The sequence below is a fragment of the Eublepharis macularius genome, chromosome 2 (assembly GCF_028583425.1).
Source record: "Eublepharis macularius isolate TG4126 chromosome 2, MPM_Emac_v1.0, whole genome shotgun sequence".
NCBI classification, from domain to species: domain Eukaryota; kingdom Metazoa; phylum Chordata; class Lepidosauria; order Squamata; family Eublepharidae; genus Eublepharis; species Eublepharis macularius.
The window spans coordinates 118,253,050-118,541,407 of NC_072791.1; the positions used below are offsets into that span (position 1 = coordinate 118,253,050).

Genomic DNA, 288,358 nt, shown 5'->3' on the forward strand with positions numbered 1-288,358 from the left:
AGCAGGCCACTGTGGCTGTGCAGATGATAGAGAGGTCTGCCAGCAGTAGTTGGGTCTGGATCATAGAGACCGAACTGCCACTATGCAGGATGGCAGAGAGTTGTTGGTCCATCACCTCCACAATGACTAGCAGGGGCTGTGGTCGGGTGGGCCAGGCTGCTACAGGCATAGCTTCCTCCCATGCTGCATCACATTCCATGACTGGGCAATCCCACATGAAGTGGCCATGTTGCCTGCACTTGAAGCAGGGGCCTCAATCTTCACCCACTCTGCAGGGTCTGAGGGGTGGCTCTCAGATGACCCACAGTGGGGGTCATGTCCATGACCCACCACTGCGGGGGGCTGGTGGCCCATCCCTGAAGGGCACTGGTATTGGGGCCTGTGGGGGCTTGTGGGACTGACCACGCCCAGCCAGCGTGTGAGGGGGTCTGGAATGGGGCCAGTGGGAACCACTAGGATACCTGCTCCTGGAATGGTCTCCTTTCCCAAGTTCCACAGCACAGCAGCAGTGAAATTCTTGAGCAGGACTTTGGCCTCTATGAGCCCGGTTGGCTAGCTGCAGGCCACCCAGTAACAGGTCTTGGGGAGGAGGATAGGGAGGAGCCATTCCAGGACCAACTGGTCAACAAACTTCTTTTCACCCTCCATTATTAGTTTGAGCCAGTGATAGGCTGCATCTTAAAGGGCTGTGATGAGGGCCCAGGGCCGGTCGATCTTCTGATAAGTGATGGACCAGAATTTCTTGAGATAGGTATTGGGTATCACCTCATACCAGTCCAGTATGGCGACCTTCAGTTGCTGGTAATTAGCTCTGTCCTCCTTGGGGAGGGTCTTCAGTGTAGCCTGTGCCTCACCAGTCAAGTAGAGGTCCAGAACAAAAGTCCACTGCTCCCCAAACCATTAGGCGGTTTAAGCTGTTCGCTCAAACACTTCTAGGTAAGCGTCTATATCATCGTCTGCCCCCAGTTTTGTTAGCTCCAACCCTGGGCCCTGATCCTCCACCAACCTTTCCTGTCACGGGCTGGAAATGAGTGCAGCCCCTGGGTTGGCCTGCATCAACATGGCCTGTATCCCAGGTTGTGGCATGCTGGCTGATGAAGTGGTGTCTGTGTCCAGCTGCCGCAGGCCTTCTGCCAGGGCCCAAGATCTTCCCAGCAAGTTGCTGGCCTGCTGTGGGTGGACCCTGCCACCAGGCTTGTGGCCTGGGCCCCATCCCCTCATTGAGCCGCTTACCAGTGGGTCATCTCCCTGTGGGCCTTCTCTGCTGCAGCCTGGCTGCTGGGCATGCTTGCTGCTGCTGCTGCCACACTTGCTGCTGCTGCTGTCACTGCGGCCCCATTCAGGCCTCAGGGGAGTGCCACCTCCCGGGGCTGGGGAGTACTGCTAGTGTTTTGGCCAGGGCCACAGGTCTGATTCCAGACACTATGAAACTATGAATCACTTTGGATCCAGTTAAGTTAATAGGATTGGCTACCTGATCCTAAATATTTTCCATTGTGTTGTCTGCCTGTATGTTAACACAAAATCTTTGTGATCTCAGCTTGAAAAAATGATTGATGACATTACGCTCACAGGATGTTCTTTTCTTAAGGTCTCCCTTCTTTGTGACTTTTGTTCACTAAACAGGATCCTTTACATAGGTTGTTGACCACATACACACAATTCATGTGTCTGGGAGCCTTGGCTCGTCACATCTCCTGGATGCATTTTCTGTGCATCTGCCAGCATGCTAATGTTTTTCAACTGCTGGGCTCTTTTTGATTTTGATGATAACTAAGACACTGGAAATACAAGGATCATTTCTATACTCCTAGATCTGACCTTTAGTGTCAGACCCTGAATTTGCTGTTTAAGAGGGCATCATAGCCTCTCACTGAATTTCAAAGATCAGTGACATGCCCTTGAACAAGCCCATAGCAAAGCTATAAAGGAAATGAAAACAGGCCCCCTTGAATCTACACTTCCAGATGTAACCATTACAACTCAGCCTTAAAGCAGTCCTTTGCTGTATAGAGGAGGCTGTGTCTGCTGATACTGCTAGATGGTGGTATTTCTGTGGAAATTTTTTTGTCTTTTGCAGAATTTTCAATTACTGATTACACTTTTATGGATTAGTGTTCCAACCAAAATACTGCTTAACAGCCTGACTGGTGTTACTTTTTCTAGTGCAAACAGATGCTTGAGTGCTGCCTTCTGATTGGTAAATGGGGCAGAAGTGGCCTGCTGTGTTCCCCTTGCTTTCAAAAATTTCTGTTACAAAGAATGGGCTGTGCTGTCATTGTTATCAGCTACAAGGCCTTTATCATCCCTAACTAATCCTCTCCTGTCCTGCTGTGGAATATTCACATAGCAGTGCCTCAAAGTCCTTAGCAGGTACAAAGTCCTTAGCATAGCAGGTACAAAGTCCTTGTACCTGCAGGAGAGGACAAATTGTGCCCTTACCTTGGCAGTTACATGCCTCATTCTGGGACCTATTGCCTCAATAGGTGAGTAACCCAGGTGTTGGAATCAAGGGTGAGTCCATGGTTTAGGGTCTTCTTTCTTAAACTACCCCACTTTCTGGCCACACACCGTGGTACAAGTAAACCTGTACTTATTGTAATAAATACATGGAACATGTAATGCTGGATATAGAACTCCCCCCCCATCCCCACCAGTCCTAGAGTCTCAGGATGATGGCATATCAAGGTAAGTGCTGCCCTCGCCTCCCACCCTGCCTGGAGGGTAAGGGGACAACTCTAGACAGTTGATTGGAGCAAGCACAGGGCTTCTAAAAGGCTTCCCCCACTCTCCTTTCCCAGTTTAAAGCAAACAGCCCTCATGCTCCACAACCCACCAAGGTTACAATGAACAAAGCAGCTATATACATACACTCCTCTCATCATGCACATTAAGTAGTTGCTTTGCTCCACCCAACAGCCTACATTCCCAAAGCTCTACAGCTGGGATAAAAGTTTTTAAATAAATTATCTTGTACATGGAAAGAATATCTTGATTCTACAGGCATACCCATACTATCCAGATCTCTGGAGGAAGATTTGGACATTGGGTGACTTGGTGAGAAGAATGTGGGTTTCCCAAGGTATCTGGCTGGCCATTGTGGGAATACGGGACTAGATGGCCCTTGGTGTGCTTCAATAAGAACATTCTTACCCATGGCTCATACAGCTTTCTATGAAACTGAAGGATCCAGTAGTTTGTTGCCCTACTTGCTTCTAGTGAGTCTGACCACTAGTCTAGCAGTATTGTTTATTCTGGCAGCAGCTGTCCAGAGTTTTTCATGTCATCTGCTTTTAGATCCTTTTAACTAGGGATTGAACCAGGGACCTTCCACATGCAAAGCAGTTGCTCTAGCACGTAGCCAAACTGCTCCCCAGTCAAGGCTGGAGTTCTTCTTGTCAGCACCACTGAGATGAGAGACACCATCTTTGAAAAATGTTTCCCTTCTTTGCAACCAAGCAGCAGGCTGTGAAGTAACAGCCATAATTCACTGCTGAAGAGAAGGCCAAGTGTGTGCTGTAATTGCAATGCTGTGCTATTTTAAAAAGGCTTCAGTTGGTAGTTTTGATTAAAGGATATAACTGTGAATTGTGTATTGCCTTTGTTATCTGTATTGATGAAAATTTCTGTATTGCATATGTCATGTGTCAAAACATATTTTAAAGCTTACATAATAAATTGAATGTAAACAATAGTCTCTTCATCCAAGCCAACTTGTACATAATCACTTTCCCCCATCCAGTCGTTTTATTTTCTATTATTGATAATAGCTGTGAATTGCACATCAAAAATACATTATCCCAAAATGCAGTTATTAGAGAGGCAGAAAAACAGGTCATTCTGGGAAAGTCAACTGATGCAGATTTGCTGCCCTCTAGTGGATTGTGGAAGAAGTAAAAAAGAGAAAATCTACACGAACTCCTGAAGCATGTAGGATGTATTCTGTTCATTCCGCCCCCGCCCCCCGCCCCAGCATTTTTCACCAGCCAAGTGGGTCAGCTGACAGTTCAGCAACCAGAAAGGAAAATCTGATAATTTCCCATGCATTTTAAATTCATAACTATTGAAAATGGACATAATCCTAGTCACATGATCCAGTTTTTCTGCAAGTCACTTTGGATAATTCGTGTAAAGGTTTTTACTTTTTTCATTTAATCACTAATTTTTCAGCACCTTTATTGCATGATGCAACACAAGAGAATGACTGATGCCATTTCCCAGTCTAGCATTGACAAGTCCCAGTTCTATGACAAGTCAGCAAAGTTGCTCCAAAGTTGCTAGAAATAGGTTTCTAAATAGAAACTTCCTTATGTAAAAAATGTTCAGAAGCATAACTGCATGAAGAAAAAATAATTTATTGTGTTTTTTTTAATCTAATTTTTAATGAAAGAGAAGCAAAGCTATGTTCATTACAGGAAATGAGGAGCAGATAGACAGACAAAGGCAGTAATGTTTACTGTGGTTTTCTGTAACATCACACTAGTGAATACTTATAACCGAATGTGAACGTTAAATATTCTTCACCCAAATACTAATTCTTCTTATTTGTAGCCATTGCTTTTGTGGAGCTGTGGCTTGTATTCGAAGGCAATCTATATCATCCATGCTACTGATACCTTTCATTTCAAAAAGCCCATTGTTAAAATCTCCTATTCGGTTGAAAATCAAACATGTTTCACTATCATGGGTATGGATTTTGAGTCTACCGGTTTCTACATAACCATAATGGAGAATGTCCTGGTTATATTCAGCTGACCCTGTATATATCTGGATCTTTTGGGGAACAATTGGGTTTGCAAAAACAATGGTGAAGAAGCTCTGTGATGTGATGTTCTTACCCCAAAAAAGCCCCTTTGCTGGGGGGCACACTTTTGCTGGGATGTAATCTGCAAATACAGGTATGTTTGTGAAACATGAAGCTGTAGGGAAATCTCCAAAATCTCCAGTCTCTTCTTGAAACTCTGGATCTTGCAACTGATTTTCCATACTATGAAATGAAGAAACTCGACCTATATGCTGGAAGAGAGAAGGCCTGAAGATAATAAGGTCTTTTTGAGTCTGGGATTTATGGAAAAGGTCAAGAAGCCAGTCTGCAGGCATCTGATCATAGAACATCAAGAGAAACCGAGCCAGTTTAATAAGATCTGAACTATGATAGAGTTTTCCTATACAGCCCAGTCTTGAAAATGCTATAGTAGTCCAAGGTTTCTCCTCATTTTGTATAAAATGTTGTATAATCAAAACAAAATTGTTGGCACAGACAATATCATCTTCCAGCATCAAATAATACCAAGAGAGACCAGCACAAAAGTTAAGTAAGTAAGAGTAGTCCACATTTTGTTTGGATCGATACAGAGCTTTTTGCTGAGTTTCTGAGGAGGTTCCTTTCATATTCCTTAAAGGGGGATAGCCAGCTAAAGAGCTTTCTATAACAAGCAGTTGCCCTTCATTTGCACGCACACCAAACTGAGCCTTAATTTCCTTGGCACTTTGCTCATTTAATTTAGAATCATTATTGGCTAGGTATATAACAACCATTATCAAGTTTAATTCTTCTGGCTTGCAGTGGTTGTAAATAGACTCAAGGGTCCTCAGCAAATAATGTTCTCTCTCTCTGTGGACAGCAGAGATTCCAATGGTCAAGAATTCTAGAAGAGGCAAAAAAAAAAAAAAAGAAAAGATGGTGATATTTTACAAAATACTTACCATGTGATCAAAGCCCTTTACATACACGACTTCAGTAATTTTTACAACAACTTAATATCAGCATTATTCTTCTGGATCCCCCAACTGCAGTGCAAGGGTGAAAGAGAACGACTTGACTAGCGAGCATGTAGAAAAGGCAAGATTCAAAACAGAGACTTCCTGGTTCAGATGTCGGTCACTTATTTCTCATGCTGCTCTACTTCTTTTATATTTATAAACAAGAATGTTTGTCCCTCACACTCAAGCTTAATTGAGGCATACAGCTACCATTTGGTGCACTGCTCCTAAAGCATGTGGAAGCAGAGCTCTGTGCGGTCTTACGATCAACTCCGTACGGATCAGGTGAATTTTCAGCATGCCAGGACCAGCCTGCATTTTCCAGGGACTTCAGTGGCCATTTGAACCCCATGCGGAACTGCTCCTATACCTACAGTTTATGATGCAGGGCTCCAGGCACATAGCCAAGCTGCCTATGAGTGCTACTTGCATGTATGAAGGGAACTTATAAGGGCCAAACTACACATGGTATTGGGAATCTCCATATTCAGAGCTCCCAAGCATTTTTCTTCTTTTTAAACTACAAGAGGCCCTGATCTGGACTGGGACTAGATGGGAGAGGGAGGGCTCATCAGTTCTCCTCAGTGGTGTTTTCCAAACTTGAAGTGGCCCTGTGGAGCAAACATATAGGCGACACAGAGAGTTCTTGTATTTTTAGTTCAATGGAACCACTGGGATATTCTAAAGAGTTTTCTGAATATCCGCAAGGGGAGAGTGTTTGCAGAAGTGGTATTGGTCATCTTCCCCTGCCCCCATAGGCGCCTTGTGCTCTGAAAAACCTCTGCTGAGTATTGAGAGAGTTTCTGGAACCATCTGCTATGCACAATGGAAGGGACTGCAATGAGGAGAGGGAATTGGGTCAACAGACTTTTCCTCCCACTGTCACTGTTAAGGTGCAAGCTCTGCTCCACAGTTTCAAGCTGAGGCCATTTCTCATGAGTTCTATGTAGGCTTGCCATCACTGTCTTGGCAAATATGAGAAAATTTTGAGGGCAGTGTCTGGGGAGGGCAGATTTTGGGAAGGATGCCACATCTGTAGGAATTTCCCCTAATCTCTATAGTAAAGACCACAGAGAAATGGGGACACTTCTAGAGCATCACTATGGAGGCCATTTTCTAGCCATTTTTCCTCTAGCTCCTCAATTTCTGAAGGGTGGGGATTGGGGCTGAGGGCAGGGGTTTACCTGCTGCAGGTGGGAAATGGCAAGCCTACTTTTATGGCATATACTTCCTTAATCATAAATTGTGTAATAAGGCCCACTGAACCTTTCAGGACTTATTAGGCAAACAAGTGTTTGAAAAATAAAACTCATGGAAAGTTGTTGCAAGAGAAAAATGGAATAGTTCATGTATTTTGAATTAAGGAAGTACTTTGGAAGCTTGAAGGGCAACTGCTGGATCAATTGTTTTTTTGTTTTGTTTAGATTATTGTGTTCCACATAGATGTAGTTGTAGCCATAATAGTCTATACTTACTCTTTTTGGCTGGAGGATATCCCAAGAGATATTTGTATGGAATAGGTAAGGGACCCATCGCATTTTCCATTACAGTAAAATTTGGATTTTGTGGCATCTTCCATATATTTTCCAGACTGATGATCTCCTTTTTTCCTGCATCCTTGAACATAAAATAGTATCTTTTTCACCATTATCAGCATCTTCTTTATCCTATAAAATTTTGTCATTTTCTCAGTTTTGCAACATTTAAATCACCCCTCTCATAGGTACTCCCCGGTAAAAACTATGCAGACCTGCACTGTATATTTCATTTGTTTAAAAATGCTTACTTGTTGATAAACATAATTTGTGTGAAGTGAAGATGACCCTGTGGAAAACATATACCCACTACTCTTGAAATTACCCACCTGAAATCCAGATTCTTCTGTTTCTGGACATTTACATTGCTCTTGGCTCTGTTTCCAAATAATGACAATCAATATAGTGAGGAGTGCTAGAAGAAAACACAGTCTAGAGAAAGTTCTCCAGTAGCAAGCCAGTGGTGTCTTGAAGTTTCTAGTTTTCATTGTAGATTTTCATTCTGGATCCATTCAAATGGGGAAAATCATTATTATTATTTTGATACAATAAGAAAACATTAAAGACGATAATCATGCTTCCATGTACGACTGTTTACTGTGACATATTTTGCTAACAGAATCCATTGAAAACAAAATGATTTTAAAAGTCCAGTGTATTTACAAAAAACAGTCTTCCCTTCTTCCTTGAATATGAAGTGCAAGCCTATGTGAGACAAGATGTTAAATGCAGGTTTTAGTTAAGAACGTGGCACTGAAACTGGGGATTTTTTTTTGTAGCTAAGACATAAAATATCCACACTGTTTATGAGAGCAAAACAGACAATTGTCAACAGTTTGGACAGAGTATTGGTCTTGGAATCTCTGTAAGGCCTGCTAGTCCTGATCCAGCTGTAGCAGTCATGGACAACTAGCCCTGTCTAACAGCAAGGATCAGATATAGATGTACATCTCCATTTCCATAGCGAAAATGGGGATGTGCACCCAACATATACAAAAGGATGCTGATATGCATGGATATCGTATTCTGGATCAGGATGATAGCTTTCAGTGAGAATCCTAGAAAAAATAATGAAATTACGGATAGAAGAGGCTATGCTGTGAGGGTCAGGATGGAGTTGCTGGTTTTACAGATAAAGGCACTGTTTCTTTGGATGGTTGTGAGATTGCCTTTTCTGATGAATATTGCTGGTCATTCCATACCAGTGCCAGATAATGGCTAAGTGCATGCCAACTGTCCAGTGTTGCTGCCTGAGAACTCTAGTACATAACTAAAGTAATGGTTATGTACTGAAAAGGTCTTGGGTACTTCTTCCAGGGGAAAGCCAGTGATGAAAACTGCAGAGCCTAGGGTGGTCCTATAGTCCTTTGCCAAGAGTGTGATTGGACAGGAAGATCATGAAGGCTAAGTTCACAGATTGTGTAGGCTACACTGATTAGGTATATTATATGACCTACTGTGAAGAAAAAGCTCCTTTTTTACACAAACAGGAGCCATGTTTTTTGAAACTTTGGTCAAGAGGCCCTAAAAACTTCTTTGCTAGAAAAAAATCTTCTTTGCTGTAACCCCCACCCCCCTTTGCTGAGAAACCTGATTGAGAAAGTAAGATCTCAGTTCACAGCGACCTTGGAGATATGCTATCTTGTTAGAGAGCCTCCATGTTATGGTTTTCTGAGCCAACTGAAATTCTTAAACAATTTTGCACCTGTGGGAAGGGTGGGTGGAGCCAAAAGCTGCAGATTTGGCCTCATTCCTCCTTTCCTCAAGTACACACCTACCTTTGGCAACATCAGCATTTGGGCACCTGATTGGCTAACAGGCCTGAGCTACGTAGGTTCTCAAATGGCATAAACATAGCTAACCATCATGGAACTATTAGGCTTTAGCCAGGTTTCAGCAATTAACTCTGGCTCCGATTCTATAGATGGACGCTTATGCAACCATCCCTCTGCTTTGCTGTGATGCTTAACTGTGTGCCTCTTGGAAAGAGACTCTGACTTCAGCACCTTTGTTAAAATTCTGTTTTGCCTTCTGGAATACCACGGTATGTCTTAGCTAGTGCATATATGCTCTAGGTTTTGTTGTTTTATCCCCACAGTGTGTCTTGTCTGATTTGAATAATGTTGCACCTTAAATAATTATATTTTTACTTTTGTTAAGGTATGTGACTTTGAAACCTCAAAGTCTCAACCCTTCTGTTGAACCCACTTTGTGTACCTCTTGGACCACCTAATGAATTAAAACTTTGTTCTGTGAACTCTGCTTGCAAACAAACCTTGCAAGGTAGTCTTCTGTTTTAGTTCCCTGACAGACTTGGAGATTTGTCCCTTTACTCCTGTGCCTTGGGATAGATAAATGGACAGGTGGCAGCAAACCAGGGCAATTGTGAGGCTTTTCTTTCATTGCCAGTTTTGTAAGTTCTGTAAATCCAATTGCCAGGCACTGTGCGGGCTCTCCCCCTCAGCGGGGCAGTGACGGCGGGGTCAGGTAATTGCGACACCTACCAGTGATCTGAAAGGAACATGACTTGTTTTTTTCAGACCGCCCCCCAACATACTCCTTCTACACACAGCAACGTTGTTGGTTAAGGAAATGGTTGCAACAGCACTTACTGAACCTTTCAGGTTTTATTTACTCTTCAGCTCAACTGGGCAGGCCTCCAGCAATGATTCAGCAGGAACAGGAAGGTGTGGATCACAGGCTTTGGACCAGATGCAACAGAACAATTAGGGGTTTTGCCTGTAGGCTCCAACTGCCATTGTGCTATCCCTCCTCTCTCAGCCTAGATGACCCCAACTGCCACGGAACCTGCCAATAATACTAGAACCTTCTCTTTGGTTCTCTCACAATACTGCCTTAAGGTCACACAGATTGGTACTAATTCACAGGGATTCATCTCAAATAAGAAATATGATTAAAATTTGTACTTTAACAGTTCTCTGAACATTTGTACCAGAATATTAATATTTTAAAAACACATTTCATTTTTAACACCTCTTTTTTCTGCCAAGATGCATTACAATTGTGTAAAAAATAAAATTAGAGTTGTGAATTCTGAGTTGGAACATTTCTGGAGATTTTGGAGTGCAGCACGGGGAGGGTGGGGTTTGAGGAGAGGAGGGACCTCAATAGAGTATAATGCCATACATTCCACCCTCCAAAGTAACCATTTTCTCCAAGGGAACTGATCTCTGTAGTCTTGAGTTCAGTTGTAATTCCAGAAGATGTCCAGGCCCCACCTGGAGAATGGCAAATCTAAATAAAATCATGTCTTTGTTGGGAAAACAATGTCTTGTGTACAGAGAAGACAGAAGATACAAAATACCTGCAAGGGGCAGTGGGTCTGACAGTTAGATAGATGGCAGAGTGGGATCCTTCTTTCCTCCTCTCCTCTGTCCTTCTTGCATGTCTCCAGATTGGTATTCTTAGGCTACTTCCTGCTTCTTCCCGCAAGTCCCTCCTCCCTTTTACTGAGGAAATTAGTATCTATTCTGTTTGTCTCCTTTCTGTCAAAGTTGTAGTTCCTGAATAAACCCTCTTTATTCACTCCTTAATCAGACTCAAGATCATTCCTAAGATATACCAGAGCCTACAGTCTATTTTCTTATAAACTCAGAAAGATGTTATTAAGCAGCTGCTTAGTAGTAGGATCTTTCCCACTTCACCCCCTGCCAAAAATAATATTTGTATATGAAACCATTATAACTGGCTGATCCAAAGTAGATATACTTTACTGCTACTTTTCTATTTCCTATGAATTCCCCGAACCTTGTAAGTTAGGGGAATTAGCATTCAAGGAGACTCAGCTAGAGGGGGTAACTGGGAAGTCTTCACCTTTGTACACCAGGATTGTTTCCTTAGAAAATGCTCAAATAAACAGGCAGATGTTCTAAAGGAAAAGCTTATTTATTAACAGAGCAATAAAATAGCAAACACAGAGAAAACACAAACAGCATACACAGAGCTAAGAAAACTGGAAGTGGGAGAAAGTAATTGGGATGGGGTTATAGTTACCAGTCCTGAAGAGAGGAGGGATTCATGGGAGCAGCAGCAAAATGACCAGGATTCCACAGAGAGAAGAGGAGGCTCAAGTGAACTGGAGGGTGGGTGTTTGGATCCAGAACACACACACACTGAGCACATGACTGCGGAGTCTAATTATAGGGCAATACATGTCCTGAGGCAAAACTGACATCTTGCTTCCAAAAACAAGAGTGAGGGGAAGCACGGAAGGGCATTGATGAGATTAAGCTGGGAGTCTCCTCAGGAAGAATTGTTCTCTCTGCTTCTCTCCGGGGCATGGGGACCATTCAGTCGCCACCTGGGACGGCATGTGGGTGGCCTCCCAGCCCTTCCACTCAGTTGCTCCACGCCAACCCAGCTGTCTGCCCCGCCTGGCCCACAGCTGTATGCTGGCAGTGGCAGTGGCAGCACGGGGCAACTAAGCGGGAGGGCTGGGAGGCTGCCCTCTCAGACTGCCTTGCGCTGCCACCACCAGCACGTTCTCCCGGCCAGGTGCAGCAGCTGCGGGCCAGGTGTGGCAGGTGGCTGGGGTGGCATGTGGGCAGCTTCCCAGCCCTCCCACTCAGCCGCCAGCGATGCTGCCGCCAGCTCCGCAGTGCATGCCTCCACCCCGAGCACCCCCTCCGATGCCTCAGCGCTCGAGGCGGCTGCTGGACCTGGCTCAATGGACATGCCGGCCCTGCACCCATTGTACCGGACAAAGTGGAAGAATATGACGCACTTGTAATCTATAACATGTGAAGCTGAATTAACCCTTGCCAGCTTTATTTTACAGAACAAATAGTAAGCAGGATCATAAGCCTACATTTTACAAGCCTAGCTATCTCTTTACAGTAATCTCAGTCATATAGCATAAAACTACCTTAACTGGATCAATTCCTAATATTTGTTTTGATTTAAAATGTGGATCTCCATCTACAAAAGCAGAGGTTGATTGTACTAAGAAGTCTCAAGTGACGCCTCCCATTTTACAGGGTTACCAGCCTCCAGGTGGGACCTGAAGATATCCCGGAATTGCATCTGATCTCCAGACACAGAGATCAGTCCTCTTGGAGAAAATGGCTGCTTTGGAGAGTGGTCTATATGGCATTATACTCTGCTGAAGTCCCTCTCCTCCTGATACCATGTCACACAATTCAAATTTAGCAGCCCTACAATACCAAGTCAGTAAACTGGGCCTAATAAGAGCATTTTGTATCCCATCAATTATAGAAAACTAAAACAAGGAGTATGAGGGCATCTCCAGTTTCTGAGTTCCAACTGAAAAGCTTCCCCAGCAGTTGCCAGCCAGTGATAGCTGATAAGGCCAGTGTAAGATACTAAGTGCACAGGGTTACCACCTAGCCCCTGCTGGGTTCACAGTCTGGAATCTGGCTTCATTGCCTGTGACTTTCAAGGGTTTTGACAGATGCAGCACATTGATTTAATGTCTGAGAGAGACCCCTGCTGTGGCTTCCACAGCTTGTTCCATTGCCATGGGAGTTAGGCATAAACATACAAATAACAGAAGTGATGCCACTCAGAAATGTTGTGGTTATAAACAACATCCACTGTTTGGGAACCTGGCATTTAAGTTAAAAAGGCATAAAGATTTTTGGCACTTCCACTTCCTCCCATCTGCAGTGGAAGCCAATTTCTATCTTGCACACGCACACACATTCTCTCATCTTTGTGGCTGCTTTCTTTCCCTCCTCCAGCAGAACCTTCCCTACAATTTCATTATATTCAAATCTTCAGCCTTTGAATGAGATTTGCTTTGCGTCACTCACATGCATTAGGCAGTATGGTGGTACTTTAAAAGCTAACTAGGCATTCTCTCTCATTGTCACTAGTGGGAGAAAATGGGTGGTGGTGGTGGGCAACGAGCATCTGCTATGTCATTTTAGAGCATCCACTATGTCACTTCTGATTTTTACCAGAATTGATGAAAGCACTTGGGCAATTCTGGTTCACAAAGCCTAACACCCCTATTACTCTGGAGGAATACCTTTGTGACCTGGCAACCCTAACAGAACTGACATGTTTTAATGCAGCACTCACAGCAGTAATAGCAGGCCCTGATTAAGAAATGCTCAGCTGAGGTCCTAAACTATGTTAATTTTAAGAGGCTCTGTTAGCATTACCAAAAAATATTTATTATTCTAACATTGAAATTTAGTAAATTTTTTATCCAGAGGCCCTCATTATCTAAGGTCCTACCCTGTAGCTTATTTAGCTTGTGTGTAAATCTAACTCTGTGTAAGAAGAGAAGGAAGACATTTACCTCAGAAGAACCCAAGCTGAATGGCCCAGATTCACTAACCAGCAGCCATCCAATGCACTGTGGCCATTCTGAACTGTCTAAGCTAAGGTTTCATACATACTTTCTCAGGTGATGGAGGTGATCAATAATTATTTCTTTTTTTCAGTTGTACATATGTTTTCACAAGCAATATTAACAATATTCTAGCCTTACTGAGATGCTAACTCATTCTTCCCTACAATGAAGCCAAAGCAAAGCAACAGGTGATCCTGTTGATATAAGACAATAGTATATTTCAGATTACATTTGAAGGTATTCGACTGCACATATGGGAGTGTGCACCACTAACAATCTGATACACATGGTCTCCATTTTGTTTGAAATAAACACCACACATTTTCAACTTCACTACAAACCACACTAAATATATGCCTGTTATATTTCAGACAAAAATTGGCAACCACACATAGTGGGAGGATCACACAGTGGGATACCCCCCGTTATAAGAATCTGCAAAATATTATTGTCTTCTTGAACCAGTATTTCATATTCCCTTATGCCTATTCCAGGAAATTCCACTAGAGTTGTAAGAATTTGATTTTTTCAGAGACATGATCTAGTGCATGTTGTATGTGTCTTTTCAAAAGGTCAACAGGCTTTAAGCTAATAACCACCCAAGTCACATACTTGTTATTGGTAAGTAACCACTAGATGGCCCCATTTACACAGCATCTCAACCATTCTGGCAAATACAGCAAATCCACCAGCTGCTTGGCTTAAGCTCTTTTCAGCAGCTGTGATTGCTCACTGCTCATTTAATACATATGGGGAAATTAAATGGAATCATGTCATGTGCCATATTGTCAGTGAATTATTGGCTTATTCTATGTACGTAATATATACATTATATGTAATTTTCTTCTGGTAGCAACAATAATTCACCAAACCCTTTGCAATTTATTGCTACTCACCAGAGTTGCTTTTATTAAGAACTTCAATAGCTATTGAGAAGACTCAAGAAGGAGAATCAAGAACCCAGTGAGCAGAGAAACCATTTAATGTGCCAGGGTCCAAAGTACATCAATTTATTATTCTATCCTACTATTAAAGACAACACAGTAATTTCTACAATCTGGCAAGGTCATAATGAAAGAAAATGTATCTTTCACTTGTTGCAAAACTTTCTACATGTTGGAACTCCCCTTTTGGGGGGGGGGGTTGTATGCATACAACCATACAATTTCCCACCTGCAAGCAGAATTCCTGGTGTAGTCTCAAAAGAACTTTAGCACTGTTTGTGTTAGCTGGACCTAACAGGTTCTGTCAACTGGTTTGCGGTCAACAACAGAATGGAAGAGCTTGGAAAAGCCCACATGCAGAGGCCAATGAGGATGTTTTGTCCCCAGGACCTGATAGGGCTGTGCTATTATTTTCTCTTTGTTTCATTTTTATTAACAAAATATTCATTTTCCTCTTTTTTATATGATATTATCACTAGTTTTCATTTCCTGTAGGTTTCAATGGAAAACAAGTCTGCTTATAATACTGTTTTCCTTCCCAACAGAATAGAATTGGCAAGGATTGTACCCACTCACTCAAGGGCCATGGGTCAGGCAGATACAAGGAGTCTCAGTTTTACAGGCAATTAAAATCTTCCCTTGCCAGTGAGTCAAGGCAGATATTTGGCATACCCATAAGGTATGCAGAGTTGACACATTTGGTGCCCCAATAAAGGCAGGCAGCTACACACAGCAGGCCCAGAGGTTTGCTTTTTATTTGTCAGAAAGCAATGAGAGTTTGAGAGGAAAGAAGAAAACACTGGGCACCCCAAGAAGGGCAGGCAGCAACAGAACAGAGGCTTAAATTAGGCACCCAAGGCAAACAACAACAGAGAGGGCTGAGCTGAATGAATGCCCAAGACAAACAACATTCACAGAGGAAAGAATGAGGGAATGGATTACAAGATCAACAGAGGTTTGCATTTGGCATCCCATGAAAGGCAAGCAGTGGGCACAGGGAAATGCTTGCACCCCAAGGAAGGCAGCTAGAGTGACAGAGCTTGTATTATCAGACAGTGCATGTGAGTGTTTAATAGAAAAACAATGGAGCAATGCTGCTTACTAAAATAAGCTGAGCATTAATGTGTGCACACTTCAGAGTAACATGCAGGCATTGAGTACATGTGTGCACTGCAAATAATCACATTAACACACAAGATGATTACATTAACAGACTTACAAGAGTACAGAATTAACAAATTTACACTAGAACTAGAGCTAAAGGGATAGTGGAATAGGGATAAAGCTCATAGACTAGCCATATTGCAGCAATCTCGCAAAACAGCATGATCTAAGTCTAGTAGCACCTTAGAGATCAACAAGATTTTCAGAGTATAAGTTTTCCAGAGTCAAAGCTCCCTTCTTCAGATATCCACTCTCGAAAGCTCATACCCTGAAAATCTTGTTGGTCTCTAAGATGATACTGGACTCAAATCTTGCAGTTCTATTGCAGACCAACATTGCTACCTATCTGAAACAATAGCAAAAGAATCACACACACACACACACACAGGTCAGTTTTACAGAAGCTATGCATTTGTGAAAAAGAACATGGAAGTGTGCAAAGGGAAGAGAATAATATCTGGCAAACAGATGCAAGCTGGGGCTGAGGGAAGAATATTGCTTACGTAGAAATCAAGAACACTCAAGATACTAGTGAACAAACAGAAAAAGTCTAGGTGAGGGGGGGAGACCTGTTCAGTTTCAAGACCTGTTTTAATCTGCTGATTGGAAAAATTCCCTGTCAGTTTCATTATCTCCTGACTCTCCCCCTCCTCTTGAGTCTAAGTAACTCAGTAAATCAGATAGGCAGGCATCAGACAAATGATATTAGTGAAGTGTGTTTATTCTCTTACTTGTTATTGTAGAACAATAGAACATTAATCATAGACACAGCAGAACTATTTAATTGTCATGGCTGACCAGTGTGACCACTGATGGATTTTCTATTAGCATTAGAAAAGAGCAAGGGTCCAGTAGCATCTATAAGACTAACAAAATTTGTGGTAGGGTATAAGCTTTTGTAAGTCGCAGCTCACTTCATCTGAAGAAGTGAGCTGTGACTTACCAAAGCTCGTACTCTACCACAAATTTTGTTAGCCTTATAGGTGCCACTGGACTCTTGCTTTTTTTTACTGCCACAGGCAGACTAACATGGCTACCCATCTTGATCTATCTGGATTATCTATTAGTTAGTTATGAATTCTTACCAAGACGTACAAGACTCTGAGTGTGGTGCCAGCTCTTTGATCCCTCAAACACCCCATATTCTATGTAGTATCAGGGGTTTTGGCTATGCAGAAATAGTACGTGTTGTGAAGGCAGCTGAAGTGTGGTCACAGTACCAGGAATGGGGCCAGCTCCCTGTCTTGGTAATGAAAGCCCTTGTCTTGTGCTCTGCAGCAGCAAAAGTAGCAGGACATGTAACTGAGTTCTAAAATGGCTAATCGACAAGGATAGAGGAAACACAGAGCGGAACTACAAGTGACAAAAGGTACAGGTTGGACACTTGTCAGCTTCCCTCAAGTTTTGATGGGAAATGTAGGCAGCTTGGCGGAATGTTGGACAAGTGACAGTTGAAAAGTCCATTGGACAGCAGTCAGAGAGCGAAGCTTCAAGACTAGGATGCCTACATTTCCCATCAAAACTTGAGGGAAGCTGACAAGTGTCCAACCTGTGCCTTTTGTCACTTGTAGTTCCGGTCACAGTTCCAGAGAAGTCTGTTACTGGGAAGTAAAACAAGTCCAGGGATACCTCTGAATGGATGGATTTCAATCGATCATTGATTCAAACTTGCCCTTCTTTATAGTATCTCTACACATACACACATCTTTCTGTTGTTTGCAACTCTAAGTATAAATAACTTCTATGGATGTATACTCCACACATCTGACAAAGTAAGGTTGACTCATGAAAGCTAAATTTTGGTAGTCTTCAGGTACCATTGGACTTCTATTGTTTTTTAAGGAAAAACGAAACAGCTTTGATTTTCTGCCTCCCCTCACCCTAATTTGAAATCATTGCATTCAGCTATAAATGAACAGCAACATTTTTGATCTGGAGTCATTGCTGTTTTGTGCATTTCCACAACCCACAAAGATCCAAACAATTTTTTCAATATCAATTACAATATATTCGGTCATTAACAATAGACCATAGATGGCACTTTTGTGCACATTCCCCAGAGTGATAAAAGCCCGGAGGAAGGAATTATCCCTTTATTCTTACAGATGGTCTCTCCAGAACAGAGAGAGTAATATACTGGCAGGTGCACACAAGGACATTTATCACCCCAGCCTTAGTCTGTAACTAAAGAGAACTTTGCTGGCTATTGTTCATACACAAAGGCACAGTTCTTATTTAAATGGAAATAAACATTCTGCTAAAGTTAGTCTAACAACCATGTTAACATTAAACAATTAATTGCCATTGACTACTGTGAGGACAAGCCTGAATTATAACAAAAGTATTTACAAACATAGAAACCTAGCACTGAAATATGTGACCAGGGTCTTTGTATTTTCATTTTTTAAATTTATTGTTCTCCTTCAGCTTATTAAAATAATTATAGCATTTTAAAAAAAAATTCAGCTTCTCAGAATCCCTAATTTAGATAACTGTTTGTCTAGTAGGCTTTGATCTGTTATTGACCCAAGTCACATTGGCTTAGTGGGGTTCAATGTGATCATAATCTTGTGCATACACACAATCTGCTCAAAGGGGGCAATCTTTTCAACACTGAAATTCTTTTACACGAGTATGTGTAAGTTTGTGTGTGTGACACACACACACACAGACTCACTCACTCACTCATTCCAATACATGGATCTTTTAGAGAATCTTCTATGGGAAAAAATAACCCACTTGATTCTAAGCAGAAGAATAAAAACTATACATGGTTTCCCAAAAGCAGCTATGTTTCCAGTTTCCACATTTTTTGCATCACTTTCTCATTTTACTTTGTCCAATCAATGGAATTTCAATAGGATGGTAGATTCTATTACAAAATGAAATAAATGAGATATTTCCTGTGATCAAGACCAGAATAAGGACTGTGAACTTCCATCTCATTCCTTTTGCTCACCCACAAACTGGATCATCATGAAACACTATCAAAACAAAAGCATTCACATCTGTGACAGGAAAATTACCAGCTTCCATATGTTGCTCTGATATGCATATGCTAACATAGGCCCAGCCAATGGAGTGCCTGCAAACTCTTCCATGACCTGTTGTCCCACATAATGAATGCCCCATTGTCAGCAGCGCTAATGCTATGCAATCTGTTTGACCATATTGCAGCATGTAGCCCAGCTCTGTGCTGCAGAGCACATTTTGCCACATAAGAGCAACTTGCTGGATGCCTTCCAATCTGTTGCTCTTGCAGACTGGAAGTTCTGCTGTCACATTTGACGCAGCCTGTTGGACCACAAAGGAGGCACCTTATTGTCATCCTGTTAGGTATTCTGTTTAGCAGTTCTTCTGAGAGCAGCTGTCTCAGCGTGTCAGTCTTAGACTATGTGCCAATGACTTTGACTGTTGCATCAATACAAACCACATGGCATATTAAACTTGCTTTATCCAGTTCTTTTATGTAATCATGCTAAGCTATTTCAAATCCTGTATGTCGGTAATGTTCCATATTACAATCATGCCACAGATTCTTATACTGGCATCAGATGGCCAGATTTGGTTACTGTGCAGTAATTTTCACAATGACAATGCCATGCATTTCCAGAGGACTTTGTTGTAATAAACAAATCTACCCAGGGTGATTCCAGAATAAAGAACTGTTCCCGAGGATAATAACTGATTTGGGGAAATATAATTACTAGAGTATGAAATGAATAACTTGAGCATTTCTTAACAGGACTGCTTTTTCATTAGTTGCATAATCATTTGTTATTAGTTAACTAATTAGTAAATGCATTGTCACCTGCTTAGTTTTGGAGACTATTTTGGTTCTGATGTATTATTGTAATGGTGAATGAAAGGAAAGAAAATGTTAGAGAAGGCCTTTCTAACAAGTGGTAGTATTTGTTTATTAAAAGTTACACATTTTCACAGTTTCTTCAATATCTCAGAAAGGCACTGGATACTGAGACAACAATTTTTGGTTTTTTGCTGATTAAATGCTTTGTTTATTAGAGAATACTGTATGTTATTGCTCCTGGGCTCCTTTTATATTTTTAAATATTGTATTATAGGTTTGTAAACTAAAGTCTGGAAAAGGCAGCAAAGAAACATTATAACTTACTAGAGTGAACTGTTAGTTCCAAGGAAACAACCTTTTTCCGTTAACACTCAAGTTTGTTTACATAAGCAAAGGATTAATCTGAGAACATAGAGAGCTGCTTGTCATCCTTGTTTTCAGTGTCTCTGTGTGTGTGTGGGGGGGTCTTTGAAGGGGCAGGGAACACTGCACAACAAACAAGTATAGTGAAGGTTGGCTGGCTGGCAAGATTATTGATTCTGGACAACAAATGCAGTTCTCTTCGTCAGATACATCTGACGAAAAGATACATCTGATGAAAAGAACTATGGTTCTCGAAAGCTTATGCTACAGTAAAGTTGGTTAGTCTTAAAGGTGCTACTGGACTCTACTATTTTGCTACTACAGACTAACATGGCTAACTCCTCTGGCTTTGTAACCCATTGAAATATTCATTTGGTGTCTTTCATGTACATTATTTGTATAAATCACAGATACAAGCATTCAGATATCACTTCTAACTAATATTAAACTGAGAAGTGCCTTAGACTCAGGAATGTACTTGCTTCTTACATCCCAGAATCTCAGTTGGAAACTGTATTGTTACCTATGACAAGTCATGGCAGCAAGTAAGACTGGAGTTTTTTCCCCACAAACTGGGATGCTAAATATGGATTAAACACTATTTTAGACTCTGAGTTTATGAGTGGGAAACTAACTCAGATTATTCTACATGGCTGCATTTGTGCCAATGTCAGTGTAATGGCTTGCTGCTTGTTTTAACCTTAAACCTTTGCCTTTGGACCTTTAGTTCAGCTCCCCCATACATTACTTTAAACTTTTACCTCAGGAGGATTCTGGTTCCAATTAATACTTTTTTTATTTCCACTCACACAGAGCTTCAGGTTTTTTCTATTTTACCCAGGCTTGTACCTCGAGAACACCTTCTCCCTTTTTTCGTTTGTGTGACCTATATATTGCTACCTTTCTGGCTTGCTCAAAAGACTCTTGCTGCTTTCGTCTTAGACCTCCTCAGTTTAACTGGTAATATAGGAAGACTTGTTATAGATGGTAGTTTGATTGTGCAGTTAGTGTGTGAGAGTGCCTGTGAGGTTAAAAAAAAGGAATTTTTAAAACAAAAGTAGAATGTATAAGTACATAATCATGATGGCTGCAGAGTTCTGATAAGAGTATTGGTTTCAGAATAGTTCTTAAGCTTGGCAGTTTAAAAAATAATTATAACTTCTTAAAGGTATATTCACAGACTCAGTCATACAGACTAATCTTCCACATAGATCTTCAATAACAGACTAAACTTTTGTCTCATCCACACAAACATAGATTCACTCAGGCCTTTCCACACAACTTGCCTGACCCCCCGCTCGCCTGGCCCCCACAGAGCGATGCTGCATGTGCACCTGGGCTGGCATGGTGTTGAGCTATTGTGTCGCAGCCTTCCCCCCGCCCCCTGCTCGCCCGGCTCCCTGCCCGAAGCCACGCTGCATGGCCCAAAGCGTCGCTCTGTGGAGGCTGGGCAAGCGGGGGTGGGGGGAAGATGCAGCAATGCTCCAGGTGCCCTGTCTGCTGACCTCTTCACCCGGCCCCTGCTTGAAGCTGCGCTAGCAGCTAGCAGCAGCCAGGTGCCCTGTCTTCTGTGCAGGGAAGGGGGGGCAGGAGAGGGGCCCGAACCCCCCCCCCACACCCAGTGGAGGGGAAAGGGGGTGCCCGGCAAAAGCCCGATGCCTATACTCCCCTCCCTGCCACTCTGCAAACATTAAACTTAAAGCTGCAAGGACGCCTACACTTCCTACACTTCCCATCAAACCTTGAGGCAAGCAGTGTTAGACATGCTGAAATGACATCAGTAACAGCTCACCTGGATATCAGAAAACCACCAGATATTACAAATGAGCATAAATTTGTTTCAGGAATAAACAAGAGCTGAACAAATGGTATTGAAATGATAGCCAAACCTTTTGGAAGTTATTAAGAGCCTGGCCTTGTACTGTATGTCCTCATCTATTCCGCCCATGCACCTGCACTAATTTTGAAGGCTCTTAATTTTTTTGTTTTTTAAAAAACTTTAAAAAAACCAGTTCTGCTGGGAGTTGCAGTGAAATGAAAAAGACCTTTTTCCTAATAGCAGCATAGGCTTTGTAAAAGCTACAGTTTTAAAATACACTTAGAAGAAAAAGCTCCCTATCTGCCAGTTTTAAAAGGACCTTTAAATTGGGCCACCCTTGCTTAGCCATTGCTGTTTAGAGGAGTTTGGAGCTGAAATCAGGGGTCTTGAAACCTAGCATTGAGGCTAATGCTTAGCGCATGCTTGTTCTTGAATTCTGGGATCTTACTCTCACATTTACATCAGGAATACTAAGCACCTGCATGTTACCCATAATCATTCCTTGGAAAAATAAAATCAAAGCCACTAATAAGCTATCCTCTCTCAGCCTTCAGGCCCACTTGCATGGCAGAGTATGAATTATTATAGAGCCAATGAGTTTTCCTTATTGCTTAATTTAAACATGACTGAAGGCATCAGTCTCCAGATCTGTGTCTGACTTTGTGCCAGCGGCACTTATTAGCGGCTACACAATACAAGCCCTGTCATATTCTTTATTTGCCTTGCAATTCTAATGGATACCTTAGTTATTTTTGCACCAAAGGTCACTGAAATCTAATGCATCTTGCAAAGCTCAGCTAAGTTAAACAGATTTGCAAGTTAAGCAGAATGAGCACATGGCTGTTGTAGCTACAATCAAAAGTAGGAGTGGGAGGAGGGAGGGATGTCCCTCCTTACAGCATTTTCATCCCAGCGTCTTCTGTGGCCTCAGAGCCACAGTCCCCAATTATTAGCAGGTTCAGATTGCTCTGTCTCTTTACTGCCATGAAGGACTTATTTGTTACTTAGAGCAATTCTGTTACAAAAACCGTGACAAATCCAGAGAGTTACCAAGGGTTACAGATGCAGAGACAGACTATTAAGTCTGGATATATTCCATACTTCTGGATATTTCATTTTAAACACTCCAGATTTCAAACAACAGGGCTGAAATCATGGGCAATAAATATTAACATGCTGTCTCTGTCCTTGTTGGCTCATCTAGATGGACAGGTAAATATACTTGGTAATTTTATTGTCTTCCACACAATCGTTACCAACTTTCTTCCAGGAAGCATGATTTCTCCCCCAATGTAATATATTTTATTTTGAAAAACAAGTAATAAGAAATGATACAAAAAGAAAACAAAGTTATATAACATAGTTGTATAACTCAGAGATAATTATATATGACAGAATATATAAACTACAAAGTGTTTCTTTTCCTTCATCTCCTTAGTTATATTAAGATCAACTTATATTAAGATCAACATTTTATATTCAACATTTGACATTACTGATTTGATAATTAATCCATTTTACTGATAATTGTTCTTAGTTTCTCTTAATTTTCAGCTACATAATAAAAAAAAGCTTTCAATTTTTTCTGAAATTCTAGGGTTTCTAGCATCTAGTGGGATTACGTATATAAGATGTTAATTTTGCCACTGATGCATACTCATATAGTTTATTCATACATTCTGTCAGATCTGGACAGGAATCTGCCTTCCATTTTGTTCCATTTTGAGAGCAATTGAGAGACACTTAAAGAAATATAAGGGCAAAGAGAAATTAGCTTGCTCAAGTTGCTAAGAGCTCAGATAATCCTGGAGTAGAAGATTTCTAGAGTGGGAGTTTCCAAGTTATTCCTCCCTGACTAGTGATTCCTTGAAGGCCCCTAGTTTGTTATAACAGGCTGCTCTAAGGGCCAAATCATGATAGCAGAATCAGACAGTAGAATCGTATCACCCAAAGAGAACTCTAAACACTCAGAAGACTCCCTAGGTATGCAGACTTTGAAAATTAACCAACTCTCCCCCTCCATCCCAACAAACTCAGAATGCTCCAGGAGCATTCAAAAGCTAAGATCAAATGTACGTTACTTAAAAATGTGTTTGCTCAGTCCCTTGACATGGAGAATATCAGAGGCAGAGAATGACAGAAAGATTAAATTCAAGGAAGCGTCCGGTGGGATTTTAAAGATATTTAAAATTTTAAAGATATTGTTCAGTCTTTTTCCAATGCAACTTTGCTTGTACATTGAGGGAAGGGGTATTTTCTCCAGTAATGTAAATATTTTGGGGCAAAGACATTTTGCATCTTAGAAAAACAATTCAGAGCAATATGCGATAACTATAGCAGCCCCTGTAGCTATAAAGCATTCAGTTAAATGGCTTTATATATTAAATGTTTCAGATCCTTCATAATTCAGGTGACAATAGTGCTGTTCTTTTTACTCCAGCATCACCACAGATCTTCTATCTGCCTCTTTTAACTAGATTTTGACATCTAGAAGTCTATATGCCATGCAACAGCTTTGCCACAATATTCCACGGTGTAGATGAACTAATTGCTCATGTGCGTATCTGTGCCCACATGACAGTTATCATTCTCTGTCCCATTCCTTTCCTGGGTTACTGGTTTTACAGACTCTACATGTACTGAACAATATTATATTAATAGTGGGTTTGGGTCCTGAGATCTGTAGAAGGAGCTGGCAGACCCAGATATTTGTCCCTTTTATCCTTGGGGGAATGGATATTATCAGGGTGACTGGACCCACAGGGACTAATATGCATAGGGGGTCAGGGGACTGCTGAAAAGAGGAGGAAGGGGAGAAATAGCCCCTCTGCATCAACAGAGTGCAGCTTGCATGAGAGGACCCTCCTCAGTGCAGCTCCCTCTACCAACATAGCTGCTAGTCCACACAAGTCCTGCAGCTCAAGGAACCAACTCACCAGGTTCAGAAGGGGCTGCTGGAAGGAGGGAAACATGACAAAAATCCAGTCTTTGAGTCAATGGATTACTACTTATTCTCTCCTTTGAGGGAAGGGGATGCCACTTTCTCCTCTGGTCTTTCTTCAAATGATTTAACACCATAGGCTGGATCAAAATTAAATTTTCTCTTAATAGAAAGCACTTCCAACAGTAGAACAAAACTTTCCTGCCTCCTGCTGTAGCCCACTGGTCTCTGTGCTGAAATGCTGTTCTGGGCAGGAGAGGGGGGGACTCAAGAAAGTGCATTGCAGGAGGAGGAGGTAGAGATTCATGGATACAGGTGACTTCTGTTAAAAGAATCTGACCTTTAAATCCAACCTTCTGCCTTCAGGTATTAATGTCCAGAATCTTACATCACTCCTAAATTATAATCCCATAATTTCTTGGTAATTTCTGTCTTGTGATATAAGGACATAAGCTGTACTTAGTGTGAGAGGACCAGAATCCATACCCCATGGCAATTGCTATGGATGGCCTTAGATGTTAAGAAAGCCCATCTTAATATTGAGATCAGTTGGCCAATAAATGAAGAGGCTAATGGGTGGTTATTAGAGATGACTTTCTGTTGGGCATTCTGTCTGACACTGTTTTAGGTACCAAGTAAAATATTTTTTCTCTCAGGCAGGGCTTTTTTTGAGGGGGAATGCCCTGGAACGGCATTTCAGCAGCTCTGGAATCTGCCCGCGTGATTCCTTCCTCCTTTGGCCCTGTGGGCTCTGCAGAAGAGGCTAAGCTGCTTTGACTTCATTCGGTTTTCTTTTCATTCCTCTGTGAGTGAGTGAGTGAGTGAGCGAGCGAGCGAGCGGGCAAGCAAGCTGGGGCCAGGCGCGGGCTCTGCAGAGGAGGCTAAGCTGCTTTGAGTTCATTCTGCTTTCTTTTCATTTCTGTGTGTGTGAGTGGGTGAGAGAGAGAGAGAGAGAGAGAGAACAAGAAGAGCTGCTCGGGCCGGCTCTCCAGAGGAGGCTAAGCGGCAGTTCATTCTGCTTTCATTCCATTCAGGGGTTTTTGTGTATGTGTGTGCTGCTTTGAGTTCATTCTGTTTTATTTTCATTGGGGGAGTGGGTGGGTGTGGCTGTGTATGTGTGTGTGCGCTGCTTTGAGTTCATTCTGCTTTCTATTCAGGGGGGCTGGGGCTGTGTGTGTCTGTGTGTGCTGCTTTGAGTTCATTCTGCTTTTCAGGGGTTTGTGGGGGCTCTGTGTGTGTGCTGCTTTGAGTTCATTCTGCTTTCTTTTCATGGGGGTGAATGGAGCTGTGCATGTACGTGTGTGTTGCTTTCATTCTTTTGTTGACTGAAGTTGACACTGTTATGGTTCCCACAGCTTTTGAATGAATATTGGTTCTGTGTTAAATAGATCAGTTATGGTTATTTGTATTAGTTAAAATATGAGTTATGGTTATTCCAATTTTATGCTAGGAATGGATAGCTGTGTTCAAGTCACAGAAGGTTTTCATCAAATATATTCATCAGCATATAGGTGTTCTTATGTCTAAATAGCTGTAACTCAAATGGTTCTCCCCACTCTCAGCTGATTAACATCACTGAAATTGCAGTGGACATATGGGTGTTAAGGAAGTTTTTATGAATATTAGATGCAGAGGAGTTAGCCGTGTTAGTCTGTGGTAGCAAAATCAAAAAGAGTCCAGTAGCACCTTTAAGACTAACCAATTTCATTGCAGCATAAGCTTTCGAGAATCAAGTTCTCTTTGTCAGATGCCTGATACAGAGACTGTATCAGGCATCTGACAAAGAGAACTTGATTCTCGAAAGCTTATGCTACAATAAAATTGGTTAGTCTTAAAGGTGCTACTAGACTCTTTTTGATTTATGAATATTGTTTGTCTGGAACATTGGAACATTTATGAGCATTTCACAATGTCACAACAGCTTAGCCATTGGTAAGGTAGAGTTGGCAAGCAACAAAAAAAAAGCTATTTTAGATTAAGTATAAATCTAATGCAGCTAAAGTTGAGTATCTTTTTTTGAATTGCTCCAGTAAAGCAAAACCCTCCCTGAAAATTTGAAAAACCAATATTCATTAGATTAGGAATTCCAGACTGTGGAATTTTGAGAAAGAATTTTGGAATTTTTTTTTCTACACTGGCAGAGGGAATCTGAATTTAGATTTGTGAGATGGGTTTTGGATTTTTAGAGGACCCCCTCCTTCTTGTATATTTTGAAATATGATTCCAAAGAAATGAAATGTTTGGGAAAGGGAATGGAAGATTTCACTTTTTGTAGAGGATACAGAAAGGAAACAAACCCTTTCTCATAATTGTGTAATTTCCCAAGCTTACTAACATTTATCTTGTTGTAATGCATTGTGCTGGGTTCCAAGAAGCAGTGCTACTTTCAGGAAGCGGCATCACTTCTGGGAAGTGGTGCCACTTCCGGGAATGATGTCACTTCCAGAAGTGATGCCATCACACATTTCCAGGAGTGCGTGTGCGTGCTTCGTGCACACTTTGCACGTGCACATGTGGTAATAGAGAGTTCTACCACCTCTTTTCCCAGAAAAATTCCTGCTCTCAGGCATGCCAGCTCACATTGGTTCACATTGTTTTTTATCTGTCTTATTGCTTTGGTTCTACATTCTTATGTTTGCTTGTGTTTATGGTATTAAGAAATGACTTTTTATGCTGCATTTTTCTCTATTGTGATTTTTTAAGCTGTGACTTGATTTTGAGGATTATTTGAGGATTTGAGGATTATTTAATATTTACTTGCTGTTTTTAAACTGATGTTGATGGCCAGTAATGTTATAAACAGAATGGAGTTTATTTTCTTTAATTTTTCATTGTTTTCATTTTTAAAAGACACCCCCATGAGCTTTAAGTTGAGATGGTGGAGCAAAAATATTTTAACCCTGAACAACACTTATGAAGTATATCCACACCCCTCTGTCTTTTCTTGGTACAATGAAGGGAAAAGTGACTCTAGAACTTTTTCCATTTTAGGATATGGTCCACTGTACATCAGGAAATAATGTATGCCTTCAAAAAATAGCCATCAACCACTTACAGCTTGCTTTCTGAAAAGAAAAAAGCACCTGAGCAGATCCCATAAATCTATGCATTTTGCTATTAGGGCAGGTTTTTTCCATCTCAGCCACAGAACATATTGGTTTAGAAAAAAAACACCCCACGAGTTCATTCCCTGATCTAGGGAATCATTTTTAAGCATTCTGTAGAGAGACAGCCCTTTATGACAACATGGAGAACAGTTACCTCACCACAGAGAGATATCAAATATCAAAAACATTAGGCACAACTAATTTTAGATGGTTTTATAACATTTTCCTTTAAAATTCATTTAAATATAACCTTTAAAATTGATGAAATTTGATGTTAGTCTAATAGGTTCAAATAATAGGTTTTTTTGTTATAAATAAAAAAAGAATTATAGTGGTATATAAAAGGAACATTTTTGCCTCAAGTCAAAGCATATTTTCAAACTCTGAATGTTTTAGAACTGTGAAATTCAGTTATTTATGCAACCACAAACAGAAGAGCTTTGTGGGGCCTTTCCCCAGAAGATACATTGGAATTTGGCTTGGGGTAGAAATTATACCCCAAATGCAAAAATTGTAAGCCTCAAACAATACTGTTTGAGGCTTAAATATCCAAATAAGGTCTTACCAATTTTTATAAAAGGAATAAGGTTGTAGTGTTAATGTATGTTAAAAATTCTAGGCAGCTTTGATGCAGTATCTGTGTATTATTTATTTACTTCGTTTATAGTTTGCTCTTCTCACTGAGACTAACAGCGCAATCCTAAGCAGCAGGGTGGAAAGTGCATAGGGAGTGAACTAAGGCTTATGCTGGTGGAACTGGCTCTTATGTTGGTGTAAACCCCTCTCTGCTGGCGCCTGCCCGAGGCACACTACTGCAAATGGGTCGCCACCAGCAGGCACACTTGGCGGCCAGGTGGAGGCGCAAGTGTGATGCAAGTTTCCACGCCGGTGTGCGAGGGGGCGGGGCAGGGGACGGTCCATGAGTTAGTCTGCTTTCAAAGCCACTCCAGGTCCAGGAACACCCTCTGCAGCAGCAGAAAGTTATGCCACGAAAAAAGGAGGCATAGCTCATAGGCGCCCATTGAATGGGGAAAACTTGGGTCCGTCTCCTGGTGCCCAGCCCAGCCCCGTCCTCGTGACCCGAAGGTGCATAGGATGGCAAGTACTATGGGGGCCAATCCATGTGTGCTTCTGAGGTGGGTGAGCCCCCTCCCCGCACCCAATCACCTTCCCACACACCCTACAAAACCTGCGGCCGTGCTGCTCATGACCTCAGGTAGGTGAGCACACAGCCAAAGGCTGTGCACAAGACGGGAGAGTGGGTAGTCACAGTGGCGGGCCATGAGTGCACTGGGGGGACTTAGCGAGAAAACTGGGAGAACTTTGCCCTCACTCAAGGGAAGAAGGACAAAGTCCAGAATGTCTGACTAACTAACAATAACCACCCAAGTCTCCTTGCAGGTTATCTCACTCTGAAGTTCCAGTTTGGTAAGGAACAAGGGAGCACTGACAGGTAAGAAGGAAATGGGGTGACGGCTAACCCAGCTCACTGATTTGTGCCAGCTGCTCCCTCACCCGAGCTCACCTGACTGCTAGCCTCTTAAGGTGAGGCTTGGTGGGGGAGGGGTGGTGGTGGCAGCCCCTGTGTGCCCCAGAGGCAGTTGCTCAAAAAACTACTCTTGACACAGCCAATTGGGGGGGGGGGCACTACCCATGTGGGAGCTCTGTTCAGACTTTCTTAGTTGGGGCCACTCCTGGCAGAAGAGGAAGCGCAGCCAGTGGTTGGGTTGACTGGGTGTTCATAACACCGTTGCTTGAGGGTGCTCAGTCACTTGGCTTCCTCCCTCATGGGATAAGATCATCCTAAGGCAGAGTGCTGTCTTGCCAGAGGGTCATGCATCATGTGGTTGCGAGCTGCACCTGTGGAACTGCCGCCACAGCTCTTAACCAATGGACACCTTCCCAGATGTTGCAGATTGGGCTTGCAACATGTTTCTGTTTCCCTTGCAGGCAGATTGCCACTCATCTGGGAGACCAAGGGGCATGGCTGTCTGAGCCCCCCATAAGCCTCCACAAGTGCCATTCAGGTCCTGCCCAGGGAGCAGTTTACCAAGACAGCCCACAGCTCAGCCACATTGGCAGGAAATACTTCCAGAGAACCTCTGTACCTTTTTCAGTTTAATAAAATGTGTTGAAAAAAAAGAAACTGCTGTCTGTTCGCTCGCTCCCCTGACATTGACATTAGCTGCCACCCCCCCAACCCCCCATTGGAATGTCTTCTCACACATCCCCTCAAATTTTTCCTGGCTTGGGGCTGGGATCAATGGAGTGGGCTCTGCTGCCAGGAGGAGCAGGTGTCAAGTGGTGCCCTGTCAAGTTTCCCTGTTCCCTTCCCTCCCCTCAATGTGAGTTCAGGCAGTGGGGTGGGAATTGAAGTGTGGCCCATGAATGTCTGGCAGGACAGGGGGGGATGCTCCACTGAAGATCATTCTCTGACAGACTGAGCTGCTGGCATCTGATACGCTAGGCAGAGGGGAAGGCGGAAGTTACTGCAGGGAGGTGGGGGGATGTGTAGTGACATCTTCGGATCTCCTCCTTCTCTAGGAGAATGGACCACCCTCCATTTCGCTGTTTGTGGAAGCAGGGATGGTAGCCCTTGGAGCAGTTTCTCTGTTCCCATGGGCTGTCAGTCCACAGGGGGGCATCACCCCTGGACTGGGGCATAGCTCTCAAGGTTGAAACCCTGTTCTTGCATCGCTGTGATGCAGTGATTGTTCAAATGGCACCGCCGCAAGTCTGTGGGCGCTTTGCATTCCCTTCTGGCCTCTCGCGTGGTCTCCAATAGGCATTCCTGTCACTCACTGTAGAATCTGCCCCCCTACCTGCCTCTCTGGATCCTGGGGCTACTCCCAAGTGCTACAGGCTTCTAGTCCCACTTTTCAAGGAGGGGGAACCTGTTTCTCACAGTAGCAGTGGAGGTGGGGATTTGCAGGCGCACCAAGCTGTGGCCACCAGCCTAGCCCTCATCAGAAATGGGGGCTGGACGGGTGAGAGGTTGGGTGTTCGATCTGGACCTTCACTGTCATCTCTGCCCCCCTCCTTGGCAGGGATACCTGCTCTCCGAGGGGGGGGGGGCTGTTGGTGGCAGTGGAGATTGTGGCCTCCTCATTGGCTGTGCTGCTGCTTGCCCCTCACCTGCCTGTCAGGGGAGCGGTGGGGCCATTGGTTGGTGTGAGCGGGGTTGTCAGGAAAATGGCGGGCGAGTGCTCCTGGTGGCGGCCGCTCCTTGCCTTGTCGCATTTGGGCGCCGGTGGGACTCTCCTGCAAAAGTCCATAGGGAGCCATGGAGCAGCACCCCATTTATGTCTACGAATGAGTGATGACGTTGCCTCGAGGCTTAGGATTGAGCTGCCCAAGTGGATCACTCAATTAAAAACAATGCAATGAGCAGCATAATATATACGAACAAGAAAATTTCAAAAATTAGAACACATACTACAAAACAGTAAAATACAGACAACCGTGCCACAAAACAAGGGGGGGGGAGTGCAACAGTATACCATATAAGATCAAAGCAATAAAACTATCTAACATTTCACAGATATGAACAGTTACCTTATTTCCTTTATACAAAGGCAATAGCGCTTTACACATTCTACAGAATGACAAAAGGGTAGAGAACTTTTTGATACTGATTTTATTGCATGTTTTTAAATTTTGTAATCTACCTTGAGACTCATCAAGAAAAATGGATTATAAATGAAGTAAATACAATAAAACTATGTGTAATAGGATGAGTACATAGGTGTAGCTTCCCTCAAGGAAGTGTTTTAATATGGAAGTGATCACATTCTGAGCTTTTCCACTCCAGCTACTAAGCTATGCTACAATGTGTAGAATTACCTAAAATATCGTTGTGCAAGTGTCACAAGGGCCTCTGAAATAGCACCCATGAGAGTAGTGATGAAAACTGACACAATCCTCCTCCCTCCTGGCTTTGATTTCTGTGATTTCAGGCTGTAGCATAACAACTGACCATTTCTATACCAATCAAAACAAAAGCAACAATGACTTTATTTTCTTTATTTTCATTCGATACTGTATGAATACAAAGTTTCTAGAAAGCTACAAAAAATCTACCACTTTATCAAGAAGGCATCAAAATGTGTCACTTTGCAAAGACATGGAACACCTGCAGTAACCGACACAAAAATAGCATTTTTAGAGTGATGAAATAATTGCACTTAACTGTCATGGATATTAAAGTTATCACACATATGTACCGCAAAAGCTAGAATACGTTTTTTTACAAAGCACTTTTATAAAAAAATTCTCTGCACACAAACCCTATAATTTTCATATTACTATCATACTAAAGATAAATTCACTTTAAAGCCAACACTTAAAACGTTTTTAAAACAAACAAAAAAAGGTACCAGTACCTACACACAGACAACAACAAATACAAGAATACTGTACTGCCAAGGTTCGATTGAAACTCATATTGAAAACTTCAAAACATGTTAAGACAAGATTTGAAAGTTTGATTTTTTTTAAAAAAAGAACTTTCCCTCCGTATCTAAGCAAAGGTACTTTGTCATTGAAAAGCAGAATCTACATTTAAAAAAAAAAAAAACAACCAGCAGCAGTACAATATTAAAGTAACCACTGACCATATATGAATATGCTTAAGTCACAAACCCAGTTTATACACATTACACAAATAAACAAAGTGAGAATTCCATTAAGTCATTTACAAATGTGAACAAATGCACATGGCAAATTAAAAAAAAAGAAAGATCAAGAAGAAAACCCTTTTTTACATAAAATGTACTGATATTAAAGAATTAAAGGCTATTCAGGTTTTAAAAACTGTTATAAAATTCTTCTGTCTTTTTCAGGCACATATTGAATTTTTTTCTGCAGTCATGAGCCTGAAAGCAGAGGCCCATTTAAAAAAAATGCAAAATAAAAATGAAACCATTTAATAAGGAGGTAACGGGGCATATCCTCTCTGTGAACTGAGTGCATTTCAAAGTTAACTGATAAGGTGGAACTGTTTTTTTTGTAAAGCCTCACAGATCAACTCACTATACTAGGGATCAAAACTTTTCTTTATAATTTGAATTGTCCCATCTATCTTTTCAGGATTGTGGCTGGGAGAGAGAAATAGAAAAGAAAATATAGAAGGTTAACCTGAGGACCAAAACTAAGGACTGAAATTAGTATCCATTGCTGCATTATTTACAGTCCACAGGTGCTGCCTCCAAACCTTTCCCTGTTCTGGTCATTAAGACAGCAGGGAATAACAATTGCCTTTACCACATGCCTTGGTTCAAAACCATACAGTGTATCTGTGGCTGCTGAGGGTGCACAGCAGTGGTGTGGAACGTTGCATGTGGCAGAGACACTGAGAAGGAAAGTTTTTTGGTAGCAACCATACTGAACAGTGTGTAAATCAGTTCCTAAAGATGAAGATATATTGTATGGCACACTGGTCAGTAGCTGAGTGATCCTAAATTGTCAACATCATAGGATTAATTCAGAAATCATGCCAATCCTAATGGTGTTAATGTTCATTTAGAATGAAAAAGCAGTTTTGTGTTTCCGACAATACAGCAGGCAAACTGTGGTTTAGAGCTGCTTGACTGCTTTTATGTTCTTGGCTTCTAAGTTCACTTCCATCTCCATGGTGTAGCAGCTTCCAAAGACTGAGAAAGGATCCTGACTATAGTCCATTGATTCAGACATTATGCCAAACTAAAGTTAGACAAAATCTTGATTAGCTCAAATGATGGTGCACTAAACCATTTCAAACCATGCTTTCTGTTTTATCAGAAGATTACAAACCATGGGTTATCAATTTAGATCAGGTCACATGATAGGCAAGCTGCCTTGGTTTGGCATGAAGTCTGAATAGAGCCACAGAGAAGCAATAAAGCCCTATGAATTAAACTATGGCAGATAATTTCATTAGCTGTAAGCTGACTTCCACCTCTCAACTGATTCAATTCCATGAAATCATTACTTGAAGTAGGCAAAAACAGGGAGCTTGAGATCAGTAGAGTTGCTAAACTGAAAGGGTCTCAAAGGTTGGTAGAAAGCAGGAACATAGGTAAAGACATTGCGAACTATTCAACACAGTGGTACAGTACCTAAATAAATCATTCTAGAATTCAAGTAAGTACAGAAATTACATTTGTAAAGTAAGCTTCAACTGCCACAAATGGTACCATTATTTCTTTCTCAATTTTGTACATAAGACAATAAATAAAACGATTCCTTTGCAATAAAATATATCCAGCCACTTGCTTACCTCTGTCTCAGTGGATAGTTGTTAATATATACTGTATTTCTGAGGCCAAGCAAACCTTAATAAATTCAGTGTGAGAAAAACTAGATAGATTTGGATCTCTGAAGAATAAAATCCATCTGTACACATGTTTAAGAAACAGGAAAGGGCTATAATCACCAATAATTTTGTGCCACACTAATTTTAAATAAAATTCTTCTGTCTACTAAAACAAAGTGTATCCACAGCTAAAAATCCCCTCTGCCAGCTTTTGGTTTTAATGCTGTTTGTTTTCACTGATATTTTAAACTGTTGTGTGTCTCTTTGAAACATTAAATTGATGATAGGGCCAAATTCACAAGTGGAGTTAAAATGGCACAAAATACCTAAAGAAGATCTCTTTCCAGCAGAAGGACAGAGAAGTTCTGAATAATGCCATCAAATGTTTTTTTTCTTCTTCAAATGGCATTTATAATTCAATTCAAACAAGTTGGTGCTAAAAAGCACAAGTCAGGTGATTTTGTTCTGCACTTTCATTTTCAGTTTTAGGCATCCAACTGCTCAACTTTGTAAACAAATAAGTGCAAATTTAGAATAAAGAAGAAAATTGTCTTCACAGATTCAGAGTGTTGCCTGAAATTCTGCTACTTACAGACTCACATTACTCAGATGCAAGACTGGATGGAGAGACATGGCAAAGGTGAAATACTGACCGTTTTTCCTATCATAAACATAGCAACTGCCAGTCAGCAGTGCTGCTGAAATGACAAACAGTTGAAAAACATGTAGAAGTTTTCCAGCATTATGCATTCATGTGATTTGCAAAAAGCATGCTACTATAAACAGGTACTCTTTTGAGAACGGAGGCCTGCTAGTGTCGACTGTTTCCAATAAACCAAAGGCATTATGGTGATCTCTAAATATTTTTGGTCTCTACAAATTGTCATTATTATGGCAGCACTTTTCTAAGCTGGAATTTCAAAACCAAAGGCACTTGCATGCAAGAGTGCAGAGAGTCACAAAGGTTTAAGTATTTGGTCATGAGAATTTAAGAAGGCAGCATAATTCAGTCAATTACATTTTGCAGAAAATTCTAGTGATATAACATTTCCTTTTGGTATAGATATTCCACCTATGTAGAAAGGGGATGGGGGGAGTAACTTATCTTATTGGTGTCTTAGACCAAGTAGTCAAAAAAGTTTTTTTTTCTAGGAGGTGGGTTTTTTTTAAAAAAGAAAACCAATTAAAAGACTACATAAGATTGGCATGAGAGGCTAACATGTACTTCTAATATAGCACTAAGGCACTGCATATTGTAATGCTTTGGCAGCTCGGAATTAAGAAGTTCCTACCACAGAGTAACAGTAACAAGAAAGATGCTTCCAGCTTATAAAAGAGCTCCCAGTTTATAGGCAGCCATTTGGACTACACAATCCACACTGAACATCTGACAGACTTAAGGCTTTCCAGAAGAAACATGCACCGGGGTGGAGGTGGGGGTGGGGTAGGAAGGTTGAATCATTTACATCGACAAAAAGTTAAAGACAAGGCAAATATTTTCCCTAATGTCTTATAAAAGTGAACAGCAAGAAATATTGTGGCTCTTCATACCGTACAGTTACTACATATATCATGTCCCAGATTGTACTAAGCACAAAAACAGTGCAATCCTGTGAAGAGTTACTCCAGTCTAAGCCACTGAAGTCAATAGAGTAACTTTCCATAGGATTGCACTGAAAGTGTATCTGGTTTGCAAACTGATGTCTATTTAATACAACTCAAGGAACTGGCTTGGGGTGTATAATTATTTTAAAATGTTAAAACTTTAAAAAATCCATCAAACCCAAAGCCTCATAAAAGATAACGTTTTTAAAAAGTAGTTTTCTACCTTTAACACCAAGTGCTTCAAATAAAGGGTCACTTTAAAACAGGAAAGATGCAGTGTTTTTGTTGAACTCTTCATTTAGTGTCAAAAAACGGATGAAGAGACCCAGCCATAAACATCTCGTTTTACAGTTCACAGAATTAAACTGACTGAGAGGTTCATCTGTCTTAATATCTGTAAGTCAAAAGATGCTCAACCCTCCAAAGGGCTGCAAGATTCAGTCGGCTAAACTTGGCTCTTAATCCATTCCTTACCCCTTCCCAGGTAAGTCTGGGCAGCTATCAAGACACCAGCCTGTGCCTTAAAGAAAAATTTTCATATGTTATAAGCCTGCAAGCAACCTGCTAAAGTTGTGTAGCATTCCACAAATTGAATACCATAGTTCTGTTCTAACAATCAAATATAGCAGAAATCTTTAGGCTATTTCAAAACAGGTAAGAATTTTTATTCCCATAGCATTCTCTTTAATTTTCCAACAGTGCAAAAGATTTCCAGGATTTTATATAAACGTATAAATAAGCTGCAACAGCCTGCCTATTTTACTGTATTTTCTACACTGGGCTTTTTCATTGGTTCAGGCCCCATACTGCATTGATTTCTTCCAGAGTTCTGCATACATGGTCAAAATACCCCCATTCAGTCTCCAAATTGTTTCTCCAACTTTTTTGCATTCCACATGAAGAAAGATTGCATCTGCTGCAGAACTGACCTTTCCTTGGATTTTCTGCAGCTTTTCTCCCTGCACACATACACAATCCCCCCCCCTCCCGCAAAGTTAAACCAGGGCTTTTTTGAAGCATAGTGAGGCCTGGCCCTGCCTTTCACCCTCCCCTTTATTCTCCTGCATCCTAACTGGTTGAATAGCAACCAATCCAGTTTTTCCCCTCATTTTTAAATAAATTAAATAGCAACGCTGCAACATTGGTGCATTAAAGGGAAAAAAACCTTACAACTGCTGGGGGAAATGCTGCAATATGGCTAACACAAAAACTCTGAAGACAGCCCTGAATCCCACCTGATATTTTAAAGTTTTCACCTGTGCTTCATATACTTTTTAGTTCATTCTTTTTTAACATTTTTTTAAAAAATTTAACAGCAATGTTAGTGACATTTTAAAAAGACCAAAAAACAAAACAAAAACCCTTGTAAGTTTCCTCAGCAAATAACTGAGGAAACCAACATGTCTTCAGTGGGATCAACTCAGGAAACTGACCCGGCCTCAGCCAATCAACTGAGGAAACTGCCATGATCTCAGCCAATCAGCAAAGGAAACTGATGTGTCCTCAAAGCCCACAGCAAAAATGGGGCATTTTTCTAGAGAAGAAATAAAAAACAGACACTGCTTCAGTTCTACTCCCTCATAGTGTAGAATTAAAGCAGTATGGAGCAAGAACCGATGAATAAAACAGATCCAATCCACATGGGCTGAATATGCTGAAAGCCTGATGTAAAGGTCTATGATACATAATGATTTTTCAGCAGCACACTGAAAATGTACAAGTATATGTGTATTTCTAGGGGAATTAAGAAATATATATGTAAAGAAAAACTCCCCATAGATATTTACTAGTTTATAATTTTAGCCCGTACATCTTCTAGATTATACAACTTTTTGTATCTGAGTGAGGAATGCCAAAGGTCCAATGTACAGGCCCTTGAAAAATAGTTTTAGCTAGAATGGATACTGTGTAGTACTGCTTATAGGCTCGTCACTTTTACAAAACCCATTACCGATTCTGTTTGCACCAATAGACATGTTTGACTGTTATTTATGTTTGATGTTATGATATGCCAATACTTCAAAACTAGTGAAGTAAGTGTGATACTTGTGGTAAAATAATATTAAAAATGGCACATACAGAATAGAAAGGGTGTGCGTAGTGAACAAAAGGAAAAAAGAGAAATTCCAGGTTAAAAACAAAATTCTTATAAGTAAGTATGTGTTGCATTAGGTTGTATGTACTACTCACATTAACATTTGCTAGCAATCTGATTAACTAACTGTTCAGCCTTCATTATTCATAGGAAAGAACATGAATTTATGAAAGATGCTATGGAAAGGGAATCAAACCCTATACAGACTGTATACCTACAAATTTCCCAATGTTAAGAGAATCAAACATTTTTGAGCAGCAAGAGGAGTGATATGCTATTCTGAGAAATCTCAAAAAGGCATTGGTTTCACAATGCAATATACAATCTAATGCTCTATGGTTTGAAACTACATGACATACATGTAGGGCCAACACACAGAAAGCAGTTGGGATTGGATGTGCCATAGGCAATGCACATGGGCATAGTGTACATACACATACAAACTGTATGCATCAACTGAATCCTCATGATTGAAAAAGTCTACTTTTCAAACATTTCTGATTATGGTGACAGAGCCTGTGTGTCATACATTATGACTTGAAATTGAAGGGGATGGATCCAGTGTATTCCATTGTTCCTGATTCCCCACTATGTGCATTGATCCTGTCCGTATATAAGTCATTTGTTGATAACTCAAATCAGTGGGTGAACAAATATTTTAAGACAGATTGCAAAAACGGTGAGGCTCTCAAGCCAAAGGCAGCCCACCTGCCATGTACCATCCCTAGGATGGAAGGGGGGGGGGTAGGTTGTGTATGTGTGGGGGGGTCTGGGACAGGGGGGATCATGCTCTGGAGATGGAAATCCCTACTCTGCAGAAATTCTCCAATGGGCCAAGTTGTTATGGCTGGCTAAGTATTTGGCAACTATTGTGTTTCTGGATTTCCAGGCAGGCAGGCAGGCAGGCAGGCAAAACAGAAAACTGATTATGGCCTTGATAGGTCACCATAAGTTGCTGGTAGACTATGTTCATCATGACAGATTTACAGGCTTCCTGAAAGACAGCATTCATGTCTTTTTGCATGGCAAAGCCTATGATTTTCTAGCACCTCAACAACATTAAAAACAGATGAACCTTTTGCTTGCTTACCTATTCTCTTCTTGACCATAGTCATTTTGTGGTTTATAGTTGACAACATAATTGTAATACAGCAGTTCACTTTAATTCCCCCCCTTACATTTACTAATCACTAATTTTGGTGTTGCAACTTCTTGAGTCATTATGAACAGAAAAAAACCCTCAAAAATTCTCATATAAAATATAACCACACACACAAGATTACATACACCATAAATCTAATTTTTAAGAATTTATCTAATTATTGCAAAACGAGCCATCTTTTACTTAAATAATCAAATGTCCTTATTAGTACAATACTTTATAATTTTTAAATACCCTAGATATGATTAGTAGAGGGAGGAAATCTCGCTTTGCAATACCTGCTTGAAAAGTTCAATGGATTAGAAGGTTAGTTTTAATACAGGGAAGGAAAAAAATACATTTTTGTCTACTTTTAGGACCTGTCTGCTCCCATCAGGCATTTCTTAAGGCTATGTTTGTCTTTTGGCTTCAAACAGAAATAGAATTTCAGTTATAAAATAATTTAGTGAATTACATTCGTCGGTATCATCCACAGTAATCAGTTATGAAGATAATTCTAAAAAAAAAACCTGTGTTCTAATTTACACATAGTTAAAATTCATTTCCATTTCACTTTCATCTTAAAAAAACTTTTAAAAAAATTTAGATAAAACACCTCATAAATTCTTATAATTGCTGTTAAAGTTTTCCCATGGCAAATGCTCTGTCTTATATTTTTCTAACACAACAATAACAACAAAATTAAAACTTCCACAAAGGTCTTGAAATCCTTAAATATAGTATCCCCAAAGAAGTGTGATTTTATAAATCTGAAGAACACTTTGTTTTAAAAAGAATTTGTACAACTGTACCAGAATTTCACAGCTATAATGTATGAACACACTAACATGAGGTTTAGAAAAATGTAGAGGAAAGCTCATCCAGAGGAACTGCCACTTCACGTTGAGGTCGACAGTCTGTGTTTTGATAAGAAGCTATAATGAAATGTGTCTATAAATAACTGTTCAGTCCTTTACAAGCCTGTAGATGTGATGCTGTGCACCGTGTTCGCTGTTTGAAACTTCAAATACACAAGCCATGCAAAGAAGGGTTTCTTGTGTGTCCCTGTTTGTTACAACCTGGTTTTGATTAAGGGAGAAAGAGGCAGTATGTTAGAAACTTATCAGATGTTTCTGTAGGCACAAAATCAAATATGGTTTTAATCCACAATATCTCACTCTCACACACTTCATACGTCTCTAATGCTGACATCTGACCTAATACAAAGAGAAATTAAAGAGTATTCTGAGGATGCGAGGTATATCTAGGATCCATCTTCTAATACACCCCCTTAAACCTTCATCTTTCCTCCTATGGTAATGCCAACTGGCCTTATAAAAGCAGAAGAAAGCATGCAGCTACTATGGGGCTCTGCTGCTGCTTCAGCAGGAAAGAGCTAGAGCTGACTGCCTTTTCATCTTTCAAGGCTTGGGAGAAGGGGTGAGTTGCAGGTGGGAAGAAGATATAGCAGGGGGGAAATGAAGGAAAGTTGACTATGGAAAAGGAGGGACGAGTAGCAAGCATGAATCCAATCAGGGTCAATTATTCCTTGAAAGTTAGGAGCAAAAACAGATGTGATGCTGGGCATCCACAGGCATGAAATAAGGTTACCGAAGGCCAATATATGGGGACCTCCTCTGGTTCATAGCTGTGGAGCTGTAGAAGGGGTTGAGTCTCTTCCCTGTAGAGACCCCCCCCCACACACACACACACTGCTGTCTTGACAGGTTCTGTGCCTGTTTTACCACACCCTGGGGCTTAAAGCACCATGGAAGAGGCATTTCCAATCAGGGGAAGAGACTGTATATGGGAGCTGAGTACCCTGCCTCTTCCCAGTGCTATGGCCCAGTCTTACCACCACTGTGGCTTCATCCAGCAACTCAACTAGTGTTCCAACCAAATCAGTCAGGAGTTCACCCATGCCATGAGAAAAAATTGCTCCCCTCCAGCACTATCAAATTCTGAAGATTACCAAAATATGTGGATTCAAAAAATCTGTAAAATAAAACCATGTACAGATAGGGGGTATTTTCTGCAAACCTGGGGATTGTAGAAAATTACAACAGTATTTTAAAATGATTTATAAATTTTAAAATGATTTAAAGATTTTTTAAAATTGATGTGTGTGTGTTAAAATTTCACCAAAATAAGAATGCTGAGATTTTGCACAAGCTTACAAGATCACCATGGGCACAGTATACCACACTGAGGCAGTGGAGCCCAGGCCTAGGAAACTCTTGCCTGACTACAGCTTGGAAAAAAGTAGCAGCAGCTAATAGAGAGAAAAAGAGATGAGGGGGGCTGGGGGAATGAAAAACTGGTGGGGGGTGCTGGGGCGAAGAAGCTGTTAAGAAAGAGGGAGTGAAAAATGAGGAAAAAGTTGTTAAGAGAGATGAGGCAGTGTGATGGGTGGGATTTCACTCCCCTCACAAGTTTTATGGGTCCCCAGCTTATTTATTACTGGTATCTGCCCTGATCTAGATGGCCCAGGCTAGCCTGATCTCATCAGAACTTGGAAGTTAAGCAGGGTTGGCACTGGTTAGTATATGGATAAGAGACTACCAAGGAAGTCCAGGTTCACTACACAGAGGCAGGCGATAGCAAACCACTGCTGCTCATCTCTTGCCTTGAAAACCCCAACAGAATTCTCCATAAGTTAGCTGTCACTTGATGGCATTTTGCGCGCGCACGCACACACACACACACACAAACACACACACACACACACTTTTTCTCTTGCAGGCCTTCATATTGAATGTTTTGGAATCTAGAAGCAGAGACTGGAGAGGGGCTTGGTAGCATAAAAGTCATCAAGCTGAGTACATCCAAACTTCTACCATTAGGACCTAATTTGCACATTATCTCTTTAGCCTAATTGCTTCTGCAAAGCCAAATCAGCTATGGTTGGCTCCTCAACTAAATCAGCCATATGTAAAAGGGCCTGCCACACAAGTACTTGGATTGCACCAGTACTCCCTATGTTACTGCTAACAGTGTGAATGGACATGCAAGAAATAAGTTGAATGATAGATCCTTAACCCTACAGAAAAGAATCATGGGATTCCTACCTTTGAAGTAACATGCTACTTAACATAAGGGTGTAACATTCCAGCCTTTAATCGATAAAACAATGGCAAAGGTTTGCAGAAAGAAACCAACAAGTATAAGTGAGGCATTACCAACAAAATTGTAAAGTTTTCCAACACACTGTTCATCATGTATTTCTCTGGCAAATGCTTGAGCTTGTGGATGAAATTGATCATATATTCACACATTGGAGAACGATTTATTCTATACACAAACCGGCCATTCTCAAACCGTGCATATTCAGTCTAAGAAGAAAAACAAACAGAAAAATGAAGAATTATAATGGTTATATCTGTAAATGAATTAAAGCTTTTTATTGGGTTTTTTAATAGATCTATTGCTTAATTCCATGAAATAAATGACAATAGTGCAATATCTTTAAGCCTGTTTAATTAAAATATTGAACCTGATTAAATGTAGTATGTAGTTAAAAACAGTGTTTCACTTACCTGTAACTGTTGTTCATCTAGGTCTTCTGTGCAGACACACATAGGACTGTGCACACGCAGGCCTGCTGATTTCAGAGATTTTATAGCTCAATAAAAGGTTTGGGCTGGGCTGTCATCAATACGCGGATGACACCCAGCTTTTTCTGTTGATGGACAGCTGGCCAGACACGGCCCCAAGACAATCTGGCCAGAGCTCTGGAGGCTGTGATGGCATGGTTGAAACAGAGCAGGCTGAAACTGAATCCGGTGAAGACGGAGGTCCTGCAGCTGGGACGGGGGCTGCCAGATGTTGGGATCCAGCTCCCTGCCCTGGATGGGACACCACTGGCAACTTTGCCAGTGGTGAAGAGTCTGGGTGTGCTCCTGGATGCCTCCCTATTGATGGAGGCCCAGGTCACGGCGGTTGCCAAGTCTTCATTTTTCCATCTTCGTCAGATCAGGCAACTTGCCCCCTACCTGACACCCCAGGACCTGGCTACAGTGACCCATGCAACCGTCACCTCCAGGCTAGATTACTGTAACTCACTCTACGCCGGGCTACCCCTGGGCCTGATCCGGAAACTACAACTGGTCCAGAATGTGGCGGCACAGGTCCTGACCAGTATATTCTACCAGTCACATATCACACCTGTCCTGCGCCAGCTGCACTGGCTTCCGGTTGAATTTCGAATCAGGTTCAAGGTATTGGTTCTTGCCTTTAAAGCCCTGAGCGGGTTGGGACCGACATATCTTCGGGACCACCTCTCCCTGTATGTTCCCCAGAGACCACTTCGATCAGCGGATAATCCAAATAAATCCAAATAAAAAAGGAGCGCCTTACGCACATCGGGAGCATGTAAAGCTTTCTCAGCATTAGCACTCTGAGTGCAAAAAAATACTGGCAAGGATATCTCTTGAGAAAGATGGAAACTAAAAATTACCTTAGGTAGAAACTCAACTTTTGTTCAAAAGACTACTTTTTCCGCGTGAATTTTTAAAAAGGGGGGCTCACAGGACAACACAGCCAATTCCCCCACCCTCCTGGCCGAAGTAATGGCCACCAAAAAGACCACCTTCATGGAGAGGAAACACAACGGGCACGTATCCAATGGTTCAAGAGGCTTAGACATAAGTCTGGTTAATACTAGAGACAACAACCACTGAGGAACAATAGTTCTAACAGGAAAGAATAAATTAATCCTTTCAAAATAATTTGGCAGTGTGATGAGAAAAAAAACGTTTTGCGGTCTATCGGGGGCTGAAAGGCAGAAATAGCCCCCAAATACACCTTGACTGAAGAGTTAGATAACCCCTATTGTTTCAATCCCCCAAGGAAATATAAAACCTCAGGCAGGGAGGAAAGGAAAGGATCTAGACTGCACCAAGTACCAAACTTCTCCCATTTAAATGCACAAGATTGGCGAGTGGATAGCCACCTCACATTCTGCAGTACATGAGTCACATCAAAGGAAAAAACTACTCCTGAGAGATCAGCCATGTTGTCAGTTGGGTTTCTCTATCTTGTGGTGGAGCACCCCCTTCCACCTCAGAAGGTCCGCTTCCTCTGGAAATTTGTACATCCGGGTCTGCAAGTGCAGTAGAGTATGAAACCACAGTTGACGCGGCCAAAAGGGAGCTATCAGCTGAAGTCCTGTCTGCTAACATTTTGCTGATCACCCTGGACATTAGAGGGAACAGGGGAAGAGGTGTCCCGACCACTTGAGTTGAAATGCATCCCCAAGAGACCCGCAGCCTAAGCCGCCTCTGGAGCAAAACTTGGGAGCCTTGTGATTCTCTTTGAAAGCAAAAAGATCTATTCCAGGATAGCCCCACTCAGAAAACACTGGATTTAGGTAAACATCCCAAAGGGACCACTCATGGTTGTCTCCCTGCAACCTGCTCAAATGGTCCGCTAGTGAGTTGTCTATGCCGGGGATATGCACTGCTTGCAACCACGTCGAATGATTTATAGCCCAGTTCCAGATTCTCACTGCTTTGTTGCACAGAGTCACAGAAGCAGTGCCTCCCTGCTTGTTTATATAAAACATAGTTGTTGTATTGTCCGTGAGAATCTGGACGGTTCTGTTCTTCACCACATCTGAAAAGGAAATCAAGGCACAGAACATTGCCCTCAGTTCTAGAAGATTAATATGTTCTGGACTCTCAATTGAGTCCCACACACCATGAGCATAGGAACCTTCACAATGGGCTCCCCAACCCAGATTAGAAACATCTGTCGTAACAGACACTTTGGGCTGTCTACAACCAAACTGTACACCTTTGAAAAGGTTTGCATCACTCAACCACTATTCTAACGAATGAAGGATTTTCAAGGAACATTAAACCTCCTATGTTGCAGATCCCTGTCTGTGGAAAAAACTGAGGTAAACCAAAGCTGCAGGGCCCTCACGTGCAACCTAGCCAATGGGACTACCGCAGTGGTGGACGCCATGCAACCCAGCAAAGTTTGGAAGAACTGGGCTGACTAAAAATAACATCTCTTAAGCCTCCTAATGAGGTTCTTAATCTTCACTGCTCTGTCCCGGGGCAGGAATCCAGAATTCTGGGTACCATCCAGAGTGGTCCCTATAAATTGTATAACCTTGGAAGGGGTAAGCTTGGACTTCTTCTAATTAACAAATAGGCCCAGACGAAGGCAAGTGGTCAAGGTAATCAAAACTTGCTTAGTTACATCATCGGCCGAGTGCCCCACAAGCAACCAATCATCCAGGTAGGGAAAAATACAGCACCCCTCGAGCCTCAGGTGGGCTACTACCACCGCCATACATTTTGTGAACACTCGTGGGGCAGCAGATAAATCAAATGGGAGAACCCAATACTGAAAAATGCAGCTGCCATAAGAAAAACAAAGGAACTTCTTATGTTCCGGGAAAATAGAAATACGAAAATAGGCATCTTTCAGGTCCATAACCGCGAACCATGCGTCAGAGGGTAACAAGGTGGACTGCCTGCAAAGTAACCATTTTGAACTTACGAACTCTAATTAAGTCATTTAGACCACGAAGGTCCAAGATAGGTCTAAGACCCCCATCTTTCTTTTCCACTACAAATAACTTTAGAATAGAATCCAAACAAATCAGCTTGGTCAGTGACTTCCTCTATGGCCCCTTTCTCTAGCAAAGCTGAGAGCTCAGAGTGTATCCCCGACTGAGATGTCTCGGAAGAAAACACAGGAAGTCGTAACCAAATTTAACTATTTTTTGAACTCAAACATCAGAGGTGATAGAACACCATTCAGTGAAAAAGCCACTCAGCCTAACTCCAAAACACGGGTGAGGGCCCTGTAATTGTCAAAACTGCTTATGTGGTGGAGATTGGTCCTTGGCATGCTGTTGATGCGTGTCAGTCTAGGTCTTCTGGTCTGGTCTCCTCCTGGAAAAGGAGGATTGTGGACTCTGGTAACCCCACTGATTCTGGTAGGCGTACCCCTGATAAGGTTGAAAACGCTGCTGCTGGCCTCTCTTGAAGGACCTATAGTGCGATCTCGATGCACCCTGTTGCTGGTGTTGTGGAAGCACACCATATGAATGAACAGTCTATCTTTCCTCCTCTTCAAGAAGTATTCATCCGTTTTGTCGGAGAACAAGGTGGTACCCTCAAAGGGAAGATCTTCTACCCTATTTCTCGTGTCCGCCGGCAGAGCTGTGGTTCTCAACCATGCATAATGGCGAAGGACAACAGCCAACAGTAACAACCTAGCCAAAGTGTCTGCCATATTCCGACTGGCATTAATCTGGTGGTGGGAAAGTCGAACAGCTTCCTCCTGGATGACTCTCAGAAAAATCTTTTGGTCTTACGGTAGCTTGGGTATAAAGGTGGCGACCTTATTCCAAAGAAGGAGTTGATAAGCCGTCATCATCGCAGAATAGTTAGTGATCTTCACTGAAAATGCCACAGAAGTATAGAACTTGCGTCCCACCGTGTCCAGTCTTCTACTCTCCTTATCGGAGGGGACCGAGAGGGAACCTTGTTTCAGCTTTGCCTGCATCTCTTCCGTCACTAGGGACGAAGGTGGAGGGTGGACCAACCGGAAAGGGCATAGGTCATCCTTCACTCAGTAAACATTCTCAGCCTTCCTGTTTGTAGCAGGAGTGGAGGCTGGTCTTAAATTCAAGTCCTTTAGCAGTTTCACAAAACCTTCGATCACAGGGAAGAAGAAGGCAGGAGTAGAACCAAAGTAAATATGCTGCAGGATTTTATCTGTGAATTTCGGTTCAGCAGATGTTACATCAACCTTCAGAGCCTTAGCCATATGTTGCAGGAGTTCATTATACGCTCTAAAGTCATCTGTAGGGGATGCTTCTTCCAAAGGGCCAATCTCTCCTTTGGGTGAATCTGAGATGGAAGAATCACTGGATTGATGACGTTCAATACCAGCATCTATATCAGGTTCCGAAGGGGGTGGGGTTCGCCTGGAGCCTGCATAGGAATGAGCTCTCATGGACAGAGATCTGGATTTCCTTCTAGAGGGAAGATCTGAATAATAGGAGCCTTCCCTGTAGTGGCAATGAGAGGATCTCTCATCAGGCAAGTGACGTTCTCTTGAATAGCTTGCAAAAGAGTAGGGGCTCATCTTGCATCTGGAACACCCTCTGCGTTCCTGAGATCGAGAGGACCAGGAACCACGGGACAGTGACCTAGGACGTCCTGATGGAGTAGAAGGTTTGTTCAATATAATGACATGACTGCTCTTGGAGTGAGGGACACTGTGGGGTGATGGATGATCCCCTGTGTTTCTTTCTGAGGGGTTCGGAACTGACATCCTCCGATCATTCCGGAGGATTTGGAGCTGAGAGGACACTCTCAAGGATAGCTTTATCATGTTTAGATGACTGATGCTTCCTTTTTTTTCTCTTTTTCTCAGGGTCAGAGCGGACTGGTGCCGGAACCGATGTCAGATCCGACAGCAGTGGAACCGAAGCATAGTCCCCCTGCTGTCGAGATGAGGGTCGGTCTGAGATGGTCATTGGAACCAACGTCACTTCACTTTGGGGAGTCTTGGAACCGGAAACTCGCAAAGGAGCATCATCCCGCCACCACTGCTGATGTCGAGGGCATTTGACCTCGAGGCATCTTCGAGCCTGATGGCACTGTCCCCAAGATGGTAGGGATTGGTTCTGATACGCTTCAGACTGAAGTCGGGGTCGAGTGCGATGGCGGTTTAGGCTCCGACTGGGGTGGAGAAGAGTGGGACTGTGGCATTTTAGAGCCGGTCGAAGCAGGACCAGGTTGGGTGGTGGAACCGGGCGAGGCAGAACATCGTGCCATAGCCGGTGGATCTGTCACTTCCATAGCACGTTTCCACAGGGAAGCTTGCAGTCTATCCACCCATTCAGATCTGCCCTTCGAGGTGAAGGCTCGACAATGCTTACAAGTCTGTGTATTGTGGGTCTCGCCCAAACAATAAAGGCAGCTCGAATGGCCATCAGACTTAGTCATCTTTCTGTCACAGGAGACACACCGTTTGAAGAGTGCTGTTTCTGACATGTCGAAGGATTCTACGATCAGAAGAGCTATAAACCTCTCTCATCGGCAGCAAAAGAGGAACTGAGGGTATCTCGGGGCGCCCCACTTCTTAGACACTGTTTTTGGCAGGCAAGAACGGACGCACATGCGCGCAGAGAGGCAGGGGTACCCCCTAGTGGTATGGAGCTATAAAATCTCCAAAATTGGCAGGCCTGCGCGTGCGCAGTCCAATGTGGGACTGCACAGAAAAACCATCGATGAACTATAAGTTTCTCAGAAAAGACACTGGACAAATGCTATTACTCTGCTGTAAACCTCAGAGCCTGGGTGGGCGCACAAATATCTGCACAACATGGGCCATTCTAGTCTCTAGACAGTAGGGAATGCTGAGTGAAGAGAGGCAGAAAGTGATTATTAAAGTCTTAAAAGGGTGCCATGAGGGAAGGATGCAGAGTAGCCAGGTAGATTTACCAGAATGCAGACTAAATACATGCCTAGGACTTCAAATCTGGAGAGGCTGCAAGATCTCTGAAGGAAAAGAGAAGCACCCTCTACTGTACAGCCAGACAAGAAGTGAAGTCATCTAACAGTACAAGCCATGCATCAAAAATTGGTACAATCTAATAAATGGAGAAATTAATGTCAAGTAGAAAGAAACTGCCACAAAACTTTTGTGGCAACAGGATGTTTCTCTCTTGAAGCCAGACAGTCAATTCTGTCATGGCCAAAGAGAGCTTAACCCATGGGTCCTCAACCTAGTTGAGTTTGTAAGCAGTTTTGGAATTTTGAGAATGAACAGCAGATGCTATAAGAAAATAGCTGCCGCAGGCATAGGACCAATCCGAAAATGATGAAACATTTCACAGAATGGCAGCGGGGGAGTCCAAGCCAAGTTCTCCCCATGACCCTCCAAAAAGGTAACCGAATGACCAAAAGTAACAGACACAAGGGGACCATGTACACCTGTACTGTGTATTATGCTGAATTATGCTCATTAATTCAAATTAAGCAAAAACAAGATGGAAAAGAAACTTTAAAGGAAGACAGCAAAGTGGTATCAGTATAAATAATTACATCTCATACACCGTAACCATTGAAGAATGGCATTAGTAGTCAGGAAAGTCTAACAAAGAAAGAAAAAATCCTAACAGCAGGATTTCAGACCTTACCTCTACTTTTTCTACTACTTGCTTCCCAAATGAGCAGACTTTGGTGGAACAGGTGATTGTCATGTTTTCAGAGCTTTCATACTGACTAGTTACCCCATAGAATGCTCCTGTATCATCTTGAATGTTACAATTTAAGTCTGCCTGTAGGAAAAGAAAAAAGATATTCTCTCAACTGCCTGTATTGTTGTGAGCAATAATTAACAACTGTTGGCATGCCACTATTAAAAATGCATTTGAAAGGTATGTTGAATTCATCATTTGTTTTAGTAGACCTTTTTTTTAAAAAAAATGGACAAAAGAGCAAAGCAATGGAATAAAGAAGCAATCTGTACTGATTTCCATTACAGTGAAGGGAGAAAAGACCAACAGACTTTGCACTGAAGCTTTGCAAGACAGGAATGGGATGCAAGAGGGCACACCTGCAACCACAGGCGTATTTCAAAGGGAATGCTCAGAACAGTTCTTAGTGCCAGGGACAACAGCTGCACTATTTGTTCAAAGCTTAGGGTCTCAGCTTCAAAACATAAAAGCTCTTAATAATCTCGTTTCTAATTTCAGGAACTGATTTGAAATTAAGAAGATACAGCAATACAATGGAAACACTAGGGACTTCTCTTTTTTCTAATTTGTATGCAAAATCTTCAGTTCACAATTGGACCCTCATAAGTACCATGGGCACAAAATCAAATAATTAGAACCAGAAAAACATAACATTCATTTTACCTGAAAGGAACCCATGCTCCAGCCCCATGATGGATACAACCAAGATCTTCAAATAAAAGATGCATTCTGTGATAGAATGCATCTTTTGCATACCAAGGACTGAAAAGCAGATATGAAGTATGTAACATACACATACCTCTGTCACAATCCGTAACAGAAGTAAGCCAATATCCATCCCATTATTTCGAAGGCCTTTGCTTAAATCTGCATTGAATTGTGACCACTATGTTTACACCTACCATTTTAAATCATTACAGCTATACAAAGCAACTTTTTTCATCTCTGTACCATTGACTACTAACCTGAGGTGTCTGATTAAAGTAACTAGAACCTTGGTACGCATCATGGATGAAGTATCAATTCTAGGAGCAGAGCACAGTAGATGAATCCAACATCTCTGTGATGAGCTGATCCCACTGGGACATGACAGCCAGCATGGTGCAGTGGATAGGGTGCTGGACAAAGATCTGGGAGACAATTTACACTGTGCAACGGCAGAGTGACCTTGGGCTAGTCACCCTCCCAGCCTAAATTGCCTCACAGGATTGCTGTGAGGATAAAATGGAGGAGGGGAGAACAATGTAAGCCAATAGGGAGGTTTTATCTGGGATGCAGAGGCTAACTTAGTTTGTGAATCTGCCTGATTTCTCAGTCTCCAAGTTTAGGGCAACTCTTTTTAAACTGCCAAAGCCCAATGTTTCCATTTAATTATCTGAAGATCACACATAACTTTCTGTGAGAGTTTGACCAGTGGTAAAGAAACTCGATTGACTATACCCCCTATATCATGAAGATGACAGCACTTCACATCAAGTTGGTCTTATTTGTCCAAAACAAATAAATCTGTTTGGACGTTGACTATCTGCTCTGATGGAACAAATCTATCTCCAGGTCAGCAGCCACTATCCTTCAAATCAAGGCTATAAATGCTGTGATCCTTTCCACATAAGGCAGGCTAACAGCTAATTAGTTATATAGGACAATGCAACACATAGATAACTGAACATAGCCACACAAGTGTTCCTGATAACAGTTCTTTATCCATAGTTAGGGATGTGCAACTTAGTATATCTGGTTTGGTATTATTCAGTATTATTTGGTATTATTCAGTTATATCTGGATATTTATCTTATTTGAGTATATTCAGATAAACCTGTATTTACATACCTGAATTATCTGGATATATTCGGGAATACCTGGGAATTGCATTTTAAAGATTGCAGTACCTTGTCCCCTGCAGGTTTCCTGGGCTACAGGAGGAGGGGAAAGGGAGGCAGTGTTTCTGTGTATGTGTCAGTGTTGCTTGTTTGGCATTTTATTTATTTATTTAATCACATTTCTAGACCACCCTCCCCGTCAGACGGGCTCAGGGCGGTTTAACAGCAGCTTAAAACAGTAAAAACATTATAAAAACATTAAAACATCATATCAAAACAATTAAAATTGGTGGGTATAAAATATTAAAATACAGCATTGTCCTGCATGGGTGGTGGAAGGTCTTCAGTGGTATGGCTGGCGAGAGGACAGCCTAGCCCCCACCAAATGCCTGCTGGAACATCTCCATCTTGCAGGCCCGGCGGAAAGATAACAAATCCTACCGGGCCCTAGTTCCCTCAGACAGAGAGTTCCACCAGGTCGGAGCCAGAACTGAGAAGGCCCTGGCTCTGGTAGAGGCCAGGCAGACCTCCCTGGGGCCAGGGACCATCAGCAAGTTCTTAGTGGCTGATCGAAGCGACCTCCGGGGAACATATGGGGAGAGGCGGTCCCGAAGGTATGCTGGGCCCAGTCTGCATAGGGCTTTATAGGTCAACACCAAAACCTTGAACCGGACCCAGTACTCAACCAGTAACCAGTGCAGCTGACAGAGGATAGGTGTTATATGAGACATGACTGGTGCTCTGGCAACCACCCATGCAGCTGCATTCTGAACCAGCTGCAGTTTCCAGATCAAGCCCAAGGGAAGCCCTACATAGAGTGAGTTGCAGTAGTCTAATCTGGAGGTGACTGTTGCCTGGATCACTGTTGTAAAGTCATGGGTTGATAGGTAGGGGACAAGTTATCGAGCCTGTCTTAAATAGAAGAAAGAGGATCTAACAACCTCTGCGACCTGTGCCTCCATAGACAAGGAAGCATCCAGGACCACCCACAGGCTCCTCACTCTCGACACCGGCGTAAGTGGTGCTCCGTCGAGAGCAGGGAGCCGAAGTCCCGCACTCATGGACCCTAGACCCACATGCAGGACCTCTGTCTTCAAGGGATTCAATCTCAGCTGACTCTACTTCAACCATCCAGTCACAGCTCCGAAGGCACGTTCCAGGACATCTGGGGCAGAGCTAGGCTGGCCGTCCATCATCAGATACAATTGGGTGTCATCTGCGTATTGATGGCACCCAAGTCCGAAACTCCGTACCAGCTGGGCGAGGGGGCGCAAATATACGTTAAATAGCAGGGGGGAGAGTATTGCCCCTTGAGGGACACCGCACACCAATGGGTGGCGGGATGACAACTTCTCCCCTAGTGCCACCCTCTGTCCCCGACCGTGGAGAAAAGAGACAAACCACTGCAGAGCTGTCCCTTGAATCCCCACATCGGCAAGGCGGTGGACCAACAGGTCATGATCGACCGTGTTGAATGCTGCTGATAGATCTAACAATATCAGCAGTGCCGACCCGCCTTGATCCAGCTGTCTACGGAGATCGTCCATCAGGGCAACCAGCTATGTCTCCGTCCCATGTCCCGAACAGAAGCCTGACTGGAAAGGATCTAGGGATGAGGAATCATTCAGGAAGACCTGCACCTGCTCTACCACCGCCCGCTCAATCACCTTACCCAGGAACGGGAGGTTCGAAACTGGGCGGTAACTGACCAGGTTGGTAGGGTCCAAAGATGTTTTTTTCAGGAGAGGCCTAACCACAGCTTCCTTCAACGCTTCCGGGAAGATCCTGGAGCTCAGAGACATGTTGACAAATGGCCTCCAGGGCATCCCGTAGCCCATCTATGCTGGCCTTCATCAGCCACGAAGGGCACGGGTCCAAGGAGCATGTGGTAGGCCTAACAGCTCGCAGGATCCTGTCAATCTCATCCCCAGAGAGTGGATTGAAATGGTCTAATATCATCCCAGAAGGTGGCCAAGGGGCCTCCAGTTCGCACACTGTATCAACTATATGGCATATGCCATTACCAGGTCTGGTGGGCTGCCCTGGTACTATTGGCTGGCCAGTTTGGATGCTGGGATTCTCTGGTTTGATGTTGGTTCCGTTGTGCTTGCATTGGTCCTGGGTTCTGCCTGGCATCTATGAGTGCCACTAGTTCTGTTGGGTTTGTAACATTGTCCCTTGCTTCAATTTGGTTCTGCTGGGATTCTCTGGTTTGACACTGCTTCTGTTAGGCTATGTTTAGAGGCTTGGCAATGTGGTTGTTCTTGTGTGTCTTTTTTAGGCTTCTGACTTTGACCTGGAGAAAATATTTGTTAATTTTTTTCCTATAGGAAATAATTGAGTCGCTAGTGGAACCATTTCAGGGAACCATAGAATTGGACCCCTTGACCCCGACATCAAATTGGGGAGAAGGGAGTCTTTAGTGGAGAGGCACAATGAAGTTCCCTGTAATATTGGTGAAGTTTGCTTGAAAAATGGCCCCTCCAGACCCCTGGAAAGATTCCCTATAGGGAATAATGAAGACGAATATATCTTGAATTCTGAATAAAACCTGAATCTGAATACTACATGGTATTTTTGGACCCAAATACTGGGAATACTGAATATATATATGGTATTCCAGACATCCCAATCTGAAAAATACCAAAAACAATTAGTGCACACTCCTATCCATGGTTCCCTTATCACCAAAGATAATGCTGAACCTATATTAGCTACTGCAGCAATTAACAAAATTGATCTGCACCATACAAGATCCATTCTTTACATTTGCCTGGTTTACTGGCACCTTGACCTGGATAGCCCAGGTGAGCCTGATCTCGTGAGATAAGCTAATCAGGGTTGGCCTTGGTTAGTAATTGGATGGGAGTCCTCCGACAAAGACCAGGGTTGCAGAGACAGGCAATGGCAAATCACCTCTGTTAGTCTCTTGCCATGAAAACTCCACCAGGGGTCGCCAGAAGTCAACTCTGACTTGAGGGCACTCTCTATCAACTGGCAACATATTTCCTCAGGGGGCAGGTAAGAGTTTCTAGCAAAGGAGGCAGCTACTTAATCCATCTTAGAATCTGCAGTAAAGACATATAATATTTGTAGTACTAACTGGGCCACCTGGATAATCAGATTTGGAGATTGGAGCCATGGACAGACAGGACAGGTCTTTCTAAGAAGCTGAGAAAAGCCCCACCTTTACAGAAAAATCTGATATCTAAAACAAAACCAAACCCAAATAATAGAAGCAGCACCTATTGCTTTAAGAAAATGAATGATCTCTCAGTGGCCATTGTGGTCATCACTAGACAATTTGATACCACTTGATGCTGCACTTAACTAGCATAACTCACCTAGCAGCTGGTTGCCCCCTCCCCCCAAAAAACAATGTAGTGGCTAGAGTTTCAGACGAGGAAGTGGGAGACCCATGTTCAAATTCCCACTTAATCATGGTGTTCACTGGCTGACCTTGAACCAGACACACTTTCAGCATAACCTAACTTACAGGGTTGTTGTAATGAAATAAATATAACTGAAGGTTGGTTGATTGATGGGTGGGAAGAAGAAGGAAAGATTATGAAGGAGGGGGGAAAGTGTGGGAGGGAGATACAGTGGAAAGTGAGGTGCTCCCTTCAAGTCCTTGAAGGTTTTCCACTGAGCAACTGGGCCCAGCCTGGCAGCGGGCACCACAAAACTGGGCATGGTCCTAGCAATCAGCATTGTGTTACTGGGCCTGGCCTGGCCTGGCAGCTGACACTGTGCGGAGTTTTCCCAGGGAGAAAAAAGGAAAGCTGAAGATGGAGGTGGTGGTGGCAGGTAAAGATAGGTTGGCTGGTGGGAAGGAAGGAGAGAAAGAAGCAGGAAATGTGGAGAGGTTATAGGCAGGTTTCAGAGGGAAAAAAGAGGAAACCCGCATGAGAGGGGAAAAGTCCCCCACTTATAAATCGCTAATTTGATCATATCTTTGCAGCCTGCTTATTCAAAGGTTCAGATCCCAAAATCTGGAAACACGTCTCAGCCACCAACATTTTTCATTTACACATAGGGCTGCTAAAACCAGGTTGCAAAATTTTTAAGAGGTTTGGGGGTGGAGTAGGCTTCCCAGTAGTGGGCAATCTCCCAGGGGTTTGACCCACTGCCCACCAATCATGGCAATCAGCAGGAAGTTGCAAATCTGCTAGCAACTGCCCACCACTTGCAGGCAACTTGTGAAAGTGCACACTGGGCATGTTCCTAGTGGTGCACAAAGTGACATAGTTGCACTGACTACAGGTGTGCCCTCGTGCTTTGGTGGGGCTAATTTTGGCTCCCAACTGGCTGAATTTGCCTGGCGTAATGTGCGGGAGCATGCTCATGGCCAGTATGATGACATCACTTCCTGTAAGACTCCCAGGAAGTGCAAGGTAAGTATTGGGTCCCCCTTCCCACCGCGAGAGTATAGGGACCTGGCAACCCTAAGGTGGAGCCTGGTAAGAGTGGGATTTGTGGAGGGACTTCAACAGAGTATAATGCCATATACAGTCTACCCTCCAAGGCAGCAATTTTCTCTCTGTAGTCTGGAGATAATCTGAGATTTCAGCAGATCTCCATGCCCCACTTTGCACATCCCTACACTAAATTGGAAAAGCCTGTTGCCTTTTTGTTGCAGTTTTGGCAGCTCATTATTGAGAAATCCTTTATATGTTTGCAGGTAACAACCTTGTAATTATATAGCATGCACAAGCTACGCTTATTTTATTGCCAGCTTTGCCACAACTTTATTTTTTGCAGATGCTCCACTAATGTTTTATGCAAACTGTGGGCTCAGTGATCTGGCATCGTTAAAGCCAGAGAATATAACTAATTTGCTTTTGTAGCCGGGCAACTATTAAGTTAAACATAAAGAACAGTAATTTAGCTAGGACAAGCATTGGAACTTCTTAAGGTTATGTTAAAGACAAGTATTTTGTTGTGGATGAATAGTCAATCTACCCAAAGTGGTCTCTCTGGTCCCAGCTATCATTCTGGGCTTAGCATTAGGGTGTTACTAGTATTGTTGTATGCAGCAACGCTGCCAAACTAAATAGGAAATCATCACCACTATTTTCTTCAGTTTGCATAGTTTCGAATGACATAAAACGGGGGCTTTGTTTATTGAGATAAAACATACAAGACATCAATACGAGGGACTCTAGAAGTGTCAACACAAGGCCTAATGATTTACTTTTTGTCATTTTCAATTTTAAAAGATTGAAAATGCCGAGGGTAAAATCTCAGTCTAACAAGGCTCTAGAAAGTCTGATTTTGACCTCATGGACAGAGTCAGGGCTCACTGTATCATCCGCTTTCAGTGTTACCATCTATAAAAAATGGGAATGGTAAATTTTTGTCCTGTCCGAAAGGAAAAAAAATTCTGATTCAAGAATTTCAGCTTGAGATTTCCTGTTAGTACAAGCCCTTAATCGATTTTTTAAAGGAAATGTTACTTCCCTTCCCACAAACACTTGTTCCTCTTCCAGAGAGATTACAATATAATTCATTCATTCATCAATATAACAGAGTTGTTGGTATGGAATCCTGAATGTTTCGCCTATCAAGATTAGCAACTGTTTGACATGATGCATAAAAAGACCATCATTGAATGTCATGAAACCAAACCCGGCTGTAAACAAGAATACTCTTTATCCATAAGTGTCCTTGTCTTCAGAGAAAGGCAGCCTTGGCTCAACCGTCATTTCAGAAAGCAGCAAACACAGAACAATTACAAAACCCTCTACCATCAAGAGATCGGAAAAGTAGAAATTCAGAGGGATTTCCTAAGGGAATGGCATAATTAAAACACAAACATTCAGCCCTTAAAATTGAACATGTAGGGTCACTTGTTAAACATCATGGAGGCATCAGCTGCTGTGCACTGCAATGAGGAGTCATTCATATGAGTGTATTATACTTCACCTCCTTCTCACTGAACAGTGATCAAAGGGCAGAGATTCCCAATGGTGAAGCATTTCCCCTCCTCAACAGCAGCATCTGGATCTTTGGCACATTTCACTGCCAGTTGTGTGCTGCAGCTTTGGAACTGCTTCCAGGTCTGCCACATGGCTCAGCTTTTGATGGCCAGGCCAAGCTACTCTTCCTCCCAGCTGCTCTCTGACTCAGTCAGGAGCACCAAGTTGGGAAAGAGTTTAGCATTAGTGCTGTGTAGACAAGGGCCTCTTAGGAGAAAAGAAAAAATAGAAGGGACTGCTCCCCCACCCCACCCTGCAGATCTGTTTTAAATGTCTGGGAAAAAACACTGGCTAAAGTTGTCTACTCCACATCACCAGCCTCATCTCTCGGCTGCACTTTGTTTGCCAAGTCTCATTCTGTTATGCAATAAAAATCACATCTAAGGAGGGGAAAACATTACAATAGCTTTTTTGTGAATGAAGGAAACAAAGACTCTACATGCCCCTAAAGACTCTGCAGCAGACACACACGAGGGACGTGGGAGGAGGCCATGTGGCCGAGCTCTTTCTGAACACCAACTGCACTGAATTCATTATTTGTTAACAGTGCTTGACAAAGAAACAGCATTTTTTTCCCAGGTCACAGCTATTTTACATAATGAGAATAGGAATAAACTTAACCATCCGCCTCATGTTATTCACTAATTATGGCATATATTTACATCCATAAAAATGGGAGAGATTTTTGGACATGATTTAGTGCCCTTTTATTGTGCAGATTCCTTTATTTCCATTCCACATTTGAATTTCAAAAATGTGTTGGACTTCAAAGCATCTTTTTAAAAAGCTTGCACTAATTACACTATGCATTATTTTTTGGAACTGCTTGTTTGCATTGCAGATTCTTGAAAAGACAGGTATTCATTAAAATATACCAATTAATATCACACATACATCTTAGGGAGTTGTGTTCTCCATTTCAAAAAAGGGTTCATACACAAAAATAGGCTTTAAATGAATGAAACAATGTAATCCCTTAACATTATAAACGGTTAAAACCACATACACAGAAGTGTTCATCTTAAAAACTAAAATGTATGCCTTCTTGCTGTCCCACTTAACAGGCATGGAACGTATATATTTAAAAGATCAGCACACTGATCTTTAATTTTTCTGGATATAAAAGCTTTAACTTGTGCGAATATTAAAATTAGCTTGGATATTACACTGGTATTTCATGGCAACACAAATTATTAACAAATACAGATGACATTTCTTGATCTAGAAGGTCTATACATCCAGGGGAAACTGCCACATAGATGACAGAAGTTCCAAAACTGGAAATGTTTCTATGTGCTAAGCTCCTTGTACTGGGAACTTGCAGACCTTGAATCGGAGCCCACACCTTCCGCCATCTCAAGCTATTCACTGTATACCATCTTGCAATATATCTCCTTTACTGAAGCGACCAAGAATGATCTGGGAGTCATAAAATGTTGCAGAGTACAGGGCCACATATTAAGCAAATATTGATCATGAAAGAAATAAGACTGTAGATAGAGACAAATGTATAGAATAACAGCAAAGCTTGTTTATTGGCCTCAAACTGGGGCAACTGAAGTATCCCTGAGCACTTCTGGAAATTTATGTCTAAATTGTACATTTGTATTTGATGGCAAAGCAAAACCCCACCCTCAAAACTGGAATGGGTGGCTAGTCACTGCATTTATCAGGCCTACGTATTAGGAATGCATACACCACTCAGAACAAGGCTACGCATTGTAATTACAACCTGGAAAACAGCCAACTTTTACATGTTCATGACTCTGAAGCCTTTCCCTACAGCCAAAAAAGGTTGGAAAAGCTTGAATCACTTGCTGGTGGCTAATTTCCTGTGCTAATACCATCCTGGCTATGAAGGAAATTAGCAACCAGTGAAAAGAAGAAAAAGGCCTGGCCAGTGGTTGCCCCTTCCCTGTGAGCGTGACTCAATACAGAGAGAGAGAGAGAGACAGAGAAAGCGTGGAGTGAACGTTTCAAGAATTTCCAGCTTGCTTTGCTTTTGGAGTTCTGAATAGGCAGAGCCTGGCTATTTTTCATATGGTGAACATCAAGTGTAACCCAGCTCTCAGATGCCATGGCAAAGGATGAAGGGGAGCAGAAACTGGACAGAAGGAGCAGGGCAGGCACTGGCACAACTGTGCTGCCTTCACCATATGTTTGCTTGCATATATGAATAGGGTTTTTTTATGACCATGGCACACCTATTTGTATGGTAGGCAGCTTTTGGTGGCAAGTCTTAAAAAACTTTCAAGTAAATGCATACCAGAAAATGCTGAGTAATTCCGCATGACACACTTTAAAGCCGGTGCTGCTGTGCACTCAAGTTTATTGGTGCTGAATCGGCTTGGCTCCTGCCTGCAAGGTGATTTGGTGTCTGCTTTCTTGAGACAAATAATGCTTTCCACATGGCACACTTTAAAGCCCGCACTGCAAGGTGATTTTTTATCTGCTTTCTTAAGATGTTTCTTTGAAGCTGCCTATTGTGGGGGCTGGAGATGTGCTTGCAAAGCGGGGGTGGGGGGGAGAGACACCAATTTGCAGCAACCACTTCTGAATGTGCCGTACAAACCGTCCCTGGCTTAAGGGGGGGGGGGAATAAAAGGAAGTGTGTACACAGTTGGGGAGGGACTGATTTGCAGCAGCCGCTTCTGAGCACGCGTTACAAACCATTCCTGGCTTAAGGGGGGAAAAACCCAAAAGGAAGTATGTGCATGGTCAGAGAGGGACTGATTTGCAGCAGCTCTTTCTGAGCACACAGCCGGGGAGGGAGGGAGTGGTTTCTACCAGGTGGTCAACCAATCAGCACCCATGGAAAGGAAAGGGGGGGAAGATGCAGTTAGGGACTTAGACTTCCACACACACAACGCAGCAGCAGCAATTCAACAGCGGTTTTAAAAAAAATGTCGCTGTATGTGTACATTGAAAAACTCTGGGGAAAGCCAGGGAAAGGTCGGTTCTGCATCTCATGCCTCCTTTCCTCATGTGGAAAGCTGGAGATCGAGAGAAGCAGAACAGAATCAGAGTTGCCCTCTTGTGTGGAAAGCTGGAGATTGAGTGAAGTAGAATGGAATCAGAATCGCCAGAAATTGACCATGCGGAAAGGCAGGCTATGCTTTTTGGTACTGGAAATGTCCTCTTGAGGACAAATTCAGTCAGCCAATAGTCAGATCTCTTTCGAGCCTTTGCTTATGCTGAAAATGCTTAATAAAGCCACCTCTGTCTTTCAACACAAACTGACACTTACAGATCACCTGCCCTGCAAGTGGTAGAAGTGCCTTCTGTAAGTTTTAAAGTGATACATAAATCTGCTGAGCTGTACAGATGGCACCCTCAGTCCCAACACACCCTAGGAATTCAGCATGTATACATATCAGCCATGCAATACCAGCCACCACTGCTCCTGCTGTGACTAGTCAGATTAAACGTATTCCTACCAGCCTGGAGGTGCAAACTTGGTGATGGCTCCCGTGAATCATCCGTTACCAGCGGCAGTTGTTTCACAGCCAACTGTCAGTTCAGTGTCCAGGCTCCAAGGAATGCCTAATTTTGCTGAAGCTCAGCTGCCAATGTTGTTGCATCAGTCCAGTACAGTGCAACAGAGATGAAGTCTCTTCTTAGGAAGTCGCTTTCTTGAAAAACTGCACCATTTTCCTGAGGTCTTTCTTGATAATGTGAAGGTTCAACGTACCCGCATACAATCCACAAATGTATTAATCTAGCTCAATGTACCTACTACCACAGTCAAAACATTCTCTTCCACTTGAAACTATAACCCTTAAAGAAATCTTCAGAGTCTTTACCTACTTAGCTTTGGCTATTATCAACTCTCCTAGTCCCATTTATCACCATCAACAATCTTCCCGTCCACATTTCAATGTATTGTTCCATCTTCCATTAGATTTCCTTAACATATTAAGGTTATGGCTGGAGAGCATATCATACAGCAGCCTTGCTACAGGTCTGGTCAGTACCTGAATGGGAAACTGTCGAGGGACCCACGAGTGCCACACAGAGTTCCATGATGATGTGACAAAACAAGGGAATCACAGATGTGTTAAAATGAAACCACAAGAACTGGGCAGGCATATTACACCAATATCAGACTGGCCAACATCAAATTTAGGTTTTGACTTTGTAAAAAACCTGACTGAGCCAAAGTGGTTGAATGGCATTTTGGTATATGAGGGATACTTAACACAGATGTGCCAATTCTGTAGCCAGTTGTATCCCTCATTTGTGCCACTAGATGGCAGGTGAAAGTTTTAAAATGGCTTCACTGCCCATTTATGAGATGAGCAACATGCCCACAAGCAAAAATGTATCAAATTTTATTCTAAGAAACATGCTAACTGTAGCTCTGAATTGCCCATATGTATTTGCAGGGGTCAACAAGACTAAAAATGCCTTGCCTTTTCTACTCTTCCATATAAAAATTTAATAATTTTTCTCAGATTTTGAACTTTGATATTATTTATTTAAATATTGCTTATCTGCTTGCTAGTTTAGACAGGACTGTACTAGAACAGTTCACCTGTTCTGAAGTACACATGAAGCTGTCTTATATTGAGTCATACCATTGGTCTTTCAGTCTATCTTCCCTGACGGGCAAGAGACCTCCAGTGCTCAGGTCCTTTTAAATGGAGATGTGAGAGGCTGAACCCGGGACCTTCTGCAAGCAAAGTAGTTATTCTACCACTGTGCAGAAGTCTCAGATGGTGATTCAAAATGAACTTATGGCTATAATGTTTTACCTTTCTCTTCTCATACACAACTCTCCCTCCTCACAACAACCAAGATAGTTAACACTGAGAGAATGGGACTGTTCCAAAAAACAGAGTTGCGCTTACCGTAACTGCTGTTCATTGACGTCTTCTGTGCAGGCACACATGGGGACTGCGTCTGCACAGGCCTGCCGACCGGATTTTTCTTTTCTAGCTAACGTCCACTAGGGGGCGCCTGTACGCACCAATGCGCCTGCGCGGCTTTTCCCGCCCGAGCGACATTGGGCGACGTCGCCCCCTTCACCCTCAGTTTCTCCTTTGCCGCCGAATGCCTTCACATTATCAGGAAGAACACAGCAGGGTAGGAGGGAGGGTTTGTGTGCCTGCACAGAAGACGTCAATGAACAGTAGTTACGGTAAGCGCAACTCTGTTTTCACTGTCCATCTTCTGTGCAGTCCCACATGGGAGACTCACAAGCCACTTACCCAGGAGGCGGGCATGTGTTCTCATTGAAAAAGAGACTGAAGTACTGCTTGACCAACAGCAGCCTCTTTCCTTTCCCACACATCCAGAGCATAATGTTTAGTAAACGTGTCGGAAGACGACCACGTTGCAGCCCTGCAGATGTCTAGCAAAGGCACTCCCCTAAGGAAGGCCGCAGAAGAAGCTTGTGCCCTAGTGGAATGAGCTTTCACTTCCAAAGGGCAAGGTAACTTAGCCTGTAAGTAGCAAGCTTTAACCGTCTGAGTAACCCAGCAAGAAATTGACTTGAGCTGAAGCAGCTTTTCCCTTCCTGGGCCCATAGTAACAAACGAAAAGTTGTTTGGCACATCTAAACTGCGAAGTACGTTGAAGGTAAAATAAAATAGCCCTTCTCACATCCAAGGAAGGTAGGGCCCTTTCAGAATTATTAGTAGGGTCAGGAAAAAATATAGGCAGGACAATGTCTTGCGAGGTATGAAATTGAGTAGAGACTTTGGGTCTAAAGCGAAGGTCAGGCCTCAGAACTACCTTATTTTGATGGACCTTCAAAAAGGGAGGATCCGATCTTAAAGCTGCCAACTCGCTAACTCTGCGGGCAGATGTAATGGTGATCAAGAAAGCCACTTTACAGAACAACCATTTTAATTCACAAGTAGCCAGAGGCTCAAAGGGCGATTTCATAAGCCCCGCTAACACCACCTGCAACGACCATTGAGGAACAATTTCCTTGACTTGTGGGAACATGTTATACAACCCCTTTAAAAAGGATTTTGAGAGGCTGTGGGAGAAAACCGTCTTCCCATCTATCTTAGGCTGGAAGGCCGAAATGGCCACTAGATAAACTTTAACAGAGGAATTAGAGAGTCCTCCAACTTTCAGAGACAGAAGGAACTCAAATGCAGATGACAATTGGCAATCCCAAACATTCACTCCTTTGTCATTAGCCCAGGCCTCAAAACGCTTCCATTTAGCAGAGTAGGACCCGCGAGTAGTGTCCCTACGTGCATTAAGCAAAATCTCAGCTACTCTGTCAGACATCCCTTCCGACCCAGAATATGCCAAGCAGTGAGGCTCAGTTTGGGTAGGTCGTGATACCAAATCCCTTTGTCGGACAGAAGGTCCGGGTTCAGAGCGAACTGATAACATGACCCCTGTGAAAGCTGCATGACATGTTGGAACCAAGCTTGTCTGGGCCAAAAGGGCGCCACTAGAATTATGTGAGGCCCATCTCCCTGAATTTTGCTGACGATTTGAGACAACAGTGGGAACGGAGGGAAGGTGTAAAATAGGTGCCCTGTCCAGCGCATTTGAAACGCGTCCCCTAGGGAATGGCAACCTAGGCCTCCCCTTGAGCAAAACTGTGGAGCCCTCTTGTTGTCCTCTGATGCAAAAAGGTCTATCTCTGGGAACCCTCAGTCCAAAAAGATGGCGTTCAGGTAGTTGTCTGCTATGGTCCATTCGTAACTGTCGGACCGCATACGACTCAGTTTGTCTGCAATCACATTTGTGGTGCCAGGAATGTGGACCGCATGAATAAACACGTTTCTGTCCATGGCCCATTCCCAAATCCGAATGGCCTCATCGCAGAGTGCCTTGGATGTAGTGCCCCCTTGCTTGTTCAGGTAGAACATCGTGGTGCAATTGTCCGTGAGCACCTGAATGGATTTCTGCAGCAGTGTGTCTGCGAACGCGATAAGGGCATAACGGACCACTCTCAATTCTAACAAGTTAATGTGATCTTCCCTTTCCTGCTCTGACCAAACCCCATGTGCCCTAAGGGCCCCACATTGGGCTCCCCATCCTATAGTGGAGGCATCAGTCGAGAGAGTGATCTCGGTTTGGATGGACCCAAATGCAATACCCCCAAGGAGATTAGCTTCACTAAGCCACCATCGTAAGGAACGAAGAATCCCTCTAGGGATGGAATATCTCTTGTTCTGAGATTCGTGTTCAAAATCATGAACCGAGAGGAACCACAGCTGGAGAGGTCGCATATGCAACCGGGCCATAGGGGTAACTGCTGTAGAAGAGGCCATAAGGCCAAGCAGTCTCTGGATAGCAGTCACCGACTGGAATCTGCATCTCGAAAAGAGATTCACCATCCTGCCAATTTTCAATGCACGTTCCCGGGGCAGGAAACCACTGTTTACCTCACCACCCAGTTCCATACCGATGAACAGTATTCTCCTGGATGGGGTAAGATTAGATTTCTTGAGGTTAACCAACAGTCCTAACCAGGAGCAGGTAAGCATCACCTTATTAATTTGGACCAGAAGTGCATCAGCAGAGGGTGCTGCCAAAAGCCAATCATCAAGATAGGGATAGATTGTACAACCCTGTTCTCTCAACCATGCAACTACAACAGCCATACATTTAGAAAAAACTCGGGGTGCTGTTGACAGTCCAAAAGGGAGTACCTGATAATGGTAGGCCTTACTGTTACAAAGGAACCTAAGGTATTTCCTATGGTCAGGATGGATGGCAATATGGAAGTACGTGTCCTTGAGATCCAGGACAGCGAACCACATGTCCTCGGGCATTAGCTGGAGGACTGTATTCAAGGTAAGCATTCTGAACCGTTTAACGAAAACAAACTTATTCAATTCTCTCAGGTCTAAAATGGGCCGTACACCGCCATCCTTTTTGTCTACAAGGAACATCCTAGAGTAAAAACCCCAGGAGGGGACTTGAGGGAGAACCTCCTGAACCGCTCCCTTCTGCAGAAGCGCTATAACCTCCGTCTGTAACTTATCAGAAGAGGATTGCACTGCATAATCAAAAAGAGACAACACCAGGTAAACATCAAACTGAATTTTATAACCAACTGTAACAATGTTGAGCACCCAACTATCACGGGTAATCTCTGCCCATGCAGAGGCAAACTGAGCCAATCTGTTTCCAAAAACAACAGATTGTTCAAATTCTAGTCAGAACTGTTTAGGTTGAGTTGCTGACTCTTTGGCATCGGGGCCTTGTTGATTGCGATGTGGGCAGTAACTAGGTCTCCTGCACTGGAAGGAATTCACAGGAGGCTGGAATTGCCTGTAGGAACCATAACGTGGATACAGTTGATATCTCTGCTGCCGACCACGATAGCTCTGAGACGAACGATATTGATACCGATTGTTGGTGAACTGCCTAGATGGGAGAATCCCATAGGAGCGAGCCGTCAGTCGATCTTTACGCTTTTGCGAGAGGTACTCATCTATTCTGGTTGAGAATAGAGATTGACCCTCAAAAGGTAGATTCTCCACCTTGTTTTGTGTCTCGACAGGCAATCCAGTTGTGCGGAGCCACGAATGTCTGCGAAGCATGATAGAAGACGCTAATGCTCTTGCAGAGGTGTCAACTGTGTCGCGACCAGCATTATTCTGTTGTTGTGAGAGTCGTAAGGCCTCATCGAGTATTACTTTAGCCAACACTTTCTGGTCAGCAGGAAGCTTCTCCATGAAGACCGCCATACGATTCCACAAAAAAATTTGATAGGCTCCCATGATAGCCGAGTAGTTGGATATTTTGAGCGTCAGGGCAGCAGATGAATATAACTTTTTGCCCAGTGAATCCAACTTCCTGCTTTCTTTGTCGATGGGTACGGCATGGGACCCTTGGTGTTGACGAGCCTGCATCTCCTCTGTAATGAGGGAAGAAGGTGGCGGATGTGCAAAGAGATATGTACAGACGTCATCTCTAGTTTTATATAGAGCTTCCAGTTTACGAGATGTCAGGTAAACCGATGCTGGCTTCTCACAGATCATGGTAATGATTTCCACTAATCCCTCAGTGAACGGGAATGCAATGGTTGGAGGATTCCCAGACTGGACATACTGCAGAATTTTATCTTTCGGTTTCGGATCTACAGCCGAAATCTCAATGTCCAGGGAACGGGCCATTCGGACCATCTGCTCTGTGTAGAGCCAGTAGTCTTCCGATGGAGAAATACGACCAGTCCCAATAATGATGTCCTCAGGTGACGGGTCAGACGGAGGGCTAGGGCTTGGATCTTGGTAAGGCCCAGTTTGCTGGTAAGGAGAACCCCGTCCGGGAGAGCCATAGCAGGAGAACTCACTCCGAATGTCACCCCAATACTCTCTGCCAAGAGACGGGGAATAGGAGCGGTGAGACCTTGCATAAAGGGACCCCTCTTGTTCATAACGTCTCCTTGGAGAGCGATAAGGTAGATTCTCTCTACCAGCATAATCACCAGCAGACCATGCACGGGCCACAAGAGGTGGAGCGTCAGGTAGGTCACCGTCATCACCAGACGAATGGCACGATGGAGAAGACAGGTGTAGAGAGGGAGTCTTGGGCTTTTCCCAGAACACCTCGTCAGTTTGGACGGAAGTTGATTGTCTGTGCTTCGACTTCTTTCTAGCCTTCTTCTCATCCCGGGAGGTTAAGACACGGTCGGTGCCTCGACTCTGGTTCACTGGATCCGGTGTTGCTAAGTCGGGCAACGGATCCAAAGCTTTAGGTTCCGACCTGACACTAGTCTTCGAACCGAGGGTAAGGCGAGTCGACTCCGTAGGCTTCTGAACCGATGGCGTCGGGCCCGGTGTTGGATCCGATGACTTCGGAACCGATCCGGTCGGGATGCTCGGATCTGACGAAGTCCTCTGCACCTTTGGAGTCGGTGTGGAGGGTGGTTCCGACCTTGTCAGGGACTTGGAACGGTATCGTCGCTTCCGAGTCGGATCCGACTTTGGAGGCTTTGTGCGATCCGAAGTGGAGCCCGAGGCGTCTTTTGGATCCAAAGTCGGAGTTGGAGTTCGTCGGAACTGATCCGGTGAGCGGGAGCAAGAGGTGGAAGTGGAGCCACGGACAGACTGTTCGACCACCGAGGGAGGTTCAACTGTCCCGCTCACTGGCGGTGGCCCTTGAGAGGTATCCGTGGCTCCCGATGCCCACATAGCCCTTCTCCAAAGCAGGGCATTCAATCTATTCGCCCTCTCAGCCCTGGCCTTAGGCGTGAATCGTTGGCAATGCTCCCATTTCTCGATGTTGTGTCCTTCACCCAAGCACTCGAGACAGACGGAGTGGCCATCCGTTCTTGTCATCTTAATTGAATAAGTCGAACAGTGCTTAAATAAAGCTTTCTCAGCCATCTCTGAAAAGACGAACGATCTCCTCACAAAATGGCGTTTCTTCACAGCGGACAGCTAGATCTTCACCAGTCGGCGGCAAAGAAGAAACTGAGGGTGAAGGGGGCGACGTCGCCCAATGTTGCTCGGGCGGGAAAAGCTGCGCAGGCGCATTGGTGCGTACGGGCGCCCCCTAGTGGACATTAGCTAGAAAAGAAAAATCCAGTCGGCAGGCCTGCGCAGACGCAGTCCCCATGTGGGACTGCACAGAAGACGGACAGTGAACCAGAGATTCATGGCTGAGTGAGAATTTGAACTTCGATCTCCCTGTTGCTAGTCTGGCACTCTAATCATTACACCATGCTGGCTCTCAGATTTTTTTTAACCCAATGGACATGCTATGGCACTTGATGTGTTGAAGATGTCACTTTAAAGACTTGTTAAGGTATTCAAGCATTTTTGTATTTGCACATTACTGCATAACCTTGTGCTGTTGTGGGAATAGCCTGTGGTCTTGAGAACTCATGACATTTTATGTAAGTAATAGCTGAGCAAATCTTTATATTTTAAAAATGTAAAAGAATCACTTCACAGAGTAAATATTCAATGTAAATTCACCTTAAGGACAGTCATCTCCAATATGAGCCTGCTCACCGTGGTTATCTTCAGAGGCTCTGCTTTGGGTACCCCCGTCATCTGAGGCTAGATGGGTAGCCATCTGAGAAAGGGTCTTCTTGGCTGTGGCAACAATAGTTTGGAACTCCCTCCCCAAGGAGATTCATCTACTTTTGTCAGCAGGTGAAGACTTTTGTTTCATTTTGCACCTCCCCAATAAGGGTTATAAGACCTCCTCCCAGTTCTTAGTGTTGCGTGTTTTTATTGAATTATTTTTATACTATTTTAAATGTTGTTTTGCCCTGACCTGGATGGCCCAGGTGAGCCTGATCTCATCAGATCTCAGAAGCTAAGCAGGGTCAGCCTTGCTTAGTACTTGGATGGGAGACCTCCAATGAAGACCAGGGCTGCAGAGGCAGGCAATGGCAAACCACCTCTGTTAGTCTCTTGCCATGCAAACCCCATCAGGAGTCGCCATAAGTCAACTCTGACATAAGGGCGCTCTCCACCACCACAAATGTTGTTTTAAATTTAAATTGTAAAGGAGAAAGAGTCTGCTTGCATTCTCATTGAAAGAATATTGAAAGACAAAATTAGATTCCTCTGAAGAAGCCTTTTTGGTGAAATGCACAGGGAATTTTAATCTGAATAAACAATTTTTTTTCCTACTAGCACCATCAGATTTTTTTGCCCGCTTTTTATCTCTTAAATTGTTTAAAATATTTTAATGCTTACCACCTTGGGGAAACGATTTGGGTAGGAAGGCGGCATACAAATGAAATAAATAAAATCTTAACAAACTTACCCAAAATTTTACTAGGAAGAAGGCATTCTGGGGCCCTTTCCCAAACAATTCCTTCAAACCGCCCTTCTTTTCAGGAAATTTATCATAAATCTGACGAATGTCCACTGATTCCAGCAATGGATCATTGTAAGAATGGTTGGCGTGTCCAATGTGCACGAAGAGATGTTTGTTGTACTGCAAAATAAAGAAATAAAAGCACATAAGCAAATTAATTTACTGAGACAAACAAAACAGCCTTCCATTCCTGGGGAATGCTACATTACAGTATAGCACTGGCTTCAAGAAGTGAATGTTGAAACACCATCAAAAGCCAGTTTGGTGTAGTGGTTAAGAGCACAGGACTCTAATCTGGAGAGCCGGGTTTGATTCCCCACTCCTCCACGAAGCCAGCTGGGTGACCTTGGGCGAGTCACAGTTCTCTGGAGCTCTCTCAGCCCCACCCACCTCACAGGGTGATTGTTGTGGGGTAATAATAACACTTTGTAAACCGCTCTGAGTGGGCATTAAGTTGTCCTGAAGGGCAGTATATAAATCGAATGTTGTTGTTGTTGTTGTTATCAAGCAGCCTCTCTTGAAGGCTTACCTGTATGTAGGTGAGAGACTGCCTATTTGAATGAGCTACCCCATAGTTCATGTATAAAACTAGAACATCAGCAAGAAGGTTCTCACCTAGTCTAGTCTAACGTACTAATTATTATTGTGCAGAGAGGTTTGGGAAGCGTTTAAGCATTCGGTCTGCCACCACAGCCTGGAGTTAAACGCAACAGGCAGCAGAGCTCTTTCTAGCCCAGGTGTCAAATGTCCATTTAACTGGAGATGCCAGAGATTCAACCTGGGACCTTCTGAATGCTCTGTATCACTGAGCTGCAGCCCTGCTGTTAAGTCACCATTTTTCAGACAAAGCTTCCTTACAGAAATGACTAGATAATAAATGAGCATGATAGTAGTAAAGACCTATGTTCATTGATAAATACTTTAGACACAGCTAATACATTAATTTCAGTCTTAAAGTAACTAGACAGCCAGGCAAACATTTCAAACTATTGGATATCTTTTACCCAACTCATAATTTATCTACACTTCTGCATCTTAAGTCTTAGAGGAAATTACAAACAGATTTACAAATCTTTAGATGTAAAGGAAAATATAAAAATAAATAGACCTCTGTCATGTATTTTGAAGAACACTAACTTAAAAATGCCAGTCCTTCCTTGAAACGAATCACAATATATGAAAACAAAATTTTAGAAATGAAATCAATAAGCCACAGGTAACCAACCTATAGCCTATTTGCCACAAGTAGTGCAGGAAGGGGGTCTGTGGCATCTTGGGAGTGAGGTGAAGGAAGCCTGCAAGCCTGGTCAGAGCCCAGAGGGAAGCTTCACTCCTGTCCAGCTCACAGCACTGTGCTGCTGCTTATGCCACAACTAATTAGAATAGAGGCTGGGACACGCATGCTTCGTACATACTTTCACAAGTGACAGCGAAAGTATGTATAGTATGTGTACGATGTACACTTGATTGTTCTTTAATCATGTGCTGAATAATTCTCATGTTACTTTCCATGCATGCACATCTGAATGCATGATTGAACCCCCACATTTATCCAGGTACTTGTCCCTAGTTTCATTGATGAAGTGAATGTGCATTAGCTCTTTCTTACAAACAGACGTATGCATGTACATGCAGGTTGTTCATTCACTGTAACATGTGAAGAGGGCTACTGAGGCACAGGGGGAGCTGTGAATGTAGAAATAATGTGGGGTATCCTATGTTAGCCTTAACCTAACCTGTAGCACACCTGTCAAATCTTGGTTACTAATGGGATTAATAAAAAGTTCCTGACTAGGAAACCATCTGACAGTTACATTTTAGGCTACTTATCTATTCAAAATAATTACGTATGCCAGAACAAGGAAGCAAAAATCACCATTAGCTCCCCTAAGGCTTCCTGCTTCGAAGTGAAGGCTTTATCAGATCTAATTTCAATACATACAAGGAGTCAGTCACACAGTTTTTCATTCAGTTAGAGAGATTTGTCCTTGACACTCTAACAGCCACCTAAATCACACTGTCTCTAAATATCTGAATCTCCCTCCCCCAGTTCTACTTAAAAACCAGAGGAGTAATGTCAACTAAAATAAGATGTTTTTACACGTCATAAAACAAATAAATGGATTGAAAGCATGAACGAACAACTGCATAAATGAATGAATGAGTAAAACCTTTGAAAGGACAGGTCTAACTTGCATATCGATCAGTTACATAAGAATTACAGTAATTATCATACTAATCCCTAATAATTAGGGATTACTACACAGCATCTGCACAAGTTCTGGCCTTACCATCTTACTGAAGAAGCAACTACAAAAGCAACAAGCTTGCTGTCTGCTTTCAAACTCACTGCTAAAATATGTATTTGAAAAGTTTCTATACCAGATTTTGTAACTGGTTTTCAGAATTGTTATTATGAACAACATTTTTCTAGTCACAGTGTTTCTAACTGGACATTTTGTACTTCTACAACTTGTTAGCATTTTGAGTTAGCTGATATAATTATTATATTGTTTCCCCATGTCTGAGGGAATCCAACTGGTGATACGTTAAACCATCCACAATATTATAATATTGCATGCATAGGTTTTTAAACTTCTGAAAGTAACCTCTATTTCCAGTGTCCCTTTGAAAAGCCCACTCAAATTTGCTTTGGACTTTTCACACAGGCTATAGTTTGATGTCATGTTCAATTATAGTTAAGGAAAAGTGTGCACAAAGCTAGCTTGTTGCCAGGCTTACACGTGTTCCTTGCTTCTTCCTTCTCGCACACAAAACAGTCATTAAAAACTAATGTAAAAAGTCCTGCCCCTACCTCTAGCCACTATTCTAATTCAAATCTTGAATTAGAATACTGGCTAGAGGTAGGGGCAGGACTCCAGTTAATAACATATGATTCTCCATGTGAGATGGGATGAACAATATGTATGTGTAAATTGGGTTTGTGGACATTTTTCCTGGTGAAATGTAATGTCTGAATTAAGACATAAAATATTCTATAGTTAAAGCAGAGCTAACAGCAGCAGCTCTTCAGAGAATGTTCAATGCTTTTTGCATATGTTGTTTCAATCTTTCCGATAACCCTTTAAGGAATGTCTACATTATGGTTCTGATATGTAGTTGCTGAAAATGAAAGACTTCATGTTTAAAGTTGTGTTTTTGGCTGACTCATAAGATTTGAAACCTAAGACTTCCAGGCCCCTAGTTTTCACTTTTAGCAATTACATCAATGCTAAACACATTCTTCACTCTCTTGGACAGTTTAGCTTGCGCATTATATCAATTCAGTTACCAAAGAATTATAAAAAAACATGTTTCGTCTCTGGGAGCTATATTTCTAGTGCCATTGAAACAATGTAATATACCCTAAACATCCCACAGCATTCACAAGATCAATCAATGTTGTTCGGGAAGGCTAAAACTTGAGGTGGTTTGAATTCACTGATGGTAGACGGAACAGAGTTGGCATCTGCAGTACTCATGAGTCAATTTCTCCAAACTATTTTGATAAACATACTCTTTTTATTTTTGCTTACATTATCATCTGCTCCTGAGCCTTTGGCATGGAGGATACTATAAAAAAGAAACACCAAAAGACACAATGTCGATGTTTTAAAGTGTTCTGCTTGGAAAACCATGGGCATGTCAGAGATACCTGTACATGTATGTTGATGACATTCAGCTCTACATGCTGCTGGACTAGCAACCAGAGGCTGAGATCTTGGTCCTTGCCCAGTGCTTGGATGCTGTGGTTGGTTGGTTGAGGGATAGCTGGCTGATGTTAAATCCATCAAAAATGGAAGTCATGTGGCTGGCTTGGTACGCGGCGATAGTAGACCCTGCTCTTCCATAACTTAATGAAGTCCAGCTTACAGTGGTGGACTCTGTCAAGAGTTTGGGAGTGTGGCTGGATCCCACAGTATCCATGAACAAGCAAGCGTCTATGGTGGCGAGGTCAGCATTCTATCACTTCTACCAGGCCCATCAATTATCCCCGTGTTTGTTTCAGTCTGGTCTTGCCACAGTGCTCCATGCTACAGTCACCTCTCATCTAGACCACTGTAATTTACTCTACTTAACTCACCCTACCTCTTGTCTAGACCATTGTAACTCACTCTGAAGAGCCATGAAGGCACCAGACATGATGGAGAGGCAGTATATAAACTGAATGAATGAATGAATGCCTCATGATCTAAAGCTGAGTTCAAGGGAACACTCATCCCTGGGCATCCTTGCATATGAAAATTTGATCACACATCACTCACATATTGCTTTGACAACTATTTCTCCATTTTCCAGTTCATAGAAATCAACAAAGTTCTATTCAGAGTAGCAGAAGATAGATTACAGAAGATGTGCTTTTAGAACAAGAAGCAAAGATAAAGGCAGCTGTAAAGCTACTACAGTTGTTGGCAAATCTTGCCAAAAATACCAGATGCAGCTGCAACAGTAAAAATTCCAACATATTTTAGAGGAACAGATGGTATGGCATTCTCTGACAATATTCTTAGGACATAAATGTTTATATTTGACATTGCATGTGTGATTATACCTATACTAAACAGAATGATTACTAATGGTGTGTTTCTTAGGAATTACAGCAAAAATATAGGCACTAATCAGTAGACTTCATATTGATTTGGAGGTAAATATACACAAACATGCACACACAAACACACTTAAATGGTGCAGTCTTGTGCTTTTCTCTTACAAAGGGCTGCGTAAGAAAGGAGAAGCAAGGGAAACAGGGAAGAGGGATTTGGTTGGCCCGTGATCGATGATGAAGGTCACAAAATGGCTGCCATTGTTAAATGGGAATGAAGGGACAAGAAAGCTAGTCTATTCTCCCAGCACAATCTTGCTTTCCAGAAGCTCTACATCCTTAACTTTTCTCCTCTTCTTCAGGCAGGGCTAGGGGAGGAGCTAAGGGGGAAATTTCATGGGGCCCACGGAACTGGCTTTGTATGATGTTGGTTTTGGGTCTGGGTGCTACATACCACAATGCAGGATTGTGGGGGGGGGGCTTAGACTGGAGAGCTGGCACACTGCTGCATGTTCAGCATGGCCAGAGCTTCTGTATCTTTCTCTCCCAGGGAAGAGCAGTTCTGCTCATAAAGTCTTCAAAAAAGGTACAATTAAGTTCCAACCTCAAAACACATGTTTGAAAACAAAGAATGCCTTTCACCACCATTTCAACTCTGTATATTTATTGATATCCATTTCTGAGGAGAAATATGTTTAATGTTTTTGGTTTTTTTACATTTGAGATCTAAGCTATGTTCATGAAATGTTTCATCTTACAGTTTGAAGCAGCCCATGTAGTCTTGAGAGGGCTGCTTCTTACTGAACCCTCTTTATTTGAAAAAATGCATTAAAGCCATGAAAAATGGCTTCTCAAATAATACTAGGAGAAAAAATTATAATTCATTTAGGAATTCAAAGGAATCAAGACAAATTGCTGGTGTCAGGGGATGCCAACGTATAAGCAGTGGCAAAACAAAGACAAATCACTTGCATTTGTTTTACTCTTAAGATATAATTAAGCATATCATTATGTTTTTAGTTAAAACAATGGTTCCAGTCAAAGCCTAACAAGAAGGATGGAAACCCACAAATGGAACAAGTGCTTATGAGGAGGAGGGTGCAAATGGTATGTTTCAATTTAAACACTCTTACTCAAGGAAAATTAATGAAAACACAAGCATCAGATTTCAACAAATACATCAGTCATTTTTATATTACTAAAACCAATAATGTAGTTTACCAACTTGGTTCCTTCCTGTAAAAAAGTCTTATCCCATAGCAAAATGTAGGGCAAGGACATATACTCGTGTTGTATTATTTATTTATATCTACCTTTTGATCAAAGGAAGTTCACAACAGATTAAAAGAATGCTAAATGATCTCCAAGGTAGCACTTGCACTTCTTTAAGACCTACTGTAATGTACAGAAATAGTGTTCTACATACCCACACAGAAAGGTATACTGTGGTTTGTAACATTTGATGGTGGATGGTAGCATGTCTGGCGCCATTAATTAACACGTCATGGATGGGGCACTCTCAGTGAGACCTCAGAGTTCTTGCAACATAGCTTGTTGTAGCTGATGCTCCAGGAACAATAACATCACATTTGCAAGAATCTTTAGAAGAGTCCTTGTCTGGCTTTTGCTTATTAATTTCAGAGAGTACCTAGTGATGGTTCCCAATGCCTCGAACAAAGCAATTATGTGAGCTTCAATAATGGCATTTTCACTCAGGAAAACAGGAGGCCTCAACTTCAAATTTCCATGAAAAATAATCAGCCAAGAATGCTGTACTCTATAGTGTACTTTTGAACTCAAGGCCCTCATTTCTAAACTCATATTACCCTAACTCTTCCCTCCATAGTTGACATCTGTCAGATGAGTGCTGGCACAGCTTTGGACACAGCTGCATATGAACAGCTTGCTGTTGGGTGTCCACACTGGTATTATAAAGATAACTACAAAAGAGTATCTCTTTAAAACCAACCAGGAGTGGAGGAGTTGCTGGGGGAGGCGTTGAGGTTTGATGTTCTCTACATATTTGTGGTATCTGTGAAGTTTTGATGGATAGCATAGCAGCATTAATGGCTGCTGGGAGGAAAACACTTCTGGCTGCACTTGATGTGATACTTTTTCCTCCCTGGAACTTTTTGCTTACCTCTAAGTGGGAGAGAGGGTACTATACTATTTGAGAATCACTGTATCAGCCTAACTGTGGAACCAAAGCAAAGGACATTGGAAACTACTTTGAAATTTTTGTCAGGATTACTTATGACTGAAAATCATGAAAATGGGAGTACCTGAAGTATAAACTGCTGACTGTAAACCTTACTGTTTATTACTTTAAAAACATTTTAAAAAGCCCAAATCTCTAGACTTCTGTGACAGATTGCACTTGAACATAGATTTCCTAGGTGTAGCAATCAGAGAGCTGGGAGGGAAAGAGTTAACTTTTGCTTGGACTGGAAAGCTTGAGTGACAGGCTGATCCCTCCTCTCTGGTTGGCCAGTTAGAAAGTGGCTGAAAGGCTGATAGTTGGTTTCTGACAGGATTGTTCAGAGAGGTTTGTGAGTGAGTCTGAAATGGAAGGTCAGACAGATTCCCCCGGGGAGTGAGGAAAGAGGAAACTGTTGCCTTAACTATAACATCACTATCCTAAAGAATTCTATTTAAGAATTCTTAGTGTAAGTGTCAGCAAAAGCTGAATCCCTCACCAACACAGACACCATAGAACTGAAAGTGTGTTTTGGCAAGAATGACTGGGTAGTAGGTTAGACTCCCTTTCAAGAAGGGTTATATCATCTTAGGAGAAGAAGATTAATTCTTGCCCAGTTTCTAATGAGGTTTGGCTTTGAGAAGGACCCTTGGTCTGTTGTGAAGGGAAAACAGTTTTAAACTAACTTCTGGAAACCTGAGCTGTCATTGGAAACTCTGTGAAGAAACATTGTTGCTTTAACTAAAGTATTAAGTAAAACATCTCTCACTGCTAAGAACCAAGAATATAAGAAACGAAGCTTCAAGGAAACTATTTTGCCTGTTACTTAAAGTGTAGTCTGTATTCCCACCAAAATTTTACCTCAGCAATTCGTTGACTACACTTATTCAACCCCTGCCTGTTAAATTTATTTCTTTTTGAATGTTATACACTCTCTAGTGCCATTTCCAACAAGAAGGAAGAGGGCTCCTGCTTCTCCCTATCATATTCCTAGGCTGGGCTAAAAAGCCAAAATTATACCTGGCTGTCAGAGTGGGACAAACAGATTCTCAAACAACGAAGATTAATATGCTACTTGGGCTGCTCAGCAAAAGCACACAAACTGAATTTTGGCAGGAAAATCTGTCTCACAGTAGGGAAGCTTCGTTATGCTATTTCCTTCATCCCAAGCTGGTACACTATCATTTCCCCAATTGTCGTTCTTTAACTTCTTCCCAGGTTCTAAAACAGATCTCTCCATCTCATCACAGGATGCCCATTGAACAAGTTCTAATACAAGTTCTTTTTTTTTTTAATCCAATAAACGTCTGAATTCAAGTAACAGTATTCATTCTAAACAACCATTTATTTATTTGTCTGTTTGTTTATATTTGACGTATACTACGCCCTTCCTGCAAGCAGGCTCAGGGTGGCTTCCAACAATATTTCACTAAATACAACAAAAACATTAAAACCACTTAATCCAGGTAAAAAGACTCAGGTGGCACTGATCAAACCAGGCTACTATAAAATCACTACAAGCCACAGGCACTGCCATGGTGTAAATCCAGGGTGGCTGCAAAAGGAAGGCAAGGTGGTCAGAAAGGGGAGGGGGCACAAAACTAGCCCTTAATCAAAGGCCCGGTGGAACATCTCCATCTTGTAGGTCCGGCAGAACAGTAATAGGTTCCACAGGGTCCAGATCTCCAATGGGAGAGTGTTCCACCAGGCCAGGGCCAGGGCAGAAAAGGCCCTGGCCCCAGTTGCGGCCAGCGAAAGTCCCTCAGGCTGGGAACCACCAGGAACTGCTTATTCACAGAGCACAAGGCCCTGCAGGGGACATAATGAACACCATCAATAGCTTTTCATGATCTACAAAATTGAAAACTGCTGTAATCTATAAAACGCAAACTGATTTTCTTCTGAAATTTTCCTGTACACTTCAATAACCATTGTAAATTTGCAATATGATCTCTGGTGCTTCTTCCTTTTCTGAATCCAGTTTGAACATCTGGCATTTTTTGTTTCACATAGGATAAGAGCCTCTGTTGTAAAATATTAAGTATTCCTTTGCTTACATGAATAGTGGTGAGTACCCCTACAACTCCTAATTATAGGCCTTCAGCTTCCAAGTTCTACTGCAGTCCCTTTATAGTAATAGGAAATGGGGAAGGTGCCTAAGAAGAACTATGGCACTCCATGATAGCTGACAAGGTCACAAAGTTTGCAAGCCTGTTGAGGAGATAAAAAGAAAGCAACAAGGCAGCCTTGGCCTGAAATAGCTGGCAAGTGCAGAAAAAGCTTCCCTATACTTTGGACCTCCCCACAGTGGAAGGTGGAAAGGTCATATATATGAAGAGAAAGGACGAGAAGTTGAGCCTAATTTGCTTTCCCCTGTTCTCTCCTTTTTGTTTTCAAAGGAAATTAGATCCCTTATATGAAAACCAGCATCACTTTTGCTGCCTTCTCTTGAGATGCAAGACAGATCCAGAAATGGAAGTTGTTGGGCTATTTCCCTGGAACAAATGCAACCTACAATTTAAAAATTCCTATCAGTAGTTCTCCAAGTGTATCTTACCAGTTTGTTCCTTTATCTCACAAGAGAAGTGGTTGGCAGTTTGTTAATGTGGCAGACAGAACTCAACTTGTGAGGCAGCCAATACGATTTATTAATAAGATTTCACCTTTCCCCCCTCACAAGAGGTTCAGAACAGTTAAAGACTACATTAGACAGATACATGGCTGCTGATTGGGCAGGAGCACCCATTCAGGTTGTTAACATCAATATACTATGCCTTCACAGTCTGACCTAGTTGCCCCTCTTGACTCCAACATCTTCAAATGATACCCACTGTTAAAGGCACAGACCTCCCCCCTCTTGACTGACACTCTACTGTAGCCAATCCCCTCACCTACGACATCACCTCCCTTGCTAATGGAGAATGAGAGGAAGAGTGTTTGAAGCAGGAGAGGATAGCACTGCATAATATTCATTCTCCACTGCTTGATCATCATTATACTTGTATGCAACATTCAGGTATTAACATCACAGATCTCATACATGCCTGGATAAGTTTCAACTTCATACATACGCTATCAATGCAATCAGGTCCAGGCTGAGTTACTGGGGCATTTAAAAAAAAAATAGGACATGACATTTTGTAACAAGTGGCTGTCAGGGTTTTATCTTTTGAAACATTTGTAGACAATAATGCAGTTAATGTAGTCACTTTTCTCAATTGGTTTCATCTTATTGGTGTCTGTGGTATGACCAGTGTTCACAGATAATTTCCTCAAAATAAACTTGGACAAATTCATGCTGCTATCCAGAGGAAAAACACAAAGGCTGCTTAGCTACTAAATTGCTCTGCTGCTTGTTTTTGCAGCTGGGAGGAATGAATGAATACTTGTGTATACACACTCTCTGAACCTCAAGCCATAAATATAATGTTACTATAGTTGTTGGAATATCAGAACAATACTAGGACAGACAACGTGAATGGTATGGCTGTATTTAGTAATGGATTTTACCCACCTCACAAAGTGTCTACCCACTTCACAGAGTGTTTGTTTGTTGTGGGGATAATAACAACATACTTTGTATGTTGCCCTGAAGGGCAGTATATAAATTGAATGTTATTGTTGTTCTTGTTATTACCACCCATGGTCCTGTTGCAGAGGCAATGGGTTATAGAATGTCAAATTTCCTATTTACATATAGAAACCTCTACCTGTTTAAAGACAAAGCTTTATGTACATGATGTCATTGACTAGCAATGGCACAAACTATTCTCTTGCTGCTTCGCAACTATCCAAACAGCAGGTCTACTCCAGACCTCAAGCATCCGTGTATTACCCTCCCCCTGAAAGGCAAAATGGAGGCAGGAGATGAGGTAGAGATGGAGATAGCAAACAATTGAGAGGAGATATATTTCTTTCACTCACGCAAAGGGAATGCTGCATGCATTCATCAAAAAGAACAGGGAAAGAAATATATGAAGACTGCTCTTACATGATAGCCCAACACCTCACACAGGCATGCTCATTTTCCTCTTGCTTCTGAAATGGTAACTGGGTGGGTGGGTAGGGTACTACCTCTCAAACTGAATAATATGGCCAGAGAAGATCAACATGAGGATGGTTACAGTCTGAAGCACATGTAGTCTACAGAGCTGTGCTAATTAAAGTACAACAGATATTATGACTGTATAAAGAAGAATGATTCAACTGGCATGACATCTTATCCCTTTCTGTCTCTGTTAACCCAGTAGAGTTCAGGGCTCTCCTTACAGATAAGTGCCTTGGAGATCCAATCTTATAAGTATCAAGAATGTAATCAGGTTCTCTATGCCCTTAACCACCTTTGTTTTAAGAAGGGGATGAATGTCTTTTTCATCTTTCCCCCTCAAAAATCTAAGAAGCTATTTATTTGTTTCATAGGCTCTTCCCTGCGACACTACACCAGCATTATTGACCCTTGATCATCCACTACATGTCAGAATCTATACTGAGGAAAAGTCCTAGCACATTCCATGCTTAAATGATAACCAGCCATAGACACAGAACAGAATTTAGTCAAGTTTTCAGCTTTAGCCCAGAGTTAAACTAATAAACAAAAACACCACATGCTGTATACGTTGTTGGAATATACTATTTCATACTACATGTAGAATACTAAATGCTTTCCCACAGTAAGAATACTAAATGCTTTTCCACAGTAAGAGAGCTGTTTCTAAATGAGCTTTTTCTCCAATGTGCAGGTTCTGTGTATATAAGAACTACTTTATGGGAGGATGAGTGAATGCACATAGGTGGGGGAGTAGGATTGTGAAGGTAGGCTTCACACCTGACCTACATATATACGTGTTCAGAGTATGAAAACAGTATATATGCATGTACAAACATTCCATCTCTAGCCCACAATATGAAATGGAACAGTCCCAAAACAACATTATATGGGCCTTCACTCTTCTGCTAGTCAGTTTTTGCTCAGAAAGAAAATTGCCTAAAACACTGCTCAGCAGCCAGGGAGGAGGTTGGTTTTCACAAAAACTTTGAACCATGTCAATATATATGCCTGCTATAGAACATTTTTGTGTGAAATAGCAACCATGAAAAAGAGATTGGGAGATCCATTCCCTACAAGCTAGTTCTCAAATAAAAAGCTATCCAAAACTTGCCTTTGCAGAGTAGCAACTAACTCCAGCAGCATAATATTTTAATCAGGCCATGTTCAAAATGCAGAAGAAAAAGGTGGGAATGAATTCATAAGATGGATTGCTCCACTTCAAAACACAGGATGAGGCTCATGGAGAACAACATCTACTGAGCCGCTTCATGGCCCTGCCATCTCCTGGTCCTGAATATCTGAACCAGATTTCATAGACAGAAGCTATGAAAAGGGATAACTGAGCAGAGAAGTAGTGAGAAGAGGACACTTTTTTCTGATACATTCCCCCCCCCCCCCGCTTTTCATCTGCTTTACCCCAAAGGGGGAGTTCCAGGAGCATGTTTACCCCTACAAGCATACATCAAAGCTTTCATCGGATGCAAAACTAGAGGAGAGAATGCTTAAAATCTCTTTACTTTCCCACATCTGAAATTCTTGCTGGGATTTTGTTACACATGCAGAAAATGTAACATTTAGAACTGCTCTTAAATGTTCACTTGTTCTGGACTTCTCCGCTCAAGTACCATTTCCTTCTCCGTGCCACTGAAAAAAGAGCTTGCCTTTCTGGCCTCTATTTTCCATACCACAGAAGCCTTTCAGAACTTGATGCTGACCTACCAGTGTTCTTATTTAAGAGGAAGTGTAGCCCAAGAGGGCCTTAGAGAAGTGCTATATGATCTCCATTGGCTCCTGTTAGATACTTGGTAGAGACCAAGCTATTAGTTCTAAACAACAAACAGCCCCAAATGGCTTGCAACATAGAGCAGAACCACAAGTGACAAAAGGCACAGATTGGACACTTGTCTGCTTCCCTCAAGTTTTGATGGGAAATGTAGGCAGCTTGGCGGAATGTTGGACAAGTGACAGTTGAAAAGTCCATTGGACAGCAGTCAGAGAGAGAAGCTGTGAGACCAGGATGCCTACATTTCCCATCAAAACTTGAGGGAAGCAGACAAGTGTCCAATCTGTGCCTTTTGTCACTTGTGGTTCTGCTCCGAGTCACCAATGAGATCATTTTATTTCCCCATGATGCTTTTTGGAAACCAAGACCAGCAAAACCAGTACAGTTAAGCATCTCTTAACATAAACGAAAGAAAGCTACTGCCACGATTCATGCAGTCAGAGTTCCTGCACTATAGTTTTCCAGAACTTACATCTGGCACTCATTGTGGCATCTCGAAACCCAACTTCAGTGTTCTGAATCTTAGAAAGAAGGCAGTGTGCAGAAGCAGATAGGATGTATTTGTATTTTTTAAAAGGAGTATACATACTTGGAAATTGTGGGATGGTATTAAGGGATGGGATTGATGTAAAAACTGCTACTTTAATTTTAAAAATTCAGAGTAGACAATCCACTGTGCTTTTTAAACACACAATGAAACCCAGGATGTAAAACCCACAGTCCAATTTAGCACTATTCATTATTGCACAGACTGCTTCTATATGGATGATTTGCTCTGACAGTTCTGGAACTTGTTTTGAGCCAATGTTTCCAGAAACATCAGCATCAAAGACGGCTAAACCCACATGTAACTACAAAAGCGAGGGTTTCTGAACCAGTCTGCCCATGACACTGTCATTTTCCCTCCACATTCCCTCATGCTGGCCATCCCATTAATGTGCTGGTAGACTTTTTGCTGGATTTTTAAATAATCATTAGTAGATATATTGCTACAATATTATAATGATATACCTACTACCGATTATAAAAAAGCTCTCCAACAGTACAAGGAAAGTGGAATGACAAGCATGAGAGGATGGGGAGGAAAGAACCAAGAATCACCCAGGGTGGGTGCTCCTTTGCATTGGCAGTGAATCCACACTAGGGAATCATTCCCTTGCAGAAGCAGCCACAGTTAACCTGCAATAAAAACCACTGCCACTAAGTGTAAAAAGTCTTAAATTATATAGAGATTCAGGGCCAAATGTTTTTTTTTTTAAATAGAACCTGAACCCAATATAGAGCAGCTGTGGGAAATGTCTGTTAAAAAATAAAGGAGAGTTTGTTTAGGTTTAGAATTCTGCATGGGGGGAGGAAGGGATCCTGCTCATCTCACCCCAAGCTGTTTTTTTGGTATAGAAACTGTACTAGGGAGGGAGTTATTTTCTTGTTGTTGCTGCTCCACATGCATGGAAATTCTAAGTGGAACAGCAAAAACAGGGAGATAACTCCCCCCCCCCACGAGCTGTTCCAAGCCAGAAAACAGCCGAGGTGGGAGGCAATGAGCTCCCCGTCCCTATGTGGCAACATTCCAAGCCCAACTAGGCTCTCCTTTATTTTTTTAACAGACATTACCCCCAGCTGCTGTGGCTATGGGGTAACAGAAATGGGTCCAAGCAATCTGGATCTAGCTCTTTAAAAAACAGCACATTTAGTTTGGCAGTCAAATTGTATGGACTTTTGTACTGCATTGAGGGGGAGGGGGAGAGAGATGACAACATGGATCATACTAGTGGAAGATGGCAGTACTATATGTTAAGTTTTTCTTCAGTATGAAGAAATACCCTTAATAAGTGTAGATGACTGGGGAAGGCAATGGCAAACCAACCCATAACAAAAGTCCGCCAAGAAAATGTTGTGATGCTACGTCTCCCCATGGGTCAATAATAACTCGGTGCTTGCACAGGTGCTTGCACCTTTACCTTTACCTACCCTTAATAAAGTAAATCATTCTGGGCAGATTGAATATAGCTGGTCATTTTATGCAGACTATGGCATATAAATAGATAAACATCAGTGTAACATTTTTGGTTTCTCTGATTTCATGTACAAGTTTAATATCCACCTATTGAAAATCCACCTATTGACATGAATCAGCAGTGTGTGGCTTGGCGCAGTAATGCTTCCTATATTACAGTTTTCTAAGTGGCATACAACTATAAGCTCCAATGCACCCCACTGGCACACAATTTCCTATAAATTTCAATTACACTGTAAGAAGAAGGAAGTGCTATTTACTGTGTAAGAGTAAACCTTACCATGCCCTCCCATTTCTTCAGGTGAGGAGAGCTAAGGCTCTGCTTCAGAAATTTGCCACTCATCTTTTCTCTTATTTGTGTGTGTGTGTGTGTGTGTGTGTGTGCAGTTACTAAATACATGGCAACAGCAAACCAACTTCTCGGCAGGCAGTCTGCAGTAACATTGCCAGCTTAGTATGAAAGCACTCATCAGCTGAAGCGACCACTGAGGTCTGGTTAGGAAGATCTGGTTAGGAAGACCTCTCCAGGCTGATCAGGGATTTGTTTATCACTGAGTGGGCTGGAGCTCTCAGGTGGGAAATGTGAAATCTGAACTTCAAAGCTTTTAAGCATGCAGACAATCACCATAAATATTTGGCTCCAAGAGCTCCTTTTCAATGAATTACTCAATAGTCATGTGTTACATACTAAGAGCAAAGTCATCTCTGCTTGTGAAGATGAACTATTCACCATGCTGAAGAACTGCATTGAAAAACCAACCACATTGTACATCTTAATATCTTCACTGTTACGCTCTTTTTCACTCAGTCTTATTGTTATGAAGATTTCTCTGATCCAAGGGTTACTGTGCTATGCCTCTGATCTCCATTATTCTAGGAACACGCTCTCTTAATAATATTCCTTTGCAAGGGTGTATACATTCTATCCTTCCCAGAAAATAATTATAAAAAGGACGTGATGGCTCTGTTCTCCTTCTGACTATTGTATCTGGCAAGCAGTACAAAGAAAAGAAAGGTTGTACATCCCATGTATTCAAGGTCGCCTGGCACCACTGCTTCTACCCAGCTGAGGGGGAGAGCATGCACATAGCCCGGCAGCCTGTTAGACAGAACTTAAACAAACTGGCAATGACAGATTAATCCTCACAAATGCCTTGGGAGCTGTCACCAGTCCTCTTGTCTATCCCTAGGCACTGAAGGAACAAATCTCCAAGCCTATCAGAAGATCTACCTTGCAAGGTTGGCTTGCAAGCAGAGTTCTCAGAACAAAGTTTATTTAGTAGGTGGTCCAAGAGGTAGACAAAGAGGGTTCAATAGAGAGATCGTGACTTTGAGGTTTCAGAGTCAAGAACCACAACGCAAGTAAAAATATAATTATTTATTTAAGGTGCAAAGACATTCAAAATTGATAAGACAGACAGTGGGGAATAAAATAACAAAAACCTATAGCATGTAAGCTCTAACTAACACATACCACAGTACTTCCAGAAGGCAACAGAAGTTAGGCAAAGTGCAAATATCAGAGTCTCTTTCCAACAGGCACACAAGACTTCAGATGGTTGCATAGGAACTTCTATTTTACAGAATCAGAGCCAAAAGTGGTGCCATAGCGAAGCTGAACGTAAAGCTATTCCAGCTTGACTGAAGTGCACAGCTCCATGCTAATAAGCTGTTTTTATGGACTTGGGGAACCTAAGTGGCCCAGGCCTGTTAGCCAATCAACAGCCCCAAAACTTATGTCACCGTTGCTAGGTGCGTACGTGAGAAGACTGAATCTGCAGCTTTCAGTACCACCACTTTTCTCACAGGTGCAAATGTGCTGATTGTCCAAGAATGTTAATTAGCTCAGAAAACTGTACCATGGAGGTTCTGCTAAGGAGCTTAACACATTATCTTATCTCCAAGGTCACTGTATACCAAGAGCTTTGGGAAACTCAGTAACTTTCTCAAACAAGTTTCTCACAAAGGCCTCTGAGCCTTGACCAAAGTGCTAAAAACATGGCTACAGTTTGAATCAGAAAAAAAACATTTTCTTCACACATGGGTTTGTCTATTTGTTTTGCAGGGAAAAAATTACATGAGGCAGCAAGCTTTAACGACAAGTTTTCTTCACTGCAAAATAAAACAAGCTCATTGATTTCTGCCCTGCTGCACACACTATACAGATGGCAACCGATACAAATAAGCAGATTAAAAACATTTCAAATAATTTCATTATGTAAGATCAGAGATACTTTGATTAGAGTAATGGCCTTTCCTGGAGTGCTTTAATTTAAAATCCAGCTTTCAACCTATGAAGTAAACATTATAGTCCAAATCTCTCTTGGTAGGTTTAAGAATGACCTTTTAATAAAAATCATACCCACCTCTTCACAAGGCTTGAGGCAACTACCATTTGAAAGTCATCATTGCTACTTGCACTTTTTCCTGCAAAGCAGGTATTTTCCACTTTTCCATCTTCAACAAAGCCCTGAAGGCAGAGGAAGCCTATATATCTGCCACAAAATCCCAATTTATTGTTGGGTATTCTGGGATGACACTCAGTTTATGTGGACTACTGGTCAGGCCACCCGAGTCTTACCTGTGTTCTGTGTGAAAAGACCATGCAGTCTGGAAAACACTCTCCTGTGAGTGCATATTACAGGAGAAGATTGGTAATGGAGAGCAGGTACTTTTTTCAGAGAAGACTGGCTGCTCCCGCTGATCCTCCCTTTGAGGAAAACAAGGTTGCACATACCTTTAATTGTTGTTTGTTGAGTGTTTTCTGTGCAGGCACACATTGGGGACTGCGCACATGCAGGCCAGCTGCAGAGAGATTTCTCTAGCTCTTAAAATCTGTAAGGGGGTGTTCTACCTCTACTGCACATACACAAGAGTTTCTCGCTGAAACATGGACAGTGAGGCGGAACACCCCTATTTCCCTCAATTCTCCTGAGCTGCTGGAGGCATAATACAGTATAAGCCAACACACTCTCAACAGGGCAGGAGGGAGGGAATGTGTGCCTATACAGAAGATACTAGACACACAGCAGTTACAGGTAAGTGCAACACAGTTTTTGTCATCATTCTTCTGTGCAGTTCCACATTAGGAGTATAGCAAGCTACTCAGCAATGGAGGAGGGTGTGAGTGGATCAGTCAAACAAAGAATGCAGGACAGCTGTTCCCACTGCTGACTCCCCTCTGGCATTTGTGTCAACAGAGTAGTGCTTTATGAAGGTGTCAGCTGAGGACAACGTGGCAGCCTGACAGATGTCTCAAGGAGGGACTCCTTGTAGAAGTGCTATGGACGAGGCTTGTACCTGAGTCAAGTGCACGCTGATCATCATGGGGCAAGGGAACTTTGCCTTCCTGTAGTAGAGTCTAGCAGCTGCCACTATCCATCTGGATAAAGTCTGGGAGGATGCTGTGGAACCCTTATGATGTCCAAATAACACACAAAAGGGATCTGGATTTGCAAAACCCCTTTGTTCTGTCTAATAAATACAATGCAGACTTGTTCACAGCCAACACGTGTAAGGTACATTCTGCTTCAGAAGTAGCATTGGAAAAAATACATGTAATGTAATCTTTTGCTATAAATGAAACTTGACACCACCTTGGGGAGAAATTCGAGTCTGGTATGCAAGGCCATGTTCTCAGGAGGGGGGGGGGCAGAGTCAATGGAGGGTAAACCTGAAGGGCTATGAGTTTTCCCAACAGTCTGGCTGAAGTTATAGCAACCAGAAATGCGTCTTTCCAAGATAATAGGGAAAGGGTTTAAGGGTGGCAATGTTAGTTGAGAGAGAACCAGAGGGAGACTCCATAGAGGAACTGGTGGGGGTTTCAGAGGAAAGGTATTGAAGATACCCTTGAGAGATTGCTTAGAAACGTGATGGAAGAAAACTGTCTTGCTATCAACTCTCTCATGGAAAGCTCACATAGCAGCTGTGTGCTTTAATGAAGGACACAGACAAGCCCTGTTTTTGAAGAGACAAGTATTCAAAAATAAGTGCCAACGGCTAAGAGAAGGGTGATTAAGTCCTAATCATGCCATTTGTGACCATAGGAAGCTGTGTGTGGATCACTTGCTGACATTTAAAATGAGTTATCTCTTTGGGGAAAGAAGATCTCGTGGGTTCAGTAGCCACACAGTCAGCTTCAGGGTTGCTACATCATGGTACCATACCTGACCCCTATATAGAATGTCTGGCATTACCAGAAGGTGGAGGCATTGACCCTGGGACAGAGTCCTTAGAATGGGAAACCATTCCTGAAGTGTCCAAAAAGGAGTGACTAGAATGCAGTGAGTGCAGAAATGCTGAATTCTGCAACATACCCTGATAATGAGGGGTGAAGGTGGAAAAGCATAGAAGAGCCCTTTGGTCCAAGGAATTTGGATGGCATCCTCCAGAGAGAGGGGGCTGGTGCCTACCAGGGTTCAAAAACGTATGGCCTTCATGTTAAACTATGTTGTAAAAAGATCTACAGTAGGGAATTCCTACTGTTGAAAAATGGGCAGAATGTAATTGGTATTGATTGCCCACTCATGGTGTGAAAAACCCTGCTGAGTGTATGCCCTCTGCTGTTCTTTACACCTGCAATATGTATGGCCTGTAGGACTGTTTCGTGTAGCACATTCCCACAGAGTTGTAGTGTCGACACAGAAAGTTAGCAATGCTGTTCCTCCTTGCCTGTTCTGATCATATAGAGCTGTGGTGTTAGCCACATGAATCTGAACTCTCTTGTTGCGCAGTAAACCTGCAAAAGAAGCAAGGGAATAATGGACAGCTCTGAGTCTGAATACATTAATGGTTTTGAATCCATAGGTGACCATGTACCCTGAATCGAGGAAGGGCTGCAATGAGCACCCGAAACTAACGCTGAAACCATCGGTTGTTACAGAAATGTCAGTACAGTCTCTTTCAAATGGGCATCCCTAGATTAGATTCTCAGATTGGGCCTACCATGACAATGATCTGAGTACAGATGTGGGAACAGATTATTTCACATGTTGATGGGTTATCATAAGAGTATAGTGATTATAGTGACGTAAAATCCATTTTTGTAGTGGCCTCAACAATACAACACAGGTAGCAGAGGCCATGAGACCAAGTATTAATAAATTTGAATTAATAAAACTAATTGAATGCTTGGTAGTAAACAGATGGACCAAAGATTGCAGCCTTCGTATTCTGTCAGCAGGAAGGATGGCCCTCCCCTATGGAGGAAAGAAGTCTAGCCCCAATTAAGTGTATAGTTCTATTGGGGGTAAGGATAGACTTTCTCAGTTCACCAACAGACCTAGGTTAGAGACGGTGTTAAGGACAATGTGGATATGATAATTAAGTACTGGTGCAGATTCCACTTTTATAAGCCAATTATCTAGGTAGGGGTACACAAGGCAGCCCTTAGATCAGAGGGATGCAACTATGACCACCATACACTTGGTGAATACGTGAGGTGCAGAGGCCAAGGTAAAGGGCAGTACTGTGTACTGGAAACATTCACCTCCACATTTAAAACAAAAATACTTCCTCTGATTGGGATTTACAGAAATGTGGAAGTATGCATGCAAAACTTTTGAACTTTAATATATTCAGGTTATGGTGAGCCTTACGTTCCCGTCCTTCCTTTCTACTAAGAAACACCTGGATTAAAACCCCAGAGAGGAAGAGTCATTGGGATGTGGTACAAACAATTAAAAGCATCCTTAAGGGAAGGAGAACAGGACCCTGCACCGGAGGGGTATAGACAAGAGTGGATATTCAGAAAAAATATATAAACGATAACCTTGTCTAACTATAGAAAGGCCTCAAGAGTCATTAGTGCAAGTATCCCATAGAGAACAAGAGATATAATCTGTCCAGAAAGAGTGTTCAATTCAGTGTCAGTCAGGACAGATGTGTGACCTTGAGGAGCAGGCTTGGGAGAATGTGGTTGGGTTAGTTTCGCTCTTGGCCTCAAAACCCTCTTGGTGGTATGGCATTGAGCTGATGGATAGGACTCTTGACCAAAAGTTTGATGGTAGGGGTACCTTCTGGGACGATGTTGGTAAATTTGAGGACCTTAGTGTCTAGACCTGGGTTGTTGTGGTTTGGAAGAGGCAATGACACCAGAAGACTTTGTGGTTTGGTGATTTTTCTTCATTTGGCTCAAGGAGTCATCTGTTTCTTTTTAAAAATAGCAAACATGCCCTTGAAGGGAAAATCCTTAACTTGCTATTTTTATCCTGAGAAAACACTGTTGAATGTGATCAGGCTTCATGCCTGATAACAGCAGAAGCCATGGTTCTCACTGAGCCATTCACAATGTGTTCTCCTGCTGTTATCGGATGTTTGACTAATTTAGTAGCCTTCCTTTGAAGGACCCTCTCCTAGATGGCTTCAAAGCTTGCGATTCTACAGTTGAAAACTGCAGATCCTTCAAGAAGTAGCAGGAGTAGCAGATAAGATGCTGTGAGTGATGTCCAACAGGTCTTCCACCAGTGGAAAGGCTATGGAAGCAGGAGTTGGAATATAAAGTCTGCAAAACCTTACTCTCTTGGAGTAGAAGTTGAAACATCCAATTCCAGTCCCCTGGCCCTGCACAATAGGTCGGAAGCAGAGGTGGTGCTGGAACCAATGGAACGGGAGCCAATGAACGACTTGTAGCCAACAAGATCAGAATCAACAGCGGCCCCTGTAACTGTGGAAATGTGGGAGCAAACTGTAGCCAGTTTACAAGGTCCTGCCAGCTATTCATGAGTGCTGGCATTTGAACAGCAGACCAAGGTGCACACAATTGTGAGGCTGTTGAGGAGACTGCTGCCTGTACATGATGGAGGGCATTTATTGGGGGCCCATGTATTAGGGGGGGCCACTGAGCAATTACAGAACTGGTGCCAGTTCCATAAGTATGTTTGGAGCAGTAAGGTTACCATAGGGAGCATAGTTCCCCTCATCTCCCTGGAAAAATGGAGTGTGAGGTGGTGAAGGAGTTCTAAGTGGATTAGAGACCTTCTCCTATATAATAATGGGTGGAGCCTGGGTCCGTTAGTGGCTCTGAGAAGCAGACGCCAACCACTTTTGTTGTTTAGGCTTGCTTTCCACCTTTTTAACAGGTGGTTTGGAGGTGGCATGTTGCGGATGGGTGGGATCCAGTGAGTGACATTTCCTGTGTTCGGGTGAACAACCAGGAACCTAACATTGTCTGTATCCTGATATGTTGTGGGTTCCACCCAGACAAGGCAGACAAAAGACAGCACTCATCAGTGTGAGGCATTTTATTTCAGTTTTTTTGAAGAGTGAATCTTGAGACATCACGAGATCAAACAGAGATACATGACCGAAGAAATTGTGGTAAACAAGGAGCAGATGATCAAGACAAAGCAAAAGACTGAAGAGAAGAACCTCTCTTGTATGGCGATAAAAAAGAAACTGAGGGAAATAGAGGTGCTCCACCTCACTACCTATGTTTCAGTGGGAAACCCCTGCACATGTGCTGTAGAGGCAGAGCATCCCCTTGCAGATTTTAAGAGCTAGAGAAATCAGCATGCTCAGGCCCCAGTGTTTGACTACACAGATGAATGATGATGAATCCCTGATTATACCAAACCTCATTTCCTTTTCCACTTTTGTTTAAAGGAATTATCATTGGTACGCCCATTTTAACAGTGGAGCTCAAGCAAGATCTTATCACTGGAACAGCACAGGGTACCACTGAAGGAATGCTGAACTGAGAAGATGTAAAAGATCCTTTTCTCATGACAAATTCTAAATTTGTACCTCTTATTTTCTGTTCTTCCTTGTAAAACCATTCCTGATAATCTAAAGTGACTACATGACACTGTTATGTAAAACAATAATTGAAAATGCTTATAAACTATCTTTCAATAACCAAGTATCCATAAGGCAGCTTATGCAGTATTAAAACATCTACAAGAAATGATTATAATAAAACATCAGTGCCTTCTATTGTAAGACAGAACTTAAAAGTATAAAAATATAAAAAAGTATAAATCCTGTCAGTGGATAAAAGATTAAATCTAGACCCATAATCTAGGTTTAGTAAAACCTTGATGAAAGAGGTGCAACCTAAAGGCTGCCAAACAGGGAGGCCAGCAAACTTCATGGGCAATTACGTTCTGTAACCTTGATGCCACCTCAGAAAAGGCCCTCTTCCATACTGTCACCCAGCTAAGGAGTGACACACAAAGCAGGGCCTTGCTTGCTGATCTTGATTCTTGGAAAGGTTCATGAAGGAGAATGTGAATCCTGGCTCCAAACTGTTTAGGATTTTCAGGGTCAAAGGCTGAGAAACAATTGAACACAGATATGAACAGGGTGCCTAAGCATATAGATCAGAATTGGCACAATGTGATACCAGTAAGGCTCAAATAACAGAACTCTTCAAAGGCAGCCTCACCTAGTATGTAGTTTATGGATGTTACCTGGTGGGAGGCAGCTGGTATATAAAAAGGTATGCTTGGCCATTGTTGGGAGGAAGAATTTACATATTCTGAGCTAGTTTACATAGCATTACGATACAAGTTACGTTCTTTGGTCTGGTAAGTATTATATGTTTGCCCTAGCTTCAGATTATGACATTCAAGATATATCACTTGTTGAGCAAAGCATGAGAACACATTTTAAATTTTAACATAGGCAACAACTGACAATAAAACTGAAAAATTCTTAGAAAAGTTTCAAGGGCATTCTTTATCTTAGTCCAAATCTACCTGAAATTCAGTCAGCTGAACTAATTAGTTCATTAATGCACTACAGTAGGAAAGCAAAGGAAGTCCTAAGCAAGAAATAAAATGGAAATGTTGTGTACTTGAGAAGGCCAGCCTTCATAAGAAAGTGCATAAGAGGAGAAATATAAGGACATAAGAAAAGACAATTGTCTCCTCTCTTTAAAGAATTTCACTGGAAGGAGGTTCAGAATTGCTAAGATAATTATCAGAGCTTCAAACTACAGATCCCATGGTTCTCCAATAAAGTTTTACAATATAAACCAATGGGTGGGCTCCAACAGTAATCTCACCTGAAGGAAGGTTTCCCATCAGCTGAATGGGACCTTGTTGTCTCCCCCCATCCCACAGCCATCTAGAATGCTGTTTCTATAGGACAGATGACCCTAAGGAACACGAGAGGTGAACTAAAGGTCTGCAGTAGAAGGGAGGAATCAGTTTTTTTTTAAAACCCTTTTCATGAGTGGAAATCTGTCACAGAGTTCAATTTATTGTATGTTTAGAGATTGTATATTCCTACAATCAAAAGCATGCAGGAAAATTATTTTTAAAATGAGAGGGTGGAAAGAGGCATAATATCAGATAGGAAGGGCATTTTCAGGGTAGCACTCACCGATTCTGGGTCTCTCTGTTGCTCAAGAAAAGCTGAGAATTCCACTAGTCTGAGTTTAGTTGTTCCAATAGATCGACCTTGCCAAGCAGGAACTGAGGGCGCTGGAGCTGACGCAGGCTCAAACCCTGTAGCACAAGTCATTATTTTTATGAAAAGCCAGCATTTTTTTAGTTTATAAATTACTTATGTACCGTGTCATTAATTCTTGGATATCAACAATAACTTGATCTCAGCTATTATTCTTACAAATGCAATTATTTAAAAAGCCTGGAACTATGGCCGTAGCACATTTACTATGTAATGAAAATGGTTGACAGATGGAGGGATTCCCAAGCCTTATTTTAGCACCATTGAAAGAAAAAAGTACAATAACTTTGTCTTACAGGTAACCTTTTCAACATAGCTGCTTCATACAAATGACTGGAAAATTCAATTCGAATGAACTACCCATCCATTGTAAAGGATCTGGCTTTACTGTTTTAGGAAGTGGTATCCTCACTGCAGATATGAAGACTTAAATCCTGATGTTCTATAGTACCAGAACTCCTAGATACTGCAGAATAGCACACAGCTCCTCCTGAGGTAGTTCACTAGTGATCTGTCCATCATGGATGTGGAATCCCCATATGACATCATTCCATATGAAGATTTATTATTTGTTTTATTTATTTATGTCATTTACAGAACATAAGCAATTCTAGGACCGACACGAAGCACAGGTAACTCATAGGAGCACATATTTAAAGCAACAGTAACGCAACATAGAGGTGAAGTCTATGGTCCCTAACCCATTAGCAAAGTATCTGAGACTCCCTCCCTACAATACAGCCCTCCTATCTGAGTAAAAAGCCTTTTTGAATAATTCAGTTTTGCATTGTTTGTAGAAAGCCAGGAGAGTGGAGGCTCTCCTGACCTCCTTAGGCAGGTTGTTGCACAGGCAGGGGCCACCACAGAGAAAGCTTGTGTGCAGGCTGCTGTTGATTTCAACCATGTGCAAGATGGCACCTGCAGGAAACTCTGATCACATGAGCAACGTAGGGATGGAGGCAGTCCCGTAGGTATGCCCGACCAAGGCCGTGAAGAGCTCTGGATGTGATAAACAATACCTTGAACTTCACTGTAATTGATAGGTAGCCAATGGAGTGACTGTAGGATGGGAGTGATGTTCATGAGTGAGGCACAGCCATTAGGAATGTAATTTCAGATAACACCATGACACAACTGAATGTTATGCTTTGTAACTGAATCTTCATCCGCACCTATTTCAGATTTGGGACATGTTGTATCTTCACATCAACTACATGTGCCATATTTATTGCAGATTTAAAGGAAGGAAGAGGAGGGGGAAAAGAGGGGAAGGGAGAGAGAAAAGGAAAAAAACAGTAACTGGAACACCTAGAAATCAGCAATGCCCAACAGAGAACAGCAGGCACCCAGCCTCAGAAACCAACTTCATTCCACACAGCAGGTCCATTTTACTTCTTCATTCAATCCAATAGGTGTCAAAGTTTGAAGGTGATAAATCCTGAACACTTCTCTTTTCTGTAGGAGTTTATGAAGGCTCAAAGATGTAGGCTGAATACATCCCACAACCCAGAATCGCAGGCTGCTTCTCAGTGTGGCCAGAAGTGACATAATGGATGACGAGCGGAGCAGTTAGTTTCTTTAGTTTAATACAGCTCTTATCTTCACAAATTCCAGTTATCATTTTTTTGCTTTCTCTCTCCCCTTCTCCCTTTCTCCCCTCCTTTGGGAGTAGAATTACATATCATATGAGAGGTACGGCATCATTCTTTCATTCCATCATATAGCTGACTTCATATAACAAATGCGCCATCTGATTTCAATTACAGGTTGATGACACACACATCCAGAAATATTGGAAACTTTACACCAAGTTTGCGTGCAGGTGTGGATGTTTTTAGGTTTAAATGTTCATCTATATAAAATTTACATATATAATTTTTGCTTTATAGATTATAACATCAATGAAGAGTTTTGTGTGGGTGCAGTTACCATGTGAAGGGGATCCATGGCCTGCTTTATACATTTACACCATACCACACATGAGGTAGAAATGGTTCTGTATTTTTCTGCAAAAATTAAAAATAAAATTTAATACAGTATAATAATGTGAATACTTATTGTAACACTTAAATTTCCCCCTCTTTTTCTGTTTATATCTCATCCAGTCATATATATATATAAAAGTTTCTGGATGTGTGAGTTTGTTTTTTTGTAAAAGTGTGTATTATTGACCACTGAGGAAGGCCCCTGAGGCTGAAAACACGTATGGTCTTGTGTTGGTCATCTGATATGTTCATCAACTGTGTTTGGAAAATATTATAGCTTATATGAAACTTGCCTTGATTTAGAATACAGGCCCTATGTTTTTAATTTAACTATTGTGTAAATTATATAATAATATTCATTTTGATCTGATGTAGCTTGACCTTTGCAGTATCTTGAGGGAAAAATCAATCCACCCAGCAAGTCCTTTATGTATCTAAATTGGTCACTGTACAATCTATAGAATTGGACACTTATGCCAAATTTAAATGTGTTGTGAAAGAAGTCCAATCAAATACATAAATCTGTAAAAAATGTTACCTGAAATAGGGGTTGCAACTGTTGGCTGTATGGGATAGGTCTGCTGAACAAATGGCTTTATGCTGAAAGAAAAAGTTGGATATGAAGTCAGGCTCTATTAAGTCAAGTACAGCTTATTACCTTTGAAACAATTTAACAAGAACAAACAACTGTCTTTTGTCACATGGTGCAAGATAACTTCTATGAATCTCTTTCTAGCATGCCGTTTCTTAAAGACTGCTTTCATGGTGATAACAAAAGAAAAGAAAAGAAAAAAGAAAAGAAAAGTTGTAATAGAATCTAGAACAATCTTGTGCATAACACAAGCCTCGAAAAGGAAATATCTTTTTCAAATCTCATATGAATCATGTACTTAGTGGAGAGACTCGGGCAAACCAGCCTTTGTATTGGAAATATGGAGCTAATACTTTTGGTCTACCTTGCAGAGTTGTTATATAATAAATGCTATTGTTATTATAATGAACTTTCCTACAAAGGAACACTCCACTTCCCACCTTGGAAACACAAGCAATGAAAAAGCCATATGCAATCCACTTTCATTGCAGCACCCAGAAACCACCTCAGTTTCATGCTAACAGGATTTATAGTGCAAGCCTCTCTCTTCTTGCTAGGTAGCCAGTGACCGCCACTGAATGATGAAGGTACTAAAGACTTTCTACCTCATATTGTACTGATAGAGATGGGCCAGGTCAGTTCATAAATAAAACAATACATACAAATAATTGGTACTGAAAGTGTTCTTGTCACTCTCCTAGCAATAGAATTCTGTACATTAGTCTCTCTCCCCCACAGCATGCAATGTGATTGCAAACAGGTCTAAAGATTGTGTACTTCTAACTTCAGCAGTTGGAAATGAACTGCTGATCTGAAGAGGTGCACAGGACCTCCATTGACCCTGAATACTGAACTTTCTATATTAATATCCAAGACCAAAGAAGATCATATATTCAAGTGAAACACAAGATGTCACAGGTCAGGTGTTTGTTTCCATGTGCAGTGAAAGGAGTAGAGAGGATAGGGTTTAGCCTAAGATCTGCTATGGATGTCACTGCATGTAGAGGTGAGAAGCGTAAGTAATGTCTAAACATCCTGAATGCTTCCTCAATGAAACCTGCTTTTAGTTTTGAGAATTGCCATCCTTTACAAAGGAAGCAGAATTAGGGGTGTGTACCCCACCCCAAATTTGGGTGATCCAGATCTAGGTTTCAGGGATACAAAAAAAAATGTAGTATCCCTGAAATTCTGGTAAGATTCTCTAATCCGGTTAGACAAACTTGAATTGATCTGGCCATTATTCCCTAGGGGGAAATTATCTGGAGGGCTGGCTGGGAGGGCTGTCATTTTCAAGAAAACTACACCAAATTTGCAGGAAACATACTCTTTCCAGTCCACTAAAGACTCCCCAAGTTTCAGGAAGATTGGACTCCTGGGTCCAATTCTATGGGCCCCTCAACTAGGTGCCTCCAGCCACTCTCCATTATTTTCTATGTGGGAAACATTTTCAAGGCTTTCCAGGCAAAGAGAAATCTTAAGCAAATGCAACTGCTGGCCAAAAGCCAGTCCCCAATTGCAAGTCCCACTCCCATGCAAGCTGAACCCACAAAGCCCAAAAGAACCAAAAGGAAGGAGAGCAACCAATGCCAAATCAGAGGATCCCAATGTAAAACCAGAGAAAGTAGTGAATCCCAAACTGAGACAAGGAGGAGTGAGGCTCACTGGAGTCACAGAGTTTAAGGCAACTGGAGGTGGCTTGAAGGGCTCTTTTGGAGCTTGGGCATGGGTGGAGGGGCAGGATGGGAATCCACTTTGTCTGCTGCTTCCTGCCCCCACCAGCCTCACGCCGCTCTCCCTCCACAGTGTGGAGCTTGCCTCCACTTCATGCTGCTGTCCTCTTGCTTGTTGCTGATCTACTTTTGCTGCAGCAGCATGCAGCCAAATAAATCCAGCCCAACAGAGTTCAGCTTCCCAAATATGATCCAGGATTCTCCAGTGAGATCAGGCATAGCCAAGATTATGAATCCCAGATCATACACACCTAAAAGACTTCCCTTCAGTGCAGGAATAACCATAAAAAGTATGTTGCTTTGTACTATTCACAAGCTGGGCTAGATGATTAATGGGATTTCTAATACTGGATGAAGAATAAAGTTTTAAATCAAAACAGTATGCAAGATCTTAGAAAGAAAAATAATCAATGTAAATGGTGCTGTGATACTGACACTAGAAGCATGGCAGAGCCAAGATTTCCAGTTAAATGTCAATGATCCCATGCATATTTATGCAAAAGTAAATCCCACTGTGTTCATTGAATCTTAGCTACATTGAAGCATCCCAGGAAATACTTACAGAGCTATTGTTCCAGTCATTTGCTTCAATGTATAATCAAAGTACAAATAGCTACAGCTTCCTACTGCACAAAATCAGACCCATAGTGCAAATGTGGCTTTTCTTATAACAACATGTATGACAAATTCTCTGAATTCTAAGTTTTCCTTTAAACAAATTAATCTCTTGTCCCCATAGACATATCTTTACCCTTGTATCTCCACAATGGAAGAGGCTATTGACTTCTTGGGCGGCGGGGGGGGGGGGGAGAATGAAATCTGGGAAGTCAGAGAGCATGTTACAATTTATATATATTGTTATAATAATAACATTCGATTTATATACCGCCCTTCAGGACAACTTAATGCCCACTCAGAGCGGTTTACAAAGTATGTCATTATTATCCCTACAACAAAACACCCTGTGAGGTGGGTGGGGCTGAGAGAGCTCCAGAAAACTGTGACTAGCCCAAGGTCACCCAGCTGGCTTCAAGCAGAGGAGTGGGGAATCAAACCCGGCTCTCCAGATTAGAGTCCCGCAATCTTAACCGCTACACCAAACTGGCTTGGTGTAACTTGTTATAATATTGTATAATTTGTTATAATGTTGTATTAATATAACAATTTTCAATTTTTAAAAAAGGCATCCAGTGACAGGAGGTGGAAAAGCCACATCAAAGAAAATGGCTGCCATGTGGGTTGGAAAGTCCAAACTTTCTTACTGACACAGCAGCCAACCAGGCTTTACTGTAATCTTTCCCAAAACTTTGAAGCAAAGCAGGTTTGAGAAAGATCAGAAAAAAGCTGGAGAAACTAGCTCATGAGGAAGTAGAGGGAAAAAGCCCCACATTTCAAGAGCATTGAACCTGGAGCAGATAATCTATGTGGCAATGGCCGAGGTATACATTCATTGAAAATAACATCCTCTTAAAATGTAAAGGAAATTTATTTTGATTGCCAGCAGTGTGCCCTCCCCTTACAGAGTGGAAGAGAAAGAACCATTAAAAATAATATCCCTTTAAACTTTAAGGGCACTGAATTATTTTCACTAAGAACATATAATTTTGAATATATATCCAGTTAAACAGATGCTTTATTTACAACACACATATACACAAGCAGAAAAGTATGACCTTATTTTTGAAACTTACTCTTGTGAAGATCCTGGCTGCCCTGTTTGTATCATCCCTGGCCAAAACTAGATAAAGGAAAAATGGCAAACATAGCATTTTAATGAGCATATTTATTCTATTTTTTCCTACCAAAGAATTTTGTAAAGACAGAGGTAAGCACATTTTATGCAGAAATTAATTGATATAGACTTCATTTCCTATAAATCATTGTTCTGAAATGTACTTTCTATTGCAGCCAATTAACTTACTCCAGGTGCTCCAGGAAATGTAGGACGAGGAATTCCTGGCAGGCCCAACTTATTGTGAATTGCTGTTGCAGATACTATTTGAGCAGATGACATGGCTGCCATGTGTTGGAGTGCTTTGTCCTTTGCAGTCTGATCCTGTAACATGACAATTATAGGCAATCATTAATACACCAGGAACAACAAATCACATTGAGCAAACACAGCTAGAAAGCACATGTGGTAACATTTTAAAAAGCATAGGAAGAGTGAAAAAATTAAAGCATGCAGAAAAATATAGCAAAGGGGCTAAAATAATTCAGACTACCTCAGGGCAAAGTTCTCTCCTCAATGTTATTGTAACTCAAATCAACTGTGAATACCCTTATCTGCTACGAAGAAGCAGGGAATCAAACCAACCTGAACTTTTTCCCACCACAACCTAGAATAGAGTCTGAGCTTTTGTGGAGCCTAAACTGGAGCACTACAACAACAAGAAAACTAGGTTATGGGATAAGAATAAAGATTTTTTTAAAAAAATCTGATATGGTGGTATGCCAGACCAGTTCCACCTGTCCTAAGAGACAGCCAATGGAAGAAGACAGAATGTTGGGCCAATGAAAGTGAGTGTTCACTGAAGGGAAAAGAAGGATCTTGGGAACTGTAGGAGGGAGAAAGGTTTGAGATGCTGGTCAGTGAGGCAGTAGAAAGTTAGCTGGCTGTTAATCTGTTCTTTTATTTTAAAACCTTCACTGTTTAACTCCAATATGTTCATTAATTTAAAATCCTTTCACCCCTATGTTCCATTGTATAAATAAAGTTTATTTTTGTTTTGTATAATCCTGGCTGGCCTAAAGCTGAGGGAAATTAAAACACACACACACACACAAATGCTGGTCACATTAAATGGGCATAATTCAAATGGTGGCAGAGTATACTGAGGGAAAGTAATTTCTTGACTTCCTTTTTCCTCAACAGCCCAGGGGTGTAGCTGGGCAAGACGTACATAGAGGGAACTGGCTGCCTGTTTGGTGGAGCCTCTGGAAGAGGAGAGAGGGGACCCTGTGAGGATTTGAATCAGGGCTCTCTGCCTGCTGTAGTGGACAGGCGGCGTGTGGCGGTGGACTTCTGGCCTTTGCCTGTCTGGGTGGCAAAGGCTGTGAAAGAGTTTTGTGTCTGTGGGTGTGATGTGGGGTCTACCCATCTACCTACCTATCCCTGCCATAGGTGGTAGACTCACTGGCCCCAACCAGATTAGCATACAAGAACAGGAAAGCAATATCTGGGAGAATGTTTGTATATTTTGGATTTTGCCTGGCATCTCTATTGAGCTCCCTTCAAGGACAGGAGAAAATTAATGATCTTCTACCATAAATGTTGCCATTCACTCTAACAGCCTGTGAAGATAAACAGCCTGGTGGAAGAAGGAACAAGAACAGCTTTTCTGTGTGCTGCAAAATGTACTTCACATGCCAGTGCCAAGTGTTGTTAATGTTCTTTGAAACTGAACCAGAATGCAAAATACACAATCCAGCCAAAGTTAAGCACTGATCTGAGATGGAATGATTTAAATATGTGCTTAACTCTCCAATGAAATAGAATTTAAAAGTGCTTGACTCCATGCAATGGAAAAACCTTGGTAGAAGTTGCTCCAGCCACTGGGAAATGCCAGGGATGCGCCAGAACCATGGGCAACTGTAGCCAGTACAGACCTGAAAGTTATGCTCTCCAGCTCAGGTTCCATGGAGTCCTCAGCAGGCACTGGAGACTTGAGCTGGAGCTTCAAGTGTGGACCAAACTCCTAGGGTTTAATGCCAGGCCTGGGCACTCTTAAAGGATTCCTATGGCCTGCCAACCAGAGGAGGCAATGCTAAGTACATTTATGTCCTTCTGCCCCTGAAGGCTCTGGGACCTGGGTGCTACCATCTAGGGCAGCTCACTGGGCTCAGCCTCAGCCTCAAGCTATAAAATGATTTCTGTCACTAAGTGGTAAACATTGTTAACTAGTTTTAAGCTTCTGTCCCATAGGTTCAGGAGTGTAACAAACCTTTTTAAATGGGAACGCAGAAACCAGTATAATAAAAGTACAGACAAGCCTGTGCAGATGTTCATATCCTATAGAGAGTGGGGCTCAAGATAGCACTTTCCCCATGGAAAGTTCAAGACATTCTTTCATGCATGTCTGTCCATTTGTATAAGGCCTACACATAAGGTTTTGGGTGTCAGAGAGCTAAGCTACAAGAAATAAATTACACGAGGAGGAGTGCATGAAGTGAATTGCAGTGTTAGCCGGGAAGCTGAGTTTTAAAAGAGATCAGAAGGCTTTGTCAATTTCTCCTCTCTACAGAGCCAGGGAGATCCCTGCTCAGAGGGTTTCTTAATTTTTTTCCTCCCAAAGGCTCTGTCAATTTCACCTCCCCTTCTAAGAGGTGAAGAAGAAATAAACCTTCTGAGCAGCAATCTCCCTGGCTTTGTAGAGAGAAAATTAACAAAGCCTTCTGATCTCTTTTAAAACTCAGCTTCCCGGCTAACATTGCGACTCCCTTCATGTGCTCCTTCTCGTGTAATTCAGCTCTTGTAGCTTAGCTCTGAGTAACAACTAATCAGTGCAGAAATTTTTGTGCTAAACACCTAAGTGATTGACATTTCCCACATAGTTGCATTATTCACATAAAACAACTAGCTATGTGTAATCACTCCATAGAAAATGGTATATGTGAAGGGCTTATAAATAATTGATACTGAGCTCAAAACAGCTTGTCAAAAATACGCTGGCCATTTGTAGACCTTTACGGACCCAGAGTGGTGTAGTGGTTACAGAGTCAGATTAGGATCTTGGAGACGCAAATTTCATCCTCACTCTGCTATGAATGCTTGCTGAGTAGTCTTGGATAAATCACTCTATCGACCTAACCTACCTCACAGGCTTGTTGCTGTGAGAACAAGAAAGATGGTAGAATGATGCTGTAAGCCACTTTGGGTCTTAACTGGAGATGAAAGAGATAGGAAGATAAACACATGCTTCTGGGCCTTCTCCTGGGATAATAACCAATATAGTTAATTTTGAGCATGTTCAGGTTTATGGATACTTAAATCCAGAGACTAGAACCATAAACAGACAAGACAGCTCTTTCAACAAATCTGAGAAAAGTCCCAAGTTTGCAGAAAAATCTGAAATCTAAAAAATACATATTGGGTTTTTAAAAACCCAAATCATAGAAGCAGTGCCTGTATTTTTAATAAACTCAGTGGCAATTGTTTGGTTGCTAGGCAAACACAACAGTATTACCAGCTTTCAGCCCTTGGTTTCTGTCAGTAAAAGGCCCCTGCAGCAGGGCCATTTCTAGGTCTGTTTTGGTCTTTGAGGGAGGACTCATCAAGGCCAGGCCTGGCAGCAACCACTGAGAGACTTGATACCACATGACTTGCATGACTCGCCCAGCATTGACTGCTTGCTACTGTTCAACAGCAGCCAACCCACAAAAGCCCTTGCGGTGTAGTGACTTGAATTTCAGAGTAGGATCTGGGAGACCCAGGTTTGAATCCTCACTTTCCTATGGAAGCTCACTGGGTGACTTTGGGATAGTTACACATTCTCAGCCTAAACTACTTCACAGGGTTGTTGTGAGGATAAAATTTATTTATTTATTTAAACATTTATATCCCATCTTTTCATATACTTCAAGGCAGCTTACAATAGTAGATTTAAAACATTTACAATTAAAACCAGAGAATGAGGAAAAGTGGTAGATTTCTGTGGGAGAAATTACATCATGTAGATGGAGTGGAGGAGAATGTAAGCTGCTTTGGGTCCACATTGTGGGGTATAAATGAAGTAAAGAAATAATAAATATAGCTGGGGATGGAAGCAGATGAAAGGTAGGTTGGTGGGTGGGCAGGAAGGAGAGAAGGAAGCAAGGAAAGGGGAGAATATTTCTAATCCTCAACATGGCCTCATCGGCAGATACTTAAACCTGCAGATTGGGGACATGGAGGAGTGTAGTCTGCCTTTGTGTGCATAACACACCTCCATTTGCCCAGCTTCATCCATGCCTGGCTAGAGGCCAAAGGAGGGTGGAGAAGTAAGAGTGGTAACTGTTGCTACTGTGGGAGCTTCAGAGTAGCAATGATGCAGGTTGACATGTAAGCAAGAGAGGAGTAGGTGCCATCCCTCACCATGAACCTCAGATGAGTAGCAATCAGCTGGGTAGGGGCTGGTACCACTGCTCCCTACATTAGCCACACAGTGAAGGCAGGCAGATGGGAGGAGGGAGAGGAGGAGTTGGAGCTGGAGCTGCAACCACTCCTGTGTTAGCTGCAGAAGTGGTGGCGGCAATATAGATGGGTCTTCAACCAAGCCATGAGTGGACAGGAGAAAAGAACCACTGCCACCACCACTGCAGTGTGAAATGAGTGGCTGGCAAGCAAGGGAGTGGGAACCTGTAAGTGGGCAGCCTGGTGACCCCCCTTCTCCCTGCTCAGCAAGTCTTGTGGGTCCCCACTTGTATTCTCTACCTGTGAGCAAATCTGGCATTTTTTAAATTTGGTAGTTATAAGATGACTATAATGGACAGTTTAATATTTTACACTGAAGGTCTCCTCACTTTGAAAATGTTGTTTTAGAAAATATGCACTCTCTGGGGTATATGACTTAATGATGAAGGAATACAAGCACTAAGAGGCAGATTCAAGCAAAGTTGCAAGCATGCTGGCCAGGAACGCATGCTATCCTACTTTACAGTATACAAATTCACACACATATTTCCTAAAAAGTCCATACATAATAATGAGAGGGTGAGCAGCTTCTTCATTTGAACAGCTCCTTTAGAAATAGCACAGGCTAGCAGTACAGTTAAAGCTAGCTAAGAAAAAAAATCTGCCAAGCACAGCTAAAATACATAAGGCTTGCTTTACTGAAAATACTTACCATACTTGTTACCTGGATGTAACAACAAAAAGTGTGTTAAAATGCTTCTGGACAAGTGCAATTTCTTAGTAAAATATGCTACAGTACAAATATAAATGGAAAGTGTTCCTCATCATTATATATAAAGTGTAATTATTCATTTTCACCAAGGAACCGATTCATCAAAAGAATAAAAGGATTAATCATATTCATGCCTACCATGCTGATACAATTAATGCCGAGTTTGGCAGGTTTTCAGCCTGCTTGGATACCTGTGAAAAGTCTACTATTACAAACTAGACATTGCCTATTGTAGCTTTTCTCCTAAACCAGGGGATCTGGCAGCAGGGGGAGCAGCTGCTCTCAGTAGCATTCTCCCTTCCATCCTGAGCAGATTTGGAGGTAGAAACCTGATCAGGTGTTAATGCTTCCAGAAGCAGCATTAACACCTATGGATCCATCTGTAGGTGCTTCTGCAGTCACAGGGGAGCTGTCTGAGAGCAGCAGAGCTCCCGAAGAAGCTACACTTTTAGCAGCAGCAGCAGGGGTACAGTGCAGTGAGAAATCTACTTATTTAAAAGACTGACCCAACTGCCTGACCTATAAGCTTTTGGTCTGGCGTTATTATTTTAAACAGAAAGAGAAACTTCTTCAGAATGAAAAATTGCCTGCTATTTCTAAACCAAATTTAAAATAAAGAGGCTTTGGCTTTTGCGGATGCGGAACACATTCACAGGCAGTCCACTGATCCAGCACGTCTGGGAGTGTCAAGGTTGACTGGCCTGGGGCAGTCGGGCCAAGAAGCGAAGAGACCAGCAGGCAGAAAATTCTGCATATCTAGGAACTGGGCCTGCTGGTGAACATGGCAAGGGCATCAGACCACCACGTTCTCATAGTATTTACACTATTTTATAGAGGCTCCTTCTTGCTCACTAATAACAGGGGCCAATGTTGCACATTCCTATTTCCTGTTCTGCCTTGGGACATGAGCATGCACAGACCTAGGTTAAGCAATGTCTTGGATCAGGAGACTTGGGTGGAAATCCCAGGTCCCCTATTATCAAGTACAAGTTCTAGGCCACATTCTTTCAGAAACTTGGAACATTTCAAAAGCATTAACTTTATGGGGTAATAATTGGTACAACAGTGGAATTTGCATCAAGGGGATATTCTCCAGGTGTTACATTTCTTAGTTTGTTCTGTCCCCCCCCCCCTTTCCTATAGTATCTGGTTCAGTTGCTTAACTGCATTCAGACCATTTTCTTTTTTGTTTGAAGAAACATCTGCCAACATGTGCTTTGTAGGCAAGAAAAGCTCATAGAACACCGTGATATGCTAACTAGTCCCAATGAAACACAAATAAAGAAATTGAATGTTCCTTAGTGCAAGCAAAACATCATAATACAGCTACAGCTGCCAATACAAATAAGGCATGGAAAAACAGTCAATTGAATGACAATAAATTGCAAGGTGCAAAAATACAGTAAATGCAATTCAAAGTGACCGTGCCAGGTTCAAATATATGAAAATGTAACAGTCAAACTGGAGATGTTCACAAATGGAGAAATTCACAAAGTCCACTCAGGGTACAAATGAAGGTAAGTAAAAGAACATTGAGGCAATGCAAAAAGCAATGATTGCAGTAACCACGACAGAGGTACCGGTGTGTCCATCCGTTTCCTGTTCTCTTCTTCCTGGCAGTTACCACTATGTAGCAGTTCTATTCAAAGTACACAGCGTAATACATCATCTCCAAATAGTAAAGAATGAAGAGGCAGCCTCTTCATACTTTACTATTTGTGCTGCCTCTTCATTCTTCTTCATTCTTTACTATCTGTGCTGCCCCTTCATTCTTTACTATTTGGAGATGATGTATTACGCTGTGTACTTTGAATAGAACTGCTATATAGTGGTAACTGCCAGGAAGAAGAGAAAAGGAAACGGGTGGACACACCGGTACCTCCGTCGTGGTTACTGCAATCATTGCTTTTTGCATTGCCTCAATGTTCTTTTACTTACCTTCATTTGTACCCTGAGTGGACTTTGTGAATTTCTCCATTTGTGAACATCTCCAGTTTGACTGTTACATTTTCATATATTTGAACCTGGCACAGTCACTTTGAATTGCATTTACTGTATTTTTGCACCTTGCAATTTATTGTCATTCAATTGACTGTTTTTCCATGCCTTATTTGTATTGGCAGCTGTAGCTGTATTATGATGTTTTGCTTGCACTAATGAACATTCAGTTTCTTTATTTGTGTTTCATTGGGACTAGTTAGCATATCACGGTGCTCTATAAGCTTTTCTTGTCTTGTTCTTCTGTGATTCTCTCTGTTTGGTTTTTTAACATGTGCTTTGTAAGCTTCAACACTGATGATGGCCCATTGAAACCAATGGGCTTAGACTGAAGTAACTCTGTTTAGGATTGCATTGGAAATGTTCTAACACACCACTGGTGATGGACAGACCTAGGTAGCTTATACAGTCCCTTCCAATCCTATGATCCTATTAAATATATATAATAAAAATGGGCATTTCTCCTTCACAGTTATGCAGCCATCTCTGGGGTGACACATAACAACTGATTAATCTCATGTTAAAATGCTACATGACAGTTTGAGCAGCTAGTGAAGACGACTAAATCTAATTAAAACTGGATGGGGAATTTAGGCAGGCAGATTAGCAGTAATTATCCAAACTGGAATCTGGCCAAGATGCATGACTTAACGCCCTTATTCTGCAACTCAAGAGTACACTGAGATATTTAATTAACACAACACTTTGACTTCCTAAGAAAATGAGTTATCCTGCAATAAATATGAAATAGCTTGATTGGGGGTTAATGTAATTATGCAATCAGTAGTACCAATGTTAAAAGAATTTTTGCTTATATTAGTGGTGGAAAGGGCTGTCAAATCATAGCTCACTTATGACAACCCCTAGTGGGGTTTTCAATGCAAGAGACTAACAGAGGTGGTTTGCCTTGCTGCCTTCTAGACAGCAACCCTGGTCTTCCTTGGACATCTCCCATTCAATTACTAACCAAGACCTTAAAGAGATGAGATGATTGATAGATGTTCCTTTCTTATGGTGATGAATCTGTAGAGAATAGCATACAATTCTTTCCTGGCAGTTCTATACTTCTGATCCAACTATTCTCTGACAAAATGAGTTGAATATTGATAGAAAGCAGAGGTCTGAGGAGCTGGGTTATGACTTTAAAACAATTGATGACAACACAGCCATCCTGCATTAGTTCTTGATGCAGAAACCAGAGGTCATCCTTCACCAGAAATTGAGCTAAGCTGGAGTGCAGCTGTGTGGACCATTTGATTCTTCTTACATAAGAGTGTCCCCTTGCCTTATTTCAATACACGAGACTGGATCTTTAAGATCAATGCTGCTTTGGACAAAAATACAACTCTCTGTTCCAAACTTTCTTCCTAGTTCAAGTTATTCAAGAGGGACCACGGCAGAGCCTCTTATTTGACCAAAATCACCTTTTCTAGTCTTAAAATAGTTTTTACTTAGAGGTTTCAAACCATGGCCTCAATCACTCAGGATGGTCGTTACATACAAACACATTTTTGTATTTGTGGAGCTTCAGTCTCCAAAGACCTTCCACATTATTTTTTGTTCTGCCCTTTGTATACAGAGGCCAAAAATAAATTTCTTGGGGAAATCTTGAAAAGTACTGATTCTTCTCCTATGGTGGATAAACTAACAACAACATTCGATTTATATAGCGCCCTTCAGGATGACTTAACATCCACTCAGAGTGGTTTACAAAGTATGCTATTATTATCCCCACAACAAAACACCCTGTGAGGTGGGTGGGGCTGAGAGAGCTCCTAGAAGCTGCGACTGATCCAAGGTCACCTAGCTGGCTTCAAGTGGAGGAGTGAGGAATCAAACCCGGTTCTCCAAGTTAGAGTCCTGAGCTCTAATCCTCCTTTCTGATTTGGACCCATACATCTCTTATAGAGTAGCACAGTTCACCCTGGCAGCTAAGAAAATCCGGGCTCGAGCTGTGCTTAACGGCTGAGACACCTTCACCTGTGTATAACAAAGGTATTTTATTGTACTTTTATCATTATAGTTTTATCATTTATTATTTATGTTTGACTTAGTGTTTTATTTGCTCAATTGTGATGGCCTTTAGCCACGTGCAATGAATATTATTCTGATTCTACTAACCAAGGCCAACCCTGCTTAGCTTCCAAAATGTGATGAGATTGGGCTTGCTTGGGCACACCATGCCTTAAGGTACTATGATTAGATCTGATACTGCTAACATTATTTCCTGCATCCTTGGATCACTCTTATCCATCACTAGCTTGATGCCTGTGCTTTGCTAGGGTATTTAACTACTTTAAATCCAGTTATAATATTGTCGAAGGCTTTCACGGCCGGAGAACGATGGTTGTTGTGGGTTTTCCGGGCTGTATTGCCGTGGTCTTGGCATTGTAATTTCCTGACGTTTCGCCAGCAGCTGTGGCTGGCATCTTCAGAGGTGTAGCACCAACAGAGAGATCTCTGTCTGTTGGTGCTACACCTCTGAAGATGTCAGCCACAGCTGCTGGCGAAACGTCAGGAACTACAATGCCAAGACCACGGCAATACAGCCCGGAAAACCCACAACAACCCCAGTTATAATACTTACAGGTATGTAACGTTTTTTGGTTTGTGGGGGTGGGGTGTTGAGTTGGTTTTGTAGTATAATAGCATAGTACCCAAGCTTCAAAAAGGTGTTTGAATAAAGCGAAGTGTGTTGATGCCGAAAACTGATGAAGTGAAATTTGAAATGTAACATTTATCAAGAGATTTTATAAGGAAAAGATTGTAGGGCAATAAATAAAGTGAAAAATATGTACAATCTTTTTATTTTTTCTACTGAAGGACCTCTTCGTAGACCTCATTGGTGATTTTCACCTCAGGTGCTAGGATCACCAGGCTGCTGGGTGAGCTCACTCTGGAGCGGGCCACGTAGAACTGCCCATGTGAGAAGCAGTCCTTCCTCAAGTCAATTCTTGCCACCTTCAGTGTGTCCCTGGGTCTTGTTCATCATCATAGCAAAGCAGGCCTTGAGGGGGAACTGCAGTGTCTTGAATTTGAAGGGGTTCTCTGATGGTATGAGTGGTATGCGTGGTATGAACACCGAATCTCCCCCTCCTCCCGCCAGTGAACAACGTGGCCTCGATGATATTCTTGTGGAGGCTTTCACTCGTACTCTGGTGCCATTGCAGAGTTTAGGTGGGCTGAGGTTCTGGAGCAGCATCACTAGAGCCCCCACATTGAGGAGAAGCTTCTGGGCTGGGAAGCCAGACAGGTTGAGCATACTGAGGAACTCCACAGGATAGTGGATTGCATCATCTATTTGCACCACTGAGTCCACAGATCTGTACTTCATTTTGAGTGAGTTGTGTTTCATTAATGATGGCAGCCTTGTCAATCTGGGGGGTCAAAATGGCACGCTTGCACAGCCAGTCCATGGACTTCTCCATAATAGTGACGATATCAGGATATACCATGGCTGTTAGGGTTGTCACTACTGTGCCCAGATCAGCAAGTATGGTCACCTTTCCCTTGAACTCAGAATATTCCCTATTTTTAGTAGGAGTTCAGAGAATTCCCTAGCAGAGAACTCCCTCGTCTCTCAAATGGACCCTCATGTTCTTTCTTAGTGAGAGTTTCCTGATGAGGGGCCACAGATATGATGCCTTGACACACACAATAACCTCGTCAGCTCGAGTTCCCCTTGGGACTACTGGCAGAGTCTGCCAGAAGTCTCCAGCCAGCAGCCCGGTGACTCCCCTCCATCAATCTCTTGTAGCCCCTGATATCTTTGAGGGTTATGCTCTGTCCCTCAAAACACCCCTTCCTCCTTTTAGCATGGTGTATGCTGCAAGAGGTATGAGCTGGAGTTGGACTGAGGGAGGGGTGGTGTGGTGGGCACTTCAACAGGTTCATGTGAGAAGTTCACATTGAAATGGCCCCTAGAAAGGTCATGCACTATCTCCCCATGAACATTTAAAAACTCAGTTGCCATACTGACTTTTATATAAAATCCCTGTTCAGGAGTCTTGTACTTTCTTTCTTCAACTGTCTGCAGTTTCTTGACCTGATTTTTACCTCAGAACACAGAGTTCCACAACTGAACCATCAGAGGTGTGTGTGTGTGTGTGTGTGTGTGTGTGTGCGTGCAAGCAGGCAGGCATCACAGTAGGGTTGCCAGGTCCAAGCTGGGAAATTCCTAGACATTTTGGGAATAGAGCCTGGATAGAGTGGGGTTTGGGGAGGGGAAAGGCCTCAGAATGGTATAATACCATAGAGCCCACTCTCCAAAGCAGCCATTTTCTCCAGGGGAACTAATCTCTGTCACCTGGAGATAGGTGTAATTCTGGGAGATCTCCAGCCACCACTTGGAGGTTGGCAACTCTATACCACAGGGAGATTGGCAACCCTAGTGAACTTTTAGGGGAAGACTGTGAGGTGCTTTTTACCTCAGGACACATTCAATGACTCCGTTAGCAACTGTTTAGAATGTTGGACCCATATGCAAATGACCCTGAAAGCTAGCCCGATCAGGGAAGAGTGGCTGAGTTGGCAGTTGGCAGGGGAGGAGAAGCCTGCCAGCCACACAGGGAAGCTGTATCCCTATGGGGAAATACATTTTACCCCTTTTTACCCCCTTAGGGGGAAAATTTCTTAAAATCCCTTCTTAGTGAGCCTCTACATCACAAAAGGAACATTCTCCCCAGAATTCAGATTTCTAGGTCCAGGGGCTGGGCATTGATGAGTCAGTCAGGACACTTGTCTTTATATATATATATATAGAAGATTAGCCTCAACAGATTCAACTTATGACCTTGGAATGAGCTGATGTTTTCCAAAACTTACATGGAATAGTCTTTGAACATTTTCTGAAATCACCTGTTTTTTCTTTCAGTTTGGATCCTTCTCTGGATTTTTGATCCATTAATTTCAGAGCTCAGTTCAGTAGCAATCTGCCTACATCAATGCCTTATTCCCAAATGAAAATCTTTATATGTGTTATGTCCCTTCAAGTCATTTTTGACTTATGGTGACCCTATGAATTAACAACCTCCAAGACATCCTATCATTAACAGCCTATCATTACCTTCAGCCACATCAGATGCAGAACAGCATGTCTCTACATGGCCTAAGGCCCCTCTCTACATCTAATAATTTCTAACATATTAGTAATGTTCCACTAAATCACTGGGACAAAGGAAATTCTGTCATTTACAGTTCCTTCCTCTGTTCCAATTCCACCTCTCACTTTAAGTGTTCCAAACAGACAAGGACTTGGGGGATATCTAAGCAGGGAAAAGGTAATGTAGTGGCTACCTTTGGCATCTCTATCCATGTACTTGCCTTTCTGCATGCAGAGGGCACTGTTCTAAGTAGTGTTCAAGGTAAGGAGTCCTTTGGGAAAACAGTATCTGGTAGGGTTTCCAACCTCCAGGAAGGTCCTGGAGATTCCCTGAAATTTATAATTGATCTTCAGGTGAGAGAGATCAGTTCCCCTGCAAAAAATTTCTGCTTTGGAGGGTGGACTCTATGACATTATACCCTGCTGAAGGCCATCCGCTCCCCAAACCTGCCCTCCCCAGGCTCCACCCCGCCCCCCTCAATCGCCAGGAATATCCCAACATAGATTTGGCAACCCAAGTTTGTGGGAAATTTTAAGAACAGCAATAGGGGTCAGTGAGCATCAAGAGAGCTCAAGAGATGAGTTAACAATGGAATGAACTACATAGGAGGAAGAGGGAGATCAGGAATGGCAAAGGGGTGTGGGATAAATGTAAAGTTGCCTTTTTCTTGAGGGGAGGACAGAGAGGACAGAGACAAGGAGAGGTAAAGAAAAGAGCAGAGGTCTGAGGGAAAAACTGCAGGAGAGACAGGCCTGTGAGAGCTGCAAGGATACCAGTGGGGCTTGTGGAAGTTGAAGCAGAGGATTTGGACTCCTGAAGTACAACTGAAGCTCCAGGTAGAGTTATTATATAGACTGTATTTGAAAAGCTCTGGGAAGAATGCCCTGGAACCTGGAAGGTCATTCCCAAAGCTTAACTGTCATGTTTAAAAGGCCTCATTGGCCTCTTAAATATGGAACTCAGTTATTACTTCCCATCCCTTCTCAACTGAAGCTTCCCTGTTTACTTACCTCATTAAAGTTCTTGTTGCTATTAAATATGGGTCTCTACAGTTACTAGAACCCACTAGGGTTGATAATAGAAGTATCCACCCTTAAGTACCTTCAGCACTTGCCTTTAAGCTTAATTGCCCAGGCAAGCGACTAGCTGGTATTGCTATTACAATTTTCTAACAGGAAGGCAAGAAGAGCCTTGCTGGATCATACCAAGTGTCCCTCTAAAAGCTTTTAATCAGCGGTCAACCAAATGCTTTCAGGAAGTTTCAGGAAGCATGTAAGGAGAGCAAGGAAAGCAAGATGTTCCCCATGCCCCATAATATAGCATCCGAGTGATACTGCAGCATGGAAATTCCACATATTTGTCTTTAAGATCTTTCCTTTATGAATGTGTCTAATAAAGGATAGGTTTTTTTAAAAAAAAAAAACCTTTTAAAGCAATCTAAGCTAGTTCACAACTGATGACAGTGAATTCCAGAATTTATTTATTGTATGTAAATTCTTTTGTCTGTTCTGAATTTACTACCCACCAATTACATTGGGTGAACCCAAGTTCCAGTGCTGAAATATCTCTTTATTTACTTCTTTATATGTCATCGTTTCTTGATACTTCAATTTAGATTATTAAAATGTCCCAAATGTTTCTCCTTTAATCACAGAAAAGTGATCCAGTTCCTTGATCATTTCTGTAGCTCTTTCAGGGTTATTAGAGATTTGTGTGGGGACAACTGATAGACGGAAAGATCTGGACATGTGCATACAAAATAGCTCTGGGCAAACAAAGGAGAAAAGCATATGGGAAGATTGTTAGTCTTCTATATTCTATCAAATTCTGACCCTACATCCACTACTAAATTGAATGCAATCTTTATATGATTTCTACATGTTTTTAAATTGCTAGCCATTTCAGAGTGTTTGGCTACATGGGTTATATTAAAATCTAATGTAAACAAATTTATCTTTTAATGAATCAGATCTCTAGGTTTCCATATTTGCCCTCTAGTTTTGAAACAATTGCCACATAAGGTGAAAACAATTACAGACAATCATTCCTCTTAAACAAATGATGATAAAGCTGAATGGATTTGCACTTTATGTGGTAAGCAAATTAGGGACTTTTGATCATCATCTGTTTAAAGCAAACATATATTGTCAAATCATTCAATCAGCCCAAGCTAGTTCTATGGAAAATGATTCTGTATCCCAGGGAGATAAAAAGCATGCTCAATATAAAACTTTTGAAAATATATCTGGGTATAATTAAAAGAAAGGACAATACTATTTTTTTAAAGTAAGTCCTGGAGTAATATACATTTTCCATTAAACCCACACAGATACCTGAAAAAACTTAACTTTTAAAAAATGATACAAAGCCAAAGATACTACAATTTATTCTTAAAACGGATTTTACTTCTATAGTAAACCAAGTATTAACATAAAATACTATCCTAATAAGTAATTTTACAAATAGTATTTCTGCTCTCATATTGTATTGATATGAATAATCTTTCCAATTATTTGCTCTATCTGAAAAAAAGGTAAACAAACCATGTAAGTATACAATTGTTTTGGACAAAAGACCCTTGAATAATTGTAGCTATGATCTCCAATTTTCTTATTATCAGAGAAGACAGTAGTACATACAAAAGCTGGCTATTTCAGCCAGGCAGTAGCTAATGCTAAAAAGAGAATGCACATTCAAAGCTGTCCCAACTTGCTGTCTAATGAGGAGCAATTAATCCATCTTATTGTATTTCAAAATGCAGAAGACTACATTCACATGGAAGGGAATTTTTCAGGGCTTTTACTATTGTTCATTTAATATTAAAAATACTATACTGAGCTATCTTTAGCAAACTGTCAACGGTGTTTTCTTTTTACTTGGAAATGGCATGGAATGTACACTAATGGATTTTAAAGCATGGCATATATGTGAACTGTAGGCATTTTAATTTTTGCTTCCTTTAATGAATTTTAACACCATATGCTAATGAATACTGGAAATCAAAGGCAAAAATTTAACCATTTCTATAATACCTCCTCATGCATTTTAAGGGGTGTCGAGACATTGCATCATTTTCTACTTGGAAGATAAGCAGCAATTATTCTAAGCCAAGCATCAAAATTATCAACAATGTTCAATAAACTTCAGTCATTTATAGGAACATTTACTATCCTCAATTAGAATACATAAAACTTCTAAGATGATCTACCCATGAATGATTACAGAGGTATTTCCCACAACATAAGAAACATGTGTGCCCCCAGGTGCCTGCTAGTGGCAGGCAAACTCCCAGAGGTTTGCCCTGTTGCCCGTTGATCTGCCAGTGATCAGCAGGAGGTGATAAGGCCCTCAGAGGTCACCTGCCACTGGCAGTCACTCTGGGAACACATGCAGCGCACATGATCCCCGGGGGGGGGCACAATGATATCACTTCCTGAAGTGATGCCATCGCGCCAGCCACAGGCATGCTCCCATGGTTTGCCAGAATTACCCCCATGCAAAGTGTGGGAGCACATCTACAGCCAGCGTGATTATGTCATTTCCCAGAAGTGACATCATCACGCATGCACTGGGAAAACAGACACAGAGCCAGCATGAGGTAAGGGTTGGGTCCCCCGCTCCCACCGGGAGGGTAAGGGGATCTGGCAACCCTACCAGGGTTATGCACTTATGCTCAAATTAGCCATGAACTCTAGCACAGTATAGTAAAATTGCTATATTATACATCATTGGAAATATCTCCTTTGCATGTACAATTGTAGAACTGTATTTAAATAGGCTATGCACTTATGGTTAGGCTGTTTTGCAGATTAGGCAAGTTATATGCAAGAAAAGATGCAAACTCAAGCTAGGGCTCAAAAAGAATAGTTTAATGTATAAATGCTATCTATAAAAAGATAAGATTACTTATACTCTCACAGGCCTTTTCTATACTGATAATTTGCCATAAGTCCAGTGCTTCTGGGAAGATTTCTCAGTTCCTCACAACAATGTGGTGCTTTTGTGTACACCCACGTTTTCTCTTACTTTGCTGCACACTTGCTTTGTTGTGATGTTTTGGGAAAGACTGCAGCAAAATCAGGAATATTGCCATGTGGGCAGGAACGTCTGGATTTTCCCTGCCCCTGCCCACACAGCAGATATTCCTCTTGTTGCATGCCACGAGGGAGATTCTTAAAATCAGCTTCTAAAGCATTCTACAGATACCCCTGGAAATCAGCTGGCAGCAGCTGAGAGGGGGAATAAATTTCCCTGATCATTACAAGAGTAGCATGAATTGACCAGGTCTGGGGCTGTGTTTCAAATCTGTTCCTATCAGGCCTCATACTCATAAATATCTTCTGTTGATTGTGGAGTTAACTTCCTTTCTTTTGTAAACTTTGGATAATTGTAAAGAAAACCATAAATAATCTGGCCATCCTTGACTGTGCTTGTCTTCAATCCTATAATAAGAGATGGGTCAGATAAGAAGCATCATGAGTAATACTTCCACGCCTGCAGCCATCTTTTAATGCTTATGATTAGTGGAAACCACCAGGCTATCCTATACTATCATTTATTTACTTCATTTATACTTTTTTCTCTCTTCTCTTCTGTAAAGACCCAAAGTGGATTACAATAGTCTCCCTTTCTCCATTTCATCCTCACACCGACTCTGTGATTTAGGTTAGGCAGAGAATGTGTAACTAACCCAAGGCCCTCCAGCAAGCTTCCACAGCGCAGTGGGGATATGAACCTGGGTTTACACAGATCCTAATCTCTTTAACCACCATACCAAGCTAGGTAACAGACTGTTCTGCTGCTGCTGCTGCTGCTGCTCTCTCTTTCTCTCTCTCTCTCAACCAGTGCTTCCTCCAAGGAACTCAGATAACACTCACAGTTCTTTCATCTTCCATTTTACCCTCACAACAATCCTGTGAGGCAGGTTAGGCTTAGACTGTGCAATTTAGCTAAGGCCCTTCAGTAAGTTTCATGGGAAGAAAGGACATTTCAGGCCAGGTCTCTACAGTCTTAGTCTGACACTCTAACTGCTACACACACTGCCAGTCTCTTAGCCAGTTCCCTTCTGGGCCAGCATTATTTTATTCTGGTATGTCCCTTTAGCAGTATAACTCTGGAATTGCCTCCCCATTCAGGTTATGGGTGCCCAACTCCTCCTTACACCCTTCTGATTTAGGTCACTGGCAGCCTGCCTAGCCACCAGCACCTGACCCATTGTGAGATATTATCAGTCTACTCAAATATGCCTGCTGCTGTTTGAAGTGGCTGTAAAGATGTTATACACAGAGAGACAACACTAATGCACCAGAAGTAAAGACAACTGTGAATGTTCGCTAATCGAGGTATGAAACACTGGAGATGAAACATTGAGTATGAAACACTGCATCTGATGAAGACAGCTGTGGCTCTCGAAAGCTTATGCTACAATAAAGTTGCTTAGTCTTAAAGGTGCTACCGAACTCCACTATTTACTACTTTATACTAAAAATGACTTCTTGAATAAACAGTACTCTACTCTAGGTGAGGCACCCTAGAAAACAGTTGTCAGGAGTAGAGATGGGCACAAACCACAAAAAAACCGAACCATGAGGTTTGTGTTTCATGAGTTTTCACAAACCAGGAACCACGAACTGGCATGAACTGGAGCAAGTTTGTGGTTCATGGGGTTTAAATGCCCCTTTCCGGCCGCTTAGCAGTGGCAGAGAAAGAGGCATTTGACAGTTTAAAGGGCCCTTTTCTGCCTTGTAAGTGGCAGGTCCCTTTAAACTATCAGCTGGCAGGCAGCAGGGGGGGGGGTTCCCCTCTCACCACCTGCCAGCTGATAGTTTAAAGAGACCTGCCGCTTGCAAGTGGCAGGGCCCTTTAAACTACCCAAACCCCAGCCCCCCTTCCCCAGGCCCAGCCCCACACGTACCTTGCCCTGTGGGCCCATAGCGTCCTCCCCTTCTTCCTGCAAGGGGCAGGAAGGCCCTCGCGAGGCAGCGGAGGAGGCTGAAAACGGCCATTTGAGGGGCAGGGGAGGCTGTTTTTGGCCTCTTCCGTTACCCTGAGGGCCCACGGAGTGTCGGAAGCGGCCAAAGATGGCCTCCCTGCCCCTCGCAGGAGGAGGGGAAGGACACCGCAGGCCCAGAGGGCAAGGTAAGTTTGGGGCTGGGGGGGCTGGGGTTTGGGCAGTTTAAAGGGCCCTGTGGCTTGCAAAGGGCAGGTCCCTTTAAATTATCAGCTGGCAGGCGGAAGGGGGGATCCCCCCCTGCCACCTGATAGTTTAATGGGACCTGCCTCTTGCAAGCTGCAGGAAAAGTTTATATGGCCATTTCCCTGGGGAAATGGCCATTTAAACTGCCCCTTTACTACCCAAACGAACCAGTAGACCATTTCGTGGAAGTTCGTGCAAACGAGCTTCCATGAACTACTGGTTCACAAACCACAAACTGGCCAGGTTTGTGCATTTTGGGAGGTCATAATTTGATTCGTGCCCATCTCTAGTCAGGAGCTGAGAGAACTAATGTATGGCATTCTAAGACAGAAGACAATTAATCATTGGAACATGCTACAAAGTGAGAAGGTTGATTCTTTGTCAGTCGTGAATCCTCAAATTAAACCATATGGCATTTCCAGAAAATGCACTTCATTCAAGGACAAGTTGGTGATACTGAGAAAATTTAACAGCACATGCTACTGAAGAGGCTGGACTACATTAGGAAATTGGTTCTTCTTTATCTTAAAATGTATGAACTAATCAAACTTTATTGTCGTACCTTCACCTTTTATCTGAAAGCCCATTGGTGGCCAAGAAACTGGAGAAGGAAAGTCAAACCTTTCATTTTATACTGCAGATTCACAGAAACCCTTCCTTTTTTCCATTGGTGTTACAACATGATTCACTGGCTTTGATTATGCCTTGGTTGAAATGCTCCCCCCACAAAAAAATAAAAACCCTAGAAGGAAGAGACCGTTCCTTAGAGGAACTAGGGTGGGATCCCCATATTGCTGAATGCTGTGCTATTGTGATCATTCACCTCCTGAATTTTTCTGTCCAGACAGAAACATCCAGAAGATGAATTATCACAACACAACTTCTTCTTCCTTCCCAACCCATAGGAGGAATGGAGAATTGGGCACAAGATTGTGGGACAGGTTAGACGAGTCTCTGACTCCAGGACTGTCCTTGTGTTGAATTCAAGAGCAAGTCTTAGCTCACAGATTATCTCCCCATTTCTTCTCCTGCTCTCTTCTCTATAGGTACAACACATCAACTTAATAGGGCAGATCTTATATTTATTTCTATGTAGGTGACTCTAGACAGATGTGACAGAACCTCTCCCCACAATATCTGGCTGTATCCCATGGGGGTCAGCGTAATCCTGCATTCAGATAAATGCAAGGCATCTCTCAATTTAATTGTACTTTTCACCATAGATGAAATGTAACAAAAGAATATACATGCCTCAAACTCACTGCAAAATTCAACTTGGGTATGGCCCTGGAAGCCAAGTACCATCAGATGTGGTCCTCTCAGGCATGTTCTCTTTTTTCCTTAGTATTAGTAGAAATATCCATTTTCTTTCTATTTCACATAAAAGGATTACTGTGAATGGATCAAGCCACTAGCCTTGTGCGGAATTTTTTATTCTCTATCCTTGCCTATGAAAACAGCTCCTGGGATAGTTCATATTGACAGGAAAAACTGAGAGCAAGATGGATGGTTTCTGAACCATTGACTAGTTTTCATTGGTGCTTTGTCACATAAGCACATTGCATTGCTGCAGCTTGCCCTGTTGAGGTGATGTACATACCACAATTATTGGAGTGGCAGAAATTATTGCTCAGATGCATCCAGCAGATTCTTTAAGCAAATTCCTTAGAACTAAACATATTCAACAGAAAGATGCTAAACTCCATTTACTATAAACATTCAGAATGTCCACTAGGAAAGAGAATTTGCAGGTATCATTGGCATTAACTTTGCTGCTTGGCTCTACAGAAAGCTCCACTGTCAATACAGAGGTGCAGCAATAAGAAAAGTATTGTTTTAAAAGGGGTACCCTTTTAAAGATTTTAGCTGCATTTTGGAAATATTACAGTGCATTTTCCCATTCCACGGCATGACAAAACAACAGAATTTTAAGCCTGAGAACCAAAGAAAAAGCCATTTGATAGAAATTTATGGAAGTAGTCCCTCCTAACAAATTCATGAATTTATTCCCACAAAAGAGGCTGCAGGTGCCCAGCATTCATTAGGCACATGCATGGAGTCAGTACATTGCTTAGATTTCTAAAATGAGCCTCGGTACCTAATTTTAGCCATCAGGATTGGGTGGTTTTAGTCTGAAATGCTACAGCCTTCTGTATTGTTGCACCCTGGGTTAAAAAGCAGTATGTTTAAGTTATCTTAGTACTTCTCCCCCAACCCCGACTGCTCAGCCAGTGCAGCTCAAAAGCCAGCCACCAACAGCCATACAAGCTTGCCAGCATGCTGCCCCACAGCATATTGAAAACCAAAAGCTCCTGACAAGTAGGACAGTGACAAAGCCAGCCTGTTATTTACATACTGCAGTTCTGGGATTGTGGCAAACAGCATCCATACAGTTTACTCTGTAAGGCAGCGTAATTGCTTCCTACAACGTTTTGCTTTCAGCTCATTTGAAAATATATTTGTTCTCATATATTTTTTTTAAAAGTACTCAGCAAAAAAAAAAGAGAGAGAAGAATTTTTGAGGATATCCAGGTTGCTAGGGTTTTACTAGAAATTTTTTAAAAAGAAAAAAAAATCAACACTTAACTTTATAGCACTTCTAAGCATTTTTCTTGTAAATATTACAAGATTGAAATTTGAAAAACATTATTTCCTTCTGATTCTTGCTTATGTTAGAAATACGTGTATCCTCAGAAAATGGAAAAGAAAAATGAAATCTATAGTCCTTTTTTAAAAAAATGAGGCAATGAATAACTTCCCTAGGAGGCACTATTTAAAATACTCCTAAGATAAAATAACTCAGTAAAAGTGAAGCACTTTCGCCCCATTGATTTCAACATGCTCACATACTAGGTAGCCAAAGGGCCTTGGAAGTGCTTCACCCAGGAAGGAATAAATAGTTTACTGGGGGTGGGTAGAGTGATTCATAAAAAGCAGATTTGTTAAAATGGTGTTGGAAGGACTGTGGAAATCACAGGCAAATGTTTTTAAGTGGGAGGCAACAGGTAGAAATCCAATGCTTATAAAAAAAAAACCCTTACTTTAAAAAAAAACTGAAGTTTTCAAAAATTTAAATAATAAAAAATATATATCCACATTTCATTCGCTGGAACTCTGTTTCTATGTATAATACAAAAAATTCCTTTTAGCTACATCATATTAAGCATTAGATTTTTTAAAAGTCTACCTTAAAAAAAAAGAACCACATGATTTTCTGTTGAGTATGTATCTACATAGCAAATTATATTTTGAAGAGTGTTAAAATATTTTTAATACAGACGCTAGTGCAGAAATCAAGAGAGACACAGATAAAGATAAGAAGTGCAAACAGCTACCACATGCAAGGAAACTAGGTTACAAGAATCACAGCACCAGGCATCCACCAATCACCAGGGAAAACAGGAAGTGAAATGCATAGCAACCACAAGCCCAAAAGCAGAAAAGCGCATACCTTTAGCTTGGAATGAAAATCACGAGATTTCCTTCTGGCAAGAACCTGAATGTGACTAGACACCTGCAGGGTAGGGGAAGGGAGGGAAACAAAGGAAAAGCCTGTAACCATGGAGATGAAAAGCCCCCTACAACTGGGCAAGCCAAACGTACCTTAATGGCGGCTTGAATTTCTCGAACTTTCTTCCTTGCTAAGACCTGTATGTGACTAGACACCTACATTGTTCAGAGTTATAAAATAAAAAAGAGAACAAAAAAGAAAGAAAAACACAAAAGAAACACACAAAAATCAAATACAAATTATCTTTTAATTAAAAAATAAAAGTGGGGGTGGGGTATTTGCATCTTTAGTAAGATTTGCTGTTAAAAGACCACATTCTCAGCTATTTAGCACAGAACTGGACCAAATATTGATCATCACTGCAGTGACATGATTATAAAGAAAAAAAACTACATTACTTAATTTTTGTTTCTATCAGAGTGAAACTGGGATGCTGCCTGGAGTTATATAAGGATTATATGCTCTTTTCTTATATGGGGGGGAATGACTACTGTATTTGCAATAAAGAAGTTATAGTTTTTCCAACTGAACAAAAGAAAATTTAGTACCAAGCAACAACACATTAAATTAAAACATAAACATGATTTGGCAAAAGTCATATTGTTGACTTTCTCCATAGCTCCAAGTTCAGCTGAAGAAGTAACACAAGATTTCTCATAGTTCTTGAGAGAACACCAAAGCCATTATCATAAAGAGGCTGAGAGTTATTTTTGTCTACATCATGGATTCAATATTATTTCATACTATACTAAAGAGAAAAAGAGAAAAATTATTCCAAAAAGTCAACACAGTCACATAATTAGACAGCACCACAAAGAATTAAAGAAAATAGTCACTACATCACATTTTATCATATTTGAACCCTGCCATTTCTTCAGTGGCATACATGGGGAGCATCTCAACTCCTTTATAACAACACTGCAACACAGGTTAGGGTGAGAAACACTTCAATTGACCCCAGAGCATCCTGTTATCTTTACTGCAGTGTGAACACTGAACTCAAAATTCCCTAGGTCAAGTCTGAGAGTTCGACAGCTAGAGAGAAACACAATATTGCAAATTACACAACAGTGAGCACTCTTTATATAATTACACAAGTCATTCAAAAACAGTTCCAACTCACAAGGATCAAACTTCTAGTAATGCCTTAACATCAAATAGTATAAGCTATTTTTTCAGTGCGTTGTGGCAAAGTTAAATGAAATTGAGAAATACAGCCATTCAACTAGCAATCTTCTATACTCGTTGTAATTTTAACTATTAATAATGCAGAACAGCACTCCAATCACAAATATACATCTAAATTTCTAGAAAGAAAAATCTACAGGTTTAACAATTGTCTCATGTCTAAAATGGAATCGAAAATTAAAATCTCTAGTAGTAAGTCTATAGAACAACTTGCAAAAAAGAAAGACATTAACAGAATTGGTATTTGTTCCACAGTAGGGGCAATTGCACTGTTTGTCTCTTCAGACATCACATCAAAACATGTGAGGAAGGTAAGCATGGTTTTTTTTAGTTTTCCATCTTTTCGGTAGATAAAAGGGCCTCTGGAGAAAACCTTTGGGCACTATGATTTGTAAATTCAGGTATTATGAAAAAATTTTAGTTAGCTCAAACTATGGTTTTAAAATCTGCTACAAACTGTAAAACAGGGTTGCACTCACCTGTAACTGTTGTTCATTGGGGTCTTCTGTGCAGATACACATGGAACTGTGCATGCGCAGGCCTGCTGACTGGAGGTTTTTTGTAGCTTTAAAGTCTCTAGATGGCACTCGACGCCTCCCAGTGCACAGGGCGAAACAGCCTATAACTGGGAGGCACAGCGCCCTTTGCCCTCAGCAACTCTTTCACCGCCCCACTCCTCAGTATGAAGAGCATACAGTATGGAAGGAGGGAGGGTATGTGTGCCTGCACAGAAGACTTCAATTAACAATAGAAACTATTGTTTTCATTGTTGGTCTTCTGTGCAGTCCCACATGGGAGTTTAACAAGCTTCTTACCTGGGTGGTGGAACTTGCTCTTCAGTTAAATATTGATTGCAGTACAGTTGTATCCACTGCTGTCTCTCTCCTGTCAAGGACATCCAGGGCATAATGCCTTACAAAAGTGTCCGATGACGACCAGGTCACTGCTTTGCAAATGTACTGTACCTGTAACTGTTGTTCATTGGGGTCTTCTGTGCAGATACACATGGAACTGTGCATGCGCAGGCCTGCTGACTGGAGGTTTTTTGTAGCTTTAAAGTCTTCAATTAACAATAGACTAAGACTTCAATTAACAATAGAAACTATTGTTTTCATTGTTGGTCTTCTGTGCAGTCCCACATGGGAGTTTAACAAGCTTCTTACCTGGGTGGTGGAACTTGCTCTTCAGTTAAATATTGATTGCAGTACAGTTGTATCCACTGCTGTCTCTCTCCTGTCAAGGACATCCAGGGCATAATGCCTTACAAAAGTGTCCGATGACGACCAGGTCACTGCTTTGCAAATGTACTGTACCTGTAACTGTTGTTCATTGGGGTCTTCTGTGCACAGGGCGAAACAGCCTATAACTGGGAGGCACAGCGCCCTTTGCCCTCAGCAACTCTTTCACCGCCCCACTCCTCAGTATGAAGAGCATACAGTATGGAAGGAGGGAGGGTATGTGTGCCTGCACAGAAGACTTCAATTAACAATAGAAACTATTGTTTTCATTGTTGGTCTTCTGTGCAGTCCCACATGGGAGTTTAACAAGCTTCTTACCTGGGTGGTGGAACTTGCTCTTCAGTTAAATATTGATTGCAGTACAGTTGTATCCACTGCTGTCTCTCTCCTGTCAAGGACATCCAGGGCATAATGCCTTACAAAAGTGTCCGATGACGACCAGGTCACTGCTTTGCAAATGTACTGTAGAGGGACTCCTTTCAGGAGTGCTGTTGACATCACCTGGAACCTAGTAGAAAGTGCATGTACTTCTAGTGGACAAGGTAAGTTGGCATTCATATAGCATAGCTTCATAGCCTGTATTACCCATCGTGAAATGGACTCTGCGCTTGCTCTTTTCCTTTTTTTGGATCCTGCATAGCAGACAAATAACTGTCTATTTATCCTAAAGTATCTTGTATGGTCTATTTAGACCATACAAGATACTTTAGGATGAATAGACAGTTTTATTTAAAACAATATCACCCTCCTCATGTCTAGTGTATGAAGGGACCTTTCTGCCTTGCCTGAAAAGTTTGGGAAGAAAACTGTCAGTGAAATTTTCTGTCACATGAAACTTTGACACTATTTTAGGTAAAAATTGCAATTTTGATCTAAGGACTACTTTTTCTGCATATATTTTGAGGAATGGTTGGTCTATGCAATGGGCTGCCAACTCATTAACCCTTTTAGCCAAAGTTATTGCTATTGGCATAGCTACCTTCAACGTCAGTGCTCTTAGGTGACAGGTGGCTAGGGGTTCAAAGGTCTTTAATTTAGTTGCAATGACTATTGTGGCACTATCCCCCCAGTTGGAAGGAACATGTTCCTTAGACCCTTTAGAAAAAGTTTTGATGTGTAGTGTGAGAACACTGTCTTTTTGTCAATTGGCATGTAAAATGCCAATATAGCTGCTAGGTAGACTTTCACTGATGAAAGAGAAAGTCCCATATTCTTCAGCTCTAAAAGGAAATCTGGTACTTCAGTCAGGGGGCAACTAACTGAGGTGATCCCTCTTTCCATTCCCAAGTCACAAACTTTGTCCATTTGTATGCATTACCTACTTGTAGATAATCTCTTGGCATTAGGTATAACCTCTGCCACCCCTGTAGAGAGGCACCCTATGGGTTCAGCAGCCATGCTGTCAGTTTGTCTACTGCATGCTGGAACACCCCTTGCCACACTATCAGGTCTGGTTCTCTGGGTAGGTGGCAAAAGGTCTGGTTTGTCAACTGGTACAACTGATGAAACCATAGTAGTCTTGGCCAGAAGGGTGTCACTGCTATTGCCTTCATCCCTTCTGCCTGCATCTTGCTTATCATTCTTGAGATTAAAGGAATTAGTGGGAAAGCATAGAAGAGACTTTCCGAACAGGTGATCTGGAAGGCGTCCCCCAGCGAGCTCAGCTCTAGGCCTCCCCTGGAACAAAACAACGGTGCTTTCTTGTTTTCCTTTGTGGCAAGTAAGTCTCTCTCTGGAGGGCCCCACTCTTGGAATACGGGTCTGATGTAACAGCCCCTGATAAACCACTCATGTGTGTTTGCACTGATCCTGCTTAGTCTGTCTGCAATGATGTTTTCCTAGGTATGTGCACTGCTTGCAAGTGGACACCGTGCTTGACCACCCATTCCTATAATGTTATGGCTTCTAGGCACAAGGACTGGGATGTTGTTTCCCCTTGTTTGTTCATATGAAACATAGCTGTACAGTTGTCTGTCAGCATTTTTACATTCTTGCCCTTGATCACATCTGAGAAAGAGATTAAGGCATAATGTATTGCTGTTGGTTTGAGCGTGTTAATATGTAGTGGTAGTTCATCCTCTGCCCAAGTACCATGGGCTGTAAGGCGCATAACTTGGCTAGTGGGATTACAGCTGTAGTGGAGACCATAAGGCCCAGTAATGTTTGTATCCTTCTAGCAGATTGTGTCACAGGAACATCCTGACCATACCTTTTAGCTTCTGAGCCCATTCTGTGGGTAAGAATGCTCTGTTAAGCAAGGCATCTAAAATGGCACCTATGAATTGCATCTTTTTCCATAGGAATCACCTTGGATTTCTTGTGGTTTATGATTAGGCCCAATTCTGTGCAGGTATGCAATGTTAAGTCAACCTGTTTGTGTAGATCTCCTTCTGAATGTGCTGAAATCAGCCAATCATCTAAATGTGAATATAGAGACCAACCTAAGGTAGGCAATGACCACTGCCATACATTTGGTGAATACCCTAGGGGCCATGGGACAGCCCAAAGGGAAGCACCTGGTACTGGTATATCTTCTCTGTGCAGATAAACCTCAGATACCTCCTGTGAGAGGCGTGAATAGAAATGTGAAAATATGCATCTTTCAAATCAATTACTGTGAACCAAGCGTACGGGGGGGGCAGTAGAGTTATTACCACATTTAATGTGGTCATTCTAACCTTTTGTAGTTTGATAAATTTATTAAGATTCCTTAGATCCCGTATGGGTCTAAAACCCCCCCCCCCATCCTTCTCTACTAGGAAGAATTTGGAATAAAATCCAAGCTGTTTGTCATTGTAGGACACCTGCTGGACAGCTCCTTTGTCTATAAGCACCTTTAGTTCCTCTAGCAACTCGGGTTGAGGAATGTCATCGATGTTACCAGGAAAATGCAAACCAAACTTAACTATATCAAGCACACACACATCTGAGGTGATTGAACACCAAGCTGAATAATAAGCACTGAGTCTGTTGCCAAATGGTGGTTTACTGTCCTGCTCTAGTCAGAACTGTTTCTGACAATGCTGCTGCTCCTTGCTAGGACTGGGACTGGGAGCCATGTCTGGGCCTGTGTGGTGGCTTCCTTTTTGAGAAGCTCCCTTGGCCAGCATGGTAGGCCTGGTAGGGACTGCTTTGAGAATACACGTAGCTCTGATAAGGCTGGTATAGATATTGTGTTCCTCTGCAGTACTGCTGCCTAAACTGTGGATTGCTAGGTCCTTGCTGAGTCAATGGGAGGACTCCATAAGACCTAGCAGTCTGCCAATCCTTTTGTTTCTGTGAGAGGTAGTCATCTGTCTTTTCAGAAAACAGTGATTTGCTCTCAAAGGGAAGATCCTCAACTTTATTCCGAGTCTCTAGTGGTAGGGCTGTGGACCTCAGCCACGCATGCCTCCATAAGACTATGGCTGATGTCAACGCTCTGGTTGCAGCATCCACTGTATTCCTGCCTGCATTGATCTGGTGCCTAGCTAGGCGCAGAGATTCCTCCCTGATGACCTTTGCTACGGGCTTTTGGTCCTCTGGTAGTCTTTTGTGGAGGCAGCTGCCTTATTCCACAGGAAAATTGGATAAATACCCATCATGGCAATCTTTATTCCAAGTGCAGCTGAGGAGTAGATTTTTCTATCGATGCGGTCTAATTTCCTCCCCTCCTTGTCTGAAGGCACAGCATATAACCCCTGGCGTTGCTTCAACTGCTTCTCGTCAGTTACTAAAGAGGAGGGGGGAGGGTGTAATGAAATAAATGGGCAGGAATCATCCTTAGTCTTATACAGTGCTTCAGCTTTCTTTGTTGTGGATGTGTTAATGGTTGGTTTCTCACACAATGAGTTCATCAGTTCAACATACTTCAATAACAGGAAAAGTCACACTAGAGGTAGTTCCTGAATACAGGTGCTGTAGTATCTTGTCTTTGGGTTTGGAGTCCGTGGACGTAATATCAATTTCCAGAGCCTTAGCCATCCCCAAAAGTTGCTCTGAATGGGACCGGAAGTTGTCAGTGGGCGAAACTTCACCAGGCTCAACTAAGGTCTTGTCTGGGAACGAGTCAGAAGGTCCACTTGGACTAGTTTCCCCTCCATACATTCTAGATTCTGGCTCTTGGAGCTGAAAGGTCATCACTGACTCCTGGATAGAGTGTGGTCATCTCACTAATTCCTCATAGGATTTGTGAGAAAAAACTGACTCCATATGGAACAGTTCACCTATGACCACTCTGTAGTGCATTGGCACCTGTTGGTGGTACCATGGAGAGCACTTGTGCGAGTAGCGTCACTCTGAGTGAGTGGAGTGGCAGCTCCTTCGAGTTGTCCAGGCTCTTAGAATTTCCACCTCTTCCTCAGATGAGATAGTTGAGCGGGATCTGGATCTGGCTGATGGAGTCCTTGGTGGTTCCAGGATCTCCACATTAGAGGAGTGCCGTTCCCTCAGCACCTTAGCTTTGCAAGGGTCAACAAATGCTTTGTCTTAGCCCATTTCTTCTTTGGTGGTTCTGTCAGAGTTGGCTTGGTAAGCTCAATGGCTGTTGGCTCCGAATGTTGTACTTTAGTTGGTGGAAGTGTCGGCACCATTGATGAAATCGAGTCTCTCAACTTTGATCATCGGATCCAGGATGTAGATGGATCCGAACGCGTAGGTGACCTCAGTTCCAAGTGTCATTTTCGGATCCAGATGGAGTCCGACAAACTCAATGTCTCACAGGAGATGGAGGGAGGTCGGATCCGAGATGTTGTCAGTTCCGATGGTGCCGTCTGATTTGCCGGAGTCAGGGTCGGATCCGGTTGCTCCGCAGCATCATTGGAGGGTTTCTACTTGAATGCTTTCGCTTCTGGACATGATACCATGAGCATGTTCTCCCAAAGGGCTGCCTTCAGTCAAGTGGCCTGTTCTGCATGCGCTTTTGGTGTAAAGTCCTGGTAGACCTTGCACGTTTGGGTATTATGCTCCTCGCCTAAGCAGAGGAGGCAGAGAGAGTGACCATCAGTCTTGATCATCTTCACGTTGTATTTAGAGCAACATTTAAACAAGTTTTTTTCAGCCATTACTCATGAAGATCTTATTTTTCCTAGGTGAAGAATGGAAATGCACCGATTCTCGGAGTCTCAACCAAAGCTACAGGACCTCTCTTGCCAGTGGCGAAAGAGAAACTGAGGGCATCATGCCTCCTGGGTATAGACTGTTTTGGCAGGAAAACAGCCACGCCAGTGTGCTGAGAGGCATCAGGCGCCCTCTAGTAACTTTAAAGCTACAAAAACTTCTAATCAGGAGGCCTGTGCATGCGCAGTCCTATGTGGGACAGCACAGAAGACTGACAATGAACGTCTGGCTGCTTGCCACCTACAAACCAAACTGCAAAATGTTCTGTCATTTCAAACATCTGAATTAAGCTTCCTTAACCATGGTTTGGTTTGATGCCTTATCAATCCTGGCTTAATTGGATTTCATTCAAACAAATGGAGCCTCATTCTCTCATGGAGAAAAAAAAAACCCCTAGGTTAATCTCTCCAAGAAATCACATTTGAAAGCTGACAGCAAGAGACAGAAAGGATATGAAACATTTTTTTATTCTCAGTGTGTGTACTAAAAAAATCTTGTTCCTCTGAGTGGCCATGAAAAACTGAAACTAATGTCTCTTCTGAAAACATCCTAAAAACCCTCCAAATGCTTCACAACGTTTGTCCATTCTATTGTTTTCATAAATATCATAGCAACAATCCCTAGATATACAGTACAATCCTAAGAAGAGTTACTCCAGTCTAAACCCATTAATTTCAATAATTTAGACTGGTATACCTCTGTTTAGGATTACACTGATAGATGTAATACATTCAAAAAGGGTGCTTGAAAGTAAAGTTCTGATCTCCAAGAACTGACACGAAAAGAAATCTTGATTAATAAGTTATACTTTTAAATATTGACTCTGAAGTAACCACCGGTCATACAAAATCATAGTTAGAAGAAATTGGATTGGGGGAGGGGAAGAGGAGGAGAAGAGGCTGATGATCAGAATATAATCTGATTACAGTCAGAAGCATAAACTAAGGTGTGGGCTGCTTGTCTACTTTTTTTATTCCTGCTTCATTCAATTTCTCACATTCTTAAAATCTATCGTACTCTGATTTCTGCCAAACAAAGACCTTTACCAACAGAAAATAAATGCCTGAGTAGGTGAGCCCCTGGCACTGGGCCATTTCCCTCTCTAGTCTCTTTTTGCTGAATCGGCATTATGATGCCACAAAAAAGACATAGCACACCAGTGTAGGAACTTTATCCTTCCTCATAACGTATTAATATTAAATGCATGACAGCAATGTATGAGTAAGCTGGCATTTCAAATGAAAAATAACAATGGAAGTGTAAGTATAACTTTAATTGGAAAAAAAAATGATATCATTTTGCTCCAAAGTTCCAGAGTAGACTGTAGAAGTTAAAATTGCACCCACAATTCACTCCAGGAATGTATAAAGAACTTTGCATGGCTGAGACTTCCATGCGCAATTGCGTATGTTTAATGGTGATCTGAAACTGTTGGGGGAGAGTGCTTACCTGCCTCGTCACTAAGTCACAGATCTTTGTAACTTTTGAATCCTACCACAGACAGTGTGCAATCCAGCAAGGTATCTGTTAAACCACCCTAAGGGCCCCACTGCAGGAAGATTTCCACTTTTACTGGAAACAGAGTCCAGTTGGTGTGAAACGTCAGAATTATACAGTCATAATTGTAAAATGAGTTTCTGGGCATGTGAGCAATTTATAAGCATCATAGAAAAATCAGGGATGTTCCCAATAGAAGTCTCTGTCCCGGATTCTGCAATGGTGTGAGGTTCAATAAAATGCCTCTCTTTCAGCCACAAGTCTTTGAAGTTATCTTTGAACACTTCAAACCTAAGCAGCAATGTCATTAAAATTCAAACATTAAATCAGCCCTTTAAACATGGTACTTTTTAAAGAATGACCAGGAAACTGAGTTTTAATGGAGATGATTTTCAAAATTCCTGAATCATGGAACCCAGGGGTACAAATTAATCAGCGCTGTAGCAAAACTTCAGCTACGTCCACCACCAATTTCAGTGGTCAAGGGATAGAGTCTCATTCATGTGAGGATATGAAAAAAATATCATTGTGGACTTCAGTCCAATCTTCTGCAAAATGGAGCAAGTTTGCAGCACTTATTGGCATACAGTTATCCTTTCCTCCAAGAGGAACTGCCCATTGAGAGTTGGGGAAAGCTTTAGCACAGTATGTCATGCAGCACTAGGAACTGTAGAAAGCAGAGAAACTCAGCAGGAATTATCCATCCTCAGACAAGGGTAGCAGAGGTTCTTCTAACTCTCAATGATGACTTTTCTGGGGGCAGGGGTGGCAGTGGGCAGCTAGGCAAAAGGGAAGCTCAAAAATAGGTTCTGTGAACGCACTCTGATCATGGAATTATAAGACCAAACCAGCTGATAATAGTATGAGTGACATCCAGACAGTTCTAAGCCATTCCTTTTTCTTGGCAATTCTTGTGTTTTTTACCTAGTTGTAATGCATATCAAAGCTTTGCCTTTTTTAGATTTTGGACTTTCCTGCATCATAAAAATCTCACTCAACAGATTCAGAAGAGATCACAAAACAGTATATGCAGTTCTTTAGTTTTTTAAAGACTCTCTCTCTCTCTCTCTCTCTCTCTCTCTCTCTCTCTCTCTCTCTCTCACACACACACACACACACACACACACACACACACACACACACACACACACACATAGAGTGAGTGAGTGAGTGAGTGAGTGAGTGAGTGAGAGAGAGAGAGAGAGAGAGAGAGAGAGAGAGAGAGAGAGAGAGAGAGAGAGAGAGAGAGAGAGAGACTCACACTCCCAAACAATTAGTTTTAAAACTCTGGATTAAGGGGGGAAAACCTCAGAATTTTCAATATACCTCATCAGTGGGCACTAATTTTAGAAGAGCGGTGTGTAAGCACATTATTAGTTATTATTGTTCCGTCACTTAATGAAGTTAACACTTTCTCATGAACAGGAAACTAATTTATTCTTCAGAAAGTTACCTTAAAACACATTTCTTTATACATGTATACCAATGCTCTGAGATCTGAGCACACTCTCAGAGACAATAGGTGTGATCAAAGATCTGTTTTCTAATCCAATTTTTATTTGCAATTCAGTAATTTATTTATTTCAGAAGTTAATGTTTCCAGACTACTTTTCCACACAGCAACTTACAGTTATAAGTGTATGGTGTGCTTGATTAACTGTCACTGCAGTGATGAATGGCAACAAGTAACAGTATTTTAAAGCAAACTTAAAACATTGAAAAACAGAAGCAAATGCAGCCACTGCAGCAAAAACTCTATCGTATCATTCACCGACATGCATACTTTTTTCACCTGAAAGAATGTCTTACCTGTTTCCTGGTCCGTGTCTTTCCCGTTCTAAGTTTGATGTATCTGGCTATTAGTTCATTCCTACCTGAAACAATAAGAATTTACAATGAAGGCCAAAGCAGCAATTCAGAAAAATGTGAATATTAAAAATGCATGATTGAGAAACCCTGACCAAATATTGTATAATCTCACATCTCATGTATTTTCCATTCTTTCCCCCAAACCTGAATTTCTAACTCAATAACATGAAGAAACTAGAATTTTGAATGGGATTGTAAGGAAAATATTTTAAATGCATATTTTAAACAGAACATCAGAGACCAAACCAAGTGACAACTCTCCTTCAAGAGCAGTTCCAAGATGCAGCACTGTTGTGCAGCCAATATAAACTGCCTGTTGGAAAATGGCAATACATTTCAGGACTATAATGCCAATACCTAAGAAAGCGCCTGCTGGATCAGACCACTGGGCCATCTACTGCAGCATCCTGTTTCACACAGTGACCAACCAGTTGCCCTGGAGGACCTACAAACAGGGCAGCCAAGGTCTTCCCCTGATGAATCCTATTCACATCGATACCCAGAAGTGTCTCTGGTTTCTTTTAGTCATCATGGCTAGTAGTCAATGATGGACCTATCCTCCATTAATCTGTCTGATCCCCCTTTATTTATTTTAGTCATTTATACTCATGGCTACCATGACATTCACTGGCAGTGAATTCTACACTTTAATTAATTGCATTAAAAATTTTGTCCATCTTGAATGGTTTGCCCATCAACATCAATGAGTGCATCTGAGATCTAGTTTTGTGGGAGAAGAGCAAAAAAAGTTATCTTTTCTTTTAATTGCAATTGCTTCTAATCGGCAACAATGAGTCAAACTTGTAAATCAAGTATTATACCATGTGGACTCTTAAGCTGATGTGGGCAGAGGATGAGAGATCTCTCATCCTGTCTGTCAAATAAACTTAGAATCGCCTCAATTAATTAATTCACTTCTCTCCTATGTTATGGGAATCAAGGGTAGCTAGGGAAGGAATAGGTCTGAGGTTCTGATCTCCATGTCTTTACCCAGCCTTGCCAGGGGTAAGGTACTGTATTTTCTTAGATATGACTCTGCTTTCCTAAAATAGCCATGAGCATCATGGCAAAGTGATCTCAAGTTTAGAAGGAACCCCTTAACTAAGCTAGGACATCTTTGTAAATTGGAACCAAGTTGGTTCATTGTCACTTGCATGTCACCAACATCCTAAAAATGACTAAGAAAGATAAGCATGGGTAAAGCAGGATTGCATATAGGTTAATAACTGTTGTGGGTGTACAGGTAACAACTGCATTGTTTTGAAATACAGTACTATATGTGTGTGGATCTTCTACCAGAGAGAGACAGCACAACAGAATTCTAGACTTTGGGGATACTAAGTGTCAAATACCTGCTCTGCCACGAAGTTCACTTGTACTGCCACTATGTTTCAGCCTAACCTACCACCATTGTTGTGAGGATAAAATAGAGAGAAGGAATGTTATGCTCCCTGGCGGTTTCCTAAAGTTTCCTCTTCCCTACCAGGGGTGCTGTTATTTGTTCACAGAGGTAAAATTGATAACAAAGGCCCGTGGTATTATCTATCTGCTGTCGTATTTTTGTTATAAATATGACATGACCAATCTGTACAGGAGATTGGCAACTTTATTTGTATCAGGTACCACAGATTATCATATTATGTGTTCAGGTTTTCATACCCTCTGCATGGTAACCCTCCATTATGAAAAAGAAAGAAAATACTGTAATATAAGCATAACCGAGAGTGCTTCCAGCACTCTTAAAGACTGTTACAGGAGTCAAATTCAGGTTTCATCTGACGAAGAGAGCTGTGGTTCCCAAAAGCTTATGCTACAATAAAGTTGGTTAGTTTTAAAGGTGCTACTGGACTCTTTACTATTCAGGTTTGATATTGAATGAATTGTGCCTTGAATGGGTGTACTACATTTTATTTCAATTTCAGTGTCCAATGGAATTATATTACAAACAAACAAATGGAATAACAAGCAAGCCAGTACTTAAAACAAAGGCCTTGCTTTGGTCTGCTATTAACGTTTAATCCAGGAAAAAGTCATAATAAAGCAAATACTTTATTTTTATACACACGTGTGTTTTATACACATTCATATATGGTTGAAATCAGATTTTGAAAAATCTTGCCAATATCTAGCAACCAAACATTCCTTTTTTCAGATGCACAAAGTCTGGAAGCAAAGTAGTAAACATTTCAAATTCTATTATCAAATGTTTAGGTACTTGGTTTTTTCCTAGACCTGATTAATTAAAATATAACACTAAAATCAGTCTTTATCTCTAACCTGTAATGCTTGAGGAAAGCCCTGCATTTCCTCTGGAAATATACTAAGCCTTTGCAAACAGTATCAAATCTTGAATAAACTTCAATTCCAAATTAATTCAGGGGAGTTCCGCTCCAATCACAATTGTTAGTGTTAGTTTTTAATTCAGGTTATACATGTAGTTGGATGGGTGGTATCTGAATGGCTATTCCTTGCAAGCAGCTTTACAGAAGGCATTTTAAATCAGCCTCAGTGACTTCTGAAAGTGTTTGGCCCTTAAAAATGCCACAGTCACATGAGGCTGTATTATAAACATAGTTCCATGTCTTGTGCTGGAGGGCACCTCCTGAACAGAGAGTGGGGGGTGGGGGGACGACAATTTTTTAAAACCAAATTAACTAACAAGAAACCTTTTGCAGATAAAAGTCAACAACTGATTAAACAGTTTCAACCACTAAGTATGACACTAGATATTTAAAAGCCTTGAGAAGAATCTATTTAAATCTGTAAAAATATTATAGGCAGGTGTTAAGTCATCCCCATATTGATTTTTGAGAGTGGTCCTCTTAGTGAATTTTGAAATGGCTTATGGAAAAGGGGGTGGAGTGGGGGATTGAGCAAGGCTTTCCTATCCAGGCAACATTTTGTTCAGACAAGCTTACTGCAGAAGGTCATGTGACATAGGCCAAATAAACAGCATCTGGGGATTTTCAATTACAGACCTTCACCCAGCATGCCTGCACTGTAATCTCTACCAGATGAGGCTCAGGCCTCACTATTTTCAATAATTCACACACTGTGTACACATAACATGACAATAAGGGCATTCATGCAACCGCCTGATTCGCACATCAAAGCTCCCAAATGGCCAGCTGTAAGCATGCTTACTGCTGAATAATTCATTCTTTTCACAGGCTAGAAAAAACGCTCAGCAGGACTTGGCAAGCTTGTGTTCTTTCCTGTGTGGTATGCTAAACTCAAATTTTAAAAGCGGTACCCCCCTTTTTTTTTAAAAAAAAAAAGGAGATTCAACCATTTAAATGCACATTTGCAAGGATTCAAATGGCTTTTTAAAAAAAAAAAAAACAGTCAACGAGCTACAATTCCAAATGAGGGAATGAAAGAACTCAGCGAGAAAGAGAGCAGATACAAAACACTCATGTTTCTAAGGCAGGTGTTTAATAAAAAATAAAGCAGCTTTTCTACTGCAAGGCTGTCTCTTGCATAAATCACATATACAATTTTTTTCAGCATTGCCAGACGCCTAACCATTTACAAGTTAAGCACACTTAATTTCCATCTAACTAGTATTTTGATCTACTATATCTTAATAAATAGACTTCATATAAAGACCTTGGTTACTTCAAAAAAAAATTGTTATCAAGATGACAATGAAGCCAATATTTAAATACTTTCATAGATCTGTCTGTGGGTTTAGATTTTTTTGCCTTATTACAGGATTTTATAGAAACATGCAGTTATAATTTTGATTTCAAGACAGATATCCCAGAGCTCTTGTAACTACATTACCGTACAATGATAAATTTACTGCCCAAACCCTCCCAAGTATAGCCTTTTAAGGCAATTCCCTGGTTCATAATATCAAGTTTTCTCATCTGTCAATCAACACTAGAACCAGCAGGCTAAACTAGTCATGACCTCCCCTCATAGCAAACACATGCTGCTTACCAGCTGCGGACTGTGTATTTTTACACCCTTTTCCCTATCATTCAGAGTGGTTTCCTCTTAATCACAATAATCCTAAAAGTGCTAAAACATATCAATCGTCCTTTAAGCCCTGCCTACAAAAGGCCAGCCATCCTGCCTTTATGGGCTTGTCCGGCAGCAGCTGATACTTCATTCAGCTGCAAATCCAATTTAGCAGCTACAAGAGGTTTAACATCGCTGGAAAAATATTGGGTGTTGATCCTGCACAGTTCAATCAGCAATATTCCTCTAACATATTGTTTTCGGTTTTCTGCCATATTTGCACTTCTACTGGAGTTCCCTGTTCTGTTGGAGTTCCCTACTTGATCTCATCTTTTACTTCTGGTATTACTTGATCTCAAACACACTTTTACTTCTGGTATTTGTCCTGACTTCATTGGAGTTTTTTTCCTAAACCACTGTTGAGTTTGACAATATTGTGAAATCATTCATAAGCCAAATGTTACAGGTGTAAATACACTAAAAGACAACAACTACCAGGGTAATTGTATGAACTGGACAACTTACATTTATATATACATCCAGAAAAACTTGTTCAAAGTATCATTTGCTGTGTGCCTATGGCAAAATCCACAGCAAAAAAATCTGCCTTTTGTAGATTATCTAGGATGAGAAGCAAGAGACCAACACAATACTTGTATTCTATTATTAGTATTATAAATCTGAAACAGAAACAACTCCAAAAATGTAACAATTCTTTGTTAGAACTGGACAGGTTCATATTCCTAGTTTTTCAAGTACAAAATGCACAAGCGTTTTTGCTTTATAAAGGACCCTACCTTCAAGGGCCTGATTTGAACTCTCTTGTTTCTCTGCTTCATTGTTTTTAATTCTCTGCCTTAATAATCCCATGTTCTACAAACTTTGTATAATCCCATGTTCTATAAACACTTGATTCACTCAGTTTAAATAATCTTAATTCTGTGTTGGATTGTGGTAGGCTACTTAGCCTGGGCAAACACGTTCTGCAATTCAACACCGTTACTCATAGGACCCAGGAAAAATATAAAGAACTACACATGAATATTTCTATTTTTATAATGATCAAACTGAGATTTATTTTCTAGTATTGCTAGCTTCAGCAATAGAATACTTACAATTTATAATAGGTATGATCTGGGTTAATTTCAAAGTTTTGATAAAGTTAATATACTATCTTGTAACAATATGCGTTGCTATGTGATAATTCAATATATTAAGAATTTAAATATTAAATTACATTTTGTGACTTCACAAAAAAAGAGGGAGAGAATGAAGTCTATCCATATTGAACAGAGATGAAATTGAAATAAAGTCTACTAAATTAGATGGCAGAAAGATCATTATCAACCGTTCCTCTTATGATGTATAAATAAGCTAATTAAATATAATTATATAGGCTGAATTTGTATTTGATTTTCCAAACTGCTGATTTATACAAAGCCTCAACCAATGTTAAACAAGTGTTCTTTGCCAAGAGCTCCTACTGAAAAGTCCAACTTGGACAGAAATCCTTCAAATAGGCAGACAATAGGCTGGCTCATCTGTCATGCATGATGGATGAGTTAAGGGGATTAAAATCAGTATTTGCATCATAATAGATAAAAATTAGCAAAATAGAATTTCTCAGTAGGTGGCTTCAGCTTTACTTGTTCTTCAAGGGAAAAGGGGGTTAGTTTTTAGAAGAATTACAGTTGACTTACAATATTCACTTGAAGAGGCTTTACTTTAAATGCTGATGAACTCTCACATAGAAGAATAAAATAAGGTTAACTTAGATACATTTCAAAATTTTATATAAACATTTTAAGTCTTTATTAAAAATTAAATAATCATTACATACACAAGATGGTTGACATTAGCAGAAGGAAATATTAGAGAAGAATATTCACGAAATTTTAAAGATCTAATGCTGTGAGATTTGAAATGTATTTTCTCCTTCTGAACAATTTAAGCAAGATGTCTGAATAAGGCACGTCTATTTTCATATTACTTAGAAGAAAGCAACACCATCTTGTGGATTTAATTAAAATTATAGCAAAGGTATGTTCTAATTGTTTTTAATTGTTTTAACTGTTTCTTGTATTTATGTACTTATGATGTAAATCAACTCTGCCCCTGCTCGTGGGTACAGCGGGCTACAAATTAATTGATTGATTGATTAAAGAAAGAATAACTAGAAGAAATGAGAATGAGAAACCATTAGAAAATCGTTCATACTAAGATGTTTCTGTGAACTCAGTAGTACCCAAGTTGTCTTTGCCCACAGATCAAGTGAATATATTACTGATCTCAGTAGCAAAATACTTGTTGTAGTATTCTGCTTTTCACGCCCTTTATATATCATCCCCTGCATTGCCTAGGTGGTCCAACTAGGGTTGCCAGGTCCTCTGGAGCCCAAACCAAGGGTTTGCCAGGTCCCTTTACTCCCCTGGTGGGAGGTTGGAAGCCTGGCACCTTGCCACTCAGGAAGTTTTCTTTTCCGTGTGCGTGGTGTGCACGATGACATCACTTCTGGAAATGATATCATTGTGCAGGGGTCAAAGGCTAGCCGGGAGCGCTCCTGCACTCACCAAGGGCTGGATCGGGCCTGCGGGGCATAATTCTCCTCAAAACAGGCCCGCTTGTGGGTGCAGGAATGCACGGCTCACCTTGGGCGGCTTGGCTCGAGGGGCACGGCTCAGCTTGGCTCGTGCCGTGCCATGTGTTCCAAGCCATGCACCCCAAGCCAAGCTGCACCACGGACCCCAAGCCAAGCTGCGCCACACGCCCTGAGCAGAGCCACGGGGCGCAGCTTGGCTCAGCTCAGGGCACAAGATGAGGTGTGGCACAGTGTGGCTTGGGGGGTGCAGGTCGGGGAGCTTGCCCCCTGCCACCCAAGTAAGTGGGCTTGGGGGGCAAAGGGTGGGAGCAGGGGATCCCCTGCTGGTGGGGGAATGATAACCCTAGGGCCAACCATTTTGTGCAATTGTTACAGGAGGTCAAAACTGGTTAATTTTGTCTCAGTGAGGTTAAAGTTTCACTTACTGTGACCATGTGACCAGTGCAGCACAAAGCTATTGTTTTACAGATGCAAGCTTCTTCCAGGGGTAGGTTTAAAAACAGAAATAGCAGTTTGTTTACAACAGTGATGGCTATCATGAATTTGTGAAAGAGTCTACCGGATTGCTTAGGCAATTAACAGTGCAATCCTGAACAGAGTTACTCCAGCATAAGACCACTGATTTGAATAGGCTTAGGCTTAGATTGGAGTAACTCTTCTTAGTAAATGGGTTACTAAAATAAATAAATGCTGCTGCCATTAATGGACAGTTTTGGAACTTGTTTTTTTCCCATCAAAGAGCCTTCTGTGGTAGGGAAAATATTTAACATTATTTACAGAGTTACTCGTCTAAACCCACTGAAACTCTGTTTAGGATTTCGCTGTTACTGCCCATTACTTGGTGTCCTGTGTAGAAAAGATATTTTTGCATTTACAGCAGGTGTAAAGGGATATTTAAACTCACATTGTGTTATGCAAGAGATCTGGAATCAGATTACCCATGATCGTAAATTCAGACAGCCAACAAAAATCAAATGGAAAGCAGGTAATCAACATGTCCGTGATTTTTATGCATAGAATCCCTAAACTTGCTTTCTTAATGGTAGGTTGTGGAGTTGGTTATTTTCCCAGAATTTATTTTTAGAGGGGTATGTGTTGAGTAGAATTTGTGTGGAAGTATATTTTTCCCCACTGGTGAATACACAGGCCTACAAACAGTCTTTTAAAAAGAATCAAATCCTTAACATTTTTCCCCCTCTATGTACTAGTTCAAAATTTGGGAGACAGAAGAGAATGATCATTCTAGGTTCTTTGACACAAATTATGCACCATTCCCTTTGCCATCTGAGGAAAAAATCAGTCCAGCATTTAGAACTCTTTGTGTGAATTAATAGGATGTCTTCGCTCCTTTGCCCCTTAACTAAAGAGAACTATAATATAGACAGGCAAAGAGAAAGAAATGCAAGGTGCACAGAGAGACCAACTCCAAGTCTTCTTGAATAACTCTGGTGCTTTGGACCCTTTTCAATCTGGATTCAGGCCAAGCTATGGGACAGAGATGGCTCTGGTGGCTTTAGTTGATGATCTTTGCCTGAATATAGACAAAGGCCATGTTTCTTTGTTGCTCCTCCTGGATCTATCTACATCCTTCAATACAGTAGACCATGCCATCTTGTTGAGGCATTTGGAGGCAGAAGTGTGTATCAAGAGATGTACCTTGGATTGGTTTAAAAGTAAAACAAAACATTCCATACATAAAATTACATGTAAAAACTCCAGTATTTGTTAAAATATAATATGAAAGTCTGGTCAGTTTAATTTTTATAACATTCAGTCTCCTTATAGTCTCCCAAGACCTCCAAAAACCATTGCCTTGTAGTTACGATATTTTATAACCCCTTTGTAGCTGCTGTAACCTGCAAGCCTATTCTTTCATTTTGGTATTAACCTAAAGAACTATTATCCAAAAGAAAAGCTGCCATCAAGAATTAATCCTTCAACTTTCACACAGATAAAGAGATTATCATGGCAAGGTGTTAAATACTGACATTGTTGACATTAAAAGAAACTGACATATACCCCCTAAAGAAGGTCAATCTAGTTTCATATTAACATTAGGAAAACACTACTAGAGAACTGTCTGGGGTCTTGGGCCCAGCCCCTTACTTCCCAGAAGAAGGGGACGGGAGGCAGCTGGGGGACAGCTACTCAGACACACAAACGGACACCCAGGACCAGACCAGGCTGTCAACAGAAAGAGAGAGACGCCCCAGTCTCAGGAGGGCAGAGCAGCACCCAAGCCCCAGGGAGTCAGGCAGGGCAGGTGGAAGCCAGCTAGCCCCACCCTCTGGTGGGAGGCCCAAGGGACAGGCCAAGAGAGTGAGAACCACCAGGGAGGGAACAGCACCAAGGGAGAAGGCTCAGAAAGCAAGGGCAGTCAGCCAGGAAGCCAGCCAGCAACCATACCAACAATGGAGGGAAGGGAGCCAGGGCAACATAGGGCCACACCCCAGCCTGCAGGCAGGATAGAAGGGAATAATGGGGTCCAGCTGAAGCTGGCTGAAGCTCTGAGCAGAGGAGGCTTGGCAGCCAGCCAAGGAAGCACAGGTGTGGCTGCCCAAGGGCCTGAAGCTCTGAGCAGAGGAGGCTTGGCAGCCAGCTAAGGATGCACAGGTGTGGCTGCCCAAGGCAGGTAGACTAGCTACCCCAGGTGCAGCTGCTTGAGGCAGCCAGGGCCATGGCTAGAGGGCAAAGGGGGGGGCATGGCTGGCAGGTGGAGCCAGGAATGAGGGAACAGATATAAGGGAAGTCCACTCACATGGCATGGTGGGTTGTATAGAAGGATGGTGGAGTTAAGAGGTGAGAGCACCTGACAGGAGGAAGGACAGGAGTCTGGGGAACTACAGAAGGTGAGGAGGAAGGGAAGGCAGCCAGGACTCTGTCAAGTGGAACAGGCCTGTGAGGGGAATGAGAGGGACCGAGGGTGATGTAGACCCCCCCCTCTGTCCACAGAGTGGGAACCTGCATATTCCCTGACGGCATCCCCATATCAAGGTCAGGTGCCTCACAGGGCAATGCCCAAGACAGAACCTGACAAGAATATCCCTATTTCGAATGACACTTTGGGCTTTTGCACATGCTTGACTTGTTCCTGATTTTCTTAGCAGCCGATCCTCAAGCATGAGAATCGGTTTGGGTATGGTTTTTCCACATGCATTTTGAACTCCATGATCCAAACCAGAGACCCCTGCCTGGGAGGAGACTGGCACCAATGAGGTGAGTCGACCTCTGTTGGGATGAAGCTGGAGCAACAGTGACAACGTGCTTTTCAAACCATGCTACTTTTTCTGTGCGAGGAGTGGCCAATCTCCCCTCCCCTAAGCCACCAAGGCTTTTGCAGTTTTTTAAAATCTTCATTTTTATAGTCTTTTATCAACCTACTACTGTAACAATACAAGCAGAAGATTCTCTGAATGCCCAGCTTTCATTTTAAAAAACTAACTCTCTAGCTCGTTCCCTTCCAGAGATATAAGAAAAAAGGCATATCAGAAAAAGGCAAATTCAGATAATCTGCTGCATATATTGTTACAATAGTACATAGATACAACACTATAAAAGCAACAATTAAAAAAATAGAAAACAAACCCAGGAAGGAGATGGAAAGTGAGGGGGGGAGAAATGGTTCAGTGATGGTAAACATTCGATCATTGAAAAGTGAGATAGGTGGGAGTGAGCAGGACAAACAAAACCAAAAGAAAAATTACTCAGGAGGAAAAAAATGAACTCAAAATTGTTTCCAGGAAAAGATCAGGGTAAAAGTATTTTCAAAAGAACTGGGACGAAAATAGGGAAAACCCCCAAAAACAAAACCCTGAAGCAAAAACCAAAGGCAAAAAAGGTGTGTGGGAATCAGGGGATAAATCAAAGCAATATGGGTCCAGAACTTACATTTACAAAAAAATGTCCAAAAACCTTCCATCTCACTATCAAGACATACCAAGATATAACCCTCACCCCATCTTCATCTGTAGTTCATGCAACCTGTTTATGATAATGGAACCAAACAACCCCTGAATCATCTCTGCTTCCCCATACAAGTCAATATAGATGGTGTATTCAGACATCATGAGAAACTTCTATAACAGACATGGATATGGAAAGTTATAACATAAAAAGGAGGACAAGGCTGCTTTCAGAAGTCATACTAAACCTCAGTTTGTCTGTGATTGTCACAGAAAAATACTTTGTGCTTGCATGCATGATTTTAGATTTTTTCTGAATTATTTCACTTCATAGCAAATATCACTTAAGAAAAGAATAATTGTGCATCATTTCCCCCTCATATTATATATAGATCCTTTTACACATATGTACAATACAAAATAATTTAGTATGAATAGCAATTTCCTAGAAAGAAGCAAGTCTATGAGAGTTAGACGCTTTTAACCATTATAAAACAACAAAATATGGATTGTTATATTGAGCTATGCATGTTGCAGTGGCATACAATAATCAATGTGGCCCCATCTGTGAATATTAAATCCAGAGACTGGAGACATGTACTGACAAGACAAAGATACATTTCTACAAACCTGAGAAAACCCCAGTTTGCAGGAAAAAATCTGAAATCTAAAAAACATGAGAGGGTTACCCTCCTAATAATAGAAGCATGGTGTGGAGGTTAAATTGTTGGACTCGGATCTCAGAGACCCAGGTTTTTAATCCTCACTCTGATATGGAAGCTTGCTGGATGACCTTAGGCCACTCACATCCTCTCAGCCTATCCTACATCACAGGGGTGTTGTGTGGATAAAATGGAGGACAGGAGAAAAACGTAAAGCTGCTTTGGGTTCTTATTGGGGAGAAAGTGTCAGAGTGGACCCTGCCATACTTTTGAGGGATTGGAGGTCCACTGTTGGGCTGTAGACTTTATCTTTTGTGCCATGCTTTGAGAGTGTCATTAGAGCTCTTGTGTATTAACCCTGCCTGAGAAACGTTACATGTTGGATTACCTTTTGCAGTGAGAAGCTACTACATTTATCCGTGTTGCTAGGGAGATGCGGCCAACTGACTGGAGAAACACTGGAGTTTTAGTCACAAAAACTCTTCCCCACCCCCTTTACTTTCCTTTGCTGCATAGATGGGAACTTAGAGCTTAGCTAAGAGGGGGTGGGGGAGTAGAGTGGTTGTGCTTGAAGGGTTTAATGCTTAGCAGGGGGAGGGGACAGTCATTCCTGTCAAGAAATGTATGTGATGCTGTACTATTAGGTTATCATCAAAACTTTAACTCATGCCTCCTTGGACTCATGCAGTGAAGTTATTTGAGATCTAAGTTGGAAGTCCCTGATTGCCAACTTAGGCTATAAGTAAACTAAACTATAAGTAAAGTGGACTATAAATAAATATACAATAAATATAGCTGAAGATGAGAGGTAAATGAAAGGTTTGGCTAGTGGGTGGAAAGGAGCTGTTGTGGCCTTTAAGAACTTGTCACAGTCAGGCCTGCAAGCAACAACTGGAAGACTCACTACCATACTTCTTGCATGACTCACCTGGGCCTGCCTTTTTGCTACTGTTCAACAGCAATCACCCCATGAAAGCTAGTGTGGTATAGTGGCTACAGTTTCAGACTAAGATCTGGGAGACCGAGATTCGAATGCCCACTCTGCCGAGGAAGCTTGTTATTTGATCTTATTTGTGTGATCTTATTTGTGTGGACAGCCACACAAAGCTTTATTCAACTGTCAACATCAAGTATATAGGCTACAGAATTAGAGTTCTAAGAAATTCTAAGAAATAAAGTAAAACAGAGGAAGATTTTTAACCTATCTTGAAAACTACAGTTAACTGGCATTGGGTCCGCCCTTCAATCCTGGGCTGGAGCAAATGGGCATGTGTGGAGGAAGTTCTCCAGCTGTCATACACACATCAAGATCTGCCCCTTTTCAATCTGCCCTCCTTAGATACCTTGGAGGTGCTAGACTGGGCTCTGGGATCCAGGTGCCAGGTGCCTGCCATAACATAGCAGCCAATGGGCCTGTTTCTCACATCAGAGGATTATTTACACCCCAGGATGCACAACATATTGACCTGGGGCTGATAAAATCTTCCCAGCATAGCCGCCTCCATTCTACCAGTTCAACTCCATAAATGACTGCCGTTCCTAAAATGAAAAGGTTTTCCCTGATCTCATACACTACAGCAACAAATTTTATTACAGTTCTGCCAGACCTATAAGATGAAGATGTTCTGCCAGGCCTATGGCAATTGTTGAGGTCTGGGCAGGCTACCTGGTCTGCCTCTCTGCTGTGGCTTTGTTCCACTGTATCTAAAACATTTATGACCTGACTGCCCCACCCCCTCCAATTGCTGAAGAAGTGTACAGTTCTTGCTGCTGTTGGATATGGTTTTATAGTTTAAATTGTGTGTTGTACTTTGTATTGTATTATTAATTTTATACTATATTTATTGTTATTATAGTCTAATGATGTTGTTACCAGCCCTGAGCCTGTTTGTGGGGAGGGTGGGTTAGAAATTTAATAAATTAAATTAAATCAAATTTTATCTGTCTTAGCTTCCTCTAGATGGATGGTCTTATTTAAACAGCTGCAAATCTCCTCTATGCTGCAGTAAAACAGAGCTGCACTTACTTGTAATGGTTGTTCCTTGATATCTTTTGTGCAGGCACACATGGGACTGTGCACACACAGGCCTTCCAACCAAAGGATTTTACAGCTTTTTCTCATCTAAGAGGGGGAACTCTCCTCCCAGAGCACTGCATGGTGATTTTTCGCCAAAAATGACCGTGCAGGAGCACACCCCCTGACCATCAGTTTCTCCTTTGCCACCCAAACTCTCCAAGGTGAGAAGAGTATATAGCAGGACAGGAGGGAGGGTATGTGTGCCTGCACAGAGGACCTCAATGAACAAGTTACAGGTAAGTGCAACTCTGTTTTCATTGTTGATCTTTTTGTACAGTCCCACGTGGAAGTTTAGCAAGCCACTTACCAGGACGAGAGTTGACTCTTTGCTGCAACAATGACTGCAAAACTGCTTGACCCACTGGTGTTTCTTTCCTGTTGAACACATCCTGGGCATATCGCGTCACAAAAGTATCAGTGGATGCCTATGCTGCAGCTTTGTAGATCTCATGTAATGGAACACCTTTAAGAAATGCTGCTGATGTCGCTTAAGACTTGGTGGCATGTGCATGGACCTCCAATGGACATGGCACACCAGTGTTTTCATAATATAATTTGATGGCCTGTACCACCCATCTTGCAATGGTTTGTGAAGATGCCCTTTTCCCTTTATTAAGTCCTGCACAACAAGTGAACAGATGGTAATCTGTTCTAAATTGGGCTGTACGATCTAAGTAGAACAAAACAGCCCTTCTCACATCCAGTGTATGAAATGCTCTTTCCGCCTCTTAAGTAGGTGACAGGAAGAACACTGGTAGCACCATCTCTTGTATCATGTGGAATTTAGAAACCACTTTAGGAAGAAATTCAAGACTTGGCCTGAGGACTACTTTCCCTGGAGCTGCTAGTTTGCTCACTGTCCTGGCAGATATACCACTAAGAAAGCTACTTTGTAAGACAACATCCTCAAGGGACATTTTGCCAAAGGTTTGAATGGTTTCTTCATCAATTTAGCTAGTGACCACTGTGGCACTATTTGAGTAATTGGTAGAAACATGTAACTCAGTCCCTTCAGGAACAGTTTAAACATGTAATTTGAAAAAAATACAGTTTTCGACTGGGGAGTAGAAGGCTGAAATAGCTGCCATGTGGACTTTAACAGGTGAGTGGGATAAACTTTTTTTAAACTCACAAGGTATTCTAACATTGCGGCCAGGGCACAGGCATAAGGATTAATTCCTTTAGCTACTGCCCAAGTCTCAAACTTAGACCATTTTCTAGTATAAGATAATGTTGTGTTAAGCTTTCTAGCATTGAGTATGACTTCTGCCACCTCATCAGGCTGGTTGTCTATTGAAGAATTAGCCATGCTGCCAGATTCAGTCTGGGAACATCATGGTATTTGATTCCTTTGTGAGACAAGGAGATCTGGTACCTTAAGAAGGAGGATTGCCTTTTGGCCATCCCTAGTAGTTGATGAAACGATGGTTGCCATGGCCAGAAAGGTGCTATTACAATACATGTGGTATGTTCTGCTTGTACTTTCTCCACCACACATGATATTAGTGAGATAGGTGGGAATGCATAAAACCGGTGTCCTTACCACTTGATCTGGAAGGTGTCATCTAGGGAGGTGGTCCCCCCCCCCCCGCAGCAGAACATGGGAGCCTTGCTGTTTTCCCTTGTTGTGAAAAGGTCTACACCTGGGAATTCCTACCATTGTAAGATTGGCTATAAACACCAATCAGTATCAACCATTTGTGAGTAGCAGAACCCAATCTGCTTACTTTGTCTGCAACACTGTTAGAAACTCCTGGGATGTATACAGCCTGGAGAGTAACCTTGTGTCATACTGCCCAGTCCCATATGGCGAGGGCTTCCATGCAAGGGCCTCCATCCTGGATGCCGTACCCACATGCTTGTGGATACAGAACACAGCTGCACAATTGTCTGTGACTCCTTTGTTCTCTACCATATCTGCAAAGGAGATAAGTGCGTAATGAATTGCCCTTAGTTCCAGCACACTGATGTGTAACTTTTTCTCTTCCCTTAGCCATGTGCCATGAACTTCAATGTTCTGGCCATGTGCCCCCAACCTTCTAAAGAAGCATTAGCGGAGATCATGGTATCTACCAACCTGTGACCAAATTCAACTCCTCTAAAAAGAAGAGAGTCAGAAAGCCACCATTTCAGTAACTTTATGATTAATCTATGTATGGAGTACTTTCTTTCCTGAGAAAGCCATTGTCATGGGCTGGGCCTGCCCAAGCTAATAGTCCAAGCACTAACAAGAAGCCAAAGGAGTGTTATTTATTATTATTTATATAATAAATATTTATTATTTTAATAATAATAATAATAATAATAATAATAATAATAATAACAAGAAGAAGAAGAAGAAGAAGAAGAAGATTATTCAAAAGCCAGGTCCAGTCCGTAGTCAGAGCACAAGGTAAATGCCAGGAGTGTATCCAGAATCCAAAAGCCAAGTCAGGTCCAGTCCGTAGGTCAGAACACAAGAGTATCAAGTCAAGATGCAGGCAAGAACAAGATGTAAGGTTCCAGGAAGTGGTTGCAGGTAATCAACATGTTGCTTCCACGCCTGGCAGTTTATAGCCAGCCGTGGTTTTCAGCCAGCCGCTGGGGCTTCATCCTGATGCTACTCATCATTGCTCTCCAGCAGCTGGCATTGGCTCAGATGAGCACTGCGGCGTCTCTCCTGCAGTTCCAAACTCTAGCATTGTCTTTGGGCATGGTGAACTTGGGGATGGGGGCGTGGAGGCCCTTGGCTGCGCTGCACCTGTAGCCTTGGATGTCCCTGGCTGAGCTTCCCCTGTGCTATTGGGGCCAGAGGGTGCTGGTGCCTCAGCTGCTGGCTGTAAGCTCTGATCAGCCAGCAGCTGTTGCTCCAGATTAGACATGGGCACGAACAGAAAAAAAACTGAACACGCTGTTTGTTGTTCATTGCCATCCACGAACAATGAACACAGATGAACCTGAACTGTTACCGAACATGTTCGTTGTTCATGGCCCTTTTAAGATCCCTTTAAGCTGTCAGCTGGCAGGTGGCAGGGGGGAATCCCCCCCTGCTGCCAGCCAGCTGACAGTTCAAAGGGCCTTTTTCTGCCACTTGCTGCTGCTGCCCAGTGTGAGAGGGGCGGGGAGATTCTCTCCATCCCTCTCGCATGTGAAGAGCTGGCGCCGCTGGGCTGCTGCTGCCCGGTGTGAGAGGGGCGGGAGATTCTCTCCATTCCTTTCGCACTGGGAGAGCCGGCGTTGCCAGGCAGCTGCTGCCTGGTGCAAGACAGGTGGGGAGATACTCTCGTCTCTCTCACACCGGGAGAGCTGGCGCCGCTGGGCTGCTGCGGCCCGGTGCAAGACAGGAGGGGAGGTTCTCCATGGGATCCATGGGTCCCTAACTTTCCTGTCATTTTGTTTTCGCATTGGAAAAAACTGGACTGTCTGCTGGAAGCTACTTTGAGGGGTTAACTTACAGCCAGAAGGAAAGCCAGAAGGGGTTCAGAGTTCAGTCCATGCCTATGTTGCCAGGGGAATTGACTGAAAGGCGCTAGACTGTCTGGCTTGACAAATAGCTGACGAACGCAACAAACAAGGCTTGCAACGACAACTTATTCATTTAGAATGGGGCCTCACAAACAGCTTGTTCGCAAACTGCAGATTGGGTTGTTCGTGGCTTTTTTTTGTTCATATTGCTGTTCGTGCCCATCTCTACTCCTGATCACCAGCTTCTGCTGAGTCAGGGCTAGGGCTGGCTACATGAGGCTCATCTCCTCCAGAGGAGACCTCACCCTCACTGAGTCTAGACTGGGCCATGACAGCCATCTCTGGTTATGGACTGACAGAAACCAAATTTTTAGGCATCTCATATGCATTGTCACCAACAGTGTGACCACTGTAATCACTGCCATAAGATCATAACAGCATCTGTATTTTTAATGCTGTTTGGAATCTACATATGTACTATAATCTGTATCTTTCTAGCCCTCTTCACGGGTAAGAATGCTTTGCTTTGTTCAGCATCTAAAACAACTCCTATGAATTGTACCCTTTTAGGGGGTTTTAGTTGTGACTTATTAAAGTTACTAATCAGGCCCAAGTGTAGACATCTCCTGACCGTCAAACTAGTATGAATTTGAAAAGCCTCTCTAGAATGTGCAGTGAGTAAACAATCATCTAGATAAGGATAAACAGAAAACTCTTGTGTTCTAATAAATGCCACCACAGTTGACACACAGTGAATACCCTGGGAGCTGTTGTCAAACCCAAGGGCAAGACTTGATATGGGTAAATCTTATCTCCCAACTGAAATCTCAAGAATTTCCTGTAATTCGTATGAATTGAGATATGAAAATACACATCCTTTAAGTCAAGGGCTGCAAACCAAGAGTTGGGGGGGGGGGGTAGTAAGTGTAGAATCAAAGTAAGAGTTACCATCCTGAACTTGTACACCCTGACAGATGCGAATATACTGAGTCTATCTCCAAAAACTACCATGACATCACAGCCTAGTCAGAATTCCTTCTGACTATGCAACACATCTTTAAAGCTGGGAGCCGAGTTCCCTTGCTGCTGCTTATGTGAAGTTTTATGTCCCTGATATTGCCCCTGATTAGTCACGGTCAGCCTATCTTGAGGATACTGGTGGTAAGGCTGGTATCGATATTGCCTTCCTTTATAATGCTACTGCCTGCTAAATGGCCTCAAGCTGAATTGCTGAGAGGGAAGAACACCATATGATCTAGCTGCCTGATGATCCTTCCATTTCTGTGAAAGGAAGTCATTGGTTTTAGCAGAAAACAAAGCATCCACCTCAAAGGGTAGGTCCTCCACCTGTTTTCTCCTTTCCTTGTAATTTAACTGCCTACAAGCCAAATTTCAAGTTTTTTATAAGTAACTTATAACTTATAACTCCATAGATAAATATGGCTAGATCACATGTACATTTTTAATCCACGGAATAATAATATATTGATTGTGAAGTAAGTTGTAATGGGGGCAGTTAAAAAGGATATGGGCAGTTGAATCAACCTGATCTGTGCAATGAATACTGTAGCGCTTCTCAGGAGGAATTCTACTAAAATGGCTCTTCATCTCAGCAGAAGGTAACGCATTGCATCTGAGTAATATAAAAGAACGTCGATATTTTGGAACTGTTAAGTAGGAGAAATTTAGCTAGTTTGAAAATTTTCTGATAGGATAGATGAAAACAAAATGGAGAACATTTTCAATTAGCTTTGAATTTTAATACAGCCCAGTCTTTTTAAAGTAATCAGTTTCATACATCTTGCAAAGATTTTTTCGGTGAGACCCTATGAGTCAAGCTTGGGTTTAATATAGCAAGCTTTTAATAGATTGGTCTCAGCCAAGATTTGAAACAAGAAGCACCTATTACTATTTGCAGTAAAGATGGTAAAGAATCAGAGTCATGGAGTGATAATCTGAATTTAATGGCATGGTATGATGATAATGTTGAAATTTGAGGAAGTCCGAGTTCAAGCCTTACCTGTCATGGCCCAGTCTGAGAGTGAGGTCTCCTCTGGAGGAGAGGAGCCTCGTGTAGCCAGCCAGGACTCCTCAGGAGAAGAGGAGCCCTGTGTAGCCAGCCCTAGCCCTGATTCAGCAGAAGCCAGCAATCAGGAGCAACAGCTGCTGGCTGATCAGAGCTTGCAGCCAGCAGCTGAGACACCAGCACCCTCTAGCCCCTACACCACAGGGGAAGCTCAGCCAGGGACTTCTACAGGTGCAGCGCAGCCAAGAGCCTCCACCCCCCCCCCCAGGTTCACCCACGCCAAAGGAACGCCGCAGGAAGCGCCAGAGACTGGAACTGCAGGAGAGACGGCGCAGTGCTCACCTCTTGAGCCAACGCCAGCTGCTGGAGAGTGATGATGAGTAGTGTCAGGATGGAGCCCCAGCAGCTGGCTGAAAACCACGCCTGGCTATAAGAGCCAGTCTGGAGGAACTGCCGGGCGTGGAAGCAACGTGTCTATTGCCTGCAACCACTCCGTGTTCTGTGAACCTTGCCTGTGCCTGTGCCTGCTTTTGGACCTGACACTACCGGTAAATGACCTTGGATTGTACCTGACCTTGCTCTTGGACTCTGGACTCACTCCTGGCATTATCTCATGCTCTGACCACCGGTTTGACCTGGCTTTTGCTCTTGGAACTCCCCTCAGACTCTGCCATTAAGGTTTGGACTTGAACCACCCTGCTTGGGCTGGCCCAGCCCGTGACAGATTGCTTCCACCCCAAACTTCCCGGCATGGATGCGGCAACGCCCACCCCGGGGAGCCTGGCACTGCTGCAGGACCAGGTACTGCAACTAACTCAAGCACTAGTGACTCTGCAGCAGTAGATTGCTGCACCTGCTGCACCTCTGCCTGTAAAGTGCCCAGTGAAGCCTCCTGACAGCTTTGAGGGTGATGTGGAGGAATTCCCAGCATTTCTCGCCCAATGCCAGCTATATATTGAACTCCGGGCCAGAGTCTTCCCCACGGATAAAGTCTGCTTCATCCTCGTTCATTTCATGATTCACCAGAACCCAGGGCACTTGAATGGCCTCTTTCATACCCAGAGATGCCAAACACGCAGGGAGACTTCAGCAGGCTCTCCTCCACCCACCCTCACCCAACAAGCCAGCAAGAACAAATGCTCTAAATAAGAATATAAGCAAAGAAAATTAAAGAAAAAAAAGGTAGGCCTCATTAAAGCTAGGCCCCAGAGCCAGGCAATGCCCTGAGATTGGGGTTGGGTGAGGTGGAGGAAAGAAGGCATCCTCACCCAATGACCTTCCCAGCAAAGCAAAGAACTGAAAATAAGAGGCTTTTCAGTCTCTTTTAAAGCAGCAGCAAATCGAGCCAAAAGCTCCCAATTCCACTCTCTCACTCCAAATCCGAGCAACAGGTCCTCCTTCTCCCTCTGTCTACTGGAACTAAAAAGCACAAGGCAGACAGCTGGCCTTATATAAGAAATACTCTCATTGAGCAGAACAGGAGGTCTCTGGTTGGTAGACAAACCAGGGTTTGGAAGGATGAGATTGGTGTTCCCATGGCTACAGAAGGCCCATCTCCTCAATTGCCTTGGGGATTAACCCCCCTGCTCCTTGCACAGGGCACAATGGAAGCTCTCCAGTTGGCAGGGAGAGTTGCCTATCAAGGTTATGTGGGCTAAGATTGGGGTTTCCAATGGCAACAAAAGGTCTACATACTTTCGAGGCCTATGTTGCCTAGGGAATCAATGGATCGGCGCCAACCTGTCTGGCATCATGAATCATTCACGAATCGAATGAATCGGCCCCAAAAGTCGTGAATTTCGTGAAAACTGCAGCCCCATGAAACGCATTTCACAAAACATGAATTGGCCCAATTCATCATGAAATTTGATTTGTATTTCAATTCATGCCCATGTCTATTTTTCAGGGACTGTGTGTCACCTTTCTCATTTCCTCAATAAGAAAAGTATATTATCACCCTAATACAAACAATACTTTAAAAATATATTTATTATTCAAGCATGTGCAGCCTTAACTTCAGAAGAACCAATGTTTCCCTTTAAAAAGTCCCTTGATTTTCAGGCCTGTTTCTTAAACAGTAAAACTTCATTGCAAGCAGTAAATTGCTTCTTGAGAATATTTCCCCTACTTTGTGCATTAGCTAGCACTTATTGCTATCCACTTACTTAGTACACTGAGGACAACTATCCTACATAGTATTTGAATTTCAAAAAAGTAACACATCACACAAAAAAATTTAGAAGAATGAAGTATCTTAACAGCAAATAGCGGAAGTGATCCCAGTTCATCCAAGTTCCCTCCTTTCCCCTCTGAAATAAAAAAGGCTTTATTGATAGTCTAAATCAGATACATATTTTTCCTGCATTTTGATAACAATGTTGGTAGTCACATTAGTTACATTGAGTGACAGAAAGAGTAAAATGAGATTATGGTTTGAACTAAAAAGTTAAGGTGGATGTATGTGTGACTCTCACTGAAAACAGCAGTTCCTGGTCTCCTCTGTTCCTGGCGGCTAGTAAAACAAAATGTGTAAAATGACAATGGATTCCAGTTTCCTCATCTTACTTAATTGGGTACCACCTGCAGGAAGAAGGAAAACCATGCCATATTGTCACATCATGGGAGCTTTATTACTTGAGTTATTGGGAAAGAGGAGGAGGAAGAGATGGAGAACTAGTTTTTTTTTGGGGGGGGGGGCTATACATTCCTCCATAATGTTGTCTTCCAGTTTACGTTTCATTGTTCAACACCAGCCTAGGCAATAACCGAAACAAGCTTTCAAAACACTCATTGATCAAGTTTGATTACTTAAAAAAAAATTAGATGATTAGGCTACTGAAAAGGGTGTTGTTATCTATAGCACTTTAAAACTGGGTTTTCAATTTTGTTGAGCATATGTAGGAACTTCTGGAATGTTAAGGATGGGCTGTGGGCATCACTACAATCTGGCTGCCATAGGGACCAATAATAAAATTGCTGCCATGAAGTATGGGGCCAGTTACAAAACCTTGGGAGGTTCTAAGCCACACTTCCTCTCAAGATGGAGGCTGCTGTTTCTGAATGGATACTCTTTGCAGACACAAATGTGGTGCCTCATGGGTTCTTATGAAGCACATCTTGATTCAGTGAGGTGCAGGAAAACCAGGACTGGCTATTTAAATTTGTAACAGAAGCAAGAGGCACTAGGAAACTCATTGGGAGGTGCCATGGTTAGAGGTCACTGTTTTGCAGCAAAAGAGCAGGGATATGGACTATATGAAAGGGAGGTAATTTTTATGTTTCCTAAGGTGAGTGAAACACTAGTGAATAAGGGCTGTGAAAAAACAAAATTAACCAATCATGTTTAAAATTAAAATTGGAACATAATAGAAGAAATGACGTTTCCCCAAAATCATCCAAAAAAGCAAAATAGCTTCTTCACTGTTTTTTCACAACGCCTACTTTAAAATAACAATCCAAGTGCTAAAAGTTTTGCCTAGTTACATCCACTCTGATTCTCTGCAGAGGTGGAAGTAGGAAGGGTGAAAGAAAGGGGGTATATGGGTCCATAGACAAGACGTGCAGAAGTATGTGGATATGCTTGAGACCTGGTGGAGTGAGCATGTACCTCTAGGGGACAAGGCAAGTTAGCACATTTATAACTTAACAGAATTGCCTGAACTACCCAATGAGCCAAAGTCTGAGAATTAGCTCTCATCCCTTTCCTAGAACCAGCGAAACAAATGAAAAGGTGGCAATCTTTCCTAAAGGGCTTCACCCTATCCAAGTAAAAAAGGAGAGTCCGACGAACATCTAGGGCATGAAGGGACCTCTCTGCCTCAGAAGAGTGATCTTTAAAAAATACAGGTAGGGAAATCTCCTGAGACAGGTGGAATTTGGACACCACCTTGGGTAAAAATTCCACTTTTGTTCTAACCACCACCTTTTCCGGGTGGATACTCAAATAAGGAGCCTCACAGGAAAGGGCTGCCAACTCGCCCACCTTCCTGGCAGACGTGACAGCAACTAAAAATGCTTTACTTACTTTAAAGGTAAGTAAATTCAGTGGACAAGTGGCCAGTGGCTCAAAAGGCTTGGAAATAAGCTTAGTCAACACTAGAGATGGGCACGATCCGCATTACGATCCAAAAAACCCCACGGTAATGGCGATCATGTGATTGTGACTCAGCAGATCGTGATCGACCACGGCCAACGATCCAGCAATCGGAAGGGGGGCTGGATCGGGGCTGGATCGGGAAGCCAGACACTCAGGCGCCAGTAATCTATTCCCGGGGCAACGGAGCCAGGGGAACGCATGAGCTGTGTTTCCCCTCCTTCTGTCGCCCTGGAAACCCGAATGGAAGCCCAGCTTTCCTTGATCAGCAGGGCTTCCTTCCAACCACGGAGAAGCAAAGCAGTCACCAGTTGGGAGAAGACATCCAGGGGAGGGATGGGGAAGGGGGTGTTCTGTAGCCATGGGCACTCCAATCTCATCCCTGCAAACCCTGATAGGCAGCTCTGACGGCCAAATACAGAAGGCCAAATGCAAACACAGATGCCGCCGGCATCACCCACCGTTCTTTTCTCACCAGTGTGCTCCCTTTTGGCCTGGTGGGCGGGCACATGGGGGGTGCCGCCGGCGAGCGGCCAGGCCCCTTGCCCCCTGAGGCGAGGTGGCTCGTCGCCGTCTCCCCATGCCCGGTGGCCACCGCCAACACTCATCTTCCCACATAGCTGGGAATAGCAGCGCGCCCCGCTTTGGCCTCCACGATCCACGGATCGGGAACGGGAGATGATCGGTGTGGATCGTTTAGTCGGGATCGTCACCGGCACCGATCCACGATCAGCTGGATCAGCATTTTTTTTTGGATCGTGCCCATCTCTAGTCAACACTAAGGGTAAAGACCACTGAGGCACTAACACCCGTACAGGGGGAAATAAATTGTTGAGGCCCTTCAAGAACAGTTTTGACGTGTAATGGGAAAACACTGTTCTACAATCAACTGGGAGGTGAAACGCAGATACAGCAGCCATATAAACCTTAACAGATGAGTTGGACAAGCCAGACTGCTTAAGGCCCCACAAAAATTCCAAGACATCAGAGAGGAAGAAGGCCAATGGGTTGACCCCCCGCCCCCTACACCATTCAGTAAACTTGTTCCACTTCAAAGAGTATGACTGTCGAGTAGACAATTGACGGGCATTCTGAAGTACATGCATTACTCCTTCAGAGAAACCCCGTCCTGAAGTATCAGCCACGCCGTCAGTTTGAGTGTATGCACACTGTGATGAAGAACCCCCCCGGAACGACAGTAAATCTGGTTGGTTTGGGAAACGGTGCATCTGGCTGTGGAGTCTCAGAAGTGAATGAAACCATGGCTGCCTCGGCCAGTAAGGGGAAACTAGGATGGCCGATATTCTGTACATCTGAATCTTGGAGAGTACTCTGGCTAACAGGGGAAACGGAGGGAAAATGTAATGAAGACGACCGGACCAGTTTAACTGAAATGCGTCCCCAAGAGACTCGAGGCTGACGCCTCCTCTGGAACAATAACGGGGAGTCTTGCAGTTTTCCTCCGAAGCGAACAGGTCTAAGTCTGGGAATCCCCATTTTAAAAAGACAGGATGTAAATACGCGTCGTGAAGGGACCATTCATGGTTGTCCCCCTGAAGTCTATTAAGATGGTCAGCCGTGACATTATCAATGCCCGGTATATGAACTTCCAGGAGCCAAACCGAATGGTCGATAGGCCAATTCCAAATTTTTACTGATTCTTCACATAACACCTGAGACATTGTACCCCCCTGTTTATTCAGATAAAACATTGTGGTAGTGTTATCAGTCAGAATTTGAACTGTCTTATTCTGAACCGTATCAGAAAACAAGATCAGGGCATAATATACAGTTCTCAACTCGAGAAGATTGATGTGTTCTTCGCACTCTGATTCCTCCCACATGCCATGAGCATAGGATCGCTGACAATGAGCACCCCACCCTAGTGTAGATGCATCTGTTGTAACCAAGATCTCCGGCTGCTTGTAGCCAAAGGTGATCCCTCCAAATAGGTTGGAATCCTGCAACCACCAGTCCAGAGAAAGGAGGACCCTCCGGGGAATACTAAGTCTCCTGTTCTGGGAATCCGTCTCAGGGAAAAAAAGCCTTAGAAAACCAAAGTTCTAAAAGCCGCATACAAAGTCTCGCTAAAGAGATTACGGCTGCAGTAGCAGCCATGCATCCTAAAAGCACCTGAATAAGCCTAGCTGGTTGGAATCTGCACTTCTTAAACTTCGTAATAAGTGCTTTAATCTTAAGTGCCCTATCAATGGGTAAAAAGCCAACATCCCGCATACCATCAATAATAGCCCCAATAAACTGGGTAACCCTAGAGGGGTGGAGTTTCGATTTCTTTTGGTTAACAAATAGCACCAATTTAAAACAGGTAGACAAAGTGATAGAAATTTGAGTGCTCACATCCTCCTCCGACTGGCCAACAATCAGCCAGTCATCAAGGTAAGGAAAAACACAGCAACCTTGTGTTCTAAGAAAGGCAATAACCACAGCCATGCATTTGGTAAATACCCTAGGGGCCATGGACAGCCCAAAGGGGAAGACACGGTATTGGAAAATAGGGGTGCCATAAGTAAACCGAAGAAATTTTCTATGTTCCGGAAAGATGGGTATATGGAAATATGCGTCCTTGAGATCAAGATCCCCAAACCAACTACCAGTGAGTAGTAAAGCTAAGACCGTTTGTAACGTGGTCATCTTGAATTTCTGGACCCTTATGGATTTATTTAATTCCCGCAGGTCCAAGATAGGGTATAGACCCCCATCCTTCTTTTCTACCACGAAAAGATTCGAGTAAAACCCAAGGGGAGAGGCAGTATCCAACACCTCCTCAATAGCCCCCTTCTTGAGAAGAGCTGAGAGTTCAGACACTACTCCACTTTGAGGTTTCTGCGAAGAAAAAAATGGGAACCGGAGACCAGGCCACTGAAAAAACTCAACTTTATAACCACCCAAACATCTGAAGTAACACGGCACCACTCAGAGAAAAATGCAGACAGCCTGTCCCCGAACAAGGGGTCAGGACCCTGTAATTGTCAGAACTGTTTCTGAGAATGCGCTGGATCTTTAGGTTGATGCTGATTATTTCCCTGTCTGTTCTTATTGCCCTGCCTCCTCTTCGAAAAGGTAGACTGTGGGCTCTGATACCGACGCTGTGGTTGATAGTCATACCCATAATAGGGGTGGAAGCGGCGCTGCCGGCCTCTAGCATACGACCTATATTGAGGTGGTTGATGCTGATGCAGAACACCGTAAGATCGTGTCGTAAGTCTGTCCTTGCGTTTCTTGGATAGGTAGTCATCCATTCTATCCGAGAAAAGGGTCTGTCCCTCAAAAGGGAGGTCTTTGACCTTGTTTCTAGTCTCCGCTGGTAAGGCAGTGGTTCTCAACCAGGCAAATCTGCGCAAGACTAAGGCTGATAGGAGAGCTCTGGCTGAAGTATCTGCCATGTTTCTACTCACATTAATTTGGTGGCGCGACAGACACACCGCCTCCTCTTGTTTAACTCTAAGAAAAACTTTGTATTCATCAGGCAGCTGAGGTACAAATGTTGCTACTTTTGTCCAGAGTAACAATGGGTAGGCAGACATAATCGCGGCAAAATTAGAGATTTTAATGCCAAATGCTGCTGAAGTATAAATTTTTCTTCCTAAGGAGTCGATTTTCCTACTCTCCTTATCTGACGGAACTGATAAGGAACCTTGCTTCGGTCTCACTTGCATGTCTTCAGTTACAAGTGAAGACAGAGGTGGGTGAAGGGATAGGAATGGACATTGGTCGTCCTTCACTCTATACAAATTATCCACTTTTTTATTAGAGGCAGGAGTCGACGTCAGTTTTAAATTCAGGCCTGACAAGAGGTCCACGAAACCCTCGATCATTGGGAAGGCCACCGTCGGAGTCGAACCTGAGCAGATGTGCTTCAGTATTTTATCTGTCGAGCGTGGTTCTGTAGACGCGACTTCGATTTCGAGCGCTTTCGCCATGCGTTGCAGGAGTTTGTTATAGGCGCGGAAATCGTCTGTCGGGGAAGCCTCCTCCAATGGACCGATTACTCCGTTGGGTGAATCTGAAGGAGGAGAGTCGTAGGACCTTTCATATTGAGTATAAGATTCATACTCGGTATCCAACAGTCCAAGGGTCCTTCTGGAACCCACCGAGGAACCGGCGTGTACAGAAGGTGACCTCGATTGTCTCCTGGTTCCATGATCCAAACCATAGGAACCCTCTCTGTAGTAATGGTGTGGCGGGCTCACCGCAGAATGCCTCCACCTAGAATAAGGGCTATACCCCTCCGTATGACATGAGACCTCCGTTAGCTCCGTACGACCCCTCGCAGTGCGAGAAGAATGTGAAGACCAGGAGTCACGAGAGGGCGAGCATGGTATCCCCGATGGTGTTGGGGGTTTCTCGAGCAGGATGACATACGGCTCACGAGATCTGTCAGACCTCGGAGTTCCCCGAAGGGAGACTCTGTCCGTGGAACAACGGCATCTCTTCTCCAGCGGCTCGGATCCAGATGGAGCCTGCTTGTCCATAGTTTGTTGTGGAACAATGACGCTCTCCAGAATTTGTTTATCAGATTTAGAGGACTGACGCTTCTTTTTCTTTTCCAGATTCGGTGCAGATGGTTCCGAGGAACCCGCCGGAACCGAGGCCTTCTGTGAAGAGCCACTGAAATGATCCGACTTAGATCCACTCCGGGGAGTTCTTGGCTCCGAAAGACTAGGTGTCCTGGAGCTATCTCTCCGAGACCGATCACCCGACATCGCCTGCAGTGGTTCCGAGGCTGGTCTCGACTTCGAAATCGGATCCAACAAGGTAGGAGCGGTTGGTTCCAAAGAACTTCGAACCGGTGTTGTCGGGCTCAGCGGTCGCGAGCTAGTGTGGGCGGGTGACTGGCGGGAACGAGGCGATTTTTCAGAGGACCTCGATGTCGGAGTGGTAGCCATTTCTTGCGCGGGGGATTTACCCGGTAGAGGAGGGTCGGTAACTGCCATGGTGCACCGCCACAAATAGGCTTGTAGTCTACCCGCTCGTTCTGCCCTGGCCTTCGGAGTGAAGGTGCGGCAGTACTTACAGGCCTGTGTGTTGTGGGTTTCCCCTAAACAATACAGGCAAATGGAGTGACCATCGGATTTTGTCATTTTCCGATCGCAAGAAGTGCACCGTTTAAATAATGCTTTATCTGACATTCTTACAGATTACGAAATGTTCTCCGAAGAAATAGAGTGAGCAAGAACCTCTCAAGTCGGCAGCAAAAGAGGAACTGAGGGTATGTCGGGGGCGCCCCGCCTCTTAGGAGCTGTTTTCAGCGGGAAGATGGCTGCGCATGCGCATTGAGAGGCGAGGGCGCCCCCTAGTGCTTTTGAGCTATAAAAATCTCCGAAGTCAGCAGGCCTGCGCGTGCGCAGTCCCATGTGGGACTGCACAGGAAGACCGTAGATGAACATACAGATCTTTGAGTATTGCATATCAAGCTCACACTTGGTGCATTTAATTATAATTTCCACTAACATTGTTGAAATATCAAATATCCTAACAAAATGATGAACACCCCATTATTATGACCGCTGCATTAACAAATGACAGCAAAGGGTAGGCCAATCCAACTGCACTGCAGTGTCACAGATAAGAGTTACATACATGTGAGACCAACGTTTAAGAGAAGATGCCATGGAACTTTCTGATTCTGACACAGGCAAATGCTTTTTAGCCTATACTTGAAGGGACACATTCTCCCATTTGAACAAGTAACATGCTGCAATACAAGTGTTCAAGATTATATATATACATACTTCTTCATCAAATGCTCTGACTGCAATATGATTTGACAATCTGGCTGTAATTTCTTGTGCAGGACTCAAAATGGGCCTAGTAAATTGGATATCAAAATTTTGTTTTGGCCTCAATTATTTTAACATAAGGTATCTGTACTTGAGATATATCTGAAGAGTGTTTGTTAATTCATTACAGTAACTTTTTCTGCCCTGAGCGTCTTTTAAAAAATTGCTGCTGAGGCCCTGATAAGAGTATAATCTTTTGCAGGATATAGATTTGATATCCACTAGGAGCAGTACCCTGTTTTATTTAGCACATTTTAATCTTGCTCTTTCTCCGAGGAGCTCAGGGCCACATGCACTGATCTTCCCTGCTCCATTTTACCCTCACAACAACGCCATGAGGGAGGTTAGGGTGACAGAGTATGACTGGCACAAGATTACTCAGTGAGCTTCCATGGCAGAGAGGGATTTGAATCCAGGTCTCCCAGCTCCTAGTCCAGTACTTTAACCACTTCATAATACTACCTCTTTTCATTGATTATTCCAGTGTTATGGAATGTTCTTCCTTGAAAGCTCATTTGTCCTCATCCCTTATGCTGTGCCTCCAGCCAACTGAATTAGTTATCTGTCTGACCAGTTTTTGTTTACAATTTTTCAACTGTTATTATAATTAAAAAGTTAGCATTCATTCTGTTAATGTGTCTTACTCCTTAAAACACTTTGCTAGTAATTGTTGATAAGCAATATAAAATGCAATATATATGTACATAAACACAATTTACTGTATTATTGTCCTTGGGCATAGAACATTAATGGTTTAATTTGACAAAAATCATTCATCATAAGTTCAGATTTATGAACACTCTTTTCTTGACCTCCTGTTTCATAGTACAAAATAACAGTATCTGGTCTCTTTCAGAATTTACCAACTCTCTAAAAATTGTTTCTTTCCCCCAATTTCCTTGTCAATGAACAAAGAAGAAAAGAAGTATAGTAAAAATGTAATTATTGTCTGAGTCTTTTAAATCCCTTGCATAAAGAATTATATCAGCCCATTGTTGTTGCAACTATATACTAGCAGTTTCATTTCCTGTTATTGACAATCCCTCCTCCCAATCTAATTCCAAAGTCTTTCTGCCTGCCAATGAAAAACATTATTCTACATGTTGCTCTTGAACATTTTGTTACAACATCTCAAAAGATGTTGAATCAGCAAAACAGGTTCAGGTTCTGAACTGACATTAACCAGGATTGCATCTCTACAGGGAAAAGCTCACATGTAATGTTCAATATATAAAATGCATCAAAGTAAAAACCTCTGGCTATCTTTTCAGCCTTTGCACTTCACACATTAGACCATCAGCAGCAAACTCCATTAAGGCATCTGAGTATCATTCAAAACATGTGTTAACTGGAGGAAAAAATACATGAACATGGACATTTATGTATTTCCATTATTTAAACCCTACTAATGTGGCTGCTTTTATAGTTTATAAATGTTTGATTTAAAATATAGCCATTTTATCATTTGTACCACATTTACCTCATCTTACCACTATTCTGACTGGATGAGAGGCTAATGTAGTCTACGCTGTCTGGTCAATTATTGCATGGACACTGGGGACCAATTAATGCCATCTATAAAAGCCTGAATCATTCTGTCAATTAACTAGAACTAACTATGTCATCAGATATATTACTGGTGAGCAAGTCTATTTGGTTGCAATATGTCTTGAAGGAGAGCAGTATCAAATGAATCACAATTGACTTGGACAACTGCTAGCATAATTTCAGAAGATGAAAAGACAAATGTGGGAGTTATTAGTGGTCCCCTGAGGAATTACGGCCAAGCAATTGTAATGTGCTAAGACTGCACTAGCAGGTGCCCACAGCACAAATCAGGAAGAGGGTTAAATCAATATTTTCAATTTCTTTGGATCAATTCAGCGTTTGAACAAGATGGAAACTTGTTAGCAATTGGCAGAATGTGTAAATGAAAAGTCAAACTTCTTATTATTTGTTAAAAGGAAATGGGTGCACTGCATCATGCCCTTGGCACAAAGTAGCGCTTTCATGATCCAGTTGCTTGGGCATTCACTGAGAATCAAGCAGTTCTTAAATTTTAATAGAGTGCAAAAGGTTAGTTGTATACACGTTGACAATTCAAGAGCTTTAAAAATGATTGAAGTGTCAATAGGAATGTTTTTGAGGTGTGACAACAGTACAGTTATTAATGATTAGTGCAAGAACCAGCAAGAAAAAGAAATGGTTGACTGTTTTAGAGAAGAGTCCTAACAGGAATGCAGCTTAGTATCTTACACAACTTCACATTTATTCTGTTCTGCATGAAATAGACCTAGAATGAGCAAGGTTTTTCTTGATACCAAACGTTATGGTCCTTTACATGCACATAACTTGAAATACAATTGCACTAAATACTGTTGATTTATATAGCTGTGTTCCTTAAGAAGAAATTATACATGAAAGATTAATTTTACCTTCTTGATGACAGTGAATTATGCACTAGTTGTACACAGTACAAGGGTGTCCCTAAGTGTCTTCACAGTCTAACAAGATTAGACAAAATTCTCTCTTCACTATGTGCTCATGGTAACATACTGCTGGATGGTATCTCTTGGGCAAAACAAGCAGAAACTTTAGCAACTAGCACTACCTTTTCCCCCACAGGCTCAGCAAACTGTCCATTTAAGTTCCTCAGAAAAAAATGAGTTAAGATAATAGCTAAAGTACCAAACTGGGTAGCATATTAATGTCCTACATATCAAAAGAGGTATATTGTGGCAAAATTTGATGAAATCTAGTAAAGAGATCATAAATTTCAAGATGATACATCATAGGGTGAGCAGGTTAGACCTCTTGTCTGTGCTTTGCCATTTAGAGGCTACAAAAAGAACAGGAGCACATATCTTTAAATGAATAAAAAGTTCAAAACAGTGCTCTGTGCTCCAACATGATTCACAAGAACGATTAACATACAATTTGAGAAGGGGACATGGAAGGGCATGTTTTCCATGTAGAAGGTGCTTAGACTAATCCCTGGCATTTCCAGTTAAAGGACCAGGTAGCAAGTGATGAAAAAGACCTCTTTCGGAGACCCCCATGAACCACTGCCAGTCAAAGTGGACAAACCAATGGTCTCATTCAGCATCAAGACAGCTTCATGAGTTCATGTAACTTGTTGCAAACCTGAACATCCATTTGAGGGAAAATGTCATTGCCTTATTTATGTCAGTGACACTGCGAAGAGAACTTCAGGTAGTTGAAACAAATGCACTGATTATGAAATACATTGTTTCTTCAGATGTAGCAGAATCTGTTTGTGGGGGACTATAAGTAGATTTGAGATTGGGAGCTTCAGTCCTGGGTGCCTCCCCCTCAAGTGCTCCGAGAAATGCTTGCAATGAAGACCAGCCTTGACCGGGTGCACTCATGTTGACTCATAGCGATACAGATGACATGGTATGATTAGTTGCTAAGACACCTTGAAGAAGACTGTTTGGTATGTGCTGTTAGAAACAGCAAAATAAAGTACATTTTTACACAGAAAACTTGAAGAATTTAATGAGAGAGAAGGCAAAGGGGCATTCAGCCTAGATTATTAAAGTACAGGTATGACCTTTAGTAATATTTCTAGCTATTAAACTATAATCATTCAGATTCCAAACAACTGTTGCACATGTATTAATTGGCTGCAGCAAGCATAACTGAAATGCTTTTCTCAGGCCCTATGATGTCACAAAGTGACTGGTGGCAACTGCATGATATTACTCAAGTATTAATTCATCTGCAGAAAGAGGTGGGGTGGAAACGGCTGAGCAAAACTCAAAGGCATCACATCAACACATGAAGCTGCATTATACTGAATATTTTATCTGTTTTGCTGGCTGACCAAATATAAGGTGCCACACATTTGACAACTTTGGCTCAGTACTGTAAGGCATCAAAATGGTATTTAAAGCTGCTGAGGGTCTGCTGAGCATGACCTATAATTACGTCCTCAGACTTGGCAAAGAACTTCCTGTTAAATAAGAAAAGGGAGCAGCAATTTATGCCTTGCCTTTTTCACAAAATGAGAAAAAAACCCTACTAATTTGGACAATAAACTCATTAACATGACAGTGATAATTTATAATGAGTGACAATTAGTGATGAAAGTTAAAACAATTCAAAAAGCAAGATAGTTAGTAGAAAGTCATTTCTTTTACCAAACAAAATGAACATTTTGTAGCATCATCCTTCAGCATACTGAGAATAATTTAACATGTATCCAAAACCTCAAACTTGCTAAAATGTTATCCATTTTTAAAAGGTACTCATAAATAATATTAAAGATTTTATTTATATGTACACCTTACTTTGGTCCCAATAAAGAAGGATCATCTGTACCTTTAATTTAATCAACTACTCTATTTCAATCACTAAAAAGAGAGATTGTTTCAGGTAGGTAGCCATGCTGGATTTAAGTTCAGTGGCATTCAAAGCTTATCCTTTGAAAATCTTGTTGGTCTCTAAGGTCCCACTGGACTCAAATCCTGCTAAAAATATGGCAATATAGAAAGTGCCAAAGCCTGAAGCCAGCCCACTCACTGCCCAACAAAAATCGAAAGCTTGTGCCTCCCACTCTGCTTAGACACACCCCCTGATCTCCAATTCCAGAAAAGCACATTATTCTGTTCATAGGCCAAAAAGCTAATTGACTCCATTGTCTACTGTATAAAAAGCTATAAAACAAAGACATGGAGAACAATATGAACATACAGCTCTTTTAACTGTATTACAAGGGTTTACTGTTTTAACACCAGCACTGATCAGAGAACAAACACAGCAATTGTTTCATCCAATTGCCACAACATATGAAGAATCCATAATTTAAGTAACTGTGAAATGTATGTCCAGTTATAAAATTCCATCTTCTGTGGAACTGCAAGAGTGGCTTTATGTTCAGCTCTCAGTAACAGAATTACTAAAGATTTACATGAAATATCAGAACTGCTGCATCAACAATCCCCATTTGTCTATAAGCATACAAATGCTGGCATTTATAGCTCAATCTAGATTTACTTGTAAATAACTACTTCTGAGGACCTAAGTATGCAACCTTATTTTAAAAAATAAATTATTATTATTGTTATTATTATTTAAAGTTACCTTTATACAAAGTATTAGAAAAAAGCTGCCTAACAGCTCACAATCTAAGAATAACACTGATGTTTGATTTCATTTTAAATGTATCTGCAGAAAGTTTAGAGGTTAGTACTGATTTGGTCAGGATTAGGAATAAATGATCACTTTTTAGTTTGGCATTACTAGGCTGTTTTCTAGTATCTTTAACTAGTGTCACAGAAGTGAACTGCATGTTTGTCTCTTATGTATGGAAATACCTAACTAGATGAAGAATGGCATTCATTAACAGCTTCTGTGCATGCTGCTCCTTCTGCCCCCCCACTAGGCATCCCAACTGCTAGGACTACTACCTGTGGCTTCCTTTTTTAAAAGCTAAAAATCCCACTCATCAGAATGGAAAGTGGGTATTTGGTTCCCCCTGCTGTGCCATATTCCTTGCCAAAAATCTTGTTGAAAAGGTTCCTGGTGGGGGTAACATGCACTGTGATTAATTGAAACTTTCTGCATTCTCTCTAGGTCCATGAGCACTGACATCTTGCAAATTTGACCATAAATTACTCACAAACAAATAAAAGCTATCAAGGCTCAATTCTGATGTTACAAACAAACTGGAGTGAGTTTGTGATGTGCATGAACTTAGTGGCCAGGTTTACATGCTCCCTCTTTCCTTCCCCCCAAGTAGTGTGCCCAAGTTAAAGACTTAAACCTTCAAACGCCAATCAGTTTTGATGTCCAAATGTAGATATATTCATGCACTCAAATTTGCTTCTATCCTACAACTGGGATTCTTAATCAGGATTAAAATATAGTTATCCTATCCATCACCAAGGACAAAAACAAACCTCAGCTGGTGATAAGATTGCCACTTATCCAGTAATGACAGGTGACCTCCCAGTGATGTCCCTGCCCTTGCTCAGTGAAGTGGTGGGGGGAAATTGAGGGGGAAAAGCACATGTAAGTCACTTCCTGTTTCAGAATGGGAAGTGATATCACAACACTATAGAAATGTCAAAATCTCTATGTTGAAACCATAGAGATATTTGAAATTCTAGAATGTCATGCCATCATTTCCTGTTGTAAAACAGGAAGCGGCTTCCAAGAAGACTCCATTTCCCCCATGCTCCCCAGGATTGTCAGCCAAAGGCTGGCATCCTGAGGCAGTGAAACTGCCTGACTTTACCTTCGCAGCCAGTTTGAGATAGATTGAAGACTTTCATCTTCTGATCAGTTCCTCATGTAGGAGAGAAAGGAGGGACACTCAAGTTTGGCAATTAACAAGATTCACTTAACAGCCTTTATATCCAGTCACAAATGACTCTCAAATAAACAATAAAAAATAAAACTTGGAAAATCTCAGTTCTCAAGGACAAAATTGTCTTAGTGACAGAATTTCATCAATATTTTCAAATTAAGGACAGAATAATCAGTTCTTTTTAATGTGTACTCATTTAATACAATAGAACTCCAATTATTGTAGAGACACGGAAAAGGCTAATATTTAAAGTAAAATGAGAAAAAATTTCTGTTAGTTTCTAAACACTTGTTTGCTCATAAAACACACATTTCTGAATGTTTATCAAAAAAATCTAAAAACAGAACTACTAAAGTTGCAACATTTAATGATCTTGTATAATTTATTGAAGGGCATCCTTTCATTATAAAGTATACATTCAAATCTTGCTGCACCACTAATGAGCTCTGTGAAAAGTTATAGTCAACATTAGACAATCATACTTTTGACAGATTCCTCATGATGTCAGAAACACAAGCAAATTTGCCCATGAATGTTTTTAGGATTGTATGCCAGATTACTAAAGTCCATTTGAAAAAGAAGCTAATGACTCGGCATTATCAGCATTTGAAATACTACCTCCCGTTAAATATCCAAAAAATAAACCCTGAAGCCTGAAATAAAGCATATCCCAAGATTATATTGCATCTAAAAGTATTCTAAAGAGAGGCTACAAAACAAACTTCTGGCAAATACATTTAAACTGAACAGGTTTCCTAGTATTTTGAATGGTTTCTGTCTCTATTGCCAATGAGATTTAAACATCATTGCTTTCTAGTAATTATACTAAATACTCAGATACGCACGAATGAAATATAAGAGCACTGTGGAGTATCTTTTTTTCCTTTAAGGCTGTATATACATAACATCACAGTTCCCTACTTATTTGCTCAGCAGAAGTGATAGAATATCTGTAAAAAATTCAACAACAGTAACATTACAGAGAATGCAAATAAATTCAATAGCTTAGGCTGAAGCAGAGGAAACCGTTCTAAATAGAATAATGGTTGTAGAGTCAATTGTACTTCGCCCTTTGTTTAAAAAAAATAGTTGGGGGCCATATTTTTCTCCATGTGACTTTCTCTATATCCTTTTCATACCTGACATTAGAACTGCCAGTCTTATCAATTTAACATACAAACAATGTTTGGCTGACAGCTTCTAAGGTGTTTTCTGAATACGTGTCTAGGAGTTAGCCACAAGTCTGATAATTTGCAGGTTACAAAGATGTGCACCTTCTAGCCACTTATCAACATGCCTTGCTTCAAGGTTCATGTCTGATTCAGTTAAACTGAAAATCAATGTTTCTGTGTAAGATTTCTATGAGGATTACCCTCAGGGAAGGTATATATGCCATGGAGAGAAAGTAACTCAAGAAAATTTAATTAGAAGCCCTAAATGTACAGCATGTATACTTAGCTAATCGGATCAATTGCAGCCCACTAGCAAAGCATATTCTAATTATCAAGACAGATGAAATTTTGCCACCTCTCAGCAGTTGTGCAAACCACCTTCAGGAAAATAAGGGAAGGCAGGCAGGGATCTCTCATACACTGCACAACATTGAGTTTTTCTGCTTGCATTTTGCAGAGAAAACCCCTGTGGATTTTTGATTTGTTAAAGGTGGTTTTATCGCATTGATTTTCTACAGAGACATCTACCACTTTGAAGAGTCAGATCCTTTGCAAAACAGGGCTTTACCACTCATTGAGTTGGCAGACACTTTGATCTTTCAATCTTAATGTCATCTTGCCTAGCTTCAAATTAATTTTCATGGGAGGGATATAAATTCTTCCATTAAAATAAAGTACACATTCTTACATCTTAAAAAAGGAAACATGAATTTTAAGTGGAAAAAAGAACTATTATCTACTACTAATTACACTATTTACCTCCAAACTTTAAAAAAAAACATCTAGGTAAATGTTGGTTGCCCTACAAAACATTTAATACGAATGGAGGGATTTAAACCGATAATAGTCTTGATGAAGGTCGCTTAAGCTAATACAAATGCACAAAATTTAGAAATGCTTCATCCAAATCTCAGACTTTAACTCAGAGACCTTCAAATGCTTTCAAAAGCCATTTTTAAAGGCTCCAGGGAACTATGAAGTCTCTCAACTAGACCACTGGGCATCCCAACGAACATGGGAACTGCACAGTCTCTGAACTAGTCTGATCAAGTTTGGAAAGCTCTCCCAGCTGGTTAACCTTAATTTTATTTGTTCTCTGCAACTCTTCCCCTCAGTTTATATAACCATTAGGAGGTCTGCAAGAAGCACTAGGACAGGGCTGTTACCAATCACATGACCTGCAAGGAATGGATGGAGATTACAGAAGGATTACAAAGCAATTCTGCCTAACTTTTAACCCAGTTAAGTAGAAGATTAGAGTATACCCAATTCCAGTGTTCAGAACTGGGGTATTCTGAGATGGCTAATTGAAAATGCTAGGAAAAGTGGACGTGCTTTTTGTTGATTAGAAATGAGAAAACAAAACTAAAAAGAGACTTGGCTCCACTTTACACATATATGCTCCTCACTTGACTAAAGCATGAAGTAATAATCAGTATGTTTCCATAACACATCATAACGCTTTCACATGGAATCAGAATTCACCCATTTAAGCTGCAAGTGTTCATGTTAATGAAAGGTTAACAATAACAACAGTGTGCTTATGTGATAGATTGCACATTTTAAAAAGCCTGGAAGGGCTGTACACACAAAGCTGCAGGACTATTAAGGGTTAATTCAGCATGTGTGTGGTGGGGTGGGGATCTACCTCTTCAAGTTCCAGGGCTGCTGCCAGGCTCTGGGTCAAACTATTATTTATTATTAGTGCCTTTCCTGCTGCCTGCTCAGGTAAGGTTTCTGGGAGTGGTGCTGTAGGGATCTACCCCTTCAAGTTCCAGGGCTGCTGCCAGGCTCTGGGGCCAAGCTATTATTTATTATTGGTACATTTCCTGCTGCCTGCTCAGGTAGGGTTTCTGGGAGTGGTGTGGTAGGGATCTTGATGGCTGGAGGAGAGCGTGCTGGCCCCCACGAACAACGAACATGTTTGTGAACAGGTTATGTTCATCACTGTTTGTTGTTCATTGTTTGTGGATGGCAACGAACAATGAACACCATGTTGGGGTTTTTTTTTCCCGTGCCCATGCCTAGTCCTGACTACTGCTCACATGGTACAAGCAGTGGACATGATGGGGCTGAGGAAGAAGCTTCACTCATGACCCAAACCTACAAAGCAGCAGCAACAATTCCGATAATAGGTTACATAACTTTCAACAAAAATGAAAAAGGTCATGGGACTACATGAGGAATAGAAAATGATAGTATGTTATACAGAATACCTTTCATTAGAACAAAAATGACAAAAACAGTGCATGTAAGCTTCATATGCTCTAGAATGCTTCATCAGGATAAATCCTTTCTCTTAAAAAAGTATGTGTGGTAGGGAAGATATCTGCAACCATGATCTTACAGACATTATCTTATAACCCATCCTGTATGAAATACTGAGCAGGTAAGCTGTGTCAAGTTGCATCCTGGTCTTCTGGAGTGAACAAGCAAAAAAATGGAAGCACCCATTGAAAATAGCAAAACCAGCAGCATCATTTTAAATCTAACTCCTGCTCGGCCGGAGTTATTCAACATAACACCTGCCGAACATATTCAACATAGAATATTTACAAGACAAGGCCTTAAGATTGTGGTGGCCTTCTCTCCACTCATTCTAAAAATATCCAGCCTGATGAAGAGTTCTTGAGAACTCAAAAGGTACTACATGGCTTTTTTTTCCGGAGTTTGATTTGGACCGTGAGGTAACCCACAACCTCTTCCCATGTCTGATAGAGTAGTAACCTGTTTCAATGGCATTTGGGGGGGGGGGGCATTTCCTTCCTTTTGACAGCACTCCTCAGTGAAGCCAATGTGATTAACATCATTTCTCCTCAGTGATGTCTTATTGGATACATTGTGTTGTGAAGTTTACTATGGAATTCCAGATTGGAAGACAACCTTAACACAGTTGCTAGCAAAGCTAGAAAACAGGCTGATATCCCATTCCCCTCCCTTTTGTGATCAAAATCAAATCAGGCCAACATTGGGGCACAGGCTCAAACTGTACACAAAAAACAGAAGAAGAGTTTATTGAACCATCACTTTGATGAATCCAGTTTTGACTTGATAATCTAAGCATTTTTAAAGCAGCCTTATGGCACAACAGATAGAAATTAGGCACAAACATTTCATTAGTAACTGCCATAAGGATCTCTGTCTGCCTCTGCTATAATGTGTGTACATGTCAATAAAATTAGCATAAACAGTAATTATCTGGCTGTAGTATTATGCATTGTAAACATGATAAAAAACCCTGCAGATTGCTCAGCAGTAACTCTGAAAAGCCACTCCAGAGTATAATATCTATGCAGTTCACACAGCATATAATCATTGTGTGCTCTGAGGATTTCACTAACACACTTGTAAAAGGCATAAATTAAATGGGATCACACAATAATTACATGTTTATCTGTGGCCTCCAAAACATAGGGTTACTAATGCTAACATCATTTTAACATGTACTTTGGCAAACACAGGAAGCCTAAAGGAATCCAGCACTGAAGGCCACTCAAAAGCTCTTTTAGTGGTTGGCAACTGAAGGCAATGTTTCCTGGGGGCGTGCTTCCCTCAACATGAGCCTTATGCACTAGGCATGGCCTCCAGCACAAGCCCTGAGCTTACTCTGTCTTAGTTTATCCAAACTGTTATGTGAACATCAGAGGTCATGGACACCGGAAATACTCTAGAAGTGAAACGGGCCCTATCAGTGATGTTGCTAAATACTGAGTGGTCTGACCTTGGAAACTTTACTCACAGCTTAGCCTCGTATAAGTAGTATTTCGAGGAGAGAGAGGTTCCCTATGTAAATCCTCCTGCTACTCTGCCCTAATCCTAATGAAGACCGTATTACAACCAGGAGAATTTGGATGCAAAGAAAAGAATGGGCTTGAATCAGAGGAACAGTATCATTGTACTGTCTCCACATATTTCAAATGAAGCAGAAAAGAATGAGAGGTGGAACAACTGATAGAAAATGCATCAGCCATCTGGCAACCAACAATTTCAGGATAAATTGAAAGTTCTGGATACATGGGCAATGACCAGAAAAGAACTAAGGAGTGTATGTGTAGAAATGTAAATGCAGAATGGGTTCTGCATTTCAGACAGTTCAAGTTTTGTTGCATGTAGTTAGGGAATGGAGGTTCACAGAAGACCGTAAAAACTATTACCATAATCATTGTTGAACTGTGAATCAACAGCTATATCCTAAATACTTCTCAATTTTCAATCGGTCACAATGACTACTGGCTAGCTCAGATTTCTAGCTATTTTCAGAGAAATTAGTATAACTATTGATGGTAGCTAATACGAGGCTGATTTATTCACATGAGCAGACTGCTTATTTTATCTACACAATCTCTTCAATGTATGGGGTTGTACTGAAAAACCACAGTGTGAACTATTTGCTTCAACCTTACTGAAGTTGTTTACCACAAAACGTTAATTAATGTGGAATCTGGCATTCTCAACCACCAGGTTGTATCCACTTCACGTAATTGGTTTCCAGGAAAAGTTGAGACCTCAGTAATAATGTATGTACTTCATCTGCTTGGTGTATCGACCACCCAGCGCACCAGCAGATACCCTGTTGTGCCTCTTGGAGGTGGTGGCGGGGTGGGCCTTGGAGAACCCCGGGCTGATTGTGCTGGGGGACTCCAATGTCCATGTTGACAACCCTGCTTCCATTCAGGCTGTGGACCTGGTGTTAGCCATGGAAGCATTAGGACTTTCTCAATTTGAATCAGCCCCTACACATAAAGCAGGCCACACACTGGATCTCATCTTCGGGGTGGGGTTGGATGTGGGTCTGGATGCGATAGAGCCGGTACCATGGTCAGACCACTTTGTCCTGAAGGCTCATGTAGGTATGCCACACACCCCTGCAAGGATGACGAGCAAATTTATGCTCTCCCATGGAGAGTTATGTATCCGATTGGCTTCCAAAATTCTCTGCGGGAACCAATGTCCCACGGTGGTTCGTTGGATGAGCTGCTGGAGGACTGGCAAGTCCAGGTCTCCGAAGCCATTGACAAAATCGCCCCCGTCACCCTCTTGAGCCCCGTAGTTGCCAAGCCCCTTAGTATACAGAGGAGCTGAGGCAGAAAAAATGGGAGCTGAGATGGCTTGAGCGTGTATGGTGATGATCTTGGGATGAGGAGGCAAGAACACCCTATAGGCTGTTTATGAAATCCTATGAGGTGGCAGTGAAAGCTGTGAAAAAGGAATTTTACTCAGCTTCCATTGCATCAGTTAGCTCACACCCAGCAAAACTGTTTAATGCGGTATGCGCATCGGTCTCCCTGTCAGAGGGAGACCATCAAAATTTGAATTAAAACATTAGCTGTGAGACTTTTGCAAGCTTTTTTGCTGACAAAATCTTGTCTCTCCACCACGACTTGCCAGCCACAGTTGATAAGGTACATGAACTGGAGGCCCTTTGGCCGCCTTCTGGGCTGATATTCGATTATTTCAGCCCACTCTCGGGGGAAGAGGTGGACAGGATTCTGCAGGTAGTGAGGCCTACCACATGCATCCTGAACCAGTGTCCATCGTGGCTGGACTACGGGATTCCTTGGAGGCTATTATCAACTTGCCCTTGAGATCCTTGGTGTTGGAAAAGTCTTTTCCAACACAAGTTGTCTGAGCATCTTCCACTGTAGCTGCCAAAGATTGAATCTGGGACTTTCTGCACACAAAGTAGATGCTCTCCTGTTAAGCTGCAACCCGTTGTCTGAATATTTGAAAATGCCCTATACCAGATAAGAAGCATTTAATTCAATAATGTCTACTCTGACTGGGTGGTTTGAGAGAGAGACAGAGCGTGAGTGCTTTCCAAGTTCTGCTACTGAAGAGCCTTTAATGGGGGATGAGGTGAATCACTGGCTGAGATGGTGGTGCCGGCAGGAGTGCTTTGGGTTCTGGGACCATGGGATAGGTTTTCTTAGAGAAGGCCTTCTAGCACATGATGGGCTTCACCTCTCAAGGGCAGGGAAGAAAACGTTTGGAATGAACCTGGAGAACTTCATCAGGAGAGCTTTAAACTGATGCCGCAAGGGGCAGGGGACGATCAACATGGCGACTTCAATGATGAAGTGAACACAGTGGGGACCCACCTGGGTAGGAAAGGTCAAACAAAGGTACAAGGCTACAAGTGTTTATATACCAATGCCCAAAGTATGGGCAATAAGAAAGAAGAGCTTGAGCTTCTATTGCAAACAGAGGGCTATGACATAGTAGGAATTACTGAGACTTGGTGGGATGATTCCCATGACTGGAATGTGCTAGTGGATGGGTATGAGTTGTTCAAGAAAAACCGGAAGAGTAGAAGAGGAGGTGGAGTGGCGTTGTATGTGAGGAGAGGGCTTGATTGTCAAGAAGTTATGGAGAATGGGGCGGACAGCCCGGTGGAAAGTATATGGGTAGAAATAAGAGGAGGAAGGACAAAGGGTATTGTTGTTGGAGTCTGCTACAGACCACCCGACCAGCAAGTAGAAATGGATGCTGCCATCTTTGAACAAATTGGCAGAGTATCCAGACATCAGAACCTTGTAATTATGGGTGACTTCAACTTCCCCGATGTGTGCTGGGAGACAGGCTCAGCAAAGTGTCATGAATCACACAATTTCCTGACCTGCCTGGCCGATAACTTCCTTTTTCAAAAGGTGGAGGAAGCTACAAGGGGTTCGGCCATACTAGACTTGATATTAACCAACAGGGAAGAATTGGTAGATGAGATGAAGGTGGTGGGGACCTTAGGGGGAAGTGACCATGTCCTTCTTGAATTCCAGTTGCTGTGGGGAGCCAAGGAAGTTCGTAGCCAGACTCATAGGTTAGATTTTTGTAGGGCCAACTTCGATGAACTCAGAGGCTTGATGAGAGTCATTCCATGGGGGAGTGTGCTGGAAGGAAAAGGAGAGAGTGAAGGGTGGGCCATTCTCAAACACGAGCTTTTGCAAGCTCAAGCCTTCACTATCCCAGCAAGATGGAAACATGGTAAGGGCTCCAAGAAACCGATGTGGATGCACAGAGAGCTCCAGAATAAGCTAAGGGAGAAAAAGGAAATGTTCAGGAAATGGAGAGAAGGACAGACCTCTGAGGGTTACTAGGTACTGCAGATCAGCCATCAGAGAGGCCAAAGCTCAGTACGAGCTGGGTCTGGCCAGGAGGGCTTGCTACAACAAGAAAAACTTCTACAGATATGTGAGAAGCAAACGCAAGGTAAAAGAGGCAATTGGACCACTGTTGGGAGTAGATGGAGAGACTCTGATGCAGGACAGAGAAAAAGCAGACAGGCTTAATGACTTTTTTGCCTCTGTTTTCTCCCTGAAGAACTCAGGCACATCTAGAAATAGTAGAAAATGTGGCAGGACACCTGAGTGGCTAATTGACATTGACAGAGAGGTAGTGGAGAGGCATCTGGCTGCACTGGATGAATACAAATCCCCTGGGCCGGATGGGGTGCACCCAAGAGTGCTGAAAGAACTTTCCAGAGAACTTGCAGAACCCCTGTCCATCATCTTCAAGGCCTCCTGGAGGACTGGGGATGTGCCACAAGATTGGAGAAGAGCGAATGTTATCCCAATCTTTAAGAAAGGGAGGAAGGATGATCCGGAAAACTACAGGCCAGTCAGTCTGACTTCTGTTGCTGGGAAGATATTAGAACAGATTTTAAAGGGATCAATCTGTAAGCATCTGAAGGACCGCTCAGTGATCCAGGGAAGTCAGCATGGTTTTGTTCCTAACAGATCCTGCCAGACCAACCTGGTTTCCTTCTTTGATCGAGTGACCAGCTTACTGGATCGGGGGAACTCTGTTGACGTGATTTATCTGGATTTCAGTAAAGCTTTTGATAAGGTCCCCCATGACATTCTGATGGGCAAACTGGAAGACTGTGGAGTAGACTATAGGACAGTTCGGTGGATAGGGAACTGGTTGGAGGACCGCACTCAAAGAGTGGTGGTCAACGGCGTTTCATCAGATTGGAGGGAGGTGTCCAGTGGGGTGCCACAGGCCTCAGTTTTGGGCCCGGTACTTTTCAATATTTTTATCAATGATCTGGATGAAGGAGTGGAAGGGCTGCTCATTAAATTTGCTGATGATACCAAATTGGGAGGGGTAGCAAACACCCAAGAAGATAGAATTAAAATTCAACAAGACCTGAATACTCTGGAGAAGTGGGCAGCTGTGAATAGGATGCAATTCAACAAAGACAAGTGCACAGTATTACATCTGGGCCACAAAAATGAGAAGCACAAATACTGGATGGGGGGGGGGGATACACTTCTGGGCAGTAGTATATGTGAAAGGGATCTTGGGGTAAGAGTGGACTGTAAACTGAACATGAGCAGTCAGTGTGATGCGGTGGCAAAAAAGGCTAATTCAATCCTGGGTTGTATCAAAGGGGCCATAGCGTCGAAATCGCAGGAGGTCATAGCCCCTCTCTATACTGCCTTGGTCAGGCCACACCTAGAGTATTGTGTGCAGTTCTGGAGGCCTCATTTCAAAAAGGATGTGGACAAAATCGAGAGGGTGCAGAGGAGAGCGACGAGGATGATCAGGGGTCTGGAGACTGAGCCCTACGAGGAAAGGCTGAGGGCCTTGGGAATGTTTAGTTTGGAGAAGAGGAGGTTGAGGGGGGACATGATTGCTCTCTTTAAATATTTGAAAGGCTGTCATTTGGAGGAGGGCAGGGAGCTGTTCCAGTTGGCAGCAGAGGGTAGGACGCGAAGCAATGGGCTAAAACTACATGCACAAAGGTACCGACTGGATATTAGGAAAAACTTTTTCACCGTCAGAGTAGTTCAAAAGTGGAATCAGCTGCCTAGGGAGGTGGTGAGCTCCCCCTCACTGGCAGTTTTCAAGAAGAGGCTGGATGAATACTTGTCAGAGATGCTTTAGGCTGATCCTGCACTGGGCAGGGGGTTGGACTAGATGGTCTGTATGGCCCCTTCCAACTCTATGATTCTATGAGATGTTAGAGATTCAGTCCAGTTGTTTCCCATATGGTCCCATTCTTCCATTATATTTGTATTAGGGAATTTCTTCTTTTTACAAAGTTGGTGAACATCTGCCCTTTAAATGTGGTTAGTACAGTTTGTAAATCAGGCTTTACAACTTTTCTTGTAGTACAATGAAATGTATGTATTTATTTGTTTGTTTGTTTGTTTGTTTAATGACAGTCAATCTTTCTCACTGAGACTCAAGGAGGCTTACATAGTATAATGTGATCAACAGCTGAGATATTCAACAGTACAATAGAATACAGGTAGCATAAATTTGAAAACAAGCAGAAATCTGATACAGAGTTGAAACAGTACTGGAAAAGCGTAAGTAATGGAATATGACATATTAAACAGTGCAGAAATTAACCAATAGGAAAATACTTAAGAGTGACAGACAGCACATAGTATAATTTAATGTCTCTATCTCTTTATCAATGCATCTCTTTACAGTACCCTCCTTTTTGTGTAAAAAAGCCCTCCTGAATATTACATTTTGCACTGTTTGCAGAAAGCTAGGAGAATGGGAGCTCTTGTAACCTCATCAAGCAGGCCACTCCACAAGGTGGGGGCTACCACAGAGAATATACATAGTTGTTGATATTGCCCATTTGGGCACAATAAAAATTCACAGGGAAATTGATCTGTTTGGGCATTGAAAGATTTTAGACTATTGTTCAGTACTGCTGCTCAACCAAGGTGCTGCTTGGCACAATCCCCTATTGATGTGCCACGTTCCATTCTAATAAAAGGGATTCCAGTGACAGCAACATCTAAGTAATGAAAATTTCTCTCTCAAAGGACAACCCACACTCTGAGGATACCTAGGGTCATCTCTAACACACCTCCTCCCCACCCCTCTCCTCCCTTTCTTTCCCTATTTGGAAATTTTCCTATGTCAGGGGAAATTGAGGCATTCCACTCTGCTGCCCATTCTGATTGTCAGCTCCCTTGCTATGCTCACTCCCTTCTTGGTTGGACACTTTCACCTGCTCTCCTACAACTAATTCCTGGATCTCTACTTGAATTTTTACTGGAATATTTGATAACATCCCCACTCTGACCACAGCACCTTTCTAGGACTGCACAGGTCCAAGGAACTCTTGGATTTTCTCTCTCTCTGGCAATGTGTGTATACAGCAACAAATAAGTAAGCAGGCAGCATTAGGGCAGTGCTGTTTCCAGGTCTGATGAGATCCTGGGCAGAGAACTGCTCAGGCTCCCCCCCATGCCCACTTCTAGGCTCCCCTTATTGCCCTCTAACACAGGTTCCTCCCACCTGCCTGTGTGTCATTCCTTTCCCCACTCACAAGATCTCCTACCACCTGCAAGCACAGCTGCCACACTACCACCACACCCTTTCCCCAATGGTACTAGGTGGTGAGTGCAGATAAGACTGCCATTGTCATGGCCATTAGGAACACTGGTGCTTTGTGTACCACCCACAAGCCTTCTCCAGCAGCGCTAGGTAGCATTTGCAGCTGGGAGCTGAGGTGACAAAGCACTGACAAGCAGGCAGTGGAAGGGTGTAAGTACAGGCATTAGAGGAGATGCTTGAGCAGAAAGTCAGCAGCAGTGGACCCCACCAGAAGCCAGGGGCCCTGGCAGCTGCCCAGCTCAGCACATGCTGATGCTGGCCCTTGTTAAGGGGATGTGACAGGAGGACAAACAAGTATAAATGACTCAGAACTGGCTAAAATAGACTGCATGTATGTGAACGCTACCTATTCTAGCCAGTACTGAATCAGGCACATTTTGGAATTCTGAATGATTCACCCTCTGATGTCACAGAAATATGGATTATTCTTAGTGATACATGTATTTTCTAGTAAACTCTATGAATTTTACTAGCATGTTGTATAACTATACAGGCATTCTTTAATCTTTTTGACAGCCAATTAAAAATAGTGGACTGTATCAGATAAATGTTCTCTAATAGTTAGAATGGACTAATGATGATCTGCTCTCTTAACTTTTCCTGTCATCTTAACTGATTTATACCTCTTATCTTGCAGTCAGACATGGTGTTGCTTTTTAGCTAGGTAGAATGTCATGTTGCTGAAAATATTAATAATTAATTAAATCTCAAACCAATCACAGTTTATCTATGGAATCACATAAAAAAGATCTTAGATTTCTGCATAAGATAACATATACAAGTGCTAACCCAGATAGCAGACCAGGGTTTTCGGTGAAAGAAATCTCAAGAAGATCTAGGTGAGAAACTTCCTTTTTAAAATGTGTGTTGTGGGAATTTCAATGCATTTCTTAGTAAATCTGATTGGTTTAAACTCAGATTTAATTGAGAAATGTTAGGAGACTCACAGTGCAATTCTAAATAGAGTTACTCATTTCAATGGGCTTAGACTGCAGTAACTCTGTTTAAGATTGCATTGTACATTCTTGTTGCCTTTATCTGTTTCATCTGTGTAGGTTTTAACTTAATAAGCATTTATATTTTGATATCTTGCTTTCTTAAAAAGACTAGGGTTTATTTTAATAAATAATTAAGCTCTTAAGAGGAGACTTTGTGTCTTGGGGGAGAGTACTACAAGAATAATACTATAAATTATTTTGTACTGACAAATAGTCTCTCTTAAAGGAGAGGTCTCACTTCAAGGTCTGAACACTGCTCAGAATAAAAGATAAAATCTTTACACTAAACAGTTGGAAGCCTTAATGAGATGTGGATAAGCATTCCGTTACACTGATCTTATCCAAGTTAAATTACTGAAATGTGCTCCTTTGAAAACTGTTCAGAAAGTCCAGCTGATCTAAAATGCAGCAGCCAGGTTATTGTCAGGGACTGGAAACAGGGATTGTATCACCCTTGTGTTGAAAGATATGCATTGGCTGCCCGTCTGTTTTCAGGCACAATTCAGAGTACTGGTTCTTATTTGGTCTGAAATGGCTTGGGGACAGGATACCTGAAGAACCACCTCCTCCTATATTGTCCAGCCCACCAGCTGAGATACTCCTCTGAAGACCTTCTCTCTATGCCCCCACCTGCAGAGGTAAGGTAGGTAGGTGGTGACCAGAGACAGGACTTTTTAATAGTGGCTCCTTGCCTTTGGAATGCCCTCGCCACTGAGGCTACTTTACGTTACTTTAATGCCCTTTAAGCATCAGAACAAAACATTTCTCTTTACCAAGGCTTTTAAATAAGGGGTTCCATCTTTTTCATTGTTTATTGTCTGCTCGTAGCCTGATGACTGTTTTATTAATATCCTTTTAAACTGATGTTTTATGTGCAGATATTCACTGGGTTTCTTTTATTTGATCTTTTAATTGGGATGGTCTGTATTAATTTGGATGGTTTTATGTGTTTGATTTTGCTTTATTGTTGTAAGCTACCTCAAGCACATCTGGAGAGGTGACACACAAATTTTCTGAATGGATAAATAAATAATAAATAAATAAATAATGAATATAACAGCAAGAAAATTAGTGGATCTAGATTCGCAATACATAATCAACCTAACTGTGTATACTAGTCCTTAATTCATACCAATGCCACAAGAATGACACAGGTGAAGTATGCCAGCTGAAGCAGTTGATGTATGACAGTAACTAAACAGACATGCCTATTCCATTCAGTCATAAGAGCTTAATTAAGCAAATGTTACCTTCAATACTTTAATTGAAATCAAGGTTAAGTGACTTTAAAATCCCTTAAGATGATGTAAGATATTCCTTTAAACTGTACACTTAAAGAAGATATGGATAAATAGATGCATGATATAATGTGATTCCACAGTCATTCAAGTAAGATGCAGTAAAAGGATTAAATCATTAAATCCAGGTATTCCAATTGTTCTATGGGTCATAGAAATTTAGAAAGGGAAGGAGAGAACAGGCTCCAAAATTCTCACAGCTAGTTAATGCCTCTTTCTTTGTCTTTGACGTTTTCATTAAGATGACAGGTATACATTATGTCACTGCAACAAATGACAGCATTGTTGGCTGTTAATAACTACACTGAGTGGGTATGAAACAGCGACAGAAAAAAATCCCAGGGGACAAAGCCTCATTGTGATCATTAAACAATTATTGCAACATGAAATTAGACAGAGTTGTCATGCAATAGCTCCGTTTTACTGCAAGGGAAATGAGGGAAGATCTTTTCAAACAGATGGAAATACTCCAACATACTGGGATTTCTTCAAGTCTCCCAAACTGCCTATGGGTGGCACATAATTTGTACTTCAATGAAAAATACTGTTATACTGAAAAATTGCAAAATATATTGCCTTGCACGGTAATGCACAGCTTAACATTTTGTTCCTGGAAGTAAATTTAGTATTTTAAAATACTGTTTGCCTTTCACAAATTTAAGAAAACGCCTTTCTATACAGTAGTTAATGGAGAGCCAGTGTTGTGTAGTGGTTAGAGAGTCAAACTAAGATCTGCGATATCCAAGTTTGAATCTTCACTGTGCCACAGAAGTTCACTAGGTGACCTTGGGCTAGTCACATTCTCAGCTTCACCTACCTCACAGAGTTGTTATAAGGATAAAATAGAACAGAGAAGAACAATGTAAGCCACTTTGAGTCCCTGTTGGGGGGGAAAGCAAGGTATAAATGAAGTAAATAAATAATTGACACAAGAATCCTAGGCACACTTATTTGGGAGTAAGGCCTGTTGACATTGTATGGTTCAACAAGTGTATGAACTTGGAGAATCCTCAGGCTTGCACACTCCCTACTCCTACTCCTTACCATGCCAACAGGTTCATAAAGATCAGGCTGCACCTTTTTTCTTTTGGTCATTGGACAACAGTGAGAGTCATTGTTTTCAGGCAAGCTATCTGAGAAGATATAACAACAATGTGACAAATCTTTCCAGATAGCTTGCCTGAAAACAGTAATTCGAAGATAATTATTCTGTACACATTTTTCAAAATCACACTTTTTTAAAAACATGAGATGTACTTCCTGAGGGTACAGGTATTTGTTGAACACAATATGAAGTCACCAGCCTAAGGCATTTTGCTGCCCCAAGCAGCTATAAGTTTTAGTCCAGAATCTCCTGTCACACTGCAAGGGATCCTGTGTTAAATTTCCCAGATCACACCTCTAAAAACACTGCCACTACAGGCTACTATCTGCTTGTAGGATCCAGTTGGTACTAATGCCTCCAAAAAACACACAGTATCAGCAGCATGATGTATAGATAGATAGGAAAGACAAAAAAACAAAAAAGAGGACCATTACAGGGAAATGGTATGAAGTACAAAGGAGTGTTTCTGAACAGATATTGTCATGTAAAAAATTTTGATGCACGCAATACACCTTAAAAGGGTAATGATCCCACCACTGCACTGTCAAAATACAGAACAAATGGCATTGGGAGGTAAGCAAAAATTCTTTTTATTGTGTCAATCAAAAGGTACAAAATATAGAACTCAAGATCTTGTCAAGAACATTATTCAAGTACATTTGATGTGTGCACCACACAGCCTGAACAATACAAAACAATTACAGACTCCTGCAAAACCAACCATCTGTTCTAGCTAAAGAGGGAACATTACCTTTCCCTTGCTCCAGTTTTATGCTCAGGTTCAGATTAAATGGCAGATGGAAAATATGCCACCTTATCATGCAAAACCATGATTATTTATCATGTTTAAAAACAAAAACAAGTTATAACAAGACTTTCAATTATGCTTCTTTACAAGTCACTGTTCAATACAAAGTCATGAAGAGATCAAAAGCTCTACTTGCTACAGCTGAATACTGTACTTACTACAGCTGATTTCAGGATAGGTTTTTAAAAAAAAGAAATTGGAAAATAGTGTTTTGAGTATCCTGATATTCAGTTCAATAGGTCAGATCACACATGAAGAATACACCAAGATGTGGTATTTTCACTACTGGAATGGTTTTCCATGCATATCTATGACTGACTGCTATATTTTTTCCAGTCACAATGTGATGCTTTATATTCAGTCATTTCAGGATATTCATATACATCTTAGGTTTGTCCAAAAACTTGCATATAAATGATCCATTCTTAAAATAGGGCAGATCCAGACTAAACTGGCAATTTCTACTAATCACCCCTTCCTGCTGCAGCCTCTCATTACGTCATTCCTCTGGGCTGCCAATACCCCAGAAGCAGTATTTTGTGGAGTTCAGTAGGCTATGGGGAAAGGGGGTGAGTTCCATCCTGCCATTGGAAAATTTAGTCTAGATTCAACTCACTGGATCTATAATGGTCATTTATAAAAGAACACAAGGCAACTCAGATCTGCCTAGCATTAAACAGAACACATGGTTCTTTTGTAAAGTAGAAATAAAAATGTGGCAGACATTAAATCAACAAAATGGGAATTTAATTTTAGACTACGCTAGGTAAAGCACCAAGGGAAACCAGACTAGGTAATATAATGAATTAGCTGAGGGCATACAACTCATCCTTTAGTTACCAGCCATAGCTGGTTAAGTTTGGGATTGGAAAAGGGGAACCACAGCAGGAAGGTCTAGCAATAATGAAGGCCTGAGCTGGTTAGTGATTGATGGGGCCCAATTTGAATTAGCCCACAGTTTAGTTTAATTAATATCAGCTCAGTCAGAAACAAGCCCACTTAACTTGTTACAGTTGTGTCCCTCGGCAATATGATTAATGGGTGCTCTTCACCAGGTGGTCACCAATCAGTTATACTGAGGCAGCCATTGTTCTTTGAGAACATTTAACTTTCAAATCAAAAAAATCCAGGGTATATATCCTCTTATCTCTGTTTATTTGTTGTTCTGCAATCTAGTTTAGAACAAGCTTAGAAAATCAAGTTTGTACATGGCAGCCAGACAACCAGTTGTTTATTCTGTGCAACCTTCAGTTCTCAAAAGGAATTTCGGAATTGCAAGGCATCTCACACAGCATATTCCAAAGCCTAGTGTGGAAAATGTACTTAGACTAAAGACTATACTCTTGATGTAAACTAAGCCTAAATTTGACTGTTTACACTAACAAACTCTTCCTCTTCTTGTTCCTTCTCAGGAAAATGTCGTAAGCAAGGACATCAGCTTAGTATAGTCAGACACATGAATTGCTCACAGGAATTTTTTTCTCTGATGTGTTGCTCATCACTGTATAGCTTTTCATATGGCATTAAAACATCTAAGCACGTATATCATTGTAGTGAAATTCACTTATCCAATTCCCTTTTTTTAGTCAAAATATCTTGGGCTAAGCTTTTGAGACTTTTTTTTTCCTTTTAGGAGACTGAGGCTGGTCAGCACTGTCTATTCTGGTCAGATAACAGGCCTTGAACCAGAGGTGCAAATCTGAAACATCATTCAAGGACAAAGTTTGATGGAGGCTGGCACTGGCCTCCTGGTTTGTCAGCACGTAGCCTTATGGGAGGGTGTGATGAGTTCTTTCCCCCTCCCTTTCCTGTGAGGACAGGCCATGGCCAAGTCTGTTGTCAGAGGTTTTGAACCTTTTTGTTGGCTGAGACTAGAGATGGGAACGAATAGGGGGAAAAAAACGAACGTGATGTCCGTTGTTCATTGCCATCCACGAACAGGGATTTACGAACATCGACAGACATGACATGTTCACAAACATGTTCATAGTTGGAGGTTCGTGGGAGCCAGAACGGCCTCCTTGGGACTTAGCTGAACTTGAGCCGGGGAGAGTCCATGGGTCTCCCCCCTTTCATGTCATTTTCTCTTCACAGTGGCAAAAATGGGACTCTCTGCTGGAAGCTAACTGAGGACTTGCAAACTGACCTTCCCAATGTCCAATACCCACCAAATTTGCAGGGGACATAGTCCTCACTGTCCTCTGAAGCCCCCCCCAAAAAAATTTCAGAGAGATTGCACCCCGAGAAAGGCATGATCCATGGGTCTCCCCCTTTCATGTCATTTTATCTTCACAGTGGCAAAAACTGGACTGCCTGCTGGAAGCTACTTTGAGGGGTTACAAACTGAACTTCCCAATATATATAAATGCTTCACGATTTCATTAAGCTTTTTACTGTACTTAATTTTTTCACTCATTCTTCTTGACATAAATAATTTCCTTTCCAAAGTCTGTTATGAAATTAATTTTTGAAGCAGAGGTACCACCAATTAAATCTTCTTGAAACCTCACCCGTTGCCTTGGAAGCCTTTCTTCCTCCTTTTCCCACCCATAAAAGCATTCTACAAATGCACATTATTTCACATAACCCTGGCAAAATTAAGAGATTTCTGAGGCGATCCAGGCACAAATTACCAATGCTTACACATAGTCTGGGATGTTCACTCTCTCCTAACTTTTATAATTTTGGAACTGCTAAAAAGTATTCATTTTTTAAAGTGAAGTGTTGGGGCACATGTGTGCTTAAGCGCTCAAATCCTAGCTCTTCTAACTCACACTTTGACAATAGACAGAAGGAACAAAATGTAATTAAACATAACATGCACAGCCCTTAAAAAACTTGCTATTATGTTTCTAGATTATTTTGTTTCACACAATGAACAATCTTGCAGCTAGAATTATTAATCACATCCCTTCTATATTCACTGGCATGTGCCTATTTTGATTTGTGAAATTTTAGAAATTGACACTGATTGTAATGTTAAAGAGATTTAAAAGGAACATTATACCCCAAGAAACTGTAGCTTATATTCCATGAACCCTAGTTGTACTGTTCTGGAGCTTACTGTATTGCTTGTGGTGACAAAATACCTTGAAACAGCCCTGGCCTAGCCTACTCTTCACAGGGTGGAATATGACAGAAAATGAGCAGGAAAGAAAATTTAAATGAATTAGCATTGCAGCAGGGCAATGCCTTCATATACTTCCTTGATAAGAAGCAACAGGGGCCTTTGCTCTTGAGCAATCTGACTAGTCATACAGGCCTATTCAAACAAAGTCTATGTGATTCACCCAAGGTCAGATAACACATATGTGACAGAAGTGGTTTGAACTTTATTCTCCCCAATTCTAAAATGCCACTTAACCACATTGTATAATCACTGTTACGAATGTGTCAGAAGAATTAAAACAAATCTGACAAGGCAGATTTTTTAAAAAATGTAACCTTGCAAAGTATGATTACAATCAAATTCCAGAATAATGAGACTATGCTTTATGCACCAATATACAGATTTAAAGTTTAGTTTTGCTCACACTGCTTTTAATTTTTTCTTAATACATTGGTAATGAATTCTTTTTTTAAAAAAATCTCACACTGAGTTTAAAGCTCTGCAACTTGGGTGTGTTCATACATACATCCTTACTCAGCAGCCAGATAGGTAAGGTATATTTAAATTTTCAATCGTTTTGATCAATTTTTGATTCAAATAAAAGATGTTTTTTCTATACTAAAAGAGACCCAATAAATACCAAAGATCACACATCCATCTAAAATGCAATATGCCAAATTTTATATTTTTGGCTAATTTTCTCTATACTGAAAAAAGTTAAAATTCTCTTGACCAGTAAGTTTTTGGAGGCAGTTTTTTTGTGGCCTGAGAATATCTGTCAAGGTTCTACTGCTTCTAAGATCATGTGTAGAGAAGGATAAGGTTATCCTGTTATGGTGACTCTATTACTCTAGAAATTGACATCATATTACTAGAATGAATTATTGATGCCTTGCTTTCAAAAGAGAATGGCTTACAAAAATTCACACAGACTAATTTATTCTTCTTAACTTGTCAGTTCAAGATGTTCAGAAAAAGGTCTTTTATTTTCAACATTAGGTCTGAAGCTCAACTATCAGAATAAAACATATTCTCAGTTTTTGTCAGGAAACTGCCTTTCCATCTACATCTTTAAAAAAAATTTAAAAAATCTGTACTTGGAGCACAGAAAGCATTACTACTCATACAATAAAAACTTCTGGTTTCTGTGATTCCTCTTCTAGCTACAGCCCCTTCCTCACTACATCCCATGCATATATAACTGAGGGTCTGGTCTACTTACTCTCAGAGCAGCTTTTCAGGGAATTTAGGGGGAGGCAACATTACTTTGGGAGGAGGATCAACTGTATGAGCAAAAATTCCACTAGCAATAACACCACATGGTCGTTTCTCCTGTCAATAAGAATATGATGACTGTTTGCAATGAAGTCAGGTATGTACACCAGTTGCAGGTATGATCCATCCAAAGAGTCCTCTCAGGCAAGTTCAAGCACTTGGACACTAGTTGTACCTAAAGGAGATCTTCAGATCCTGACCTCAATGGGACTTGCAACTTTTCCTCTTTGTTTTGCAGATGTCCATGCTATGTCACAATTGCTTTTGAAATGTCCAGTGTGGGACGGCAGTTTGAGAAGCACAAGATAATGGTCACTTACTATATAGAACTAGTTGAAATGGGTTATATTTCATTAGAGGGAATGATGCATATTTTCCTCTTTAGTATTATACATAGATGAACAAAAGATTTTTGATTCCAGGCTCTAGTTTATATAGCCCTAAAAGATTTGGTGACCTAACAAAAACCCAGCTAAAGTATTCCTTAATGCAACAATGCTAAACTTCAGCAGATTTTTGAAGAATTTTGTAACTATAGCTTAGGATGCCCACACTGTGATCCAAAGGACAGTTACACTTCTCTAAATCCATTGGAGTCAAATGGCTTAGAAGGCTAAAACTCTGTTTAAGATGGCACTGAATGTTAGGCGTGTGTGATTTGGTTCAAGGTACCAGGATCTGGCAAATCCAGCATTTCCAGATCAGATTACAGAATCCAGGATCCAAACCAGGAACCCAGATCAAGAAGCCTGGATAAATCTGAGTTAATCCAGGTTAATCCAGGAAACATGGCTTCAGCCTCTTGGCTGGCTCTTTCCCAGGCTTCTCCTGCATTTTTTCCCAAGAGGGGAGCGGGGAGAGGGAGGCAGAGGACAGAGGCAGTGTTCCCCCATTGGCCCTGGGTTATGTCTGACTACTGTGAGTATCACAGCTTCTTCTGGATTAAGTTGCAAAAGAATCCTTTGCTCAGTTTTGTTTGGGTGAAATCTACTGTTTTGATGTGATTCGCTAGTCTGATGTTGGCTTTCTAATTTCTGAGGGGATTCCATTCCCTTGTTTCAGTTTGGTTCTGTTGGGATTTCTCTGGGTTGCGGTTGCATTTGGGAGTGTGCCTTTGGCCAGTGGCACCCTTGCCCTTTTGTGTTTTTGCCTGGAAATTTTCCTACCACAGAAAACAATGGAAAGTGGCTGTGGGAACCTTGTTTGGAGGGCACATGAGTTCTGGAGGGACTTCAGTTTGGTTCTACTGGGGTTTCATTGGGTTGAGTTTGAATTTGGAGTGTGCCTTTGGTCAGCGGCAGCCTTGTCCCTGTGATTTTTTGCTTGAGAGCCAGCTTGGCTTTTTCCCACCACAAAATGGAGTGAAGGTGAAGAACAGGACCACGTACAAGGAAGTTTAATGTTCTTGCTATCGAAACTCAAATATAAGGCACTCAATTGTAAGGCACAGTAAGCCAATGTCAACCGAGGAGTTGTGAAGAATTCCCAAACTCCCAGCTGGAGGTGGCAACGGGTTTGCCGGCTTGGAAATTAGGCCCCGTTTCGCACAATGTGCTTTGTCATAAGCCACATATAAATCAATTATGGTCTGCTACTGCTACTCTTCTCTTAGAAGCTTCTGTTCCCGAATGATAAGCACATTGTGCGAAACGGGGCCTAATTTCCAAGCCGGCAAACCCGTTGCCACCTCCAGCTGGGAGTTTGGGAATTCTTCACAACTCCTCGGTTGACATTGGCTTACTGTGCCTTACAATTGAGTGCCTTATATTTGAGTTTCGATAGCAAGAACATTAAACTTCCTTGTACGTGGTCCTGTTCTCCATCTTCACTCCATTTTGTTTGGGACCACCACCTCTTGGATTTGCTCTGCTTTTTCCCACCACAGGAAACAAAGGAGAATGGCTGGGGGCACCTTTTTCAAGGGCCCATAAAATTGGACCCAGGGTCCAGTCGTCCTGAAACTTGGGAGGTTGTTAGTGGACAGTCAAGAGTAGGTCCTCTGAAAATTTGGTAGGGTTTGCTTGAAATCCCCCACCCCTTCACAGCTACCCAGATAATTTTCAACACAGGGAATAACAACTGGATAAATCTGGAATTTTCTAATCTTGCCAAACCAGATTAGAGAATTTTACCTAGATATCAGGGATCATGGATTTTTCTTTTTGGTGTTCCTGAAACCTGAATCCAAATTACCTAGAGTTTTTGGGAGGGTGCACACCCCTACTACACATTGGCAACTGAAACCAGGCTACAGGTGAACAACTCCGACTCACTAAAAAACTAAGTTCATTAATAAAGTTATTCAAAGAAATCCAAATTGAAAATTTAAAGACATTAGCAACATTTGGAAATCTTCAGAATCACATCTGATGGTCTAGCTTAGCATGCACAAAGGGAAACAGCAGAGAGAGCAACTATATAGACAGGTAAGGATTACAGAAATATGTTTGGGGGGAATACAGACAAGTGCTACATATATACCCACCCACCCCAGTGACGAATTGAAGTGCTTATAGCACCAGAGTAGGCATGGACAAAGACAAACATTTTGGTTTTCTTTCCTGGGAATACAGAAATATTAAATTTGCCTCTACCAAGTAACAAACACTCAATAATGAATGTACAAAGCAATCAGTAACATATAAGAAGTTTACAGTACCCAGCTCAATTCATTAAGAAATAATACTAGAGAAAGAAGCCTGGAAAATGATAGAACTACATGAAACATGTAATTCCTCCCTTAGAGAAAGAAGGAAAACTTACACTCCGGTGTCCCAAAGAGGGTTGGGTGTTGTCTCTGGAAGCCAGCCTTTATCTGATACCATCCATAGCAGCCTACTCCTTCCTGCAAAACAAGGTGCCTGCCCAGTGGTATTGATATTTACATATTATTTGTGCCTGCTCTACAATGCTACTCACTTCCTTGGGTTGCTTTGCCAATATATGGCATATTATGTTCTTGCATATTTTAAAAAACAAATGCACCAAACATCATAGCAATTTACATGCACAATGACCTCTAGCATTTTTAGCCTTTTCCACACTTAAAAACGTAAAATGAAAACAGTTCTCCTTTATACTTCACTAGTCACTAAATAATACATCATCACTCTTTTCAGTTAAATGTTCTGCATTTCAGATGTGTAAAGTAAGAACTTTGACTAACATGGTTATCAACGCTGACTTACTAAATTCACCCCAGCCTATAAATTGGCTCACAGAGATGGATGTCAAATGTGATTTTTAAAAAATCATATGCAAAATATACTGTAGCAAGGTCTCTGGCATGCCCTTCTGCATTGGACTGTATCCTACTAACAGGCGCATCATTCCTTTTATACATTATACAGAAATGAAAGCAAATGAAGAATGTAATTTTGGGAAGAACAAATTACTAGTGGACAATCAAACCTTCTTAATACCCAAGAAATGGGCTTTTGAAATAGCAGGGCTCTTCAAGGAAGCTTTTTTTGTTCAGTGTGTAGAAGGTGCTCTAATTATAGAGCACCAAGGCTGGAAGATTACTAATTATTCTATGCTCTCAAAAACAAGGGAACTTTCAATAGGTCAGACTATAGTCTGCACACAGGAAGGGATTGTGAATAAGATTCTTTCTATTAAAAAGCAACATAATCCTAGCACAGCCAATAATTTAAGGCTTAATGTAAATCACTGAAAACTTTAACTTCTGTTTCTGTAGAACTTTTAAAAAATATTTCTGGTTTTCACACAGCAGAGCTCTGTTCAGCATCTTGCTGCCATGGCGTTTTTCTGTCTTGACAATTCACTTCCGTGAGCAGGCATGCAGCCAACTCAAATGAGACCCAGCTCGGTGAAAAGCCCTTCAGGTAAACAGTGTGATAAGCTAAACTGCAAAAACTAGACAATGTTTTTGGACTATGAGGCAGTTGCTATGGAGACAGTTGCTAATTAACTGCATTCAGCCAAGAGAACAAAGGATTTTAAGGGCAGACAGGAATCAGTATCTTAGAGTGAGCAATGTATAACATCTTATGCAATGTGCACATCTCTCATATCTGAAATACCTAAGCCTTTGCTTCAGTTGCAAAATACCTTAAGAAAATGCCCATATAGTTCCTTCAAGCTTACCCAGATACGGCTCATCAAATACCAAACAAAACATTATAAATGCATGCATTTGTATTTGGGTCAAGGATGTGTTAGTCATTATTTGGATCAGTCAAAGAAACATCTTCTTACCCTGACACTACAGCAGAAGTTGCCTTTGGAATAAATTTATTAATTGCAATAATGAATTAAGAAATAAATTTTAAAAGGCTGGAACTTTCTTCTTAGCTTTGTGTGGTCCCTGCAATTCAGCAGGAAAACACTCCACTGAAATGATTTGTTCACAAGCAGTATTGTGTGAGTACTCAGTGAACACCCTGTGTTTGTGGTCTGCCTAACCATGAACTGCCATGACCACATGTTGTACAGGATTGTTTTGATAGAGCTTCCAACTATACTTTGAGGATTAAGCAGTTGGTGTTTAAATAATGCAGGTAGTTTTGAAAAAGCCAGCCCAATGCAGCAAGTAGATTGTCGGGTTAGTATTCAGAAGACCCCGATTCAATTCCTTCTCACCTAGTGACGATTAAGATGTTGCCTTTTTTCTTTAGTTTAATAAGGAAAAAACTCTCTGACAAAAAGTTGGGAAAATGTTGATGTTTAATGCGTTTCTATCAAAACCGGCCATTTCAGTTTCAGACCTGAACAGCTCACCTGAGATGCTGAGAAAACTTATATTGTACCACGTTAAGAAAAAAAAATTCACATTAAACTGCTTGTGATTAAAACTTCTCCCCAGTTCTTTCAACATAAGCTTAATTATTTTGTAAAGTGCTTAGATTAAAAAAAAAAACTTTAAAATTTAAATTAAAATTAAATTTAAAAAATACAACAATTGGTGTAAAGTTAGTTCTTAATTTCCCTCAAACTTCATTTAAGAACATACAATGAGCCCTGCTGAATCAAACCAGTGGTTCTTGTTTAGCATCCTTTGTACACAGTGGCCATAAAGTTGCACTGGAGGGCCAACAAACAGGGCAGAGAGGCTATGGCCTTCCTCTGATTACTCCTCCTGCACTGGAATTCAGGCGTTTTCTGTCTGTAACTATGAAGGTTTTCTCTAGTCACCTAGTAGCCACTGATGTGCCCATTCTCCATAAATCTGTATAATCCCCTTTTAAAACCATCTATACTCAAGGCGATCACTACATCAACTGGCAGTGAATCCCACAATTTAATCACTCTGAATAAAGAATTTCCTTTTCCCCAACCTGAATCTATTGCCCATCAACTGCACTGGGTGCCTCTGAGTTTTAATATTATAGAAGAGGGGGATGCTCCCTATCTAGTTTTTGCACCACATGTATAATTTTATAAACCTCTATCAGGTTCCACTTAGCCATCTTTATTCATAACTGGCAAGTCCCAGACTCTTTCCCTCACAGGAAAGATGCTCCAAACCCTTAATTGTATTGGCTGCCCTCTTCTACACTTTTTTTTTAGCTCTGCAATATCCTTTTTTAGATACCATGACCAGAAGTCTTTGGTCTTGAAGTAAAAGGTTAAACAGTAGGGAAACAAAAACAGAAAAGGAAAAGGAAGGGAAAAGGAAAGATCTGGGTACTTGATGAAGCAGCAGCAGATGGGAAGGCATTAGGATGGCTTCAAGTGGGACAGGAGGCTGGATTAGATGGTTCAATCTGATTCCAGCAGGGCTTTTATATTCTTCAAAGATGGCCAATGCCTAAAAAAGTGATGATGCTACTACATCTTTCCTCAGGATCACAGACCCAAAGTCTTTATCAGAAAAATAGCTAATGAAATCACCAAGGCTAAAGGACAGGAGATCAGTCTACCTCTGAATGCTTGATGATTTATTCAGGTGGGTAACCATTTTTGTCTACAATAGAACAGCACAATTCGACCAGTACCACTAACAAGATTTTCAGCATATAAACTTTCACAAGTCAACCCTCCCTTCATAAGATACAAGAAAGAATGGAGATCTCTGAGCCTTTATATCCCAGCCGGAAGGGATATTGATTCACCATGAAAATGCCACTAACTTTACTGAAGAGATGTGGGGAATGAAAAGACAAGGGGGATGGCTCGTGCAACAGTGGAGGAACACTCAGAACAAATCCCGTAAGATAAGGGCAAAAGATCTTTTTTAAGACCAGGAATTGTCATCCCGCTATCCACTGGTATGTGGTGTGCTGTTTAACATCTATATGCGCCCTCTCGCCCAGTAGGTGCGGAGTTTCGAGCTTCGAGCTATACCTGTTGATGGACAGCCAGCCTGGATCGGCCCCAGCTGCCCTGGAGCATGCTTTCAGAGCCGTGGCTGGATGGTTGAGGCAGAGTCACCTGAAGTTGAACCCCTCAAAGACAGAAATCCATGCGGGGGCATGGATTTGGAACCCTGGCTCCCTACTCTTGATGGGGTGGTGCTTACACCAGCACCAAGGGTTAGGAGCCTGAAGGTGATCCTGGATGCCACCTTAAAAATGGAGGCCCAGGTCACAGCGGTTGCCAGGCCTTCCTTTTTCCATCTTCAGCAGACCAGGCAGCTTGCTCCCTATCTTTCGACCTGCGACCTAACTAGTGGTCCAAGCAATGGTCACCTCTAGGCTAGACTACTGTAATGCGCTCTATGCAGGGCTTTCCTTGAACCTGATCTGGCGATTGCAACTAGTCCAAAATGCAGTGGCACGTGTCATCGCTGGAGTGACTTCTTATGCACATATAACACCAGTATTGCACCAGCTGCATTGGCTACCGGTGGAGTACCGAATCAGATTCAAAGTTTTGGTATTGACCTATAAAGCCCTATGCAGACTGGGACCAATGTATCTGTGGGACTGCTTCTCCCTGTATGAGCCCTGGAGGACGCTCCAATTCAGAGATAAACAGCTGTTAATGATCCCTGGCCTCAAGGAGGCCCGCCTGGCATCAACCAGAGCCAGGGCCTTCTCAGTCCTGGCTCCAGCCTGGTGGAACGCTCTGTCGCAAGAGACTAGGGCCCGGCCAGATGTGTTATCTTTCCGCCAGGCCTGTAAGTTGGAGCTGTTTTGCCAGGCATACGGTTGATGCTGGCTAGGGCCTCCCCGCCAGCCAAATTGAAGAAAATCTGCCCTCCCTATAAGATGTATTCTCCACCCAGCCTCTCTGTGGAGAGGACTGGGTGGTGGATTCTTTTTTGAGATGTGCTGCCACACTGTTTAAAATATTTATAATACTTATGTGATTTTAATTCTGTTTTTAAGTGTATACAGGGGTCATTTCGTAGAAAAAGAGCTGGAGGAACTCATTAGCATAGCTCATTAGCATAACTCATCAGCATATGCTATGCCCCTTGCCATCACTGGAAGTGTGTCATTAGCATAACTGATTTGCATATGCCACACCCCCAGACATCACCTATCCTAGTTGTTTTGGACCCAATCCTGGCCATTCAGGGCTGAAATTGGGCCCAAAATGGCAAAAAGGGGCTGAAAATGGCCCAAAAGGGGCCCAAAATGGTCAGGATCAGGCCGCTGCTGAGTGGAAGAGTGATCCACCACCCGTCAGAGGACCAATCTGGGCCATTTCGGCCCCCATCCAGGCTGAAACGGGCCCAAAATGGCAGAGAGTCAGGTGGGCGGGGCCACCTGACATGACCTCTTTGGGGAACTGCCGGAACTGTGTTCTGGCACGTTCCCCCCCAAAATGAGTCCTGAGTGTATATATATATTTTCATGTTTTATATTGTATGTAATCCACCCTGAGCCTGCTATTGCGTGGAGGGCAGAATATAAATCAAATTAAATAAATAAGTAAATAAATAAATAAAATGGCAGTGATGGCAAAGAAACAATACTTTTCTGCTACCACTGCATCTGCACAGTATAGGAAAGAGGGGTTGGTCAGAGGTCTGTTGGGATCTGACCTGCAGAAGGAAGTAGAGTGCTCATTGGCCTACTGTGACTGTTTTGGTCGCACTTTGCAAAAAAAATCTCTCACATCCATTCTGACTTTGAATGGATTAGCAGCGAGAGTGCCAGAGGGTGCCAGGGTGCTGACTTGTCCAGTTGTTTGGGATACTTTTCAGTTTATTCAGTCTGAAGATGTTGATAGAATTCCTGGAAGTTTGAGGCCTGTCACCTGCTTATACAGTCTCCTAGCCAATGAAATCTCCAGGAGGGGTGGAGGCTAGTTGACTGGGTCCAAGAGGTAAACATCTCCTTGAGGGAAGGGGTGGTCACCTCACCCTTGAAATAGGCTCTGGTGCATCCACTTCTAAAGAAACCTACATTGTACCTAGGATAGCTTAATATCTTTCAACCAGTCTCTAATGCTCCATTTTTGAGTAAGGTGATGGAAAGGGTGGTGGCTGGACAACTTCAACCTTTCCTGGATGAGGGAAATTGTTTTGATCCTCTCTAGTCTTGTTTTAGGCCTGGTTATAAGAAAGTAACAGCCTTGGCTGCATGACCTGTGCTGGGAGATGGACAGAAAGAACATAAGTCTGTTGATTTCCCTGGACCTCTCAGCAGTTTTCAACATCATTTATCATAGTATCTTTCTGCACCACCTTTCAGAACTGGGATTGGGAGTAGACATGGGCATGAACCAAAAAAAACCCAAACCATGGGGTTCGTGGTTCATGGGGTTTCCACGAACCAGGAACCACAAACTGGCACAGAACTGGACCCAGTTACCTAACAGTTCGTGGTTCATTGTTTGTGGGGTTTAAATGCCCCTTTCCAGCAGGGGTATTTAATCGTTTAAAGAGCCCTTTCCTGCCGCTTGCAAGGGGCAGGACACTTTAAACTATCAGCTGGCAGGCGGGGGAATCCCCCCCGCGCCACCTGATAGTTTAAAGGGACCTGCAGCTTGCAAGTGGCAGGAAAAGTTTAAATGGCCATTTTCCCCAGGGAAATGGCCATTTAAACTGGCCCTTTAATACGAACCAAATGAACCAGTAGTCCAGTTCGTGGAAGTTCGTGGAAACAAGCTTCCACAAACCCTGGTTCGCGAACCATGAACCAGGCTGGTTTGTGGCGGGGAGGGGTGTTCGTTCGTATTTAGGTTTGTGCCCGTCTCTAATTGGGAGGCACCACTGCTGTTCAGCACCTTGGCCTTTGGCCTGTGAGAACTTCCAAGGTTATATCCTGTCCCCAATGCTTTTTAACATCTATATGAAATGGCTGGGTGAAGTCATTAGGAGATTTGGGCTGGGTTGTCACCAACATACAGATGACACTCAGTTCTATCTCGCATTTACAGTTGATCACAAGGAGGCATGCTGTAGACATGCTGAACTGGTACCTAGAGACAGTTTTGGAGTGGATGTAGGTTAAGAAAATGAAGCTTAATCCCAAGACAGAAGTGCTACTGGCTAGTGGAAGGTCTGACCCAGAACTGAAGATGTCACTCATTCTGGGTGGTGTTGCACTGCCCTTGAAGGATCATGTCTGTAGTTTGTGGGCACTCTTGGACCTAGATTAGCCAGCTGCAGTCTTTCCTGGGCACAAAAGAACTGGCCATGATGGTACATGGTTACTGCAATGGACTCTGTGGGGCTGCCCTTGAAAGTGCTTGGAAACTTCAACTGGTGAAGAATGCTGCAGCCAGGAAGTTGACTAGAGTGGGTTGCAGGGAACATATCACTCCAGTCTTGGCTCATCTACAGCGGCTCCTAATCTATTTCCAGACACAATTCAAGACGTAGGTGCTGGCATTTAAAGCCATACCTGCAGGACTGCTTACTCCCTTATGAGCCAACCTAATCACTGTAGTCATCTTTGAAGGCCCTGCTTCAGATGCCCCTGCCTTCTGAGTTTAGAGGGCCTTCTCAGTGGTGGCATTAAAACTCTGGAATTATTTCCACAGGGAGATTTGCTTGGCCCTTTCTATTGCCATCTTCTGCCAGTGGGTGAAGACTTCTTTTGTTTCGTTTACCATTCCCTCTGTTATCCTTCCTCCCTCCCCACTGTTGGTTTATTTTTTATATTTATTTTAAGTTAGAGTTTTAAATTGTTTTAATGATGCATTTATGTGTTGATTTTAATGACTTTTAAGATGAGATTTTAATTCGTATGTTTTAATTTGTTAGTCATCTTGGTGGCCCTGTGAAGGCAAAAAGGAGGGATAAAATCTTATTAATAAATAAAATTCTTCATGCTCAGTATGTGAACTTCTACAGGTAATTAGCTGCTGTGGGAAACAGAATGCTGAAGTAGACAGAACCTTGTTCTAATAACCAAGACTCAAATCACCACTCACATTTGAAAGATTCACTTCTCATCCAGATCCCGTTAAAATTTTCATTTCTAGTCTCCCTTCAAAGATGGGCAAAATTTCTTTCTCCTCACTTTGCCATGCTTATTCTCCTTCAATATTTGAGTTGCACAAATGAGACATCAAGAACAGGTAAAGGGAATACCTGCCCGTAGCAAGGCTAAATATTGCTGGTCTGCCCTCCACAAAAGCCATCCTACCAAAGGTACCAACTTAGATAAAACAAGGTGCACAATATAAAAAATACTATTGGGCATCTGCTGTCCAACCAACCACTTAATTTAATGATCTAACTGGTCTCATCATTTCCCTTGGTGTAACAAACAGTACAGTCCCCTGTGTGAAACTCTGGCATCGCAGTAGCTACAATTCCTGGAAGAAACCACACTTCAGCACCTATGCTGATGTCCTGGCCCTAGCTGGATCTGCAGAATCTCTTGATTAGATCCCAAACACTGTCTTAAGGGCAAAAATACAGACATTTTGGTAAAGATCAATGTACATTGATTTTACTATGGTTTTTGCCCTAAAGATGTATATAAGAATGCTGAATTTCACCTACAAGGAAATATGTTCAGTTTTTCTCAAGCGTATTCATTCTTCAGCAGTAACTTTGGAACATGGACAGCTATCAACTTTCCTATGGTCACAGAGGTCACAATGCTTGACCTGCACAATCATCTATTTATTCATGTTTCCCATCTATGACTACCACAGTGGGAAAGTCTGGGTTTGTCTACTTGCTGGGACTTGAAACAGATTTCTACAACTAATTTCAGGATTCTGTTTTCCCTTTTCAAAACAAATTTAAATTCAGCCTTTAAGGCATAAGATTTTTGGAATAAGGAATCAATAGCAAAAAGCTTGTTTCCATCACAGCACATTTAGTTTTCAGGGCATGAGCAGAGAGGGTTAAAGCATCCTTAACAGGAGAGTCTGGGGAATGACAAACAGAAACTGGGAATTTATATGGACAGAATATGCACAAACACATTATCTTTCTTAAGTTTATATACAAGTTTATATTCAAGGTTCCTTTGGGATATGTGCATCTGCATATTTGCACCTAGTTAGAGAACTTTAATTCCCTTCTCATCTGCACAATTATCTGTGATACCCTTTGTTGATTGCTGAAGACTAAGTCTATTGCAGTTGTCTTGAAGTTTCACAAAGTGCACTTTGGGCTGCTTGAGCAAGCCTAGAAGGAACCTCATTTCTTGTGAGAGTGTCTCATAAAGATGCAGTATGCCTACTCATAGTTTATGTCACTGTGCTGACATTACAGACTGAAGCATTATGTTTAAGCATTCCAGTATTGATACAAGGAAGCAGGTGGCACCTTGAAACAGGTTCTGGAACAGGATCCTAGCACTAGCAATAGCCGTGATCGGTGCAGCTGTGTTAGTGGGTCTCAGCTGCTCCTGTGCTGCTGTGCCACACAAGGATCTTCACTTGGCTCTGACATAAGGATACCCCATTATATTTGAGGACATAGCCTATAATGAAACTCACTGGGCACAAGCATGACATTCCTCTGTTCCACAGTATAGGGAAGATCTAGGTAACCCACTTTAAGAAATTATATCAGACTTGTCTGATTGCCTAAACAGCTGAAATCATGAATGTTACAGTAACTGTAGCTCTTCCCAGTTGAGAATCACTCCCCCAGTCACTGGCAATACAGGGAGAATGGATGTTATGGTCTGTTATGGATGCAGGAGTTCAGGCAGAAATTCATTAGCTATGTTTTTAGGGAGTGTTTGGGAAAGCTGGAACTACTAAATTTCTGCCTGAACAGATCCCCAAAGTCCAATATTTAGTTGTAACACCAAGGAAAAGTGCACCTGTACAAAGCTTAATTTGCAATCAAGTATAGTATGTGGCGCAGAGTGGTAAGCTGCAGTACTGCAGCCCAAGCTCTGCTCACAACTAGAGATGGGCACAGCAGTACAAACTAAAAAAAACCACAAATAGCCCAATCTGCTGTTCGCGAACAAGCTGTTCATGAGGCCCCATTCTAAATGAACAGGTGGTCATTGCCTCTGTTCGTCGCTGTTCATCAAGCCAGACAGTCTGGCACCTGCAATTAATTCCCATGGCAACTCAGGCAGGGATTGTCTGAACTCTGTCTGAACTCCTGCTGTTGCCCTGGAAACTCCAATCTAAGCCCAATTTAGCTTGATAGGCAGGTCTTCCTTCCAAGTGTGGACTGGAGCTCCAAATTTGTTACAAGAGGAAAAGACCAGATGGGAGGAGGGCTTTCAGAGAGAGACAGGGTGAGTACACTGGAGCTTGAATTTTCTTTGTATGTGGTGGGATAGGGATCTACTCCTTCAGGTTCCAGGGCTGCTGCCAGGCTCTGGGGCCAAGCTATTATTTATTATTGGTACATTTCCTGCTGCCTGCTCAGGTAGGGTTTCTGGAAGTGGTGCAGTAGGGATCTTGATGGCTGGAGGAGAGCCTGCTAGCCCCCACAAACAATGAACAACAAATATGTTCGTGAACAGGATCATGTTCGTCAATGTTCATTGTTCGTTGTTCGTGGATGGCAACAAACAATGAACAACATGTTCGGGTTTTTTTCTGTTCGTGCCCTTGTCTACTCACAACCTGAGTTTGATCCTGGCAGAAGCCGGGTCCAGGTAGCCGGCTCAAGGTTGACTCAGCCTTCCATCCTTCTGAGGTCAGTAAAATGAGTAAGTTTCCTAGGAGTAAAGTGTAGATGACTGGGGAAGGCAATGGCAAACCACCCCGTAAAAAGTCTGCCAAGAAAACGTCGTGATGCGACGTCCCCCCATAGGTCAGTAATGACTCGATGCTTGTACAGGGGACTACCTTTACCTATAGTATGTGAATGAGTACAAATATGCTTACTGCCAGGGGTCATTTCGTAGAAAAAGAGCTGCGGGAACTCATTAGCTTAACTCATTAGCATATGCCATGCCCTTTGACATTGCCGGAAGTGTGTCATTGGCATAACTAATTTGCATATGCCACACCCCCTGACCTCACCTATCCTGGCTGTTTTGGACCCAATCCTGGCCATTCAGGGCTGAAATTGGGCCCAAAATGGCAAAAAGGGCTGAAAATGGCTGAAAAGTGGCCCAAAATGGTCAGAATTGGGCCGTTGCTGAGTGGGAGAGTGATCCATCACCCGTAAGAGGCCTGATCCCGGCCGTTTTGGGACCAATCCTGGCTGTTTTAGGCCCAATCCTGGCCATTTTGGGCCCAATCCAAGCTAAAACGGGCCCCAAATGGCCAAATATCAGGTGGGCGGGGCCACCTGACTTGTGACCTCTTTGGAGAACTACTGGAACTGCGTTCCTGCACATTCCCCCTCAAAATGAGCCTTGCTTACTACTTATATTGCACTGGCATTGCTGTGGTGATCAGTGCTTTTTATTTTGAGTCATGGCTTTATTTGTAAGTGACATCTCTTCTTTTAAGCCAAAAGCTTTAAATCCTAAAATTCCCTTGGTTTTTCAAAATGGGAAAATCACTCAACTGAGTGATATACAATCTCTGTACATACCTGAACATTCTCCAATATGTTCGAGGAGGTTTTACAAAATTCAACTTTTGAGGGGGTAGCACACTGAGAGTCATAATAAGCTACCTTACAGAGTTTATCAGTGTTATTTCTGTACATAAATAGGAGGAAAAGAAGTTATAAAAACTGCTGTATACCAGACAGACAGCATGTGCAGTGGTTACAGAGCTGAACTAGGATTTGGGTGACCCCGGTCTGAATCCACATTCTGCCATGGAAGCTTACTGGATAAACATTAATTAATCAATTAAAACATCTATATCCCACCTTTTACCTTAAGATGGCTTACTATACATAATTAGATCATCATATGTGACAGACTGTACTTAACAGCAAGTTTCCGAAGTGCAGCAAAATCAGAGGGTTGGGAGGGGAAAGATTATCTATTCCCTAGAATGGAGAACTTGAGTAACAAGCCGCTCCCTCTTCTCTGATTGGTTAGTTAGAACCAGTCTGAAGGCAGTTGGTTGGTTTCTGACAGGATTTTGGAGTCAGGGAGTCTGACAGGAAAAGTCAGACAGGTTCACTTTTAGAGTGAAGGGAGAAGATATCTTTGCCTTAACTGTAGTTTCACTGTCCTGAGGAAGAATTCTATCTAAGAATTCAAAGTCTAAGTGTCAGCATAAGATGAAATACTTTGCACAGACACTAAAGAACTGGGAGTATGTTTTGGTGAGTGATTTCGTAGGGGGTTGAGACTCCCTTTCAAGCCAAAAAGAAGAGGGATTATATCTTCTGAGGAGAAGATTAATTCTGGCCCAGTTTCGAAGGGGGGTTGGTTCTGAGGAGGACCCCAGATCTATTGTGAAGGGAAAACAGTTTTAGACTACTCAGGAGACAGAAATACCCTTTCAAAAAAGGAACAGAGGTTAGGTGCACAAAGAAATTGACTAACTCCAAAAAACCTGAACTGTCATAGGAAACTTCCTGAAGAAACATTGTTGCTATACCTAAATTACTAAGTAAAACTTCTCTCACTTTTAAGAGCTAAGAATATATGAAAATAAGCTTCAAGGATACTATTTTACAGGTTACACAAAGTGTATTCTTTAATGCCAACAAAATTTTACCTCCACATTTCCATCCCCTGCAACACTTGCTTAATTCCTGACTGTTAAATAAAGTTATTTCTTTTTGGATGTTTATACAAAGTCTCTAATGCCATTTCCAACAAAAAGGAAGAGGGGTCCTGGTTTTCCCCATCAAGTTCCTGGGCTGGGCTAAAAAACCAACATTATACCTGCATGTCAGGATGAGGCAACAGACTTTCAAAACCACAAATATTAACACGCAACTTGGGGCTGCTCAGTGAAAGCAGTAAAACTTAATTTTGGTGGGAAAATCTGCTTCACAGTGGGGAGAGTGAAAGGAGAGGGTCTGTCATATCATACAACAAGAAAATCTCAAATTCCCACCAGCTAATAAAAATTAGTAAAGCCTAACATGCAATAAAATGTACTAAAATGCCTGCGACCGACCCTCACCTTTTTTAAAAAAAATTTTTATTAGGTAAGTAATAAAAGACAGAAAAAAATACAGATTTTCCATTAATCCCCTTGTTTTCTTATCCCCCCTTTCTCCCCCCCCTTATCTTAGACTTCCAACAGTTTTCCAACCCGCTGTCCACCTCTACATCTAATATCTCTATTTAACTTGTATAATTAATTCTTATACCCTTAATTACCTTCTTTAAATGCTTTCCGTATTAAAATACATTTCTAAACCATAAATTACATTTCTAACTTATCTATAGTTCTTGTAAAGATCAACATCTCCTCTCTAGTTATTCAGTTAATAATTATCTAGCCCCCATAACTCCCCCTTCACGTCCCATTTCTTCTCTAAATACTGTTTCAATTTTCCCCCGTCATTAAAAAATTCTTCTGAATTCTGTTCTCTTAGCTTCCTCGTTAGTTTGTCCATTTCTGCCATGTACAGCAATTTTTGTATCCAATTTTCTATGGATGGTATTTCTTGCGTCTTCCAGAGCTGAGCATATAAAATCCTTGCCGCCGTTGTCATATAAAATACTAGTGTTCTGTCTTGTACGGGAACCCTTTCTAAATCCAAATTTAGCAATAGCAATTCTGGGTTTTTACTTATTTGCCTTTGTAAAATTTCTGACATAGCTTCTATAATATTCCCCCAGAACTGCTTTGCCATTTCACAAGTCCACCACATATGATAAAACGATCCTTCATGTTTCTTACATTTCCAGCATTTATCTGACATTTGATTATTCCCATTTGCTATCTTCTTTGGCGTTAAATACCATCTGTACATCATATTATAGATATTTTCTTTAAGACTGGTACACGTAGATAACTTCAAAGTATTTTTCCACAAGTATTCCCATGCCTCCATTGTTATATCTCTGTTACAGTTTATAGCCCACTTCACCATCTGTACTTTAACAGTCTCATCCTCTGTGTGCCATTTTAACAAAATCTTATAAACTTTAGATATCAATTTTTTGCCATCTTGCAATATACATGCCTCCAATTCAGAGTTTTTCAATTTAAATCCAGATTTCCGACAATCTGAGTCATACAAGTCTTTAATCTGTCTATACTTAAACCATCCGTAGTGGGAGGATAACTCCTCATTTGTTTTAATCTTGATCATATTTTGTTCCACTTTCAGCACTTCCTTGTAAGTCAAGCATTCCTCTCTTTTATAAATTATTATCGGGTCAATAGCTTCCAGTGGCACAACCCACATCGGAATACCTTCATCCAAATATTTTTTATATTTTAACCAAACAGTGAAAAGGCTTCTCCTTACATAATGATGCAAAAACATAGAGTCAGCTTTAATTTTATCGTACCACAAATAGGCATGCCAACCAAAGACCTTTTTATAACCTTCAAGTGTTAAGAGCTTAGGGTTTTTTAATAATATCCATTCTCTAATCCAGACAAGACATATTGCTTCATGATATAATCGTATATTTGGTAGTTGTAGTCCCCCTCTTTCTTTAGCGTCACATAACACTTTCATTTTCACTCGGAGTTTCTTCCCAGCCCATACAAAGTCCGATATTTTTCTTTGCCATTTACCAAATTGTTTGTTGTCTCTTATTATTGGTATCATTTGCAATAAAAACATAATTCTTGGTAACACATTCATTTTAATTACTGCTATTCTTCCTAACCATGACAGACTTAACTTATCATAGAATCATAGAGTTGGAAGGGGCCATACAGACCAACTAGTCCAACCCCCTGCCCAGTGCAGGATCAGCCTAAAGCATCTCTGACAAGTATTCATCCAGCCTCTTCTTGAAAACTGCCAGTTAAAGGGAGCTCACCACCTCCCTAGGCAGCTGATTCCACTTTTGAACTACTCTGACAGTGAAAAAGTTTTTCCTAATATCCAGCCGGTACCTTTGTGCATGTAGTTTTAGCCCACTGCTTCGTGTCCTACCCTCTGCTGCCAACTGGAACAGCTCCCTGCCCTCCTCCAAATGACAGCTTTTCAAATATTTAAAGAGAGCAATCATGTCCCCCCTCAACCTCCTCTTCTCCAAACTAAACATTCCCAAGGCCCTCAGCCTTTCCTCGTAGGGCTCAGTCTCCAGACCCCTGATCATTCTTGTCCCTCTCCTCTGCACCCTCTTGATTTTGTCCACATCCTTTTTTGAAGTGAGGCCTCCAGAACTGCACACAATACTCCAGGTGTGGCCTGACCAAGGCAGTATAGAGAGGGGCTATGACCTCCTGCGATTTCGACGCTATGGCCCCTTTGATACAACCCAGGATTGAATTAGCCTTTTTTTGCCACCGCATCACACTGACTGCTCATATTCAGTTTACAGTCCACTCTTACCCCAAGATCCCTTTCACATATACTACTGCCCAGAAGTGTATCCCCCCCCCCATCCAGTATTTGTGCTTCTCATTTTTGTGGCCCAGATGTAATACTGTGCACTTGTCTTTGTTGAATTGCATCCTATTCACAGCTGCCCACTTCTCCAGAGTATTCAGGTCTTGTTGAATTTTAATTCTATCTTCTTGGGTGTTTGCTACCCCTCCCAATTTGGTATTCCATTTAATCATATCTCTATCTATTTGCTGCCACAGCTTCTCGTAATTGTTCTTGAATAAATCAATATTCTTTGCAGTTAATTCTATCCCCAGATATTTCCCTTTATGTGTTACCTCACAACTGGTTGACCTACCCTCACCTTTAAGCTCTAGTGAATAAAGCAGGTCTCCTAAAGGTTTCCAAGGATAGTGTTCCACTCGCCTTGGGAAGCAGCCCATTCCATAAAGTAGGAACAGCCTCATACACACATACATACAAAATGGCTCCTTGTCAGATGCCAAGCAAGCCACCTTTAAGGAGTATCTGTAGACTATAGCTAGCACACAGGGTCATATGGAGGTCCTAGGCCATTAAAGACACCTTGGACTGAACTTGAAAACCAGCATCTTGGATTGAACTTGCAAATAAACTGGTAGCTAATTCTTTAAAATTGAGGCAGTCACTTTCAACACAACTTATCTCAAAGAGTAGTAGTTATGGGATAAAACAGAAGAGCAGAAAACAATGTTTTAAGCCACTTAAGGTCCCCAGCAGGAACAAAAGTGGGTATAAACATCTTTTATCAATAGGGCTGGATCCAATCAGCATTCCCACTTGTGAAAAGCGGGGAGGTCTACCTTGACCACCCAAAATGATAGGGACCATGGGACCTGTACAGACGAAAGTCACATATTACACAGACTGGATTAAGAAAGGGAATTCAACAAGATAAGTTGGCTGCATCCACCCCAATGCATGTTACAATGGGCATAACTCATGCAGCAATATTGTTCATTTACCCAGTCACAAACTAAGCCAGGCAAACAAGTTTGTCCTATCTTAAGGGACTATTCTTTTGTCCCATCTAAGCCACACAAAATACAGGCAACTTACTGCTTGCATGCATACTGAATTTGGTAGCTCCATGGTCACTGTTCCCTTGCAGTCCAACCACGATCCACAAGGTAAAGAGTTTTGGATGGACCACGTTCTCAGGAGCTGGCACACTCACTGCAGGGATGTAGACTCTATCCTCAGGCCCTATACTACCAAGACTAATAATTGTTTCTGGGATGCTACTAACTTTCTGAGAAACTTGCATTGTATTTTGATATTCTGGAACACACCATTTGGGTCACCCAGGATCTGGAATCAAATTACTATACATTAACATTTCATACAAAGATGGACTACATACCATTAAAAATGCCATCCCTGATGCCACAGTACACCTGTCAATTTTGTGGTTTTGTCCTCAGCAATAATTTAGATTTGGAGGCAATTTGTATTTTTAAGACAATAGCTGTGCTGTGGATGCCAGTATGGAGCCACTGAATGACAATGTGTTTATAGTCTTATAATTCATTTCCACAGCTTAATGCCTTTCCTCTACTTGAGATATATGTGCAATTTTAACATCTGGAAAGGAGATCTTCAAGAAATTACACTGCAGCTTTACATTGCATCTGATGAAGAGAACTGTGGTTCTTGAAAGCCTATGCTACAGTAAAGTTGGTTAGTCTTAAAGGTGCTACTGGACTCTTTACTACACTACAGCTTTAATAATTTCCATCATCAACTTCAGCCTGGATTAGTGTCTGCACTAATCATTTTCTGGACAGTAAGACAACTGACCATTATAATTACCTAGATGTTTCCATACCATACCTACAGCTCAGTTCTGTAACTGGTCCAGTCCTTCAAACACACAGGCAGACACCAGCAGGATTTATATAACTTTCTTAAAACTAGAGTGCATATCTTTAGCTCCCAGCTAAGACCTCTCCAGCACTTACAATGTCTCCTACATACACAGCTGGCAGCTGCACCATCCCAACCAGGATGTACCCGCAAAACAGCAAGGCATAGCTACATAACCTGAGTTAAGTAACTGAATTTGGAAGCCAGGTGGAGCCAGTCACATTGTCAAGCCCATCTTGGGCAACCCAGGAGGTGCTGAGGTAGGGCTCCACTGACACAGTGGATGGGATGAGCCATCACTGGACGGGGTTTGGAAAAGTGAAGTGACCTGTAATGTTTTGCATTTAAATAGTGATATCAAGAAACTGTGTGTATGAATTGATATAAAGATTTAACACAATCAAGCTCATACTCAATACTGACTGGGAGGCGTTAGCTCATGAGAGAATGTAACTGCCCTTTTCCATTTTACTTTGCCAATTTCTCAACATTTGGACGTGGCTCACACCCACTCTAGTTGGATTATTTACTCTTGACTGAATCTTGTTTGTGCAATGTAATTTAACATCCCTAGGCATGGAAAGTTGGATCTCCTGGCCAGTGTTTGTAATAACTTCATCCCTCCTTCTCCTTCTGTTTGTACCCTTATATGTACCCTCAGCCAAGTGACTAACCTCATGCAACAGGCAAAGTGAAATCCAGCTCAAGGAACTTCATGCCTCAATAAATTTGTTAATTTTTAAGATGCCACAAATCTCTTTGTAGTTATACTGCAAATCTATTAGGTGGATCTCATCTTGTTTGCATTTGAAGAGAAGTTCCATTAATGATATCCAGCAGCCTGTGTCTAACACACCTTTCTGAACTCTGATTTGGGACTGCTGATTTCCCATTCAACATTCCAGTGCATCTCAACGCACTATTAGTTAGCTTTCTTTTCCAAAGACTCACAATTATAAAAGCTTAAAGATCAAGTTTGATGACTTAAAACAGTAAAATTAACTTCTGTGGCAGAAAAACTGTGTCTGGAATAGTTTAAATTAAACTCAGCATCCTTTTAACACATGCTCCGGTGAAACACTTCAATGCCAATATTTTTCGACTAGGCCAGAATCAATTTTCCTCATTCATAGTCTCCCACAACTTTCATAACAAGAGCTCATAGATCACTGTTCAATTAATTATTACAAGAGATAATATTCAAACGGCTAAAATGAGCAGATTCACTTTAAATCCCTTGTAGCATGGCTACTGCAGGCACACACAGAGAGGATGCTGAAAGAACTCAAGGGAGGGGGTTTGTTTCCTGACTTCTTGCACATACAGTACACTTTTTCATCTCCAGCACTGTCTGTTCTAACATGAGCTATTAGATTTCATTTGTTCTTGCCACAAAAGGCAACATAGCAGCTTCTGCCTCTGAACAATGTTCCTATAATATAAGTAGTAATGCTACTACCAAGTGACAGATGCCCACTTAAGCACTATTTAAATTTTCAGTTAACCAGAAAGAACAACATATAGAACACTACAGGTCAAGATTGCTGCCTAGATCAGCTATTTAGCAAATTCATTATATATGCACTGATGAATTCTCTGGTTTCATACACAGATATGGGTCACCACATTATAGCCAGTATGCTCTGAGCTGGTGCAGACAGAGTCAGAGATACCAAACTAGACTTGGAACTGCAGAAGGGAGGTTTAAATTCCTGCTCAGCAATGAAAATTGCTGAGTTGTCTCAGAAAAGTAATTTGGTCTCTCTGATCTACCTCACAGGATTAATGTGAATAAAAGAGGGAGGCAACCATCTACATTACTCTCTAACCTCCTTCAAGGCAGAATAGGTGACAACAATAAAATGTTGCAATGCTATCTGCAAACAGCTACCATGGGTTTGCAAGAGTTTGCTTAGACAGTTTTGTGTATAGCCTCACATCCACCAGCTACTATCACAGGGGCCCCAGCTCTGAGGTATAGTTTGTGTATGTTGCTGTGAGACAGAAATTGCAAGCCTACATCTTTGTACAATGATTGCAGTAACAGTTGGATAAACATGCAACCCAATACCTCACATCTGGTATTTCATCTCTCCCAGTACTACTGCTGGATTCGGATATACATGCCCTTAATACTGTGCAAACTTTATGACTTACATCTTTATAGAGGTAGTAATGAAAAGGGAACTTCTTGGAGTTAAACCCAACAATAAAATCTCTATACATTTAACAGAGTATTAGACAATTACGGCAGTTTTTTATTTTTTAAAAAAGGGGCATACAAATCATTGAGCAAGGATTTTGCCTATGAATGAAGATTTTACAATACTGATGCCTTATACAAGCAATGCAAAATTGGCATCTTCAAGAGCAGCATTTTTATTTCAGGAACAGAAACACATATCTGAGACCAGTAATCAGGTACAAGAGATGCTCAGATTACAATTTCCTTGGGAAAACACTTTTTTCATTAAATTTCTGCTGTTCAGCCATCCTTTGTACTCAGTTGCAACCCCAACCGGAGTGAAGAGACAGACACAGGCTTGGAATTAAAGGATTATTTATTAAAATGACCATTAACATAAACAAGGCAAGGGCCAACTAAGTGGTACAGGTCAAGCCATGGGGTCAACTCCAGACCTCCGCCTTGACCTGTCTGGGTGAGCCCCAAAGCCCCGGGTGTAGGCCATCCCTTGAATGGCTGCAACCTGGCCAGCCAAGCAAGGGATCCCTCCATCAAGCACCTAATGCCCCAGCCATACAGCATGAGGGAAGGCCTTGTGCCTGGAGATCCCCACAGGCACCTGCCTGTGTTATGGTAGCCGCCACCAGCATACCGCACTAATGGCAGACCCTGTACCCCACCCATGGGGAAGCGCCACTGGGTGCTCACCGGCCTGCACCCTATTCCCAAAACTCTCCTGCCAGTGACATACCCAACAGCACTACCACTTAAACACCTCAACACTGCTGTTAGTGCAAGGTAGGCGGAAAAACCCATTTCCCCATAGCCAATCAGAGAAAAGGGGTAAAAAATTCCTACCAGGCTCTGCCACAGCAGCCGGCTAATCCTGCACTAAAAACAGGGAGAGGTGGGTGGGCCGAGCGCTTTTGCAACTGCATCCAGGGGAAAAGCGGAGCCACCTGCAAAAGGCTCGTGGCTCTGCCCCCAGCCAAAGCCCCAGATGCCAGGGAAGGGAGCCTGTCTCCTTTCCTCCGGGCAGGGCTGCAGCGATCGGCTCCCAGCTCAAGCAGCTATGCTGCTGCTGGGATAGCCGCATTGCAACCCCAGCCGGAATGAAGAGACAGACACAGGCTTGGAATTAAAGGGCCGTTTATTAAAATGACCATTAACATAAACAAGGCAAGGGCCAACTAAGCGGTACAGGTCAAGCCACGGGGTCATCTCTGGACCTCCGCCTTGACCTGCCTGGGCGAGCCCCAAAGCCCCGGGTGTAGCCATCCGGGAAAATGCTGCCTCGTCCTCCGAGCGCTTTTTGCAACTGCAGCCAGGGGGGGGGGAAGCGGAGCCACCTGCAAAAGGCTCGTGGCTCCGCCCCTGGCCAAAGCCCTGGATGCCCAGGAAGGGAGCCTGTCTCCTTTCCTCCAGGCAGGGCTGCAACGATTGGCTCCCAGCTCAAGCAGCGACGCTGCTGCTGGGATAGCCGCACTCTCCTAAATGAATCAGAATAAATGGTATCTCCCACCTGTGCTAGCCTAATCCATGAATTTCTCTTAACTGACTTATGTTTTCTAAGTCTGCATAGTTCTGGTATAATGTCCAAAGTGACATGAAGCCAAAATTCAAACCAACTATCAAATCAAAAAGTAACATGTTTTCTGTGTAACTTATCTGGCTTAGGCTAAAGAACAATATGAACTGAATTTCCCTACAGAATTTCTGTAGTATTCATTCTTAGGACCTTTCCCAAATACAATCCTTTGTGAAGTGGAGACATGTGCAGGCAAGTGTCCTGCCAATAAGGAGGTTCACACTAGAAACAACTCTACTGTCAACATCAAAAAAGGCTAACAGCTTCACCTAAGCACAAATACAGATCAGCCAACATAATTTAATATCTCAATTTTATTGTCAGAGCTAAAAAAAAAATCCTACTCATTTTTATGAATAAAATAATTCCATAAAGATATTTATTCTCAAAAATGATGTTATATACTTTAAACAATACTTCTTATGATCCAATACGTCAGATCACTAAAATTTCTCATGCAATGAATACTTCTCAAAGGCAAAGTTGAGTGCTTGATTTAAAGGGCTGCGTTCCTCTTTCCAAAGCTGCTATTTGATGCTATTCATTAATAAGGTATGAATTGCTAGTGGTTAAGGGTTAATTATCCCCAGGTAGTAGACCTTAAACTCAAAAAACAGGACAAAAGTACGGGGGAAAGTCATATTAATAACCGTTACAAGTTTGGTTCTATTTTCTAGCAGTGAACTGTTAGATAATACCTTTTGGGAAAGATCCTAAATAATTAAATACTGTATTGGAAAAGTATAGCTACAAACTACTTGCTCATAACTTCTAAATGGGCCCTGTTCAATGGTTGAAAGTGCATTTGACCTTCAATGGCTATACTGAGCCAAATCTGCCCAACTGAGCTAGGTGCCACGTAGACAGTGACCAAATGTGGAAAGGGGGAGCCTGGAAATGTACTGTACCCATCCCAGGGACAAAAACAGGTTTTACTTACCATAACTGTTGTTCATCTAGGTCTTCCGTGCAGGCACACATGGGACTGCGCATGCGCAGGCCTGCCGATACCCGAGATTTTTATAGCTCTAAACCACTAGGGGGCGCTCCAGCCTCCAAACGCGCATGCATGGCCGTTTTTTCCGCCAAAACGGCTCCTAGGAGGCGGAGCGCCCCTCACATACCCTCAGTTCCTCTTTCGCCGCCCCCTGCAAGGTAAGTACCAAGAGAGTTAGCGGGGAAGGAGGGAGGGCATGTGTGCCTGCACGGAAGACCTAGATGAACAACAGTTATGATAAGTAAAACCTGTTTTTCATCTACGGTCTTCCTGTGCAGTCCCACATGGGAAGATTACAAAGCTTAATACCTGGGTGGAAGTGACACCAAAGCATCATACAAAGATGGAATGGAGAACCGCTGTGCCCACCGCTGTCTCCTTTCTATCCAGGATGTCCAGCACATAATGTTTCACAAAGGTATCCGCCGAGGCCCACGTCGCCGCTCTACAGATGTCGTGAAGAGGAACACCTCTGAGGAGAGCCGCAGACGACGCCTGGGACCTGGTGGAATGGGCACGCACTTCCAAAGGGCAAGGTAAGTTAGCAGCAGAATAACAAGTCAAAATAGTCTGGACCACCCACCTCGAGATAGTCTGGGACGTAGCCCGTCTCCCTTTATTCTGTCCCGCAAAACAAACAAATAAATTAGAATCAAGCCTAAAAGATTTAACCCTATCTAAATAAAACAGAATGGCCCTGCGGACATCCAGGGAATGAAGAGCTTTCTCTGCCTCTGAGGTCTGAACCGGAAAGAAAACTGGCAGTATCAGCTCCTGGGACAGATGAAAACGAGACACCACCTTAGGTAAGAACTCTACTTTGGTACGAAGAACAACTTTCTCAGGGTGTAGCTTCAAATAAGGCGGTTCGCAAGATAATGCCGCCAACTCTCCCACTCTTCTAGCTGAGGTGGCCGCAACTAAAAAGGCTACCTTCATGGATAAAAAACGCAACGGGCAAGAGGCCAAAGGCTCGAACGGTTTGGACATCAGGTGAGCCAAAGCTAAAGGCAACGACCATTGTGGAATCAGAGCCCAAATAGGGGGAAACAAATTATTCAATCCTCGTGAAAACAACCGTGCAGAATAGTGGGAAAACACAGATTTCTTGTCAATAGGAGGATGAAAGGCAGAGATAGCTGCCAAATAAACCTTAACTGAACTATTAGACAGACCCTTCTGTTTAACCTCGCACAAAAATTCTAAAATGTCAGAGAGGGGAGCCAAAAAAGGGTCCAAGGCCCGCTGTCGACACCAGGCCAAAAATTTGTCCCACTTCAAAGCATAGGACTGTCTCGTAGACAGGCGTCTAGCATTAAGCAAGATGTGCGTTACTGCCGATGAAAAGGCACTCCCGGTCTGATCAGCCACGCCGTCAGTTTGAGTTTCCCGATGTCGTGATGAAACACTCCGTCGCAGGACAGAAGGTCTGGAACCATCGGGAGACTGATCGACTGATTCTGCAGACTCAGGAGGGAGTGAAACCAGGGTTGCCTTGGCCAAAACGGAGCCACCAGGATGACTGACACCTTGTCCCTCTGGATCTTGCTGAGGACCCTGGCTAGAAGCAGGAATGGGGGAAAGGCATAACACAGAGGACCTGACCAACTTAGTTGAAATGCGTCCCCACGTGATCCTAGGCCTATGCCTCCCCTGGAGCAAAAACATGGAACCTTGCGATTCTCCACTGTCGCAAAGAGGTCCAGCTCTGGATCCCCCCACCTGGAAAAGATCGGGGCAAGATACTTGTCCTGAAGGGACCACTCGTGGTTGTCCCCTTGGATTCTGCTCAAATGATCTGCCATAGAATTCTCTACCCCTGGGATGTGAACAGCATGTAACCATACAGCATGATCTATAGCCCACTTCCAAAGCCTCATCGCTTCGGTGCATAGTGCCACAGACGCCATGCCCCCTTGTTTGTTGACATAGAACATCGCCGTCATGTTGTCTGTCAGGACCTGGATGGACTTGTTCTGGACAGCACCTGAAAAGGAGATCAGAGCATAAAAGATTGCTCTCAATTCAAGAACATGAATGTGCTCCACACGTTCTGACTCAGACCATAACCCATGAGCATAAGCTCCCTCACAGTGAGCTCCCCAGCCAAATAGTGAGGCATCTGATGTGACAGATAAGTGGATTTGGCGATGCCCAAACTCCACCCCTTCAAATAGGTTAGAATCCTCTAACCACCAGTCCAAAGAGGACACCACCCGTCTAGGGACTGACAATCTCCTATTCTGGGAATCACGGCTCGGGGAAAAAGCTGAATTAAACCATAGTTGGAGAGGTCGCATAAACAGCCTGGCCAAAGGGACCACTGCAGTCGTAGAAGCCATGCAACCCAACAGGGTCTGAATAAGCTTAGCAGACTGAAAACGACACTGAAATGAGCCTCTTGATCTTCGAGGCGCGCTCTGCAGGCAAGAAACCTGCATTACGCACACCGTCCAATATCACCCCTATGAACTGAATGGAGCGAACAGGGTACAGTTTAGACTTCTTTTGATTAACAAAGAGACCCAAACGTAGACATAAGTCCAGAGTGAGAGACACCTGATTAGACACATCAGCCTCAGACTGTCCCACCAGGAGCCAATCATCTAGGTATGGAAAAATGCAACAGCCCTAAAGGCGCAAGTGGGCCACTACCACCGCCATGCATTTAGTGAATACCCTAGGGGCAGTGGCTAAACCAAAGGGCAAGACCCTGTATTGGAAAACACGTTGGTCATAGGTAAAACGCAAAAAAAATTTATGGTCAGGGAAAATAGAAATATGAAAATAGGCGTCCTTTAAATCCAGGACTGCAAACCAAGAAAACGGGGGCAGTAAGGTCAAAACCATTTGCAATGTGACCATCTTAAATTTCCGGATTCGTATATATTTGTTTAGGCCCCGGAGGTCTAGGATAGGCCTAAGCCCCCCATCCTTCTTTTCCACCAGGAACAGGTTGGAGTAGAAGCCCAACCCAGCCGACTCAGCAGGAATCTCCTCTATTGCTCCTTTCTGTAATAGAGCTGAGAGTTCTCCCAAGATTTCTGACCGTGGTACATCCGAAGAAAAGACAGGGAGGCACAAGTAGGGTAAATCAACAAATTCAACTTTATAACCAAACTGAATTATGGAAAGAACCCAAACATCAGAACAAATTGAACACCAGGAACTCCAAAAAGCGCTAAGCCTGTCCCCAAAAAAGGGATCAGGTCCCTGTGATTGTCAGAACTGTTTGTGTGATTGGCTCTGGTCTTTAGCCTGATGTTGCTGGGAGCCAGGCTTAGGACGTTGGCCCTGCCTCCGTCTAGCAAAGGCAGACTGCGGGCTCTGGTAGGGTCTGTGTGGCTGGTACGCATACCCCTGATAGGGCTGATAACGATGTTGTCTGCCACGCTGGAAGGAGCGGTAATACGGACGAGAGGATTGTTGCGGGGCCTGATGTAGCACCCCATACGAACGAGCCGTCAGGCGATCGGTTCTCTTCTTTGACAGATATTCATCAGTCTTTTCTGAAAACAGCATGGTGCCTTCGAAAGGCAAATCCTCCACTTTGTTTCTCGTCTCTGCAGGGAGGGCAGTTGTACGAAGCCAAGCATACCTGCGCAGGACCACGGATGAGAGAAGGGATCTGGCAGCCGTGTCCGCCATACTCCTGCCAGCATTAATCTGATGCCTGGAAAGACGGACGGCCTCCTCTTGTATGACCCTAAGCAGAGTACGCTGCTCCTCAGGAATCTTAGGAAGGAAGGAAGCCACCTTCTTCCACAAAAACAATTGGTAGGCCGCCATCATGGCTGCATAATTAGCCACCTTGATGCCAAACGTGGCAGAGGTATACAGCTTCCTACCCATGTTGTCAATCTTTCTGCTGTCTTTGTCAGCCGGAGCCGAAGAGGAACCCTGGCGAGAGCGAGCCTGCATTTCCTCAGTCACAAGTGATGACAGGGGTGGATGCACTGCAAGGAAGTAATGCACATCATCCTTGGTTTTGTAAAGGTTTTCCACCTTCCTGTTAGTAGCCGTAGCTGACGCAGGTCTCGACTGAAGTTTCTTCCAAATGTCAGCAAACCCGTCAATAAGGGGAAAAGCAATTGAGGGAGTAGACCCCGAATAAATATGCTGTAGAATCTTGTCGGTAAATTTGGACTCAGTTGACGTGACCTCCAAGTCCAGAGCCTTGGCCATTATTTGAAGAAGCTCATTGTAGGCTCAAAAATCATCGTTTGGGGAAGCCTCCTCCGAGGGCCCAATTTCTCTCTCAGGAGAGTCCGACAACGGGGATTCGCTGTACCGAGCTCGGCTCCGAGGAGACACCACCTCCGACGGGCAGGGTGTTCAATCACGACCAGCGTAGGAAGCAGCTCTGGGAGACGGTGACAGGGAGACTCTCCGATAGCGTCAGTCCGAGCAGTATGAGTCCTCTCTACCATAATAGTGGGTACCTGGGTCGTCCCGACTCCGACTACCTCTAGAACGGCTCTGATAAGAACAGGGGGAACTCCGGCCATAGGAGCGGGCCTGCCGACTCCTTGCGGAACGAATCGAGCCCGATTCATAGGACGTCGATCGAGGCCAACCCGATGGTGTAGGGGGCCTTTCGACTGGAGCCACATCCACCTCCTGGATCGCCCTCGGCGGAGGAGTCTTGGATGGAGGGTGGTCAGTTGAACCGTCGCGTCCCTCCGACGGGGCCGGAGCAGGACCGGTCGGAACCGAGGAAGAAGAAGTAAGTAGGGTCTCCAACACTGCCTTGTCATGCTTGCTGGAGTGTTTACGCTTCTTCTTTTTCTTTTCAGAATCGGTTCCAGCAGTCGGCTTCGAAGTCGGATCCGAAGCCTTCGGATCCGATATCTCTCGGGGTGCCGGCGGGGTCGTCCTCGGAACCAAGGGAGTCCTGTCGTCACGGACCACACGGTTAGGTGGAGTACGGGCCGTCGACGAAGTTGAAGGAGGTTGACTCTGAGCGGGTCTCGGAACCGAGGCTGTCGGATCCGATGAACTCCGAGCCGGGGCCGAACGACTCGGGGACGGCTTGGAACGCGGAGTTTTGGCACCCGAGGTCTCTGAGGGAGGACGGGAAGGTGCAGCCGGTGCAGAAGAGGACTTCGGCGGGGGATCTTCTACCGACATTGCACGCTGCCAAAGGAAGGCATGCAAGCGATCCACTCGCTCGGCCCTAGCCTTGGAGGTAAATGCGTGGCAATGTTTACACGCCTGAATATTGTGTGTTTCTCCAAGGCAGTAGAGACAAATAGAATGACCATCCGACCTTGTCATTTTGCGGTTACAGGTCTCACAACGCTTGAACAAGGCCGTCTCAGACATCGCTACAAAGGAAGAGTAATAACCTCAACGATCGGCGGCGAAAGAGAAACTGAGGGTATGAGAGGGGTGCTCCGCCTCCTAGGAGCCGTTTCGGCAGGAAAACGGCCGCGCATGCGCGTTTGGAGGCTGGAGCGCCCCCTAGTGGTTTAGAGCTATAAAAATCTCCGGTATTGGCAGGCCTGCGCGTGCGCGGTCCCATGTGGGACTGCACAGGAAGACCGTAGATGAACTTTTAGTTTCCCTTTCTAGTATAAGAACCTTTGAAGCTTCTATAATGGCAAATCAGTGTTATAAGCTCCAGTTAATCAATAAAAGGTACAGGCTTTATTCCGCATATGGTGCAAAGTCAGATCTTTCACAACATAGTATTTACTGTTTCTTTATGGAGGCAAGAACTCACAATTTTCATTAACTATACTCCTTCTGACTACACCCCTCCCTGCCAAATATTGGAAGTTAGGATGTGAACCATCATGGTCAAAGCAAACAAATTATTATTGCAAAGTGAGGGGTGCTGCTGAAGTTTATTTAGGTCTTGGGTTTTTTTGTTGCCCTTGGCACCATTTGCATCAGCAGATTCTTTTTGGCAAGGAGGGGCAGATGATGGTTGCCTGTTTTGGCTGCTGGGTGAAAAGAAGTAATCCCCTCTTTTTTTTTTTCCTGGAACACAGCACGGGGTCCATGTGGGCCTTCACTGAGAAAACCCTAAAGCCTCTCAAGAAATCATTATGCAATGCTTATGCAACATCTGTTTATTTCCACATATCTGTGCTTGGTTATATCTAGAGTCAGGTACACTAAGAGCCACTACTGGCCCTCTGGCACACTTAGACCCAACCCAAACATAATATGAAAACAAATCAGATGATATTAGCAATAGCTAGTAAAAGCAGCTTATCCTTATATGCACTACACATTTCTCTAGTCAACTCCTCAGATATATATCCTACCCTTGGATCGAGGAGTTCAGGACAGTATGCTTATGTTTACAACAGCCTGTAGATTAGGCTGAAAGATAGTGGGTCACACTTACTTTCCCCTCAAAGAAGGGGTCACTAAATTTACAGATGCACATCGGTTGCATCTTAACAGGCACCTGGGGCTTCCCTTTTCCCTTAGCCCCTCCCCATGACAGCTGTGGGAAAGAATCTAATCTGATATTTGGGATAATATTTTGTAAAACAGAGAGCTAAACTACAAGAGACGAATTACACGAGGACGCTCACGTGAAGGGAGTCGCAATGTTAGCCAGGAAGCTGAGTTAGCCAGGAAGGATCCCCTCTCTACAGAGACAGCAAAGATCACTCCTCAGAGGGTTTGTTTATTTCCTCTTTACTTCCTAGAAGGGGAGGTGAAACTGACAGAGCCTTGGGGAGGCAACAACGAAATTAGCAAACCCTCTGAGGAGTGATCTTTGCTGGCTCTGTAGAGAGGGGAAACTGACAGAGCCTTCCAATCGCTTTTAAAACTCAGCTTCCCAGCTAACATTGCAACTCCTTTCACGTGCACGTCCTCGTGTAATTCATCTCCTGTAGCTTAGCTCAGAGAGGCAACAAAAGAGAATCTAGTTTTTAGTGAAAAGAGAAAATCCTTGATTAATACAGTGAGGAAGTTACAGTTTTCAAAGCAACTGATATATTTAAATACAAATTTTTAACCAAACTAGTAGTTGCAGAAAGCGCTGCATAATGGACACTTAAAAATCACATACAGTACAGTTATGCATGTACTGGTATACTGAGTTAATTATTGTAATCATTATATATGGGGCTGCCTCTTAGGACTGCTTGGAAAATCTGCTGGACCAAACCATGGTAGTTAGATTATTCCTACTGGTCATTGGGAGCTTATTTCCCCAATACTTAAAGATCTTCAGTGGTTTACAGTTTCATGTCTGACTTTAACATATATTGCTATACTATGATCCTGGTTACCATCAACGGGCAAAGGTCATACTACAGGATGCAAAAAGCACCTTCCTCCAACTATCTGGATACCTTCTGAAAAACAGTAGAGTAGTATTCAGATAGCCTCCTTCATAGTAACCTTTTTCATGTACATACATGAGTGCACATGACTTGGGTTGTCAGTCAACAAATTGTGTGTGGGGGGGGGCGGGGTACTGCTGCTGCTGTTTTACTTTAGGTCCTATTACCAAAGAAGCAAGTTCCAGGTTCCTCTACTTCCCCAATCTACTTTTTCAAGCTGTACACTTGACATCAAGCAAGATGTAGTGGTTAGAACATCAGACTAGAATCTGGAAAACCCAGGTTCAAATCTCTTCTCTGCCATGGAAGCTTGCTTGGTGACCTTGGGACAGTTACACACTCTCAGTCTAACCCACCTTAAAGGGTTGTTGTGAGTATAAAACTGAGAAGAGGTAAACAATGAAATTTGTTTCGGATCCCTATTGGAGAGAAAAGTGAGGTGTGAATAAATAAATAAATTACTAAGCCTTAAGTGATTATTAAACTTCTGTTGGGCTCTGGTCCCAAGTTCTCTCTAGGTTTTCCCAAAGTGATCCACAGGTAAGGCTGTACCCAGCTAAGGCAGCACCCAGGCAACAGAATTTTTTATTTCAGTAGCTGGCAGCCCTATGCATCAACATGTAGAGAAAGGTTCATAATTCAGGAGCCAACAGAAATTTCTGTGATCAAATAATTATGTTGTGCAGCAGCCGTAACAAATGGCTGCCTGTTACCATGTGCATTTCTTTGCACTCCCACTATTCAGGGTCACAGGACTTCCAGTGCAATCCTTTTTTTTTTTATAATATTTTTTATTTTTCAATATCTAACATACAAAACTACTACATACATACCCTACAAAACAGTAACTACAAAAGACTACAATAGCACAAGGGATGGGAAGGAAAGGAGAAAAAAGAGAAAGGGAAGGGGGGGTGGAGAAAAAGGGGAAGGTAATCTACAAACACTAAACACTACGTTTCAATGCTTTCCCTTCATACTGCCACAGTAAAAAAAATAGCTTAATAAGATAGTCACGGAGTGGTTGATCATACAAATTACAAATTACAGCTCAAATTAAATCTTTTTCCCTCCCCTGGGCCTCGGGCGCAATTCCCTCTGCGCAGCTACCGCCGGAGCGCTCATTGCCTCCCCCCTCCCTTCAGGCTTCGGATCCTCTTCTTTTTGCTTGGTATCTGGTCCAAATTCTGGATTTATATCCACAAAATCCCTTAGCTGATCTTCTGAATTAATCTTGTAAGCTTTATCTTTATAACTAAACCCGATTCCTTCCGGGAGTAGCCATTTGTACTTTATATCCCGTTCCCTCAAAAGAGCTGCCAACATCTTGTACTTAAATCTTTTCTTCCGCACTAAAAATGGAACGTCCTTCAATATCTTGACTTTATTTCCCAGAAAGTCCAATTCCGCGTTGTATGAATTATATAGGATACTGTCCCGGACCCTCCTAGATGAAAACTCGATAACAATCTCGCGAGGCAGCTGCCGCTTCGTTGCATATTTTGAAGATGCCCGACGGACTCCCAAAATGGCGCTTTTCACTTCTTCTTTAGTTGCCCTCGCGGGTGTCGCTAGAAGTTCCGAGGCGAGATCCCATAAATCCTCTTTTTCCTCCTCCGTAACATTCTGGAGACGCAAAATGGTTTGTGTTCGCTCCACTTGCAGTCCGATCAGCTGGTTTTCCACCAACTTTAATTCCCTGTTCGTTGCTCTCGTAAGTGACGCACTTTCCCGGGCAGACTTCTCTGCCCCCCCCCGCTGCTTCTTTAATGGCTTTCACATCGCTTTCAATTAAGCCCACCCTTTGATCTGTTTCATTCAGCTTGTCAACAAAGGGTTTTATGGCTTCCATAACCGCTCTTTTAACCAGTTCTTCAAGCGTCTCGCCCCTCTGCAAGGCCAAGACTTGCCAAGAGAAGGACTCTGCTTTCTTGCTGCCATTTTAGGGGGGGGGGGAAACCGCCAATCTTCCGAGACTCTATGAGGGGGGAAAAATCCAAGTCTTCTAACCTTCAGACCCCACCACTCCTCACAGCGCTTGTAGTAACAGAAGGGATTCGCTTACTTACAGGCTTTTCGCCTAATCCTGCTCCTTGCCGTTTTCAATAGCCCGGCAGCACACTGGGTGCCGCGCTCGTCTGCCGGCCTCCATAGGGACAAACGGGCGATTTACCCCCTGCCTCGATCTGTCAGAGGGCTCTTCCCGGCGCGTCCCGGACTCAGACTCCCTGCCTGAGAGTCTGGGGGCTAACCTTTGCAGATCAGCCACCCGGCCAGGCGGCTCGGCCGCTTCCTCTCGGACCTGCCGAGAGGAGCGTCCGACATGGCTGCGAAAACGAAACCGAATCCTCGACTTCCAGTGCAATCCTAATCAAAGTTACTCCAATCTAAACCCGTTGATTTCAATAGGCTTAGACTGGAGTAACTCTGTTTATAGGATTGCACTGTTTGACTGTTAAGCATCCTTCTTAATACCAGGAAGGCTTCATAGATCTCCATGGAAGCTCCCCTCTCCTCTAGCTACCTGAAGGGCCTGGGCAGGCCCCATCAACTTCAATAGGGTCTGCGGAAGGCCATGAATTGACCGACATCTTCCTCCGCCACCTTAAGAGAACCCCCTCTACAACTTTTCACAGGCTTCAACTTTTTTAAAGACAATTTCAGTAAGAAAGTTAGCTGGTTCATACGCTGACCTTTTTTCTATGGTTCATGGACAATCATGACATTATAGCATCCTCCTGAAGTCTGCGGATATTTCAAAACACAGTAATTTCTCTGTCATAAGTGAAATAAACTTGATGCCAGCAAATGGTATTCCTTTTCTTTCCATTATGCCACGCAGTATCTAAAACACATTCACTGTTTTGATTTCAAAATCCTAGGAGAACAATTATGCTATTAGGGCCATAAGACTCTATTATAAAGTCCTCAAAAACATAGTGTGCTTTCAATAAATCCTCAAACATTAGAAAGCAGTTGCTCAGCTTGAAGAATGAAAACACAAGTTCATCCAATAAGGGAGACTCAAGATACAAATTCTATCAACACAGTCATCTGTATTTCCCCAGACTATTTTTTCCAGAATGATGGTAGTTCTTTAAATCTAAAATTCCGCTGCAATCTAGACATTTAATTGAAATAACGTAAAATGCCATCTCAACATGACAAAAGCTTTTTAAAAACATCAACATAAAGTGGTTCTGTATTCTAATGTTATAAAAAATATATGCTAGACATATTCAGCAGTTGTATTGACTATAACCTTTAAAATTATGACTTCTTCAATATCTTGTTTTTTACTCAGTTCAGCAGTTTACAGTCTTTTGTAGTTAGTGTTAAGTAATTTTATATCAATTATTCAAACACACACACACACCCTGTGGACTCTCTTCCATAAATTTAAAAAAATTCTCTCTCTCTCTCTCTCTCTCTCTCTCTTATTCTGCAAGGTTTTCCATGTTCAAGAGATATTGTAAAAATTATGACTGCAAATTAAATGCACCATTGGTGAAGAGGGGTTTTTTTGTGTATGTAAAGAACAAAGTTTTGAATACTGATATTTTAAACATATGCTCACAACTTTGCACCTATATATGTTCTTCTGGAGGGAACACAACTGTACTAAATTGTTTTGCTTTAATCTTATGATGATAAACAGCCATCATTACAATAGATCATCATTACATCAAAAAAGAATGGAAATATAAGTGGGGTTAGGGTAGCTTATGGAAGAGGAAAAACAGTAGTGCCAGATGCAAATGACCAAAAAAATATATCCTGTAGGAAAAGAAAGCCGTAGAAAGTTTCTGCCAGAAGCAGCTGAGATTCTTCATCAGCAGCCTATTTTTCCAGACACTATATTTCATTTGGCTTCAAGGGTCACATGACAGCTGCAAACTAATGCCTTAAGGTCTGTTTCTGCCTTTCTGTGACACTGACAAGCTGTGAGAGACTCCAACACCACAGAAAGACCCCCCCCCCCGTTTCCATTACATCATTCAACCAATACAGGGGGAAGAGGGAGGGGGCACACAGCTGGTACCATCTGCTTTCCACTTACAGTGCAGGCTAGTTTGCTCTGCCGATTCCTACCGATCCTTTCTGGGGAAGTGGATGTGTTTCAAGACAAACCACCCCATTGTGTGAAACATACTTGCAATTGTGCAGCAATAACTAGTTCTCTAATACTCAGGAGGAAAAAAAGATTCATCAGGTACAGATTCCTGGTAACTTGGAAAGCATGACAGCACAAAAGATACTCCCCACCCCACCCCCCAAATCGCTAAACACTCAGTAATTAGGGAAGAATAAAGAGCAAACCAACAACCTGCCATCTGCTTTCCACAATGTGAGAAGCCAGAACTAAAACTCTACAGTCAGCAATATTTCTTTGAAAGGAAAAGGGGGAAGGGAAAAGCAGCTTAAGTCTCCCCAGTCAGAGATTAGTTGGAGCAACTTGGAAGGAACAAAAAAGTTAAAAAAAAAACACCTTATCTCTGGATGGGATAAACATCAAATATATTTCTAAAATGTTGTCAGCACATCTGATAATTTATAACAGGCAAAGCTGGAAGAAAAGACTCGGCAGTTGCTTATTGAAATGAGGTTGTGGAAGTCAGGACTACTTAATAAAAAGTAGTTTGCAGTAAAGCACTGTGTACTCAACTCACTGATCTCTTAAAAATGCATTGCCAAATTCAAATTGCATTTATACTGCAAACAGCCTTTAAAAATACTTCATATATTGTCTTTCTAATCTGCACTGCTCTGTTTGAAAATACTCAAAAATGTTGGTAAAGACTTTAAGATCAATATAAAGTTTATTTACTTACTTCATTCATAGACCACCTTTCTTGCTGAGACTCAAGGCAGATTACAAAGTATTACATAAGGCTGCCATTTTACCAAAAATCCCATAACACAGTTCAGCTTCATTTTAGTCACTGACATAATAGAAAATGGGGGGAAAGGAAAATGATGGGCAGGAGTTTGAGTATTTAAAATAATATATCCTACCTTATAGTCTATTTATGGTTTTCCTGATGAAGAGCTGCTTTTCATCAAAGAAATGAACTTTTGCTATACTTCTTATAATAAAAGCCAAACCATCAATAACTGCATTCACCCTTCCTTTATACTGATTGGTCCTTCTTTCTAGTAATTAGAGCCTGACATAAAGCAGACAACATTCCCCTGATCTGATCCGCATTCCTGAGGATTCTTTTCTGGATTTCATTTTTTAAAACCTGGACTTCCAGTTGTATGGAACAGTGACTTCACGCAATGAGCAACTGTATGACTTACCATACATTTTCCCTTCATCAGATAAGATGATTTTCCTCCTCCCACAAGGGGGATATATAGCTAGTGCCTCCTGAAAGCTCTGCTCAATATCTGGGCTCCAGACACCTTCTGCATCATTGTCAATTGGTTTATCTGCAGAGTCACTCATTCTTTCAATGTCCTCGGCAGGGCTCTCACTGCCGCTCCAGCTGCTGGGCTCAATGGTGGTGGCTGGTTTTTCCAAGCCTGAGCCTGGATACTTTAAGAGAAGAAACCTACAGGAGATTTAAAAAAATACACAGAATTACAGGTCAATATTCCTTGGCTAATATTACCAATGAGGACAACAGAAGTGATTGTAAGGAAAAAAATAAGTACAGTTTTACTACTCTTCTTGCTTTTTTTTGTGGCATCATTAATATTAACATTGTATCTGATTGGACATCAAATACTACCCTTATATACTCGTGGAGCCAAGTTCAAGCAGCCACTTCTTCTTGTATAGAGTTAATTAGTCATATTTCATGTGCATATCAAAATAATATATGAGTACAATGCCAGTTTTTTTTTAAAATGGTGTGCTGGTTCCATTGACTTCATTATAAAGACTTCTAGAAGCTAGAGGAGGGAAAATGGTTATATTTGTAATTCACTCCAGATGCCCAAGGAGTTTTGACACAGATAGAAAATCAGCACATTGCTGATTCCCTCCCTTGACCTATATGAATGACACAGTTTGTGCCGGAGAAAAACAAACCTCAAGAAAAGGAAACTAGACCAGACGTTACTCTTGTTTCATGAAAAGTGTCTGCTATGGAGGAGGGGAAAAACAGGCTTCCAGATGTGGAATCAATTTAATAAGAAATAACCTAATGTGACAGCACCTGCTAGCATCAGTATACTCACAGATTTTTCAGTATTTCTCTTGTATTTGTGGAATACATACTGCTGGTACAAAGGTGTGCTCTAGGCAAAAACCTGATATACTAGGCTGAGTTCTCTGTGGTAAGCCTAATGAATATGGCAAAAAAGCATCAGGAATTAATTTGCCTCAACTTGTTGAAGCATCACAGATTCTTATTAAGAAAAGATGTATATAAATGTAGAAATGCTGGGTACAATATAACTCCCCAAAACATTTCTCTTAAATTTACACATCTTAATTTTTAAAAATATAAACTGTAGCACTAACAGAGAGGAACAGTGATGTGTTTCCTCATTTTTCAAAGCAGCAGGTGCACTGAAGTATAACAATTCTGAAAACACACACACACAAAAGCACCAGATCTTACTAGACCACCTAAATTGTTTTAAAACCACTCTGTGCTTTGAACTTGGAGATTCTTCCTCAGGCATATAGCAAATGTTCCAAGCAAAAATCAGGTAATATCTGCCTAGTATTATGGCTGCCTGGCTGGATATTCTACAAGAAGAACAAAGGAAGCAAGATTGCACAAATCACAGTCATCACTTTTATAGAACCCAACCATTCATCCATCCCACTGTGGAGGTATCAGTTTGATCTCCTCACTGCTGGGGAATCATCAGTAGCCCTGAGCTGCTTGCATACAAGGTCACCAGCCGGGGGTGAACTACCCCTATAAACGAGTTCTAATGAACTAGAGAAAGCTTTTAACAAGTTCTGTTTTGTGTGGGTGTTGATCTGGCAGATCAAGGCAGCAGGCTGAGAATGAAGGGGGGAAATCTTGTATTTCAGCCACTAAACTGCTTCCACTTCTTTTAGAGCCATAATGAATAACTCAGTCACTTCAAGCTCAGAATCATGTATCAAAAGGACATTCCACTTCATAGTATTTTTGAATTGAGTCCTTAGTGTTGATTCATTGTATTGTGCTGGAGTTTGAAGAAACTATCTGGGAAAACACCTTTTATTTGCTGCTTTTAAAGCTATGCTACAATGCTAAAATAGTGTGAGGAGCTAATATTAACAAGGCTTTCTGGCTTAGATTACACTTTTTAACAAGTTACTATAATTCAAAATGCATTTATCTCTGCATCCTCATCTCAATTCAGTATGATAAAATTATTTAACACCAAGATGTTTAATGCTGAAGTATTTGTTAAGTTCCATTTCTATTCCATAACCAAAGGTTTGTTGGAAAGTTTTATGGATGTTTGAAACTGGTTATGCTGTACAACACCTTCTTTGAGCTTGTAGTATATGCCTGAAAGTATCTAAAATTGGCTTCTTCAAACTGCTAAACCAACAGAATCTTTCTTCATCTATGGTTTCAGCTGCCAAGTGAGGGGGAAGCTTCTACATAGAGGCATCAAAAGGTATTAGCAGAGGCATGTTCACATGCATGTGCATGCACATACATACCACTTTCCTCCGTATGTGGGTCCTTATTTGGAATATGGGACCCACACGTGAAGTTTCATCCAATAATCACATAGCTGTATTAGCTACTAGTTGTAAATCAATGCAGAACATACACTCACAAGAGATTCATTGGAGTCAAACTCAGGGAAAACTTATTAATTTTCAAAATTATTGATTATAAAATATTTAGAAAGTATGTTTGATGTTTTAGGTCACACATAAAAACAAAGGGTGCCTTGCAGTAAACATTGCTTATTGAAATGCTGCATAAATTCCAAAAGCACAGGAATAACTCAAGCAACTTTTGATCAACACCTCACACCCACAGTTAATCATCTTATATTCTGAAATCTCTCATTTCAGAAAACATTGTTTGTTCTGTTGATTGCAGCTTTATACATACAAATCAGCATGTTTTATGGATTGTGCTTATCACTAAGCAATGCATTCAACATCTGTCCCACAAACCTATTTTTACAGCTCAGCTCAGCCGTCATCATCAAAGAGGCTGTGCATACAAACAAAGCCTGTTTGCAAATACCCATAAGTAATCAAGGCTGTCCAGCATTTCAACTGTGAATGTAAACTGAATTATTTCACAGGTTCGAGATCTTTTCATAAATCTATCAACTATGCTGATTATGTTTCCTTTTTTAAAAGCATCTAACTGAAACCATTCCCTGATTCTCAGACCATCATTTCTGCACTGGAAGATTGGCTGTAAAGTTGCCTCAATCTTTTTAAACAGTAGCAAAGAAACATGGAAGAATTAATCAGCTGTGGTGCAATGTACTATAGTGGTTTGGGCCAGGTGTATGAAATTTAAGCCAGGCAGTTTTTTTCAACTTAACCTACCTCACAGTGTTGCTGTGAAGATAAAAGGGAGGAAGAGGAAACTATATACACTACTTACCTCCTTGGATAAAAAAGGGGAGGATGCATATGCCTGTTTTATATGGAATTGTACTGACTTTTTTTAGATGCACTGATGGCACCTGCAGTGCCAAAGCACCTTTTCACTAGTTTGGGTTGGTGTTGTAGCTACAACTCTTCTAGACAAAGCCAGAACGACCACAGCAAAACATGCCTTAGTAACATCCAGGTTAGATTATTACAAAGTATGCGGGGTCACCTTTGAAGAAATTTAAAACAAAGCCACTAGATTTCATTCTGACTGAGATTCTGAGATTGGAGAGCCAGTGTGGTATAGTGGCTGGAATAGCAAACTTAGATCTGGGTAACCCAGGTTTTATTTCCTATAGAAGCTTGCTGGGTAACATTGGGCCTATCACACACTCTCAGCCTAACCTACCTCACAGAGTTGTTATGAAAGGAAAAACGGAGAAGAGGAAAATAGTATAAGCTGCTTTGGGTTCCAACTGTGGAGAAGGGCGGTGTTTTAAGTTAAATAAAATTAATAAAGAAATAAATTCTCTAACTGGAACATCTCTCTCCAGTAATAAGAGTGTGCAATCAGAACTTTACTAAAGAAGATCCACTCTGAAGAACAGCCATCATTCTTCCTACGGATGCCTGTGTTACCAGACTCCACTTTTCCTGATGTGCTGTCTGCTCTGACTTCATCTTGGCTGAATTTGTGTTGTTAGCCATTTTAGGAGTTGACAATGACATACTTTGGTGAAGGTAAGGCCAAGGTTATCCTCAGACTACCTTAATGAGTGTCCAAAACTTTGGACAGGAAACTGATTCACTGATGGGGCATCTGCATGCCTACCCATCACCACAGGGGCTTGCACTCACCTGGATCTACCAATGTAATTTCATCAGCAAGGACAGGTCTTCCTGAGCACAGAATCTGATTACTATCAAGCAGCCAGGTGGCCTTGATTACATTCACTGAATGTCTCCTACCAACCTGTCACAAAAATGTGTGAAACCTCCACTCTGCTACTGCCATGTCTGCACCCCTCCATGTCATTGATTTCAGCTGGTGTGTTGCCATGAACCATTGTTCTGTGCTGTGCCTTGATGTCATATTGCTAATGCAACAACTTGCCTTGTATTCACAGACCTCCAGAGTGTCTTATCTCTTATGCTTTGAAGCTCTGTGTCTCTGGACCTTGTAAACTTGCTGGTTCTCAGAGGGAAGAAGAATAACCGTGTTTCATTCTTAATCTATTGCCTCTCTTATGTCTAGACAAAGCATGTAAACTATTTAGCGAGTTCTCAGGACCGCTTCGCGCCAAAAGTTATGTTTTGCTATTGGGAGGGGGGAGAGTGCTTGAAACCTATATGAACAATGCTTTTTACATATTTTACCATTCCTATCAATTTCTGGTCAACCTGTGGGCATATCTATGAACATGATTTGATTCCTGAATAAAGCCTTTTCAACCAAGACCATGGAGTGCTTGCTGTGAGGGTACAGGGACCTATCTGCCATAGCTTGTCATCCATAGAACTGACAGCCAGCCCTTTTTGTCCACTCTGCCTAGATGCAATCACCTTTTGTTACGTTTCTAAGAAGACCCCTTTCCTAACTCACTCAAAGTCAGAAAACCCACAGATCCTCATCCTAGACTCACCCTGAATTCCTGTATGTCATAATTATTTATTTGATACTCTTTTGTGCAGGCGCCTATAACTATTGCTGTTCTACCAGCCAAAGGCAGGCAGTCTAATCCCCTCTGCTGGCTCAGAGGTTGCCCACTCCACTCCTCTCTTCTGGAGACAGCCAACCTTTTCTTTGGGACCTTCAGAAGCCTTGCCTGAGGTCCTCCTCTCTCAATCTCTGGACCATCAAAGCAGACAACATACTGTACCCAGCTCAGCAGACTGATGGTAGGTAAACTCTTTCTCTGTTCACTCCTTTCCTCTCTTTTCCCCTTCTTTAAATTCCTCTCTCTCCCTTCTTCTTATGGCCATAATTAGGTGCAGAGTCCCCATTCAGTCAGAGGCTTGGTTTTCTTTTGCTTTCTCTTTCTGTCCTCTACATGTGAAGAGGAGCCCAAGTGGTATCACCTGCACAACAGATGATCAAGGCTGCCGGATCCCCCACCGTGATAGGGGATCCTCTACTCCACCCCACCCCCGCCTCCTCTCACTTGGCTGGCAGGAGGGGGTAATGAATAGAGGCTGGTCAGAGCACACTGCGGGCCCTGATGATGAAATGGAAGCTACAGCATCTCAGCAACTCAATTCTTTAAGGATCCGTTCCAAATATAGAAAAAAACACTATTTGGGGTCTCCTGAAATGCTGTAGCTTTCAGTTTAAACTGGAAGTTACATCATAGGGGGGAACTCCGTAGAGCATACAGAAGAGAAGAGGATCAGCATCCCCCCCACTATCAGAGCCCCACGCACTTTTCTGGCAGGGAGGTCTGGCAACCCTACTAAGGATAGAAACTTGAACTTAGACTTCCCCCTCCACAGCATTCCAAACCGGGAGGAGAGTCAGCTTGCTGACCTCCCTGCTCTACATCCCACTCTGTTCCTACCCTCTGCAGCAGCTTGGGGGGGGGGCGGAATCAGGGGGTTGCAGAAGAAAGATGGGAGCACACTCAAAGAATGTCCTCCCAGTAAGCACCATGTCCTCCCTCCCCCCAGGAGGGTATAGGGATCTGGCAACCCTAGAAGTAAGCCAGTGGTGACGAATGACTGGGCAGTTTACCTTCTCCTGCCAATCAATCACCAGGAGTTTGCCTGTCACTGACAAGTACCTGGCAAGCCTTATAGCACCCCACATGTGGAATGCTTTCTACCAGACACACAGACCTTGTCCTTATTTTATTGACATATTTTATTTTTATTTTATTGATGGAATATTCACAAATGATCATTCAAACCCTATTCCAATCTCTACCAGCACTGCGCAAATCTCATATTTTGCCAACTGACCTGCTCTTCACAGGCACAAACAATGTTCTCACTATGAAACTCTTAAGGCTAAAACAACCTGCTTTCTCACTATGAAATTCTTCTAGCACGCAACTAATTGCTCCACATTCCACCCATACATTTGAAAAACAGGAAAAAAACATGTATTACATTTAAGAAAGCATTTTCCACTTGACTGTAAAAACACGTTGCATGTATGGCTTGATTAGGAAAAGTACAGAAGTACCCCTCTTCTCAAAAGGCTATAATGCTTTGTGAGGAAGAGAAAAAACGTTATTTCAAAAGTAGCCCACCATACAGTCAGTTCACTGGCAAATTAAACTCAGCTTGTATGAAAGACAGTCTAATGTTGTACTGAATTTTTGTACTCAGATATTTTCAAAGCAAAAAGTGGATCTGGAAATTCCCCCAAATAACACCCTATCTTAGTGGTCTATCACAGGACTACCATTACCATCACTATGCTTGATCAAGGAGCAAGACGTAAACCCAACCCACATTATATACCAACTGGCTGATTGCACATAACTTGAACAGGGAGGTTTATAGAAATAAACTGCCAGACATGGTTGGACAGGCTACTTCCTGCTTGGTGGGCCACAATTTATGCAAGTTGTCTGTCAAAAGGTCTTACGACAACCCCTAATATTCAAAGCACTCGAAAATATTGCAAAATGCTTCATATCTTGTGTGTTAGGTGCTTATTATTACATAAATCCCTGGCTGTCCTGAAGGCTTAGAAATCCTGAGGGACTGACTTTGGTACATGCATTGAAGATACTCAAGACATTACAATCCTGAGCACTACTTCTGAGATCACCTCAGGCATTGAGCCTGTTGTGCAGTGGCATTAGTGACAACTTCTTGGGTAGACAACAATTAAAACATATTGCAGGTAACATCTAGTGGAGCTGTAAGCCCATTCCACTTTTCAGCATTCAGTGACAGGAGCTGAATCCACAAGTACCCGCATAGCGCTAAACTGTCAGAATGCCAGCATCTTCCTGGCGCAATTTCTGACGTCATCGCGCCCCGAGAGCAGCATTGTGGCACGATGACATCAGAAATCACACTAGGAAAATGCTAGCATTCCAGCAGTTTAGCGCTTTGACAGTACATGTAGATTCATCCAGGGTATAAAAGTTATGTTAGCAGTAAGCCTTAAATGGTATCTGTGTTGATGCTATTTAAAATATAATTAAATATTTTTATTTTATTTTCCAAGGATGTGACAGTACAGCTTTCTGTGCTCTGACATCAATCTTAGGCAGGTGGCCTTAAACTGAAGAGCAGAAGTAACAGTCATAGAACATGATCATGTCCTGACAATGTTTTTTTTTATTTAAAAATTTTAGTCTGCCTTTTCCAAAACAACACTAAAAATGAGAATATTCAATAACAAGTAGAAATAGACAAAGCAACAGCATTCAGGAGACTCTGAAGTACAAATGTTTTACATTCCCTTCTAAAGGCTAACAGTAAGGAGGAGTCTGTTACATTTTCTAGCATTTCCACAGAACTGGAGCAGCAAGAGAAAATACTTATGATCTTACAGAGACCAAAAACACTCTCCAAACGGAAGGAGACAGTCAAAAGTGATTGATGGGCAGATCTAAGTTTATGCAAGGGTTCATACCAAGAGATATGGTCTATCAGATATGTGGGTCCCCAGTCTTGAATGGCTTTAAAAAGTAAGATTCAGCACTTGAACTGATTCTTGAAGCAAACTGGTAGGTCAACCATTTCACTGTATTCATAATAGCCTGTACCAGAATGTAGGCAAGCTGCTGCACTTTGTACTGGATGAAGCTCCTGAGCTGTTTTCAAGAGCGGCCCCCCAGAGAGTATATTACAGTTATCCAATGTAAAAGTTACAGCAGTTTAGTGGGGATCAGCATAGTCAGATCAGTTGACTTTGAAGGCGCTCTTAAGAAGTGACTCCTTCCTTCCTTCATTAATTTCAGTAAGGCTTGTGTGTCCTTCTGCCATGTTGAAATGGACTGAGACTGCATACAAGCCATGTTCTCTGAGAAAAAACCCTGATCAAATGATATTCGGGGTACATTCACAATGGAGATGGTATTGAAGGTGTCAATTCAGAAATGGGCTGTAAAGCTTACCCATGGTTTGATGGGATATCTAAATTATATACCACAGATTGCAATCAGTCCACAAACCAGAATTTTAAAAAACGACCTTAATAGCTTTGCAAACCACACTTACAGCTATTATTTCATCCCAGAGCGAACATAACGTAAGCACCAACAGGCTGACAAAAAATAAACACATGCAAGTGATCTCTGCCTTAAAAATAAATGCTAATTCATTGTCAGCACCCATTTACAATCCATTTCAATGCTCCATCTCCATCTAAATACTCAGGTGAAGTTTGCAAAGTCTCCATTGTTGTGTATGTGATAGTATTCTTTACCAGTGGTCTACAGGAATTCTCCACATAATTATGGCTACAATTCAGGGTTGACCTCTGCAACTTAATTCAGCTATCACAGAGGCACTTCTGAGCTGGGTCTTGCTTTGATGGCAAAATGATTCTTAATGTTGGCCATCAGTTACTCCTAGTAATTTCAAGGATTCAGATGCAAGAAAGCCAAGCCATAAGCAGACATAGAAATGGGAGTCTACTGACCTATGACTCCATTATTTACAGAAAGTCACAGTTCTGAAATGAGGCAGTCTCTTAGAGGAGATGTCAAAGAATAGCTACACAAGAATCAGTATATCTAATTTTCAACATGGCCAAATCTGTGGATATTAAATCCAAAGACTGGAGCCATGAACAAAAAAGACAGATTAAACTCCCCCACCCACAAATAATAAAAGCAGTATCTATAGATTTATTAAACAAACATCCTCAGTGGCCTTTGTAGAGGTTGCTAGGAAACTACAACAGTATTGCCAGTTGAAGCCTTGGTAAAAGACAGGAGGAGAGCTCTTTCCAGGGCTGTTTTGGCCTTTTAGGGAGGACTCATTGCAGCCAGGCCCAGCAGAAACCACAAGGTGACTTGATACCACATTACTTCCATGGCTGCTTGCTACTGTTTAAAAACAACCACCCGACAAAGTTCAGTGTGGTAAACTGGTTAGAATTTCAGACAAGGATCTGGGGACCCAGGTTCAAATTCCCATTCTACCATAGAAATTCACTGTGTGGTCTTGGCCTGGTCATAAACACATAATCTAATTACCTCACAAGGTTGTGGTGAGAATAAAATGGAGGACAGGAGAATGATGTAAGCTGCCTTGGGTCACTGTTTGTGAAGAATGGTGGGGCACACACGAAACAATAAATGTAGCTAAAGATGGGAGTAAATAAAAGGTAGACTGGCAGAAAATAAAGTAGGGCTTGGGAGTTGCCAGGATGAGGGGAAAAGGAAATATTGTGTAGGAGTGGATACAGGGGAAAATGAGGTGCCCTATGCAAGTCCCTGCAAGTATCCCACTACACAATTGGGCCCAGCCAAGCCCAACTTGGTGAGACTTTTCCCAGGGGTTTCCAGGTGCAGGGAAGGAAGAAAAACTGAACAGTAGGTAGGTTCGTGGGAAAGAGAGGAGGAGGCATGAAAAGGGCTATATGGGCTTTCGTGGAAGGGAAAGAAAAAAAGTGGGAGAGGAAAAATATGATGCCCACTTACGAATTAGTTATTGCAGATCCCTCCACTTGCCTATGCCTAGTCCAGGTCAAAGTCCATCAGTATTCTCAATAAATGTTCAAGAACATTACCATCTACTACAATCTTCATAAATGATGTGTTTGAAAACAAAATGACATTTTTTAAAGCCATTGTCCTAATACTGAGGCGAGACATAGGACAAGCAGTCAAGAGCTACAACACAAAGTCTGACTAAGTAATATCAATCAGACTTCAGGGAACGTCTGTTAATATAACCATAATTCAAGTTCATGCTTCAACTACAAATTATGAGGAGGAAGAAATCTAAAACTTTTACGCAAGTGTCCGTGATGAAATTGATCACACACCTAAACAAGACATGCTGAGAATCACAGGTGATTGGAATGCAAAACTAGGAGATAAAGCAGAATTGAACATTTGGACTAAGATCACAAAATGAAACAAGAGAGCAACTCAAAGAATTTTGTGAAGCCAACATTGCTAACACATGGTTCGGGCAATCGAAAAGACATTGTACACGTGGAAATCACCGGGTAACCAATACAAGGACAAAATAGATTACATAATTGGAAGCAGAAGATGGAGCAGCTCTATTCTGTATGCTAAAACAAGACCAGGAGCTGAATGTGGTACAGATCATGAGTTGCTAATATCAAAAGTTAGACTAAAGCTGAAGAGAAATATTAAAAGAATCGTAGTGTAAAAATAAAATCTAAAGAATATTCCTGAAGAATTTAAAGTCCTTGTAAATAATAGATTTGCAATGCTAAGTTTAATTGATCATGAACCAGAAGAACTATGGGCTGAAACCAGAGATACTATCAAGGAATAATACGCAAAGACTTCTGTAGCCTAAAGAAAAGAGAAGCTTACATGGATGACTGAGGTAACTCTTAAAATTGCAACAGACAAAAAGCAAAAGCAAAAGGTGACAGAAATAGAGTCAGAATTCTAATGCAGCTTTTCAGCAACTTACACAGAGACAAAGAAATCTATTATAATAACCAGTGCAAAGAAATAGAATAGAACAACAAAAAAGGAAGAACAAGAGATCTATTCCACAAGATCCAGGAAATCAAAGGGAAATTCAAGCCACAGCTTGGGGTGCTGAAAGATCAACAGTATCTGATCAGGACAACATAAAGGAATGATGGAAACAATACACTGAAGAACTATACAAAAGAGATGGAAGGATGACATATTTTTGAAGGAGAGTCCTTTGATGAAGAACTAGAAATCTTAGAAAGTGAAGTAAAAGTTGCACTCAAAGCAATTGGGAAAAACAAAGCACCTGGAATAGATGGAATACTATTTCAAGCTACAGAAATAGAGTCCTTCAAAATTTTAACAAGAATCTGTCAACAGATATGGAAAACAAAACAATGTCCCACTGACTAGAAATGCTCAGTCTACATTTCAATTCCAAAAAGGGGGATACCAAAGAGTGCAACAACGATCGGACTATCGCATTAATTTCTCACGCAAGCAAAGTGATGCTCAAAATTCTACAGCAAAGACTCTTACCATATATGAAATAAGAAATGCCAGATGTTCAAGCTGGATTCAGGAAAGGAAGAGGCACTAGAGATCACATCGCAAATTTATGATAGCTAATGGAACGTACCAGGGAATTTCAGAAGAAAATCAGCATGTGTTTTATAGATCACAGCAAAGCTTTCGATTGTGTGGATCATGAAAAGCTATGGACAGCGTTAAAAGAAATGCATGTGCCTATACTCTGGACAAGAGGCTACTGTTAGGACAGAATAGGGGAAACAATGGTTTACAAGTGGCAAGGGTGTCAGACAAAGATGCATATTATCACCCTGCCTGATCAATCTTATGATATGCAGAGTATATCATAAAGAAAACTGGATTAGATCTAGAAGAAGCTGGAGTAAAAATTGGCAGAAGAAACATTAACAATTTGGGATATACAGATGACTCCATGTTACTGGCAGAAAATAGAGAAGACTTGAAACGACTATTGATGAAGGTTAAAGGAGAAAGCACCAAAGCAGGATTACACCTGAACATCAAGAAGACAAAAGTAATGACTACTGAGGACTTGCACAATTTTAAAGTTGACAATGAGGAAATTGAAATTGTCCAAGATTTTCTATTCCTTGGCTCAATCATCAACCAACAGGGAGACTGCAACGAGGAAATCAAAAGGAGATTGAGACTTGGAAGAGCAGCTGTGAGGGAGCTAGATAAGAGACATAAAGATAAACATGTCTCTCTGGGGACCAAGATCAAGATAATCCAAACAATGGTATTCCCCATTACAATGTATGAATGTGGAAAGTTGGACAGTGAAGAAAGCTGACAGGAAGAAAATTGATTCATTTGAAATGTGGTGCTGGAGGAGAGTTTTACAGGTACCATGGACAGTCAAAAAGACAAATAAGCGGGTACTAGATCAAATCAAGCCTGAATTCTCCTTAGAAGCAAAAATGACAAAACTGAGGCTATCGTACTTTGGTCACATTATGAGAAGACAAGATTCTCTAGAAAAGTCAATAATGCCAGGAAAAGTAGAAGGCAATAGGAAAAGAGGAACACCTAAAACGAGATAGCTTGACTCAATAAAAGAAGTGACGTCCTCCAGTTTGCACGATCTGAGCAAGTCTGTTAATGATAGGATGTTTTTTTTTATTTTCAAATTCCTTTACTGATGTTCTTTAAAAGTTCATAATACAGAGATTGCAGTAGATAATTCAATTTACAAGAGTATCAATGCAATATAATAAATAAACATAACAATGTGCTAGAAGAATCTAACATTGGAGATAGAATACGTTACAAAAACATCAGAAGAGTTTAGCTTATCAGTCATATGTAAGATCCCAATGTATTTTAGGAGAAGGTGAGAGCCTGAGGGACATAGGAAGGTGGTAAAATGTAATATTTGCTGAGGTAAGTCAGCAGCAAAAGCCAATTTTGCATGAATTTGACATGTATCAGATTGTTTCTGCCCTTGTGAGATTTTCTCATATGTAAAAAACTCCCATAATTTTTTGTGCCATGTTTGAATGGTGGGAGAACAATCATCTTTCCATTTAGCTGCAATGACCATTTTTGCTGCTCTTATTAGATTAGCTATTAGTTCTCTCCGTGATGACAAATAAAGCCTGTTCTCCCAGACATTTAACAGCAATGATTCTGGTGAATTTGTTAAGGAACACCCAATTATTTCATGATTTTTTAAAATGATTTCCACCCAGAACTTATTCACTTTTGGGCAAGCCCACGAATAGTGAGCACACGTACCAGGGTTTCTACAGTTTTTCCAGCATAAGGGAGATCTGGATTTCTCTGCATAGTGTAATTTTTGGGGAGTGAGGTACCAGTTTGTCAAAATTTTGAATGCTTGCAATTAGATATGGAAGGCCTTCCTTGAAAATGATTTCCAGATGTGATTCCAATATTCTTCTGTCAATTCTATGGAACACATATTCTGCCAGGTCTTTTGATATTTAGGAACCTTACCTGCATCTTTTTAAAGCAGGATTTTGTAAATAATTGAGAGCAAACCTCTCATGGCACCGTTGTTTATACTGAGTATGTTGTTAGTCATATTTCTCTTTGGAATCAACCCAGTTTGGTCTATATTTATACAGTTTGGAATATGATAGGATGTTTTGGAGAACTTTCATACATAGGGTCATCATAGGTTGGAGGTGACTTGACGGCACATAACTCACACATAGTAGGTGGCTATGTAGCTATTGGGGTTCATGCACATAATGAGTTGAAGAGAGAGGATTGCATACAGAACAGTTATCATGAGTAGGTGACCACTTAAAATCATCTACATTTTAAATACATGTGATGCTTTTACACCTTCATCATCAGAGGCATTCATCATATTGGCATACCTTAAAACTCAAATCATAGTTGGCAGAAGTGCAAGATTGTGTAATGTATCTTCAATACAATTTAGAATGCCTGATTAACACATTTAGTTTTGGGAACTGCAACCAGAAAGGACAAGACTGGAATACTGAAGAGACAAGCCATGTACTTCCCCTTACTCCTCAACAGAACTGTGACATTTTATAAGTTCATCTCCCCCCGCCCCCTCCATTGGGTGAGTAGCCATGGGAAAGCAATGTCAGAACACACCTGCATAGACCATTTGCAATACAATTTGCAACAATTTTGAACGCTCACTAAAAAAAATTTCAATTGTTCAGGAGTGCAGATTTTATGATTAAGATGTGTTTTGAAGACAGGAGTGATCGCACATCACTATCCACTAAGATATAGATGAAAACTGTACCTTTGTATGAGACGCTGGCACCCTTCACTAAAGGCAGATGTTAACTCTGGGCAAAAAGGATCCCCTAACAAGACAGATATTTTCAGCCAAGCAAAATCATGTGATGGTTCTCTGACTGTTCATGTGGGCAGGTTCAGCAGGTAGATTCAACAGCACTTCAGTCATTATCCCAGATGCGCTAAGCAGTGCTGTTGTAGAAGCAATGACTTTTTCTTCAAATCAGTGACAAAAGAAGCTGCTGGGATTTATTTCATTTTTTAAAAAAATTGTGCCAGTTTCCTACCCAACTTGGAATCCCCAATGGGGTGCACAATCAAAACATTAAAATTAAAATATACACACAAGCAATTAAAAACAACTTTTAGAAACACAAAAATAGAAAGGATAATTAAAGAGAGGAAACAAAACAAAATAGAAAAGTTTTCACCCACTGGCAGGAGACAATGATGAGGCAGGAGACTGCTGAATATCCCTGGGAAGAGAATTCCGTAATTTTGATGCCATGACTGAAAAGGACCTTTCCTGGGTTGCCACCCATCTAGCCTAATGGCAGAAGCACCTGAAGCAGGGTCTCTGAAGGTGACCATAGACAGTCATGGTCTGAAAGTCTGGTGTATCTACAGATTTAATGCAGAAGTTAACAGAGAGTTGCTTGAGTCAGACATAGAAAAGTCTTTGCTGCTTGTCATTAGAACTGCAGTGCTCATCTGAAAAGAAGCTTCCCATGTTCCAAGACTTCTGCCCTGCAAGTATGCTTATTAAGTCAAGAAACTCAAGGAAATATGTATCAGTGTTGACGACCCTCTAATTTCATTCATGAGTATTAAGGAGAAAGGCTTTACAATCTATGTCCACTGCTAGACATCACATCTAGATGTCTTTCCTGGCACAGTGTCTAGGAGTTTGGCTAGGAGTTGTAATGGATCAGTTGAATGTTTCCCTGTATGTAGATAGAATTTCCCCAAATCACAACTATTAAACATATGTCTGTCCTTCAAAAGGTCAACAACTCAAATGCAAGAACGAATACTTAACATGGTTGCTGATCCACATGCTCTCTTAGCTCAGGAACAGGTGGTATTGCACACAATTTTTTTAAAGGCATACAAAGTTTTTAAACATGCAAAACTACAGAACTTTCAAATTCTTCTGGACAAACTTTTTACTTGGACAAAAATGCACATGAGGTGTCCTGTACAGCTGAGCCATACTTCTACCTTCTTTCTTCTGATAACTCTACCCTAGAAGAAGAAAATGCCATCAAGTCGCAACCTACTCATGGCGATCCCATCCATGGGATATCCAAGGCAAGAGATGAGCAAAGCGAATTTGCCAGTGGCTTCCTCTGCATAGCAGCCCCAGTCTTTATTGCAGGTCTCCCATCCAAGTACGGATGATAGCCAAACCTGTCAAATTCCCAAGATCTGATGAGCTTGGGCTAACCCAGGCTATTCAGGATGCTGCCTTCTTAGAAAGAATATGTATTTACAGCTTATATTGTTCTCTTATCCATTTTATACTCACAACAGCTCTCTATAGTAAGTCAAGCTGAATGTGTGTGGCAGAGTAGGGATTTAAACTTCAGGTTCCCAGATACTAGTGTAGCATTCTAACCACTACACTACACTTCAATGACTTTCAACTTATGTCAATCTTGTAAATTTACAACCTCCAAAACATCCTGTAATTGATAGCCTTGCTTAGGTCTTGCAAACCGAAGGCCATGGCTTCCTTTATTGCTTTCATGTTGGGTCTTCCTCTCTTCCTACTGCCTTCAACATTTCCTAACATTACTGCCTTTTCCAGAGTCTTGTCTTCTCATGATGTTACCAAAGTACAAGAGTCTCAGATTAGTCACGTTAGCTTCGAAGGAGAATTCAGACATTTGATTTAGAACCCACTTATTTGTATTGTTAGTGGTCCACGGTATCCATAAAACTTTTATCCCAATGCTACATTTCTAATGAATCAATTTTCAATACTAGTTACATTTAAATGCTCTGCAAATTTGTCAGAAACACCCACCACACTATACTGTTTGGAAGCACAACTGCTGAAACATATCTTGAGTTCTCAACTATGGTTAATACTGAATTAACTAATGCATTTTGCTCTGGGCCGTATCTTCCTATTAAGACAGGAAAACTAGACTCTGCTGGTGGCAGCTGTCTACAAATCCCACTCTACATTTTGCACATGGGTGGGAAAAGCCTTCCGGCAGCAGGTGCAAAGAGCTGCGAGAGCCAGTCTTGCACTTGATAGCTATATAAACCTTCTGGCAGCTAGCCAACCATGTGGGTCAGCCATCCTTTGAACCTGCCAGCTGTATTCAACATTTCAGAAACAGGTTGCTACAACAGCCCTTTGGCTAGTTATTTATTTCCACAACAATGGACAACCAAAGCTGGTGCTCTAGACACACACATTAAAAAACACAGTAGGAAAAAACAGAATGGGTTCAACTCTCATCCTCCCAAAACAACCTAAGAAAGGCAAAAGGGTGAGCGTTAGAGAATTATTTTTGCTTTGCAAAACTAAGAAGAGATACCCTCACACTGCTGACGGCTTTGTCTGTGGTTGCAACTTGTGTGTTTTTGATGGCAAAGCAGTGCCATTGCAAGCTTCCTGCAATGGAAGATGCTCTCTTATGTAGTTGAACAAAATGTTGCCAATTTAAAGATAGAAAGTTTGGTGAACTGGCAGCAAGGATGATGGCGTACAGAGTAGGAAAGCCACAGTTAGGACTATGCTGAATTATAAATACCACTTGCAATGTTTGAAACATTGTTTAAAATGGATTGTTTTAATTGCCTCCATTTGAACTATTATGAGTTTATGCTGAAGAAGTGTCCCGGTATCTGCCAAACATGTCAAGGGCTTTTATGCCTACTTTCATGCCAAGTTTCTCTAGATTCTGACAGATTTGGAAATTTGAAATATCCTACAGGCAGATGTCCTCAGGCTCCACTATGCCCACATTCCCATGCATACCAGGTTACACGTACCATCTGTGACACCCCCCCCCCAATGATTGTGGTATTTCCAGAAAGAAGTTTTATGGCCACCACAATCATTTGCAGCTGAATATGTATGAAAGTCCTTCCAGTTCACAGATTGCTTCTTCATTTCAAGCCAGGCATATACAAGCCTCAGGATTTCCACATGTGTGAACTGGCCTTGTATTCTCTGCAACAGGCAATTGCATAACCACTTCCTGCATGATTGTATTTAGGTACAGAGGTGACTCATGAAAGCACTTCATAAAAAGAATCCAAAGTTTTGTTATACACTTTCTCTAGTAAACGTATTTGGATGTTTGACTTAGAAGCCACAAGTAACAATTTTAATTTAAATGAGACTCTTCATAGACAACTAACCCACAGTTTATTTCAAAGATGATTTTAAAACTGACAAACAATATGTTTTTAAGTGTTTTTTAAAAGATTTATTTATTTATTTCCAACTTCTATTCCGCCCTCCCCGCACTGGCAGGCTCAGGGCGGATTACATTCCATAAAAGCATTTCAATAAAACTTACATATTAACAATTTAAAACAACAGTAATACAATATAAATATTTTAAAAATACAAAAGAGCAGCACAGTATCAGTTCAATTCTGTCACCCAACCATTCACTTAAAAATTGCTGAGAAAATTATACATATGAATATAGAATGTCCTGTTTAGAACACCGTATGTTCAGGATGTTAATCCAGCCCTTTGCTATTGATTTTTGTTGTTTTTACTAGTACACACAGGAAAAAAATTAATACAGTAGAGCAAAGGTTTTCAAGCTTTCTATGTTCTGGGATTTTTTCCTACATTTCTACCTGCTGTGGAACCCCTCACACGGTGCAAAGGATTGGGGAGCATGTCCTAGGGAACCTATTCAGTTCATGTAAAACACTGAAAAGGCCTCTTGGGCATCACTTTACTGACCCACATGAATTGAATGTGTCCTCTGAAACACAATACTCTCTTGTGACTAGATGTTGGTAGGAAAAATCAGCAGTGATAGATAAGGCTGCCTTTCAAGGGAAGGCTGTCCATCATTATTAATATTGTAATTGCTAAGATCTCTGCTAAGATCTGAAGAACCCCACAGGTAGCTCAAAAACTACAGCCCTACATCATTTAAAATCTTCATTACCTTGGAATCCTGACCCTAGCTCTGACTGATATTAGTTTCAACAAGTAATGACATGTATAAAGACAAAATTTTAACAAGCATTTGGGGGTTGAGAGTTGTCAATGTAAATCCAGAACATTTAAAAAAAGATTAGACAACAATCGCCAACTTAAATCTTACTTGGTTAACTATACAGTGAAAAATGACTCTTATGCAGCAGGAAAGATAAACATCTTTCAAAGGAAAAAGATTGCTAAAGGGGGGGGGGAGGTGAATTCATTGTATCAGCACTAAAGGGTGACAAAGCCTAAGAATTGTAGGCTTTGTCATCTTTTACTCAGATTGCCTTTCCTTCTTCAAGAATGCAAAACAAGTAGGATACCTTTGTCAGGTTTTCCCCCAGGCGCTGCTGCATCAGGTGCCCGGACACTTGGCTTTGTCATCGGGGCACCACTAGGGATTATGCAGGATCCCGCTTTGTGGTAGGAGGGGAGGTATATATCACCCATGCACTCCCTCAAGCCACTAGCAAGTCCGCTTGACCTAGCCCCGCCCCTGCATCCACCTTCCTCTTTCATCACCTTCGCCACTTTCTTTCCTTGCTGACTCATTCTCTCCATCCAACCTCCTCCCACTCCCACTCCCACTCCTCCTACACAACCCACCACGCCCTGTGGGTGGACTTCCCTTATATCCTTTCCCTTATTCCTGGCTCCACCTGCCAGCCACACCCCTCATTTGCCCTCTAGCCCTGGCCTTGGCTGCCTCAAGCAGCTGCACCTGAGGTAGCAGCTGGGCTCTCCATTTAACCATTTAAGAATACCTTTATTGGCATAACAATGTGAACATGCATAGTCAGCAGGAAGACAAGACCACAGTTACCTGAATATTTAAACCAATCCTCTCCTCTTGGATGCATGACAGAGGAATTTAGCCACAGACTTAATGGTCTCATGGTTTTGGGTGAATAATAGCAGGGAAGTCTTACTGACATCAAATTGTTCATCATGATTTTGCATAAGAGGATCTAAATATACAGCACGGATATCACAATAGAATAAACAATACAGAAGAATGTGTTCAGTACTTTCTACCTCCCTCAGACCACAAGTACATAGCTTAGTGGAGTATGGGATTTTCTTAAACCTCTAATACAATACAGCAGAAGGAAGCACATTAAACTGAGCTAACATGAATGTTCTCCAAAGATAAGGGGAAATCAGACAAGAGAAATACTCTGCCAAGGAACCATTGGGAAAAATCCCCCATCTCGAAGGGGAGCATCTGCCAGAGGCAAGGCTTCTCAGTTCTTGTGTCTCAATATCTATGACTCTTTGTTTGATTGAAGCAAATGCAGACCTCTCTGTAAGGTAAACTAGTTCATCAAGGTTAAGCCCAATTAGAGAGATTTTCCCCCCTATATCAGCTAGCCAAGTAGATGACTCGTAATCAGTTCGCATGTGTGCAATGAGGTTATTGGGGCTGCTCCTAAAGTGCAGACGCAACCAAAATTGGGCTCTCTTGGCTGGCTGCCAAGCCTCCTTTGCTCTGAGCTTCAGGCCTCTGGGCAGCTACAGCTGTGCTCTTTTGGCTGGCTGCCAAGCCTCCCCTGCTCAGAGCTTCCAGCTGGTCCCTATTATTCCCTTCCTCTCTGTTTGCAGGTTGAGGCGTGGCCCTGGGCTGTTTTTGCTGCCTTTCTTCCTCTGCCAGTAAGGTGGCTGTCTGGCAGGCTGTCCCTATCCCTGGGGCCTTCTCCCCCAGCCCTGGCCCCCTCTTAGCTGTCCTTACTCTCTCTTCCAGGGCTCCCAGCCTTCCAGCAGAGGGTAGGGCTGGCTGGCTTCCACCTGCTCCTTCTAACCCTCTGAGGCTTGGGTGTATCTTCCCTTCCCTCTGTGGCTGGCAGGTTCTGGACCTGGCTGTCTGTTGGGGCCGCAGGGCATCTGTCTCCCGAGGGTCTCCCATCCTCTTCTCCAGGTAAGTCCGGGGGCTGGGCTGCAGACCCCAGACAACCAACATCATTCAGGCAAACAAACCCCACAGGTAGTACTAGAAAACATGTAGACTCCCTAACATTGGAAAGTTTACCCCATCTGCTTTCAAGTCTGTTCATCAGGGAAATTATAATATCAAACCTATTTACACAGAATCTACATAGAAATCCCGCACTGTGATGATCTATAATTGCTATCCATTTTACGTACATCCTACTCTATGACCAACAATGACATTTACCAAATCATAGGTTATGTATTCAGCCTACATTTCCCTTTCAGTTATTGCTTGTCAGTGAAACATGCTCTGTCACCAGCTCAGATTTATGGATGCAGCTTATTTAATCTCTTACATAGTTTAGTCCTGTTTTTAAGGTATCAGTTTACTATAAAAATAACCGTGTTGGCATCTACCAGGACTATGAAACCTTGGAGACCCAGACAGAGGAGACAACACAATGCTTGGAAATACAATTTCATAAAGAAAGGATGATAAACTTAATTCCTTTTTTAAAGGAGAAAAGGATACAGAAGTTTAGCCTATTTCTACAATTTTTGTGTAGGAAAAATATGAATTGTTCTTGAGTGATGTCCCTGCCCTTGCACAGAGCTGCACTGAAATCACTTCACCATGATTTGTGTTAATGTACGTGTGGGAAAGCTGCAATCACATGGGCCCAAGTATATTCCAGAAGTCTTGCACAAATCTTTTCCACCATGCACTAATAGATGAAATATATGGCACAGGTGAATAGGATAAGACCATGAGAAAGTGGCTATCTTGGGGCTTTGAGTGGGTGAAAGAGGTCCAAGTTCACAACTCGTATCATGGAGACCACACTATATATTTCATTTATGGAATGTGAAACTGCTGATAGTTTACATACCACTTTCTGAATGTTAAGGATTCATGCCCTTTAAAAGAATAAGTTTATCATTATAAACAAGCCAGCTTCCATATATCCAAGACATTTGGAGGAGTATCTGTTCTTGGAAACTGCTCAGTACAGTATATTGCTTTCTGAACAAAAATGAGAACTATGAACTGGAAAGTATCTGTACTTAAGGAAAACTTGTAAATGGTTCACTTTATGACAAAACAGTACTCACAGGGGCATCAGCTGCTGCTAGAGGACAAGCACAAATTAAAAATATTGGAAAATCTGAGCGTTCTCCAGCTACTTACTACTGGTTGCTTTACTAGACAGGTCCAGAGAATTAGAATTATATATATAGTGAAAAGAATATATTTTCATGTCACCAGTGATTCTGTTCAGTGGATAAATGTATAAACATTCTTGCCCTGATCAAGCAATTGTGATTCCCAGATCAAGATCAGACCATTGGTTACTCACTGTGAAGGGTCCTTCTCCTCTGAGGACAGGAAGACATCTTGAGATGGGTGATTCTCACTCTCTGTTCAGGGAGGCAAGAACTAAAAAACTGAACTCCCTGTCTTCCAGTGGGTGTCACCCAGATCCTCAGTTTGGGAACTACAAAAGCAGTAGAAAGCTGTACTATAATAACTGTTTAGGAACTCTGGAAGCCAGCTATTTCCTCCCTTACCACCTGCCTGACTTCTATTATGTCATTGAGCATAGTCAGGAAGGCCAGGTTAGATGTATTACTCACAGTTCCTTGGTCAGGAGATGCCTGTCGTCCCTCTGAGTGGCCATCCTTATCTTTGGAGGTTCTCAGCCTCTTCGAGGGGACAGTGGATCTGGCCTCAGTTTCCTCTGTTTTCTGGCTGGATGCTGGAAGAATGCCAGCTAAGCCTTGAGTGGCTGAAGCACTAAAAGAGGCTAGCATGCCCTTTGGTGTGCCCCCCTGATGTGTAACCTATAGCTGTTAAAGAAATAGTGTTTTTTACAGGAATTGTGTTTTTGTGATTCTCTGATGTTAAGTGAGTTGTGTTATTTTTCTGTGTGGGGGGGCTGCTGGTGTAATGTGTCACAATGCTTTGCCTACTTGTACTTTGAAAGTGAGAAAATATTTTTTAAAAAACTTTATTTAGTGTGTTTGTTTTATTCTTTGTTGTGCAGTTGGTTCCCATCATAGGGAACCGGCCACTACCCCAGCCTGCTCCTTGGGTAGTGGCTGGTGTGGGAATGTTGAGGAGGGTTTCTTTGGGTCAGTGTGGAGCTGTGGGGGGTGGATTTAAAAGGGGGACTGTTCCTGTGGCCATAGGTGCCAAATTCCGTGGGTTCCTGCTGTGGGAGATTTTCCTATAACACGAATCAATAGAAAGTGGCTGGCCACAGGACAGGGGAGGATAGGTTTTGGGGAGGGTGTGTGTGGTATTTGGCAGTTTGGGTGCAGGTGGACTGTGGCTGTGGCCATTGGCAGCCCCAATCCCATGTGTTTCTATGGTGTGGAAGTCTTCCCCACAGTAGAAAGACAAAGTGGTGTGGCAGGAGAACCACCTTTGGGGGGGGGGAATAAAATGGCCCCCCCAAAGTGGGATCATCTTGGGCCTTGGTAGAGGGTGGGAGGACAGGTGGGAGATGAGCCCCTGAAGTTTGGGGGTATTTTGCATGCAAAATGCCACCCCTAGCCAGACAAGCCTGTCTTATTTCCCCCATAGGAAATAATGGAGAAAGGGGGGGCTAAGAGCAGCATCTTTGGGAGGCCATAAAATGGCCCCCCAAAGTGAGATCTGCTTGAGCCTTGGTGGAGGGAGGGAGGACAGGTAGCAGGAGGTCCTCTGAAGTTAGGGGGCATTTTGCATGCAAAATGCCACCCCTAGCCACACAAGCCTCTCTTATTTCACCCATAGGGAATAGTGGAGTGGAGGTGGATAGGAGCACCTTCTTTGGGAGGGCATAAAATGGCCCCCCAAAGTGGAATCTGCCTGAAACTTGGTGGAGGGTGGGAGGACAGGTGGGAGCAAGTCCCCTGAAAGTTGGTTGCATTTTGCTTGCAAAATGCCACCCCAAGCCACCTAGAAAGATGACTTGGTTTTCCCTACAGAGAACCATGGAGAGTGTAGGAGGATGGGGGCACCTTATTTGGGGGGGGCATAACATGGCCCCCCCAAAGTCCAATCTTTCTGAAACTTGGGGGGTCGTTAGAGGAGAGTTAGGAGAAGGTCTCCACCAAGTTTGATGTGATTTGGACAGAAAATGCCCCCCCCCCAGACTCCCGGAAAGCCAGGAGAAGGTTTTCTCATTGAAAACAATGGCCGAATCGTTTCGGCAATCTCTGTTTCAGTATTACCGAAATTTTTCGGTATTCAGAAAAAGTTTCGGTAATACTGAAAAAACCCAAAACGGCCCTGATTCGGTATTTTTAACCTAATCAGAATACCGAATTGCACACCCCTAGTGGCTAGAGAAGCATGAGGTGGAGGCACTGGGCTCCTCGCAAGTTGGGCTGGAAGGCGCCTAAATTACGCCAGATAATGTGTTGAATTCCAAAGGACCAGCAACAAGAGGGGCCACTTACTCTCCCACCGAAAGAAAGCCATCCACCGCTGTGGTTTCCATGCCCCCTGCAATCCTCCAAGTCTACAAAATGGCCACCTTGGTAAGAAAAGAGCGGGAAAGGCTTGCTGCAAAAGATTGGGGAAAATCACTACCCTTAGGAAGCAGAAAAAAGAGGTTAGAGAAGAGGAAGAAAAAAGTTTTTTTTTTAAAAAAAAACAATGAAGAGAAGTGAGGGGCAGAGAAAAAACAGCAGAAAGGCTAGCCACAGCTTGCTGAGCTGTGGGGGAGAGGGGAGAAGACTCAAAGGAGCTTTAAAGGAGTAGAGAGATTAAGGATGAGGAAGGAGAAAATAAACAAAAGAGTAGGCAATACTTAGAGAAGTGCTTGCATAGCTGCTCTCCCTATCAAGGCAGGAACAAAACTGAGGATCTGGGTTACACCCACTGGATTACGGTGACACCCACTGGATGACAAATTCAGTTTTTTAGTTCCAGCCTCCCTAAACAGAGGGTGGGAATCACCTATCTGAAGATGTCCTCCACCTCAGAGGGAGAACAAATGTTTACTAGATAATGGAGAATAAATTTCCCATCTGTGGAAAGGATTAACTGGTGGACTTCATTATTCCACTGCAAAAAGCAATGGTGTAAGAATGTATTGTAATAATCTACATTTTGAGTATATCTCAAAGTATTACACTGTGTGAAGTATATACGAGTGTACACCATGAGTGTTCATTGCAACTGTACACTGACCTGGGATTTGCATATACATTACATATTTTTGGCATTTGCTCAAGTATAATTTAATTTTACTTCAAACTAACTTTGCCAGCTGCATTATAAAAGAGGCGGGCTAACCATGTAGGGAAAAATAGCTGACTTTAATCAAAATTATTTTCAGACGCTAAAGAAAATGTAGAGGAAAAATAAGACATAACACTGACTGGATAGAGGAAAAATACTAGCATTGGAAAATAAAGTACTTTTGATTCAGCAAAAAAATTGAACAATTCAAGGAATTTACTTAAATATCTTTTTAGTTTACACAAAGATAACTAAGAACTGGCATGATACAAGTTTACAAACCTATTAATAGTATGGAGACAGTGATTCCTTTCACAATATTAGAATTCTGAGTCACCTGTGCTGAAATTGATAACCAGAGAAAATGAAATACTTCTTCATACAATGCATATCTAACTTACAAAGTTCACTGCCTCAAAATACAGTAATGGCATAGGCTTAAACAGTTTTTAAGAAGCTTGCTTATTAACACTCTTAGCTATTTTGTCTCTAAATACAGTGGCCTTCCTTTCCCCCTGCTTGTAGAGCACCAAGCTGACCACTGCTGGAAACATAGCAGAACCTAAGATCCATTGATCAGAGCTCTTCTTATATTTTTATAGGGAAAAAGTTGAAAGTTAACTAAAGAAAGGTATAGATGCTTTATTTGGTCAGTGACAAAACGTCAGCACAAGCTTTACTATTAGAGATAATCTTTTTAATGCATTGTTCAAATGTTTACATTTGTTGGGTGTGATAAACTGAGCAGCCTCAGATACCTCATGTAAACTAGCCTTAACGCACTAAAGTAGTATAGGTAGAATACAAAGGGGGGTGGAGGTGGGAGGAAAGAGTATTTGATAGATTCTTTGAGAACAATTGAACATATGAAATTGCCTTATACTGAATCAGACCATTGGTCCATCAAGAACAGTACTCAGTACACAGGGTCTCAGGTAGAGGTCTTTCACACCACTTTCCACGTGATCCTTTTAGGCTGGAGATGCCGGGGACTGGACCTTTGACCTTCCGCATGCCAAGCAGATGCTTTCCTACTGAGCCTGAGCCCCTCCGCAAATTCTAAATGTAAGGGCAGTAAGGCATAACAAGTTTATGAGATGTTCTTTAATATGTTCTAGAAACATATCAAGAGAGCTGGATGAATGAACATATGTCAAGAAAACAGCGTCTATCACAGTGAATGTGTTAGGATGACTCTTTGAAAACCCCTTTGATTTTTCCTAGCTACAATGTGTTTCCTCATATTTCAGAAACCAATTAACAAAAGTCCAAATTGTACTGTTTACATGTATAATGATCTCTATTGTGCTTGTAACATCAAATATGACATTCCTTCTGTATGGGAAAGTCACAGTGGTTAAACAAGTTTCTTGCCTCATCATGGGGAAAGACTTGGCTAGATCTGTTTAAGACTCTTGGTCTTTTAAATCAGTCATGGAACAAAAATTCATACAATTTGTTATTACCCAATATTGTTGCCCACTAATGTAAACGGGATTTTAAAAACGGTTTGATTAATGCATGAAAAATACTAACATTGATGGATATTAGTGTGACTAATGAAAACAAAATCTTTATATTCCTCTAATTACCTGATACTAGGTAATTACAATCTGCATGTGAGTGTTTCATGAGGGTTTATCTAGCCAAGAGCTGGTATCGATGAACCTTTGATCCGATCCTGCAAGGCAATTGATATGCTCTTGCTTCTTACATTATTTTTCAGATGCATAGGAACATACCTGTCTAAATGCACTGGAAAGAAGATGTGCAAATTCTAAAATACTTCCAGTTTTCTTGTACATGTCTCATTCAGTTACTTCATTATTCAAACTAAAATGTGACTGTGTATATTAAAATAAAATAAAATGTGATAGCCCTCAACTGCTAAAGCAGATGCTATAGTTTTATTTTATGAACGTGCGTTTTGTTCACTGTTTAAGGCTTACCATTTCCACACACTTTTAAAAGTTTGGTTTTTCAAAAAGCACTTCTGTAGCTACCATTGAGACTAGCGGACAATGAAAAAAATCAGACCTAACATGTAACCCAAATTATTCCCATATACAAGCCAAACTGCAGTCCTTCTAAAACACGATTTTACAATACAATGGTCAGCTATTTCCATTTACTATACTATTTTTTATTATTTGAGTGTTTGTGGTTACTGTGCCAATCCACAGTACTGGACAGTACTGGAACACTTAATGGAAATATGTATTATACACACAAGCATACAACTAGGAATAGAGATATAATTTTACAAACTGAAGCATGTTTTTTAAAACCCTTTTTTATACCTTGATGATTTTGTATCCACTATGGACCAATGAATGATTAGTCTGTGCATCCTCTTCCAAGAAAGCTACCTTTTGATTTTCAAGATATTTTGGCTTGTACCATTGGCTCAGTGTGGTTATGATTGAAATGATTTGTATCAGGAAGTTTCCAAGGCATGCTTTAAAGTGTTCAGAGGCCTCTAAAATTCAGCTGAATTTTAGAAGCCTTGAAAGGGCTTCTTTACTAATATTAGTTTTTTATGCTATTCTCTCATGAAACTTGTCTTCTGACCCATTTATCTTTTAAGCAAGGTGTAAGTCCCATTCAAACATACCCTCTCCCTGTTTTAATACCACGTTCCACAAGAAATTATAATGTAAGAATGAAAAACTTAGGAAGCATTCTTGGTAGCTGCTTCATATTGAGTCCTCAGTTCTGTCTACACCCGCTCTGGGAGATCTGTAGAGCAGAACTTCCTCTCTAGACATTTTTTCTACTAATGTAGTTCCAGAAAAACTCCCTTTAAAAAAACTCAAAATTGTTTATCTTGTATAAGCTACCATTCAAAACATATTTTCAAGTGGGTAGCCAAGTTGGTTTGCAGTAGAATACCAAAATTTGAGTCCAATCGCACTTTAAAGACCAGTAAGATTTTCAGGGTATAAGCTTTCAAATGTCAAAGCTATCTTTGTAAGATATGAGTAGGAATGGAGATCCCTAAGCCTTTACATCTCAGTCAGAAGGTGGGAGGCATGTTGCAAAGAATGGCATTAGGATGCAAAGGTACAATGTAGCTTGATTCATAAATATGTTCACCGTTACCTACTTTACAGGAACTGAATAAATTTCTAGCCTTTTCCAACACTGCTCATCACCATTTTAATAGCAGTTTCCCCAATGAGATGAAAGAATAATCATATGGTTAAATACTTACACATTGGGTCACACCAAGTAGGGATGTGTGCATCAGGTATCCGATTCGGGCCTGATTTGGAAAGATTTGGTATTTCTGATTCGGAAATACCAAAGCAAAGCTTTCCAAAGTGATTCGGGTTGCTTCGGAGAGCTTCGGGGCAGCCAGGAGCAGTACTTTGCTGGCTGTTTGCCTTTGCAAACAGTGGGCAAAGTTCTGAAGCTAAATCAAGCTTCCCACGCTTTCTTAGGAGAGGGGACGGGGGAGAAAGAGTGAGTGACTCACTACGACCTCCTCTTCACCCCTCTCATCTTGAAAAGAAAGGCAGGAAGCTTGAACTTGCTTCAGACCTTTGCTGGCTGTTTGCAATGCAATGCAATGCAATGCAGTGCAGTGCAGTGCAATGCTAGCAGCCAGCAAGGTCTGCAGAGATTCCCGCCTAATTTACAGGATGGTAGGGGTGAGGAGGGGTGAGTGAGTTCAAGAGGGAGGAGGGAGGGGGGAGTTAGGAGTGTCCAATCCCACTGCTGCAGCCTCCTTCCAGCCAATGGATTCTCTGGCAGGAGATGCAGCAGGGGATTTACATTAGAGGCTGGCCTTTGAGCCAGCTTCCATTCTGTTCCTGTCCTAGAGAGACTTTGAGAGAGACTCCCACTGCTACTGGTAGAGACTCTTTGTCTCCATTTTGGCTGGCCTGCTTCACTGAGGATGAGAGGACTTCACCTGGAGGATTCCTGCCTGCCTGACCATCGCTGGACTGCAGGACTGGTGAGAGAGTCAATGACTCACAGGGTTTTCTCGGGGGGGGGGGTTGGGTGGGTGGGGGGAAGGGGAGGGATTGTTTTTAAAAAGTTAATTTAAATTAATCTTCATTGGGGGAGGGATTCTTGCCTGTGTGTGTGTGAGGGCCTTTGTTGGTGTAAGCAGCTTCTGGCTGGGGCATTTGTTTGGGAGGGAGGCTGGTCTTTAGTTGCAGTTTTAAATTTTGGGAGGGTTTAACTTTTTTTCTGCTGTTGGTGTGAGTGGGGGCATGAAGGGATATTGTTCCAGTTTTGAGTTGTGTGTGCTGTTTTAAAGTTAACTTTTTCCTGCTGTTGTTTGGAGATGGGAACTGTTCCAGTTTTTTACTGTTTAAAAGTTCCTAGTTGGTGTTTTAAATTTTTCACTGCTGTTGTGTGTGTGGGGGGGGGGGAGGAACTGTTTCTGTTTTTTGCTGTTTAAAAGTTCCTAGTTGGTGTTTAAAATTTTTTTCCTGTTGCTGGTGTTGGGAAACTGGTATTGTTTTTAAGTGTGAATGTGTGTTAGGGAGGTCTAGGTAGGGTTTAGGTGGGGCCTTGCTTGGGGGTTCTGATTTTAATTGCTGTGTTTAAGTGGTTGGCCCTGAGTTTTTAATTTCAATTTAATTTGGTTATTGCTTCTTTGCTCTGTGTGTGTGTATGCGTGTGCGTGTGTGTGTGTGTGTGTGTCTGTCTGTCTGTCTGGGAGTTGTGGGTGTGATTAAGAGGGGGCTTGCCTGGGGGTTCTGGTTTAAATTGCTGTGTTTGAGCATGAGTTTTTAATTTCAATTTGATTTGGTTATTGCTTCTTTGCTACGTGTTGTGTAAGGGAGTTGGGGTTCAGAGGGGGCCAGCTTGGGAGTTTAGGTGGTTTTTACTGTTGTTAGTTGTTGTATTGCAGATTTTACAGTTGTTTGAGTTGGTGTTCCTTACAGTTGGTGTTTTACAGTTAAGGTTTGTTGTTTGCTAATTGCTATTGTTGCTGTTCTGTTTGTTGGGTAGTTGTGTTAGCAGTTATAGCAGTGTTTGGTAAGTTTACTTTTGTTTCCTCAGAGAAATTAGTTTTGATTTAAATAGTGGACTTGTGAGTTAGGTAGGCTGGTGGTAGGCTGCTGTCATTGAATAATATTGCCCTCTAAAATAAATTGTTAGGGAGCAAAGCCTAGTTTTCCCCATTAAATAGGCTTCTGTAGGAGAAGATCAGTAAGAGTTAGGTTGGGTTCTGTTCAAATATAAATAGGCTGCCCAACAGTACTCCCTTAATTAGGGTTTCCCTGCCCACCTCTGGCCCCTTTGGAGCCAGGCCGGGCATGTTTTTTGTAATAGGCTTTCCTTTATATTGGGGTTTAGGGCCAGCTTGATTCCTGAAGAGGAATTCAGCTGTTTGATGTGTAGGTTTGAGTTCCCAGAACTAAATAGGGTCGTTTAAAAATATATTTGACTGATCATCTCCAGTAGCAACAGAGCCACAAGAAACATAGGTTTAGAAATAGGTAGATAGTGTGAAAGCTGTGCTTGGGGTGGGACTCCTTCCCAAAATCCCAGGACCCTGCATCTCATGATCTCCAGTATCTCCTGCAGAAATGTCAGAGGCTCACGAGTCACTTCTCGCACAGTGTGAAATCCACTCACAAACTGCACCAGAAGCAGGTCAGGGCAGGCGTGCTGGAGCATGTCCTGATCTCTGACATGGTCACGCACGGGAACTCCACCTGTGCCATGCTGGAGTGCTTGGTGGAGCAGCAGGCTGACCTGAAGGCATGGTTCTCAGAGAGAAATGCTTGGAGGCAGGAGGGTAAGTTCAGCCAGGAGGATTGGCTCAACATCTCCCAGACAGTGGAGGTCCTGAAGCCCTTCAAGGACTTCACTGTAGCAGTCTCATCTGCTGACACGGCAACCCTGGGTCTGGTCATTCCTCTGGTGCACACACTCCAGAGTTCATTGGCCTCTTTTGTGGACCCAGATGCACCACATGCAGACATTTTTCCAGCAGTGCGCGCGCTTGTAAGAAGGCTGCAACAGGGTATAGCTGCCAGGCTAACGCCTCTCACAAAGAAGGAGTTGTACATGTTGGTGGCCATGTGCGACCTGTGCGTTAAGGGCACTTTTGTCGAGCGGGACAGGAACCTCGCCCAAGCCAGAGATGCCCTCTGTGCACGGGTGAGGCGTAGGCAGGCCAAGAGGTGCTGCTTGTCATCAGAGGGGACGGGCGAGGGGCCCAGCCCTGCGGGTCCCTCTCACACCCCTTCTGAGCAGGCTCCCCCTGCGGCCACCGCCAAGATGTCCATGGAGATGGAGATGCTCTGGTGGCCCCTCGGCCCCTCTGGGATTGTGAGTCGTGTGAGAGAGGATTCGGTTGAGGCAGTGGTCAGAGACTACCTTGTGGAGCCCTGTGAGTTGCTGTCCACCAATCCGCTGAGATACTGGGCCAAGAAGGAGGTGGTCTGGCCGGACCTCTCCCTCAAGGCTCAGCAGCTCCTCTCATGCCCTCCGACGAGCGTGGAGAGTGAGTGTGTCTTTTCTTAGGCGGGCGACATTGTCAGCCCACATTGCTCTCGCCTTCTCCCAAAGAGAGTTGAGCAGTTGGTCTTCCTGAAGGTCAACTCTCAGCTCTTCAATTTCTCAGGAGTGGACTTCCAGAGTGCATGAGGTGAGCTCTCCTTGCAGCCTGCATCCTCTGCGAGTCCAGGATCTGGGGAAACATGCTCTTCCCTACAGTAAAGTAGAAGAAATCCAGCAGGAGGAGGTGGAACTCAGTGGCAAAGGGAATGCACCCTGCAATTTGGCGTCTCCCCCACCCCACAACAGGAAAAAAGAACAATCCAAAACTGTCACAGACCCTGTGGGCACAAATTTATTCTGATAATTGATAACAGGCCCCCAAAATGTTGATTGCCACTGGAGGGAGAGACAGGATAGATAGGGACTGGTTAGGTTAGGGACTCACACTAACACAGCAAGAAACTCAGAGGAGCAGCCAAAAATAGCTATGCTGCTGAGGAGAATGTTGTTTAATGTTGTAAAATGTGGTAAATTGTTTTAAAATGTTGTTGCTGTTAAATGTTCATTCTTATTGATGGGGTGGGAGTAGTGGGGTTAGTAGGAATGTTGTGGGTGGGCTCCAGCTGATAATGACAGTTACATCCCAACACTGCCTCACAGGTGTTTTCCAGTTCAGCCTGAAGCTGGTGTGTGTGTGTGGGGGGGGGCTCCACAACAGTGCTCCGCAAATGTCATTGTGTTGTGCTTGTGGCTAGGTACTGTTCTGTGGTGTTTCCCCACTGGCTGAACTGAGAGCCCAGCTGCAGGAAATGACAATGGTTCTTCTGTAAGTTGCAAGAGTTTCCCCCAGTTCAGTTTGGTTTGGGTGGAAAGGTGTGTGACACTATGGTTTGGTTCCCTTGGGAGTCACTATGGTTATGGGGGGGCGGGGTATAAATGTTGTGCTGCTGTAGTTGTATGCTGTCTCCCACCCTCAGTCCAGGAACTCCAAGAAATAAATTGTTTTTGCAAGCAATTGTGTGTGTGTTTGATTCTCTGGTGTGAGGATAGTTGTGGTACTACTGTCTAGGAGACTGCTGTGATATGTTGTGATGTGCCTTCCATGCTGTGTAACTTAACGTCAAGAAATAAAGTGTTTTTGCAAGTAATTCAATATGTTTTTTTTTGTAATTCTCTGGTGTAAGGATAGTTGTGGTACTACTGTCTAGGAGACTGCTGTGATGTGACACTAGTGTCATGTGCCTTTAATGCTGTAACTGAAAGCTAAAAAATAAAAAAAATTGAACTTGATTCAATGTGTGTTTGTGTGTTGTGTCCGGGGTCTGGGCCTCAGCCCCCGGACTTGCTGGGAGGGAGGCAACTAGGAGACAGCAGCCCTGCCGCCCCAACCAGCAACCAGGGTCAGAACCCACCTACACCTGGGAAAAGGGGCAAAGGGCCAGGGCCTCAGAGGGCTAGAGGAGGCAGAGAGGCACCAGCTAGACCCACCCTCCAGGGGGGCGATAGGGGGCTCAGCAGAGCAGAGGGAGAGGTGAAAAGCAGGGGGAATAGGGACCCAGCAGCTGCCCAAACAGAGCTCTTACCTGGCAGAGAGGAGAAGCAGCCATAGCAGCTCAGAGCCACACCCTAGCCTCCACCTCAGCCTGAAGACAGCAACCTGGCTCAGGAGATACTCAGAACCAAACCCCTCCAGGTGAAGCTGCTGAAGGCATTCTGTGGGAAGAGCTGGGCAGTCAGCCAAGGGGCCACAGCTGGGCCTACCTTCAGTAATCAGCTCAGCCAGAGAGGCCTGGCAGCCAGCCTACATGACGCAGCTGTTGCTGATCCAGGCAAAACAGCAAGATACCCCAACTGCAGCAGCTTGAGACAGCCCAAGCCAACGCTGGAAGGCCAGGTAGGGGTGTGGCCTGGCAGGCAGGACATGCAAGGAGGCCGGGCCGGGGTGGGGTGGGGTGGTGAGAGAAGGCCCTATAAAGGCTGGCTGGGGAGAGCTCTGGGGTGGTGGGTGTGAGTAAGGAGTGATGGTGTGGAGAGGGAGCAGAGCAGAGCAGAGCAGAGCAGAGCAGAGCAGAGCAGAGCAGAGCAGAGCAGAGCAGTGAGAGTGTGGAGGCTTGGAGGAGAGTTCTGGGAGGACGAGATGATGGAGGACGCAGGGGGTGAGCATGCCAGGTTGGGCAGGCCAGCGAGTGGACTGAGAGGGAGTCTGGGTGATGTATACCACCCCTCCTTCCACAGAGCAGGGTCCTGCAGCATCCCTGGCACCGCTCTGACATCAGGGCTGGCCCTGACATGTTATTCTCTAGTGTGAGGGTAAGTTCCTATTATAGGGAACAATGGGGAGTGGCTGGCCAGCCTGCTCTGGGAGTGGTGGGGGACTTGAGGGGGGGTGCCTGTGGTCCAGGTGTGCTTTCCCAGGGATGAGCTTGCACTCAGGAGTGTGCCCCCCGCTGAGGCACCCCTGGCCTGTACATAATTGCCCTGGGAAACACAGTTTAAAGGTTCTCATCATAGAGAGCAATGGGGAGTTGCTAGCCAGCCTGTTCGGGGGGGGACTTGGGGGGTGTCTTTGGGTCTGTGGGGCTGCTGGGGTTCAACACATTTGTTAAAAAAATCCTTACTAATAAAGAATAAGCTCTGGAGGATAAATAGTATAGCTGATTTTGGCAGGAGCAGAAGTGTATGGTGGTAAAAATGATTTTGTAAGGGCAGGGACCATGGGCTAGGCGACTGGAAGAAACTAAGCAGAAATCAACCCTGCAGCTTCAACTGGGAGGAAAAATTGGAGGGTGCAAAGAAAGAATTTCGACTATGTGACAATCATAATGTTAAAGACTATTAAGGCTATGAGGTAAAGAACCCTTTACATTTCTCAGAAACACCAAATAGAGTCCATGCTCTGTGGGTTCAACTCACAGAACCTGCCTCACAATCATAAGGCTGGACTAAGCATCTGATGCTACAAATGCTACCACTTTGGAATGAACCCCAGAAGTAGCACCTCCTGAAATGTTTAGAGGGCATCTACATGACATATATATATATTTGAGTGAAAGGGCTGGTAAATATTTAAACTCATCTGCAAGCCTAAACTAGTCTTACATTGTAACAGTTATAAATGGGCTCAAAATAACATCTGACACTGTTCTTTTCAACTCCTAAATAATCTCCTCTTTTTAAAAAATGCCTAGCTATTCTAGTGATGAATAGTCAGGCAAATAGTCAGATGCTAACTGATCCAAACTCCATTAGCTGATGTTTTTCATAGAGATTTTGGCTGCTTTAACTTTGGCAAAGACATTTCAACTATTTTTGGAAGCTCTGAAAAAAAATCCCATGCCTCTGCTTTTTATTATTAAACAGTATCAAGCAAAACAAATGCTATCTGCTCAAGTTCAACTAAGCTTGCCTTTCATGTTACAGCAGGGCAAAAAGAAAAGGAGGCAGGCAGAAAAGCTGCTAAAGAACCTTCCAGAGTCTTGGTGCATTTACAATAATTGGAGCCTTCCCATTTTAAATCCCCTAGATTCATATGTAAAGGCAAGCTTTTAAAGAAAGTTCAAACTGCAGATTAATTTCTACTTCTAAATATTTCCTATAAGGGATAAGGGGCATGGTGAGTTAATGGGATTTTCTGAGGCAACTGCAAACCTTCACTTAAGCTCATTTAACTGCCTGGCCTTCCCCAAGGAACCTTTACAACTGCAGTTTATAATGTGTGATGAGGCCCAAAGGAAGTTTACTGCAGGACAGCGTCCATAGATGTTCTGCCTGTGCCACATATTTACTTGGGAACAAGTTAAGCTGAGTTCAGCGAGATTTAGATGCAGGAAAATGTGTATAACAATGCAGTGCAATCCTAACCAGGGTTACACCATCTTAAGACCACTGACGTAATGGGTTTAAAACTCCCAATGGACTTAGATGTATCTCTGCTTGGATTGCACTGTTATTCTGAAATATATGATGGACTAAATCTCTATGGATCAGCGACTTGAAAGAGACAAAAGTGAATTTACCGGCATCACAAGCAAATGAGAACTTTTCTTTGCCAACAGCAGAACCCTAATTTTTGACCAAATTGGAGCGCTAGTTAAATTATTTAGCACTTTTCCTGACTATGGAGTGAACAAACCAGGAGTTGAAGGAGAGGACTGGAGAACGTGGAACAATAAACTGAGCAAGATTTAAAGAATTACCTGCAACGTTTCTTTGAACTGTCAGGAAACTGGAAGGATCTACAGCAAACCGACGCTGCTATAAACTGCCCTCAAGAACCAAAGCCTAGATAGTGTGCAACAAATGAAATATTGGGATGGAAGGAAAATTAATCTAACCTGTATTGTTGCTATTTTAGCTTTAAGATTAAAGTTTCTAAAGAGCTTAAAGCAGATATATTTTGATATATCAATATGTTCAAGCTAAGTGTAAAATGGCAGCATCAGAAAACCACTGCGATCAACTTATCCCTTAGAATAGAATAGCAATTTGACTCTTCTGAACCTTCTCCAGTCAGTGCTAATTCATGACATCTTTCAGTGTCATGACACTGAAAGATGTGTAACAAAAGCATCCTTCAAAAATTGCTTTCAGCTAGGGTGTTAAGACAGAGTAAATCCTTCCATTCAGGACAGGACAGATGATAAAGCAGCCAACTGTCTATAAAGCATGCTGGGGTTCCGTCCTTGAGAGATACCATCCTTTAGAAAGGACCTGAGGAAGATTTTGGCCCCTGGATCAATGTCTTTCCATCTATACCGTCTTATGTATGCCTTCCAGGTGCAGTCATACAGGCGAGAAGTAAACCGCTTTCCAGAAGAAAGGATGGTTTTGTTATCTGCGCTGAGAAACCCTCTTGCAGCAAGATTTCCCACTCAATCTCCAAGTGGTGTGACTGAGCCTGCTGGGATCAAGATAGAAAACCAGATCTTGTTTGAGCATGTCTGGTGACACTGGGAGCCCCACAGGGGTTGCAAAGAGAGATTGGAGGCTCAGGAACCATGGCTCCCTGGGCTATGCTGGGCTATGCAGATCAGATCCACTGCCCTCCACCCCCCCCCAATTACAGTTTTATCAAGAACTTTGGAAGGAATGGTATAGGGGGTGAGGCCCCTGGGCCATAGTGTCGTCAGAGCATCCATCTGTTCTGCCATAAGGCAATGGAAACAAAAAGATGACAATATTCAGGAGCTTGGTGTTCTCTACTATTGTGAAGAGATCTATTGTTGGCTGTCCAAACTTCTTTGCTAGCTGTCAAAAAAAGGTGGGTGTTTAGTGCCCACTACCCATGGTCCAGATGACTGCAAATGAGCTGGTCCACCTACATACTGAGATAATCTCTTATGTAATCTGCCTTTAGTGAAGCTAAATAAGTCTTAGCCCATGACAGCAGATCTGCTGCCTCCAACTGAAGATTCCTGGTTCTGGTGCCCTCTGATAGTTTACATAGGCTTTTGCTGTTGTATTGTCCAGCTGAACAAGGATATAGAGATTGGCAGTCTGATTCTGGAAGTGGACTAGGGTCAAATGAATGGCCCTGTGATCAATAGGTTTACATTCTGGGAAGCCTCTGAGGGAGTCCAAGTGCCCTGGACGGACATGGCCTAGAGGACAATGGGCTCCCTAACCAGAGTCATGACTTTTAAGTCTGGGGAGATTTGGATCAGTTCTCAGGAGAACTTTAATTCCCACCATTTTAAATCCCTTAAAAGATAATGGTTCAACATTACACTAGAATTTCTGTGGACTGTGATTTTCAAGGTCACCGCTCTGATTGAAAATTTCATGGAGTCCGGACTTCCGGTTTGGGATTCATGGAGGTCTGACGCAGCTCCAACTGCGGAGCTGACCGGACTGCCGTTTTAAGCGGCCGGCGGGGGCAAAATAGCCCGCGGCCGACTGCTCTCAGGCGGAGAGCAGGCAAAGAACGCTCAAGACCTCAGGGCGCGTTGATCTCGGGCGAGGGGGGGCTCTACGCAACGGGCCCCCTCACGACCCTTGAGGTCCCACCCTGTGACAGGTCGGCTATGATCTCTGCGGCAGTTTCGGGGCCAATGCGGTTGGCATAAGACCTACGTACCCAAGCTTCAACAGGGGAAAGAGGAGTAGAGGAGAAACGAAGATTGAAACAGTGATTACAACCCACGGAAAGTGAATGGGAAGGTAAAGATCACTATCTTCTGATACAGGACAGATTGTTAAAACTAAAAAGATTAAAAGTAGATTTTAAAACTGCAACAGGCTAACTATAAGGAGGAGAAGACTCGGCAAGAGTCGAAATAGAAAAAAGACTAAGTTTAAAGAAGTTATTAAAGAAAATGGACTATTGTTTTGAATACTTGCGGTTATGAAGCTGTGAGAAAATTTTACCATCGCGAGAGCTACTGCGGGAAGTCGGGAGGCAGGAAGTACGTAATAACAATAGAGTTGCTGGAGAGAAGCGGCCCCTGCCGGAGGGCAGGAAGAAGGGAATCGCCATCTTTGAAAGGGGAAAAGCCGCAGCTTCAGCGGAAGAGGAAGTAAGCCATTTTGGATTACAAAAACCATAGAAGAACCATAGAGAAAAGACGCCCGACATTTTGGATTTTCTAAAAGTTTTTTCTTTGCAAAAAGACCGGGACATTTAAATTAAAAATTAAAAAGACACTAAATTTTACGCCACGGAGTTAAGGAAGAGGGTGGACTCGTGGGAGCGAGCTAAGGCAAGCCCCACGATGTCGAAAAAAGAGTGGCAATCAGCAATAGAGAACCTAGACAAAAAACTCTTAGAAGTGATTAAAGAACTTAAGGACATGAAACCGGAGCTGATCAAAGAGGTTAAACAGACAGTGAAAAGTGAGCTGTCAGAAGTAAAGAAAGGTATGGAAACAATGCAAAATGAACTGCAAGGAACACAGCAGAGAGTTAAAGTAGTAGAAGGCGCGGTGGAGAATTTAGCTGACACGCAACAAACAGAGATGAGGCTGATGAGGGGGAGAATGGCGGTTGCGGAAAGTAAACACATGGAGAAGCAGCTAAGATTTCGCGGCTTGCCGGAAGTGGAAGGAAAGACAGCGCAAGAACAGATGACTGAGGTGTTAGCTGAATACCTGGGGAAGGAGGAGGAGGAAGTTGTGGCTATCCTGGACGTGGTATATCGTGTAAATTCAAGAATTGCGACCCAGAGGAAATTACCAAGAGATGTGATTGTGCAATTCACGACCAGAAATATGAAAGAGAAGATTGTGACTAAACAGTTTCAAGATCCATTGGAGATTGACGGCAAGACGATTATCATCATGAAGGAACTACCCAGATCGGTGTTATTGGACCGGAAAAAATATAAGGCGCTAATTCAGATTTTGAAGGACATGAAAATTAGGTACAGATGGGAATTACCAGAAGGAGTGTCCTTTGAATTTGGAGGGGCCAAAAAACGCATCAGATCTGAACGAGAGATGGAGCGATTTATAAGAGACAATGAAAAGGACTTACCAGCAACAAGATTATGATTATGGAGTGTAAAGTTTTATCTTGGAATGTAAACGGACTTAATTCACCGAATAAGAGAAAAAGCATTTTTCACTGGCTATTAAAACAAAAATGTGATATTGTATGTTTGCAAGAGACCCATATTCGAAAACAAGATGTAAAGTATTTAAAATCAAAAAAATTGGGCAATGATTTTGCAGCGGCCTCTAATAAGAAAAAAAGAGGAGTAGTGCTTTATATTAAAGAGGAGCTGCAGCCAAAGTTTGTAATGAAAGATGTGGAAGCCAGATTTATAGCAGTGGAATGCGTATGGAATTTAAAGAGAGTGCTGGTAGTTGGAATTTATGCACCTAATGGAGCAAAAGAAAGCTTCTTTGAGGATTTAAGGAAGCAACTAGATGAACTTTCATATGACCAGATAATACTTGCTGGAGACTTCAATGGAGTGACAAATTTGGATTTAGACAAAAAATCATCAACTGCACAAAAGAAGAGAGGATTGCTACCAAAGTTGTTTTTTGAATTGATACAACAGGAAACCTTAGAAGATGTATGGAGAAGACAAAACCCGAAAAGCAGACAATTTACGTTCTACTCCGCAAGACACTTTACACTATCGAGAATTGATATGATCTGGGCCTCAAAAGGCTTAGCGTTATGGACTAAAGAAGTGGAAATAATGCCGATGGTAGGCTCGGATCATAATCCAATTATGTGGAAATTGGGGAGAAGGAGCAAAAGGAAAGGATGGAGAATAAATGAGGACTTACTTCAAGAGGGAGAGAATATGGAGATGCTGAGAAGAGAGACAAAGTTCTTCATACAATACAACATGAATAAAGAAGTACCAACCAACAAGGTTTGGGACACTTACAAGGCGGTAATTAGGGGCATACTAATGGACTTAAATGGAAGAGCCAGAAAAAAGAAAGAGGAGAAGAGACAGGAGATTATGGAGAAAATAAAAGCCAAAGAAATACAGTTAAAGAAGAGACCAGGGAAAAAGAAAATTTATCAGGACATTAAAATATTACAAGAACAGCTGACAGCAATGAATAATAAAGAATTGGAGTGGAATCTTAAAAGACTGAATCAAAAAGGGTTTGAAGGTGCAAACAAACCTGGGAAATATTTGGCATGGCAATTGAAAAAGAGAAAGGAAAAGAAAACAATAAATAAAATATGTGAAGATAACAAAACGTATTTGGAACAGACATCCATTAGTAGAGCCTTCTATAAATTTTATGCTAAATTGTATAATAAGAAAGAGGTGAATAAAGAATCAATAGCGACATACTTGGAGAAAATGAAGCTCCCAGTAATCTCGGAAGCGTGGAGAGACAGACTGAACAACGAAGTAACGGATGAGGAAATAAAAATGGCAATACAATCAATAAATTTGGGAAAGGCGCCAGGGCCAGATGGACTTACAGCCAAATTTTATAAGACAATGGCCAATGAACTGGTACCATTCCTAAAAGAAGTGATCAATGGAGTATTAAAGGATCAACGGATTCCAGATACCTGGAAGGAAGCTAATATTTCATTGATCCCCAAAGAGGGCCAAGATCTGACTAATGTGAAAAATTACAGACCCATATCCTTACTTAATAATGACTATAAAATCTTTGCGAAGATACTGGCAGAGAGAGTGAAGGGATGGCTTTCGGAAGTTATTGAGGAGGAACAAGCAGGTTTTTTACCTGGTAGACAAATCAGAGACAATTTAAGGACAGTGATTAATGCTATTGAGTATTATGATAAGCGTTGTGACAAAGAGGTTGGTTTCTTCTTTGTTGATGCTGAGAAAGCGTTTGACAATTTGAACTGGGACTTTATGTTTGCCACTATGGAAAAGCTACAAATGGGAGAAAGATTCATAAGAGCAGTTAAAGAAATCTACAGAGACCAGAATGCAGCAATTGTGGTGAATGATGAGACTACTAAGAAATTGACTATAAGTAAAGGAACAAGACAAGGTTGCCCGTTGTCTCCGCTGTTATTCATTTTGGTATTGGAGATATTGATGATACAAATACGACAAGATGAAGAAATCCGCGGAATAAAAATAAAAGACTTTTCTTATAAGGTCAGAGCATTCGCGGACGATATAATGTTAATTGTGGAAGACCCAATGGAGAATATGCCAAAAGTGATAGAGAAGATCAAGGAGTTCGGAGATTTGGCAGGGTTTTATATTAACAAAAAGAAGTCAAAGATACTATGCAAAAATATGACTAAGCAAAAACAACAACTGTTAATGGAAATAACGGACTGTGAAGTAACAACTAAGGTGAAATATTTGGGAGTTGAACTGACTGCAAAGAATATAGATCTATTCAAAAACAACTACGAAAAATTATGGACTCAGATTGAGCAAGATTTGATCAAATGGAATAGACTGAATTTGTCATGGTTGGGAAGGATTGCAGCAGTTAAGATGAACGTGTTACCAAGAGTAATGTTCTTGTTACAGACAATACCAATTATCCGAGACTCTAAGCAGTTTGAAAAATGGCAGAGGAAAATATCAGACTTTGTTTGGGCAGGCAAGAAGCCTCGAGTGAAAATGAAAGTTTTACAAGATGCAAAGGAAAGAGGTGGAATGCAACTGCCCAATCTAAGACTTTACTATGATGCAATCTGCCTAGTGTGGCTGAAAGACTGGATGACGTTGAAGAATAAGAAATTATTGGCCCTAGAGGGATATAAAAAAATATTCGGATGGCATGCATACCTATGGTATGATAAAGTAAAAGTGAACTCTATGTTCTTACATCATTACATACGGAAAAGCCTATTTGCAACTTGGAAGAAGTACAGAGACTTTCTACAAGAAGGAACCCCCATGTGGGTGGTTCCATATGAAGTAATAGATCCGAGAGCTGTCGATACTGAGCAACAGTGTTTAACATATAAGGAGATAACCCGAATAGAATCTTCTAAACTTAAAATAAAGACACAGGACGAGTTATCACCCAACTATGATTGGTTTCAGTATAGGCAGATCAGAGATCTCTACAACTCGGACTGTGCAAAGGGAGGCATAAGAACAGAGAATTCGGAACTAGAGCAGACACTTTTAAAAGAGGATAAGAAGGAAATTTCCAAGGTATACCAAGTACTGTTGAAATGGTATACTGAAGATGAAATAGTTAAAGTACAAATGGTGAAGTGGGCCATAAATTTTAACAAAGAAATAACAATGGAGGCATGGGAACACTTGTGGAAAAACACAATGAAGACTACAACGTGTACTAATATTAAAGAGAACATTTACAAAATGATCTATCGTTGGTACATGACACCAAAGAAGATTGCGCTAGGGAATTTGAACACTTCTAATAAATGCTGGAAATGTAAAAAACATGAGGGCTCTCTGTACCATATGTGGTGGACGTGTGAGGTAGCTAGGCAGTACTGGGGAGAAATAATAAAAGTAATAAGTGAGATTCTACAATTTCAAATCAATAAGAACCCAGAACTCCTGCTACTGAACTTGGGAATGGAGAATATTCCAGCCCAATATAGAACATTGCTATTTTACATGACAGCAGCGGCCAGACTTTTGTATGCGCAAAAATGGAAAGTACAAGAAGTGCCAACTATTGAGGACTGGACTTACAAATTGCTGTATATGGCCGAAATGGACAAAATGACAAGAAAATTGAGAAATCTGGACCCAGGACAGTTCAACACAGACTGGGAGAAGCTGAAGCAATATGTGTTGAAGAAAGGGGAGGTGGGAGGAGAACTGTGGCAGTTTGAGAACTATTGAAACATGACAAAATGTAGAGGGGAGGTGACTTTACCGGAGGGTAGAGAGAGAAATGAAAATGTCTAAGCAGCTATCTTGTTATATATAGAAAAATATACAGAATATGGATAGAAAATAACTAACTATAAGGACCAATTAATTAATATTGTTTCTGGTAAAAACGTGTAACATGTTAAACTGAATAAGTCTACCTGAAGAAATATATGGATCAAATTGATTGATAACTTTTGACGATAGTTATATAGATGTATAATTAAAGAAAGAGGAAATTAATAATATAATTAAATATAACTAAAGTAGAATGAAGATAAGATATGTAGAAAAAATAATATACAGAATATAAGTTAAATTGGTTGACTTATATGAATGAATGGATTATACGGTTTATATGGTATATGGTTTATAGAAATATTTGAAACCAGGAAATTATGAAAAAAGGGACAAATTGTTTGTCTAATACGGAAGAAGGGACTTAAGGATAGGGTATAGAGTGTTAAAAATAGTTAAAGAATTATTGCTTAGATTAAAGGGAAAGTATATATCTGTTAGATAGATGAATTTAAAATGAGTAAGGGAAAAGGGACAAAGGGTTGGAAAACTGTTGGAAGTCTACAAAAAAGGGGGGAAAGGGAGGGGGTTAGAAATTGGGAAATGGGAATTGATTGTAATGTGAAATTAAATGATTCTAATTCCAATAAAAATCTTATTAATAAAAAAAGAAAATTTCATGGAGTCCAGCCTGGCATCTGAAATGAAGGATATTGCTCTTTCTAGCCTGTGGAGATAAGCTGACAAGTGATTACTCAAGGCTGGATACTCCCTGAACAATTTTTTTAACCAAAGGACAAAGGCCCTTGCTATGAGACAAGCGACCACTGAAGTCTTTATAGATAAAGCCATTGTTTTTGGAATCTATAGAGTAGAGCATTACTTTTGCCATCAGTGGTGTCCTTTTTTTTTTTTTTTTTTATAAATTTTTTTATTTTCATAACTACAAAACACTACACCAGACTATCACAAGGAAAGAGGAGAGGGAAAGGACAAAGGGAGGTGGAAAAAGAAAAGGGGGGGGAATGAACTACAAACATTAAACACTACACTTCAATATTTCCCTTCATACTGTCATAATACAAAAATAGCTCCATAGAATAATGATGGAGTGGTTAATCATACAGAGAATAAACATTTCAAATTCTGATTAAACTTTCCTCCCCCTTCTAGGTCCCGGACGCAATTCTCTCTGTGCAACTGCTGTTGCGATGCTCTCCTCCTCCTCCCCCCCCTCCGGCTCCTCCTTTTCTTCGTTCTTGGTGCAGCAGAGTTCTGGGTTTTTATTCTCAAAATCCTTTAGTTGATCTTCTGATAATATCTTATAGGCCTGATCTTTATATCTGAACCATATTCCTTCCGGGAATAACCATTTGTACTTTATTCCCTGGTCCCTCAGAAGAGCTGCAAACTTTTTATATTTAAAACGCCGTTTCCGGACTAGAAATGGAACGTCCTTCAAAATCTTGACTTTCAAACCCATAAAGTCCAAGTCCGCATTGTATGAGTTATATAGGATGGTGTCCCGAATCTTTTTAGATGAAAAGTCAATAATGATCTCACGAGGCAACTGTCGCTTTGTTGCATATTTTGAAGAAGCCCGACGGACCTCCAAAATGGCGCTTTTAACCTCTTCTTTAGTCGTCCTCGCGGGTGTCGCCAGTAGTTCCGAGACCAAATCCCACAGATCCTCATTTTCCTCCTCTTTCACGTTTTGGAGACGCAAAATTGTCTGCGTTCGTTCCACCTGTAGCCCGATCAGCTGGTTCTCCACCAACTTCAGCTCCTTTTTTGTAGCCTTCACAAGTGACGCACTTTCCAGAGCAGACTTTTCTGCCCCCCCCGCTGCTGCCTTAATGGTTTTCACCTCGCTTTCAATTAAGCCCACCCTTTGATCAGTTTCGTTCAGCTTGTCAACAAAGGGTTTTATGGCTTCCACCACCGCCCTGCGCACCAACTCTTCGAGCGACTCCCCCTTCAAAGTAGCCGAGATTGACTTACCGAGAGCGGGACTTTGCTTCTTTGCTGCCATTTTGGGGGGGGGGGGCGCCAACAAAATTCTGGAACTCAACGAAGGGGAAGAGCGAGTCTTCTTCAGATCAACCTCTCCTTCACAAACGCTTGTAAAACAGAAGGGATTCGCTTGTTTACAGGCTCCCGCCTGTTTCTTTTACTTGCCGTTTCTCGTTGCCCGGCGGCACTCGAGGCGCCGCGCACATCTGCCGGCCTCCATAGGGACAAACGGGCAATTCCCCCCCCGCATTAATTTCGGGGAGTTCTTCCCGCCGCGTCCCGGACCCTGGCTCCCTCCCTGGGAGTCCTGGGGGCTAATCCTTGCGGATCAGCCGCCCGGTCAGGGTGCCCGGTCGTTTCCTCCCGGACCAGCCGAGAGGAGCGTCCGGCATGGCTGAGAAAACGAAACCGAATCGCCATCAGTGGTGTCCTTTAACGATCCCTTGCCCTTCCTGGGCAGGCCCAGGCCAGAAGCCAGGCTCACCACAGGGGTATCCACTATAAGGTCTTGGAGGAGCTTGTTGGCCTTAGAGGAAAAGGAGCATAACATTCTGGAATGGCTTATATGAAGCCTCTGAGTTCCTAGTATGGCCCAACCCTCTTTAATTTATGTGGTGAATAACATCTTAGATAGAACCTCAGGATCCCACTCAACATTATGGTTGTCTTTTGGGTCAGGAAGTAGCTCAGAGCATGAGCATTTCAAAGGCTTTACAGAGGAGTGAAGGAAGTTATTCTAATGAAAAAGCCATTTATAATATTGCACCTGTATATGGGGGGGTCATCCTCATCTGGGAATTCTTCCCCCCCCCACACACACACACGCACACACACTTGAGTCCTGGTCTGAGACCTCTTCTCTCATTTCAGAGTAACCTGGTGTAGGGGTGGCCCATGCATTGCTCACTAATAGTCCTTGAAGGATCAGCTAGACTAGAGACAGTTGTTTTGTATCTCTTTGCAGAGCCTGTCATTTGAAAAGAATCTGGAGAGGATTTGGGAGAGGGAGAGTGGGCTGGCCACTGAAGTCATTTTCCTGTGGACTGGAGAGCTGTCTGCTCTTTGATTTCCCACTGCCATTTTACAAACTGTTCCAATCCAAATTTGTAAAGTCTGGAAGCACAGAGAAGGTGTCATCTCCCCACAATTGCAGACAGTCCCCTCCTGCTTACTGCTCCTTGTAGCAGAAGACATCTGCACCTCATTGTCTACAGCTCCAGTAGACTCCCCTTGATATTTGCAGACTTCTGTGGGGCACATTTGTTTTTCACATGGCCACCCCAATCCTCAATCAAGTCCAAACAAGAGGCCCTCCTTGGGAGGCATGGTGGGACTCTTGCACCAGAGTCCTCTTTCAGCCCTTCTGCCAGGGAATGACTTGTTCCGGCTCTCCAGACAAGAATGCCATCTCTGAGGCTTCTGCTGATGAGCCGGTGGAAGCCAGCATCACAGCTGAAAAAGGCACAGCAGATAAGTGTATTAATGAATTTGAACTGTGTTCTTTAATCTGTTTTTAAACATATATATATTTCTTAATATTTTATATTGTAAGCTGCCTTGAGCTCCTTTTTGGTGGAAAAGCAGCTAATAAATGTTTTAAATAAATATGAGAACAGAAAAAAAGCTTTTATGATACGGGAGAGACACATAAAGGGAAAAAAGCAACCTGAGATCTTAAGGAGGAAGAAAGATCAGAGGTCTCCAGAAGTCATGTGCTTGCACGGCGGCAGGAAGCGTACTCCATCAAGTACACAGTCCCCACTATGTTGCTATGGAGACAAGTGAAGATTGGTTGGTCGGTTGGTTGCTGTGTCGCTACAAATATGTATATATCTGTATTTTTAATTGTGTAATTTGGAATGTTTATGGTTTTAACTGGTATTAATTATGTAATGTGTTTTAATTGTATGTGGTTGTAATCTGCCCTGAGCCTGCTGGTGTGGGGAGGGCGGAATATAAATCGAATAAACAAACAAACTAAATGGTATTGGAGATAGAAAAGATCATGATGGGAAGGAAACTATCCATACATCACAGTGCTTTCTCCACTCTTCAAGTGAAAAACTGGTTTTTACAATATTTTCATTGTACTGTATTTAACAGCTTTTATCATAGTTTACTACTTATTGATTTTATTCTACTGTAAACTGCCTTTGGGACTTTCTTAGTTGAAAGGTAGTCTATAAATAACCTAAAATAAATAACCAAGGAAGAATCATTCCTCACTGATACTACATTCCTGTAGAATTGGCTACTGGTTATATGAATGGAAGATCTCCAGACTGAGGAAGAAAAACAGTATCATTTTTTTTCTTTTACAGTTCTGAACTACTCTCTGAAGTAAAAAGCAAGCAAGTGTTCCATGTTTATACAAGCAACTTGACTGTACTATCACAGAGCACCGGGATATAAAGTCATTTCCTTATAAAGTCAACTTCATCTTGTTTAACAGAGAAACAAAATGTGCTATTTTAAAGTGTTCATGAATGAATGCCAGGAAAATAAACTGCATATTTTACCCAGATAAGAATACATCCAATTGAGTAATTGCAATTATGAGTTGAGTATTTATTAGATCTCTTTATTCGATTTTTATCCTGTCCTTCATCCAAGGAGCTCACAATGGCATACATGGTTCTGCCCAACTGCCCTTACCACAAGCCTTTGAAGATGATTGGGCTGAAATATAGTCACTGGATCACAGTTAATGTGAGTCTTGCAGCAGAATGGAAAGTTGATCCAGGACCTCCCTGGTTTTAGTCAATTATTCTAATCACTGCACAATACTCAATACTACATGCCAGATATTGCAGTTTTTGCTATCTTTTTTATTACCAGACGGTGGAACGAGTGAAAAGAGGCTGGATACCAGCAAAAATTTTCCCAGTGGAACAGCAGCAACACTAGCATTTGCAAAGCTGCAGATATGACAGAAGAGAATGGCAAGCCATTAAACTTGAGATATCAGAGGCAGCAAATGAAGTTTTTGGGATTTACTGTTGTCAAAGGTGCACACAACAGCTCTATGCAGACAATCCATCCATACGATCACTCACCATGTAAGAAGACACAGCAGGCACAAATGTGCTGGGTCCAGCCACCATGCATATGCCAAGTGGTCCAAACGAGTAAACTTATGAAGTGTCCACACATACACCCTCTCCCCATGATCAGTAATGTTCTAAAAGCAGCATTACTGATCACAGGGAGCAGAAGCACTTTACCCACACATCTGCCTGGTGTAGAGTGCTTGGTGATCAGGTGGAGGCAGGGTAAGGACACTTACACACAATATTCCTTCCCATGCAATAAGCATACACATGGATCGGCCTATCTGCTGCATAGGGTTAATATCTTCTATGTAAGTGTGGATATAAGGGACACCAATGGTGCTGCACAGGAATGTGATGCTCTGAATTAAAGGGCAACCCATGAAAACTTGGGTAATCTTTGTAGTAAAGACTTGGATGTTCCAATGAGGAAACATCTCCTAGTATGCTGTTTCATGTACATTTTATTTACCTCCTACTGCAAAAGGATGAAAATAATGATGTTTGACTGTATTTGATTGTCTTATTTTTGTTTCTCATTATTTTATTTTCAACATTAATGTCAATATGGCAGTGACAGGGAATTGACACTTAATGCTACTACTGTCAATTGAAGTAATATTTGCCCTGAAGTTTAATGGAATCCTGAAATAATGTTATATGCAGAGGTCCATAAAACTGAATAGCCTTGGTAACTACACAAAATCTGTGGTTGTTACCACTCTGCCTTCTTAAGTATGTAGGAATTGGAACTTTATTTCTGAAGTCACTGTTGTGGGGCTCAGTGATAGTGAGGACTCCTCCGGAGGAGAGGAACCTCGTGTAGCCAGCCTAGCCAGCCCTGACTCAGCAGAAGCCAGTGATCAGGAGGAACAGCTGCTGGAGGATCACAGTCCACAGCCAGCAGCTGAGTCAGAGGCATAGACACCCTCTAGCTCCAACACCACTGGTGAAGCTCAGCCCCCAGTTGACCCATGCCCACAGTCAGCAGCTAAGCCAGAGGCACCAACACCCTCCTGGCTCCTACACTACCGATGACGCTCAGTCCAGGATGTCCAAACCTCCAGCTTCACCGAAAGAGTGCCACAGAGGCAACACATAGAACTACAGAAGATGGCAAAGTGCATGCCTCCTGGCCAGATGCTAGCTGCTGGCTGAGAGCAATGAGGAGTAACCACAGGATAACTCCTGGAGCAGCTGGCTGCAAGCCAGCCTCTCTATAAAACCCAGCCACAGAAGACCAGGAAGTGTGCAAGCAATGTGTCAGTTCCTGCTACTACTGTGATCACTGAACCTTGCCTTGCCTTTTGCCTTACTCTGTGACTTTTGGACTGGACCTTGACTTTGCTTTTGTATAGCTCCCAAACTTACCAATAATTGACATATGGACCTCTGGACTTGGTTTTTGGATTTTGGACTCTCCTGGCTTTTGACTTGTGCTTTGACTTTGGACCAGACTTTGACTATTCTGCTTGGGCTGACCCAAGCCATGACAGTCACTTTGAGCTTCAGAGATGTTCCAAGAACATCCAAAAAACATTGCAAGGTTTGAGACGATCTCCTATCCCTTTTGCACAGCTCCAAATTCAGGAAGAAAATGAGAGCTTACCCATTTTGCCCACAAAATGGTGGTGGTTCTGGCAGTTCCTCTTCTTGCTGAAGTCCCACCACAAGGCAACATCCTGAATTGTTTCCAAGAGTCTCTTAATCTCTTATTTTCTTATGGGAGTGAATTCAGGAAGGCGTCATTGTTTGCAGTAGTATAGAATTTAATTCCTTATTCTTACTAAATCATCTAGATTAAAAAGTACAGGTTAAATGGGTCCCATTAATGACAGTGTTAAAAGAAAACATACATTAAGGAAGTAAATTTTCAAAAGAAGGTCTTTGTCAGGACATGCTAATAGTCTCATGGAAGCAACTTCCTCCTGTCACATACCACACTTTGAACTACTTTTTAACTTAAACTACTTTTAACTTAATCTCTTGGTGGTGGAGTGTGCCCTCAAGTCATAGCTGACTCATGGCAACCTCTGGCAGGGTTTTCATAGCAAGACTACCAGAGGAAGTTTGTCATTACCTCCCTCTGCAACCCTGGTCTTCGTTGGAGGTATCCCATCCAATTATTAACCAAGGCCAACCCTGTTTAGCTTCTGAGAGATCAGGCTCACCTGGGCTATACGGGTCAAGGCAACTTAATCTCTTACTATATATCAAGTGCAGGAAGATGTGAATTATCTGTCTTTGGTTTTGAGAGAATTCTCCTGGAATTAGCATGTTCTTTGCTATCTTTACTATTATCAGTGAAAAAATTAGGAATGTAAAACAGAATGTTGTGCTTGGAAGGTTTTATTTCTTCTATAACAATATGTGAGCAGAAGATAGTTAAAGAAATGTATAGCTCCATACACAGAAAGAAGAGGCCAAAATGTTTTTTCCAAGTTAATACCACAGTGAGGAAAACATATTATCTCTATTGTGTACCATTCTGTGTACACAAAATTCAAAAATAAGTTGACTCCAATAAGGTTCTCCAACTTTTTACAGAAAAGATTAAATTTATCTACATATCCAGTGCCAACACAGTTCAGGAAATCTTGCAGTCAAGCTGTATTTATTTATTTTGAAATATTTATATCCCTCCTTATCTCTCTGGACTCAAGGCAACTAACAAAACAGCAATTGCTGTAGGGGCAAAAAAATAATATGTCCACTAAGAAGATTAAAAACAATACAAGCACACAGTTAAAAAATGCAGTACAGTCTGCCAGAACAGTTTACCCTCCATTACATACCCTCTGGAATAAAACCATTTTATCCACTTTCCTAAAGTCAGCAACTAACAGTGTAATCCTAAACAGAGTTATCCAGTCTAAGTCTATTGACTTAGACTGGGCTAGTAATAGACCTACTTCAGGAAAAAAATGTGATCTAATTGTTGTCATACACTCTTAGAAGAGCATACCACCAATAGAAGACTATCTGAACACTGTAAGGAGCATGTGGGAGTATACCAGGAGATACACTTAATAAGTATGAGGGTCCCAGGCCATAAAGGGCTTTAATTTGAGCTGGAAGCAATTTATTACAAGCAAACAGGGAACTGATACAGGTGACACAGCACTGGAGTTATATGTTCTGGGTGGATGACCATAGACAGGAATATTGCCACCATATTTTGTTTCCAAGATGTCTTGAAAGGAAGCTCTGTAGAATGTGCTACAGTAGTCCAGTCTGGAAGATATCATAGCATGGATCAGTGTGCCTATGCTGGCAGAGTTTAAATAAAAGCTTATTTAAATAAAAAGCCAGATGTAAACGAAAGAAGGTGCTTCTAGCAACAACCCCAGCCAGCTGATCTATCGTCAAGACTGTGTTCAGCTCTTTTTCTACTCAAGAAAGCGTAACTGTATCTAGATCTGGTTGATCAACACCAGCAAAGCACTTTGCCTTCCCAACCACCATCACCTCTGCCTTGTCTGGATTAAGTTTCAATATGTTCACTTTCAACCACATGACCATAGCTTTAAGACATTGGCCCAGGACCTTCACAGCTGCTTCCAGAGGCTTAAATAATAAAATTTGGCTACCATATGAATATTAGTGACAGCCTAAAACCAATGTGTTACATACAGGTTGAAGAGCACTGGGGATAAAATGGACTCTTGGGGAACCCCACATCAGGCCTCAGCTCAGCAGGTACTCAGGAAAAGAGGCTGAATAGCTTTCAACAGATACAGCTCTAAATACAACAAAAATCTGGTTCCATTATTAGAGATACTATGCCAATACCTGTACTTCAGGAGCAATTTTAAAGACTGTTAGATGGGCCCACCCTCTATTTCCATTCTTCTTTCTAACTCAATATATTTTCTACTGCTTTGTTGGGGATATTGCCGGTGCTCAATAACCTATATGATGCAGAGTGATCTACTCAAAATGCAGTAAAATTTCAAAATGGTGCCACAGCAGGGGCGTTGTTGAGAAGCTCCTGTCAACAGGGTGGTGGGGTGGTGGTGATGGACCTTTTTAGGGCTTATTTAGGATGAATTAGTTACTCAGGCTACTTGTTTTATGTCCTTAGGTTAGGTAAGACTAGGCTAGATTAGGTTGGGCAAGGTTAATGTTATTGCTGGGGAGAGTGAAGCCTACGGTTGGAGCTCTGGAGGCCGGAGTTTGACACTGGGTCCCACTACATGGAGCTTGTGGGTGTTGTAGATTCTGCACCTGGAAACTGCTTTGTTGTGGACCACCATTAAGTTCCCAGGCTCAGACCACCAGACTGACATCAGATGAAGCCGCAGTGTGTTGGAGTGTCCCGAGCAGTCAATGACTTGGTCACCAACGCCTCAAAGTGACAAGGTAGCCAGGAGCCTACTGATTCGCTGAGCCACGTACTGAAAGACAAGAACTCCATCTTGGCTACCACTTGGCTTCGGATGATACTGCTTCCACTGGTGCTTGGTGAAAGTGGTGGGGCCCGACCAGTGCGGTTGAGGCCTGAAAGGGCTAACTCAGGCCCCTCTGACATCATGAATCATGGCTGCCTGACAACATTCTCCTTGTGGGCTATGTTCTCCTTATAGCAAGGCTGCGTGGCAACTTTCTCCTTGTGGGCCCCTCTGACATCATGTAGCATGGCTGCCTTGTGGAGCTGGATCTGCCTGTGGCAGTGCCATGGTCGGATCACTTCATCCTGAGGGCTCACCTGGGCACCTTGACCCCCCCTTGTCTGGGTGATGAGCTGATTTATGATCACCCACAGAGTCTGATGGATCCAACTGGATTCCAGAACACTCTGTGGGATCCAATGTCCTCTGGCAGTTCATTGGATGAGTTGGTAGAGGACTGGAATATCCACCTCTTTGAAGCTATCAATGAGATCACTCCCCATCGCCCTCTCCACTCCTAAACCAAGGTGGCCCCCTGTTATATTGAGGAGCTACTGCAGCTGAAACAGGACCTGAGACAGCTAGAGTGAGTACGGCAGTGAATCTGTGATGAAGCATCCAGAACATCTTATAGATTGCTTATGAAAGCCTATGAGACAGAAGTGAAAGCATCTGACGAAGAGAGCTGTGGTTCTTGAAAGCTTATGCCTCAATAAAGTTGCTTAGTCTTAAAAGTGCTACTGGACTTTTTGCACTTTCTGTGGAGGCCCAGGCCACGGCTGTTGCCAGATCTGCCTTCTTCCATCTCCCATGTGTCAGGCAATTGGCACCCTATCTCTCGCCCCGGAACCTGGCTTCAGTCATCCATGCAATGGTCTCCTCCAGGATGGATTACTGTAATTCACTTTACTCTGGGCTGCCTTTGGGCTTGACATGAAAGTTACAACTGTTCAGAATGTAGTGGCAAGCATCCTTACTGGGACACCATTTGGGCACACATCCATCCTGTGCTGTGCCAGCTTCACTGGCTCCCAGTTCAGTTCCGGATCTAGTTCAAGGTGCTGGTTTTAGTGTTTAAAGCTCTTTACGGACTGGAACCTGCATAGCTGCAGGACTGCCTCTCCCACTATGCCCTCCATGAGGGGCCTTGCACTCAGCTCTTGGTGATCCCCAGCCACGAGACATACAATAATGATAATGATAACAATAGAGGTTTACAAAGTATGTCATTATTATCCCCACAACAATAATCATCCTGTGAGGTGGGTAGAAGCTGTGACTGACCCAAGATCACCCAGCTGCCTTCAAATGGAGGAGTGGGGAATCAAACCTGGTTCTCCAGATGAGTGTCCCACTCTAACTACTACACCAAACTGGCTCTCCATTTGTCTGGTCTTTTTGGCCCTGGCCTCAGCTTGGGGGAATGCACTTCAGATAGAGATCCAGGCCCTGTGGGACTGGTTATAGATCCACAGGGCTTGCATAATGGAGATGTTCAGCTGGGCCTTTTGTTGAGAGCCAGCAAATTGCCCCCTGCCTGCCTGCCATGTCCTATGCTCCACCAGTGGCTGCCCCACAATATTTATTGTACCCGGTTTTGTTCATGGTGCCCGTTTTTGTATTGTACTTAGCTTTTAAATATTTTTGTTTTTAGATATTTGTATATGGTTTTAATGTATGCTGTTTACTTTTGATGTTACCTGCCCTGAGCCCGTTCACAGGGAGGGCAAGGTATAAATTTGATAAAATAAAATACATTTTTCACAAATTAAATAAGCAGGGGTTTTTTTTGTTTACTTCTAGTGCTTCCACTTCTGAGATGGCCAAGATTGGCCAGTCCTGAATCCTGTGAGCATTACAAACACACTTTTAAACTGTCAAAGAGCAGATGCCATTTATTAACTGTCCTAAGAATACACATATATCTACTCTGTATGTTTTCTGCCCACAAATGAGGATTCTAAACCATGGTTTAATGCGAGTTTGTCAGAAGGAAAAAACCCTACATTCACACACCATGACAAATGTGTTTCAAGACTTCCAAAACCCTGAAGGCCACATGCAAGGGATGGAGGAACTGGGAGGAAGGAGAAAGCAGTTCAGCATCTAATCATATTTGTGCCTTTTATGAACAAACCACAAGTTGAGGGGACATCTAAATGTAGCCATAGTTTTCATGTTTTGCTATCATTATTTGTGCAAGTACAGAAGTAGCTCAGCTATTATGGCAAATAACTAGACAATCCTTAATTTGCCATAATAGCTGAGCTACTTATGTACTTGCACAAATAATGGTAGCAAGACTCCTGCATGAGATTTCCACTAGTAAAGCATATGTTATCATATGTTACCCGATAATTCTTGGGTGTGGCTTACATATTCTTGTACATCCCTTTACATCTCCACACTTGATTACAGCTTTCTTGATTGCTATCAGCTGAAAATCTGAACTGATTCAAGATAAGGTGAGGAGAAATTCAACTTCTATATGTGGTATTTTATACTGATGGCAGCCCATTCACAAATTATTCAAACCTATAAAAACTGCTACAGCTTCTCCAAAAGATACGCTTGGACATTAATATTAACCACTCAATTCCAAAAGCAACAAATCCATGATGCAACCCTGCACTGTATCTGAAGCTATTACACAATGTTTCAGATTGCAATCTTTTTTTTTGTCTATAGGACTATAGCAAATTAGATTGCTTTCAATTTTGCCCACTGAATTTTATTAACTTGCCTAACCTTCTTCAACAGAAATCAATCATATATATATAGCGTTTATTTTGTGTCTATCGGATTGTACTGTATGCTAGAAGTAGTATTTAAGTCTCATATAGACCACTGTGGTGTTCTCAACATTTTTTGCTATACATCTATGTACAGGAAGCTATAACCAGATACAGCTTTGCACTCGGAATGAAATATCTAGCTGTGTAACCATCACAAGCAGTTACATCCTCATGTTGCACCTTATTCCTTAACACAAGTTTTATTTTGTCTGCTGCACATTTTTAACCCAAGTAGCTCAGGGCGCCATACGGCACTTCCACTTCATTCTTACAGTATACTGAGAAAGGCTGACAGGACCAAGATCATCCAGTCAGTATAACACATTAACCATTATGCTCTGCTGTTGCAAGAAGTGGACCTTCTTCCTTTCACCAATCTTTTAGAATAGTTTACAAAGTTATTAGTATTCATTTTAATTTAAGGCTGTTGGAAGCACAAGTCTATTAAAAGCAGAAGCTGAAGTATCGTGACTGTCTTCTGCTGTTTTATCACAATATTTTTCTGATGAGGAAAAACTGTAATTCTGTCAGTTTCTCGAGAGAGAGAATAAACAATTTCATCCACTGCCTTCCTTACTGCAGACCACAAGCTGCATGGCTTTGTGCCTACATGGGTCCCACAATCCCTGGCACAGAGTGTCAAAAGGAACCACTCTTTCACCAATGGAAAAGATAGTAGGATTCAATCCCATAATATCTCTGATTTCAACATATTATGCCTTTCTTCCATGGTGGAACTCAAGGCGCCTTAGAGAAGCTGCACAGACCAACCTGCTTAGCTTCAACAAGGTTACCAGATCATCTACCCTCCAACCATACCTGGGTTCTCTGCTCTATGATTTTGCTTAAATTACTTCTCATACTTTTTCATTTTCATTATTTTATGCACAACGTAACTAAAGAAGCAGTTAGTAATTTCATAGAATTTCATACGTCAGACCAGTGATATTTTGTTAATTTATAAAGTTGTATGTTCTCTCTCTTACCACAAGGGCATGAGGCAATTATTATAAAACATATTCTAACAGAAAACACAGAGCAAAAATATTCAGGACTGAGCTGTATTTTTTAAAAGAGCTAATAGGCTTTACCGTTTTTTTGATAAAACACTGCCCAGCACTCAAAAGGCTGCTTTTGTGCATATTTATTTGTAGTTTTATGCAAGTGTTGAATTCCACAAATTCTTTCTTGTCTCATAAAACAAATGGAATGCTGCTTTTAGGGGGGGGGGTATTCAGTACTATCTTCTTTGCAGTAGAATGTAAAATTGTAATGAGATCCTAAGCAAATATGCTTTTTTAAAATCCATTACCCACAAATACTTGACAAGATAAACAAAAGCTAGTCAACTTGGAGAGAGACAAGCTGTATACAAAGTTTAATAATAAATAAATGGACAAGTATTCTCCCTCAGTTGATCTAACTGTTCCAGGACCTGTCTCTGCATGAGGAACAGATTTTTTTTTTCTGCTGGGGAGGTAGTTTTGCAAGTATAGAGCTGTTCCCATTACTCTCATGCACGGATGCAGATTCCTGCAACATAAGGTTCCTTGGTACCAGACATTTTTGTTCTGGCAATTATTAAAATGAAATCACTTTATAAGCAGAAGGTTTTATCTAGTACACTTACTGCCTGATGAAACTATTGGCAATACTCAAATAGGAATGTTCTGCTGGCACAGTCAATAAAGAACTCTTCTGCATCATAATCTATATTAATTTACAGCATCTACAGTCCACCTTTCTTTAAAAAGACCCAAAGCAGATATAGATCAGTGTACATGTACAGATCCAAGAACTGCTTACTGCACCCAGTTCCCAAAGACTCTTCTCAGCAATGATCTATGACAAGTTTTCACTAACACTTTACAAATTGCAGATTAAATAAGCATTTTTACATGCCCTTGTTCGAAGGCTTGATGAATTCTTGTAGATAGCATGGTAAAGAAGCACTAAGATGCATGTTAGCTTTCAAGACTGATAGGAACTTAAATACTGAATAGTAGAGGCCTGCACTGAGAAAATTTCCACTTCACTTTCATATCCAGGGTCTCCAGATGAACTCTAGCAAAGGAATGTTTTGGTTGCCTCCCCGCTAATTGCATCTTGTCCCCTTCTGATATATGTCCTCTTCTCTCCCCTCTCCCTCCTCCTCTTCTGTATTTGCCCAGTTTGTATCATGCATCTGACGAAGAGAACTTGATTCTCGAAAGCTTATGCTACAATAAAATTGGTTAGTCTTAAAGGTGCCACTGGACTCTTTCAGATGAACTCTGTTTCATTATTGGTTTGTTCCGGGCAGGCTGTTGTTCAGATCTAATCCATTTGGATTTTTCCATTAACATGAGTTTCAGCCATTTTGCACAAGACTAATGCTGGCTGTGCATGCACAGATGTATGCTGTTCTTTTCAAGGGAGGCTGGGAAACAAAGCTCTGGGGCAGTGGGTTTTTGTACTTAATGGCACCAAAAGTTGCACACAGCACTTTCCTCCCTCAGTGCCATTGTCCCACAGCATTTTTCCTCAACTACACTACACACACACAACAACAGACTCCCCCCACCCCTCCCAAAGAAGGCAAGTGTCAGCAGCCAGATGCATATTATGGTGAGAAGCTCTCTGGCCTCCTCCCAGTCCGAAAAGGATCATGTTGTGGTGTGGCAGGGCCACTTGATTTGAACTAGGGAAGGAAGGAGAATTCCTTTACCTCCACCTGAGCTTTCCCTAACTTCACCACCACCACCACCACCCATTTTCAGAACAAAAATAAAAACAAGGGAAAGGAAGGGGAATGAACGGACACACCTGAAAGTGAAGAGGCTCCAGCGCATGGGCTCCAGGCCATAACTCACTGATGCAGACGCAGGTACAGGGAGAGACCACACTGAGCTGTTTATTCTTTCCCTCCACTTCAAAGCCAATAAGCCAGGAGGGATCATGCTCCTAAAACCTGACAGGCAGGGAGACAATGCCATTGTCCAGGTAGCACCTCCTCCAGATGCACATTCCCCCTCCCTTCCAACAGAGTTAAATTAAATGGATGTTTCTGAAGCAGATGGCTGGGGAGGGGAAGTTACTGCTCCTCCCCTTTTGATGACCCAATTGGCAGGTGACAAGACAATGCCATTGCCTGGAGGAAATGCATTCATGTGCACCGTGTACATTCTCCTCCCTGCCAACAGAGTAAACTGGTATAACACTAAGGGCTCAGTCTCTTTCCTTGGAATCTGATTGGTTGCATGCAGGGCCATTAAAGAAAACAAGATGCTGCCAGCCCACCACTGTTTGGCCTGCCTGCTTGCACTACTGCTGTGTGGTAAGAACTGGAATGAAATATACAGGAGCGGGGGGGGGGAGTTGTTTCAATTTTGCTTCCCAATTTTGTTTCACTGTTCCAGAAGCCTCTTTAATTAACAGAACCAGCAATTTCCAGGTGTATTTTCAGCACTTTGTTCTGTTTTGCACACTTCTATTGAGCAATCACATGAAAGATAACTTAAGGCATAGTTCTGAAGGTATCCATCGATTATAGAAACACATACACATAAGAAAAGAACATTAGAAATAGAATAGTTATAAAGATTGAATGTGAAGTGGATAACCAAGATATAAATGCAGTTCAACAGCCATTAAGTATTTATTATTTATATGGGGCATTTCTTTCATGCCTCTCAAGAGCATGGAAGTTTGATTCCAAGCTGACAATACTATATATACAATAAATTAAAAACAATATAAACACAATTAAAGTGAATAATCAGACCAATAAAACTGTTACTAAAAACAGCTAAAACAGATAAAACATCCAGTTGCAAGGATAGCGTAAAAAATAAATCTCTTTTCAGAATATGCATATATCTAAACAAAAGACAAGGAGAAATGTTGCTAAGTGGATATTCAGGGACAAGAAATTCCATAATGGAAAGATGGAAAAGCCCCATCATGATAACCTACTGGTCTTATATCTGCCAATACTGATACTTACAATATTGAACAATCTGCCAGTTTCAGATCATATCACAAACCAGCACAAAAGACACCGCTGGGAGGGCAATATGTATAAATACAAATTGTAATATTCAAAAGTGCAAAGTGCTATGTGCAATGGATAACAATATACAATACAATATTAATACAAAGTTCATACTACAATAACAATGGGAAATTCATACAGCCAATACAGTAGACAATTCATGTAACCTGTAATCATCTATATCAATAAATAATTCTAAGCTCACATGAGCTATTACATAGAATTGCAGGATAGCGCGGCAAGGTTAGAGTCTAGAATGATCACCAGTCCATTCCCATATAGGGAGTAATAAAGCCAATAGGCACAATTGCCGACGGGGTGCTGCGAAGCAACTTTTTCCAATACCCGTTTCGTGCGTCTTCTTCTTCGGGCAATTATCTGGTGAAGCTAGAAACACCTGCGCTTATTCCGCCATGCAATCAAATAAGAGTGAAGATACAGGCACTCAGTTTCAGAACATATGGCAGGATGTGGCCCTTTGGATTCAAAACAGATTTATTAAAAATATTTAGATACCTGCCTTTCTCCCAAACATTTCAGGACCCAAGACAGGTAACAATTTAGAAACTACTTGATAACATATATTAAAACAGATTCAAAAACATTAAAAAAAAACAATCTGCCCATGTTTAGGATGCCCCCAAAGATCTCCAAAATAACTCTGTTTTTCAGCCTTGATGGAAAACCATGATAGTAAGAGCTCCCTGACCTCTTTGAGGAGGCCATGGCAGAGGGACGGGGAAGCCACAGAAAAAGCTCGAGCCCAACTTTAGACTTTAAGGCCAGCACTTAATGGGGCATGGAAACAGATTGCGAACCAGTGCAGTTAGGTAACCCTTGGTATTATATGTTCCAGCCACTGCACTGTGCACTGAGGTTTCTGAACCATATTTAATCAGCATAATGTACGGCGTATTATAGTAATCCAGCTCAGATGTTAGTAAGATATGTTACAGTTGTTAAGTATGCCTTTCCCAAGAGTAGTCAAAGCTAATGAACCAGCCTAAGCTGGTTAAAGCTACTGAGAGTGGGGAGAGAAACAAAAGGTGTGAACTATCCAATGTGGAAGCAGCACCATATTCAAAAGAATCCTTATATGATTTGACAGAACTCTGCCCCCTACCCACAAAAGCAGTCAACTCAAGCTACTACAGAGAGTGGGAGGCCACTATGCAGCTCCCTTAAAACCCCTGTCCAGCTCTCCCACTTGGTCAAGCAACATGATCTCTAATATGGCATTCCTCCCTGGCAAGGAAGTGGGTCTGGATGGGATACTGGAAGTATGCATAGGCTTCCCATTCACTGTACTGTCCCAGCATGATGGCTGATTATGAGCTGTAGAGGAAACAGAAAAGCAAAGCTCAGTTATGCCTTGCACAGAGCATATTCCAATGGATTACTTTGAGCCCATAAAAAATAAAATGATGCATCTAATTGGTTTAAAAACAAAAAATGCTTTAATTATTAGTCACTTCCCCCTGAAAATAATTTAAATCTTTGCTGAAATGAAATTTAGCATATGTAGAAAGGAATCCACTTTTAGTTATATATACAAAAGAAAAACTCAATGAAAAAGCCAATTAAAATATGTTTTATTTATTGTAAACAAGATGCTGCCATGGCCATATTTCTTTGTTCTTGTAAGTGTAATTCCCCCCCCCCCCCCCATTTCTGTACCCTGGACTGGAGACTTTGAAATTCCTCTTAAGGATAATAACAGTAGACAGCACTTGAATGCTCTCTTTGAAGCACACACTATATACACTTTACTGCTGACCTTCAATTTTCAACAAGATTAATCCTAGAACTAGAGTTGAAGTCGTCTAAATGTGATTAATCAATCAGTCGGCTTTCCCCTCTCCCATTATTGTTGATCATTTTGAAATACACTGCAAAATGGCAACTGGCAGGATATAATCACCTGTTCAATTTTTTAATTATTTTTATTAATTTATTATATTAAATTTTAGTTCACCTTCCCCGTCAGGCAGGCTCAGGGTGCAGTACCAACATTCCAGTTTACATAAAATACAATTTAAAACAGATAAAACACGATAAATATTTCTTTAATATTTAATGCATTTTTTACCTTATAACTTTTCAAAACTCCTACCTCAAATATTAATTAATTCTGGACATTAAATGCTTTACTTTGTATACTGACCAGTGTATAATTGCACCACACCAAGAACAGCCAGGAAACATTTGGCCCTGAGCCTAAGGTTGCTTCTAGATAACGATAACAAGAGTGATTTGTTTTATGTTAGCACTATAAAAGTATTATCTTGATGCAGGACCTACTGCACAATATATAGTCCCTAGGACATAATGAACTCTGAGAAACAATATCTGGAAGAAACAGTAAGAGAAAAGTATCCTAAGGCATATTATGTAAATAAATGGTGGGAGGAGGACTATATCATAGGCTACGACATTGAGAGAAATTTGATTGCAATGGAAGCACGTTGTCTCAACTTCAGTCCCTGGTATCTTCAGCTCTCCTGAATCTTGAGTACTAGGGCTGGACCTCTGCCTGAGACCTTCGAAAACCACTGCCTTTCAGAGTAGCCAGTATTGGGCTAGATAACCAATAATCTGGCAATGTAAAACAGTGGGATAACATGCTCCTTTTCTAACCCAGAAGCATTCTTCTCTGCCACATACAATCAAATTTCACAAGGGAGTTGAGACATTTGAGGGCATTCTGTGTTACCCCACCCTGTAAAAAACCTTTTGCTCTCTGCATTGTAGCCAGTGGCCTCTGGCCTGAGAAAATCATATCCAAGCCTTGTTAAAATCAATGGGACATGTCTCCATGGCAACTAGAAGCAAGGGGTTGACCTCAGTACTTACCAGGCTTAATCTTCTCACACACACACACACACACACACACACACACACACACACACACACACATATATACACACACACACACACACACCCAGCTGGAGCACCATGGTGTCACTTCCAGAAGTGATGCCATTGTGCTAGCTGTGGGAATGCTCCTGTGTTTTGCGCATGGCCAATTTCAGTCCAAAACAGGTCAATTCTTAAAGAATCAGTCCTGTGTGAAGTGTGGAAGCACTTACACAGTTAGCATGATGATATCACTTCCGGAAGTGATGTCATCTTACACAGGCTAGGATCACTCATGCCATCCATTTGCCTGGGTTGCCTGCTGGTGGCGGGTGATGGTGGGCAGCTTGCCACCTCCTGCCAATTGCCAGCAATCAGCAGGAAGAGAGGCAAACCACAGGAGTCTGTTCACCACTGGCAGGCAACTAGCAAGCCTAGACAAGTATCTCATGACTAACTCAAATTTCATTTCAACAGTACAATTCTTACAAGAGTCACTGTATAAAATCTCTAATTCAGGACCAAGAGACAATAACTTTGACATGTTGCAAACAAAGAGAAAAGCCAAAGGGCTGGTGCATAGATTTGTGCGGTAACAGTTCTGTATAAAGATTTGTAAGAGGAGAACCTATGTGAAATCCCAATCCTCCCTTTCTCAGCTGTTGGCAAAGGAGGCTCTCCTGCCCACACACGCACAAGGCCGAGTGACCTAGAAGTACACCACCTTTGAAGTAGTAGAGAAGGGAAAATGGCCCTCAGAGCCCCATCTTGGGGGGGGGGGAGTCTTTATGACTGAATCCTTCTGTAAACATTTGAAGATCTGTATTTATCTTGAAACCCTTACACTCATGAACTATTCTGAAACCAATATGCTTACAAATTACTCTGAAACCATTGCACTCGTGTACTTATAAGTAAACTATTTCTGATTAAATAAAACTTCTATTTTGTCTAGTATAATGGCTCCACTATTACCTCACAGCCACCTCCACTTGCTGACCATTCTGCCATTCTACCATCTATAACTAAGCCTTCCCATACTATAAATCAAACAGAGAGAACTAAGGCCTTTAGTGGCAGCTAAAATCTAAGGAAATACTAAGAAAGGCAAGGAGACAGTATAATTAGGTCTCATAAAGAGGGCAAAATGCCACAGGTAGCATTAATAATGCCAATCCAACTACCTTCCAAGCTCGTTCATTGTCTGTTCATTAACTTAGTCTAGTTCCCAACACACAGCCAGCCTCTCAGCACTCCTGGTAGATCTATCCTCAAACTTGATTTTTCTACCACAAACTCAAAACTCAGTGATCTACAGGGCCAATGATATAATCACCCAGCAATTCCAATTCAGGCACCCTTGGGCACAACGCAAACGTTTGTCTTCCCCAAGGTCAGCTGCTCCCTCGCTATCTTAAAGGAACACCAGGACACATGATCTCTCATTTTTTTCATCAGATACTTAAAGTATATCTTACAGTCTCCATTTTATCCCCCTTAGCTGGGACTCACTCTCCCCCTACCCGTAGGGTATACTCTGCTGGATCAACTGCTTAGTTCTGAATGTATTCTCTCTCCCCCCCCCCCCATTTTTTTTTGTATGCAGTCTTTTTATATTCTAAACAGAAGTATGTGATTTGAATGTCTTTTGCCTCTTTCTAGTTCTGGGGAATACAATGCCACACTTGATCCATGTGTAAATAGGTTTAAGTTCCTGAACTGATACAAGTCTTTAAAGCAAGCAGGAAGGTATCAACTCATGTATCAGGAGTTTATCTGACACTTCATTTTTCCTGCCCACTGTCACATCACTCCTCCGTTTTCTTATCCTGATTTACCATATTATCCCAGCCACCACATAAATAGTATCTGAACTCCATCTTGGAATTCACAGAAGTTGTTGGTAATTTTGGTGGAGAATGGTTAATACCCAATTTTTTTCTACAAACCTAGGACTTTGGGTTTGCAGAATCCTCAATCACAGTCATGGCTGGCCTGCTTGCTTAGATTTTGCTACAAGGACAATGAACTTTGGATATGAATACAATAATTGCCTAAAAAGCCTCCTCTCTTTGGGAGGGATTATTCAGAAATCGTTTGAGGTGGATTTTTTCTTACGCACACAAAAAAATCCGTTCCAAATGAAGGCCCACGAGGACTTACCGTTTAGGTATGGTTGGCTGCAATATCGACAAATTAAAGATTTGTTTGAATCTGATAAAAGAAAAGTGGGTTTTAAAAGTAAAAATTCAGAACTAGAAGAGCTCTTATTTGAAGGGGGAACAAAAATGATTTCTAAGACGTATAAACTTTTATTGAAATGGTATACAGAGGATGAGACGGTCAAAACTCAAATGGTGAAGTGGGCAGTAAATTTCAATAAAGAAATTACAATGGAGGCATGGGAAATATCTATGGAAAGATACAATGAAAATATCTACATGTGTAAATTTAAAAGAGAATGGATATAAGATGTTATATAGGTGGTATTTAACATCGAAAAAATTAGTAAATGTAAGTAATGCCATGTCTAACAAATGCTGGAAATGTAAAAAACATGAAGGTTCTTTTTACCATATGTGGTGGACGTGTGAAAAAGCCAAGCATTTTTGGGCTAAGACCTATGCAGAAATGTTATTAATTATGAAAAGTAAGTTGTTGAAGAGCCCTGAACTGCTATTACTAGTAGAGATGGGCATGATCCGAATTACGATCCAAAAAACCCCACGATAATGGCGATCACGCGATCGTGACTCAGCGGATCGTGATCGGCCACGGCCAACAATCCAGCAATCAGGAGGGGGGCTGGATCAGGGCTGGATCGTGCTCGGATCGGGAAGCCAGACACCCAGGCACCAGTAATCTATTCCCGGGGCAACGGAGCCAGGGGAATGCCTGAGCTGTGTTTCCCCTCCTTCTGTCGCCCTGGAAACCCGAATGGAAGCCCAGCTTTCCTTGATCAGCAGGGCTTCCTTCCAACCACGGAGAAGCAAAGCAGTCACCAGTTGGGAGAAGACACCCAGGGGAGGGAGGGGGAAGGGGGTGTTCTGTAGCCATGGGCACTCCAATCTCATCCCTGCAAACCCTGATAGGCAGCTCTGACGGCCAAACACAGAAGGCCAAACACAAACACAGATGCCGCCAGCATCACCCACCATTCTTTTCTCACCAGCGCGCTCCCTTTTGGCCTGGTGGGCAGGCACATGGGGGGTGCCGCTGGCGAGCAGCCAGACCCCCTGCCCCCTGAGGGGAGGCGGCTCGTCGCCGTCTCCCCATGCCCAGTGGCCACTGCCAACACTCACTTTCCCACATAGCTGGGAATAGCAGCATGCCCTGCTTTGGCCTCCATGATCCACGGATCAGGAACAGGAGATGATCAGTGTGGATC

The 288,358-nt window shown here is 42.1% G+C and overlaps 2 protein-coding genes across 3 annotated transcripts; both read right to left on the reverse strand.

Annotated features, from left to right (window-relative positions):
- Positions 1-4,490: 4,490 nt before the first annotated feature.
- On the reverse strand, positions 4,491-7,786 carry LOC129323450 (alpha-1,3-mannosyl-glycoprotein 4-beta-N-acetylglucosaminyltransferase C-like). The gene is made up of 3 exons (XM_054969985.1): positions 7,628-7,786; positions 7,239-7,380; positions 4,491-5,648 (listed from the first exon to the last, which is right to left on the reverse strand). Exons 1-3 carry the CDS (start codon positions 7,784-7,786, stop codon positions 4,510-4,512), a joined length of 1,440 nt encoding a protein of 479 aa, XP_054825960.1. The 3' UTR covers positions 4,491-4,509.
- Positions 7,787-31,792: 24,006 nt separating this feature from the next.
- On the reverse strand, positions 31,793-223,842 carry TEAD1 (TEA domain transcription factor 1). 2 transcript variants are annotated; one of them, XM_054970616.1, is made up of 11 exons: positions 223,599-223,842; positions 131,533-131,597; positions 120,796-120,858; positions 98,934-99,068; positions 98,704-98,750; positions 95,229-95,290; positions 92,619-92,743; positions 68,653-68,826; positions 49,089-49,229; positions 42,097-42,249; positions 31,793-39,996 (listed from the first exon to the last, which is right to left on the reverse strand). In XM_054970616.1, the coding sequence occupies exons 1-11, from the start codon at positions 223,744-223,746 to the stop codon at positions 39,883-39,885; spliced, it is 1,227 nt and encodes a 408-aa protein (XP_054826591.1). In that variant the 5' UTR covers positions 223,747-223,842; the 3' UTR covers positions 31,793-39,882. The 2 variants fall into 2 exon arrangements, with proteins under 2 accessions (XP_054826591.1, XP_054826592.1); XM_054970617.1 differs by lacking the exons at positions 120,796-120,858; positions 131,533-131,597; positions 223,599-223,842 and adding an exon at positions 120,644-120,764.
- Between the last annotated feature and the right edge of the window lie 64,516 nt (positions 223,843-288,358).

Bases quoted from the DNA above. Each gene is read 5' to 3' on its own strand.
- LOC129323450 (XM_054969985.1), bottom strand. From the start codon at position 7,786: ATGAAAACTAGAAACTTCAAGACACCACTGGCTTGCTACTGGAGAACT. The intron at 7,381-7,627 runs GTGGGTAATTTC...TTTATGTTCAAG, and splicing joins CAGAAGAATCTGGATTTCAG to GATGCAGGAAAAAAGGAGAT. The intron at 5,649-7,238 runs GTAAGTATAGAC...TGCCTCTTCTAG, and splicing joins ATATCCTCCAGCCAAAAAGA to AATTCTTGACCATTGGAATC.
- TEAD1 (XM_054970616.1), bottom strand. From the start codon at position 223,746: ATGAGTGACTCTGCAGATAAACCAATTGACAATGATGCAGAAGGTGTC. The intron at 68,827-92,618 runs GTGAGTGCTACC...TTTATTTTGCAG, and splicing joins AACAGAGAGACCCAGAATCG to TACAACAAACATCTCTTCGT. The intron at 42,250-49,088 runs GTAAGGTCTGAA...TTTTCTTCTTAG, and splicing joins AAGTAGTAGAAAAAGTAGAG to ACTGAATATGCACGGTTTGA.